We start from the raw sequence: 220,146 nt of genomic DNA on the forward strand, positions 1-220,146 counted from the left end.
TAAATGGTATCATGAAAGGAATATGTAGGCTGGTATTATAGATAACCTTCTGTAAATGCTAGTTGCATGGCAGTTGGACTGACCTATTGGCTTCAATGACTTCCAAGCCACGAAGTATGCATCTCAGGAGAGTTAGAGTAAGATCAAAAGTCCATATCTGCATGTGTTTTGCATGGCAGTGACTCTAAAATATTGAAATATAGAGGGAGCAAAGATGACTGCAAAACAACCAGCATTTTCAGAAGGAGTGGTCTGCAACTTTTTCTTATAGAATAAACATAGGGAAATACGGATCTGTTGCAGATAAATACTGATATGTTTTTAATTAAATTTTTTTTTTTCAAACAAACTTGTATCTCATAATGATTAGAACTTAAAGCTAACACATTAGACCTAAAGTGTATTCCTTAGGTAATTTTTCAATATTTGTATTTTCATTTCATGTTACTCGTGGATTAATGCGTGTGTCACAAACACATACATACAAATAAAACCAAGAATGTGGGTCAGAACAAGGCAACACATTTTATTCCAAAAAGGCCATCTTGGATGCCAGAAACGTACTGTAAAAATTATTGAAAAAAAAAATTAACAGTATTGTTACATATCATAATATACATCTTTTATACAATAATTACATATTTCAGATAAACTCCCATTTGGAAAGATTAGTAGTTCATTTGTCCAGGAACCTGCATATTCACACTCCCATAGTCCATCATGTACATAGGCCACTGCTGCAACAAAAAAAGAACAAATTATATTTATTTTGGAACAGATAGCATTATATATATATTGTATAGAGAGAGAAAGATCAATGTTGCAGGACACAGGCATAGTATTCATAGACCTTGGGTTATAGGCTTCAACCTCCAGGTGATTAGACACTGGCAAGCTTTCAGAGACCCGCCCACTAGGAACATCCCCTGTATTCCTACCCCACTCTCTGAGTCCTCAGTTTTGTAGCAAGCAATACAGAGTAACCAGGGATGGAAGAGAAGGTGGTCTGTGACCTGTACTGTACTCCAAGCTACGGAGTTTACAGGTAAGTCAAAATTCCATATGTAAAAAAAAGATTCCCCAAAGATTAATCCAATAACAGACTCTTCCTGGGTCCCCCCCTTTTTTTTTTCCTTCCCTAATCCCCTCTCTCCCATCTTCCTTTTCTCTTTACAGCTACCTAATGTGAACATATGATAATTTCGGAGTATGTTACTGAATTAATAGACTTATGTCATAGATGATTATTAACTTAGTATATGTGCTAATAATAATTTGCTTGTTGTATTATTCATTAGCTACACTGCTTCAAGAAGTGAATAACGAAGTGGATCCTGAAGAAGATCCTTGTGGGCGAAAAGAATTGATCCACCCGCTCTTTCAGGTTTGCTTAAACAAGATCTTTCATGTCAGAGTTGTAGCTGATGACATATTTTTATGACTTGTCTATTTTAATGTAAAAATTAAATGTGTTTTTGTGGATATTGTTTGTTTTTTTTTTTTTTAGCTTTGTTTGGGCACATGGGGAATATTTTCTCTTTCTTGCTTATGAGATTATAGGGGATAGTTCCATATGACAAGTTTTCCCACCCATTAGATTACTTAAGTCAAAATTCCTCTTATCCTAAATGTACAATACAGGACACAGAAAAGTATTCATAGACCCTAGGACGTCCCCAGGCAAAGAATGTGAAGGGTGGGCAACAACTAGGTAAGCAGAAACGTGCCAATAGGCCCCTAAAAAAACAAAAACAAGGGTCAACAGACGCGTGCTGCTGCAAGAATCTTAGGGCCAAAAGCTGCATATCTCCATGTCTTCCTGTCTTCCACTGCAATGAGCAGAAAGAGCTAATGAGGAGGTAAATGAGGATATGCAGATAGGACAGATGCTAGGTATTCTCCTTGGTTTAGAGAGGCAATAACTGACCTTGTGAAATATTGGAATGTGAAGGTACCTGTTGATGGATTTTAAGGCCAGAATAGTATGAATGCCCCGTTGGACTTTGGTACTGTGAACAGGTTTAAGTAACAACTATTGAACCTATGTTGTGGAGGTACTGGCACAACTACTCCCTGAGGCAAGAGATGATTCAGGGGATTGTGCAAATGTGACTGTCTTTGGGCAGATTTTGGTTGATTTGAGGGAAGAAAAAGGTGATCGGGCAGAGTTTTGAACTCTATTTTGTACCCCTTTGGAAACCACTGATTGATCCCTAAAGTCTGGGACATCTGTGACCCAGAGAGAGGCAAACTGTAACAGATATTCCCCCCCCCCCCCCCCCCACACACACACACACACTCTTAGAAGTGTGGACGTTCCTCCACTTGGCTTTGGAGAAGACTTGTTGGGCTTCAAATGAGGGGCTGAACTTAGGCTAGGTTCACACCTATGCAGTTTGCATTTGATCCGTTTCTGCAGTGCTTCTTGCGGTGCTTTTTGCATTTTTGCACATGCGTTTTTGATGCGTTTTGCAGGGGGGGGGAGGGGTTTCTTGTTGCTAGGCAGATTAAAATGCAGCAAAAACACACTACATACTTTTCTGCAGCGTCTCCATTGAAGTCTATAGAACCAAAAACACAACTTTTTGCATTTAAAAAAGTCCCTGACCCTTTCCAAAAAATGCACCAGGTGAAAATGCAGAGATGTGAACGTCTCCCAAAGGAAATCATGTTAAATGGACTGCAGTGCGTTTCTGCAAAACACTGCGGAAAACGCTTAGGTGTGAACCTGGACTTGGGTTTGGAAGTTTAAGCCTGTGTAGAACGATAAGGTGCTCTGTGTTTTGCAGATGTAGAGGCTCCTGGAATGTTCCACTGTACAGATAAAACCTTTTCTCTTGCCACATATTTTATGAATTGGTCCAGTGACTCCCCAAACTGACATTTTCCTTGAATAGGCATACAGTTGTGTTCAAAATAATAGCAGTGTGTTGAAAAAAGTGAATAAAGCTCAAAATCCTTCTAATAGCTTTTATTTCCATATACACAAATGCATTGGGAACACTACACATTCTATTCCAAATCAAAAGATGAAGAAAACTATATCAAATTTGTGTTGTTCCTCTAAAAAAAAATTGAAGAAAAGTGAATATTAGACTGTTCAAAAAAATAGCAGTGTTTGTATTCTTCTTTACAAACTCAAACATTCACTATATAAACTGAAAAATGTTTGAAGATTTTGCTTTTCTTTGAATCACTGAATTAATTTTTAGTTGTATAAGCACTGTTTCTGAGAACTGCTGTACATCTGTGTTGCATGGAGTCAACCAACTTCTGGCACCTGTGAACAGGTATTCCAGCCCAGGATGATTGGACTACATTCCACAGTTCTTCTCTATTTCTTGGTTTTGCCTCAGAAACTGCATTTTTGATGTCACCCCACAAGTTTTCTATTGGAATAAGATCCGGGGATTGGGCTGGCCACTCCATAACGTCAATCTAGTTGGTCTGGAACCAAGATGTTGCACGTTTACTGGTGTGTTTGGGGTCCTTGTCTTGTTGGAACACCCATTTCAAGGGCATTTCCTCTTCAGCATAAGGCAGAACGATCTCATCAAGTATTCTGATGTATTCAAACTGATCCATGATCCCTGGTATGCGATAAATAGGCCCAACACCGTAGTATGAAAAACTTCCCCATATCATGATGCTTGCGCAACCATGCTTCACTGTCTTCACAGTGTACTGTGGCTTGAATTCAGTGTTTGGGGGTCATCTGACAAACTGTCTCCGGCCACTAGACCCAAAAAGAACAATCTTCCTTTCATCAGTCCACAAAATGTTGCGCCATTTCTCTTTAGGCCAGTCAATGTGCTCTTTGGCAAATTGTAACCTCTTCAGCACGTCTTTTTTTCAACAGTGGGACTTTGCGGGGGCTTCTTGCAGATAGTTTGGCTTCACATAGGCGTCTTCTAATTGTAACAGTACTCACAGGTAACTTTAGACATTCTTTGATCTTTCTGGAGCTGATTGTTGGCTGAGTCCTTGCCATTTTGGCTATTCTTCTATCCATTCGAATGGTAGTTTTTCGCTTTCTTCCACGTCTTTCAGGTTTTGATTGCCATTTTAAAGCATTTACGATCATTTTAGCTGAGCAGCCTATCATTTTCTGCACTTCTTTATATGTTTTCCCCTCTCCAACTTTTTAATCAAGGTACGCTGTTCTTCTGAACAATGTCTGGAACGACCCATTTTCCTCAGAATTTTCAGAGAGAAATGCACTGTAACCAGCATGTACAACATTTGCTGCCTTCCTTCCTTAAATAAGGGCAATAATTGCCACCTGTTTTTCAAAGAATGAATGACCTCACTGATAGAACTCCACACTGCTATTATTTTGAACATGCCCCTTTCAATTAGTGATTCAATTACACAGAATCAGCAGCATGCATGTCATGACTGTTGGGTCTGTTGGATTTCTATTACTCTACTACACCTGCTAGTAAATTATTTGCCGTGTAGAAATATAATTTCTACCAAAAACAGTGATTGATCAGGTTAGTGATGTCTGACTGCTATTATTTTGAACACAACTGTATGTGTGAGGAGTCTTTTACAGGTGTCTTCAGCTGTCCAGGCTTTTAGCCACAAGAGTATGCACATGTGAATGGAGATTAGAATCATTCTGGAAATTTGTCTCAGAAGGCAATTGCTGTAATGTAAAACATGACTCTGGAATACAAAGTCATGTTAGTTGTTCTCTGTCCTGTTCCAGGCTGCTGAAGTTTGACATACTGAAATTGCAGCAAGAGGGCCCAGGGCTGGGCCTGCAAGAGAAAGGAGAGTCTTTTAAAGTGGTAGTAAACACTGCATGGTCACTTGTAACTACAGGTAGGCTTATAATAATACAAATTATTATAATACACTAATAATACAAATTATAATACAAAACTACCACTTTAAGAGCATCTCAAACTTTCTATCTGCAAAATCTTTGAAAGAAGGAACATCTTCCATAAGTACAGTGAGATGTTTGTTTAAGATGGCAAGATCAACTACACTTTTTAGTGAACTCCTTTTCTACTGAATAATGTTCGCAAAGATTTTTGGAGTGAAAATCCTTTCTTGAGTAATCCAATCATCATAGATTGTATATTCTATTTACTCATGAACAGGGAATGTATTTAAATATTTTGCAGGTCTCTTTGTACCCACAGTGGCAGGACAAGACAGCATAGAATCAATCTGAACAACGTCAAGGCTTTTGCGAATGGCAACTTCTTCCAATACTGTCCTCTTCATTCCCTTCTGTTTCTGCTTCATCTGGGGCAGACATATCAGGATCTGAGTTAGGCAAAAACATCAAAGTAGGAGAAGAGACTTGGCGTCACTGAGACGGTCTTCTGAGATCCCGACTTTAATGTTGGGATTCACCCAGATGACTGGACTGGCAGCTGGCTCAGTCTTTCAGCATACCACTAAGAGCCTAGACCAGCTGCTCCCACCCACTCCACAGGCTGGCACTCCAGTGAGCGCTGGAGGGACAGACCAAAGAGGTGGTGACTGGCAGTCACCAGCTCTCTTCCCACAAAACCAAGGACTGAACGATCCGCGTTCTTTGATTGCTTAGTTCTCGGTGTAGAAGTGGCGGGGAACAGATGCAGCTTCGGAGCGATGCTGCATCCACCTAGGTGAGTATGCAGGTGTTTTTTTTATTTGTTATTTCCCGATCTTCTAAGTCTCATCTTTTAAGCATAAGCTTATACTTTCCCTTTGCTTACCCATCAAATGTTTGTCCAATGGAGTAGGAATGGAGCTACTTGGAAATTACAGATGGCTCATTAATTTCCCCCATGTGACAATGCTGAGGGGCAAACTGTCAGGCATCAGTCCTTTCACATGAGGAAGGGGAATGAGTAACTTGCTTCCCAATATCTGTAATTACGAGGTATGTCACTTTGCTTCATTGGGCAGACGTGGCAGAAGAGTGAAGGGAAGGTAAGTAAAAACAGTTCTGCGGCCAGCATTAAACTGAACTTATTGCTCTGCCTTTTATGGTCAATGAAGACCTCTTGTATTTTACATCTAAAATTCTGGTATGGAAGCATGTGTCCAGAATTAATTATCCAGTTCCTATGCCACTTGTTATTTTTATTCTGCAACTGTGCTTTGTTTTACTTGCATACTCTATTGCAGGAGCAACTAAATACCTCTGTATAAGATGGTATTAGGCTCATAGGTAAATTTAGGGGGAATACAGGTGCCCTGATTCCCAAGTTGATTTGCAATTTAAACTCTGAAGATACCTAAACATCTGTAGCATTTGTTTTTGCTTGTTTTGTCAAAGTACCTATTGCTTTTAGATGTGAAACATATGAAAAATAGCATACAAATAAACATTACAGCTATTGCTCTCCAGTTAAATAATTTAGACATGTTTTGCCGTAATGTTATCTATCAATTATATCATTTATTATTCAAACAAATGTGTGAACCAAAGGTGCTCAGACACTTCCTAAATATTATTCAGACATTGCAAGCAATATAAAAGGTGACTAGAAGCTTTGTGTGTGTCCTGAGAGACAGGCTGGAGACTGCTGTCACAAGTCTATGTTTAGGGGCTGTCCATCCAACCACAGATAGCATCCTTTTTCACAAAGGAAGCAGTAAAACCTGAATACTTACCACTAGTGACATATGATGTGTTGAGGAGATAGGATCTACATTAGAAGAAGAGGAGGAGGATGATGATGAAGAGTTGGATGCAGTTGATGACACAGAATTTCCTTCGGAGATTCTTTTTCTTTTGCGCTTAGGAGCAATGCTGTCTTTTTCTGCATGGGGAAATATGAGTAAACGCTCCTATTAAAAATGAATGCTTAAAGTGTGTACTAACCAAATTATTGATCCACTACCTTCTCCCACACAATAATTACTAATTATACCCAGAAAACAAACTAGCAATAGCTGAGCAGGGTACAGTTAAAAGCATTTGGAGCATGTTCTGCTGTTTGCATTCATAAGTATGCAGATCTATATGATCTCTTGACTCTTGATCTTTAGCTTAACTGCAATAAAAGATGGCAATACGTTTGATCAGATATCAAGTGATAACCTATTACACTGTATTTAGTGTAGTGTGAAACCTTTAGAGAAAATTAGAGCTTACAAACTGTTTCCATGCAGACAGGTACCAAGCAACAGCCCATTGTTCACCCTGTGCTGGAATAGATGGGTGATTATGCTCAAAGAAATTAGGGGTTTCACATTAGAGATTACTAATAGCAATGATGGGGAAAAATTCTTGATAGCACAGGAGACCTTTTGAACATTTATACTATTGTGTATTACAGATGAGACAATGTATGCTAGTAGACATTCATCTTAAAACATAACTAACGTTGAAAAAAAATGCTAGCAAGTACAGTTTTTGGTAGAAATTACTCCATATGTCCCTTTTTGACAAGAAACTTCCTCCACAATTTTCTAGAAATTGTTTTTGGTTTGTGTAAACTGCCTGCGTAGCCTGCACTCTAGATTAATTCTCTGGATTTGTAAGATTCAGAGATTAAACACAGCTGTAGGGAACAAGTTATTCCCATGTGAATGTGTGGGAGATACATTATTACTGGTGACCCTAAAGCTAAAGAAAGAGGATACACATCCAAAAAGAGGAGTCCAAGAAGCTGGTAAGGGTGGTGATGGTGAAACCACACTGAAGGCAGGAAACCAGGTGGTATTGTCTGTTCCAATATGTAACTATGCACAAAATGCTTGCACATTATAAGTGTTCCTGCAGACACCCAGCAAAGGTTCCATTTAAAGGGAACCTGTGTTTTGTCTGTACATGGCAAAGAAACAGGTTCACTTAACTACTTCCCTCCTCAGCAACATATACTGGCTCCCTTGCTACTCCATTAAGCCACCAGAAGTGGCCCTATGTAAGCTCCAATTTGTAATTCAGAATTTAGAAAAGTTTGAGGACTCTTTCCCACATAACACCAATTATTACACATGAACAAAGTCAGGAAAGAGGTTGGTCTGTGTTCTCCAATAACCAGAAGTACCTCATCTCACCTCTTATGGCCAAATGGAACAGTGGGGGAAGGAAAGGATTGAGATAATGTGAAGTTAAAGTGTTACTAAACCCATGTCCCTGCATTCACTATATCTGGTCTCCCACAGTACACAGAAGATGGAAATGCAGTTATTTTAGTAAATATAAACTGCTAAATACCTTTTCTAATCAGCAGTATATAGTAGTGCTGTGACCTATATCAGTGTCCAGCTGAGTACTGGTTAATTTTGTAGGAGGAGTCTTCATTCTGCTCTTATTGTGCTATGAAGCTGCATAACCCCTGACCCTCTCTCTGGACAGTGCTGATTGGCTCTGTGCTGATAACATGCACCCTCCCAAAGAAAACAAAAATCTCTAGCAAGACACACTAAACTGAGCATGTGCAGAGTGACTCCTAAAGCTCTGTACTATCAGAGATGGACTGGGGACAGTAGAAGAAGAGGAGGATCAGAGAAGACAGGACCACACAGCCTTTTTATAGAATGAGGATTAACACCTTAGGTTCCACAGTGAGTATACCAAGCATGCTTTACTGCATATACAGACTGTTTTTACTGGTGTGGGTTTAGTAACACTTTAAGTGAGCCTGTTGCTTTTTGAATAAAATTAAATGAAAAAATGTAATAATTAAAAAAAATGGCCTACCTGTGTCAAGTATATAATAAAAACATGATTTACACACTGGCTTTGAAAACGCTGCTCCTAGAGGAGTTTAGCGTTTTGCCTGTAGAAGCAACTAATGTTATCCTATGTATCCATGCACTTTATGTAGTCTAGAGTCTTTTTTTTTTTTTTTTTTTTTAAGCTCAGCGTTTGGAGGCAGAAAAAAAACTTCTGTTTTGCGTTTTTTTTTTCTAGCAGAAAAAAACACTAATCACTCCTAAATGCTGCTAAATGCTCCTAAACGCTAGTACAAAAAATGCTCAAAATTAGCATTTTTTCCTACCAAGAGCACTGGCATTTTTTAAGCCAGTGTGCATGCAGCCTTAATATGTATTCAAACTATATAAATATGAACAGAACAGATTAAGCACATTAAAGATTTCACTCACGTATTTGTGGTGCTGGGTCAATACAGAGTTCTGAAAATGGCCTGTTAGAAAATAAAAATAGGTTTGATTTAACTGCATTTCCCGCACAGACATATGAAATATGAAGTTGACAAGGACAACATAATACTTGGCAGCAACTACACACATAAACTGTTCACAGTAATGAGATGATGGTCACCTGGTACTAATCTTGTTAATATGCCACTTTGATGACATTAACACTGTACTTGGTACAAACAAATTAAATGAAGTAGTAGTTTGTGTCTGCATTTCCTCATAGAACATAGATGTCCCATGATCTCTCTCAGCTTGATATTGAAATTTTCATTATACATTGTGGAAAATTCACTGGTGAAGGGTGACATCATCATCATCATCTGGTATTTGCATTTGGGCTGGACTAGCAACTGGTGTGAATAGCTCAACAGTGTAGCTCCAGAGAAATCTAGAAACCTGCAGAGAAATCACAACACAAAACTAAAATAGGATTTTTGCCTTACCTATAAAATCCTTTTTGGGGAGTACATTACAGGCCACAGTATTCTGGAATGCTGGATTACATTGCTGCCTTCAGGTGATAGGACACTGGCAAGAAAAGCTGTAAGGATAGCCCAGTATAACCTCTCCCACTCCCAACAAGTCTCAGTTTTGTAGCAAGGAATAATAGAAGTAGATCATAAGAAACAGAGAGGAGGGGCCTGTGACCTGTAATGTACTCCAAGAAGAGGAATTTATAAGTAAGACAAAAGTGTTTTCTTAACTGTACATTTTGGAACACAAGAGAAGTATTCTGGGACACTAGAATATCCAAAAGCAGTCCAACTGAGGAGTGGGCAACACAATAAATAGCAGCTAACAGGCTCATGAAAATCAACAAGGAACAGCAAAGACTACATTTTACAGGGTCACCTGAAGAACCTTAGGTCTTAGACCAGCATCTGCTGAGGCATGAATGTTCAAACTTGAATAATGAGTAGACAAATCCTCTTAGCCCCCCTGCAGGGGCTTTCAGGAATGGCAAACAGTAGGTTGAACTACTCAAAAAGGGGTAGCAGTTGAGACATAACTTGAACAGCGTGCACCAAAACAATGGAGAGACACCTCCATGGGATGTTCAGGTGCAGGACATGGAGTTGGCAAGACAATTTCCAGGTTAAGGTGGAAGGAAGAAACCATCTTTGGGAGAAGAGAGGTCTCAAAACTATTTTGTCCTTGTGTAACGTAAGAAAGGATTCTTTTTACAGGTCAAGGTTGCACAACTCTCAAACCTGCCACTCAGGAGTGACTGCAACAAAAAAGGCAAGTTTGCAAGTAAGAATAGAGAGAGAAATATCCCAAATAGACTCAAAAAGAGGTCTCTGAAGGACTGACAGGGCTAGATTGAGACTCCATGGGGGCACTTGGGAAACATACAAAAAGAACATTGTGAGAAACACCCTGTATACTAAGAACAGAAAGGCAGCAGTCTCTGAAAAAAGAACACTTAATGTTACTCAAGACAGATTGCTATCCAGAGCAGACTGAAGAAAAGACAGGATTTTTTTCCACAGCGTACTTCCCCAGATGAAATTTCCTTGCCTTGAACCATGTTAAGTATGCTTTCCAAGTACGATAGCAGATCCTGTGAGATGTCGACTTCCTAGCCTTCAAGAGTGTAAGGAGAGTCTGATAGGAGTTTGACTATATCAGAGCGCCCTGTCCTACTGGGCCTGTTTGGTGCAGTGAGGACTACCGGAATGCCCTCCATTTCAATCCTGCAGGGTGGAGGGGTAGGAGTTTAGAGGGGGAAATGCATAGATCATGTTGAACTTATCGCACAGAGTCAACAATCTCTACTGCGAAGGCTCAAGGATCCCTGGTCCTGGCAACAAACCTGTCCAGTTTATTGTTAAACCTTGCAGCTGAGAGGTCCAGCTTGAAGAGACAACCAAATTGCCCTGTACTTTGGAATATTAATCAGAAGCAAAGCCTCCTCTGACAACCAAGCCCCCTGTATTGAGAGGGTACAGAGGACTCCTCCCCAGCCTGACAGGCTGGCATCAATTGTGTGCACTTTTCAGACCATTGGGAGAAAGGATTTCCCTGAGTTCAGTGCCATATTGGAGACCCACCATCCTAGCACAAGCTTAGTCCTTCTGGTAATGATCCAGAGACCGAACCTGCTTGTTCGACACCATAAACATTTGGAGTGTGTTCCACACTGCAAACGTTTGGAGTGAAACTGGGCAAATTGGACTGCCTTCGAAGGAGGCCACCATCAGGCCCAAAACCCTTTTGCATAAGCGGGTTGGTTGAGTAGCTCCTCTTTACCATAGGATTGGAACGTGAAAGAGACCAGAGTTTTTCCAGGAAAAAAGACCCTACATAGGGTTGTATCCAAGACGAGGTTCAAATTGATTTAGGATCGGCTTGAATCTCTGTAAGATCTGTTTGGTTTGTCAAACATTGGCTGACAGTCTGTGCCAACTGTTCCCTCAGAAAGAGATTGTCTACATATGACATGCCCTGAGAATTCAGCAGAGGCAGAACAGCGATCAACACTTTGTTAAAATCTGAGGTACAGTGGACAGGCCAATTGGAAAGGGGAACAATATACACTGCTCAAAAAAATTAAAGGAATATGGACTGGGTAATGTGTTAAGAACATAAAGATGCCCTATCGTTTGATGGATATGAAAATTATCAACCTACAGAGGACTGAATTCAAAGATTCCACGAAAATCAAAGTGAAAAAATTATGCAGCAGGCTAGTCCATTTTGCTGAAATTTCATTGCAGCAACTCAAAATGGTACTCAGTCTTTTGGCACCCATGTGCTTGTATGCATGCCTGACAACATCGGGGCATGCTTCTAATGAGATGATGGATGGTGCCCTGGGGTATTTCCTCCCAGATCTGGACCAGGGCATCACTGAGCTCCCGGACAGTCTGAGGTGCAACCTGGTGGCGTCGGATGGACCGAAACATGATATATCACAGAGGTGTTCTATTGTATTTACAGTAGGTCAGGCGAGCGTGGGGGGCAATTCAATGGTATCAATTCCTTCCAGGAACTGCCTGTATACTTTCGCCACATGAGGCCAGGCATTGTCGTGCACCAGGAGAAACCCAGGACCCACTGCACCAGCGTAGGTTCTGACAGTGGGTCCAAGGATTTCATCCTGCTACCTAATGGCAGTCAGGGTGCCATTGTCTAGCCTGTAGGGGTCTATGCGTCCCTCCATGGATATGCCTCCCCAGACCATCTCTGACCTACCACCAAAACGGTCATGCTGAACAATGTTACAGGCAGCATAATGTTCTCCACAGCTTCTCCAGACCCTTTCACGTCTGTCACATGTGCTCAGGGTGAACCTGCTCTCATCTGTGAAAAGCACAGGGAGCCAGTGGTGGACCTGCCAATTCTGGTATTCAATGGCAAATGCCAATAGAGCTCTATGGGGCCGGGCAGAGAGCACAGGGCCCACTAGAGGATGTCGGGTCCTCAGACCACCCTCATCAAGTCTGTTTCTGATTGTTTGGTCAGAGACATTCACACCAGTGGCCTGCTGGAGGTCATTTTGTAGGGCTCTGGCAGTGCTCATCCTGTTCCTCCTTGCACAAAGGAGCAGATACTGATCCTGATGGGTTAAGGACCTTCTACTGTCCTGTCTAGCTCTCCTAGAGTAACTGCCTGTCTCGTGAAATCTCCTCCATGCTCTTGAGACAGGGCTGGGAGACACAGCAAACCTTCTGGCAATGGCACGTATTGATATGCCATCCTGGAGGAGTTGGACTGCCTGTGCAACCTCTGTAGGGTCCAGGTATCGCTTGTTGCTACCAGTAGTGACACTGACTCTAGTGAAATGCAAAACTAGTCAAAAACAGTCAGAAAAGATGAGTAGGGAAAAAAATGTCAGTGGCCTCCACCTGTAAAACCATTCCTGTTTTGGGGGCCGCTTCATTGTTGCCCATCTAGTGCACCTGTTGTTAATTTAATTAACACCAAACCAGCTGAAACTGATTAACAGCCCCCTCTGCTACTTAACTGACCAGATCAATATCCAAGGAGTTTAACTGACTTGATGCTATACTTTGATTAAAAAGTGTTCCTTTAATTTTTTTGAGCAGTGTAGTAATGTTGCATGCCCACAGCAAAGAGTAGGCACCAATGATACTCTGGGAAGACAGGAATATGCAAGAAAGCATCTTTGATGTCCACAGAGGCAAGATGATTGCCCAGATGCAGGAAAGCATTGACTGACTTGTAGGAGTTCAAAAATGGAACCCACCCAATCTGTTGTAAATTCTTAGATCCAGAATGGGGTGGATGCCTCCTTTCACTTTGAGGACGGTGAATAGGTTTGGATAGAAACTCTGGATCCTCTCCTCCTCATGGACAATGGCTATGGTCCCCTGGGATGGGAGCTGCTCTAAAGAAGCGTGAAGATCTGTTAACCTTTGCAGGGATGTTTGCAGGTTTGACAACATAAAGCAGGGTGAAGACTGAGGCCAAAATTTCAGTTTGTATCTCCTGGATACAAAGTTTTGCCCCCAAGTGTCTGAAATGTCTAGGAACCGGATGGCTGCAAAGGCTACCAAATACCCCTCAACTCTGAGAGCCCCTTCTTATTGAGGGGAGGACTTGCTTCTGGACCTGGCAGGTTCTAGGCTTGGACTGGACACAGAGGTCCAAAAAAATAAAAGATCTTTTTTTCTCCTGGGAGTAACTGTTTTACCAACTGGAGTTTTCTGCTTTCTATTTCTGGAGTAAAAGGGTACTCTTATACCCCTGTGATTTCCTTGAGAAAGCTGTCCAAAGAAGCTGTAGCAGAGGGCATCCACACAAGACATTTCTTGCACGGAATCTCTGCATACCAGCATTTGAGCCAAAGGATCTTCTGTATATGCACAGATAGAATATCCATTTATGATACTTGGTGAATGGTATCGGTTCACCTATCAACACATTAGTGCAGGGCCACAGACCCTCAAATTGTTGAAGTATAGAAGAATGTGTTTGCATAGAACCAGGATCTGGAGCCCAGGGTTTCAAACAGCTATAGTCTGGCAGACAAACAAGGTCACAATGGCTAGTTGCATAGCAGGTCCTGCAAGGGAGGTACAAGGCCTTAGATAGGGCTTCTAGCTTCTTATCCACAGGGTCCTTGAACACTGGAATGTCCTCTACAGGGACCAAAAAGGTCTTGTTTAGAAAGGAAATGGCTGGGCCTGCAACCAGGACAACCCATTTTTTTAGGAACCCCTCTTGAAAAAGATATTGATGGGCAAAATGCTTTTGAGGGGCAATGATCTTTTCAGGGTTAGTCCAGTCACAAGGTTGTAAATGCGAGTTTCAGAGATTTCAAGTTGACTGAGTTTACTCATGCACTGGGTCCTTGGAACTGGGCAAGGCATCATCCTCATCCTCTTTTAACAGGAGGTGCAGATGAAGCTTTAGCCAGAGGAAGATCAGATATGGACTCCAAGGGATAGGATAAGGGGGCTCACAACAGGCCCCTTTAGTGTGAGGCCTCCTATAAGGCTGAAAGATTTTTTTAGTAACACAAGCTGCTTCTCAAGGCTGGTACACACGGACTGAATATCAACCAGTTCAACAGAAACCAGCCAACATTTGACCCGTGTTTACAGCAGCCTGTCCCACAGAAGCCAGTCTAACAACTGTCTTTTATCAAATGGGCATGCTGGAAAACCAGCATCCAATCAATGCTTGCAGCCAATGGCTGTGAGTGCTGATCAATGTGTTCTGGCGGGGGGAAAAGGTCCACCTGTCAGAACAAAACAGCTCAGCGGCTGAGATCACTGCACTAACATCGCTAAGTTAGTACGATGACCTCTCAGTTTTTATTCACTCTACCTGCTGGGTTGAACGAAAAAACTCCCAATGTGTACCAGTCATTAGTTTACTGTATGTCTTTTAGATAAGATCTCAGTTTGCCCCAAATGTGTGCCTTTTTATTTGTGTTAAAACATCAACAGATTGTGGAACACAGACCCTAAAATCTACCCTGCAAAAGACAGAAGACTAAATATTGGCTCAGACACAACAATAAATGATTCCTTATTGAATACCACATAGGCTTTTTTCCCACTGTACAGGATACTTACTGTAACTGGTTTATAATCACCATATGAATATTCTCTCGCGCTGTTAGAATTTTTTCCAACCGATGAATGTCATATGTATTTGGATTCCTGAATGGGATGTCATTTGGCAGTCCAGTGACTTCTATAGAATCGGGGTTATCCCTGATTAATTTGTAGGGTACAAGCACTGGGCGACCCAATCCCAGAGCCTCTCCTGCACCAAAAGCACATAATATGTTGTCAGGATTACTAATGCACAAGACTACACCTTTAAAATGTTTAAACAATATTTTTAAAACCATGACAATCTTTACTGCAAAGAGAAAAAAAAATTGTACAGTATCACAACTCAGCGATGAAATACTACTCTGGGAATCCATAAAAATCTGCCATGCATCAGTGACCACTTATCTAAAAATGCACTTTGCCTGATTGTCTCAGAACTCTGTTTTCTGCCCTGGAACAAGAAACAAGTAAAGTTTCATTGAAGTCCAAACTTGTGCATATTTGTCCAGATCAATGAAACCGACTGGTATTGGTAGCGTTCCTGTTTCTTTCATTATTGGTTGCCATTAGGTAATAGTTGTAAGGTTTATAAAATTTGGTTATCCTATGCACCTGAAAGGGTGCACTCACATTTGCAAACGCAACAGCATGGTGATTAGATGTGAGAACCCCAACGGGGGTTCCCATTATTAGCTGTGAATGGCAGCCTCATTTAAAGCAATTGGAGGCTGCTGGCCCCTGGAGCTAATCTCACCCACTTGCATGTAATAGCGCATGCAGCAATCACATGCAAATGATCGGCTCTGGACTCAGGTAGCCTGCGTCCACGGCTGATCACTTGCATGTGATCGTTGCATGAGTGATTAAATGTGAGTGAGCACCATTAGTTGCAGGAGCCGGCAGCCTTCTATTGCTTTCAAGAGAGCTGCCTCCCACAGCTAATTATGGGAACCCCTGCTGGGGTTCTCACATTTAATAGCTGTGCGGGTGCATTCACAAGAGTGAATGCACCCCTAATATGATATTAAGCCCAAAAGCAAACATTTTATGATAATGCAGCTTACATTTCTTAGATATGGTGGCTGCATTAGTTACTTAGACTTTTTCCTTTATTTTTATCCTGTCATCCAGCTACTACATCTGTTGTCTTTAACCACTAGTCTGAAGGGCACTTATACCCTCTTCCTGCCCAGGCCAATTTCCAGCATTCAGCGATGTTGCACTTTGAATGACAATTGCGCGGTTATGCAACACTGTACCCATATAAAATTTTTATCATTTTTTTGCTAGATAGAGCTTTATTTTGGTGGTATTTAATCATCTATGGGTTTTTTATTTTTCCTTAAACCAAAAACCGCTGAAAATTTAGAAAAATAAAATTTTTTTCTTAGTTTTTGTTATAAAATTTTGTAAATAAGTGATTTTTCTCCTTCACTGATGTGCGGTAATGAGGCTGCAGTGATGGGCACTGATAGGCTGCACTGATGGACACTGATAGATGGCACTGATGAGGAGGCACTGGTAGGTGGCACTGATGGGCATTGACATGCATCACTGATGGGCACTGAAAGGCAACACTCATATATGGCACTGACAGGCGGCACTGATAGGCAGCACTGACTGGCACTGTTAGGTGGCACTGATAGCCAGCACTGACGGGCACTGATAGGCGGCACTGATGCACACTGATAGGCGGCACTGACTGGCACTGAAAGGCGGCACTGCTAGGTGGCACTAACTGGCATTGATAGGTGACACTGAAAGGCAGCTCAGATGGGCACTTATATGTGGTATTGATGTGCACTGGTAGGCACTGAAATGTGGCATTGATGGGCACTGGCAGGTGGCATGGATGAGCACTGACAGGTGGCACTGCTGGGGCTACACAGATCATCAGGGCACACTGATCATCAGTGCCCTGATGATTAGTGTACATGTCCCCTCTGAGAGATGCCGATTACCGGCATTTCCCTATCTACACGCGATCAGCTGTGATTGGACACAGCTGATCATATGACTGAGCCAACATCTTCAGCTCTTTCTGTTGATCGGTGATCCGCTCTGTCCGAGGCACACAGCGCACCGCTAATCGCCGCGCTGTGCGCTCCCGGACTCGCGCATGCGCAGTTAGAATGGGAGGACGTCATATGACGTCCTCCCAGAATGAGAGAACCGCCTTGCGCCCGTCATTGTACTATATGACGGGCGGGAGGCGGTTAAACAACAAATCATTTACCACTGACAGGGGTTTTTAAAATAATCAACTTTTATTTATTCATGTAAATCCCCTAAAAACTGTTTCTGTAACTGTGGTGTGAGCTGGAGCTTGGCTTCAATTTGTAAGTGTATCTAAATCTGCTAGTCCAGCTACTGTAACACTCCCCTCCCCCTGGACTCACAAGGCTGCTGTCCAAAAATGCTCCTTTGCTCCTTCATCCAGAGTGGGACACTCTAATACAGCCGGTGTGTAACTGGGGCAGATCACCAAGTAAAAACAGATGGAAAAAGGCTAAAATAAACTAATTCAGCCACCACATCTAAAGATGGGTAAGTTGCAATATATTATATTTTTGGTTTGGGATTTAATGTATCCACATTCGTTTTACGTAACTATGATACTTTATGTTGAAGAATAGGAACTTTCACGGTACCATCACAGCAGATCATTGTTAAGTGACAGGCAATGCAATGTTATTTTGAGAAGTACTGTGTTTATAAGGATAAACTTGGTTCATTAATATTATGACAAAATAAAAACATAAAATATATAAAGATTTTTTTTAAGAGGAAATCTGTTTTATTGTGTTCATACAAATAGTAACAATAATTAGAAATACCTGGTACCATAAAGGTAAATATTCTCCAAAATACCAGTACAGGGTGGTTGATTTGTACACTACATTACATGGTTCACACTAACCATATTTTTCATTGAAGAGTTCCTTAACTTGCTCACGAAGGATAACTTTTTCTCCTAATCTGTTTGCATCTTCATCATCTGTTAAAACAAAATACATTAATATTTGACTAGAAATGCAGTTGCTACCATATATATTATATATCTATTTTTCCATTTCCATTGAAATGTTTATTGAATTTCAAGGAAGAGCAGAAACACCCAATGACAAATTAATGTTATTTTACTGTATAGAAGATGCAAATTCTAGTAGGACAATAGGCACAAAGCACACAGCTAACACCTAGACAAAGATCTTTGTTTCCAAAAAAAGTAACTGATATTTTCAGAGCCCAGTGAAATTTTATAATTTCAGACACATTTCTAAAAATACCAGTCCTTATCTGTGTAAAGCTTTGTAAATTGAGCCTAATGCACACATTTAGTAAGATGAGATTTTATATGTGCACACACATTCTCATACATTACAAATAGAGAAGAAACGTAAGATGTCACTAATCCAAATAAAGTCTTTAGACAGTATATTTATTACCAAATGTAAAATAAACCAGAAGCAAATATATTACCAGGTCTGGGGATTAGTCCCTGAAATGGCCTGAAATGTAAGCAAAACAAAAATGTTACAATGATTATTATTGATTTATTATAGAGTTCATCAAGATTTTTTTTTTGTAGCCGATTAGTCCATATACTTTTTTTATAAGCAAACATACAGCTACTACTGGTAATTGTAGATTAATGCATGTACCTTGCCACTGTAAATTTGATTTTGTCTGCTACAGCTAAAATCCGCTCTAGATTCTGTGATCCAAAAGTACAGGGTTTACGGAATGGGATTCCTGGAGGCAGGCCTTCTATTATGACAGAGCCAGGATTGCTCTTAATGCGCTTATAGGGTACTTGTACTGGGTATTTAATCCCAAGAGCTTCACCTGTCAATAAAACACACACATACAAAGACTCATTGATGTTTCTGGTGTGAGAACTTTTCTACATGCACTCATGTCTTCACAGTAATCTATGAATATACATGGATAAAAACCTTTTCCATTAAACAACAAAGCAGGTATTCTCTATAGCTGTTCTTAAATGTTAGCCAATTGTTATAACATAGCATTATGGGAAAAAAAGGATTATTCAATATACAACTGCGTAAATCACTTAATGTTAAAGTATTATCTAGAGCAGTGGTCTCCAAACTGGGGATTGGGGGTTGGGTGTGGCCCTTTGCTTGCCTTTATCCAGCCCATGGGCACTATCTCTCCCACTTATACCTCCCACTGACACCAACAATTGGCCATAATTACAGCCACTTGCGTCAATGATATAAAGGAACTATTCCTCCCACTGACACCAACAAAAGGGCATAATTACTGCCACTGACACCAACAATGGGACTTTTTTTTCATTCACCATGCCCTCCAATGATTGGGTAATATTCCTCCCATTGACACCAACAATAGGGCGTAATTCCCGCCACTGACAGTAACAATAGAGAATAATTCCTGCCACTGACACCAACAATGGGACATTATTCCATTCACACCATTCCATCCAATGATGGGGTACTATTCCTCCCAATTAAACCAACAATGTGGCATAAGCTCTGTCACTGACATCAACAATGGGGGGCACTATTCCTCCCAATGACACCAACAATGGGGCATAATTACGGCCACTGACATCAACAACGGGGGCACTATTGCTCCCACTGACTCCAATGATGAGATATATGTAGTTTGCGCCCACACTAGGACATTTTCTACTCCCTCTGGCCACAGTGCGTCCCCCTATAGTACACAGGACAGAAAACTGGCCCCTTGTTTAGAAAGTTTTGTAGACCCCTGATCTAGAGGATGTGATGCAAAGCCAAAGGCAGAAACAATGCTAATGAGAACTTACAGCAGGTAAAATAAGTATTGAACATGTCACCATTTTTCTCAGTAAATATATTTCTAAAGGTGCTATTAACATGAAATTTTCACCACATGTCGGTAACAACCCATGCAATCCATACATACAAAGAAAGCAAAACATATAAGTTCAGAAATTAAGTTAAAGGTATGTATAATACAATGAAATGATACAGGGAAAAAGTATTGAATATGTTAACTGAAATTTATTTAAAACTTTGTACAAAATCCTTTCTTGGTAATGACAGCTTCAAGATGCCTCCTGTACGGAGAAACTAGTTGCATGCATTGCTCAGGTGTGGTTTTGGCCCATTCTTCCACACAAACAGTTTTCAAATCTTGAAGGTTCCGTGGGCCTCCTCTATGAACTCTGACTTTTAGTTCCTTCAACAGATTTTCTATTGGATTCAAGTCAGGTGATTGGATGGGCCATTCTAGCAGCTTTTTTTTCTTCTTTCCTTGAAACCAATTGAGCGTTTCCTTGGTTTTGTGTTTGGGATCATTGTTGCATAGTTACATAGTTAGTCTGGCTGAAAAAAGACAAAAGTCCATCCAGTTTAACCATAGAAAAAAAAGTTATAATCCTATACCCACAGTTGATCCAGAGGAAGGCAAAAAAAACCCCAAGCAAAGCATGATCCAATTTGCTCCTGCTGGGAAAAAAAATCCTTCCTGATCCCCCTAGAGGCAATCGGATATTCCCTGGATCAACTTTACCTATAAATGTTAGTATCCAGTTATATTATGTGTTTCTAAGAAACAATCCAGGCCTTTTTTGAAGCAATCCACTGAGCTGGCCAGAACCAGCTCTTGAGGGAGTCTATTCCACATTTTCACAGCTCTCACTGTGAAGAAACCTTTCCGTGTTTTGGAGATTACATTTCTTTTCCTCCAGACGTAAAGAGTGCCCCCTTGTCCTGTGTCAACAAGAGTGCCCCCTTGTCAACATGTATAAATACATCAGTGGCTCATATAGTGATCATATCCCCCCTTAATCTATGCCAATGCCAATATTCCCTCCCAGTCCAAGTCTTGGAGAGCAGCTCTCAGCCTTGGAAAATTAGCTCTCTTGAAATTGATCAGTTTTATTTTTCCCATATGTACTTGCTGTTTACAGCTAACAATAAATTAAATCATGTTATGGTCACTGCTACCCAGATGTTCTTTTATGTGGACATTCGTAATAAGCTCTGCATGGTTTGAGAATACCAGGTCCAGCACAGCATCATTCCTAGTAGGGTCCTCTATGAACTGTACCATAAAATTGTCCTGTAGTAGGTTTAAAAATGTTTGCCATTTAACTGTTCCTGCAGTACCATTACTCCAGTCAATTTCTGGGTAGTTAAAATCCCCCATTATTATCACTGTCCCAGCCCTTGCAGCCCTTTGGATCTGTGCAAGGAGCTGAGTTTTCACCTCCTCATTAACATTGGGAGGCTTATAACAAACTCCAATGATTACCTATGGAACTGCACCCCCCCTGTGCAGTTCCACCCATAATACTTCAGCCTCATCACACTCTCCATCATTGACCATTGTCTTTCTGAAATGTCCATCTTCGTTTCACCTTCAGCATCCTGGTAGATAGCAGCAGATTTTTATCAAGAATGTCTTGGTACATTTTTCCATTTTATCCTTCCTTCAATGATATGAAGTTTGCTGGTACAGTATGATGAAAAACACCCTCACACCATGATGTTCCCACCTCCAAACTTCATTGTTGGTATAGTGTTTTTGGGGTGATGTGCAGTGCTATTTGACCTCCAGACATGGTGTGTATTATGGCATCCAAAGAGTTCAATATTGGTCTCATCTGACCAGACTAGATTCTTCTAGTATTTCACAGGCTTGACTAAATGTTGTGTAGCAAAATTTTAAATGCGTTTCAACATGCTTTTTCCAGGTCTTTCTGAAGCTCTTCACTAGTGGTCCTTGGGTCTTGGACAACTCTTCTGATAATTATTTTCACTCCTCTGTCAGAAATTTTGCGAGAAGCACCTGGTCGTGGCCGGTTTATGTTGAAACGATGTTGTTTCCACTTTCGGATTATGGTCCCAACAGTGTTCACTGGAACATTCAGAAGTTTAGAAATCCTTCTGTTATCAATGCCATCAGTATGTTTTGCAACAATAAGGTTGCAAAAGTCTTGAGAGAGCTCTTCGCGTTTACTCACCATGAGATTTTTATTCTGGGACACCTTGGTAATGAGACACCTTTTTATAGGTCATCAGTTGAGACTGAACCAGCTGACATTAGTCAAGGGCAGGACAGCTTTCTAATTACTAATAGATTTCAGCTGGTGTCTTGGCTTTCCATGCCCATTTGCATCTCCCTTCCTTCAGGTGTTCTTCAATACTTTTTCCCTGTGTCATTCCATTTTATTATACATAACTTAATTTCTGAACTTATTTGTTTTGATTTCTTTGTATGTATGGATTGCACGTGTTGTTACGGACATTTGGTGATAATTTCACTTCAATAGCACCTTTAGAAATTTGTTTACTAAGAAAAATGATGACGTGCTCAATACTTATTTTACCCGCTGTATATGCAAGTAGCTTGCATAATTTTAGCAAATAAACATATATGATGGATTGCACATGCCACTATTAAAAGGTATCAGTTTCTTCTATGTGCACTTCTAATGGACATTAGACAGCCTTCTGGCATGATTTGTCTTTGATTATTACAGCAATATCTCTACACACTCACCATACTTTTTATTGAACAGGTCTTGTACTTGTTCACGTAGAGTATTGGCAATATCTATCCGTGAGAGTCTGGCATCATAACTCTCTAGAAGGAAAAGAACATTAATATTAAATTATGTTGATAAAACAAATGCATAAAACTGACCATTCATACCTCACAATATGGCTACCTTAATTGCTATTGTAAATACTATGAGATTTGTCAGATTATTTGTATTTTGTATGAAGTGCATACTGATGTAAAATCTAGACGGTAGATAATTAAATATCCAATTTTCTCCCTAGTCTGTATTAGCATCTAATACTTAAACTGTATGCTCAAGCAATATTTTTTTGGCTTTGAATAATGTAGAGGATGGTTAGTACCACTACCAAGTTTTCAATACTATCCAGGGTTCTTTTAAGGAGAGTGTTGACAGGCTATTGATCAATTCAGAGATTTCCCCTCAGTTTCTGTCCTTTACAACAGTTTTACTGGACCAAAAGTGAACGAATATCTCCAACAGCAACACCGTACTAGCTAAGACTAGGTGGCAGCCTTACAAACTCGAAAACAGAGACCTGATGGTGAAAAGTCCAAGAAGCACTCACAGGCCTGGTAGCTTGAGCCTTAAAGTGGTTGTAAAGGCTCAAGGTTTTTTATCTTCAAGCATTCTATGCGTGAAAAAAAAACCTTCTGTGCATAGCAGCCCCCCTCCTCAATGGCTGAGACACTAACTGTTTTCAATCACAGTTAGTGGGCCAATGAGGAGAGGGAGGGGGCGTGGGTGAGGCCAAGCCGCAGCTCTGTGTGTGGATGGACATGCAAAGCAGCAGCTCAGGACCAAGACTACTTGGGTACCCCCATAGCAAGTTGCTTGCTCTGGGGGCACTCAGCAGGAGGGAGGGGCCAGGAGCACTGGCAGAAGACTTAAGAGGAAGAATGGGGCTGCTGTGTGCAAAACAATTGCACAGAGCAGGTAAGTATAACATGTTTGTTATTTTTTTATATTGCCTTTAATATCACTTTAACTGGAAAGGATGGGGGGGGGGGCAGGGCAAGCAGCCCCAACCTTGAGACCATAAGCCTTAATGATGGCCTGCTTAAGCCACCTAGATGTTGTGGAATAAGAAGCAGGGGTGCCTTTCCTGGGTCCATCTGGTATAGCAAAAGGAAAATTTGTATACCTAAAAGAAGCTCCTGGAAACTTGCATAACCAAAAAAACATCTAGACAAGAGAGGAGAAAAATTTCCCTCTGTTCAACAGAAGCTGGACACAAGGACAGTGTTAAGGAGAAAGGCAAACATCACCTCCAGAAGGAAAGAAGGCCTAGGCCTCAACATTATACTGTCTTTATGAAGCACACTTGCCTAGTTGAGGTGATTGATACAAGGTAAATTACCCTGTCTGTCAGAGCAGAGAGAGAAATGTCTCTGATAGGTTCAAACAGGGGCTTTTGGAGTATTGAGAGGACCAGGTTCAAATCCAGTAGAGCAGAGGAGAGTTGACCAGGGATGCCACATGGGAGACCCCCTGAACAAACGTCTTGATCAGAGTGGAATGCCAACAGAATAGCTATAGCAGAAATCAGGCCATTAATCATACTAAGGGCTAAATTTTGTTCCATACTCAATTGTAGGAGAAAAAGGATCTGTCCTATGGTGCAACTTCTGCCAATTGTCCACATTAGGGATGTGTGTGGCCGAAAAAGCTGGAACATGATGTTCTGCTCAATACAAGACTCACTCTACTTCTATTACTGCAGCTAAGCTTCTTGGCTCTCCCAAAAAATTGATGCAAGCTACTGTCGTGGGACTGACTGACTGGATTTGGTGCAGAAGACCCTTCAACAGGTTGCTCCAAGGCTGAAGGAACAGCAAAATTTGCCCAGAGCTCCAAAACATTTGATGAGATTCCAGTAATGACCAAGCCCCCTGCACAGCCAAAGTGCCCAGGATTCCAAGCTCCTTGCCGAAAAGCCCAATATTAGGGATACCTTAAAAGCCTGAGAGGACTAGCACTGGAGCCAGCACCTTGGTGAACAGGTGCAGAAGACAGGCCAAATGGAAGGGCCATGAACTGGTAGAGCAGAGGTCACAATGGAAAGTGCAAAAAGCTTTTATCTACTGGAAAGATGGCTATGTGTAGTTGTCTTTTATGTCCACTGAGACCAAAAACTCCCCTTGATGAAGGGAAGTGACAAAAGGTTTTGTTGAATCCATTTGAAATTTTGGAGCTTAAAGGGTAACTCCACTTTCTTGAAAAAAATATAGCAAATTGAAAAAAAAATAATATAGCATATACAATTGTGGTACAAGTCATTGTCTCATTTAATGTTATTAAAATTACTTTTCCTTTTCAATCTGCAGCTACTGTAATCTTCTCTAAAATTCAATGCAATATGGCAAACTGGAGGAAATTCCCCGGAAATGTAATTTCCTGTTTGTTTGTTTGTCTTTTTGATTTTCCCATAAGTCTGAAGAATGGTGAACAGGTTAAAGAAAAAACCCTGAAAATGTTCTTTAGCTGTAACTGTGGTGATGACTCCTTGGTCTAAGAGTCTGCAGAGCAACTGTGATTGGCAAGACACTGTGGTGAAAAAGGGAGACTGGAGTTTAGAAAGTGAGCAGGTGGCAGTCAATTAATCTTTAGCTTGTAATTCTAGGCCACCACCTCTTGCATCCAGGTATCAGGGATGCAAGATTTCTAAGCAACCACAAAGGCCAGCAGATGTCCCTCCACTCTTGAAAGTGGGGGTGCATCTTTTTCCCAAGCAGGGCTTCTTTGTGGATTTGAAATACTTTGAATTCCTATGTCTGAACAGAGCTTAAAGAGTGTCTTGATGAGAAAGTTCAGAGGATAGTAGGGCAAAAGGATGCTTCTGGGAAGTAACAGATGGAGATGATTTGCAAGCCTTTTCCCTTGGCTTTTTCTGCTGAGGAAGATGAGTACTCTTGCCCCCAAGAGCATCCTTGATGCATCCAGATTGCATTCAAAGAGATGTTGTCCATCAAAGGCCATATGGAGCTAATGCTTCTTGCAAGTAAGTCCTGCAGTCCAGCACTTTAGCCACAGAGCCCTGCGCAATTGCATTGTTAAAGAATCTAGTGTGATAGTATGACCCAGAAGACTGAAGGTTTCCAACAACCAATCCGAGCTAAAGTTCAGAGTCTGGGACATCTGGTCCATATGATCGAAGATCTGCGGGTCTAGGTCAGCAGCTATCAGATCCAGTTTAAGGGATTTGGACCAATTAAACATGGTTTGTGAGAGGAGAAATACATACAGAACTGGGTGTAAAGCAGAACTTGCTAAGGAGAACTAAGACAAGAAATTGCTGGATCCACAGTAGAGATGCAACAGTTTGAACAAACTATTCACAATGTGTGTAGACAGAAAACAAGTGTTTAGGGGCGCCAACACCATAGATATGGTACTTCCAACCTTCATACAGAAGCAATTTAAAAAATGGGTGTGAAGGAAAGGGTTTTGGAGGTCATAACAGCCCTGTAGGACCCAAGGCCAGACGCAGCAATGGTAGAAGCAACAGGCTGATCCTCCAGCTTCATAGAGGTGTGTGCTACATCAATAAGAGCCAAGATGGTCTTCAACTTAGGCGTGAGAGCTGCAGACTGCAACTCCTCAGAGGAAAGCTCCCCAGTCAGAGAAATGACTGATTCAGAATCAGAACGCCTCCATGACTAATGGTTCGGATGCACCTGAGGCCGTAGGCTGACAAGGGTGCAATACCACATTTGTGGCTTTTTACAATCAGAGTGAGAAATCATTTGGGGAATATAGGATATAAAGTCTTATATGACTGAAGTAGAGACCCTTTCTGAATCGGCAGCAGCCCAAAAAAATCCAATAGAGCAAATTAGACTCCAGTGAGGGGAGAGACTCCAACCAGAAGACAGTAGGCTATAGTACTTGCCACTATCAGGGGTGCGCTGACAACAGTCCCTGATCCATTAGTGGACATTTTGTGTGTGTCTATAATCAGACATTTCAGTTGTGGGTGTGGTAAGCAACATACTGTTAGTTGGAAAGACATACTGGACAGCCGGTAGCTGGCAGAAGTGCTCAAGACCAGAGGATCAGTGGTTGGAGGTGACCAAACTTCACTGCAGGCAGCAGGAGTGGATCAGGGATTGAGGTTCCATGTGGCTCAAACAGCAGGAGTAGTGGTGGGAAGATTCTTCTCCAATGCTGTTTGGCAGGAAAGAGCAAAGAGAACATGTGTGATACTCCGCCCAGCAGAATGATGTCAGCGCGCTGTCACACAGCATTAATTACTTCTGTTGCAAGCCAACAGGTAAACAAGAAATAAAGTAAGCAATCCATCAACTATTAAAATGAGGGTGCTCCCAGTGCCTCAACAGACAAGTTCATGACAATGTCAGCAATCTGGACCTGGAAAGTGCTCTGTGGCTAATAAAACCAGAACCAGTCTGGAAAGCACTTAAGGTCAACGCAGGGCCCATTGATCATTTCCAGGCTCACTTCACAACATCCTGTCCAGCAGGGCCCAGTTAGGGTAAAGGTGTGGAAGCCAAGGCTAAGAACAATTGCACTGGTAGCTGGAAAGAATGTGCAGAGGCCACCTGAAGCTACAGAGTAAAGGGAGAGCTGAAGAGAAAATGTCCATGCTCCTAGGACACTAGCAAAAACTAAGGCATGCTGGTATTCGGAGGGGAGGGGTTAGGCACTTTGCTTCAGTTTTTTGTTTTCCAATGTCAGAATTTCTGTGTTCCTCGAAAGAGAAAAAAAAGGTTTGGCTGGATTAATACTTTAATCAGGTTTGGGCCAAAGTTATGTTTTTTAAATTGTTCTCACCCTGCCTAGGTAATTGAAGTGAACTAGGCTAGGGGAATTTTACTCCTTAGTAAATTAACCTCCTGGCCTCTACCAGTAATGCTTAAATGAAATTGGGCTTGTTTCCTTGTTCTATGAATTCCCCGTTTACCCACAGTCTTTGAAGAGGGAGATCCCAATACAGGATTTTGCATATACTGTATACCAGTTAGGACATTCTGCAAATTAATCCCCGGGTAGAATTTCCAATATTCTTTCCCCTTTTCTTTATGGCCCCTATAACAGATCATGATTCCTTTGTTCAAAACAAGTACAGTTATTACAGGACGTTTTGTACCAATCCTCAAACTATCTAAATACAGTGGCTCTTACCTTGAAAGTTAGGCCTCTTAGTATTTTCATCTGATAGGGAATTGTGACAATCTTTATCATTGACTCCTGAAATGATTGATCGGGCATTAGAATTGCTGCATACTGGTAAATCACTCATGGTCATTGATGGTAGAATGAGGTAACCCATAGCAACTAATTTGACTTCATAGTACTAAAGTGAGAAAAATCCTCTCTTGTATTAAAAGGTATAGACTCCAGAGAGAGAGATATCATATTACCCCGGTACAAATCATTAGTAACAACTCATCTTGAATATGCAGTTCAGTTTTAGGCACCAATTCACAAAAAGAACATTGGGGAACTGGAGAAAGTACAGAGAAGAGCAACCAAACTGATAAGAGGCATGGAGGAGCTCAGCTGTAAGGAAAGATTAGAGGAACTGAATGTATTCTCTCTTGAGAAGAGCAGATTAAGGGGGTATATGATCAACATGTATAAATACATCAGTGGTCCATATAGTGAACTCGGTGTAGAGCTATTCACCCTGAGGTCATCACAGAGGACAAGGGGGCACTCTTTATGTCTGGAGGAAAAGAAATGTAATCTCCAAACACAGAAAGGTTTCTTCACAGTGAAAGCTGTGAAAATGTGGAATAGACTTCCACAAGAGTTGCTTCTGGCCTCAGTTCTTTAGCTCATTTGATTGCTTCAAAAAAGTCCTGGATTCTTTCTTGGATACACAGAATATAGCTGGTTACTAACAGTTATAGGTAACGTTGATCCAGGGAATATCAGCCTCTCGGGGGATCAGGAGGGCATTTTTTCCCCCCTGCAGGAACAAATTGGATCATGTTTTGCTGGGTTTTTGCCTTCCTCTGGATCAACTGGGTATAGGATTATAACTTTTTTTTTTTTTTAATGGTTGAACTGGATGGACTTTTGTCTTTTTTCAGCCAGACTAACTATGTATGTAACTATGTACTCAAGTCTAAATATTAAGAGACTTTTTCTGATATTGTTCCATGGGTTATTGCCATTTTAGACATTGATATTACATTTTGAATTGCTATACTAAATAAGCCCAAATTTTGTTTTTTCGTCTGTCTTTGTTGTTTGTTTTTATCACCAGTGACTGGCCAAATTTCAATAAGTGTGTGGTCCAACCCACTCAACAGAAATCATTTGTTTGATCAACTTCTGTCAAAGGAATATGATGAAAAGCTTTTGTCGATCAGCAGCTGGAACCACTGATCAGTGTATTCTGAAAGTGGCGACTCCCACTGTCAGAATACAATGTCTTGGCGGGGAGATTCCTCCATCCACCTTGCTTGTGTGGTTGGAGGAATCTGTTAATTGTTCATTCAGCTCCCCTCTGGTTCTGCATAAAATAAAAGCATTTTTTTAAAACATTAATTAAAAGCAAATTTAAACATAAAACATTACATTTTGCTAACTGATGTGTTCATTTAGTATTCGTATTTTCACTAAACACATAACGAGTTCTTTGTAGTGTTTAGTTTAACCACTTCAGTCAAATGGCACTGGGATATCAGCAATTTATCCCACTGCCATTTTCAAATGTCAGAGGAGGTTGGTGGCTCCTGTGTGTATTGGCGCGGACAAGCACAAGAACCGCCAGCTGTCTGTGACAGCCGGCATCCAGCACTAAGCCCAGGAGCTGAAATGATCAGCCTCATGGCTTCTGATGCATTCACAGAGGACTACTGCACTAATTACACTATATTGTCTCCGCAGTTGCTGGTTCTTTAAGGTAGGCTCAGAAAAAGTGTTCAGTGTTCATTTTCAATGTACACAAAACCATATGTAATGGAAACATTTTTTAATGATTGTGCAGAGGTTTATTTATGTCTGTGAGACTCTTATTTGTGGCATAGCAATCAAAGCATATTTTATAACTAAAAGGAGGCTCAGATTTTGTTTAACCATGCCCCTCCCAACAGTTTGGCCATACTCATAATTCACTGCAGCATGCACAACATATAGCATTTCTTCTCTGCTTGGGGTTTACAAAGGTATTCCAGGTCTTTTAGAAACCTTGCAATGCTGCTGTGGAGCCCAGTGGGAGCTGTTCCTGTGCCTCCATTTTTCCTGCACCTCACTGACAGGAGTGACTGCAGCATCACTCCTGATAACTACTGGAGCTGAATAGCAGTCTGCTGTGGGTGAAATAAAGCAGGTAATGAGAGCACACTTCAGTCTCAGTGTAGCGCCGCTGAGGAATGAGAGCAAACTGGTCTTCCTATTGTCTCCCCTTGTCATGTGACAAATCAAATCACCCAAGGTGGGAAGAAGGAGAAGCTGCAAATGATGAAGGGGAATGACCTGCTGCACACTAATCCGGAAATCCTACAAATAAAATTGGTTTGATTCTCTACAACTTGTACCAGAAACAGAGCCTATGGTTTGAAATAAATTTAGTTTACAAAATGTAATGTTACCAATAGGAAGTAAAAATAGGCATTATGAATCTGTACCATAATTTTGGTAATGCCTGACTAATAAAAACTTTGTAAATTAGCTTACCCAAAGGACCAGAGCTATCCTGAATGCAGTCCTTAAGTCCTTCAGAAATCAGTTCTGGCCTGAGAAAAAAAAAATACTTATGCACAAACATACGCTTAATAAGAGAATGCTTCTGCTGAAGAAAAAAAGCAGCCTTAGTATCTCATTTATCAAAGACGTATCTAGAAAGTACTTCATACATTTAATATGCACAAAGGAAGGTGGGTTTTAAGACCTTTTTAACTTTCAGTGGATTTTAGATGTCTTGTCTAAATTACCAACTGTTTCATTTTCCCTAAGTAGTCAAGTGACAAACCTATCCAATTAAAAAGGTTTCAGCACCTGAGGGTAAGATGCCTCTATTTATAAATGTATTTATGTATGTATTTACAATCTAGACCAGGGGTGTCCGACCTGCGGCCAAAGACGTCTAAGAATGCAGCCCAACACAAAATCATAAACTTACTAAATATGGATTTTTTGGGGATTTTTTTTATAAAATGCATTTACACTTGGCAAACACATTCAGTTGAAGAATAAATTGACAGTGTTTCTTTACTGGACTTTTATCTTCCCAAATAAAAATATCCCACTCTTCGCAATCACACCTTATTCATGTCATCAGTTTTCAGCAGCACGTATATTTGTGTGCAACTATTTTTAAGGATGAAGCACACGAAAGGCAAAATTAGAACCAAAATATCTGATGACCACCTTTAGAATTCATTGAGACTTGCAGCTCCATCCATTGAACCAGATATTGATGTTAGCCTATCAAAAATGGTGTCAAATATCACACTAGTTTTACAGTATGTTGCCTTCTTTAACTTTTATAATAAAAAAAATCACAAAAAATTAAGTTTTATTACTCAGGTACATTATCTATATCAGTAGTCATTAATGTGGGCAGGTCAGTGGATAATAGTTAGCACTTCCGCCTGGCAGTACTGGCGTCATTGTTTCGAATCCCAACCACAGCAGCACCTGCCTGGAGTTTGCATGTTCTCACTGTGCCTGTGTGGGTTTCCTCCGGGTACTCCGGTTTCCTCTCACAATGCAAAGACATGCTAGTAGGTTAATTGGCTCCTGTCTAAATTGGCCCTAGTATGTGTATGTATGAATGTAGGCTAGGGACCTTAGATTGTATGCCCTTTGAGGGTTAGGGACTGATATGAATGTATAATATATATGTAAAGCACTGCGTAAATTGATGTCGGTATATCTAATAAAGTATCTCTAATAAATAATTAAGGTTATCTGCACAACTTTTCTGCGCATCATCTATATTTATTATTGGTGTATTTTATGTGTGGTCCAAGACAATTCCTTTTCTTCCAGTTTGGCCTAGGAAAGTCAAAAGGTTGGACACCCCTGAGCTAGACTATACTCCATTAATCATAGGTACTTTTTTCTTGGTTCAACAGTTATTTACTGTATGATAATAATGCCTATGAAACAATACAGGTCCTATTAGTTTAAAAACCTAGGACCATGCTAATTAAATATCTGAGATAATAAGTGAAAAATCCTTTTGAAAGAATGCTGCTTAAAAAAATTGTAAAAAGTAGATACATACACACTTGTCATTGTAACAAACTATAACATTTAAAAATATGACAGTTTTACGAAAATATTATTTTGCATTTATTTTTCAGTTGCGTTAAACAAAGATCAGTTTAATCATCAAAAAAAGCTCTACTGAAAAATAACGCGATACACATGTGTCCATACCCTGTTTACAACTAACCTTTGATTTTGTATTTTATATTACATTTAAAATGAAATATCATAACGGGGTTACTCAAAGTGCTTATAAATCTGAAACAATCATCTTGAATTTCAGCGGATTAAAGCAACCCTTTCTTTTTCCAATGTTTGCAGAAATACCTGCCAAAAAAGAACCATTAAAAACCTAATTGGGCATAATCAGTTATTAAATCTGCTTCACTCTGTCCTTGGAGACGCATTTGTTCCCTCTTTAGGTACTACCATCTAACACAATATACTGTAGAGAAGGTTGCAAGTTACAGTCCACAAGTCAGACACCTCTACCCTACCTGTAACAAACATGTGTTACTACTTTCTGCAGAAATCAGGTATACATCAATGAACTTGGGATTACTTGGTGATAAAAACAAAGATTTAGCTTTAGACAAAAGTGAATTTTCAAAGGAAAGTTTTGCTTAGGCAGCATATTTTGGGGAAAGGGTGAATGTGTTTGAAACAGCTGCTGGAGTAGATTATGAAGATACCACAGTGTTCACATGCTTGGGAAATAAATATGTTTATTTTAAAATCAGATTAGTAAAAGATCATGTCTTTGGGCACTTTTAATTCCTGTAGCGTGCAGTCTGAGTAAAAAAAAAAAAAAAAATCACTATTGATCTTCTGAGATGAGGCTGGTGCCAGTGGTGTCTGCACTGAGGACTGACATGGACACTAGAGCAATACAAAAGTGTTTATGCCATGTTTGCATTAACTACTTTACTGTCCGCCCTATAGCAGATCTACTGCTACAGGGCAGACATTCTGTGCAAAATCATGTATTATAACCATGATTTTGCACTTACGCCACTAGGGGGAGTGCGTACCTGCTGTCGGAGTGCAGCTTCTGCTGTCATTGGACACAGCAGAAATCAATCAGCGGGTGCTGGCCAATAGATGAGCGCTGACACCTGTTGATCGCTGAGTAGACTGACATAACACAGCTCTGCCTATGTAAACAAATCAGAGCTGTGTTATGTCAATAGTGATATGCTAGATTTTATTCAGGAAATAAAATCTAGCAGATTGCCTGGTAAAAACTGCACATAGTTAACACATAAACACTGACTAGGCACACATTAACCTTTTGATGTTTAACTCCTTCCCAGCTAGTGTTATTAATACAGTGACAGTGTGTATTTTTAGCACTGACACAGGAAATATAACTAGATTACAAGAGATTTTCCCAACATTCAACGTGTTCTGCACATTCAAAGGTACATGTGAGCAGAGAATACAGTAAGTTTGTTCTTGTTCTTTCAATTGTTTTCACTTGGATTTCATCAACTTTTAAGTATATATATTTATCCACTTTATGCCAGTGGCCCTTTCTTTATCTGCTGAAGACGTCCGTTGCACCAGACGCAACGCACGTAGGGTGAGGCCAGTGGCATATGATGTTGTACACCCACTGTTGATCCTTGGTGTGGTGTGCTTTGCCTGTGTTACTCTAACTTTTGTGAGTATATCTGCTTTTAATAAATCATGTAGTTTTAGCATACTACTCTATGGTCCTTTTCCCTACCCATTATTACTTTGAGGTGCTGGCTTTGGATAACTAGTAAAGGATCGTGAAGGCGGTGCAGTCAGTGGTGGCCCCCCAATTGGATAATGCATGCGCTGTTGAGCTCTTCATTTGTGAGGTGGTTTGGGATTCTTTAACGTGGACTTTCATAATTTTCCGTATTTGGACTTTTATATATTTCTCTTTGAAGTTTACTTCTTTGTTATGCATAAGTGAATTATGTTATGTAATGGTGCTATTTCACCATTTATGTGATGCACATTGTTCGTTACGGTTTAATATGAGTTAATTTTATTTTTTTAAACATTTATGTATTGATCATGACAGAGATATTGTTTTTGCTCACCTTTTAAATTAATTATTTTGTCATTCTTTTGCGTCTGGAATATAGTTTGCTGTATTACCTCATTTTGCACTAAGCGTGCAGTTTTTTTCTGTTTTTAAATTTTAGCATTACCTTTTTATAACAAAGTGGATGTCATTACTATATTCCAGTATCCTCCTGAGTTTCGTAATTCCAAAGCAGTTTGGACGTCGAAATGAAACCCCATCAGGAAGGCCCACAACAAAAAGGTCATCTGGATACATCAAGAACTTGGAATATGGCACTTTGACAGGATGAGAAGCCCCAATTGCTTTAGCTGTTATTGAGTAACATTACAAGAAGAAAAGATGATTGTACATCTTAATGAATATTTTAGCTTATTTATAAAGTAATACCATTAAAAACAGACATCAGTTCAAGCACAAAATAAATACAAGATTTAATTTAGGTTTGTATTTGTTAAAAATCCTTAAGTATATTTCAATATGGAGAGTAAATACAGTGGGGAAAATAATTATTTGAACCCCTGCAGATTTTGTAAGTTTGCCTACTGAAGGGTCTATAATTTTTATCATAGGTGTATTTTAACCATTAGCTGCCCGGCCAATGGCCGTTTGGCGGCTTCAGATGTGTCTCTTCACTCCGGGTGCAGAGCGGCGCAGCAGTGCGATCTGTCACCGGCCGTGCACCTCGGACACGGCCGATGACAGATCCGAGTACCGGCTCCCGTTGCTGGTACCATGTGACCTGCTGTGACCAATCACAGCAGGTCACATGACAGTTGTATACAATGGATGGCTTCATTCATGATGCCATCCATTGTATACTAGTGCCTAGCTGTGAATGGTCACAGCTATTCACATGCACATGTCATGTGTTTAGCTGTGACCAAATCACAGCTAAGCACAAAAAAAAAAAAAAAGCTGAATGAATCGATTTCATTCAGGTAAATGCTTGCTTATAGCAAAGTAATTCTTTGCTATAAGCAAATTGTGTAAAAAATAAAAAAATAAAAAATACTGATCACTTCCCCAAAGTAGTACAATGTTACTATGGTAACATTGTACTACTTTGGTCATAGTAAAATATGAAAAAAAATTAAAAAAATTTAATAAATTAAATATAAAAAAAAATTAAAAAAAAAAAATATATATTTTTTTCATACTGTCACCAGTCAGTGTCCCTGTTAACCACCATGCCAGTTATATGATGACGCTGTACTGCACTGGTGACAGTATGTAAAAAAAAAAATAGTGAAAATAATTTTTTTAATTTTCCGAAAAATTATGACAAAAAAATACAACTTCAAAAAACTCGCCATGCCTCTTATGAAGTACGTCAGACTGTCTACTCTGCAAAAAGGGGTCATTTGGGGGATATCTGTACTATTCTGACATTCTTGGACCTCAAGAAATTAGATTGGCTGTCAGTACTTCAGGATTGATCAATATTCAGATCTATACCATAGTTTGTGAACTCTATAACCTTCCTACAAACTAAAAAATACATCCTAATTTGGGTTATTTTCACCAAAGACATGTAGCAGAATACATCTCGGCCTAAATTTATGAAGAACAATTATTTATTTGTAAACTTTTATAACCGAAACAAAGAAAAATGTGTTTTTTTTTCAAAATTTTTGGACTTTTTTTGTTAATTTAGCAAAAAATAAAAACCCCAGCGGTGATTAAATACCACCAAAAGAAAGCTCTAGTTGTGTGAAGAAAATGATAAAATTTTAGTTTGGGTACAGTGTTGTATGACCGCGCAATTGTCATTCAAAGTGTGAGAGCGCTGAAACCTGAAAAATGGCCTGGGCAGGAAGGTGTAAAATTGCCCGGTATTGAAACGGTTAAATGATAGAGACAGAGACAGAATATCAACCAAACATCCAGAAAAAACGCATGATACAAATTTTATAAAATTAGTTGCAGTTCAGTGAGTAAAAGTTCTGGGCTGATCCCTCACTTTTCTCATGATCATCCTAACCCCATGAGGCAAAATCTTGCATGGAGCTCCAGACCGATGGCGATTGATGGTTATTTTGTATTTCTTCCATTTGCGAATAATCGCTCCAACAGTTGTCTCCTTCTCACCAAGCTTCTTTCTGATGATCTTGTAGCCATTTCAGCAGCCTACAATCTTGTCCCTGACATCCTTTGACAGCTCTTTGGTCATTTGCCCATGGTGGCAAGGTTTGAATAGAAGAAAGAAATTCTGTGGACAGGTGTCTTTTATACACATTGAGTTGTCGTTAGGAGCACCTTCTTGAATTGACAGGACTAATCTGTGTACCCCATGAGCACATAGCCAGTCTGTGGGAGCCAGAATTATAGTTTGTTGGTAGAGGATCATATACTTATTTTACTCACAGAACTGCAACTAATTTTGTAACATTTGTATCATGTGTTTTTTTCTGGATGTTTGGTTGATATTCTGTCTCTATCATTTAAAACACACCTATGATAAAAATTATAGACCCTTCATTTCTTTGTAAGTGGGAAAACTTACACAATCTGCAGGGGATCAAATAATTATTTCCTCCACTGTACGTACCTAACTATCTTTATATTATCTTTCTGTATACTACTGTATTCCCAGACTGTAAAATGAAGGCTAACACCTTGAAAAAATGATGCTCCGTTTCACTTCATATTGCTGTCAATCTAACACTGGGAGCTTGCTGACAGGAGAATTAAGTTGAACAAGCAGAGTAAAGACACCCTCGGTGAGATAATACTCCTTCATTGTCAAACCAGCAAGCTGTATTACTTGCTGTAGATATAAGTAAGGTCACAGGCTTATGATGCTGACTGGCAGGCACACAAATACTATATATTCAGATATATCAGTTCTGTAAAGGGTATGAAAGGAAATACTCTGGTCTGTATGTATCTTTGTAAAAACAGATTATTTTCAGATAAAATATATTTCTGTGATAAAGATTTGGAAGAAAAGTTAGAGAAACACAACAGTTAAAGGCATTACAAGAATTTACACTGCATATAAATATGCACAATGAACATGTTACTATAGCAGGGGTCTCCAAACTATGGCCCTCCAGCTGTTGAAGTACTACAAGTCCAATCATGCCTCTGCCTCTGGGAGTTTTGCCTGTGGCGGTCAGAGTCTTGCAAGGCCTCATGGGACTTGCCATTCCTCAACACCTGGAGGGCCATAGTTTGGAGACCCCTGGAATATAGCATTAGTATTTGTGAAAGTAATAATTACATACTGCTTGTACCAACTTATTAGTTCCAAACAATTAGCTATGGAAACCACTGTCACTGGCTTTTATTCCAAGGCACAATGCAAGAGTTTCTAAAAATATATTTACAGAATATTTAAAGGAGAAGTATGACCTGGTTCAGCCGACAATGGGCTAAACTCCGCTGTTGGCTGATGTCACAGAGCCTGTCCAGGCTCCTCAAGGATCCTTGATAATATTATCGGGTTCCACCCAGATGCCTGCCCAGAATCATCAGATTGATGCTGTAGCCACATAGGTGAGTATATATATATATATATAATCTGTGTATAAAATTTTTTTACAATTCGCATTTCTTCACTGTATGCAATGCATACATTGCATGCATTTCTTCCATAACTGTCTATATGCTCCCTAACTGAAGCTGATGTAGTATGTTAATTAATTATAGCTTTTTACTTACCATACTTTTTGTTGAACAAGTTCTCTACTCTTTTTCTTAACTGTCTGATTATGTCTCCAATCCCTTCTTGCAACAATAAAAAGGAAAAAAAATTACCAGAAAAAGAAAAGGTTTATCAGTTGTCCTTCTCAAAGATAACAGTGAAATTAATTTGCAGTACATCTGTTTAAAGTAGAAATCATATTACTATATTGTGATTCATTTATCCACATTTTTGTGAATTGATTGTATATACAAAACATGCCTGTAAATGTACACCCCTAACTTGACTGGAGAAAACTAATAAGCTAGTCTTACACAGACAGCTATGCTACTAAACTATTGCTCATAAAGGTTGGAAAATTAGTTATAAAAATATAAAATGTGTTTTATCACAATTGTTTTTTAACAATATTTTCAGATGTAATAAACAAAAGCCCAAGTGTACCCTCAGTTCTATATTAATGTAATACATAAAGAAAATGTTAATACATATTTTTTAAAGTGAAAAGGAAAAATCTAAACAGCAGCTGTATAATAGAATTACAGAATATTGAGGTGATACCTAATAAGCATTATTTTTTGATTAAAAAGAAAACATCTAACATTTAAACAGAATGCTATTTAAAGCGGTAATAAACCCAAAGCCAAATATATAATATATTGCAGCTTACCAATCTTTTGATGTGGTGGCTGCGTTAGTTTTCTTTTTTTTTTTTAGGTTTATTTCCCTCTGATTTCACCTGGTGATCTGGCCAGTATTAGGGTGCCTACACTGTGGATGAAGGAGCACAAAGACACATTTGGACAACAGCATTTTTGGTCTGGGGGGCAGGGTAGTGTTAGATGTACTAGCAGACTTAAATACACTACGAAATTAAAGCTGAACTCAAGCTAACACTTTTTATGTTACAGCAACAGTTATTTTTCCTTTTGGGACAAAGGTTTTACATAAATAAAAGCCGACCATTGTAAGCACCCCTGATCACCAGGTGAAAGAAAGCCCCATGCAGCCATCACATCTAAAGACTGGTAAACTGCAATATATGAAATGCTTGCTTTTGGGTTTAATACTGCTTTAAAGGGGATAGAGAATATTTTGTCTATATTTGTCTTCTTTTTTTAAACTCAGGACTAAAAATAAAGTCGTGTATTCAAATTCAATATCTGAGAAACAGCCAGCAGATGTACTGTAGCTCTAGACTCATTTTAATGTGTTTAATCTTAGCTTGTTGTTTACACAGCTTAACAACTAAAGCTCAAATTATACTGTTAAATAAATCAAAAGAGTGTGACGTCCCACTCCCACCCACTCCCTTTTCTGCTATGCTGGTGTACTTTTATTACTTTTATAGTTCTAGAAGAAATCTTAATTTTTATTTATTTTATTTTTTCATTTGAGGTCCAACTGGTCAAATATATTTCTACTCAGTGGTCATCTGTCCCATGTATACCTACAGTTAAGATCTCTTGCATGTTTTTATCGTGTTGTATCTAAGAGCAGTATTAACAGAATTACCATCCATGTGTTTCTCTGCATTCCTGGAGTTCATAGATGGCCCTTTGTCTGAAACTATAAACAAATGGAACTGCATTAGAAGAAATCAATACAAAGACTTTCAGTACGACTATAACAGAATAGTACTCATGTAAAGGATGAGACATATGAAAACTTTACCTAAAGCTATTGGTTGCAGGACTGCAAATTGTATTAATTGTTAGTTATTTGTGTCTGTAAAAGGTTTTCAGTCATCCATGTAATTGGCTAGTGGTAGTAAATCATATAAAACCTGCTGGTTAGGCTAGGTACACACAGGCCGAATATAGGGCGATTTTGGTCAATTTGTACAGTGGTCTTTCCAGCTTTTGTCGAAGAGGCATGCTGGAAAACCAGCATCTGATCAGCACTGGCAGCCATTGGCTGGAGTCCTCCTGTCAGAACATAAAGGAACAACAGGGGAGATCGCTGCACTAACATTGCTTGTGATAGTACAGCTGTCAGGGAACGAGAAGATCGCCGCGGCGCACAAATCTAAACATGCGTAGGATCCCGACAAGACATACAGGCAGGCGGGCACTAGGACCCAGGCATGCCTGTTACCAATGACAGTGTCGGGCAGGCACTAGGACCCAGGCGCGCCTGTCGGCGCCGGGTGGGCTATTTAAACTGGCCATTGCAATGTCCAAGTTGCCGTATGGTCTTGATCCTCTGCTTGTGTTCTGATCCTGTGAGTGTACCTTGTTGCCGAACCCAGCCTGATCCTGATTACTGCTGACCGTCTCCTGCCCTGACCCCTGGCTTGCCTTTGACCACTCTTCTGCCTGCTCCTGATCTTCTGACCTCCTGTTGCTGAACTTGGTCTGTGACCTGACTATCCTCTGCCTGCTGCTCTGTTCCGTTCTGCCTCCACAGTTACTGACCCAGCCTGTCTGACTCCGCTAGTTGCTTCACGGTGTGTCCGCATCCATCCATCCTGCACGGATCCATCCGTTTACCGCTCAGGATTTTCCCTGCCTCTTCACATCAGGCTCTTATCCAGCTACGTCCCGCTGGTGGTCCTCTACAGTTGGGTGTACCCGGGGGCCGCGACCTGGTCTCAGCCCTCTCCAAGTCCATCCCCACCATCAGGGGCTCTGGTGAACAAGCAGACTGGGGCTTAGACTCTGCGCCCTGGGGAATCCCGGACTGTGGATCCATAGAGCTACCATTAGTGAGTACGTGACAACAGCGATCACAGTTTTTTTCATTCAGCCTGCTGGGTTGAATGAAAAAACTTTACATGTGTACCAGGCTTTATTCTTGAAATAAGCAGTCACAGCAGTTATCATTTTCATTTATCTAAAGCCAAGGAGTTTCCAGATTTAAATCCTTAGCCTAAGGCATTGCATCCAATTTTAAGTAGCAAAATCACACTGCTAAAATCTCGAGAGATTGATTTCTTAATTGTTAACTGGAGTCACATGAATGAAAGTGTCCTCAAAAGACTGTCACTTACCCTTTACTTATAGTAGACTTTGAGGAGTTAGTCCTACTATGTTAGACTATATACTGGTCCACCGGTTATTCTGTCTTAACACTGTATGGATCACTTTATATGTTTAAATAAAACAAACAAGCATCTGCATATACATATACAGTTGCAAGAAAAAGTATGTGAACCCCTTGGGATTACGTGTAGTTTTGCATGAATTGGGCATAAAATGTGCTCTGAACATCATCTAAGTCACAACAATAGAAGAACACAGTCTGCTGAACATAATACTACACAAACATTAGATGTTGCCATAGTTTAATTGCACATAACATGTAAACATTCACAGTGCAGGGATTAAAAAGTATGTGAGGCTTTAGCTTAATGACTTCTCCCAGAGCTAATTGGAGCCAGGAGTGAGCCAACCTTGACTCCAATCAGTGTGATGATATTGGATGTGTTGCTGACAGCTGTCCTGCCCTTAAAAAACACACATCTGTTTTGGGTTTACTGGTTTCAAGAAGCACTGTCTGATGTGAACCATGCCTCGCAGAAAAGAGCTCTCAGAAGACCTACGATCAAGAATTGTTGCCTTGCATGAAGCTGGAAAGGGTTACAAAAGTATCTCCAAAAGCCTTGATGTTCATGTGTCCACGGTAAGACAGACTGTCTACAAATGGAGAAAGTTTAGCACTGTTGCTACTCTCCCTAGGCGTGGTCGTCCTGTAAAAATGACTGCAAGAGCACAGCGCAGAATGCTGCATGAGGTAAAGAAGAATCCCAGAGTGTCCGCTAAAGACCTACAGAAATCTCTGGCACATGCTAACATTTTTGTTGACACATCTACAATAAGGAAAACATTAAACAAGAATGGAGTACATGGGAGGAAACCACGGAGGAAGCCATTGCTGTCCAAAAAGAATATTGCAGCACGTTTGAAGTTTGCAAAAGAGCACCTGGATGTTCCACAGCACTACTGGCAAAATATACTGTGGACAGATGAAACCAAGATTGAGTTGTTTGGGAAGAACACACAACACTATGTGTGGAGAAAAAAAGGCACAGCACACCAACATCAAAACCTCACCCCAACTGTAAAACATGGCGGAGGGAGCATCATGGTTTGGGGCTGCTTTTCTGCCTCAGGGCCTGGACGGATTGTTGTCATTGATGGGAAAATGAATTCCAGAGTTTATCAAGACATTTTGCAGGAAAACATACGACCATCTGTCCGCCAACTGAAGCTCCGCAGAGGATGGGTGATACAACAGGACAATGACCCAAAGCATACAAGTAATTCAACAAAACAATGGCTGCAACAGCACAGAATATGCCTTCTGGAGTGGCCCAGTCAGAGTCCTGACCTCAACCGGATTGAAATGCTGTGGCATGACCTTAAGAGAGCGATTCACACCAGACATCCCAAGCATATTGATACACTGAAACAGTTTTGTGAAGAGGAGTGGTCCAAAATTACTCCAGATCGTTGTGCAGGTCTGATCTGCAACTACAGGAAATGTTTGGTTGAGGCTATTGCTGCCAAAGGAGGGTCAACCAGTTATTAAGTCCAAAGGTTCACATACTTTTTCCTCCCTGCACTGTGAATGTTTACATGTTATGTGCAATTAAACCATGGCAACATCTAATGTTTGTGTAGTATTATGTTCAGCAGACTGTGTTCTTCTATTGTCGTGACTTAGATGACATTCAGAGCACATTTTTAGAGCAAAACTCCATGTAATCCCAAGGGGTTCACATACTTTTTCTTGCAACTGTATTTCAGTCTTTTATGGTAATTTATCTATTGTATTGTGTTATGATTTTCATTTACCTGCTCCTGTGTCCAACACATAAGTGGTGTTATCTGGATTCACTGGACTCTTCAGACATTCAGCTAATTCATCTGAATTAAACAGATAGAAAAAAACATATGTATGTAATATAAAGTAGCCCTAGAGGGAAGAAATAACCAAAGTCTTTAAAATTAACATCGAACTAAAGGCGTAATTTTTTTTTTGATAGGGTAAGGGAAGGGATAGGTTTTTTTGCCCTCTGTGTCCCATTGGGGAGATTTCTCTTCACTTCCTGCCCCATAGCCAAAACGGAGTTGAGAAGAATCCTTCCAAAGTGAGGGAATCCGGAATCTGGTTGTCACGAAAACTAGTGTCCCCACTGGAAGATTTCCCTTCTATTACTGTTCTCGAGATAACCCAAAATTTGAGAGTTTCTTTTATTTTCTGGCTATAAAGGTAAACAGGGCAATAGAGAGGGTGAATCTCCCAAATGGGGGTACAAACAGAGGTAAAGGCCAACAGTTGTTCTAATCCCTCTCCACTCTATCCAAAACTAAAAGGAAAAAAAAAGTTGCCTTTAGTTATACTTTAAAGTATACATGGTGAAACAATACTTTCTCTGTATGCCACACATGATACTCAAGCTATTCCTCTTGCTAACTTTAGTAACCTCCTTATTGCTATGTCTTCAATGTCAAAGCTTTCTTGCAATCTCTAGATAGCAGCTGTGAAAACTCTTTATGTATGAATCAACTTGACTTCCTTTTGCACTCTTTATCCCTCCTTTATAAATGGTGTGTGTTATTTTATTATTTTTTATCCTATTGGCTGACCTCAGATATAGAAAATAAATCATTCAAATCAATTTTCAAAGGAGGGGGTGATGTCATTGTATCCAGGCAGACTAATCAGATGTTTAAAGGTAAAGTTGATTTTTACACAGTTTTACATGGACATGTGACATGAGAGAAGGTGCAATAAGGATCATACAAAGGCTGTATGCACAGGTAATGTTAGACGAAGATAGCTAAAGGAATAGCAAGAGTCACTTTAAAGGAAGAACTCCAGAGAAACCATTTTTTTTTAGCCACAAGTCAAATATGTTACCTGTAATAATGACCATAATATAATAATATAAGATAATATGCCTGGATTGCTGCTGTTTGCTCTATACAAATCTTGGATTTACCTATCCGTATTTCTGCTGCTGTGAATGAGAGTTATACCTTTCATACAGTGAAGGGATGCAATCATATACACGCCCCATCTCTCCCTCATCCATTCGCAAAAAGCCTTGTATTCTTTTCACAGAATGCAAAGCACTTTGTGACTAGTCTGTTTCCCCTCCTTTCCTCTCCCCTTTCAAACATTCAAAAATAATACAAAGTCTGATAGATGAAATTAGTAAATGCTTACTGTTTCTAAATAAACAATCCTGATGATTTAAAGTGCATCTAAACTCAAAATTGAAAATGTATTATACTGAAGCTTACTATTCCTTGGTGTGGTTGCTGCATTTGTTTTCTTTTTTTCACACTTTTGCTTTGTTTTCACCTAGTAATCCTGCTAATAACACACTTGTCCCTGGGTGGTTACGTCATTTCTACACTGTATCTATGGAGGCAACATTGGTTGTCACTCTAGGTTGCTCTCCTAATATTAACTACAAACATGTCTGTGTCTTTTCATCTCCAAGGGCAGGACAATTGATAGACAGTAGCATAACATGAGTTTACAGCGCCCGGGACAAGGCAGGTAATTTGCGCCCCCTAACCGATGTACTTTTAGCACTCCCACAGCCAGTCAGCATTGTGAGGTGAGGACAGTCAGTGAGCAGTGTGTGGTGAGGACAGTCACTGTGTGGTGAGGACAGCCAGTCAGTGAGCAGGGAAGACAGCCAGTCAGTGAGCAGTGCATGGTGAGGACAGCAAGCCAGTGAGCGGTGAAGACAGCCAGCCAGTGAGCGGTGAGAACTGTCAATCAGTGAGCAGTGTACAGTGAGAACTGTGTGTAGTGGGATGGCTGGGAGCAGTCCTTTGTGTGCATTGTAAGGGTTGAAGCAGCACAGATGATGCATGCAAATCCTGCAGTGATTAATGTAAACCTCTCCCCATCAGCCACTTGCCCTATGGGTGGAAGTAGAGGACTCCTGGGCTGCCATCTTTGCTGCACCTCCTTCTCAGTTTCAGCCAGAGCAGCCACCAGTAAGTGTGTAGTAGGGCGAGATAGGCCACACACTCACCACCACCTTAGCCTGCTGCACTGGGAGATGCTGCACAGCTGACAGAGAGTCCCCGTCGGCTGCAAACCTCAGAATGCTGTGCCGGCACTGAAGGGACACTGCTACCGGGGAACAAACAAAAAGGCAGACCTTTCCAGCTCCGTGATATAACTGGATGCAGAGATAGGGATAAACCCAAACACCCCCCTGGTGCTGCCCTTAGATTAGGGTGTGCCTAGGCACACCACCTACACACGCCTATAAGCTCACTCTCTCAATCTAGCGTGAGCCCACTCTCAGTCATCCAGTGTGACTCACACTGGATGACTGAGAGCGGGCTCACACTGGATTGAGAGAGCGGGCTTACAGTGGATGACACACACTGTGTGAGACTGCTGTCTGTCTCTCTAAATGTTGCGCTTGGGGCGACTGCACTGGCTGCCACCCCCATGCTACCCCACTGTTGGTAGTTTACAGAACATAACTAGGAAAAATGATATTCTTTGGTTTAGCTCACAGGAAGTGGCACTTCTGACAATATCAGAATTTATTTTCTGTATCTGTTGAAAATGTTCTTAGCTTGAAAAGAAAAAAAGAAAACAAATGCATCAACCACATCTAAGGATTGTAAGCTGCAATACATTAATTTTTTTGTTCTTGGGTTTAGATATCCTTTAAATCAAATAGCTCACACTCTAGCCTATTAAATAAGGCGTTAATGTATGTTATGCGGTGCTCCCTTGTTGTGGAGCCGGGTGAAGATGATGCTGCAGGGAAGTTGGATTACAGATAAAGAGTTTTTAAAGGCGTTTTTACTTCATTCATATTGTAAGTGCAATTCTTTTAATAAATGTTTGATACGGATTTTACTACACTGAGAGACTATCCCATATCTGTTTGAGCATATCGGCAGTGGAGAAGGCAGAGACTGGTGGTCTCTTAAAGGGATATACACCAAGTGGCATACTAAAGAGGAGAAAGCCTATATTTGAGGAATCTCCAGAGCATATTCATACCCCCAGGGGGAAACACTTATCTAGACCTAATAATGAAAGTTATAGGTCCATGATTGGAGGTGAGCGATGATAGGTGATGGGCCCCACTTGCATGCCGGTGTGGACTGCTGTGATTATTGAGCACAGAGTGTAGGAAGATATTGCTTGGTTATACAATAACACATTTTGGGACTATAGGCACTGATCGTGGAGTTGTTTATGGACTAATTACTTCATTTTCACATGTAGTTTATGTATATTTGAATTATGTTTGGATATTGAATTTTGCACAACAAGGGAGGGCCACATAACACATACATTATTGCCTTTTTTCACAGTGTGGGAATGCATATATATACACGTGAGCAGTACCCTTCTGCACTGCTCTGTATAGTTTGATTAGGACACGACAGGAGAACATATTTAATATATATTCATTATTATATTTTTTTATTATTTATATTTTGTCAGTGGAGGGAGTCACACTATTTTACATTTTTTTATTTTTCATTTTTCACGTCACTCTTGCCTATGAATTAAAAGTAAAGTACCTGGCACAGTCACTTGTAGAATTTCTTGCTCTTCAGGCTCCACTTTAATATGTCTTATTCCATTTGGCTCTCTTGAGGTCCCTGTTAAATAAAAAAAAAAAAAATAAGAATGGCCACAGATGACAGAGAATGCAGAGTATCGGGAGAATTGGAGTAGAGAAGGAGGTTCCTACTGAGAATATATATACTTGTACCTGGCTCACATTCCTCTGGTATGTTGTTCGTTTCAGACCTGTAAAATATAGCGTATTAAAAAAGGATGCATAAATTATAGTAAACAAAACTAGAGGCGGTAACACCCTCAGGCCTTGATCCCACCATAAGTGCAGGAAAACTGATGGAAACTGATTTCCACTTGCAGAGACATTGGTTTTATTGAGTTTTCTACACCTTGCAGATTCCTGTGCAGAAAAAATCTGCACATGATACTAGTGTTTTGGAGTGAACAGGGCACATAAAGAACACTTGATTTTGTTGTGCGCTTGCAGAACTGCACTATGGCATGAAAGAGCCCTCACTGTGGACTACACATAAAGCTTGCTCTATCCTTTCATATACTGTATGTTACACTATATTGCCATCAGTATTGGGATGCCTGCCTTTCAAGCACATGAACTTTACTGGCATCCCGTAGTCCGTAGGGTTTAATATTGAGTTGGCCCACCCTTTGCAGCTATAACAGCTTCAACTCTTCTGGGAAAGCTGTCCACAAGGTTTAGGAGTGTGTCTATGGGAATGTTTGACCATTCTTCCAGAAATGCATTTGTGAGGTCAGGCATTGATGAGAAGGCCTGGCTCGCAGTCTCTGCTTTAATTTATCCCAAAGGTGTTCTATCGGGTCTGGGTCAGGACTCTGTGCAGGCCAGTCAAGTTTCTCCACCCCAAACTCGCTCACCCATGTCTTTATGGACCTTGATTTGTGCACTGGTGCGCAGTCATGTTGGAACAGGAAGGGGCCATCCCCAAACTGTTCCCACAAAGTTGGGAGCATGCAATTGTCCAAAATGTCTTGGTATGCTGATGCCTTAAGAGTTCCCTTCACTGGAACTAATGAGCCAAGCGCAACCCCTGAAAAACAACCCCACACCATAATCCTCCCTCCACCAAACTTTATACTTGGCACAATGCAGTCAGGCAAGTACCGTTCTCCTTGCAACTGCCAAACCCAGACACTCCCATCAGCGTGATTCGTCACTCCAGAGAACGTCTCCACTGCTCTAGAGTCGGCGTACTTTATTATTATTATTATTATTATACAGTATTTATATAGCGCCAACGGTTTGCTCAGCGCTGTACATTACTTTACACCACTACATCCAACTCTTTCCATTGCACTTGGTGATGTAAGGCTTGGATGCAGCTACTCAGCCATGGAAACCCATTCCATGAAGCTCTATATGCACTGTTTTTGTGCTAATCTGATGGCCACATGAAGCTTTGAAGTCTTTAGCTATTGACTCTGCAGACAGTTGGCAACTTCTGCGAACTGTGCGCTTCAGCATGCGCTGACCCCGCTCTGTCAGTTTACGTGGCCTACCACTTCGTGGCTGAGTTGCTGTTGTTCCCAGTTGCTTCCACTTTGTTATAATACCACTAACAGTTGACCGTGGAATATTTAGTAGCAAGGAACTTTCACAGATGGACTTATTGCACAGGTAGCAACCTATCACGGTACCACGCTTGCATTCACTGAGCTCCTGAGAGCGTCCTATTCTTTCACAAATGTTTGTAGAAGCAGTCTGCATGCCTAGGTGCTTGATTTTATACACCTGTGGCCATGGAGGTGATTGGAGCACCTGAATCCAATGATTTGGAGGGCTGGCCCAATACTTTTGGCAATATAGTGTATATATAATAATATATATTAAAAAAGTTCCACAATAACCGTTCCCATATTTCTGTCTTTGCATGTTCACTTTAGGTAAAATAAATATCTTTTTTGTAGCAGTGATGTAGATGTGCAAAATGAAAGAACACATAGCACCAAATATCTCTGATGACATTTAAAACCAATTTAACCTAGTTATTTGGTGTTAGAAACACTATATTTTTACAGTGTATAGTGCGACACATTCTGTTATATTTTTTAATACAGCCAACTTTCTTCCTAAAGTATGCCCTTTTTCTTTCAAAAAAGCGGTTCTTACAGACGAGCCATTTAACAAACTGTTTTTTAGGTTGATGGAGGCAGGCTATATTTACATTTACAGCCTTAACATTTAGATCCAGCTCTGTGAAGTTAAAGCAGAACTTCACCCTCTCAGTCAACATTAACTATTTTTAATCCTGCTAGCATTAGTAAATAGATATCAAAGTATATCACATTTACTTGTTTTACACTTTTTTTTACATTTCTTCAGTTACTTCATAGTTTCCATGCCTAGGCAAATAATATCATACATCCCAGGAGTCCGCAGGAGGGGAGGAGGAGTTTTCTTAGCTAAGAACACCCTCCTGCCTGCATGCCTGAGCTAAGGGCACATGGATTCCGGGAAGTAAATGCTACATGAATCATCTGCCCTTATGCAAGCTGGCCACAACCTGAAATGCTAGTGGGCATTTTTCAACGTGATTTCTTAGTAAAATAGAGCATGGAGACATGGGTGGATGGGGAAGTTTGCTTTTAATATTAAAAGTGAATAAAATCGTGCTTTTGGGATTGTGATGCTCAGGTGAAGTTAAGTTCCACTTTAACCTGGAGATCTCTTTCCCCATTAATCTTTCCATTTTTTTAAATTTTTCCAGCTTCCATGTTCCCCCCATGGAAGTCAATAAAAATCAAACTATAGAAACATTGGGAGTATTCACTGCATGAAGCTGCTAGGTCTTAAAAAAAATATAAAAAAAAATAATGTAGCGCAAGTGACAATTTTGGAGTACTACAGCAAAAGATATGCATGCTATCGTTCCTAATAGTACATACCAGCTCAGTACAATCAAAATGAAGATTTTTTTAATAAGGCAAGGAGTGGCCCAGAATGAATACAATCCAGTTCGCCCTTTACTGACTTCAGTACACTTAAATTATCTCCTTTGACATAGCACTACTTTCTACAATTGATCTCTGCTCTTTTTCACCACCTAATGGCTTTACATAAAGAAATCATGCATTTAAATGTGTCTCTGTGTGCATTGCCATGCAGTGGTGCACATTGTGTTGTGTTTTTAAAAGGCTTTATATGAATTGACTTGGATGATAAACTGCACGAAGATGCATCTAAAATGAAAGAGGCACAACTTTGCACTTCAAATCAGCATATTAGTCTCTATTGAAAAGAATGTATTTTCTCATATCTATGCATCTATCCTACACAAGGAGAATGCAGAAAAATGCAATGAATCAGGAAAAAGCCCTAAAGCCTAGTTTACCATTATGGTTGGGGAGGCGAAACAAAAAAGCAGGCAATTTAGCCGCAAAGGCAGCCATATGGTGGTATACACATGCAGCGGCTGCAATGCAAAAATGATCCCTGCTAAGGCCATGTTGCAACCACCCCTCTCTTTCTCCTCTTTGACTCCCCAGCTGAAACTGACAGCAGCAGGAGCCAATGGCTTCCGCTGCTGTCTCAGCCAATAAGGAGGGAGGTTCTCCGGAGAGCTGAGGCTTTCGTGCACATCGCACGATCACGATGGGGCTCAGGTAAGTATTAGGGGGGCTGGGAGCTGCTGCACACACAAGGTTTTTACCTTCATGCATAGAATACAACAACTTTAAAACAGGCAGTAAGGAAGCAAGATAACACCCCTTCACTGCCGTCAAACACCCTCTGAAACATGATTTATTGTGGATCAAATCTCAGAGGGCTTCTACAAGTGTAAACAATCCCTTAACTAACAACTCTATATATATCTCAGATGTAATGGGGGGGTATGGAGAAGTACACAAAGTCAACAATGGAGATGCTTCCCAAAGCAACTAGCTAGGTTACCTTTTAATGTGTAGGCATAAATTCATAATTTCAATAAGATCAGGTGTGGTAGCATCACCACTCATTTTTGCTTCCAGTTTTACAGACCATATAAAACCAGTGACGTTTCATCACCAAACTCTCAATAGTTATTTTGGAAGCAAAGTAGCATATTATATAGTTTAAGTTCCAAATGTGAAATGTTTCAGTGTTACATAAAAGAAAACATTAGTTCTAGATGTACATCAATTGCTGAAATTCATACCTACCTACTCCCAAGCATGTCCATGGTTGTGATCTTCTGGATATCAAAACCGGCTTCTTCTCCCAGGGAGGTGGAATCAGACTTTGATGATTCTTTGGTAAATTTAGCACCGGGTTATGGTTATGTCAGTTATATCATTCGAAAACATTAACACTTCAAAGTGACAAGACTTCAGTATAAGAAATGTTATCTGTTAAAAAAAAACCTATGGACCTGTTGGTCAAATGTGTCTGAAGGAAGAATTCCTTTGTGTACGCTACTACTTTCTAAAATGCAGTATATTGCTACCAACCTGCATTAGTAGACACCCCTGTTCACACAGGTCAGCCTGTACAGGAAGGGGCACAATGGATGACTCCAAAACAGAAGGGACAGACACTGAAACAAAGTTGGAGGGGAGGTTTATTTCGGGCACAAACCCTGCCCACTCCATCTTCATTTTGGTATTAGCCCCTTGTATGCTGTGTTCAGACCATTTTGTACAGCAAGAGCATTGGCTTCTGTATGATCAGCTTGGAGAAATTGTGTGTCTGTCAAGTCACTGGCAATGTATCACATTTTACAATACAGGGGTGACATTCAGAAATGTAGCAGTGTACACAAAGGTTAACTAATGCTATTAATAATTCTGTGACTTCTCTATTGGAAATCCCAGCTGATAAAACATACACTGCTCAAAAAAATTAAAGGAGCACTTTTTAATGAGAGTATAGCATCAAGTCAGTAAAACTCCTGGGATATTGATCTAGTCAGTTAAGTTGCAGAGGGGTTGTTAATCAGTTTTGGCTGCTTTGGTGTTAATGAAATTAAAAACAGGAATGGTTTTACAGGTGGAGGCCACTGACATTTTTTTCCCTACTTATCTTTCCTGACTGTTTTTCACTAGTTTTGCATTTGGCTAGGGTCAGTGTCACTACTGGTAGCATGAGGCGATTCCTGGACCCTACAGAGGCTGCACAGGCAGTCCAACTCCTCTAGAATGGCACATCAATACATGCCATTGCCAGAAGGTTTGCTGTGTCTCAAGAGCATTGGGGATATTCCAGAAGACAGGCAGTTACTCTAGGAGAGCTGGACAGGGCCGTAGAAGGTCCTTAACCCATCAGCAGGACCAGTATCTGCTCCTTTGTACAAAGAGGAACACGATGAGAACTGCCTGAGCCATACAAAATTACCTCCAGCAGGCCACTGGTGTGAATGTCTGACCAAACAATCAGAAACAGACTTCATGAGGTTGGCTTGAGGGCCCGACATCCTCTAGTGGGCCTTGTGCTCACTGCCCGGCACCATAGAGCTCGACTGGCATTTGCCATTGAACACCAGAATTGGCAGGTCCGCCACTGATGCCCTGTGCTTTTCATAGATGAGAGCAGGTTCACCCTGAGCACACGTGACAGACATAAAAGGGTCTGGAGAAGCTGTGGAGAACGTTATGCTGCCTGTAACATTGTTCAGCATGACCATTTTGGTGGTGGATCAGTGATGGTCTGGGGAGGCATATCCATGGAGGGACACACAGACCTCTACAGGCTAGACAATGGCACCGACAGCCATTAGGTAGCGGGATGAAATCCTTGGACCCATTGTCAGTCCCTACGCTGGTGCAGTGGTTCCTGGGTTCCTCCTGGTGCATGACAATGTCTAGCCTCATGTGGCGAGAGTATGCAGGCAGTTCCTGGAGGATGAAGGAATTGATACCATTGAATGGCCCCCACACTCGCCTGACCTAGTCCAATAGAAGACCTCTGGGATATCATGTTTCAGTCCATCCAACGCTGCCTGGTTGCATCTCAGACTGTCCAGGAGCTCACTGATGCCCTGTTCCAGATCTGGGAGGAAATACCCCAGGACACCATCTGTCATCTCATTAGAAGCATGCCCCGACATTGTCAGGCATGCATACAAGCACATGGGGGCCATACAAACTACTGAGTAGCATTCTGAGTTGCTGCAATGAAATTTCCGCAAAATGGACTAGCCTGCTGTATTATTTTTTCACTTCAGTTCTCTGTAGGTTGATAATTTTCATTTCCATCAAACAATGGGACATCCTTACATTCCTAACACATTTCCCAGTCCATATCAGTATAGATATCCAGCATGATATTTTTCCCATTGAGATCGGATGTGTTTTCAAAGTGTTCCTTTACTTTTTTTGAGCAGTGTAGTAATCTTGGATATTGTTGAAAAAGAGGACGTTGCTAGAATGTTCAAGTATAACTTTGTCAGCTTTTCCAGTTTTTGAGCATGATCTCCTATCCAAACTGGAGGCTATGAATTTAAAAAATTGTGTTTGTATGAAATGTATTCAAAAGAAATGCTGAGATTGTAATATACCATTTTTCTCAGTACCATTTCTCTCAGTTAAAAAAAACATCTAGCTGTGTTTTCTATCTCTGCTCGTACATGGGGGACAATTAATAATATAAAAGTACATCTCTTATCATGATTTATGTAGATGTAAACAGATTTACATATATAGACTGTTAACAAGAAAATGGACTTACTTACCTTCAAAAATTCTCTGATCAAACATACTGGGCAAGGAGAAAAAATAAATATTTATTAGGTTCAGTTACTCTGTAGCATGCAATTATGTCTGTTAATTCACTATATTACCTTTTTATTTTAAAATGAATATTGTGCCGTTCTTCCAAGATTCGCTTAAGTTTTGGCACTCCATAAGTACACGGACGTTTGAAAGGGATTTTATCAGGTATTCCTATTATCTCTACAGCTTCTGGATGGCAGGCAATCTTTCTGTACGGCACGGGCACCATGTGATCAAGGCCTAAAGCTTCAGCTAAAACAGAGAAAAACTGAATGACAGAAAGCACTGCTTTTAACAGCTAACCACAATCAATACAGGTGACTACAAGCTTGTAAGTACGTAATATACATCAGCTAATCTTTGGCACTTGTGTTTTCTGTGACCTAATTGATTTTAAAGGCTGGAGAAGAGAAAAATGTGACAAAGTCTATAGCATTAACAGGGGTATTGTCACACTCTCCTGTTTCATGCTCCAAGCGTCAGGTCTTTCCCTCTGTGTTCAGCTACTGACGTCTAGCCATTCACAGAAGGGGAGCTGTTTAAAGGGCTAACAGGAATTTTGCTCAGTTTTCCAGCAACACCTCCACACATTAGCAGCCAGACCCCCTGAGTACTCTTTGAATGTTTCTCTGTGCCTATTGTGATCCCTAGCATTCATATTTCTCCCAGCATGTTTCCTCCCTTGTTCCCAGTGTGCCTCAGTCTGCTCTTAGCCTTGTGTATCTCTGCCAGAGCTGTGGATAAGGGGGTACCACCAGTCCTCCTGTACGGGGCCCATACCAGCAAGGGGGCTCAGGCAGCTGGGTGAATCGGATGTGGGCAGGGAGAGGAATCGGCATGGTGGGGGGGGGGGGCAATTACTGGAACCAATCCCCTGTATGGCTCTCTCTGCAGCAGCTGAAATCTGGTTTCTTCTCGTCTCCCTCCAACTGGCTTGCAGCTGCTGCAGAGAGAGCCATACAGGGGATTGGTCCCGGTAAATGCGCCCCCCACTACAAATATCACTTTCCCTGTGCACCATACGTTTCCCCCTGCTGCCAGGGGTGTATTTACCATAAGGCAAACAAGGAATTTGCCTAGGGTGGCATTTTTCGGGGGGGGGGGGGCAGCAATGCCCCTCAGAATATGGGACACACGCAGCATGGGGACCTAGTGGGTTCCGAGAGAGGCTGCGGGTTTCATGATGGTGTATGCACAGCCAGACTCTTGTTCCCAGGGATGTCCGGAGCTATAAAGACGAGTGCCTTTCTCTGTCATGCAGTGGAAGATGGTGGCTGTTGTATGAGGGGCAGTGGTAGTGGAAGGCTCTCTCTCGAGAGGGGGGGGTATGGCAGGGGGTGTTGTTGGTCAATGTCAGGCTCTCTTTGCAGGGGGAGGGGGGGCGCACCGATTTTTGCACACCACTGCCCAGGCCCCCCCATAGTTTTTCCAGCTTCCCTCCTCTTCTTCCCACCAGCAGCTGCAAGCACAAAATAGGACCCTTCAGGATGAAGAGTGGGGGAAGGGTCTAGTAAATATGTCACAGTTACCATCCCCTTTCTTTCCTGAATAAACCAGTACAGATCACTCACTGTGTTCATTCATAATTGAAGCATAGTAAGCATGTGTTTTGTCTTTTTTTTTGGTGGAGGGGGGGGGATACCTGTCAGGTAGGCTGTATGGGGCCTCATGGTTTCTAAAAGCAGCTCTGCCCTCTGCATTCCCTTCTGTGGCTCTCTTTGCACTCTAGTTTTTTTTTAGTTTCTCTGCACCAGTCTGTTTTCCCTGTGAGTTCCAGCTGGCCTTGCTATCTGCACCTATGCATGCCTAGTCTGAATCTCTTGTTTGTCTCTCAGTGTATTCCTGTGCTCTCTTGTTATTCCCCTGAGTACCCTGACAACTGTATGTCCAGTGCTCCAGCATTGCAAGAGATTCTCACCTGCTCTCAGCTGCAACCTGCTTGGTGTGCCAGAGAACTGCAACTTTAATACCACCTGCAGCCCAACTTCTCCACCTCTAGGAGCTGTGATGAAGATCAGGAAGAATCTTAGATTCTGAAAATATAAATATAGTGTAGCGCTTCGAAATGATATAAATAATACAATACAAAAGAAATTATATTATAAACACACGATATCGTGAAAAAACACACTCAAAGTGCCTCAGTCACCTAAGTGACAAGTGAAGGTGATAACCATATAAGAATAATAAACATACATAAATGTGACAACTGGGTAATGTGTTGCGGTCACCTCAGTGACCTAAAAATGTGACAAATCAAAAAACAAAAACGTGATCATGCCACTTCAACTCATATATAAATATACTAGATGCTCAAAAAGTCCATATATAGCATCTAGTATATTTATATATGAGTTGAAGTGGCACTATCACGTCTTTTGTTTTGTCACATTTTTAGGTCACTAAGGTGACCGCAGAACATTCCCGAATTGTCACATTTATGTATGTTTATTATTCTTATATGGTTATCACCTTCACTTGTCACTTAGCTGACTGAGGCACTTTGAGTGTGTTTTTTCACGATATTGTATGTTTATATTGTATTATTTATATCATTTAGAAGCACTACACTATATTTATATTTTCATCTAAACATGGGTTGGGAATCAGCACAGAGTGTTAGCAGCTATTTTAGCAGGGTTCACTTCCTTCATCAGCGCAGGAGGATTTTTTTGCCTTTTTGATCTTAGATTCTGCACCTCTGCCCTTTTCAGGGTTCTAACCACTACTAAGTGAACAGCCCGCCAGGTCCTCTCTATCCATTCTGTGGCTTTCACCACCACCCGCCAGCTGTTATGCTAGGCTCTGGTCAACCCCTCTGCCCCTGGTGGGATCAGTTTTCTCAAGGCATGATAGGTATTTGATTTAATCCTCAACTATACATATTTTGTTTGGCTACACTCAATCTTAAAACCACAAAAAAACAGAAATGAGCTGCTCAGTTAACTCAAAGGGACAATATTACCCGAGTTAGTTAAACAACTCATTTCTTTTCACCACATCTCTATGTTCATTATAATATAACTCAGTCACGCAGGTCTAAAGATATCACACAATGCAGCTTCCTTCCCCAGCTCCATCCCCATTTACTCGGAACACAATCTTTCTTCAGGTTTGTCATAAAAAGAATATTTTCTGGTACTTACATAAGATACAAAAGGTGACAGTTGAAATATAATACAATTCTATTTTGGTGACAGCTGAAATTAACTTCATTGATAACTATATTTTCCCCTCACTTTTCACTTAGAGGTCTACTTATAAAAGTGTATATATGACTTTCACTGATGGTGAATCAATCACTGTCAATTAAAATACATGCACCTAAATGAATCGCCTGCAGTGAAAGTCTGGTGAATGTCAGATTTACTGCTTTATGTATATAACCAATGAGGATTCAAGAACATGAGATCTTACTACACACAGTAAATTCACTTATTTTTTACGGTGACTAAAATATACTCTGCATAAATGTTTATACACACTATCCAAACTCAAATGTAGGTTTGTTTATTCAAAAATGTATTTATCAAAGAAATTTAAAATAAAAAAAAGTGATGGAGTCCCTTTATCTTTATCTGAGAAACTATTCTATTTAGTTTTTGATTTATTTTTACTGTAGGGCAAATGTAGGAATGTATTAGCTCTCACCATATCTGCTGTTAAACAGGATTTGTACACACTCCCTGAGGGTATTGATATCTTCCGTTTCCTTAATAAAACTGTCCCATTTCTCTAACAAAACAAGAAAATATGAAGAAGAAATGTTAAAAAAAGACCCATACAGCTTGTAAAAGTACACTGAGAAAAATAGCTGATTCCTATATTCCGCATTATATACATATAAGGCTTGGATTCAGCTGCTTGGCTATGGAAGCCCATTCCATGAAGCTCTCTACACACTGTTGTTGTGCTAATCTGAAGGCCACACGAAGTTTGGAGGTCTTTAGCTATTGACTCTGCAGTTGGGGACTTCTGCACACTGTGCACTTCAGCATGCGCTGACCCCGCTCTGTCTTTTTACGTGGCCCACCACTTCGTGACTGAGTTGCTGTTGTTCCCAGTTGCTTCCACTTTGGTATAACACCACTAACAGTTGACCGTGGAATATTTAGTAAAAAGGAAATTTCACGGATGGACTTATTGCACAGGTGGCAACCTATCCCAGTAGTACGCTTGAATTCAATGAGCTCCTGAGAGCGACCCATTCTTTCACAAATGTTTGTAGAAGCAGTCTGCATGCCTAGGTGCTTGATTTTATACATGTATATATAATGTGTGTGTATGTGTGTGTGTATATATATATATATATATATATATATATATACACACACACACACACAGTGGGGAAAATAGTTAATTGATCTCCTGCAGATTTTGTAAATTTGCTCACTTACAAAGAAATGAAGGGTCTATAATTTTTATTATAGGTTTGTTTTGAATGACAGAGGCAGAATATCAACCAGGAATCAAGAAATGCAAATGGTATAAATGTTATAAATTGAGTTGCAGTTCAGTGAGTAAAATAAGTATTTGATCCCCTACAACCAACAATAATTCTGGCTCCCAAAGACTGGCTATGTGCTCATGTGGTACACAGATTAGTCCTGTCAATTTAAGAAGGTGCTCCTACTGACAACTCATTATGTCTATAATAGACACCTGTCCACAAAATCTCTTTCTTCCATTCAAACCTCACCATCATGGGCAAAGAGCTGTCAAAGGACATCAGGGACAAGACTGTAGACCTGCACAAGGCTGGTATGGGCTACAAGACCATCAGCAAGAAGCTTGGTGACAACTGTTGGAGACAACTGTTGGAGCGATTATTTGTGAGGTTGGGCACTGATGTCGGACAAGAAGGTCTGGCTCGCAATCTCCATTCTAACTCATCGTAAAGGTGTTCTAGTGGGTTGAGATCAGGACTCTGTGCAGACCAGTCAAATTCCTCCACGCCAAACTCACTCATCTATGTCGTTATGGACCTTGCTTTATGCACTGGTGTGCAGTCATGTTGGAATTGGAAGGGGCCATCCCCAAACTGTTCCCACAAAGTTGGGAGCATGACATTGTCCAAAATGTCTTGGGAAGCTGACACCTTAAGAGTTCCCTTCACTGGAACTAAGGAGCCAAGCTCAACCACTGAAAAAGAACCCCACACCATAATCCCCCCTCCACCAAGCTTTACACTTGGCACAATGCAGTCAGGCAAGTACCATTCTCATGGCAACCGCCAAACCAAGACACATCCATCGGATTGCCAGAGAAGCGCGATTCGTCACTCCAGAGAACACGTCTCCACTGCTCTAGAGTCCAGTGGCGGTGTGCTTTACACCACTACATCTGACACTTTGCATTGCACTTGGTGATGTAAGGCTTGGATGCAGCTGCTCGGCCATGGAAACCCATTCCATAAAACTCTCTGCACACTGTTGTTGTGCTAATTTGGAGGCCACACGAAGTTTGGAGGTCTTTAGCTATTGACTCTGCAGACAGTTAAGGACTTCTGCACAATGTACGCTTCAGCATGCACTGACCCCGCTCTGTCATTTTATGTGGCCTGCCACTTCGTGGCTGAGTTGCTGTTGTTCCCAATTGCTTCCACTTTGTTATAATACCACTAACAGTTGACCGTGGAATATTTAGTAGCAAGGAAATTTCACGGATGGAATTATTGCACAGGTGGTAACCTATCATGGTACCACGCTTGAATTCACTGAGCTCCTGAGTGCGACCCATTCTTTCACAAATGTTTGTAGAAGCAGTCTGCATGCCTAGGTGCTTGATTTTATACACCTGTGGCCATGGAGGTGATTGGAACGCCTGAATCCAATGATTTGGAGGGGTGTTCCAATACTTTTGGCAATATAGTGTATATTAATTATTCTACTAATCATTGCAGTGTCACAGGAAAGACTTGAAATAACCATTCTTCTGCCAATATTTGCATTTCCTGAGGCTCATAAGGTTGAAGAGATGGGGACTCAGTGAGACATTGGGGTCAGGAAGCAACATGAGAATCACAGACCTGCTTGGCCAAGGTAAGTGCTATAATTGATGCTTTATGCTTTTTTTTCCCTCTTACCTGTTTTCTCATGAACGATTGAGAAAAGGACACGTTTGGAGGCATGGATATTTTGCCTGAGACTGCTGCCAGGTACAGAAGGCTGTGTTCCTGATTCCAAAAATGAAAAAAAAAATCATATAAGAGAGATAAGTGACAAGAAATTGTAATATTCTAAGATTAATGTTAAAATACAACCTCATGTATTGTATTTCAAATTACTTCTAAAATCTGTGTGCTTTCAGGCACCACTTACTTTTTATTCTCCTACTCATGATGCAGGCCAAAAAGGAGAGAAAAAACCACCAAAACCCCAAATCATGAAAACTGGAACAAATAATAGAATGTACAGCACAATCTTTAAAACATAGTGTTTTTTATTCTAACACAGGGGTGGGCAAACTTTTTGACTTGAGGGCCGCAATGGGTTCATATATTGGACCCGGGGGCCGGACCAAGAGTAGATGAATGATGTGTATGTGTCATCCATAGTAAGTATAGTAATATTCCCCCATAGTAAGCATAGTAATTAATCCCCCATAGTAATTCATCCCCCATAGTAATTCATCCCCCATATAGTAATTCATCCCCCATAGTAATTCATCCCCCATAGTAATTCATCCCCAATATAGTAATTCATCCCCCATAGTAATTCATCCCCCATATAGTAATTCATCTCCCATATAGTAATTCATCCCCCATAGTAATTCATCCCCCATAGTAATTCATCCCCCATATAGTAATTCATCCCCCATAGTAATTCATCCCCCATAGTAATTCATCCCCCATATAGTAATTCATCCCCCATATAGTAATTCATCCCCCATATAGTAATTCATCCCCCATAGTAATTCATCCCCCATATAGTAATTCATCCCCCATAGTAATTCATCCCCCATAGTAATTCATCCCCCATATAGTAATTCATCCCCCATATAGTAATTCATCCCCCATAGTAATTCATACCCCATAGTAATTCATCCCCCATAGTAATTCATCCCCCATATAGTAATTCATCCCCCATAGTAATTCATCCCCTATAGTAATTCACCCCCCCTATAGTAATTTATCCCCCATATAGTAATTCATCCCCCATATTAAGTCCCCAAGTCCCCCCTGTGTCAATTCACTTACCTTTGCTCCGCGCGTTCCTCTCGCCGTGTTCCCGCGCCGTTCCGGTGTAGCATGAAAATCTGTCTCCTATGAGGATCTGTCCCCCTCGACGTATCTGCGCATGTGCCAGTTTCAGACATTAGCAGCCGATCGGCGATCTCCGGCACATGCGCAGATACGTCGAGGGGGACAGATCCTCATAGGAGACAGATTTTCATGCTACACGGCGGACTGTGAGAGGAGCCTAGCGGGAGCCTAGTGGGAGCCTAGCTCCGCGGGCCGGATTAAAAGGTCCGCCGGGCCGTAGTTTGCCCATTGCTGTTCTAACAGATCAGTGTCTTTTTAGTGAAGATGATCAGTCAGCAGACCACTTTAGTTCATGTGCCAAAACCAATTTGTGCTTGGAAATCGAGGTATCAGTGTTCATGTACTGTATATGTAAAAATTCCGTGCGCATTGTTGGATGAGAACTCAGTGTAAATATTTTCCATAGATGAGAGCTACATTAAACACATGTAAAATATTTAATTCTCTGGTGCACTTAAGTAAACGTTGTGCGTCTCCAGATAAGTTGTACAATGCAGTGTGTCCATATAAGTTATTTAAAATATATTCTACACTGACTGACCTGAAGAGGAAACATTGGCTGCAGACATCTTACAAATCTGTTCAAGTATATGCCTCGCCTAACTTCCACAAGAGCAGGGTGAAAGTCTCCATTAAAACTCTTACTTGGTAAAATAGTATGTAATCCTTTATTAATACTGTATTTTGGTTCAGAAATTAACATTTTCTTTGTCTTATTTTCTATTGTCAATTAAGGGACACAGCTTGATGATAATTAGGCAACCTATGGTTATAGGACTGAAGGAGTAATGCACAGTAGGTACATAGAAAACTGAAGACTATAACCCTCATCCTCAATTCCTCACCTGTACAGTTTCACTTAAGTGCCTTAGAAAAATGGATGTCCCTTTCCTTTTACTTACAGGGACCAACAACACAGGACAGGACTCCACTTTCAGGTCAGACCAGGTTATCTGGACATTTCTTGTAGAGTTCCTCTTATTTTACCTGAAGGTTTAAGCTGTAACTGACGGGGCATTTTTTTTAATGGGAATTAAGATCTCTTTCTATTATGAACTTGCCTATATACAGTCTGTGTTCTTTTTCATCTATTTTCATCCATTATTTGATGATTTAATCTGAACGCACCCAGACAAGTAGTTCCTTGTCACAAAGTGGTTCCTGTCACGCTTTGTTCCTTCAAGTCAGGTTCCAGTTCCTGGACCCGTAAGTCTTCCTCCATCTCCTTGAGCTCCATAGCAATCCAAGAGAATAAAGCCTGTGGAAAAATCTGCCACCACAGGAATGTCCACCCTCATCAGTTCCATCAGATGTGGGGAAAACTTAATGGTTTTTGCGGAGATTGGGAAGCGTGCATATTTAACACAAGGGTGCAGGAGGTAGTATAAAATGGTTACAAAAAAAGTTTCACCTTCATCCTCTGCCTTGATTCTTTGTTTTGCATCGTCCTGTGTCTCAACTAAGTCAGATGGACTGCTATTCAGTCATTTCAGGGACTGCTGCCCCGGGGAGCTATTGCTTCCATTTCCCCAACCAAAAGGTTTCAGGGTTTTTTTATTCAAACCTGTTCACAGTTCTGAAACCCAAAGGAGGCATTTGATCCATCTTGGACTTAAAGGGAAACTCTACTTTTGTTGCTGTACATTTAAAAAAGTAAGCTTATCTGCTGTTTAGCTTTTGTTTGTAGCAAGGATTAATATTTGTTGTTTATCTTACTTAGTTTTCGGTTGGATGTGCATTTTGGGCTGTAACTTTCTTTTACTAGCCGTCATTTTGTTTTGTGCATAAAGAAGTTAGCTATGAATGTGACGTTCTGAGTGCACTCATTTTTTGTAGACAGAAAATCCCAGCATGCATTGGCAGACATTCAGAGCGTTGCACTTACAGAAACATCCAAAGAAACGCTGCACACATAATTGCACTACCCTGTATGCTTGCTCATAATATGAATGTGATGGAGCAACCTCCTATGTGCATGGGAACAGAGAGCAGAGCAAGCTCACATAACCATCAAGAAGGCTGATCCAGTGACGAAGAGTCCACAAATGAAAGGCGGCTGTGATCCCACAAGGAAGCAGTACACACCAGAACAACACAGTATATGGTAACCAATAAACAAAGATGGACAATAACACAGCTATATGGAGACTTTGCCCAATGAAAAAGCATTTTGCAAACTTTGACACACACTTATACGTAACTAAATAAAACACCTGTGACCATGCAAAGCCCTTCCACTATGTAAATGGTTGTAAAAAAGGATAGAGGCATGGGACTCCAGAGTATAGATTTTGAGCAACTGTTTTTACAGTTTGGTATTCTTGCACTGGGCTCCATAATTTGGAGATTTCAAAGTGCTTTGGGAGGGAAAAAATCTCCAAACCAGCATCCAGGTCTTCTTGAAAATTAGCAAGGTGTGTGTCCAGGTGCACATAGACCCTATAATGAAGGTTTGTGCATAGCTTAGAGCCCAAGCCAGAAGGGAGGTGTGCTGACATCCGAAGATGGATGTACAGTCATGGCCGAAATTGTTGGCACCCTTGATATTTCTCCAGGAAATCATGTATTTCTCACGAAACGTATTGCATTAACACATGTTTTGCTATACACATGTTTATTCCCTTTGTGTGTATTGGGACAAAACAAAAAAAGGGAGGAAAGAAAGCAAATTCGACATAATGTCACACAAACCTCCAAAAATGGGCTGGACAAAAGTATTGGCACCCTTTCACAACTGCGGATAAATAAGAATGTTACAAGCATGTGATGCTCCTGTAAACTCACCTGGGGCAAGTAACAGGTGTGGGCAATATAGAAATCACACCTGAAAGCAGATAAAAAGGAGAGACGTTCACTTAACCTTTGCATTGTGTGTCTGTCTGTGCCACACTAAGCATGGACAACAGAAAGAGGAGACGAGAACTGTCTGAGGACCTGAGAACCAAAATTGTGGCAAAATATCAACAATCTCAAGGTTACAAGTCCATCTCCAGAGAACTAGATTTGCCTTTGTCCACAGTGCGCAACATTATCAAGAAGTTTGCAACCCATGGCACTGTAGCTAATCTCCCTGGTCGTGGACGGATGAGGAAAATTGATGAAAGATTGCAACGCAGAATAGTCCGGATGGTGGATAAGCAGCCCCAAACATGTTCCAAAGACATTCAAGCTGTCCTGCAGGCTCAGGGAGCATCAGTGTCAGCGCGAACTATCCGTCGACATTTAAATGAAATGAAACGCTATGGCAGGAGACCCAGGAGGACCCCACTGCTGACACAGAGACATAAAAAAGCAAGACTACAGTTTGCCAAAATGTACTTGAGTAAGCCAAAAGCCTTCTGGGAAAACGTCTTGTGGACAGATGAGACCAAGATAGAGCTTTTCGGTAAAGCACATCATTCTACTGTTTACCGAAAACGGAATGAGGCCTACAAAGAACAAAACACAGTACCTACGGTAAAATATGGTGGAGGTTCAATGATGTTTTGGGGTTGTTTTGCTGCCTCTGGCACTGGGTGCCTTGACTGTGTGCAAGGCATCATGAAATCTGAGGATTACCAAAGGATTTTGGGTCGCACTGTAGGGCCCAGTGTCAGAAAGCTGGGTTTGCGTCCAAGATCCTGGGTCTTCCAGCAGGACAATGACCCCAAACATACGTCAAAAAGCACTCAGAAATGGATGGCAAAGAAGCGCTGGAGAGTTCTGAAGTGGCCAGCAATGAGCCCAGATCTAAACCCATTGAACACCTGTGGAGAGATCTTAAAATTGCTGTTGGGAAAAGGTGTCCTTCCAATAAGAGAGACCTGGAGCTGTTTGCAAAGGAAGAGTGGTCCAAAATTCCGGGTGAGAGGTGTCAGAAGCTTATTGATGGTTATAGGAAGCGACTGATTTCAGTTATGTTTTCCAAAGGGTGTGCAACCAAATATTAAGTTAAGGGTGCCAATACTTTTGTCCAGCCCATTTTTGGGGTTTTGTGTGACATTATGTCATATTTGCTTTTCTGCCTCTGTTTTATATTTGTTCCAATACATACAAAGGGAATAAACATGTGTATAGCAAAACATGTGTTAATGCAATACCTTTTTTGTGTGAAATACTTGATTTTCAGGAAAAATATCAAGGGTGCCAACAATTTCGGCCATGACTGTATATTCCTGTCTGAAGACAAAGGTGACAGTACTCCATGGTGGAGAAATGCCATACCCATTGAGAGAGTTAGGACAGCTGAGAGAGTCTGGAGACTGAGAAAGCTGAGGCAACTAGGAGAGAGTCCAAGGGACTGAAGGAAACTGTAAGGCTTCATGGACACGAGCAGCCCCTAAACTTGAGTTTAGGAGCTTTTGGAATTTTTTTTTGACACAGCTCTAAACTCAACTCCATAAAAGCCTATGTGTCCATGTACACATAGGCTTTTAGCCGAGTTTAGGAGCTGCCGCATTTAGGTGAGGTCATACCTCTCTCTACTGAACACGGAAGAATCGCGTTCAGGATAGGAACGTTTTGATTGCCGACCGTGGGAAAACGCAAAATACGGCAATATCGTGGTACCACGGTTGCCACATTTTGCCACGATTTGCGGTTTCCCACGGCCGGTGGTCAGGGCAGGGTCGTGTACATGGAGCCTAAGTCTCAGAGGACTGAGAAAGCCCAGGGTGTCAGGAGAACCCTTAACTAGAGGTCAGGAGTGGGCCCATGCAGCAAGGTGCTGTAACCAAGACTGAGTGAGCTATGAGAGCCCGGAAAGCTAGTGAGATGGTCCAAGAGACCAGCGCAAGAGCAGCAGTGCTGCTGCAGAGGGAGCCAGGTAACTCACCAATTTCTGTCTCCTGTTGTTGCTTTGTGAAGCTGAAACCCCTGCGTAGGCAACTTTATAAAGACTTTGCTTTTCATTTTAAAAAAAGTGGGCCGACAAACCTTTAAAACACAATTCAGACTGGCCTGGACTTCACTACAAACACATCTACCATTCACTATATTACACATAAACCCAGCAAATTGCAATTACCCAGGTGGGTAGAATCTATTTGGTCAGTTATAGCCTCCCTTCATTGCAAAGACTTCTTAGCATCTATCTATATAAGGGATGCAGGTCTTTAGCGATTTCTTTGTTTTGCTGTGGGCTACAACTGTTATCAGTTTGCGGACCTTCCTTTGGTCTTGTCTCAGTTCTATGAGTGTTCCTGAAGGGGTTCGCACCAGCTCTGGCTCTTTATCTGTGGTATTCGAGTCTTCTGATACCTGGATGATCTGCTGCCATGAAAGCAGACCTTACTGACCTTTGACTCCAATGTGTCAATCATTCTGCAGAACTTGGAGGACTTTGGATGGATCTTGAACACCGAGAAGCCATCTCTGATTCTGCCACAAAGCTTGGAGTACTTGTCCCTTCACTCCAGTACCCTTTAGGTCTTCCTGCCCCAGAAGAAGCTGATTAACCTGGAGTCAAGTTCAGCAATTTTATTCCCAATGTTGGTCTACCCTGCTGAGCTGCATGCAGGGTTGGGACTGTTGATATCTCTTTCTTCCTAGATGGAACAGAATTCTGGGCCCCTGGACTTATGAGTAGTTTGCCTGTTGTTAGTACTTTAGACCTCCCTACTGACCAGTCAGTTTTTTCCGAATCAATTGGACAATACTACAGCTTTGGCTTACATCAATAATCAGAGGGTCCTAGGAGTTTTGTTGCATTGACAGAGAGGTAGAGTCTATTCTGTACTATGTGCAGTTTTCTGTTCCAGTGATCTCCATTGAGCACACTGACAAAGTGAAGAACTGGCAGACACATTTTTCTTAGCATACAACTTCTACACCCAGGAGACTGGTCTCTTCATCAGGATACACTCTGAGACATATGGCAGTATTGGGGAACACTGGATTTGGACTTGCTAGCTTCTCAGTTCAACAAGAAGCTGGACAGATTTGTCTCCAGGGTGCTGGACCCAAAGTCAAATAAAGCAGATGCAATGGTAGTGCCGTAGCATCAGAATACCCGGATCTATGCATTTCCTCCGCTGAAACTACTTCATCTACTAAGGATTCCATCAGAAATGAAGTAGACAGGGCTTATACCACATGCAAAGGATTTCAGAGCAAAAACAGGAAGACAGAAGAACATTAACAGTTATTTTTCTGTACTTGTGGTACTCTTCCCGTCAGCCCATAGACTATAGACCGTGGACGGGAAGCTTAGCAGATGCAAGTTAACATACCTGTACGTCAGCCCGCATCAACGGCTTCTGAGAGTGCACCTGGGAGCCTGGTGATCGGTATATTAACTGGACACAGTGGATCAGATTATGTGTCTGGGCGATCTCATTGTGTTTTACCATGCAATTGCTGTGTCCAATCACAACAATCACATAGTAAACAATGCAGAGAGAAACTAAAGATCGCTTCTCTCTGCTCTCACTGTGAGAGCAGAGAGAAGCAATGCTGCAGCCTGTGAGTGTACTGCTGCCTATCAGGCTGCTTGTACACTGACAGACTGCATTGCAAGCCACACCAATATCCCTGATCACTGTCCCCATTGTCCCTGATCACTTCCCCAGTGTATGGACAATAAACAATGCAGCCAGCTCTGTCACCTGTCCCAGTGCACACAAAAACACCACCATATGCCCTGATCACCGTCATAACCCTTATCAACACCCTGATCACCACCATATGCCATACCAGCACCCTGATCACCGCCATACACCACTCCAGCACCCTGATCACCACCATACACCATACCCATGCCTTATTCACCGCCATACCCCATACCAGAATCCTGATCATTGCCATACAAGCATCATGATCACCCCATATGCCACACCAGCATCCTGATCACTGCCATGTCCCACACCAGCATCCTGATCACCCAATATGACATTCCAGCATCCTTATCACCGCCATACCCCATACCAGCATCCTGATCACCGCCATACCCCATACCAGCATTTTGAACACCACCATACCAGCTTTCTGATCACCGCCATACCCCATATCGTGTTCTGATCACTGCCATACCCCATACCAGTATCCTGATCACCACAATACCCTGTATCTGCATCCTGATTACCGCCATACCAGCGTCCTGCTCACTGCCATGCCCCATACCAGCATCCTGATCACCCCATATGACATACCAGCATCCTTATCACTGCCATACCCCATACCAGAGTTCTGATCACAGCCATACCAGCGTTCTGATCGCCGCCATACACTATACCAGTATCCCAATCACCACCATACCCCATATCAGCATCCTAATCATCGCATATGTCATGATAATGTCCTGACCACCACCATACTCCATACCAGAATCCTGATCACTGGCACACGTCATACCAGCATCTGGCATTTCAGGGTCTCACATGATCAATTTTCAGATATATATACCATCGTTTGTAGATTATAGCTTTCACACAGACTAAATAACATACAGTGTTTTCGGATATTTATACCTCAAAATGTAGAATGCATTATGGCCTAAATTTATGAATAAAAATTATTTATTTGCAAAATTTATAGCAAAAACTAAGCAAAAATGTTTTCTTTTTTCAAAATGTTTTTTTTTTCATTTATATAGCAAAAAAACATTGGTGATTAAACACCGCCAAAAGAAAGCTCTATCTGTCTCAATGTCTCTGATAACAATTTCATATGGGTACAGTGTTGCATGACTGAGTAATTGTCATTCAAAGTGTGATAGTGCTGAAAGCTGAAAATTGGCCTGGACTGGAAGGGGGTGAAAGTGTCCAGACTTGAAGTGGTTAAAAGGATATCACATGAGGAAATATGCATGTATTGCAAAGATGCACTAAAATTGTTTTTTTTTTCTTAATTATTATTATACCTTGATACATGCTTTAAGTATAAAAATTAAAGCAGCACTGTCTCTCCACCAAGATTTTTTTCCCTATCCCTATACATTTATTTGCTACTACTTATTAAAAGAGAGCTTGAAAGGCATCCAGCTTGCAGTTTATCCCTGCATAGATGGTCACAATAAAAGTAGATCTGTAATAAAAAGAAATACTGGGGCCACCATTGCTGACTTTCTTCTGAAAATGCTAGATGCCTAGAATGTTGACCTTCCCTGGCTTCAGTACATTTCTGAGTCAACAAACAATGAACAAGCATACAAAAGCTCTTATCTGCATACCTCTTTTGAGTAAGTGACTTCAAAGTATTAAAGCAAACAGGTCAGCATGAAAGCCAAGTAAATTGCATTCTTACAATAAGAAGTTAGCATGGCATATATCTCCTAGATTGTAAGCTCTAACGAGCAGGGCCCTCTGTTTCCTCTTGTACCAGATTGTATTGTAACTGTAATGTCTACTTTCATTTTGCAAAGAGCTGCGCAAACTGTTGGCGCTATATAAATCCTGTATAATATTAATAATGTATACTGATATTCGCATTTCTTTCATGGCAGGCTTGTCAGTTGTTCTAGTCTACCAGTAAGGAACAAGAAATGTTTTTAACTGCGTGGACCATTTTAGTATCAGTGAAAAAAACAGAAATTTCCTCTGGCATATTTTAATATGAAGCCTACACAAAGCCTGAACTCACATTGGTACTTGCATTTTTGGAGATTCTTATAATGATACAGTTCTAGTGTCATCCTACCAAAAAAATAGCATTGTTTACAGCTGAACATCAGGCAGAAATAAGACACAAATGAACACAGCTATATGATAATTATTAATTTTTTATGCAACTAGTGTGAATACTTGAATTTTAACAAGTCAGACAAGCTACAAAAAAGATGTGTTGACAAACAGCAAACTGACAGGGAGAAAGAACATATTGGGCAGAGGGATGACCTCATCATCTTCTGCTGCTCCTTAACCATAGGCTAGGGCAGAGATTCTTTAAATGCAAAGTTAAAGTTGTGTCATCCTCTTGGCTGTGTTGTATGATGGGGCTTTGTAAATCTCAGGACTGAAATGCAAATCAGCTGGCAGGTAAAAGAGCTCTTTACATGTATTTTGTCTGTGTAGAACAGTGTTTGCCTGCAATACAGCTTTAAAGTCGGTCGCTTTGTAAGCATTTATGTAATTTAAAAAAATTTACTGTTTCCAAAAGCATGATATTGTTCTCACCAGAACATTCTGAGAGGTCCTGCTTCTGCTCTCCTGGTGACTGGTGGGTAAGTACCTCATTCACTGGGTTGTGTCCAGGGATATTTGAGTGGGCCTCTTGCTTTAGTTCCATACAAAGTTGGCTAGGTATAGGGACATTGTACATGAAGTTTGGTACACTGGATGGATTCTCATGATTTGTTGGTTTGGAGACTTTGGAATTCACACCTGCATCTGGAACAACTTTTGCTGTGGCAACAGGGGATAAGTTGAAATCTGAACAAGGCATTGAATCTCTGTTTGGTTCTTCAGTAGCTCTATATAGAAAAAAGTAGCATAACACAAATAATCAAAATATATAGTACAGTACTACCACGCACTGTTGTCTATTCCCACATAATCAGGCCTGGATTTGTGGGGAGGTCACACAGTTTCAAGCTAATATCCTCTCTCTAATATCCATTCACTAGTATTCATAAACTGACCACTAACACAGCTTGAGTAGTGCATAGCATACATAACCTACCAACAGTGGTCACAAGATTTTTTTAACCATTACCTGCAGACTACGTAATGGTTCCCTCACAACACAATGTTAGAGGTCAGTTTACCGACAAATAGTAATGCAATACTATACTGCATACCTAGTTTAGGTTGTCTTGACCAATCTATCACTATAAAAAAAACAAGTATGTCATTGCTATTTGATATGACATCACACATGGTAATAATGCAGGGAATTTGTGGAAATCTAAGGCAAAGAAGACACCAGGCACTGGATAGTTTTTACAGTAAGTTCACATGGGAAAACAAATGTTGCAGAGATTATAAGGAAAGAATGCTGTGTAGAACTCTCACAGCCATGAAAACACTACAAAGTTTTGTAAACTGAGAGTGCCCAGACTTGAGGGAACTTGCTCCAACGCAGTGCATTCAGGATATCAGCATTCCCCCAGGATCTTGCCAAAAGGATGATGACAGCACCCTTGCCTAGGCCTTGTGGTTGGAAGCCGAGGGTAAGGTTAGTATATTTACTTTTTTCCCACACATGCTTTTTTTAATTTAATTTGGTGTACAGACATGAAGGGGTGAGCCATGAATAAGCAAAAAGACCTTGCTTTTTTTTGTAGTGCGAGGATCACTTTATGTAAACTACTCCCAACTATTTATTGCTCTTATTGTTTTCACTACTTTTTACCTTTTCAGCTTAAATCGGATACGATGGCTATGCTCTAAAATAAGCATTAGGCTTTTTAGGCTATATTCAGAAGGCTTCTGCAAATGGATCCCATCAGGAAAGCCAAGCACGACTAATGAGCCAGGATCCTTGATAATTTTATCATATGGCACAGGAACAACATTCGACAATCCCAAGGCCTCACCTAGAAAAGAAAATATAGTATTTCAGTACATCTACGTTTCGGAGCTACAATACCACAGAGATAATTTAATTAACAAGAACATTAAACTAAAGATATGACCAAACTGTCAATATTCTGGTATAATAACCATTATAATATCAAAATAAAATGTTAAATATTATGTTAGATTGAGCATCTGTCATATCTAGTCTGTATGCAATGTTGGGAGACACAACTCTTTGACCAGTGAACACCTTCTAAAACAATGACATACCTGCTGTACATTGTTCTTTAGCTGAGCAAGGAGCAGATGACTTGTAGCTCACACAAACAGTACTACGCCAAAGTATTAGATATAATGATGTTGTGCAGTCTAACTTGATTATGTTACTACAGTACTAGACATATGAAAAGTTGTTCTTTTTCTTTCTGGATTCACACACTGTGCCCTGAAGGCCATTTGACCTTTTCCATACCTTACGTTGTTACAGCAGAACAATTTTTTTTTTAATAACACTAATTATTTTTATTAGTATTATTTTAAAAAGATTACTTATCACCTTAAAAAAGTATTTCAGTAGAGGAAAAAAAGGTATTTGTTAATATAATATTAAACTATTTTCCATGTGGTTTAATGCCTGCTGGTGTGCCCCATAATTTAAATGTGGCACTACTGTCAGACTTAGAATCACTTTAAAGGGTTAGTTCACCTTTACAAAAATACTCGATGCAATCCATGCACACTATTTCATAGATTTAAATAATCTGATTTTAAATATATACATTTATATTCTTTCCATACCTGGAGGCCATTTCTGAACGGAGTGAAGCCTATCCCAAACATATTTGGTCTTGTCCTCGTCTCTACGATGGACCAGTTGTTAGGACAAGTGCCCCCTAGTAGTACAGTAGAGAGCACTGTCTTTCTGAGCCCAGACATGCGCAGCAATATCTCTTGTCACCAGGGGCGGACTGACAACTCATGGGGCCCCCGGGCAATAGGGGATCATGGGCCCCTGTGTCCTTGCCCACGCTGAAAGCACACCCCAAAAAAAAACTATAAAATGTACCAGGGGCATTTCATGGGGCCCCCTACTGACCCCGGGCCCTCGGGCAGTGTCCGAGTGCTCGAATGGTCAGTCCGCCCCTGCTTGTCACCACAGATGACCTCAGCAGCTGCAAAACTCTCTGTCCCACTGCAGCCCCATTGCTCAGCAGAGAGCACAATGTGCATGTGTAAGGCTCGGCAGAAGGATGGCGCTCCCTCCTGTACTGCTAGGGGATGCTTGTCCTAAGGGCTAGTTGGTTCTAGAGAAGAGGACAGGACGCAGAGAAGAGGACAGGATGGAGCTATGAGAAATATCAGAACTGTTTGGGGCAGGTTTCACTCCATGAACATAAGGCCTACAGGTATGGGAGGAGCATGAAATTGGATCAGTTTGAAATTATGTAATGTTCATTGACTGCATAGAGTATTTTTTTAGGTGAACTAACCTTTTAATGCTTTACAATATAAGCATGAAACAGACAGCTTGTCTTAATTTATATAAGTATAGTTAATGGTTTATTATTCAGCTCTGTCTATTAATACAGAATTTAAATGCATTATATTTACACCTTAGACATAGAGTATAAACAAACTTTTAACTAGCATTTCTTTAATGCTTGAATATATCAATAAAAATGTAAAACATTCTTTGGAATGTGTGGCAGGATTTGGTTTTGAGTGATTTTTGTGAGGGTAGAGATATCTTTATATGTAAATGTCCACAGTGCTAAGACAATTCCATATAAAGATATCTCTACCCTCACAAAAATCACTCAAAACCAAATCTTACCACAAATTACAAAGAATGTTTTCAGTTTTTATTGATATATTCAAGCATACTAGGAAAATTAAGAGATTGTTAATCTTGTTCTGCAAATCCATTCCCTGCTGGGATGAGTTTCTAAAAGTGCCTTCTGCATGAAAGTGCAAGGTCCACTTATTACTGTGCCCCCTTCCCAGCCCACGAATATTAAAAAACAATACACACAAATAAAAGTAAAAACACACCCCAAGTACCTAAAAAAGTAGCAAATACTTACCTCGGACTCTACATTTTTAATGGGGGTTTTGGGCTCATTAGTAAGTGAACCTTGCATTTACATCCAAGATTTACTTTAAAGTTGTCCTAGATTTAAGCTAACCTTACCTTAGGCTAAACAGTGGCGTGGTCACTTTACAGTGTTAGTTGCATGTCTATCATTTTAATATGTGGTCTTAGAGTACCTCTATAATCTACTACTATCCTCATATGTTACAACTAGACAATATATACATTGTCGTCTGTTGATAGTAGAAAATGCCATTTTGGACACTTGGTTGTAAACTAACAAGAGTCAGAGAATTCTGAGACATGTAAAATTGTATATATCATTTCTCCTATTACTGAGAAAGTGGTCACATTTTTGTCTTACTATAAAGCACATCAAAGATCTCCTCCACCATCTTTCTGAGAAGGTAAATATCAGAGCTGGGTCCAGGCGAAACTCGGTGGACATTCCAGGTACAGTCCCTGCTTCTCCTTTGGACATCATTTTCCTGCTCCTTTCTGAGAGCATTCACTGCAAATATCAGTTAACAAACCAACTTGATTAGAACTTGCAGCAGAAAATGTAGTTGTCTCTTCTAGGCATGCACAATGTAGGAATCTTACAGAAAAAAAAACCTTAAAGCAAAAGTTTAGTATTTTTTTAAGAATGCAGCACCAAACACATTAGTTATGTGTAATGATGTGTATCCCATTACAAGCAGGCTGCTGTTTTTTGTAAAAATCTTCAACTCAATGCCTCTTTTGTAGCCACCAGATATTGCCCTGAGGATCTATTTTATGGAACTGTGAGAGTTAACAGCAGGGTCAGATCTAGTGGGGTGCTGGGGTGGATGATTACAGTTTATGTAAGGAGGCACTCTGATGGGGACTCCTGATGTAAGGGAGCACTTTGATGGGGACATCTGATGTAAGGGAGCACTTTGATGGGGACATCTGATGTAAGGGGCAATCTGATGGGGACATGGATGTAAGAAGGCACGCTGATGGGCTCACCTAATGTAAGGGAGCACTCTGATGAGGTCAGCTAATTTAAGGGAGCACTCTGATGGGGACATCTGATGTAAGGGGGCAATGTGATGGGGGCACCTGATGTAAAGGGGCACTCTGATGGAGCAGTTGATGTAAAGGGGAACTCTGATAGGGACATCTGATGTAAGGGAGTACTCTAATGAGGACACCTGATGTAAGGGGCTAAGCTGATGGGAACTCAATATAAAGAGGACTCTGATGAGGACATCTAATATAAGGGGGCACATGTTCTGTTTAATCATCCAATTCTGATGATAGCCTAATGCATACTATTGTTTCCCAGGTTGTGACACTGTGACAGATTGTCAGTGACTCACACACAGTGTTGACATTCTGCCCCCTGACTTTTATTACTGCACCCCCACATCAGATAGGCCAGATCTGGACCCTGGTTAACAGCCACCACTGCCTGCCTAAGGCAGCTCATGGTTGATGCGATGTTCTTTCCTTTCACTGCTGGTGGGTGGGGGGCGATTTTTACATGGTGCTTTCCTGACCGGCAGAACACAATGATTACTGATAGCCACTGGCAGTAATCGCATGCAGGAAAATCCAACAGGCTAGATGGATCGACTTGGGTACAATCAGTCTGCCTATACATAAATTTAAATTTTGCCAGTCCCTGCTGAACCAACTGAAGTTCTATCCTTGTATGACTGGCTCAATTACTGCCTAAATACTATTATCACACAATACATCTCGTTCTGTAAATGAAGTGGGAGCAGTTAAATGACAGGATCTCCCCTGTCACAGAAAATGGTAGTACAAACTCTCCAAATGGCTAAGAAGGTAGAAGGGGGGTGGATGAGTGGCCCAACTTTTCAGATTAATATTAGTTGATCCAGGGAATATCCAATTGCCTCTCAAGGGTACAGGAAGGATTTTTTTTCCCTGCAGGATCAAATAGGATCATGCTTTGCTGGGTTTCTTTGCCTTCATCTGGATCAACCGTGAATATAGGATTAGAACTTTTTTTTAATGGTTGAACTGGATGGACATTTGTCTTTTTTCAGCCAGACTAACTATGTAACTATTGGTGGAAGATTGGAATTGCATTGTAAGATATCTTCTATGAAAGAGGCACTGAGGGGAAAATGTTACAAGAACAAGCAGCCACCTGCAGTTAATAGGATATACAGCATTACACATAACAAATGTGTTTGGTGCTCTATCCCAAAAACAAAAGATTAAACTTCTGTATGCAAAGTCAAAACAGTTTTTTATATTTTTGATACAGTAGGGAGGGATTAAAACCACTGTCAGATTACTTTTTGCTGTTTGCGTCCTGTTGGAAGATACAACAGGAAGGGAAAGGAAGTCTCTGAAAGTGAGGGAAATTGTCTTTCTAAGATGTCAACAGAATAAGTGTCCCACTGGAAGATTTACCCTCACTTCTTTTGTCAACTCAAAAATTTTGGATTTCCTATAATTTCCATCTGGGTGAGAATGGTCTTCAGAACAAAAAGAAAGGGTGAATAAGGTGAATATATCTAGTCGGGAAATAGACAGCAGTCGCCCACAATACACACAACATGGAAATGCAATTATTTTAGTAAATATAAACAGTTAAACACCTTTTCTCATCAGCAGTATATAGCAGTCTTGTGACTTCTATCAGTGTCTGGCCGAGCACTGGTTATGCTTGTAGGAAGAGTTTTCATTCTGTTCTGACTGTCCTATGAGTCTGCATGACCCCTGATCCTCTGATCACATGCACCCTCCCAAATAAAAACAAAAACTCTAGCAATACCCACGAAAGTGAGCATGTACAGAATGACTTCTAGAGCTCTGTACTATCAGCAGATGGATTGGGGACAGTAGAAGAAGGGGAGGATCATAGAAGACAGGATCAAATGGCCTTTTTTACACAATGCAGAGGATTAACCCCTTAGGTTCCACAGTGAGTATAACAAGAATGCTTTACTGTATATAGACTGATTTTACTGTTGTGGGTTTAGTAACACTTTAAATGGAATTCCTGCCTAATACTAACTATGCATAAAAATGTCCTCTCCTGCTACCTATGCTGACTAACCTGTGTAAAAAAATGTATATACTTATTTTACCTATTTTCATCCCTCTCTGGCCTGGTCACATGATCTCTTTTGTCAGTGAGTGGCAGCTGCAGGGGAGAGGAAAGAGTGCTCAAACAACAGTGCTACTTCCCTGGAAGCCATTGCTGACTGATGTAAGGAAGCCATATCACATGACCGTAGCGGGCTGAAAATAGGTACGTATACACATTTTTTTTTTTCACACAGATTAGTCAGCATAGGTATCAGGAAGGGGACAGGGGCATTTTTAAGAATAGTTAGTGTTAGACAGGAATTCCACTTTAAATTACACAATCTTTGTAGAAGCAACTTACAACAGAACCGCTGAAAATCTGTTTGAAGCTCTTTTCTGGAGTTTAAAAAAAATTTCCCCTTTTCAGTCCCAATGATAAATGAATTTTCTTCATGAACTGCGATGCAGGCTACTTCAGCATTCAGTTTGGAGAGTGCAGTGCACTGAAAAAAAAGAAAAAAGACAATGTAATTATTAGATATTGCTAAAGTTAGCCTGGGAACCAGAATCAATTACTGCAGACCAGGGGCGGACTGACCATTTGGAAACTTGGGCACTGCCCGAGGGCCCGGGATCAGTAGGGGGCCCCATGAGATGCCCCTGGTACCTTTTTCATAGGTTTTTTTGAGTTTGGGCAAGGACACAGGGGCCCCATGATCATCTATTGCCTGGGGGCCCCATGAGTTGTCAGTCCGCCCCTGCTGCAGACATAGAAGAAGAGCAGGGCCTTATTTTAAAACAAAAAGTGTTTGGCGTAAGTGATATCCATTGTTTTGTACAATTATATTTTTGCCCATGGAAATGCATAAGTGGTACACAGACTTACTTAGATGCTCATCATGCCACACATATAAGTGTAAAGAACTCCTTGATGTTTAAGTTTTTTTTGTTTTTTGTTTTCTCAAGCAGCATCTGTATTTTCACTTACAAACAATTTCATAGGAAGATGAATAACAGCCATGGTCGCCACAGGGCCTTGTGGGGCTAGAAAAGGGAATACCAACAAATCAGTATAGCCTTTCTGGGACTTTGGAGACTTAGCCCTGGTTCACACTGATATGGTGCAGAATTTGCAGCATTTTCAGTGCGAATTCCACACTGCATCAGAATTGCACCCCGTTCATGTGAACAACACCCCGAAAGTGGTCCGCAAAACACAGTGCGATGTGCAGAATCGGATCGCATAAGTGTGAATATCCATGCGATCCGATTCTAGTATGGACCCAAAAAAGGGCCCTGCACGTTTTTAGTGTGGGTGCGGTATGAATAGAGCCATACAAAATGTATGGCTTCAATTGCACCGCACACAAATCGCATGTGATTTGCACAGGAATGCAGTGCGGTTCCCGTGTGAATCACATGCGATATACAGCACCACACATATGAGAACTCAGGCTTAGAGGTGGTTTGCATTTTTTACTTATATTACCTCGTATTTAGCAAGTTCCTAATCCAAGGACCATTGCTGAGAGCTTTAGCGGTGATTCATCCTGTTAAAGGTGAAACTCCATACAAACAACTACACTGAAATATATATATCTTTAACCTGACAAAGGATTATTTTTAAAACTGTTTAGCCAGTGTTGTTATTCAGGCATCCCTACCAGACAGCACAGTCAGTTCCTGGATGGTCCTGCAGATTACACTGCTCTTTAAGTGTATGTATAACCAGAACTTTAAATTGGTTTAGTTTTGGATACAGTAAGTGTTTTTTTCAACAGGGAAAATGTATTTTCATTTTTGTCTCAGAGACACAGCAGCAAGGTAAAGGATATCTCTACAATGTACAAAGTGTCCCTCTTTTAGATATTTGTCACTGGAACAAGTTTCCCCATTGTAGGATTTCCTCACCTTTAGTTCTATTGTCAATTGAAATATTTTGAATTGTAAATCATTTTCTGTCTTGAAGACAATGGACACCAGGGCAAATCTACCTAGTAAGGACTGTCATTCGGTCCATGTCCAGATCACGGTCCGCCATTTAGTGACGCCTGCCATGGTGTATAGAATATGAGCACATCTTGAATAGAAAATCATCTCCTAACTGGTGTAGCTGAGCTGGTGGTAACAAGACATTTAAAATCTCGGATTTGGTGAAGTTCACGTTGAAGTTACTATAGAGACCAAAATGCTGAAACTGCTGAATGAAGAATCCCTATCAATGTTTTTTCTGTCCCTACTAGGCAGAATGGTCCTGGTATCCACTGTCATCAAGACAAAAAATTATTTATAATCAAAGCCCCCCATATCACCAGTCCCCCATATCACATCACAGTCCCCAATTTTACATCACAGCCCCGCAGATCACATCACAGCTCCCCCTTCTTACATTACAGCCCCCCATATCACAGCACCCCCTTTTCATATCACAGCTCCCCCTTCTGATATCACAGCCCCCCATATCACATCACAACCCCCCCCATACCACATCACAGCTCCCTCTTCTCACTTCAAAGCCTTATATATCACATCACAGCCTCCCATATCATATCACAGCTCCTCATATCACAGCTTTTCCCTTTTACATTGCAGCCCCCCATATCACAGCTCCCCCCTCTCACACCCCCCCTCACTCCCCCCCCCAATATCGCATCACAGTCCCCCCATATCCCATCACACCCCCCCCCCATATCATATCACAGCTCCCCCTTCTCCCATCACACCTGCCCATATATCACAGCCCCCCATTTCACAGCTTCCCCTTCTCACTTCACAGCCTCCCATATCACATCGCAGCTCCCCATATCACAGCTTCTCCCTTTCACATCACAGTCCCCCAGCACCCCCTTTCACAGCCCCCCCCCCATATCACAGCTCCCCTTTCTCACAGACCCCCCATTTTACAGCTCCCCCCTCTCACTTTACTTCAGCATGGACACTCCTGCCGCCACCACTGAATTCACTGCATAGAGGAGAGCGGGAGGCACAGAAGGTCTGCAATGACGGGAGAGCTGCCCAACTCTTCTTGTTAAAAAGTGAGTGACCTTCTTGTTAATATGAAAAGCTGGGCAGCTCCCGCTCGCTCTCCTGCTCTCCTGCTCTCCTCCATGCTGTGAGTTCAGCACCAGCAGCAGGCGAGTACATTCAGAAGAGGAGTCCATCCTGCCATTCCTCCCGCCCACTACAATGCTGTGATTTTTAACAGCTGCAGCAGGAGAGGAGTCCACTTAGACTGCTGAGTGGTGCAACCGCCGTCCGGACAGGACTATCACGGTCCACAATTTAGTGACGCCTGCCATGGTGTATAGAAGATGAGCACATCTTGAACAGAAAATCATCTCCTAACTGGCGTAGCTGAGCTGGTGGAAACAAGACATTTAAAATCTGATTTGATGAAGTTCACCTTAAAGTTACTAGAGAGACCAAAATGCTGAAACTCCTGAATGAAGAATCCCTATCAATTTGTTTTCTGCCCCTGCTAGGTAGATTTGTCCTGGCGTCCATTGTCTTCAAGACAGAACATGATTTATAATCACAGCTCCCTCTTCTCATGTCACAGCCCCCTATATCATACCACAGTCCCCCCATATCACAGCCTCCCCCATATCACATAACAGCTCTCCCTTCTCACACTGTGAGACACTGTGTTGATGGGGGAATCACATGATTTTCTTTCCTTCCACCTGTAACGGTACCGATACTAAGCATTTGCACTCGTACTCGTACTTATGCATATGCTTTGTTGCCTCAAACTGATAAACCTGCAGTGCAATTTGAGCCCATACAAAATGAATGGGCTCAAATCGCACTGCAAAGAATTGCATGTGATTTGAACAGGAATGCAGTGCGATTCCTGTCCAAATCACATGAGATTTTTCTGCGGTGCGGTGATCACTGATCACTGCAAATTTCACCACTTGCAGGTAACCCACATGTGATTCGGACAGGAGTTGCACCGCATCGCATCGAGCTCAAATTGTATCGCAAAGGTATCAGTAATCAGTATCGGCGAGTACTTGAGCACAACCTAATTGGAGGTATACAATATATTGCTAAAACTGTTTGAGAAAGAGCAAAGCAAAGCAATACTGGCTTAAAAAATGGTAGCCACTGACCCAAAATGTAGAATACTCAAACCAGCATATCACTGCCTGCAAACACAACGCACTGTGCTTCTGTGCAGTGATATGAATGAAATGTCTGTCTGCTTCAGATAAAATTTGAATAAAAAAAAAAAAGATGAGATAAAACACACATCACACCTCCCCCTACTGCACTGCTCTGCAGCCTAAAATGCTGTGCAAAATGTGAATGGGCCCCAAAGAACCTAAACCCCAAAACAAAAATGAAACAATGAAGCATATTGTGGCTCAGACGTAGATGTTGAAATAGTTTTCTTTTCTCATTTTTTTTCCCACTTGGATTTCCTGCTAATAACACACTTCCTGTCCTAGGGTGGATGCAATCCTTCATGCCACTATATTTATGGAGGAAGCCATGTTAACCACTAATCTGCTTTTTTGATTTTTTTTGTATTTTTAGTATTAACCCCTAATCTTCGAAATATATGGAGGTGTTCTTTTTTTAGTTCAAAAAAAGTAGTTGGGAAACCTGCTAAGATTGTTTGCTATATCAGTTCATTGGAAGTTACATAGATACTGTATTTCTATTAAGGTGGACCCTTATTTTCCTATATTTTCAGATAATGAACTTAGCCTTGAAGAAAAACAAATGCAGCCACCATACCTGGTCACAGACGCTTCCATCTTTGTCTTGTCTCCCTTCCTGGTTCTGTCTGTCATGCCACTTAAAAAGCAAGACTGCCATGACATCACTCCTGCGCAGGGTCACGGCACAGAGCGGGTGCCGTAATTGAGCTGCGCATGCGTGGTTCAGTGTACATCACAGCTGACAGGCAGCGGAAAGCGCTGCGCAAAATGTTAGAGCTATATAAATCCTGTATAATGATAATAATAATTTATGACAGAAGAGACAGATAGGATATTCCTTGTAATAGCAGTCTTGGGCAGCACATCCATAAAAGCTAGTTTTAAAATGGCACAATTGCAAGAAACTGCATTGGAATCGAACAGAAACGCTGTGCAATTCACATGCAGTTCATTGCATTCATTTTTAATAGGCTGAACTCATACCATACCAAAAGTAGTGCATTCATAACTCTTTGAAATAAACTGCAAGAAGATCGCATGATACAAAAGTACCATGTAATCCGGTGCAGGCAAACACACTGCATTTGCAACCTGCATTTGGGTTGTTATTAACTTTGCACTGACACCAGCTGCAGATCACAAGGGCAGTGTAATTAGAATGCGGTGAGGGAAACTGCACGGGAATGTGGGTTTCCTACACCTCATTCTAGTATGAACTGGCCCAGAGTGCGGTTTACACCATGAATTACACATGACTGTGCTGTGCGCTCCAGTGCGATTCACATGTGATTTGGGTACAGTGCGATTTCAGCCTATTCATTTCAATGGGCCTAAATCGCTCCAGACTGCACCACTACTTTATAACATGCACAACAACTGGATTACATGGTACTACTGTACTACTGTACCATGCAATCTGGTGCAGTCAAACACACTGCATCTGCAATCTGCTTTTGGGGTGTCATTGACATTGACACCCGCTGCAGATCGCAACTGCAGAGCGTTTTGAACACGGTACAGGAAAGGGCATGGAGCACACCACGTTCTACGGCCCATGAGCATGACTACTACTAATCTACATGGTCTCATTGTATGTATTGTATTGTATGCAGCCACCATCCGCTGCTCATTACTGACTAGAGATTTACAAGTAGCCAGCGCTGGCACATGAACACTCATTTAAAAAATCTCTGCCTATACAGTACCACCCAGGGTATCCAGCGTGAAAGGGTTATTGGAGTCACAATTTCTGACTCCCATTTGGTGTTTGTAAGCAGCAGCAGAATTTCTGGGATGCAGTAATGATGAGGGGATGTACATGCTATTGATAGGGTAGGAGCAAAGGCAGATGGGACTTGTAGTTATAGCAAAGCAGTGCACTTGATAGCAAGATATGTTTACTGCTCGCTCACACAGATAGGAAATGAAGGGAATGGAGCCTCAGTCATGAACAAATGGAGACAACATTCAAAAAGCAGATATCACTTTAACACACACTGATTATTTACATTAATTTCTTCACGTCCTCAGGTTTTTTCCCTTCAAAACAAAGGATACAAAAATAGTCAATAGTTTCAATCAAACCCATTGGTTCTAAACCAGAAGAGTTACACCTATACTTTCAGTTATCATCACACAGACCTACAAATTCACTAAATCTGTACATATATAAAAGGGCGCCCTACATGGAAGGCTAATGGAATAGCAGCTGCCTCCACCCATAAAACAATTATCTTCATTTTATTCAGTCCTCATATTTTACATCTATCATGTTACCTGGATGTTACCTACATTCTTTGTTTAAAAAATGTTTCAACAAAAACAAAGACTATATATATATATATATATATAATTTATTTATTTTTTTATGTTTATTACATGATGCTGGTGATGGTTCTTACCATTGAATCTAAGGCAGAAACAAGGCTTGTGATAATTTCATCTTTTCCATTAGAAACAGCTGAAACCCACATATCAGGTCTGGAGTTGTTCACGGATCCTTCATACTGCTTTCCTGCCAGTGCCATATTCTTCTGCAATGAAATCAGGATGTGTTAATATCATTATCCATGCACTCAGTCACTACTTATTAGAGAATATTCTCTGAAAATTGTCAAAGGTTAAGGCAACAAGGATTGATAATGAGCCAAACGCACTCCTTTTACACAGTCTGCTGTAGCTCTACTTCTTACTTTGGGCTTTTACCTCTCAGTAATGCGATTATTTCAGCTCATGTCATTTAGACACATATTGTAAAGTGCTAGGCAGAGATGGAACAATCCTGCTTTCTACACAATGAATTTTCCCTTTTATTGCCTTTCACTGACATCACTACATAGACATAATTGGTGTTGTTTTACCTATACTGGTAGCTGTCCTACATAGAGTTTTCAGAGTGCAAATTAACTAAAAGCTTCACCTGCTCGCTGGACAAAAGACTACTGTCTATGTTCAATATTTAAAACATTAAAAAAAAAATACTTTTTTTGAATTTTATTTTTTAGTACCCACCCAAATAAATAAAAAACACAAAACCACAATGCATTCTTTTTAAATTACAGACACATTAATGCATGTGTACTTTAAAGCTTGAGCTATGAACCTCGGTAAGCCCTGGTTAATACTGATGTGGTGTGGAATTCACAGCGTTTTCAGTGTGAATTCTGCACCGCATCAGAATCGCACCCCATTTATACAAACTGATGCGGGTGTTAATGTTAACAACACCCCGAAATCAGTCCGCAAAATGCAGTGCGATGTGCAGAATCAGATCGCATAGGTTTGAATACCCATGCGATCCGATTCTAGTGCGGACCTAAAAAAGGGTCCTGTGCGTTTTTGGTGTGGGTGCGGTGCGAATAGAGCCATACAAAATGTATGGCTCCAATCACACCACACACAAATCGAAAGTGATTTGCACAGGAATGCAATGCGGTCCCTGTGCAAATCACATGCGATATACCACACCGCACATATGAGAACCCAGGCTAAGCAAAAGATTTTTGACAATAAGGTATGAGGAAAACATGGGAAAAGGAGCTAAAAGCTCTGCCTGCTTGGGAACAGAAGATTACATTATATTCATGTGCAATATTTCAAATATATCTGGCTTAAAAAAAAAGAAAAAAATTAAATTGTATTGTTTTTTTTCCCACCAAAACAAATATAATTAAATAAAAACAAAAATACAATATATCTCAATCTCTAAGTACATTTAGGGTCCTTTAACACGGGTGTTCCTTTTGTTTCATCAGTTCAATCACATTTTTTCAAAGAAAAAACGAATCAGTTTACATCCGTTTTTCATCAGTTTACATCAGTTTTTTCATCTGGTTTTCATCTGTTTTTAATCTGTTTTTTGTCCGTTTACATCCGTTAAAAAAAAACGGATGTTAACGGATATGGACATTAACTGATGTAAGCGGATGATCATTCGTTTACATCCCTAGTCCACAGAAATACATGGGTGTCCATTTTTCATCCGTAAACGGACAGATGAAAAACAGACACCCATGTTAAAGAGGCCTAACAGTTTATAAGAGTTGTCCTGATGACTGAAAAAATTAGACCAACTACATCCAATTTGACTAGTTATGACTGCGTTTTGCAAAGTTTTAGTGCATAAGTCATACAAATGAGTTAACTGCTAAAATCAACTAGGGATCTATCTCTTAAGTCAGCCATACAGTTAGTTCCATATATATTTGGACGCAGGCACAATTTTCATACTTTTGGCTCTGTATGCCACCAGAATAAATCAAAACAAAACAAAACAAATGAATTTGAAGTGCATACTTTCAGCTTTAATTCAAGGGGTTGAACATAAATATCAAGTACAAATTTTAGGAACTGCAACCATTTTTATACACAGTCCATCCATTTTCAGGGGCTTAAATGTAATTGGACAAATGAATATAATCATAAATAAAATGTTAATTTGTAATATTTTGTTGAGAATCCTTTACTGGCAATGACTGCCTGAAGTCTGGAACCCATGGACCACAGACTGGGTTTCCCCCTTTATGATGCTTTGCCAGGCTCTAACTGCAGCTGTCATCAATTGTTCTTTGTTTGTGGGTCTTTCTGCCTTTAGTTTTGCCTTCAGCAAGTATCTTCCATTTTGTTTGAGGTGATTGTAGCCGTATTAGTGCACTTGCGACAGAAACATCCCCCACATTAGTGCACTTGCGACAGAAACATCCCCCACATCTCTTCTAACATTCTGCTAAAAAGTTGTAATACTGCTTGGACCTTGAAGAAGGGGACATACCCCGAAAGCTTGTCCTCAAAATTGTATGTTAGTGCAAATAAATACAAATAATATAAAAAAAAGTATCACGTCAGTACTCAATTGTTTCTGCCTTCAGCAAGTGAAATGCATGCTCAATTGGGTTGAGATCAGGTGACTGACTCGGCCATTGCAGAATATTCCACTTCTTTTCCTTCAAAAGCTTCTGGGTTCCTTTTTCAGTGTGTTTTGGATCATCCACCTGTACTGTGAAGCACCGTCCAATCAACTTTGCTGCATTTGCCTGAATCTGGGCTGACAATATATCTCTAAACCCTGCAGAATTCATCCGGCTACTTCTGTCTTCTGTCAAATCATCAATAAACACCAATAACGCAGTGCCACTGGAAGTCATGTATGCCCATGTGACCACACTGCCTCCATCATGTTTTACAGATAAAGTGTGCTTTGGATCATGAGCTGTTCTAAGCCTTCTCCACATTTTTTTCTTTCTGTCATTCTGCTACAGATTAATCTTAGTTTCATCCATCCAAAGAATGCTTTTCCAGAACTGGTCTGGCTTTTTAGATGTCTAATCTGTTTTTTCCGATCTTCAGGCTTATGAATGGTTTGCACCTTGTGGTGAACCCTCTGTATTTGCTCTCGTGAAATCTTCTCTTGATTGTAGACTTTGACAATGATACACCCACCTACTGGAGAGTGTCCTTCACTTGTCTGGATGTTGTGAATGGGTTTTTGTTTACCATAGAGAGGATCCTGCGATTATCCACCACTGTTGTCTTCTGTGGACATCCATGCCTTTTTATGTTGCTGAGCTTACCAGTGCGTTCTTTCCTCAGAATGTACCAAACTGTTGCTTTGGCCACTCCTAATGTTGCTGCTATCTCTCTGATCGATTTTTTTTATTTTTGAAGTTTTGTCCAAAAATATACGAACCTAACTGTATATGGATCGAAATTTGGCAGGTTCACCAGGGACTATCAGAATTGCGATCCATGTATGGGCACGCTAGTTGTCAATTAATCTTCATTGTATTCTGAAAGCAAAAAAAGACTCCCAAGCATCAGAACACAATAGCACACAGGAGCGATTTCCCCATCCACTTTGAATGTGTGGCTGGGGGAATCAGGTCATTTTTTTCATTCAACCCGGTGGGTGAGCTAAAAAAAAAATATGAATGTATGGACTCCCTTAGCCTGGTAACTACAACACTGATTAGGTCATCTCTCCTACTTTCTGCAAGCTACCAGTAGTAATGACGTCACCATGTACTGCAATACAGCATGATTGGCTAATAGTAGTTCTCCTCTCTCTCCCAGTTCTGCAGTGCTAGTAGAACAAAATTCAGGTACATGGCTATATTTAAAAAACATATATTTAAGGATGTATTAATAAATGTATACCTGGAGACAGTGGTGTTTTTTTCATCTAGATTTTGACTTTGCAGCACAGATGTCCGCACAGATTAGTATACTAAATATTGAATCAGATGTCTTTGATTTTCTTTTATTCGATACTGGCCTAATTTTATGATGTCTAAAATCCCCTGCTCAGCAATTTATTTGCAAGTCAAAATCAATTTGTGGAAAAAAGAAGATGAGAAAGATCCAAAGAAGCATTAGATCAGTCACAATAACTAAAAAGCATAAGAGAAAAAGTCATTGTGAAATAAAAGAACCAGATACATGGGTCAGCATTCATTCGTCCCGCTCTGGAAGTTCTACTTCTCTGAAGCCTCCTTGATTCATCTACAAGTCTGTTTATTTAAAGCCCAATTGAACGTTGAGTTACATACATTTCGGTGTATCAAAGTAAATGGTGTGCAAGGTTTGCTCAGTTTGCTTTCTAAAAGTGGTTCTAAAGACACAATTTTTTTTTTTAACTTTATTGCATTACCTACATTAAGGTTAAAAAAAGCTTTCACTAGTTGTTTGCTCACCCCCTCCAAATACTTACCTGAGACCTGTATTGATCCAGCGCTGTGCCCATCTTCAGCAGCACCAGTCTCTGTTCTTGGTCTCAAAGGAGAGATTGACAACAGCAGGAGCCAATGAAATCCAGTGAGAAGGGAGCAGAGGGTAGAGCTGTGCTGTGTGTGTCTATGGAAGTAAGCCTGCATGTGTGCCCTCATAAAAAGAAGCTTTCTATGGGAACACACGCATAAGGCGCAGACAGTGGGCCACTATGTGCAATACCAGTACACAGAGCAGGTAAATATAACATCTCTTTTTATGTAAGCAGCCAAAAATAGCTACAGTATATAATTAAAAGTATAGTAGTTCAGGGATGCAGAATCCCCTCTCTTCTCTCCCATCATTCTGAAGGACTTCCAGGATGGACCAAAGTAATAAATCCTGTGCCAACTCTGTCCAATCAGAATTGCTCTGATCTGTCCCAGAAGCCATGCATTAAAGTGATTCTAAAGGCTTGTTTTTTTGTTTTTTTTAGAAATATTAACAGACATGTCTATACTTACCTGCTGTGTGCAGTGGTTTTGCACAGGGCAGCCCGGATCCTTCCCTTCTCGGATACCCCACTGGCACTTCTGGCCCCTCCCTCCTGTCAGGTCCCCCCACAGCAAGCAGCTTGCTATGGGGCACCCACTGCTCCGTGTGTCCATTCACACACAGAGCTGCAGCTCAGACCTGCCTCCTCTCTCTTTTCACTGGCTCACTGGCTGTGACTGACAGCAGTAAGAGCGAATGGCTCCCGCTTCTGTCTCAGCCAATGAGGAGAGGGAGTCCTGGGCTAGCTGAGACTCTAGTGCACATCGCTGGATCATAGAATGCATGAAGGTAAAAAACCTTTATAACCACTTTAAGCAGGGGAGAAGGGCAGAGATTTCAAATCCTTGGACTGCTACACTGGCTGCATGGGCACTGACAGCTCATCACCCTCACAGGTAAGTACAGTGGGAAATGGGAATGTGAGAAGGATGTATAGTGTTAATTCACCATTTCATTTTCTTCTGAAAAGGTGAACTTACACTTTAAAGTGGTATTAAACCCCAAACCAAACATATTATTTATTGCAGCTTACCAGTCATTAGCTGGTGGTTGCATCAGTTTTCTTTTTTTTTGCTCTGCTTTCACCTGGTGATCTGGCTAGTAACACACCTCCTGTATTAGAGTGTCCCCACTCTGGATGAAGGAGCACAGGTTTACCTTTGGACAGCAGAATTGTCATTCTGGGGGTAGGGAAGTGTTAGATGTACTAGCAGATTTAGATACACCAACAAATTAAAGCCAAACTCCGTTGAATACTTTATAAGCAGTTACAGCAAACAGATGACCGTTTTACGCACCTCTGCTAGTGTTAAATGGTGTGTCTCAACTCTGTAACATGATACATTCTGCTGGAGAGCTTCTTCAGCAATATAATAAATGTTTGCTTTTAGGTTTAATACTGCTTTAAGGCTATGTTCACACCAGCGATTTGCTCCAATTCAAAAGACAGCAGCAGATATCTGCTGATTTCTGCTACTGTTTTTGACACCCGTGAGCGGCTAGCTGTGGTCATCAAGCCTGTACACTTTAACCACTTGCTCTCCTGAGGATTTACCCCCCTTCCTGACCAGGCCATTTTTTGCGTTATGACCCTGCGTTACTTAACTGACAATTGCGCGGTCATGCAACACTGCACCCAAATGAAATTACGTTATTTTCTTCCCACAAATTGAGCTTTCTTTTGGTGGTATTTGATCACCAGTGCGGTTTTTAGTTTCTGCGCTATAAAAAAAAAATCGACAATTTTGAGGAAAAAAATTTTTTTTAGATTTTTTGCTATTAAACATGTAAAGTAAAAAAATTTAAAAGATCAAATTTCGTCATACATTTAGGCCAAAATGTATTCTGCTACATGTCTTTGCTAAAAAAAATCCCAATACATGTAAATTAATTGGTTTACGTGAAAGTTATAGCGTTTACAAATGGCGGTATATATACTAGAATTTTTTTTTCTTCAATTTTTACTAGTAATGACAGTGATCAGCGACTTATAGCGGGACTGCGGCAGGCATTCTGACACTGGGGGGAATTGACTTGGTGTCACTGACATCCCCAGTGACACCAATACAGTGATCAGTGGTAATAAAAAGCACTGACACTGTACTAATGGCACTGGGCAGGAAGGGGTTAACATCTGGGGCGATCAAAGGGTTAACTGTGTGCTGGGTGTGTTTTACTATGGGGCTGTGTCTGTGTGCTTCTCTGTAAGCACACTGCTTTGCATAGTAGTGCTGTGCACAGCTATACAAAGCAGTGTGCACGAGCACAACATATTTTGCAAATAAATATTTGAAAAGTTTGGTGTGCATTTGTATTCAGCCCCCTTTACTTTGATACCACTAACTAAAATCTAGTGGAACCAATTGCCTTCAGAAGTCACCCTATTAGTAAACAGAGTCTACCTTTATGTAATATAATCTCTGTATAAATACAGCTGTTCTGTGAAGCCCTCAGAGGTTTGTTAGAGAACATTAGTAAACAAACAGCATCATGAACGCCAAGGAACACACTATACAGGTCAGGGATAAAGTTGGTGAGAAGTTTAAAGTAGGGTTAGGTTATAAAAAAATATTCCAAGCTTTGAACATCTCATGCAGCATTGTTCAATCCATCATCCGAAAATGGAAAGAGTATGGCACAACTACAAACCTACCAGATATGGCCATCCACTTAAACTGACAGGCCAGGCAAGGAACGCAATAATCAGAGAAGCAGCCAACTGGCCCATGGTAACTGGAGGAGCTGCAGAGATCCACAGCTTAGGTTGCAGAATCTGTCCACAGGACAACTATTAGTAGTGCACTCCACAAATCTGGCATTTATGGAAGAGTGGCAAGAAGAAAGCCATTGTTGAAAGAAAGCCACAAGAAGTCCACTTTGTAGTTTGCAAAAATCCATGTGGGGGACACAGCAAACATGTGGCAGAAGGTGCTCTGGTCAGATGAGATCAAAATTGAACTTTCTGGCCTAAGAGCAAAATGCTATGTGTGGCGGAAAACTAATACTGCACATCACCCTGAACACACCATCACCACTGTGAAACATGGTGGTGGCAGCATCATGTTGTGGGGATGTTTTTCTTCAGCAAGGACAGGGAAGCTGGTCAGAGTTGATGGGAAGATGGATGGAGCCAAGTACAGAGCAATCTTAGAAGAGAACCTATTAGAGTCTGCAAAAGATTTGAGACTGGGGTGGAGGTTCACCTTCCAGCAGGACAGCGACCCTAAACATACAGCCAGAGCTACAATGGAATGGTTTAGAGTAAAGCATATTCATGTGTTAGAATGGCACAGTCAAAGTCCAGACCTAAATCTGATTGAGAATCTGTGGCAAGACTTGAAAATTGTTGTTCACAGACGCTCTCCATCCAGTCTGACAGAGCTTGAGGTATTTTGAAAAGAACGGGCAAAAATATCACACTCTAGATGTGCAAGGCTGGTAGAGACATCCCCTAAAAGACTTGCAGCTGTAATTGCAGTGAAAGATGGTTCTACAAAGTATTGACTCCGGGGGCTGAATACAAATGCACACTTTTCACATATTTATTTGTAAAAAAATTTGAAAACCATTTATCATTTTCCTTCCACTTCACAATTATGTGCTACTTTGTGTTGGTCTATCACATAAAATCCCAATAAAAAACATTTATGCTTTTGGTTGTAACATGATAACATGTGGAAATTTTCAAGGGGTATGAATACTTTTTCAAGGCACTGTATGTAACCTGCACAACTAGGAGGGTTGAAACATGTCAGAGGGGAGTGGCCTACGGGTAGGGATGGTTTCTACAACCAGCTCTAAACACTATACTTACCAGTGGAGTGTGGTCTCATTCTTCAATCTCTGCTAGGTGATTTGATGGACAGGTCAAGTTCTAGACCAGTGTATATTACCTGCAGAAATATTCTTTGTTGCGCCCCCAAGCCAGTTTATTTATCTTTTTTTGGTAACACATGGAGTGCATCAAAGCAAAATAATGAGCTTTTATACTGACTTTATATGGAGTTTTGGAATGACTTCACAAGCAGCACCTAGTCACCAACAGACTTTGTTCATGGTCTGTGTCCTGGAAGGATGCTGCAACTGCCTAACGTCTCTCACACATCAACCCATAGAAAAAGCAAACCAGCAACACAATTCAATTTGGCAGTAACCCCAATATTTGAGGTTTAGTAAGTAAAGATGACTGGCCGAGAAATGAAAACGAAACCTGAGAAACATACATTTCTGCACAATGGCTGTGGCAACCTGCTGAGGAAAAGACAGAATCGATGGTCATGTTTCACTGCAGTCCTCGCTCTGTGGTTGTGTCAAGTAAACCTCATTACCAGAAAGATCTATATCACTTCAGGATCTGTGGTGGGGGTTGGTTGGTTCTGACTTTCATTTTTGAAGGTTAAGGAAATCGGGGTCACAGCACAAAATATTTAGTTGTTTTTTTTTTTTATTTAATTTAGGGTTTTGTTTTTTTTTCATAAAGAAAGCCTTCCATTTGAGGCATATACGGGATGTTATCTCCTAGATTGTAAGCTCCAAGGAGCAGGGACCTCCTATCCCTCTTGTATTGAACTGTATTGTTGCTGTATTGTCTCTCTATATATTGTAAAGTGCTGAGCAAACTGTTGGCGCCATATAAATCCTGAATAATAATAATAACAATATAACATTTATGCATGCAGACACAAATGGCTAGATAGCATACAATATGGTCATATCTTATGCTATCAATGGTGGGACGGTGGGCTGTCCTCATATGTAGCAAACACAGGGTCATATGTGCCTCCCTGAATGCAGACAGCTCACCTTTCATTCATCCACATGTCCTCCATTCATAGATAGCTATACAGTAGTGCAGATTATCAAAATAGGGGGTCGAAAAGGGCGGGCAAGTTGGCACTCTCAAACTCCCAAAGCACAGAAAGTTTGGAAACCCCTGTAGGGGTGTGGGAGCAGGGCCGATGCAACGATTATTGTCTACAAAGGTGAAGATGCATATTGCCCCCTCCCCGCCATCATCCTCCTGCCACCTCCTCCCTTCCACCACATCCCCTCACTGTCTACAGCCACGTTGGTACCACCTGTAATGTGATGGGGCGCAGTGTGAAGGGATATCACACACCGTTAAAAATTGAGCTGTGCTGAACGTTCACTAAATGGCAGTGTGTAATGAGGGGGCGGGGTTATGCATTCCTCACTTCGCCTCACTGGCCATAGACAGCTGGCAGGTTAGGCAAACTAAAACTTCCAATGGCTGGGTTCCCCTCATAAACAAACTCCCAGATCACCCCACCCTTATTACACCCCCCAGATACCTCCCCCACCCTGATCATCCCAACTTGTTTACCCCCCAAGATACCCCCCCATCCTGATCATACCCCCACCCTGATTACACCCCCAAATACCCCCCCCACCCTGATCACACCTCCTCAGATACCCCTACCTTGATTACACCCCCAGAATCCCCCTACTCTGACTACAAACCCAAATACCCCCCCACTCTGATCACAACTCCTGATACCCCCACCCTGATTACCCCCCCATCCTGATCACACATCCATGATACTCACCACTTTGATCACACCTCCCCACATACCCCCCACCCTGATCACAAACCCCCAGATACCCCCCCACCCTGATCACATAGCGCCCTCCCCCCACTCTGATCACACCCCCCAGGTGCCCCCAGCCTGATCACACCTCCATGCCAGATACTGCCAGCCTGATCACACCCTTCCCAACATACCTCTCCCCTAACACACACCACAGATACCTCCCTCCCCATCACACACACCTTGGGTTTACCAATTCCTCTGATCTCACCAGTCCTGCTACTCCTCCCAGTCCTGCTACTCCTCCCAGTCCTGCGGCTCCTTCCATTCCTGCGGCTCCTCCTCCATATGATGTTAGTGGAAGAATCTGCAGCACACCAGTGCCAAGAGGGCTAGCTGTTCCTGGAGCAAGCATGAGAAGATCTCCACCTGGATCTCTGGTGAAAGTGGCAGCTAAACCCCAACCTCCCCCCTGGCAGCACCCCCTGGCCTGACTCCTCCCGCACAACCGGGCGCACACCTGCATCCTGTCTGACAGCAGGGCCCCACTCCCTCCCTTCACCCATGGAGATCCACCCACTGCTCCACCCTCCTCTGCCTCACTGGATCCGCTCTGACAGCGGTAGGCACTCATTCCCCCCCCCCCCCCAACATGCCTACTGCTCTCTCAGCTATCACACTCTGACAGCAGCCTACTAAACAACAGGCAAACTAAAACTTCCACGCTGCACCCCGTAGGGGTATAATCCATACACATCCACTACTTGGTGGCCCTGTAATCTATTTTTCATTAAATTGCTTCTTACTGTTTTTTGCTGCCACCTCTCCTTTCCCCCTCACTTTTGTTTGTTTAAAACAAGCAGTGCATGTTAGTTGTGGTCATGTGCACCGCTCTATGTACACTACACATCCATAGACCATCTTGGTAACGAGCAAGAGAGGGTGAACAAATGTAGCAACCCTCTAATACAGTGTTCTCCAAACTCCAGCCTGGGGCCCTGAATGTGGCCCGTTGCTTGCTTTAATCTGGCCCTTATATTTATTTAAATATATGGCAATATTTCATTCACTGACACTAACAAAGGGGTACAATTCCTCCCAATGACACCAACCATAGGGCACAATTCCTCCCAATTACCCCAACAATGGGGCCCAATAACACTAATGATGGGGCACAATTCCTCCCAATTACCCCAACAATGGGGCCCAATAACACCAATGATGGGGCACAATTCCTCCCAATGACTCCAATGATGGGGCATGATTCTTCCCAATTACACCAATGATAGGGCATGATTCTTCCCAACTACAACAACGACGTGGCACAATTCCTCTCATTGACACCAAAGATGGGGCATTGTTAGCTCCCACTGATGCCGGGACATTTTCTACTCCCAACTGCCACAGCCTGACCAGATAAAGTCTGAAGGACAGTAAACTGGCCCTTTGGTTAGAAAGTTTGGAGACCCCTGCTCTAAGAACTCGGTCGCACTGGGTGCGACTTGGCATGCGATTTACATGTCGTGCGACTTGCAAATTGCATGCAAAGTTTCACCCTATTGTCCGCAATTACAGCGCTCATATAGGTGCGGTTCTGACTTGGTCAGAGCTGCGATAATTTCTAAAGTAGTGCAATTTGCATAGACATTTGTGTCAGATGTCTTGCAAATCGCACCTCAAATCACAATGACATCCCGACTTTGAAATTGTGTGACTTACAGTGAAGTCGCACGATTTCAAAGTCAGGATTGATGTGACCGGGGGTGTAACAGGAAGTTAAAGGGAAAAAAAAAGTACGTTCTTTAATATATATTTTGTCTTTTTTAAATCAGAGTTTAGTGTCACTTTAACATGTAACTTTAATGAATTATTGCACATTACTCTTTAAGAACATATACAGCACCTTATAACCTTGGGATTACTAATTAAACCCCCCCACAAATGTACCAATTGTTTTGTGTCAATCTAGTTTAAGTGACGGCTTAAAACCAGTTTAGTATACTATCAAAAGTTCCCCCTCTTATTTTGCAAACAATGTGATTTTGTTAAGCGTGCCAAATGGTCACTTTACACAATCAGGCTTTGAAAATTTGTCTGGAAACACAGATCTGTCATTTCAGACTCATGGATTTGCAAAGTTAGGTTTCATGTACACTGGACTAAAAAAAACACCACTTTTACATGCATTTGGCTTTTTTTTTGCAGCCTGTAAAAAAAAACACTACATGAGCCTGTGGGGTTGATTTACTAAAACTAGAGAGTGCAAAATCTGGTGCAGCTCTGTATAGAAACCAACCAAATTCCAGGTTTTATGGTCAAAGCTTAATTGAACAAGCTGAAGTTAGAAGCAGATTGCCTATTGTGCACAGCTGCATCATGTTTTGCATCCTTCAGTCTTAGTAAATCAATCCCTATATGTCTATGCACACTTTGGGGTTGATTTACTAAAACCGGAGAGTGCAAAATCAGGTGCAGCTGTGCATGGTAGCCAATCAGCTTCTAAAGTCAGCTTGTTCAATTATCCTTTGACAATAAAACCTGGAAGCTGATTGGTTTCTATGCAGAGCCGCACCAGATTTTGCACCAAGCAGCTTTAGTAAATCAACCCCATAAACAGTAGTTTATTTAGGTTTTGTGCTGTCCTAGACAACACAAAAATCATCTGCCCCCACAGACACCGACCAACCCCCCAACTTCCCCCTCCTGCGGAGAGAGCCTGACATTGACCAACAACACCCCTGCCCCCACCTGGGAGATAGCGATAGAGAGAAAGACACTCATCTTCACAGCTCTGGACATCCCCAGGAACAAGAGCCAGGCTCTACATACACCATCAAGCAGCCTGCAGCCTCTCTCGGATCCCACCTGGTTCTCATGGTGCGCGTATCCCTTCTTTCATCCCTTCTTCTGCGAGGAGGTGCTGCCCCCCTAAAAATTGCAGCCCTAGGCAAGTGCCTTGTGGTAAATACACCCCTGCCCATAGGCGTAGTCCTGTATTGTAAGTGAGGACACCCAGATCCTGCCCACAATCTGGAGCATCAAAAGGAAGAGGAAAGCACCGGCTGGCAAGGGATAAGGTAAATAGAACATCTTTTAAATTTCCCCCATAAACAAAAATAAGAATTTAACCCTTGCAATGCAGGGGGACCCAACTGCATGGGCAGCTTTTACATTTTCCTGGAGTTGAGCTTTAAGTAAACCAAAATGTTAACCAACTATCCTACATTGATTAAAGATTGATTCAGCCAACGAGCATTTTGCTAAAATTAAAATATTATTTTTAGGTGGATATACATTTTCATTCATAGAAGTCATTAATCATATATTAGAAGTCTAGTATGTTTTCTCAGGAGGAGCAAATGGAGTAGACATGATGAGATTCAACTTCATTTATGTATCATTTATGAAGGAGGATGTATGGAGGATCAGTCTTTGGGTGGCTCCCAACTTTGAAATAGTCCTACACTGGTGTGTATTCTAGAATACCCATTCTGCAGTATCTTAGAAGCAGCCAAAAAATGTAAATTGTTTCGGCCACTCCTTTCCACCTGTCATCAATATAAAGGGGCATATTTTCTGCCACCAGCGAGGCCTATAAGAAGTGAAAAGTTTACTGGCTGAAGAAAAAACACCAAAGGCACATTCAGTAAAGGATCTAAAGAGCAAAAAAAAAAAACACAGAACACGTATAAACACGCCCAAACACTAGATTGGTCTAGCGTTTGAGAGTTAATGCACTCCAATGGCCAGAATAAATATTTTGGGCAATATAATCCATTAATGCTCAAACACGTGAAACACCTAAATGCACCTAAATGTATGTGCAATACACAATAGACAGCTTTTCTCTTGCCAGGAGCTCTGGTGTTCAGAGGGGCTAAACAGACGCCCTGTATTCATGGGGCCTAAAAGTTTTTAATCAATATATGGCAAATGTGCAGTGAGTGCCATATCCTTCAGGGTGAATAGTGCAGTAAGCCCAATTTCCTATGAAGGAACAGATGATAGTGAATATTGGTGAATGTTGCCTGATCCCATGAATGTGCTGGAGAAATCTTCTGATGAATGCAGCAAATATTTTACTAGTAAATGTAAAAGTTCACCATTTTATAAATAAGACCCTAGGAAATGAAGACCCCACAATACATTACTATACACGTCTTACTGAATCTTTATTACAGCTGTATCGATTTTAGAAAACCATTACCCATTAGATTTGTGAATTACTCAAATTCCTTCAAGTGAACAAGCCATTTACTGGCATAACGCATGGTTATTGTGCTCTGGTGACAAAGTTCTTGGCTCCTAATAATGCAATCAAATTAAAGTTAGAGGGTCTGGTTCAAGTTGCCAATGCGATGCAGCTAATGTATTTTATGGATTGAAATAATACACTGAAAATGTAGTGTATATGCTAAGCACCATGGTAGGACTGATGTGCTGCGTCAAAATCAAAAACAAATATGTCATGAACTACACCAATGACATATGTACCCTAAGGGACTACTTCTGATCAATATAGTTAACACTTCAACTTCTATCTCTAAAACTAGGTTTTACGTCTGATATTAACTCATAGCTTTGAAATGTAAAAATATGCAGGTGACCTAAAGTTTTGTAAGGCAAAAGAAATAAAATTACTACTTACTACATTTTTTGTGGCTGTCTATGTCCCACTGGGGAGATTTTCCTTCAATCCCTGCTTCAAGGCACAATGGGAAATGAAAAGAGATCTTTCTGAAGTGAGGGAAAGGGCCTCTTTGGACAGTATTTACTGGAACAAGGGTCATTATTTTCCCTGAATCCCTGTTTCAGTGACGGGTCAACATTTTAGATTTTTCTCCCACTTTCAAGTGTTACTAAACCCACAACAGTAAAATGAGTCTGTATAAGCAGTCAAGCATGCTTGTTATTATTATACAGGATTTATATAGCGCCAACAGTTTGCTCAGCGCTTTACAATATAACGGGAGACAATACAGCAACAATACAGTTCAATACAAGAGGGATAGGAGGGCCCTGCTCCTTGGAGCTTACAATCTAGGAGGGAGGGGCTAGTGGTACAAAAGGTAGCAACTTTGGGGGATGGACTGGTTGGAAGAGTCAAAGATTCCAGTATTAGCTGAGGGCAGAATAGGCTTCCCTGAAGAGATAGGTTTTCAGAGATCCCCAAAAAGTGAGCAGAGTAGGCGATAGTCTGATAAATTGGGGTAGAGAGTTCCAGAGGATGGGGAAAGCTCTGGAGAAGTCACTGTGGAACCTAAGAGGTTATTCCTCCGCATTGTGTAAAAAGGCTGTTTGATCCTGGCTTCTCTGACCCTCCCCTTCTTCAATTGTCCCCGACTCATCTCCTGATAACACAGAGTCTTTGAAGTCGCTCTGCACATGCTCAGTTTAGTGTGTATTCCTAGATTGTAAACTCTAACAAGCAGGGCCCTCTGTTTCTTCTTGTACCAAATTGTATTGTAACTGTAATGTCTACCTTCATTTTGTAACGCTCTGCGCAAACTGTTGGCGCTATATAAATCCTGTATAACAATATTATTATTATTATTATTATTATTATTATTATTAATAATAATAATAAAAAATAGAGAGTTTTTTTTCCTTTGTGAGCATACATGTGATCAGCACAGGGCCAATCAGTACTGTCCAGACAGAGGGTCAGGGGTCCCGCAGCCTCATAGGGCAGTTATAGGAGACTCAAAACTCCTCCTACAAGCGTAAATCAGTGCTTGGCCGGACATTGATAGAAGTCACAAGACTGCTCAAACTGCTGATGAGAAAAGGTATTTAGCAGTTTATATTTACTAAACTAATTGTATTTCCATGTTCTGTGTACCCGCTGAAGAGGAGGGGCCAGGAGCGCCAGTGTGGGGACCCCAGAAGAGGAGGATTGGAGCTGCTCTGTGCAAAACCACTGCACAGAGCAGGTTAGTATAGACATGTTTGTTATTTTAACTAAAAAAAAAACAAAACAAAGGTTTAATATCACTTTAAGCTGCATCTGTCATCAAGTATGTTAAGTGACTGACTTCCTATTTATAGAAATTCTAGTTGCACGTATAGGAAACACTTGTAGTGTAAAAGATAAGCTTACACAGTCCAAGTGTGCACGCTACATAAAAAATTTGACTTGTTACAATGTATTCAATGATGTAAGACATTTTGAAACACATCCACCTGTAGAAAGCTTTTTTATAGCAACAAAGGGCAAAAACTTTAAAGTGTTACTATTGTGTTAAAGGCTGTTAAAAGGCTGTTTGATCCTTTCTTCTCTACCCCTCCTCTTGTTGAAATGACCACCTGATACAGAGTGAACCCGTGGTCACATGCACATGCTCAGTTTGGTGTGTATTGTTAGAGGGTTTTTTTCCTTGGGAAGGTGCATGTGATCAGCACAGGGCCAATCAGCACTGTCCAGACAGAGGGTCAAAGGTTTCAAATCCTCCTAGAGCAGAAAGAAAACTCCTCCTACAAGCTTTAACCAGTGCTCTGCTGAAGTCACAAGACTGCTCTAACTGCTGATGAGAAAAGGTATTTAGCAGTTTATATGTACTAACATAATTGCATTTCCATGTTGTGTGTACTGTGGGAGACCAGAGAGAGTGAATGCAGGGTCCTAGGTTTACTAACACTTTAAACATCAGAGCCTCCTATGGCATTGCAGTCTTTAGTGAATGACACAGTTCAGAAAGATAGGTGAAAGCATCCTGGGTGTAAAACATATTCAATAATTCACATTATTAATTAAAAAATTCAATAATTTTTAAATAGCTCTCAATCTCCTTTGTGTATAAGATGTGGCATCTGAGCAACTATATATGAGCTTAGTAAACAATACGATGTGCCATTACTGTCCTTGAGGTAATATCCATACACATAATGGTTCATGCACATTGGGCTTAAAAAATGCTTCTTCTACAGGAGTTTTGTCTTTTGCCTGTAGAAGCAGCTTAAAGTGTTACTAAACCCATTACCCTGCATTCACTATATCTGATCTCCCACAGTGCACACAACATGAAAATGCAATTGTTTTAGTAAATATAAACTGCTAAATACCTTTGCTCATCAGTAACTAGAACAGTCTTGTGACTTGTATCAGTGTCCAGCAGAGCACTGGTTAAAGCTTGTAGGAGGAGTTTTCAGTTTCCCCTGATTGTCCTATGAGGCTGCCAAACCCCTGACCCTCTGTCTGGCACTGTGCTGATCATGTGCACCCACCCAAGAAAAAAAATATCTCTAGCAATACACACCAAACTTATGTGTGGGCAGCTTGCCCCCAAGGCTCTGTTCCATCAGCAAATGGATTGGGGACAGTAGAAGGGGAGGATCAGAGAATACAAATATCCCTTTTACACAATGCAGAGGATTAACCCCTTAGGTTCCACAGTGAATATAACAAGCATGATTTACTGCATATACAGACTGATTTTACTGTTGTGGGTTTAGTAACACTTTAATGTTATCCTATGTATCCATGGACATTAGGACATTTAGAGGCATATTTTAAGCTCAGTGTTTAGAGGCAGACAAAAAACTCTGTTTTGCATTTTTCAGAGGAATTTTCTGGCAGAAACAACACTAAACACTCCTAAACGCCTGCTTTGTATGAGCGTTTTATCTGCCACAAGAACTGCCATTTTTTTAAGCCCAGTGTGCATGGACCCTAAATATATGTGTGATGGCTATCATTGTTGTAAAGTGGGCTCTTTTCATGTTCATTCAAATATTCAAAAGCCCATTGTGCATGAAGTGACTATATAAGGTATCATTTCATCTTCAAAAACGTATCAATCACATAGTGGTGTTCAAAATTGTTTTGGCATATCCATGTGCTCCAACAGTGTTGTTCTTATTGACAAAGCCCTATACTACTATGCATTTATCTCTGTATGTGAGAAGACAGAGTATTTCTCATAAGGAGAAAATTATATCAACTGCTCATATTCATCTGTTGTCCACAGCAGCCCCTTCTTGGGGTGATAGACATATTCATAAGTGCCTATATGCAGACTATCAATATAGTATTCATTCAAAAATCCATAACATATGGGATAGCTTGGGTAAAGTGTTATTTCCTCTCCAAGAATGTATCAGTCCACAAGGGTGCTCAGTGCTGTGTTAATGCATCCATACGCTTGAGCCATAATTTATTTATTTATTTCAGGTACTTATATAGCGTCATCAACTTACACAGTGCTTTACATATATATTGTACATTCACATCAGTCCCTAACCCTCAAGGGGTGTACAATCTAAGTTCCCTAACTCACATTCATACATATACATACTAGGGACAATTTAGAAAGGTGTCAATTAACTTACCAGCATGTCTTTGGAGTGTGAGAGGAAACCAGAGTACCCAGAGGAAACCCATGCAAACTCCAGGCAGGTGGTGCCATGGTTGGGATTCAAACCAATGACCCTAGTACAGCGTTTGTATTGTGAGACATGCATTTATGCCATCTTCATTTTCCTCTATGCAACTGAGCAAACTTTTACTGTGTAGCGTGCACTGGATGTGACCATTGGCTACAAGTTTATGCACTGACAAGAAGCATGCTGAAAAAGAGCATGCATGTAAAAAAAGAGAGAAAAATGACAGTGAGATTAAAGTGGTAGTAAAGGCTCAAGGTTTTTTACCTTCATGTATTCTATGCATGAAGGTACAAAACCTTCTGTGTGCAGCAGCCCCCCCAGCCCACTCAATACTTACCTGAGCCCCATTGTGATCCACCGATCTGCTCAACAGCCTCGGCTGTGTCGTGTCTCTGCCTTCTCATTGGCTTCTGTCAATCACAGCCAGTCAGCGAATAAGGAGAGGGAGGGGATGGGGGCAAGCCGTGGCTCCATGTGTGAATGGACACACGGAGCAGCGGCTTGGGAACAGCCCGCTTGGGTGCCCCCATAGCAAGCTGCTTGCTATGGGGGCATCCCACAGAAAGGAGGAGCCAGGAGCGCTGACATGGGGTCCAAAAAGAGGAGGATCCAGGCTGCACTGTGCAATACCACTTCACAAAGCAGGTAAGTATAACATGTTTGTTATTTTACAAGAAAAAAAAATTAACCTTTAGTATTGCTTTAACTCATCACTGTGCTGCTTCTCATTAAACGGTCCAGTCACAGGAATGGCAGGTCCAGGGTGACCTGGGATCAGAGAAAATTGGTTGAATGATGCTGGCCATCTGAATGAAGACATCTAACAGCAGACTAAGTAGTGCAGGGGAGATTTCAAGATCAGCTTTTCTCAACCAGTGTTCCAAGCTGCATTCACACTTGAGCAATGTGTAGCTTGAAGCTCCAAAAACACTCAAACTTAAAAAAATCAATTGTTCTCTGTGGTGCCTGTTCACACGATCAGGGACGAACAGGCACCATACAGGACAATGATTCTTTTTAAGTTTGAGCGTTTTTGGAACTTCGAGCTTCAAGCCTCAAGCTAGAAATTGCTCAAGTGTGAATGCAGCCTAAGGTTCCTCCAGAGGTTGCTAGGGGTTCCTTGAGCTGTGGCTGATGGACCTGCCATCTGATGGTGTCTGCATAGTTCCAGGGTCAACACCACTTGGCAGAGCCAGCAGTTTGACATCAATGATCATTTTAACTACATGTCAGGTGGCATTCAGGCCACCATTGTAAAATGGATTTTCTTCCCCTTCACCACCAATATAAGGGGCATTTTTTCCACTGACCTTTGATAGATTGGTTTTATCAGGGATACCCCAAGAACTTAAAATTATTGCAAGGGTTCCTCCAGAGCAGGGGTACTGAATTAAAATTCACGGGGTCTGGTCAGGAAAATTTTCTTCTAGCAGAGGTCCGAGTTTCATGTTGGTGCCATGGCTCAGATCCTTCACATCACAGTTTCCTGTGCACATCACAGTTCTCCCCATCACAGAACCCCCCACACACATCACCGACTGCTCCATCACAGTCCGTACCATCACATGCCCCTCAATCAAACCCCCCCATCACAGACCCCTCTCATTACAGACCCCTCTCACTACAGACCACCCTCATTACAGACCCCCCTCATCACAGACCCCTTTCATTACAGACCACCCTCATTACAGACCCCCCATCACAGACCCCTTTCATTACAGACCCCTCTCATTACAGGCTCCCCCATCACAGACCCCTCTCATTACTGACCCTCCTCATCACAGATCCCCTTCAATCACAAACACCCCATCAAAGACACCCCTCAGCACAGATCACCCCATCACAGTCTTCCCTGCATATTACAGATTCCTGTCCCTTTCATAATATCGCAGCGTTCCCCCCTTCATCCCCCCCCCCCCACACTGTCCTAATTATTCACCCAAGACGGCAAGCACAGAAGGTCTGGACATAGGGCAGGACTTTTCATGTTAAATGCGGGTAAATGATTGCTTGGACTGCCCCCGTTGCCTAGCAACCAATCACCCGCAACCAATCACTCGCTTCCTAAAATGAAAAGTCCTGACCTATGCCAGACCTGCCATGTTTGCCATCTTGTGTGAATAAGGTAGGAAGTGTGGAGGGGGGGTGCTGCGATGTTATGGAAAGGACAGACCCGCTGCACCTCAAATGATGTGTCCTTCCTTGAGGATAATAGTGGCAGGTGGGGGAGCCAGCGGCAGGGAGAGGATATTCAGGAAACTATTTGGTGAGGCTGCGGTCCAGAAAGGACTGTTTCTGAGTCTGGATCTGGACCGCGGTCCTCCATTTAGTGATGCCTGCTCTAGGGAAAAATAAGGTTACTTTAGAGAAAGGCTACTTTAGATTGAAGCTAAATATTGCAACAAACGTTGGTTTTGTTATTTTTTCTTTTAAAGGGCTGTTCATTTTTAACTTATTTTAGGCTAAGACTGGGCTTTAAATCAGTGTTTGTCAACCTTTTTTTTAAGTTGAGGCACTCCATTCTAAAGTGTACAAACTAAACTAATAGTTTTACATAGCATGCACACATGTAGGACACCCAACGTTAGAGGAGATTTATTCTTCCAAAGCAAATACACCTTTGCACACTGGTACTGACTAGTATGCCAGTGTTTCTCTTCTCCCTTAGTTTCTTTCCCTCATTCAGCTTATGTGACCCCCCAATGCTGATAGAGAGGGGCAAACAAGGATGCTGTGCAGGCACCTGATGTCCTTCTTATCAACCGATGATATAATTGGTTTTTAGGACACTGCCGGCTAGAAGTTTGTAATGGTGCATGATGAAACCCTGGGCTTTATAACTAAAAGACAGGGTTAATCAACCCACTGGCAAGTATAAAATTTTGGGGCATCTTTTAGGCATTCTGCCAAGGCACCCCTGAAGAAACCTGAAGGCACCCTGGTAAAAAAAATGCTGCTTTATATCATATTGTAAGAGCCGTTGAGGTAGAAATCCTAGGGGCTTACAATATTTATCTCCTAACTGTTGTTTTGTGGCTTTCTTATCACATGTTACTAAGACATCTGCAACAATGTGGTTAATGTTGTAACAAACTGAAGACAAATGGGCTGCCTTGGGAAAATGATGTGTTGGCAGAGGCTGATTCGCACAGTAGTGAACCTCACAGAAAACAGTTCTTTCCGTGCTGGTACAAAATTACTCATAAAAATTTTAACAATGCATAGAGAGCAACATTTGTAAAAGCTTGACATCATGTCTATCCTTATTCACAGCATAGGGACATAAAAATGAAGTGTATTAATAATAACAGGATGATATATAATACCAGTAAACAATCGATCTTTTTCAGAGAATAATCAAAGGAATAACATAAGATTTAACCACTTGCCCTCCTGAGGATTTACCCCCCCTTCCTGACAAGGCCACTTTTTGTGTTACGGAGCTGCGTTACTTTAACTGACAATTGCGTGGCCATGCAATGCTGTACCTAAATTAAATTTACATCCTTTTTTTCCCACAAATTGAGCTTTCTTTCTTTGGTATTTGATCGGCCGTGCAGTTTTTATTTTCTGCGCTAAAAAAGACCAACAATATTGAGAAAAAAAAAATATTTTTTACTTTATTAAACATGTCCAATAAAAAAATGTTAAAAAATCAAATTTCATCATAAATTTAGGCCAAAATGTATTTTGCTACATGTCTTTGCTAAGAAAAATCCCAAATGCATGTAAATTAATTGGTTTACGTGAAAGTTATAGTGTTTACAAATGGTGGTATAGATACTGGATTTTTTTTTTGTTACTAATAATGGCGGCGATCAGCAACTTATAGCGGGACTGCGGTGGGTATTCTGACACTGGGGTGAACTGACTTGATGTCACTGACATCCCCAGTGACACCAATACAGTGATCAGTGTTAAAAAAAGCACTGAAACTGTACTAATGGCACTGGGCAGGAAGGGGTTAACATGAGGGGCGATCAACGGGTTAATCAAAGGGTTAACTGTGTGCAGGAAGTGTTTTGCTAGGGGGCTGTTTGTTGGTGCTTCACTGTAACCACACTGCTTTGGATGGCTGTGCTGTGCACAAACATCCAGAGCAACAAACAAAGCAGTCCTCCTTCCCGTCGGAGATGCTTGGTAATCACCAGGCACCGGCGGGTAATCACTGTCCGGGACCCGGTGACTGACAGCCGCAGCCGCGAATTGTGGCGCGGGTAGGGCGCACACATGCCCCCTTCCCGGTAATGCAAAATCACACACACACATACAGTCATGGCCGAAATTGTTGGCACCCTTGATATTTCTCCAGGAAATCATGTATTTCTCACGAAACGTATTGCATTAACACATGTTTTGCTATACACATGTTTATTCCCTTTGTGTGTATTGGGACAAAACAAAAAAAGGGAGGAAAGAAAGCAAATTCGACATAATGTCACACAAACCTCCAAAAATGGGCTGGACAAAAGTATTGGCACCCTTTCACAACTGCGGATAAATAAGAATGTTACAAGCATGTGATGCTCCTGTAAACTCACCTGGGGCAAGTAACAGGTGTGGGCAATATAGAAATCACACCTGAAAGCAGATAAAAAGGAGAGACGTTCACTTAACCTTTGCATTGTGTGTCTGTCTGTGCCACACTAAGCATGGACAACAGAAAGAGGAGACGAGAACTGTCTGAGGACCTGAGAACCAAAATTGTGGCAAAATATCAACAATCTCAAGGTTACAAGTCCATCTCCAGAGAACTAGATTTGCCTTTGTCCACAGTGCGCAACATTATCAAGAAGTTTGCAACCCATGGCACTGTAGCTAATCTCCCTGGTCGTGGACGGATGAGGAAAATTGATGAAAGATTGCAACGCAGAATAGTCCGGATGGTGGATAAGCAGCCCCAAACATGTTCCAAAGACATTCAAGCTGTCCTGCAGGCTCAGGGAGCATCAGTGTCAGCGCGAACTATCCGTCGACATTTAAATGAAATGAAACGCTATGGCAGGAGACCCAGGAGGACCCCACTGCTGACACAGAGACATAAAAAAGCAAGACTACAGTTTGCCAAAATGTACTTGAGTAAGCCAAAAGCCTTCTGGGAAAACGTCTTGTGGACAGATGAGACCAAGATAGAGCTTTTCGGTAAAGCACATCATTCTACTGTTTACCGAAAACGGAATGAGGCCTACAAAGAACAAAACACAGTACCTACGGTAAAATATGGTGGAGGTTCAATGATGTTTTGGGGTTGTTTTGCTGCCTCTGGCACTGGGTGCCTTGACTGTGTGCAAGGCATCATGAAATCTGAGGATTACCAAAGGATTTTGGGTCGCACTGTAGGGCCCAGTGTCAGAAAGCTGGGTTTGCGTCCAAGATCCTGGGTCTTCCAGCAGGACAATGACCCCAAACATACGTCAAAAAGCACTCAGAAATGGATGGCAAAGAAGCGCTGGAGAGTTCTGAAGTGGCCAGCAATGAGCCCAGATCTAAATCCCATTGAACACCTGTGGAGAGATCTTAAAATTGCTGTTGGGAAAAGGTGTCCTTCCAATAAGAGAGACCTGGAGCTGTTTGCAAAGGAAGAGTGGTCCAAAATTCCGGGTGAGAGGTGTCAGAAGCTTATTGATGGTTATAGGAAGCGACTGATTTCAGTTATGTTTTCCAAAGGGTGTGCAACCAAATATTAAGTTAAGGGTGCCAATACTTTTGTCCAGCCCATTTTTGGGGTTTTGTGTGACATTATGTCATATTTGCTTTTCTGCCTCTGTTTTATATTTGTTCCAATACATACAAAGGGAATAAACATGTGTATAGCAAAACATGTGTTAATGCAATACCTTTTTTGTGTGAAATACTTGATTTTCAGGAAAAATATCAAGGGTGCCAACAATTTCGGCCATGACTGTATATATATATATATATATATATATATATATATATATATATATATATATATATACGTGATGTTGCGCACCCCGTGATTTTGCTGCCCTGTAGCAGTATAACTGCTATAGGGCAGTGGGGAAGCGGTTAATGTACAAACAGCTAAAGCAATCAAATATATACTAGTTCTATTAATAAAAATATAAATAAAATCATAGAAATATGTTAGTTGTCAAGAGCACCTCCTCCTGATCTCCCCTCTCTTTCCTCTTGAACAATACTTGACATGCTAAGGTTGCTATAGGCAGCTTCTCCAGATCTCCACTCTCACTTTCCTCTTGAATACTACTGTGATTTTAGATGCTGTGGACTGTACTTTTATACCTCTATTTTCTCTTGAATATTACTGGGTGTTTATTAATTGCTGTGAATAACTATTTTAGACCTCTACTCTCTTCCTTCTTAAATACTACTGGGATTCATTGGTTACTTTATGCATCTCCTCCAGATCTACAATCTCTCCTCTCTTAGAGCAGGCTCACATATATGCAGATTAGATGTCTTTTGAACCACATCCAATTTGCATGACATTTGAAATAACATTGGTTTCTATTGTGCTTGTTCATGTACTGCATATGCTGTGCAACCAGAGTCAGTTTTCTGAGCAGTGTGGTTTGGCTCAGGTGTGAATACAGGCTCATTAACTTCTATGGGAATGCTTCTGAATCGCACATGTGATCAGTTGTGAACAGGATAAAATCCTGACCTGATCTAAACCTGTCCTGAACCGCTAGACAAAACGGAGCTTCAATTTGCACCGCACATGTGTGAATCAGGGGCGGACTGACCATTTGGAAACTCGGGCACTGCCCAAGGGCCCAGGGTCAGTAGGGGGCCCCATGAGATGCCCCTGGGGTACCTTTTTCATAGGCTTTTTTAAGTTTGGGCAAGGACACAGGGGCCCCATGATCCCCTATTGCCCGGGGGCCCCATGAGTTGTCAGTCCGCCCCTGGTGTGAATCCACACTTAAACACTATTTGGTGTCTGTTGACTGCTCTCTCCTGTCTTGGATACTACTGTGTGATTATTGGTTGCTGTAGGCCGCTCCCCCAGACCTCCTCTTTATTCCGTATTGAATACTACTCGGTGTTGATTGCTGTGGGCTTTGCCAGACCTCTACTTTCGACCCTCTTGCCTTTTTCTGGTGGCTGTGGGTACCTCCTCCTCCAGATCTTCACTCCCTACCCACTTGAATACTACTGGCTGTTTATTGGTTGCTGTGGGCAGCTCTTTTAGACCTCCATTCTCTCCCTTCATACATATTAATGAGTGTTTAATGGTTAATGTAAGCAACTCATTAAGTTCTACACCTACTGCTCTCTCTTAAACATGATTGGTTTATTGTCTACCGTGGGCCACTTTTTCAGATCTCCATTCTCTCCTGTCTTGGATACTACTGTGTTTTTATTGGCTGCTGTAGGCACCTTCCTCAAATCTCCTCTCTCTCTTGAATACTACTTGGCCTTAATTGGTTGCAGTGTACTCTGCCGGACCTCTGCTTTCTGCCCTCTTGGATACTACTTGAAATTTTATGGTGGCTGTGGGTTTCCCCTCCTGCAGACCTCCACTCCCTACCCTCTCGAATACTACTGGATGTTTATTGGTTGCTGTGGGCAGCTCTTTTAGACCTCTATTCTCTCCCTTTTTAAATACTAATGGGTGTTTATTGCTTTCTATAGGCAACACATCCAGATCTAAATGCTCTCCTCTCCTATACAATACTGGGTAATTATTTGCAGCTATTGGCAACTCTTTCCGATTGCCATTCTCTCCTGTTTTGGATACTATATGTTTAGTGGTGAGTTTAGGCAAATCCACCAGACCTCCTCTCTGTTCCCTCTTGAATACTACTTGGTGCCTCTTGGTGGACTCCTCCTTTTTAGACTTCCCCTATCCCCCCTCTTGAATACTACTGGATGTTTATTGGTTGTTGTGAACTCCCCAATACATCCTCACTCTCCCCTCTAGAACACTCCTTTATGTTTATTGGTTGCTTTAAGCTCCCCAAGACCTCCAAACTCTCCCCACTAGAACGCTCCTGGATGTTTACTGGTTGCTTTGAACTCCCCAAGACCTCCACACTCCCCCCTCTACAACACTACTGGGTGTTTATTGGTTGCAGTGAGCTCCCCAAGACCTTCACATTCTCCCCTCTAGAACACTACTGGGTGTTTATTGGTTGCAGTGAGCTCCCCAAGACCTTCACATTCTCCCCTCTAGAACACTACTGGGTGTTTACTGGCTGCAATGAACTCCTCAACTGCTCCAAACTCTCCCCTGTAGAACACTTGAGTGCTTATTGATTGCTGTGAGCTTCTCTTTCCTTGCTGTAGAATATTACTGAGTGTTTATTGGTTGTTGCAGGGAACCAGACCTTAATTTTGCCTATAGCAACCAATCACATAAATGTTTTCTCTTTTTAGGCTGCAATAGGAAAATTTATGGTAGAACACTTTTCTTTAGCATGGGTTTTTTTATATAAGTTCCTCTGTATCTTATTCATTATCATGTCTAAAAAAAATAGCTGTTTGTAATCCTCACAGCAATCAATGGGATGTGATCTTTCATACAACCACCTTATAGATCCATTTTAGATACCATAGCATCACCAAAATTCTGTCTCATAGGACATATGATGGTTTGCAGAAACATTGAGCTACAGTATTTTGAAGCATTTTTATATTAGTTATCATTCATACTAATATTATTCTCCCATTATATTAGGTGACCTCATTATTTACAACATAGTGTCAAGTATATGTTTGAATAATTGTATAAAATGTACATTTGTATCATAGTATAAAGACCTACCGGTAGTTAAGAACGATGTATAAAACTGACTTATTTTAAGTGACTCAATCATTTCTAAATTGTATTTCAAACACAAACAATTCAATATTACGAAAAAAGTATATTTTTTTGGGGCATACATTAAAATGTTATTTTTAATTAAACAAATTTATTTCATCCAGTTCAAAATATCATATCCACAATAAATTTAGGCAGGTCACTGGTTCATTTTACGGAAAATATTAACAGAAGCTCTGTAGAGCTGGTAAGCTATTACTTGCGTGACTTGGTTGAAAAAAATCGCAATCCTAATTCCTGGGCCCCTGGTGCCTATGGCAACTGCCTTTGGTCTCCTTGGAAACTAATCTCGTGGTATTTGAACAATGTTAAAAAGGGATGTTTAATCTTGCAAATGCTCGTACTCTTCCTTGAGATCAGTCTTACCAAGCAGCAAAAAAACGAGATGTTAAAACTATATTGTTCAACACAATACTGTGAACATCAATCAACATAAATACAATGTAGACAGAATGTTCTATAGAGGGACAAATGATGCTTTCATTTTATTTCTCTTTTTCTTTTCTGAAACACAACTGGGTGTACTTGGAGTTATCTTTGCTAGCCCATATTTAAAAAAAATATACTATAATAATATTACATTTATCAGTGTACAGGGAATTTTTCACTTGATAGCTAAGCATAAAACAAATTACACAGAATACACACATACCATTTTAAAGACATACAAACACCATTTTAAATGATATATTTTGTTTACTATGCTTACAATTTGCATGGCAAATACATAATATGTAAACAACAAAGTTGCTGATCCTAGAAATAACAATATTTTACCTTTATTTCTTTAAAATGGGGCCCTGTGTAACGTTTGTGCTAAAATTTACATACATGCAGCATAAATGGATCCTACTGGCTGCCACCGCTGCTCAGGGCTGACATGTAAATATTAATAACATGTAGCCTGCACATTCATGAGACATTCATGTGGAGCAAGTGCAGAATGATTTTGGCTGATTCTGAATGACTGAAGGCCTTGGCCATTCTGCGCATGCGCTGCCACCACATGACTCATTAAGGACTGATATGTAAACATCAATTGTTAGTAATCAGCATTGGCGGCAGTTGACTACATGTTGTTGATATTGTCACATCAGCCCTGAGCAGTGGTGGTAGCCAATAGGGTCCATGTAAGCTGTACAGTAAACATATGTAAATGTAAATACAAACATTTACATGCCTACAGCTTTGTTAACATTTTTTTTATTCTGTTGAATGCAGCAGGCACAGCTGTGTGAATGGATCCATAGACTTCTACACTGCTGCATACAGAGGAATATAGGACTATACACTGTGAGTATCTGTACATGACATTTTTTGATGACTGCGTGAAAGAGCCTCATAGTGGAACTAAACCCATCAATTTACTGAAATAAAGGAGGAGGAGGATAAATGAGGAAGAGCCACACCACGCCGTGACGACACGCCGCCGGAGCAACGTGGAGCGCTGGAGGCCATCTTTAAACACTAGATGGTCAGTCACACTGCTGTCTATTTTCATCTTACTTTATCTTACCGATTTGATGCATCATTAATAAAGTTGTACATTACCTACTACACTACGGGAGTATTCCTGTTCCCACCCCCTGGGGGAGTGCTTTAAACCCACAGACCTACTATCCCAGGATGGGCTACCACTCTGGGCTACGGATACCTGGTGATATATTACCACTCCTAGAAGGAATAAGGATACCCCGGTACCTGGCTTACTGTTTTACATCTGATGACCCATCCCCCAGAGGGAACACGCTTCAACTTAAGGCCCCATCAGATGACATCTGGATTTACTTGTATAAGGCACAATTAATATGCACGCCCGGTGAGGGTGTATTACCTACACCACTATAGCACTTTTGCCGGATCAAGATTCACCAAAGTCACCTGATTGGAACTTTTCATATATATTTATTTGATCATTTATCTATTTATTTAATTTATTTATCTATTTATTATACTCCTTGGGATATATATCAGTTGATTTATTGCTGTTTCGGACACTACATTTGAACTTTTTTCTTAGCGCTGAACGATTTTATTTCAGATATTTATAATTTATGGTGTTATTGGTACCCATTTGTGTGCATAGCCGCTGTTTCATACTTACTTCAGGTGCTCACTTCCCTATTTCCATCGATTTACTGGTTTGCCAGAAATGCTAACTGTCATATTTGCTTGGGCTCTCAACCAAACTGTCAAACCAACAAATGGCTGGTGTCATAACTGATCACATGTGCAGCATCATGGCAGCTGCACATCATTTAGAGCAATGTTTCTCAACCTTTTTTCAGTCAAGGTACCCTTTAAAATGATAGACAGTCCCGAGGCACCCTTTAAAATTATGGACCTTCTTGAGGCACCCCATTTTAAAATGGGGTGCCTTAAGACTGTCTATCATTTTAAAAGGGCACCCCATTCTAAAATGTGAAAGACTGTTCTAATAGTTTTATATAACGCAGCAACATCCACACGTGTATGACACCCAACATTAGAGGTGATTTATTCTTCCAAAGCAAATACACTTTTGCACACTGGTACTGACTAGTATTCCTGTGTTTCTCTTCTCCCTCAGTTTTTCTCCATCACTGAGCTAATGTGACCCCAGCACTGATGGAGAGGGGCAGGGGAGGGTGAAACTAGGATGCTGTGTAGGCAGCTGACATCCTCCTTATTAACTGATGATGTCATTGGTTTTCAGAAAGCCAGCAGCTAGAAAGTCGTAATGGTGCACAATGAAAACCTGTGCCTTTGCCCTATTGGGCAATTTTTAGACATTTTGCCAAGGCACCCCTGAAGAAACATTAAGGCACCCCTGGGTGCCTGGGCACCCAGGTTGAGAAAGGCTGATTTATAGGCTAAGATGCGGCTTCCTTGACTGAAAAGCACAGGAGAGTTTAGTTCTGTTTAAACTTGTCCCAAATGTAGGCTTTTTAAAAAGAAAGAGATATTTCTTTCTGTTAAAAAAGCATGTAAAAATGACCAGTATATCCAGTAATGAAGGCAGCTCACCTCGACCAGTCAAATTTAAAGCCCAATAAAAAAAACAACCATTATTCATACACTATGGGACGTATTCGATACGGAGACCAGATGTTTCTTTTCACTATACACAGCAGTGATTACTCCACACTGTGTCTGCCTGTTGCAATATATTGATAAAATACAGGCCATGGTCTACAAGGCCGCAAAGAACACTCAATAGCCCCTGCATGGGCAAAATACAGATACTTAAAATAAAGCAGAACCAGGGCTTCACATCATACTTTATAAAACAAGTGAAAATGGTTAGGTTCAGATTTAGGAGGTTAGATTTAGTGTAAAGCTGGGAATACACTAGTAGAATTTCAAACAAAAACTTTGTATGAAAATTCTTAAAGAAGACCTCCAGGATAGGCAAAAAAATCACCCATTAGTACACCCCCCTTACATAAAACAATAAACAGTTAATACAATGTTGAACATCCTTAGGAGAAAATAAACAGTTATTACAATGTTGAACATCCTTCATTTAGGAGAAAATTCTAATTTAATTTTCATGACCTCGTCTCTGTAATTCAAAAGATAACAGCATCTGCTCTGCCAAGGAGGATGTGTAACAGCAGAGATTACATCATATCCTTTCCTCTCTACAGTAAAAGGAAACTACAGTTCCCATCAACCACAGTAATTGTAGTGAATATGGGTGGGTACACTAGGCCTGTACATGTTGAATGTGTCTGAGAGTCTTGGTCTGCCCAACACTGAAAGTGGGGCTGAATTACATCACTGCTTCTGGAGAAAGAACCACAGAGGGGCTGTGGAATAGGAAGCCTAGCAGACACTGGTCTTATAAACAGGAAACCAAAGAGAATGAATGATTTGATTTGAAAATGAATAGGCTATTTCAGAGCAACTACTGAGTGAACCAGAAAATGGATGACATATTCAGTGAAGGTAGGAAATCAGCAACAAGAACATGTAAAGAAGTCTTTGCTAGGAGTTCTGCTTTAAGAAAATTTGTATGAAAATTTCTAGAACATTTGGCTGTTCAAAGGTTATTCAATATTTTGTTTGCTGTTCAAGTTTTATTTTGGAATGAATGGACTTTACCAAACGAAACCCCACTGACACAAACGATGGGGCACTATTCCTCCCCCCCACTGACACCAACGATGGGGCACTATTCCTCTCCCCACTGACAGGGTACTATTCCTCCCACTGACACCAATGTTGGGACACTATTCCTCCCACTGACACCAATGTTGGGACACTATTCCTCCCACTGACACCAATGATGGGGCGCTATTCCTCCCACTGACACCAATGATGGGGCGCTATTCCTCCCACTGACACCAATGTTGGGACACTATTCCTCCCACTGACACCAATGATGGGACGCTATTCCTCCCACTGACACCAATGTTGGGACACTATTCCTCCCACTGACACCAATGATGGGGCGCTATTCCTCCCACTGACACCAATGATGGGGCGCTATTCCTCCCACTAACACCAATGTTGGGACACTATTCCTCCCACTGACACCAATGATGGGACGCTATTCCTCCCACTGACACCAATGTTGGGACACTATTCCTCCCACTGACACCAATAATGAGGCACTATTCCTCCCACTGACACCAATGATGGGGCGCCAATGATTAGGTCCTAAGTAAATGTTGGTGATCGGTTTGAATTCATTATTATTTATTGATTTTATGTATTTTTTCAGTATCATATGGTTTGACATGTCCAATCAAAAAATGTTTATAGTTTAATTAAGGATTTAATTTTTTTTGAATTTCTAATGCACTTTAAATCTTTTCTTCTACAGTTAATAAAGCTATTCTTTGTTGTAAATTGATCCACATTTCTTTCTTTTTTTATTCTCTTATACGTTAATAAGGATACAGTGTTATGCAGAGGTGTACTTATAACAATTTTATAGACAAATGATACTATTTACAGTCGCGCGGGGGGCGCAAAATGTTTTCTTCTTCCTAGGGGGGGCATGACAGAAAATAATTGAGAAGCACCGCCATAGATGGATCAAAATTCAGATGGTACATCAGGGACCAGCTGAATTTCCATGTGTAGCAGAAGTTGATCGAACAGCTTCAGTTGAAGGGACCTGTTGGAAAAAAGCTGCTCGATCAATGGCTGCTGTCAAAGGCCCCCTCAGCAGCAGCAGTATTCTGACAGTAGAGGAGCCCCCCACTGTGAGAATACAATAGCACAGGGTGAGGATTTCTCCATCCACTTCAAATTTGTGGATGGGAAATTGTTTTGTTTTTTTTCATTTGGCCTGCTGGCTGAACAAAGAAAACTGAGCCATGTATGTCCAGCCTAAGGTTAGGTATAGGTACAGACAAAGGGATTAGAGGTAGCCGTTTACATTTTACAATTTTTTTGGGAGTGTCACCAGAATTACCACCTCGACTGAATTTTACCTAATTTACAGCAGTTTAAGCACCATTTGTAGCTTAGGATACAGATACATACACCCGCACTGATGCAATTAGTATGCTGCAGCCAACTGCACTACGCCGTGATCTACACCTAATTAATCGCTATGGTGACCACGATGCTTTAATACTTAATAAGCATGAAAATGCCCATCTCAAAAATAGCTCAAGATGTGTCCATGTGCTTTGTGTGCCTGCAATCACATTATTGTATGCTAAACATAAGGCCTTGATAGAGAATAATTAGATGGGTTTCACAGTGGGAGTCACCATTCGTCAAGTACAGCTGTATAACGGCATCAGCGTAAAAAAATACCCTTGTATTTCAAAAAGTAATCATGATGATTACATTATATATTAATGTGTATATGATGTTGACAACTGCTGGGTCTCTAAATAATCAAAGTGAAACATCAAAATGATGCAAAAACACATACGTCCAACAAACAGGCTAGCTGTTAAATGAAATGTACAACTGTTTTATGGTGCAGGAAACTTAAGACAAAAGAGCACAGGATGATATTTAATCTTCCATTAAAACCATTGAAAATGCAACGTATTCCATCTTTCTCACATTTACCCAGTTACACATATTATAGCTGTATATACCTTCAGGCCAAAAATACCACAATACTTGCTAGCATCAGGTCACTAATCATATATATCTAAAGCAGGGGTTGTCAATTTATGAGCTAAAGGGGGCCTCAAATGCAGCCCCTGACAACACCCAAGGGCCGTACATAATGTTCAATATATGTAATGCTTGACAAGACTGTCAGATACTGCAGACCTAATAGAGGAAATGAGGGTCAGAGTGTGGACATGCCACATTGTTGGCTGGGGATATATTTCAAAAGACAATATGAACCTGGGAACATGTTATATGAAACTAGTAGAGAGCAATACTATTACCCTAATAAATATTCCCACTATACTCTGCTAAGATCCAAGGGCCACACATCACATACCAAAAGGCCACATGCAGAACTCGGACTGCTGGTTCAGCAACAGGGACCTAAAGGTTACTTTATATCACCTGTACTCCTAGATAGTTACAGGTGACTTTGTCTCCTTTACTTAAGTAATATTACACGACCTATAAAATGCTTTAAAAGCCGTGGTAGTTCAGTAGAAAATTTGAAGGCTATGGCATTGTGAATGTTTCTCATTTACAGTTTTTTTAATTTAATGCTATGTAATGTAAACCATCACCAGGAGTCCATTCCCACAACTTCGCTGTGGTAGTGCATCCCATATATTGTTTTTTAGTATGCTGCCTTAAGCTGGCTACATATTATCCAATTTTCTTGTTCAATTTCCTGACTACATACAATCTGAAATTGTATAGGTTTGACCTCATATTATATGGTTTTGGTAAATCTAAGAAAGTTACAAAAAAAAGTATATTGTGTAGCCAGCTTTACACTGGTGGCCAGTATTCTGCTTTATATTGGTGGTCAGTGTGCCCCTTTACACTGGTGGTCAGTGTGCCACCTTATACAGGTGGTCAGTGTGCTGCCTTTTACTGGTGGTCAGTGTGCCACCTTATACTAGTGGTCAGTGTGTCGCCTTTTACTGGTGGACAGTGTGCCACCTTATACTAGTGGTCAGTGTGTCGCCTTTTACTGGTGGACAGTGTGCCACCTTATACTAGTGGTCAGTGTGTCTCCTTTTACTTGCGGCCAGTGTGCCACCTTATACTAGTGGTCAGTGTGTCTCCTTTTACTTGCGGCCAGTGTGCCACCTTATACTAGTGGTCAGTGTGTCGCCTTTTACTGGCGGCCAGTGTGCCACCTTATACTAGTGGTCAGTGTGTCTCCTTTTACTTGCGGTCAGTGTGCCACCTTATACTAGTGGTCAGTGTGTCGCCTTTTACTTGCGGCCAGTGTGCCACCTTATACTAGTGGTCAGTGTGCCGCCTTTTACTGGCGATCAGTGTGCCACCTTATACTAGTGGTTAGTGTGTCGCCTTTTACTGGTGGACAGTGTGCCACCTTATACTAGTGGTCAGTGTGTCGCCTTTTACTGGTGGACAGTGTGCCACCTTATACTAGTGGTCAGTGTGTCTCCTTTTACTTGCGGCCAGTGTGCCACCTTATACTAGTGGTCAGTGTGTCTCCTTTTACTGGCGATCAGTGTGCCACCTTATACTAGTGGTCAGTGTGTCGCCTTTTACTTGCGGCCAGTGTGCCACCTTATACTAGTGGTCAGTGTGTCTCCTTTTACTTGCGGCCAGTGTGCCACCTTATACTAGTGGTCAGTGTGTCGCCTTTTACTTGCGGACAGTGTGCCACCTTATACTAGTGGTCAGTGTGCCGCCTTTTACTGGCGATCAGTATGCCACCTTATACTAGTGGTTAGTGTGTCGCCTTTTACTGGTGGACAGTGTGCCACCTTATACTAGTGGTCATTGTGTCGCCTTTTACAACAGGCCATGTAAAATGACAGAGCAGGGTCAGCGCATGCTGAAGCGCGCAGTGCGCAGAAGGTGGCAGCTGTCTGCAGAGTCAGTAGCGAAAGATCTCCAAACTTCATGTGGCTTTCAGATTAGCACAACAGTGCGTAGAGAGCTTCATGGAATGGGTTTCCATGGCCGAGCAGCTGCATCCAAGACTTGCATCAACAAGTGCAATGCAAAGCGTCGGATGCAGTGGTGTAAAGCATGTAAAGCACTGGACTCTAGAGCAGTGGAGATATGTTCTCTGGAGTGACAAATCACAGTTCTCTATGTGGCAATCCGATGGAAGTGTCTGGGTTTGGTGGTTGCCAGGAGAACAGTACTTGCCTGACTGCATTGTGCCAAGTGTAAAATTTAGTGTAGGAGGATTATGGTGTGGGGTTGTTTTTCAGGTGTTGGGCTTGGCCCTTTAGTTCCAGTGAAGGCGTCAGCATACCAAGACATTTTGGACAATTTCATGCTTCCAGCTTTGTGGGAACAGTTTTGGGGATGGCTCCTTCCTATTACAACATGACTACGCACCAGTGCACAAAGCAAGGTCCACAAAGACATGGATGAGCAAGTTTGGGGTGGAGGAACTTGACTGGTCTGAACAGAGTCCTGACCTAAATCCAATAGAACACCTTTGGGATGAATTAGTGTGGAGACTGCGAGCCAGGCCTTTTCATTCGACATCAGTGCCTGACCTCACAAATGTGCTTCTGGAGGAATGGTCAAACATTCCCATAGACACACTCCTAAACCTTGTGGACAGCCTAGAAGAGGTGAAGCTGTTATAGCTGCAAAGGTTGGGCCAACTCAATATTGAGCCCTACGGACTAAGACTGGGATGCCATTATAGTTCATGTGTGTGTAAAGGCAGGCATCTAATACCTTTGCCAATATAGTGTACATGGCAGCATAGCGTAAGGCCCAGTCCATTCTCTCACATATCTGCCTAAAACAGCAGGAAGGGGTTAAATCAAACATTTATCCCAAATATAAGACATTTGTGATTAAAATGAGACTGTTTAAGAGAATGTGTTTTACACTGACCAGTGAGGACTTTGGTTTCTTCGCCTCACTATGACCTGCCTGTTTACAATTACAGAAACACATTGGAAAAGTAATTGTCTATAGCGTATGGCAGAGATATAAGACCCTCTGACCTCTACTGGTTCCCTCTATTGGTTCTATGTACCAATAGAGGGAACCAAAAGTGTTAATGAAATATTTTGTATGGTGGACGTTCACAATATTCTGCATATATTGTACAAAAATAAGTTTAACATGGGCTAATCTGAGACAATAAACATCCTATATGTGAAAATCCTTATCTATTTTTTTGCTGATATAGCGACAAACAATAAACAGAAATTCCCTATGATTACCTGAGGGTTAGATTTGTCTCTGTTATGCTGGATTACTGCAATGAAAATGACTGTGTTGTCCTTGAAACTAGAGAGGTTGTATAGCTGCAGCCAAATTTCTGACAAAACCTGGCAGAGACAAGTCATCAGGGTAAGAAATACTTTGTCGCTGCACGTGTCTTTTCAATGAATATTAGACAAGTCACTACAGTTGGTCTGTTGTAAGTCTAAAGGACAGTAATAAGTACACTCACAAACCAAGCATCAGAATGGGGAAGAAAGGGGATTTAAGTGACTTTGAAAGTGGCATAGTTGCTGGTACCAGACGGGCTGGTCTCAGTATTTCAAAAACTGCTAATCTACTGGGATTTTCATTCACAACCATCTATAGGAAAAGCGAGACTCATTAGACCAGGAAACGTTTTTCCAATCTTCTATTGTCTAATTTTGGTGAGCCTGTGCGAATTGTAGCCTCCGTTTCCTGTTCTTAGCTGACAGAAGTGGACCCAGTGTGGACTTCTGCTGCTGTAGCCCATCTGCTTTAAGGATTGATATGTTGTGTATTCAGAGATGGTATTATGCATACCTTGGAGGTAACGAGTGGTTATTTGAGTTACTGTTGCCTTTCTATCATCTTGAACCAGTCTGCCAATTCTCCTCTGACATCAACAAGGCATTTTCGTCCACAAAATTGCCGCTCACTAGATATTTTCTCTTTTTCAGACCATTCTCTGTAAACTCTAGAGATGGTTGTGCGTGAAAATCCTAGTAGATCAGCAGTTTTTTAAATACTTAGACCAGCCCGTCTGGAACCAAAAACCATGCCGTGTTCAAAGTCACTTAAATCCCCTTTCTTCACCACATCTAGATGCCTAAGTGCATTGAGTTGCTGCCATGTGATTGGCTGATTAGCAATTTGTGTTACCAAGCAATTGAACTGGTGTAACTAATAAAGTAGCCGGAGAGTGCATCCTAGGCAATTAATGGTTGGAAGGGTATGTTACCAAGAATTCATTTGCTATATAGATCTACACTTTGAAAATTTGAGAACTCTTGTTTTGCTGCTACATATGGAAATTTTAAACTTGTTAGTTATGATGATTATCAGTATTAATATTTATTAATATTTACATATATTTTTATATTCACATTTGTATTTATTATTCATTGATTTTCTGGTGTCATCCATCAATTTATCAGTATTATTTGGATACCATGCTAATACATCTGTAGTTGTGTCAAAATTGTTTGTATATTTATTTATATTTGCCAAGTACCCACCCACTGACAGGAAGAGCCGGCACTGGATATCATGTGATCTTTTATAAATACACTATTTGCGCAACATCCAAAATTGGCTCTGAGAAAGAGGGTATCGCCCCTCGAAACACGTCAGCCTTTTGGATCACCAATCCTACAATGGGACTTGTTCAGGGGTCCAGGTAGTTTCTATTACTGTTGATCGACGTACCATTAATTCTTTGTTGCTTGTGAGTATACATCTTTTTTTTATATGAATAAAGGTACTGCTGAGGTAATGCACTAAGCTGGTGTACCCTCTGTTCCTCTTCTTTAGCAGTTATCTTTCTGGATTTCCCCAACCTGTTGGAGGGCAGCAAAGCCGGTGTCATGATTGGAGTACTTGATGTCATCTACTAGTTGCCTGCCTATACTTGTGCCAATACACTTCTCTTGAGCGCAGGTTTTCTTCTTGTTTGACAAACACCTGGTGAGCATGAGGCCTAAGAAATAGCTTTTCTTATTTGCTCCCTTTTATTCTGTTAAATATACCACTCATGGCATCCCTAGGGGGGTGCGGGCCGCACCGGGTGACACCATCACAGGGGGTGCAAGAGCAGGATGCCAGCAGAGCTTCTGGACTCTGTAAAGGTCCTGGCCAGTTATCGGGGTGATTCCGAATTCACGGCATAGTGACAGCTGCCCGCTGTGTAGAGGTAAAATGAGAATCCCGTGAAGATATGTATCCCCTGAAGCAACTGTGCATGTGCTGGTTTCAGGCCGAAGAAGCCGATCACCGATCTCCAACTTTAGCACAGAGCTGCCACAGTTAACCCCTTACAGGCTGCAAACTGCTGAAGCTGATCCCGCAGATCACTACTGGTTGCAAGATCAGTTAACCCCGTATGGGTTCAACCTATATGGGGTTAACTGATATTGCAACCCATAGTGATCTGCGGGATCAGCTTCAGCGGTTTGCAGCCTGTAAGGGGTTAACTGTGGCAGCTCTGTGCTAAAGTCAGAGATCAGCTTTTTTGGCCCGAAACTGGCACATGTGCAGTTGCTTCAGGGGATACATATCTTCAGGGGATACTCATTTTACCGCTACACCGGCACCGCTCCTTCCTCTCTGGAGGGGTGACACCATGTGTTATGACACCAGTTGACACCAACCCTAGGGACGCCTCTGATACCACTGAATATGTTTTGTTATCTACAAATAGATGCCTGGACTGTTCTGTAGGCTAGTTCTAATATTGCAACTACTAATTCCAGACTAAGCTGCAGAGAGTTGGGGGGTTTAAATATTTTAGAAAAAGAGAACAGGGCAGGGCTGACATCACTCAGTCCAGAAAAGCTCCTTATGTTGCCAATTTATGAAAGGACTTTAGAGCTGAGTGTATGGGCATATTGCAGGAATGTACTGCATGTGTTTTTTTTTGCTCTTACATATGATTTATTTATTACAGGTACTTATATAGTGCTGACAATTTATGCAGCATGATTTAATAAAATAATTGCAGATAACATGGTTGGCCAGTGAACTGAAATGCTGTCTAGAGTCTAGAAAACACTGCGCAAAATTACAATGGGCGAAAACTATGGAGCAAGTTTCCTGTATGCATCTCAATTTGCAGGTATGATAGAAACTTAGCCTTAAAGCCTAAGGCTGGCCATACATTATACAATTATCTGCAGATTTTTGGTTTAGATTTACCAAAAACCATATAATAGGAGGACAAACCTAAACAACACTTTCAGTTGTATCCAATTAGGCAGGCCCTTGCACTACATAGTTGAAGGTAAATCTAAAGGAAATTGGGCAGAAAATCTGCAGATAATTGTATAATGTATGGCCAGCCTTAGTGTAGCCAATATAAAAAAAAATCAGCACAAGGAACATAACTTATAGTCAGTAAGATGTGTCCCTTGTGCTGATACCTCTGCTGTGGCTTTCTCTGTTCTCCCCCCAGGTGGGTGCCAGCCAGTTGGGGGGGGGAAGAATTATTATTAACCGCAGAGGAATCAACACAAGGGACACATCCTACTAAGTTATATTTCTGTGTTTGATTTAGGCTGCAGTTCATTTCAAGTAGGGGCATTGTGTGCTTAGGGGCAGCTTCTATAGTCTCTAAGGCTTATGGCAGCCCTGCATTATGTCCCTTATACTATGAGTGTTGCTGGCACTGTTTTACAGCTGTAAGCCTGCATTCACACCTTTTTGTGAATTTGCACAAAAGCTTGCAGTTTTGTGTGCATTCAGAAAACGTGAAGAAAACAAAAATGCTATTCATTTTTAAAGGGATCCCAAACACAGCAAGCAGATGTGCGTAGCTGAACACCCAAATGGTACATAATCTACTATGGGGCATTTGTCATACACAGGGCAGCCCATTGTAATAAATGGGCTGCCTTATGCATGTAACGCAAAAAAAAAAGAGTAAAAAAACATGCATAAATGTGCATTCCCAAAATGCTAGGTGTGAATCTAGCCTTCGGGCTGGTTCACACCAGATGCAGTCCAGTGCATTTTTTTCTGTATCAAACATGCATGCGCAGTGTTTTCCATGTATTTTAATGGCCCTAATTCACACCAGTGCAGTCAGTTTCCAGTGCAGAAAAAAAAAGTAGAGCATGCTGCATTTTTTCTGCACAGGACTGTACTGTAACACCTCAAAACGTATCAAAAACACACTGGAACTGAGTGTGGTGTAAACTGTAAGCAAAAACGCATCCAAAGTGCATTTTTGTGGTGTGAACTGGTCCCAAAAAAAGGACTGCTCTGCTAAACACATTTTACCCTAGGTTCACACCTAAGCGTTTTCAGCAGCGTTTTGCAGAAACACACTACAGTCCATTTAACACGATTTCCTATGGGACACATTCATATCTCCGCATTGTCACCCGGTGCGTTTTTTGAGAAGGGTCAGGGACTTTTTTAATGCATATAGGGGTGTTTTTGGTTCTATAGACATGCAGAAAAGCATGCAGTGCATTTTTGATGCGTTTTAAATCTGCCTAGCAACAAGAAAAAAATGAAAAATGCATAAAAATGCAGGCGCAAAAACGCAACGCAAAAATGGGTCAAATGCAAACTGTATAGGTGTGAACCTAGCTGCTGTCTGTGTCTTCTGTGATTTTCATACACCTGCTGCCTCGGTAATCAGATGTCACCAGGATAGGGATTCAGGAGAAATCTCCTCAACGGGAACAAAGGCAGCAATAAAAAACTGACAGGGATGCTAAGCCTTCTCACTATCCAGAAATCTAAAGGAAAAATATTCATAAATGCTAAAACTGCAAAACACATAGTCAAGGAACAGTTATTATTAACCTGGCTGGGCGATAATATCTCAAATCACAGGTATTAAAATGTTTTCCCTAAACTATACTACGCTAGGGATTTTAGTTGCAGAGTCACTTTCTAAGAAAAAAATAATTCATCACAGCATGTAAAATAAAACGCCTTTTTCTAATCCCTTTGTTGCCTATAGGGCTCAAAATAGCATGCATCTCAGATACTGTTTTATTTCAGCTTCTTTTCTCTGCTGGAAGCTATGGCTGTTCAGTGATGGCATGCAGGTGTTCCCAAACCCAGCAGAAATAGAACACTGGTCTATTGACTCCGACTCACCAAACTAAAGAAAATGTGGGAAGGATCACCTTAAACAATGAAATGGAATGCGGCAGGAACTTGAACCTTGTCTTCATGTCATAACCGCATGGATGATGAACGTGACTAAGTGATCTGTTATCAGATACGGATACAGTGAATAAATCTTTGTATTACACTCCATATTGCACACAAAGGAGTACTTCTCAAAAGGAAATTCATCTTCATAAAGGGGATTTTTAGTGGTTTTATACATATTTTACTCCTTTCACAGGGCTAATGCAGGCCATAAATGAGTCGAAAATCGGCCGATTTTTCGGCCGAAAAAAAAATCGGCTGATTTTTCGGCCGAAAAAAAAATCGGCCAATTTTCGCACCGTTAGTGGGTTAATTGGACGGCCGTTTTTGGGGATTTTGGCACATTTTTTTTATCAGTGAAGTTGGAAAAAAATCGGCCAATTTTGCAGATCGGACGATTTTCCCGGCAATGATGGGCAAATCGCCCGCTCTTTTTACCGATAAAAAATCTGCACATGAGCCGTGACCTGCAAGAAGAAAAAGAAGAATTCCAGTCCAACAATGTATCTATTTGTAACCGAATATAAACATCTGTATCCGAAATGGATACAAATAGAAACATGGTTGCAACTGCAATACTTTTTCATGTCAAATATAATAGCGGAGCTCTCTGCAGGGACAGAAGTAATTAAATGCCGGCCGTAGACGGGACGAAAATCAGACAGTTTTTTTTACCGTTGATGGTAACGTCAGCCTATTGAACGACCGATTTTTCGTTTTTTTTTTTTTAAAACGGCTGGTTTTCGACCCATCTATGGCCTGCATAAATGTTATTTATTTTTTTTAGTTCCTTAGCACCAGGTGTAGCTTAGAGCTACACACTAATCCGTAGCAGAAACTTGCTAAAAACTCATGCATTTTTGCTGTGTTTGTGGTGCATTTTACACAGAACATGCAAATCAAAAACTGCATCAAAAACGCAATGTGGGTGTGTTTTTGCTGCTGTTTTTATACATTTTAATGGGGAGGTGCAATTTTGGTATGGTTTTTTTTTACTGTACCAGACCTGCACCAAAAATGCAAGCAGGAATTTACTAAATGCAGTGGACCTGCAACGGATCAGTGTGAAGAGTTCAATAGGATTACATGGTCAAACCTTTTTCTTCCACTTTTTTTAACGCAAAAGCGGAAGAAAAATGGATCTGTGTGAAAGCCTGATGCCCTGTACACACGATCAGAAAATCGTCCGCAAAAACTCGTGGAACCACTGATCAAACGATTTTCTCTTCGTTGATGAGCAAGATGTTTTAACCGATAACGATATTGTGAACAAAAAAATCCAGTTGAACAACAGTGAAAAATGTTGTCATTTTGCATATGAATAACCAATTTTCTATGTGGGGATTTAACGGTCGTACGAAAAAAATCTATCAAGCGCTATCATGCATGAGCGGAAACAGATGATTCAGATGTTTATGTCCAAGGAATCTTCATAAACATGAACGAAAAATCCAAATGTTAAAAGTAGATTGGCCTAATGAGATAAAGCAGAATTCTGCATATTATATTTTATGTATCACTATTTATGTATATAGATAATGTAATAAACTATATTATATTATATTACTCATTGCTGTTAATTGTGTATATCGTTCGTTCTGGCCGGAAGGGCATGGCTACAAGGTCACAAGCACACTCCATCACTTTCACTTGTACGGAAAACGTTGACACTATGAATTGCCCGACTAACGATTTTTTTAGATTGGTTAATGTGGGCCACGATTTCGACCAACAAAACAACGCCTCTTGGTCGTTGGATGACCGATCAGTCGATTTTCTAATCGTGTATTCCCACCTTTGGTCTGTCTGCATTCTGATGTGTGCATTGGCCCTGCACAGATCTACACTCAGGGATCTGCGCAAATCTGTGAAACTGTCTGCCTGTCATTGATTTTAACAGGCTGCCTGTATACGGCTGCATGGAACACCTGTGCGGGTAAATACAGCCTTTTACTTGGCTGTACAGAACAGTGATATTCAAGCTCTATGAGAAGATAACAAATACTGGAAGTAATGAAGCAGTGCAAACAGTACCACATTCATGAGACTAAAGCTGGGACAATCCTACAGTAACATGCGTACATGTAGAAAATACACGATAACAAAATCACACGATACAGTATAGTAAGAGTGAACATAGAAACGCAGATGTATAGATATAGCTAAGGGAAAGAGAAATTAGAAATCAAAGGAGTTAACAATAGAAAACTGCATCCTGCTCCTCTCAACTATCAGGAGCTGCCTAATTGCATTTAATTCTCCCCAGATGGATGAAAATCGATATTGTTTATAACCAAGGAAAGGTCTGCTCTGATCAAAGCAACAAAGCCTGCATCTATACAGCCTGGGATTGGGAATTAATTTCTTAGTAGGTACCCAGGATCTGGGCTGTAAGCAATCAGCTAATCACAGCTAGTCACTGATCAGTGATGTTGCCAGGATGCTGAAGCGGCACAGATTGCCCTAGGGAACCATTGAAAAGCCAGGCCTGAAGAGCACTCTGCTAAGCTCCTCTGCAGAGAAGCTTCCAAGTAGGTAAACACTTTAGAACCTGCAAGTAAATATTTAAAGAGCAATTTATTTAGGTAGTACACCGAGTCACAACTTAATGTGAGCCTGTGGCAAAGATTAAACTAATAAACTATCCTATGTAGCACATAGCCGACAGCAAGTTATCGGCACAAACCTGTGCTGCGAGATTTATTAATGCAGGCTGACCAGAGTCCTCTTAGTGTGCCTTTCCTGGTGCCAGCATGGCTGCATACTACCACATGTATGGAAAATTACGGTAAGTATTTGATACAGTTTTTCATTTTCCTGGCACCACCATGGCATCGTACATGCGGTAGTATGCTGCCATGGATTGGCGCCAGAAAAGGAAAATTATGGTAAGTATTTGATACAGTTTTTTATTTTCCTGGCACCACCATGGCAGCCTACATGCGGTAGTAAGCTGCCATGGATTGGCGCCAGGAAAGGAAAATTATGGTACGTATTTGATACAGGTTTTCATTTTCCTGGCACCACCATGGCAGTCTACATGCGGTAGTATGCTGCCATGGATTGGTGCCAGGAAAGGAAAATTACGGTAAGTATTTGATACAATTTTTCATTTTCCTGGCACCACCATGGCAGCCTACATGCGGTAGTAGCTATCAGTACTGACCTTTTGTTTTATGATACGTTAACGTAGCATTGACACTATCTTCATTTCACGGTAATGGAGAATAGGCATGTGTCCTCCTACAATGCAGTGCCTTGTTCCTTAGCTTTAGTAGGTACTGCCAATGCCTGGACAAGGTGAGGAGTATGCCTTTGGTTAAGCAGGTTGTGACCATGATAAAGTCGCTGCCTGCATAATGGAAGATTGTATCAAATATTTACTGTAGTTTTCTCCAATCCATGGCAGCTTACTACTGCATGTAGGCTGCCATGGTGGTGCCAGGAAAATTAAAAATTGTATCAAATACTTACCGTAGTTTTCCTTTTCTGGCACCAATCCATGGCAGCATACTACCACATGTATGCTGCCATGGTGATGCCAGGAAAATAAAAAATTGTACCAAATGCTTACCGTAATATTCCTTTCCTGGCGCCAATCCATGGCAGCATACTACCGCATGTATGCTGCCATGGTGGTGCCAGGAAAATGAAAAATTGTATCAAATGCTTACCGTAATTTTCCTTTCCTGGCGCCAATCCATGGCAGCATACTACCGCATGTACGCTGCCATGGTGGTGCCAGGAAAATGAAAAATTGTATCAAATGCTTACCGTAAATTTCCTTTCCTGGCGCCAACCCATGGCAGCATACTACCGCATGTACGCTGCCATGGTGGTGCCAGGAAAATGAAAAATTGTATCAAATACTTACCGTAATTTTCCTTTTCTGGCGCCAATCCATGGCAGCATACTACCGCATGTACAATGCCATGGTGGTGCCAGGAAAATGTAAAACTGTATCAAATACTTACCGTAATTTTAGGTATGTGCTATACCTATTCATGCTTATCTTTGCCACAGGTTTTGAGGCACATTTAATTCAAAATGTAAAATGAAAGGCATATCCCACCTTTTGCAAAAATGTAATATATTCACCCACATTTAACCGTATCCAACAATGTTTTGCAACTTACTCCTCGGTGTGCTGGCTGCATTTGTTTTCTTTATTCAAGCTTCTTTTGCTTTATTTTTACAATGTAATCCTGCAAATAACAAACTTCCTGTACCTGGGTGGCTACGTCCCTCCTCCACTGTATCTATGGAGGGAGACATGGTCATCACCCCAGGCTGCTCTCTTGATATGGACTACAAATAAGTCCATATTTCTTTATCTTCATTATGTGGGGACAGGGCAATTAGCAATTTACAGAAAATGCCTAGGAAGGAATATTTGCTTCAGTTACAGGAAGTGACAAGGAAACTGCCCTTCTAGTTTACAATTAGTAAAACTTTCTAGTTTTAGAAAATACAACGGGTATTTTCTGTATTTGTTGAAAATGTTTTCAGCCTAAATAAAAAAAGAAAACTAAAGCAGTCAACACATGTAAGGACTATAAAATACAATATACTGCATTTCTGTTCTTGGGTTTAGCTGTCCTTTAATACAGAAACAAATGTACATTACATTTTTGCATTGAAACCAGCAGAGCATTGCAAATAAACATGCACTTGCAGATCATTCCCCTAGGATCATGTCAGTACAGAGGTACAAACCCCAGCAGTGTTTCCATTGAACTCTATTGTAGCAAAAACGCTGCTTTTTGCATTTAAAAAAGTCCCTGACCCTTTCCAAAAATGCAGCAGATCAAAGAAGCTCAAAAAAGGATAGATGTGAACGCGTCCCATAGGAAATGATGTTAAATAGACTGTAGCGTTTCTGCAAAAAGCACAAAAAAAACGCATTGGTGTGAACCAGGCCTTAAGGAAGTTTACTGCTCCTGCGCAGGGCCATCTTAATAGCATCATGGGCACCAGTGCAAAGTAATGCACTGGGGCCCCTACCAGCCTGCCCCAATTTACGTACCTACTCCCAATAATTAAAGTATAAATAGTTGAAAGAATCAACACAAAGGGCACAATGCAGGGGGGAGGCAGAAGGGCACAGTACAGAGGGAGTCAGGAGGGCACAATACTGGGATCAGAAGGGCACAGTACAGGTTCTGGCATGCTGCCCAAGCCATCCTGGGACAGCTTAATAAAAAGTGACTGTCCCGGGAAATCTGGGCCAGTTGGCAAGTATGACATAATGCAACATTATCATGGGGTCCCCATGCAGTGCCCAGGGATGCCCATGCATTAAGACAGTCCTGCTCCTGTTCCCTAGTGTGCCCTACTGACCCTAATACCCCATTTTTTCATTGCGGTTTTCACCAATCACTTGACTGAATTGCTCCTTTCTGGGTGACAAATGTCACGTAATCTGTGAAGGCGCGGTTTGCTGTGACTGCTGTGCGATCCTGTTGCACAGAAGAATTGCATAACGTTTGGGGTGCCATTGAAGGATAATGGCACCCAAACGTGTGCAGCACATCATGCTGTGATTGCCACGCGATTAGGGATTGGGGAAAATTTGCAGCAATTCTGCACGCGATCCCATATCATGACATGTGAACAGGCCTTAAAGTAATTTCCACAGAACCCACCCAGAAAGAAAGATCATCCCCATGCTATCATATATGATCCCAAATGATGAATGGGGCCTAATATAGAGATATGTGTATTTTCAGAAGAAAACAAAGAACTCAGATTAAAGAAAATCAACTGATGCTCGCTGAAAGCTTTTACTTGCTATGCAGATCAGGCCACCTGAGGCTAAGCATAACCACATATGGCCTGATATATGCAAGCAATCCTACTGATTACAGCATTAGCTTGTGACAATTGGGACACGTGCATCAATGATCATCTTTCTTGGTTATACACGCTGGTTATCACAGAGGTTCATTTTTTCAGATCAATTTCCTTGGAGAACGGGCAGCCTTTCCCTAATTTATGTAAAAGGAGAAAATTAGAAGTAGCACACTTGATCCACTGCCACCATTAGGTAAGCACCATAACAAATCAAGGTGTTCAGTCCAATTGTGTAAGATACCTCCTGTTCATTCTAGGCAACATATACCAATCAACCAGAACAGTCACTCAAATCTTTACGCTTGCACATTTCTTATGCTTTCAACACATCAACTTCCAAGGACAAAATGCTCACTTGCTGCCTAATAAAGCCCACCCACTTTCAGATGCCATTGTCACAAGATAATCAATTTTTTTTTACTTTACCTGTCAGGGGTTATAATGTTATAGCTGATCTGTGTATATGATCATCTTTGGCAACTTTTATTCTACTTGGGCAATCTAGGTAGGTGTTGAGGTATTTTCCAGGTAGTTTGACAACTGGCAGGACTGGCTGTCAAAATACACTGCTCAAAAAAATTAAAGGAACACTTTGAAAACACATGAGATCTCAATGGGGAAAAGTATCATCCTGGATATCTATACTGATATGGACTGGGTAATGTGTTAGGAATGTAAGAATGCCCCATCGTTTGATGGAAATTAAAATTATCAACCTACAGAGGACTGAATTCAAAGACACCATGAAAATCAATGTGAAAAAATGATGCAGCAGGCTAGTCCATTTTGATGAAATTTCATTGCAGCAACTCAAAATGGTACTCAGTAGTTTGTATGGCCCTCACGTGCTTGTATGCATGCCTGACAACATTGGGGCATGATCTTAATGAGATGAGGGATGGTGTCCTGGGGTATTTCCTCCCAGATCTGGACCAGGGCATCACTGAGCTCCTGGACAGTCTGAGGTACAACCTGGCAATGTCGGATGGACTGAAACATGATATCCCAGAGGTGTTCTATTAGATTTATGTCAGGCAAGCATTGGGCCATTCAATGGTATCAATTCCTTCATCCTCCAGGAACTGCCTGCATACTCTCTCCACATGAAGCCAGGCATTGTTGTGCACCAGGAGGAACCCAGGAACCACTGCACCAGCGTAGGGTGTGACAATATGTCCAAGGATTTCATCCTGATACCTAATGGCAGTCAGGGTGCCATTGTCTAGCCCAGCAATGGGCAAACTACGGCCCGCGGGCCGTATACGGCCCGGCGGACCTTTTAATCCGGCCCGCGGAGCTAGGCTCCTGCTAGGCTCCTCTCACAGTCCGCCCTGAAGACCGGTGTAGCATGAAAATCTGTCTCCTATGAGGATCTGTCCCCTCGACATATCTGCGCATGTGCCGGAGATCGCCGATCGGCTGCTAATGCCTGAAACTGGCACATGCGCAGATACGTCGAGGGGCACAGATCCTCATAGGAGACAGATTTTCATGCTACACCGGAACAGCGCGGGACACGGCGAGAGGAACGCGCGGAGCAAAGGTAAGTGAATTGACACAGGGGGGACTTGGGGACTTAATATGGGGGATGAATTACTATATGGGGGATGAATTACTATGGAGGATGAATTACTATATGGGGGATGAATTACTATGGGGGATGAATTACTATATGGGGGATGAATTACTATATGGGGGATGAATTACTATGGAGGATGAATTACTATATGGGGGATGAATTACTATGGGGGATGAATTACTATGGGGGATGAATTACTATGGGGGATGAATTACTATAGGGGGGATGAATTACTATATGGGGGATGAATTACTATGGGGGGTGAATTACTATGGGGGATGAATTACTATGGGGGATGAATTACTATATGGTGGATGAATTACTATGGGGGATGAATTACTATGGGGGATGAATTACTATGGGGGATGAATTACTATATGGGGGATAAATTACTATATGGGGGATGAATTACTATATGGGGGATGAATTACTATGGGGGATGAATTACTATATGGGGGATTAATTACTATAGGGGGGATGAATTACTATATGGTGGATGAATTACTATATGGGGGATGAATTACTATGGGGGATTAATTACTATGGGGGATGAATTACTATATGGGGGATGAATTACTATGGGGGATGAATTACTATATGGGGGATTAATTACTATGCTTACTATGGGGGAATATTACTATACTTACTATGGATGACACATACACATTCATCTACTCTTGGTCCGGCCCCCGGGTCCAATATATGAACCCATTGCGGCCCTCAAGTCAAAAAGTTTGCCCACCCCTGGTCTAGCCTGTAGAGGTCTGTTCGTCCCTCCATGGATATGCCTCCCCAGACCATCACTGACCCACCACCAAGACAGTCATGCTGAACAGTGTAACAGGCAGCATAATGTTTTCCATGGCGTCTCCAGACCCTTTCACGTCTGTCACGTGTGCTCAGGGTGAAACTGCTCTCATCTGTGAAAAGCACAGGGCACCAATGGCAGACCTGCCAATTCTGGTGTTCAATGGCAAAGGCCAATCAAGCTGTATGGTGCCAGGAAGTGAGAACAGGGCCCACTAGAGGACATCGGGCTCTCAGGGAACCCTTATTATGTCTGTTTCTGATTGTTTGCTCAGAGACATTCACACCAGTGGCCTGCTGGAGGTAATTTTGTAGGACTCTGGCAGTGCTCATCCTGTTCCTCCTTGCACATAGGAGCAGATACAGGTCCTGCTGATGGGTTAGGGACCTTCTACGGCTCTGACCAGCTCTCCTAGAGTGACTGCCTGTCTCCTGGAATCTCCTCCATGCTCTTGAGACTGTGCTGGGAGACACAACAAACCTTCTGGCAATGGCACGTATTGATGTGCCATCCTGGAGGGGTTGGACTTCCTGTGCAGCCTCTGTAGGGTCCAGGTATTGCCTCATGCTACCAGTAGTGACACTGACCCTAGCCAAATGCGAAACTAGTGAAAAACAGTCAGAAAGAATGAGTAGGGAAAAAAATGTCAGTGGCCTCCACCTGTAAAACTATTCCTGTTTTGGAGGTTGTCTCATTGTTGCCCATCTAGTGCACCTGTTGTTAATTTCATTAACACCAAAGCAGCTGAAATTGATTAACAACCAACTCTGCTACGTAACTGACCAGATCAATATCCCAGGAGTTTAACTGACTTGATGCTATACTCTGATTAAAAATTGTTCCTTTAATTTATTTCAACAGTGTATAATAGCTACAGAGCAGGGGCGGACTGACAACTCATGGGGCCCCAGTCAGGAACCAGCCAGCTGATAACCTACCTGTATATTCTGTGTGTATTCATACAGGTAACACACAACATGGACTGAAGTAGCTGCACGTACACTATCCATATATATATGTTATTGGTAAGCAGTGTCAGGTATGAGCGCTTCACTGAGACCTGGTCCATGATACAACATAGACTGAAGTAGCTGCACATATACCAGGGGACTGACAACTCATGGGGCCCCCAGGCAATAGGGGATCATTAGGCCCCTGTGTCCTTGCCCAAACTTAAAAAAGCCTATGAAAAAGGTACCAGGGGCATCTCATGGGGCCCCCAACTGACCCTGGGCCCTCGGCAGTGCCCGAGTTTCCAAATGGTCAGTCCGCCGCTGCTACAGAGGGAGATTTGTCTATCCACGCTGTGTAGCATGGATAGAGAAATCTGTAAGATTTCTTCTATTCAGCTTGAACTGGAAAATGTGTATGGGCAGCTTAAAGCAATATTAAACCCAACAAGAAAACATTTATTATATTGCAGCTTACCAATTCTTAGATGTGATGGCTGCATTAGTTTTCTTATTTCAACAGAACAAGCTGTCCTGCAGTTGTAGCAGTTAAAGGGTTGAGACAAACCATTTAACACTGAAATGGGTGCTTACAATGATCAGCTTGTATTTATGTAAAACCTTTATCACAAAATGAAAAAAAAAAACTGTTGCTGTTACTGATTGTAAAGTATTAGCTGGAATATGGCTCCTCTTTCTTAGTATTTTTTAATCTGCTAGTGCATCTAAAGTCCTCGAGCACACTGAAGGTTTTTACAGCGGCTGTTTTTGGCTTTTGACTTTTTTTCTACAGCCAGTAAACCTCCCAGCATGTTATCCTATGTGTCCATGCACACATAGACTGTAATCAGCGTTTTTTGGCAGGGGCGTTTTTTGGCTGGAAAAAAAACCCCAGGACTAGTGGGTTTCTAGAGGAGTTTTTTTGCTCTAACACTGAAAAATGCGGCAAACCGGCTTTTTTGGACTGTGTTTTTAGCAAAAAAAAAGCTAAAAAACTAAAAAACCGTGGCAATTTGCAAAAACTACTTCTTTGTAGATGTATGTAAATTGCGGCAAACCCGCGTTTTTGTACTTTTTTTGACGAAAAAAATTGGTATTTTTTGGGGGTAAAAAACGCTAAACGATAAAAACGCAAACGCAAAAAAACATGGCTTAACGCTAATGCAAAAACGATAAAAAATTCGAGTTTTTAATGTGACTTTACACAGCTAATGTTATCAGTGTTCATGGAGGCTAACACTTCCCTCCCCCCCAGATTAGCAATGCTGCTGTTTAAAGATATCTCTGTTGCACCTTCATCCACAGCGAAGGCACCGTAATACAGGAAGTGTGTTACTGGCTCAATCATCAGGTGAAAACACAAGGAAAGAAGCCTAAAAAATTAAAACTAATGCAGCCACCACATCACATGATTGGTAAGCTGCAATATATTACATTTTTGGTTTTGGGTTTAATACAGCTTTAATACAACTGGTAATGCTTGTATAGGCATCATTAGAGACAACTTCATCAACTCATGCATCGCCGTGGCACAGACCCATAACATGCATGATGCAGAGCATAAACAGCACGTTACTCTTAGCTATGTACAAACACGTCCCCAAAAGTTTGATAATTAAAGGTTGCAGCTTTACAGACCGTAACTAGACAGGGACTCTGTAAAATCTGTTTATAGCTACAGCTGAAAACATAATTAAAGCATAGACTGCTTCCAACAGGAAACTGTACAGTGCATGAAAGTTCTATGATATTGAGAACTGAAATGTATATTCCCAGTAGTGCTATTACACATGATGTGCCTTTACAATATCTGCACATTATAACTTAATGCGAAAGTTTCAGGTAATGCTTTCATAAGTAAACAGTGGCAAATGTTTGAATGTTTTTCATCACAGAAAGCCCACTTTATTACAATTCCATTTTTGCTGTGCTGCCTGACACTTGTTTTAAATAAAGGTTTCCTTAATCCACTCTATTACAGAAACCAGGAGCTCCACTTATTTTAAACAGTTTAAATGTGTGGGGGAAAAAAATCATGAATGTGCTAAAACCAAGTACCAAGCAACAGCTTTTTTTTTTTTGCAGTTTGTAATCTCCAGGAATGGCATGAGTGCACTGCTGCTAGGAAATCATCATTTAGGGCTTTTGGTAATAAATACATTTAATCAAACAGGTATGAGGAGCAGATTTCTTGTTTGTATAGTACAGACACAGGATAATTGTATGCATGATTTGATCCATGTATGGGCAGGCTGATTCTACCCAAGTCGATCCAATTGGGTACAGCCAGCATGTCGGATTTTTAGGATGCGATTATTGCTGCTACAGCTGCTAACAATAATCACTGTGTTCTCATAGGATAGATGGCTCCCAGCGTCACCCGTGGTTGCAGGAAAGAAAATTGCATCATCTATGGCCTACCTAAGCCACATGACAAATGTCAGTGCAGCCAACAAATTCATGTACCTGTTGTAAACAAATACATAAATCTGGGACATGCACTGTGAGCTGAGGCAAACTGAGACCAGACTGCCATATGAACACCCCATCCTCAGTGCATCTGAGCTTCCTGCTGCTGCTGCTTCTGTCACACAGACAGTGCGGTGGCCAAGGATATTTAAGGCCCCTTTCACACGAGGGGACCGATGGGGTCTGCCTGTCCATTCTTCAGGCAGATCCCATAAATCCCTCCATTGTTCTCTATGGAGAGGCGGGTGTAAGTGAACATATGCCGCTGCTTCTGTCACACAGACAGTGAAAAGGCCAAGGATTTTTAAGGCCCCTGTCACATGAGCGGACAAATGGGGTTCACCCATTCGAGGACACAGGGGCCCCATGATCACCTATTGCATGGGGGTTGTCAGTCCGCCCCTGGGTTCACCTGTTCGTTTTTCAGGTGGACCCATTGGAACCTTCATTGTCCTCTATGGAGCGACGGTTTACACCTTTGGACAGCAGCATTGTTATTCTTGGGGAAGGGGAGTGTTAGATGGATTAGCAAATATAGATACACTAAACAAATTGAAGCCAAACTCCAGCTAACATTTTATAAGCAGTAACAGCAATTTTATTTATTTTTCCTTTTTTGATAAATGTTTTACATAAATAAAAGCTCATCATTGTAAGCACATGGTTAAATGGTTTGTCTAAACTGCTACATCTGCTGGACAGCTTGTTCTGTTGAAAACTGAGACTAAAGCAGGGTATACACTAAAAGAATTTTAAAGAAAATTCACATGAAAATGCTCAGAACATATTGTTTAAAAGTACGTGGTAGTTCAAGATTTTTTTTGCTTTTAACATTCGTTTTTGGAATGAATGAACTTTACTTGAAAAACACATACACACAAAATCCTGCTCCTTTGAATTTTATCGACACTGGTTGAAAATTAATGTCAATTTGACCCCGATAAAGATTAATGAATGAACGTTCTTACAATGAAAACTGTCTAATGAAATTTTACTAGCTTTACTGGCTAGATCACCAGGTGAAAAAAAAAAAAAGAAAAAAGAAATGCAGCCATCACACCTAGGAATTGGTAAGCTGCAATAAAATAAATGTTTGCTTTGGGTTTAATAACACTTCAACATCTGCCAGACTGACTTTTCATCCAAAGCTGGTATCCAAAACATATATGCAGACTCCACCTCCGCAACATCTCCAAAATGCACCCATTCCTAACCCCAGAAACCACTAAGCAGCTCATCCACTCCCTCATCATATCACGACTCGATTACTGCAACTCCCTCCTCACTGGCCTACCTCGCCACAGGCTATCCCCGCTTCAGTCCATCCTGAATACGGCAGCCAGACTCATCCACCTTACAAACCGCTCTGTTTCCCCCACCTTCCTCTGCCAATCCCTCCACTGGCTTCCGATTGCCCAACGGATCAAATTCAAAATGCTAACACTGACGTACAAAGCTGCCCATAATACTGTCCCAAACTACATCACTGACCTAATATCCAAATACCACCCAAAATGCACACTCCGCTCCTCACAAGACGTCCTTCTCTCTAGTTCCCTGGTCTCCTCCTCCCATGCCCACCTCCAGGACTTCTCCAGGGCATCACCCATCCTCTGGAACTCCCTACCCCAATCCATCAGACTATCACCTACTCTCCTCTCCTTTAGGCACACCCTAAAAACCCACCTCTTCAGGGAAGCCTACCCTGCCCCCTGCTAATTACCGATCTCCTCCACTCTTCCTACCACTCCATCCCCCACAGCTATAGCCTCCTGTACCACTATTCCCTCCCTCCTAGATTGTAAGCTCCAAGGAGCAGGGCCCTCGAACCCTTCGTGTATCACATTGTATTATTATTGTACTGTCTCATGTATTGTCTTCCATTGTAATGTACAGCGCCGAGCGAACTGTTGGTGCTACATACAGTCAGGTCCATAAATATTGGGACATCGAACACAATTCTAACATTTTTGGCTCTATACACCACCACAATGGATTTGCAATGAAACAAACAAGATGTGCTTTAACTGCAGACTGTCAGCTTTAATTTGAGGGTATTTACATCCAAATCAGGTGAACGGTGTAGGAATTACAACAGTTTGCATATGTGCCTCCCACTTGTTAAGGGACCAAAAGTAATGGGACAGAATAATAATCATAAATCAAACTTTCACTTTTTAATACTTGGTTGCAAATCCTTTGCAGTCAATTACAGCCTGAAGTGTGGAACGCATAGACATCGCCAGATGTTTAATCCCTGGTGATGCTCTGCCAGGCCTCTACTGCAACTGTCTTCATTTCCTGCTTGTTCTTGGGGCATTTTCCCTTCAGTTTTGTCTTCAGCAAGTGAAATGCATGCTCAATCGGATTCAGGTCAGGTGATTGACTTGGCCATTGCATAACATTCCACTTTTTTCCCTTAAAAAACTCTTTGGTTGCTTTTGCAGTATGCTTTGGGTCATTGTCCATCTGCACTGTGAAGCGGCGTCCAATGAGTTGTGAAGCATTTGGCTGAATATGAGCAGATAATATTACCCGAAACACTTCAGAATTCATCCTGCTGCTTTTGTCAGTAGTCACATCATCAATAAATACAAGAGAAGCAGTTCCATTGGCAGCCATACATGCCCACGCCATGACACTACCACCACCATGCTTCACTGATGAGGTGGTATGCTTAGGATCATGAGCAGTTCCTTTCCTTCTCCATACTCTTCTCTTCCCATCACTCTGGTACAAGTTGATCTTGGTCTCATCTGTCCATAGGATGTTGTTCCACAACTGTGAAGGCTTTTTTAGATGTCGTTTGGCAAACTCTAATCTGGCCTTCCTGTTTTTGAGGCTCACCAATGGTTTCCATCTTCTGGTGAACCCTCTGTATTCACTCTGGTGAAGTCTTCTCTTGATTGTTGACTTTGACACACATACACCTACCTCCTGGAGAGTGTTCTTGATCTGGCCAACTGTTGTGAAGGGTGTTTTCTTCACCAGGGAAAGAATTCTTCGGTCATCCACCACAGTTGTTTTCCGTGGTCTTCCGGGTCTTTTGGTGTTGCTGAGCTCACCGGTGCGTTCCTTCTTTTTAAGAATGTTCCAAACAGTTGTTTTGGCCACGCCTAATGTTTTTGCTATCGCTCTGATGGGTTTGTTTTGTTTTTTCAGCCTAATGATGGCTTGCTTCACTGATAGCGACAGCTCTTTGGATCTCATCTTGAGTGTTGACCGCAACAGATTCCAAATGCAAATAGCACACTTGAAATGAACTCTGGACCTTTTATCTGCTCATTGTAATTGGGATAATGAGGGAATAACACACACCTGGCCATGGAACAGCTGAGAAGCCAATTGTCCCATTACTTTTGGTCCCTTAACAAGTGGGAGGCACATATGCAAACTGATGTAATTCCTACACCGTTCACCTGATTTGGATGTAAATACCCTCAAATTAAAGCTGACAGTCTGCAGTTAAAGCACATCTTGTTTGTTTCATTTCAAATCCATTGTGGTGGTGTATAGAGCCAAAAATGTTAGAATTGTGTCGATGTCCCAATATTTATGGACCTGACTGTAAATACAGTATTATAACATTAATATGTTATAAGGCTAGGTTCACACCTGTGTGGGCGGTGCACAAAAATCCGTGCAGCCGCACCACCCGCACAGAAGAAGGCGGACCCAGGAGCGGGTGCCATTAGTTCTAATGGCATGCCGCCCACACTGGAAATCACAACTGCACTGGGAACCGAGGTTCCTGTGCAGGCTGCGTTTTCAGAAGATGTGCAAGAACTTCTTGTCCCTGCGTGTCCCGGGCACGGGAGTCCGTTCAAATGAATGGGCTCTCATGCCCATGCAAAACGCAGCCCGCAGGAACGCACATGAACCAGGGCTAAGAGTATGCACCCCATACACTGCCATATGTGTCATACACAGATTGGATGCTGCTTACTTTAAAGATGTCTGTGTGCTCAAATAATGCAATAAACCAATTGCAAAGCATGTGACAGTACAATAAAAAATATAAGGTGTTAAAAATAAACTGACTATCTACTTAAGTTTTAAAAAATGAGAAGATTAAACCTAATGTGTGCTTTATTGCCATGCTTAAAGTATAATGACCCTATAACTGCTTTACATCACACAAGCACTGAAATAGTATACGGCATTTAATGATATTTATAACATCATTACTAGAACATCATTTTCTTTTGTTTTCTAGCAGAACAAAACTGATTTGAATATTTATGGCCTGGTGGGAACATGTGTGCAGAATTACCAGTAAGTATTGCTTTTTATAGCTATACATAAATTCTTTTTTTGCCAATATATATAGGCAAATGGTAATCTTTCAAGAGGTAAGTTGTAATAAACGTGCCCTTGCATGATTTACAGTATTTCTTTAAACTGCCAACAAATAGAATTATTTCTGAGATCATAATGTATGTAAAAGGCCATGTAGTGATATGGAGGCAAAAGCATTATAATTTAGCAGAGAGTGTGGACAGAGAACAAAGACATTAGTTTGATGCACGGTGCAGCTACATGGACAGTGAAATCTATAATGCAGGGATCAGTGAGAATAGAGTGGGGGAAGGGAAGTGTCTGCATGTCACAGGAGCCCAGTAGACAGAACTCCAGATATACTATTCACAAATATTTTACATCAGTCACTGGTTCAGGACCGCAATAGATCACATTACTAAATTACCATAAATTACATACATCTACAAAGAAGTAGAAGGCTCCATGCACACTGGGCATTTTAATAACGCTGGTAACGTTAGCTGTGTAAAGTCACACTAAAAACGTGAGGGTTTTCAGCGGCTTTTTGCATTTGGCTGCGGTTTCTCGCATTTGATTTTTTTAGTATTTTTCTTTTCTTAAAAAAAGCTGGTTTTTCAGCGTTAGAGCGTTTGTACAACTAAAAAAACTCCTCTAGAAATCCACTAGTTCTGGGGTTTTTTCCAGCCAAAAAATGCACCTGCCAAAAAATATTTTACGTCACAGGAGCCCCATAGACAGAATTCCAGATATACTATTCACAAATATTTTACATCAGTCACTGGTTCAGGACCACAATAGATCACATTACTAAATTACCATAAATTACATACATCTCCAAAGAAGTAGGAGGCTCCATGCACACTGGGCGTTTTAATAATGCTAGTAACGTTAGCTGTGTAAAGTCGCGCTAAAAACGTGAGGATTTTCAGCGGCTTTTCGCATTTTGCTGCGGTTTTTCGCATTTGAGTTTTTATAATGTTTTTTTTTCTTAAAAAAAGCTGGTTTTTCAGCGTTAGAGCGTTTGTACAACTAAAAAACTCCTCTAGAAATCCACTAGTTCTGGGGTTTTTTTCAGCCAAAAAATATTTTACGTCACAGGAGCCCCAATAGACAGAATTCCAGATATACTATTCACAAATATTTTACATCAGTCACTGGTTCAGGACCGCAATAGATCACATTACTAAATTACCATAAATTATATACATCTACAAAGAAGTAGAAGGCTCCATGCACACTGGGCGTTTTAAATGCTGGTAACGTTAGCTGTGTAAAGTCACACTAAAAACGTGAGGGTTTTCAGCGGTTTTTCACATTTTGCTGCGGTTTTTTGCATTTGAGTTTTTTAGCGTTTTTGTTCTTAAAAAAAAGCCGGTTTTTCAGCATTAGAGCGTTTGTACAACTAAAAAACTCCTCTAGAAATCCACTAGTTCTGGGGGTTTTTTCAGCCAAAAAATATTTTACGTCACAGGAGCCCCAATAGACAGAATTCCAGATATACTATTCACAAATATTTTACATCAGTCACTGGTTCAGGACCGCAATAGATCACATTACTAAATTACCATAAATTATATACATCTACAAAGAAGTAGAAGGCTCCATGCACACTGGGCGTTTTAAATGCTGGTAACGTTAGCTGTGTAAAGTCACACTAAAAACGTGAGGGTTTTCAGCGGTTTTTCACATTTTGCTGCGGTTTTTTGCATTTGAGTTTTTTAGCGTTTTTGTTCTTAAAAAAAAAGCCGGTTTTTCAGCATTAGAGCGTTTGTACAACTAAAAAAACTCCTCTAGAAATCCACTAGTTCTGGGGTTTTTTTCCAGCCAAAAAATGCACCTGCCAAAATATATTTTACGTCACAGGAGCCCCATAGACAGAATTCCAGATATACTATTCACAAATATTTTACATCAGTCACTGGTTCAGGACCGCAATAGATCACATTACTAAATTACCATAAATTATATACATCTACAAAGAAGCAGAAGGCTCCATGCACACTGGGCATTTTATTAACACTGGTAACGTTAGCTGTGCGAAGTCACATTAAAAACGTGAGGTTTTTAGCGGTTCTCCATTTTGCCGCGGTTTTTCGCATTTGGGTTTTTTAGCGCTTTTTTTTTGCTAAATATAAAGTCCAAAAAAGCCAGTTTTTCAGCATTAGAGTGTTTGTACAGCTAAAAAAAACTCCTCTAGAAATCCACTAGTTCTGGGGGTGTTTTCCAGCCAAAAAATATTTTACATCAGTCACTGGTTCATGACCGCAATAGATCACTTTACTAAATTACCATAAATTACATGCATCTCCAAAGAAGTAGAGGGCTGCATGCATGCTGGGTGTTTTAATAACGCTGGTAACGTTAGCTGTGTAAAGTCATGTTAAAAACATGAGGTTTTGCTAAAAAAAAAAGTAAAAACAAGCCGGTTTTTCAGTATTAGACAGTTTTTACAGCTAAAAAACTCCTCTAGAAATCCACTAGTTCTGGGGGGTTTTTTCCAGCCAAAAAACGCCCCTGCCAAAAAATGCTGATTACAGTCTATGTGTGCATAGACACATAGGATAACATGCTGGGGAGCTTACTGGCTGTAAAAAAAAAACGGCAAAAGCCAAAAACAGCCGCTGTAAAAATGTTCAGTGTGCATGAGGACTAATAGCTGCAGCATCAGTCTTTGAATTATACAATAATGGTGGTAGACATAACACATACGGGTTGATTTACTAAAGGCAAATAAGCTGATTACTTTGCAAGGGAAGTTGCACTTTGCAAGGAAATTTGCCCCAGAGCCTAGTGAACATGGTGACACTTTGAAAATCCATTTACATGATAAAAAATATATATACCGGTATATTTGCTTGTACGTGATTGGATAAAGGAATTTAGCAGGCCTTCACCTTTTTTACTAAGCTTTTGGGTAAATCTCTTTGAAAAATGAACAGCCTATTTGCCTTTGGTAAATCATCCCCACTGAGTGCGGTACGCTTTTATCCTACTTTATGGAGTACGAACGTAAATCCCAAGTCCATATAAATACCACTCAACAGTTATTTCATACAGATTACTGTATAATTTCATATACAATACAGTTATATCTCAGGATGACACAACACAATAGCCAATGTATAAAAAATTTACCATGCGCATTTGGAAACTTTTAAATACACAGGTGTTACTGAGTTTATATATTTTTAAAAAAGTATTTATATTGTCACATTACATCCAAAAATATATACAAGCATCATTACATTTCTAGTGGCATATTTTCAGTGGTATGCATACATCAACAAGAAAAACATTCTAAAACTGTCAACAAAATAGTATATTGGATCTGTAATTGCCCTGTTTTACATTTTTTTTTTTTACTTTTCAAATTACTGTAAATGATTTTGAGTTCATATACTACAATCACAGTATGGCATGCGTGTGCAAGTGTTTTTCTGTAGACTCACATCCAATTTATACCCACTTTTGAACACACTTTTATCTGCATCCTGTACAGATAACCCTTCCCTAAATCTGTTTATACCTCTGGCATATTATGAATGAGATGTGTTATAAGAGGCTGCTTTATTTAAAAAAAAGACTCTTTGAGAGTGCTGCCATGTTACAACGGACTTCGCACTGTTCACTCTTGTTATTTAAACAAATTTTATTGAAATGTCTCAAAATTACATTTGATTGGCTGCCGTGCCTGCAATACTTTTTTTCTGCACACACCACCGCAACACAATGGTATGAACTGGACACACAGGAGACAAGAGATTTTGCCTTGTCTTGCACTGCACTGGAATAGCCGCCTAATGCAATCCCACCACACTTGGTATGAAAGGACCCTAAGCCCCCGGTCACATCAAGCCCGACTTTGAAATCGTGCAACTTACAGTGAAGTTGCACAATTTCAAAGTCGGGGGAGATGCCGATTTCAGGTGCAATTTGCAAGACATCTGACACAGATGTCTATGCAAATCGCACCAAACGTAGTGCACATACTACTTTAGAAATCGGTGCGGCTCCGACCAAGTTGGAACCGCACCGATTTGACCGCTCTACTTGCGGACAATAGGGTGCGACTTGGCATACGATTTGCAAGTTGCATGGCATGCAAATGCTTCCCAACTCTATCCCCAAAAATTCTTAACAAGCAATATGCTTTTGAACAAACCCTCAATTTCCTATGTACAGTTGTGTTCAAAATAATAGCAGTTAGACATCACTAACCTGATCAATCACTGTTTTTGGTAGAAATTATATTTCTAGATGGCAAATAATTTACTAGCAGGTGCAGTAGAGTAATAGAAATCCAACAGACCCAACAGTCATGACATGCATGCTGCTGATTCTGTGTAATTGAATCACTAATTGAAAGGGGCATGTTCAAAATAATAGCAGTGTGGATTCTATTAGTGAGGTCATTCATTCTTTGAAAAACAGGTGGCAATTATTGCCCTTATTTAAAGAAGGAAGGCAGCAAATGTTGTACATGCTGGTTACAGTGCATTTCTCTCTGAAATTCTGAAGAAAATGGCTCGTTCCAGACATTGTTCAGACGAACAGTGTACCTTGATTAAAAAGTTGATTGGAGAGGGGAAAACATATAAAGAAGTGCAGAAAATGATAGGATGCTCAGCTAAAATGATCACAAATGCTTTAAAATGGCAACCAAAACCTGAAAGACGTGGAAGAAAGCGAAAAACTACCATTCGAATGGATAGAAGAATAGCCAAAATGGCAAGGACTCAGCCAACAATCAGCTCCAGGAAGATCAAAGAAGGTGTAAAGTTACCTGTGAGTACTGTTACAATTAGAAGACGCCTATGTGAAGCCAAGCTATCTGCAAGAAGCCCCCGCAAAGTCCCACTGTTGGAAAAAAGACGTGCTGAAGAGGTTACAATTTGCCAAAGAACACATTGACTGGCCTAAAGAGAAATGGCGCAACATTTTGTGGACTGATGAAAGTAAGATTGTTCTTTTTTTTGGTCTAGTGGCCGGAGACAGTTTGTCAGACGACCCCCAAACACTGAATTCAAGCCACAGTACACTGTGAAGACAGTGAAGCATGGTTGCACAAGCATCATGATATGGGGATGTTTCTCATACTACAGTGTTGGGCCTATTTATCGCATACCAGGGATCATGGATCAGTTTGAATACATCAGAATACTTGAAGAGGTCATGCTGCCTTATGCTGAAGAGGAAATGCCCTTGAAATGGGTGTTCCAACAAGACAACGACCCCAAACACACCAGTAAACGTACAACATCTTGGTTCCAGACCAACAAGATTGACGTTATGGAGTGGCCAGCCCAATCCCCGGATCTTAATCCAATAGAAAACTTGTGGGGTGACATCAAAAATGCAGTTTCTGAGGCAAAGCCAAGAAATAGAGAAGAACTGTGGAATGTAGTCCAATCATCCTGGGCTGGAATACCTGTTCACAGGTGCCAGAAGTTGGTTGACTCCATACAACACAGATGTACAGCAGTTCTCAGAAACAGTGCTTATACAACTAAATATTAATTAAGTGATTCAAAGAAAAGCTAAAGATTCAAACATTTTTCAGTTTATATAGTGAATGTTTGAGTTTGTAAAGAAGAATACAAACACTGCTATTTTTTTGAACAGTCTAATATTCACCTTTCTTCAATTTTTTTAGAGGAACAACACAAATTTGATAAATTTTTCTTCATGTTTTGATTTGGAATAAAATGTGTAGTGTTCCCAATGCAAATTCAAATGGGTGCAGAAAGAGCTGTTTGTTTATATGTTTGTGCTAGCACTGAGCTGCTTGTAACCAGCCTATATAAGTGAGTGGATACACATTGGCTAAATGTACTCACCGAACAGCCAAGCTTGACAGGTACACAGGGACAGGTTCATGACCTCGGCCACGCGGGGTCTGCGTCGCCCACTGTGCCTACTAGCTAGTAAAGAAAAACAAATGGCTCTTTGCACTGTATGGGCTCTGCGCCCATATGAATGAGTCCTAAAGAGATTCAGAAAATGATCACCATGTCTATCGTTGCTTTCTCTTCCCCTGCATAAAAGACTCTTATTCGTCTCTTTAGGCACTCTCATGTTTCATCTGCTGTCAGAGGGCCACCCCTGAATGTTACTAGATGTCACGTGTAGGAAACCTGTTTAAACTCTGTTAGTGTAATTTGGAATTACCCAAGCAAAGACCTCACTGTATCCCCAGGCTCCAATTTCTATGTCCATGATCCTGATCCCAGGTAACAGTTTCTGACTGTTGTTGACAGCATTACCTTTGACTACCGCCTGTCCCAATCCCCTGCCTGTCTTTAATAATTTTGCTCAGTAAGCCATTATCAACTGGAGTGCATCAGAGTATTGCAACCTGATAGACGTTCCACATCAAAGTCCATCAATTCCTTGCTATTGATTCCTTAATGGCTTCTTACAATCTGAGCCTTGACCATTTTAGGATCTGCTATCAGGTCCATGACATGTATTTCTGACTAGCCAGTACAAGAGGGATTGCAATTTATTTTGGATGGATTGTAGTAAATTCTGTTACATCTACCACTTACAGTATAGTAATTGTAGGGTACCACTATAATGTTCTATATCAGGGGTCTCCAAACTTTCTAAACAAAGGGCCAGTTTACTGTCCTTCAGACTTTACGAGGGCCGGACTGCAGCCAGTGGGAGTAGAAAAGGTCCTGATGTCAGTGGAAAAAAATAATGCCCCATTGTTTGGTGTCAGTGGGAGGAATTCTGCCACGTCATTGGACCCTATCATTTGTGTCACTGGGAGGAATTGTTCCCCATCATTGATCTCATAGGACACTATCAATTGTGTCACTAGGAGGAATTGTGACCCATCTTTGGTGTCATTGGAAAAAGTTGTGCCCCCTTCATTGGTGTAAGTGGGGAGAATTATACCCAATTGTTGGTATCAGTAGATGAAATAGTTCCCCAAGGGCCAGATAAAAGCAAGCAAAGGGCCACATCTGGCCCCACGGGCCGCAGTTTGGAGACCACTTTTTTTTTTTTTTTTTTTGCTCTATTGCATGTCCAAGTATATCTGATATCACATTTAAACAGTATGCTAAAGTGGAATCAATGTATTTTCTTTAATACACTACTTTCATAGCCTCCCTTTAGCTGGCACTTATGCAGATGTGCTAAACCACCAGTCATAATGGAAGTACATGTTCAATGTGAAGGTACTGCAAGCTGTTCTATGCCTCCATTCATTAGTACATTTCTGTCTGCTGTAGCCTTTATTTCTTTCAGAGTATTTGTGCAGAGTGGTCACAAGAAACCTGGGATGAAATTACAACCCCATCTCTACATCTTACAATAAAGATCATTGTCAGTGATAACTACCTAATAAAGCTAATTGAAAACCTCGCCAAGCATAAGGAGAGTGGCCACTACAGATGAATGCAGTTGGTCTTCTGTTCATGTTAAACCGTGCAACAAGATATAGTCAGTCTGTGTCCACAGAGCTAAAGTGTAATACAGTGCAAGTCTAATAACAGTAGGACTGAGCCTTGTGAGTGCATTGCTCCCTTCTGCATATGCCAAATGTAGCAACAAAGACCTGGCAGACGTTCTGATCCTTAACCACTCTATTACAAACCATAAAAGGCTTGAGTTATATACACTGGGGATACAGTCTACCTGTTTAGTTTTTCATGCTGCTTAAATAGTGGACCACTTCACCTCACAGGTAAACTGGTGATCCTGGAACACATTTGCTGGAGATCCTGGAACACATTTGCTGGAGATCCTGGAACACACTTGCTGATGATCCTGGAACACACTTGCTGATGATCCTGGAATACACTTGGTGATGCTGTTACACTCTCCTTGCTGCCTTTTACACACAGCAAGTCAGATGTAAAAATGGAAGTACTAATATGCTTCTCACAGCCACCAAAACATTCAGATTCTGTCCCTGGTCTGCTCAGATAGGTCAGGTGAGGCTATTTCCCTTCCATGGAAGTGGTCACCATCCCATTTCTAGATACACCATAGTGTTTGATTTCGATTCAGTATGGGCGTCCTCAAAATTTTGTGCAAATATGTAGTCAGAGAATGCTGTTTTACATGCCAGAAAAATTGTTTATTTCTTCTTAGATGAACAGGCCGGTATTAACTAGTAACATGTTCTGCATAAATTAAAATAAAAATTCTAGAATGTGCTGGTTTTGGGTAAAACATCAAAAAGTATGTAGTATTTTTCTGTTGAGGCCTGTTCACACCATGTCAATTTACATCAATTAATCTGCACTGATTCAACATATGATACAAACTCCAGTGTACATAAAAACAGTTGTTCTCTATGTGCCTCATTCACACTACAACTCAGAGGAGAGGTGCGGTGTGGACAAACGCAGTATTTCTGCTTTTTTCCACAATGCATCAAGAACTCACCTGAAGTCTACATCAGTCATTATACTGCAGCTTGTCTGTGGTGCCCAGAAATAAATCGAATGTTATATTTGACACTTCAGTAAACTAACTTTCATTATTTCAGAAAAAAATACATAAGCACAGGGTACCATACTTGAAACCTGTGTACTAAAATAACTGAGTGATCCAGAAACATTTTCCTGAAAAAGCTGAGCTTGGCCCTGCCTCCTTCTGTCTTTCAGATCTACCTATTGGTCACTGAGGCCACCTATCACATTACAAGACAACTAAGAAGGATCGATCAGGATGTTATATGGGGTATCATATTTGGTCTAATTTAAAGTGTAAACCCCTGAGATTAAAACATGAAAAAAACATATCCCGCTATAGTGTGTCCTTGCCTCAACCCAAAGCACTGAGTGTGATCTCTGTCTGCTCTGTTACTCCTCTATTATCTGCATGAGTCCCAGCTGGCCATCTATGCTAAAACAAGACAATCCTGAGATATAGCTTTGGCCTGGGAGGGGATGTCCATTTCCTCCACTCAGGTCTCAGGTTACACTCAGCTCCCTGCTTATATGCTGTGCAGTATGTGACATTAGATCCTCGCCTCCTACCTTCTGCAGCTGAGAGATGCTGTGTAAATTCTGTACTTTGAACCAGCTTTAGAGAAGATACATCCTATAAATTAAGGTAAAAAACTTTGTGGGTACAGCTTCCCCCTCAGCCCCCCCCCCCTTATACTTACCTGAGCCTCATCACAATCCAGCAATGTGCACGAGAGCCAGGTCTCTCCCGGGTCTCTCCCTCCTCATTGGCTCACGTAACAGCAGGAGTCATTGTTCATCACAGCCAGTGAGGCAATGATAAGAGAGCTGTGGGGGGGGGGGGGGGGGCATGAGTCTCTCTGTGTGTGAATAGACAATGTCAGCACAGTGGACAGCACAGTGGCTTACTGGTTAACACTTCCACCTGGCAGTACTAGGGTTGCTGGTTTGAATCCTGACCATGGCACCACCTGCCTGGAGTTTGCATTGTTCTCCCTGTGCCTGCATGGGTTTCCTCCCACACTCCAAAGACATGCTGGTAGGTTAATTGTCTCCTGTCTAAATTGTCCCTAGTATGTATGTGAGTTAGGGACCTTAGATTGTACACCCCTTGAGGGTTAGGGACATATGTGAATGTACAATATGTACCGTATTTGCCGGCGTATAAGACGACCCCCAACATTTCCACTCAGAATATAGAGTTTGTTATATACTCGCCGTATAAGACTACCCCCTCTTTCTTTTTGCTGGTGCCATGATAGGGTTGATAGGGGTTTGACTGCTGGACATTTTCTATGCTGTATTGTACTGTACAATGGTGCAGTACTGTGGTTGGCTGTATACAAAGCCTGATTGGATTGGTCCCTGCTCCCTGTCTGCCCTCCCTGTCTCCATGTCACTACCATGTCCCTGCATCTCCCTGTAATTGGCACTAGTGCGCAAGTCCGCATGTGCGAGCTCTGAGTAGACAAGGGGCGGGCCGGAGTGCCGCTGCTTCCCGCCGAGCAGAACGGGCCGGTCACGCCGAAAAGGCTGGCACCCCTGTATCGCTGCTGATGCTCGCCGCAGCCACGCTGATGACCCGCCGCGGCTGGTATGTAGAATGAGGTGGGCGGGCATCGGGAGGCCAATATGGGCACCGGGAGAGCATCGGAAGGCCACTATGGCAGCTATGTCTATCCCAACTGAAGTGCACCCGGCGTATAAGACGACCCCCCCACTTGGAGGCATGTTTTTCAGGGCAAAAAAGTCGTCTTATACGCCGGCAAATACGGTATGTAAAGCACTGCATAATTTGACAGCACTAAATAAGTACCTGAAATAAAAAATGTCCATTCACAGGAGTGTGGCTTGGGAGTGAGCCTGCTTGAGTGCCCCCATAGCAAAAGACTGGTGGCAGGGGACCCAAAAAAAGAAGAGGATCAGGGCTGCTCTGTGCAAAACCATTGCTCAGAGCAGGTAAATATAACATGTTTTTTTGTTTTTCTTTTTAATAACAACTTATTGAACCACTTTAAAGTGGTTGTAAAGGCTCAGTTATTTAACCAAAATAATAAGCATGCTGTACTTCCCTGCTCTGTGCAAGATTACTGCACAAAGTGGTCCCAAACCTCCTCTTCTGGGGTCCCCCGCAGACACTCTCCATGTCTTCTCTTCACCGCATGTCACCATGGGAAGCCTTTTCCTATGGTAGCACATGTACTAGCTTGCTGAGCCAGGCTCTATGCATCCGCAGACACAAACAGCATGGCTTGGTCCCGCCTCTGCTCCATCGTTACAGGATGTGACTGACAGCAGCAGGTGCCAATGGCTCCTGCTGTTCTCAGCCAAGCCTGTGAGAGAGGGGAGAAAGGAGAGAAGACCTGCATTCAGGCACAGTGCTGGACTGAGAATTAAATCAGGTAAGTAGTTAGGGAGGGGGACAGCTACTGGAAGGTTTTTTACTGTAGCCTCCCTGGCGGTATTCCCGAGTGTAGCTCGGGGTAAAGTTTCAGCACCACAAGCGGTAACCCCGAGCTACACTCGGGAATACCCTGCAGCGTTGCTCCGGGATCCCTCGATCACTTACCTCGTCCTGCGCTCCCGCGATGTCCCTCCTGCAGTGTCCCCGGCAATGTAATCCGGCGGATGCTGGCATCTGTCATCTGGGTTCCGTCCTCTGCGAGCGTCAGGACGTACGGGGACAGAACGGCGGGAAATTTGAAAATGACAAAAAGTGACATTCACTAAAATCACATAGTATAACATTACTGTATCAAAGCATTTCACATACATTTTGTCCCTAGTGCTTTGTCCTGTGCCCTGCCTGCATTTTTACTGTTCTTATTGCTGCAAACTGAGAAACGTCCATGGCGTCCAAAAAGTGTCCCTTTAGGTCAAAACCGGGTTTAGACCAGCTAGAGAACAGCGATAGTAAATCAGAACCACTTGCAGAATTGAGTGATAATGATTTGTGGGGAAATTCGTCATCAGACACTGAAAACGATTTTGCAACTTTGCTCAGTGATGTGCGAACTTGGCGCTATATTTCAAATTTCAGTGTTTTTGGTTTGATTATATTATTGAATTAAATGTATTATTATATTATTATTTTTTATGATTATTTATTAAATTATAATTTATGATTTCGCGTTTCAAATTTTAACATACCCGGGATGTTTACTAGACTCTTGTTCAGACAGATTTCAGTGAGTTATTCCTAAAAATTACAGGCCTACAATATAAAACACCAAATTTCCAAGCAAAATAATGGTACCGCTTTCAGCAACAAAAATCTGAAAAAATCATACCACCAGGGAGGTTAATGCATAGAATGCATTAATGTGATACTAAACCCAGGACCCTGCATTCACTAATTCTGGTCTTCCACAATACACAGAACATGGAAATGCAATTATTACACTAAATATAAACTTCTAAATACCTTTTCTCATCAGCAGTTACTTCTATCAGTGTCCAGGAGAACACTAATAAAGCTTGTAGGAGGAGTTTTCATTCTCCTCTGACTGTCCTATGAGGCTGCAGGCCCCTGACCCTCTGTCTGGACAGTGCTGATTGGCCCTGTGTTGGTCACATGCACCCTCCCAAGGAAAAAAAAAACTCTCCAGCAATACACACCAAACTGAGCATGTGCAGTTTGCTCTGTTCTCTCAGCAGATGGATTGGGGACAGTAGAGGGAGGGGAAGATCAGAGAAGACGGGATCAAACATCCTTTTTACACAATGCACAGGATTAACCCCTTTGGTTCCACAGTGGTTATAACATGCATGCTTTAGGCTTCTTTCGCACCAATGCGTTTTTTAGTACTTTTTGCAGAAACGCACTACAGTCCATTTAACATGGTTTCCTATCACATCTATGCTTTTTTGAGCTGATGCATTTTTGTAAAGGATCAGAGACTTCTTTAAAAGCAAAAAGCAGCATTTTTGCTACAATAGAGTTCAATGGAGAAGTTGCTGAAATGCATGTTAGTGCATTTTTGCTGCTTTGTGCATTTTGCATTTTTATTCCGTCCAGCAACAACAACAAAAAAATCCACTTTAAAAAAAAAAGCTGAACAAAACGAAGTAAAAAGTCTCAAAAACGCGGAAAAAAATGCATGTAGAAAAACGCAAAACAAACTGCAAAAACCACTGGAGAAAGCATCAAACGCAATATTCATATATGTGAATGGAGCCTAAATGCATATACAGACTGATGTTACTGTTGTGGGTTTAGTAACACTTTAAGGTATAAAACCTTTTGACTTTAGAACCACTTTAATTTCTTAGATGCCTTGTGTACAAATTATAGCCAATCAAACGTATAAAAAAATACTATAATCAGGATAAAACAGTTATTGGTGTGTTTAAAAGCATAAGTGCCATTTACGGTAGTTATATGCGTGTACATGGAGTCACTTATTTTGTGTAGCATTTAGGCAGGCGTGTTGTCATATGTCAACATGCATTTTCTTTGTGTGCTGACATGCATTTTGATGTGCATTTTCAATGTGTTTTTGAAGTTAGAATTTGAAGTGGATAGAGTTAACCGCCATTGACCATTGCTTATTAATTAATACAGGTTGCCAACACATGAAAAGGCACGTTATATTAATTTTAATGCACTACCATTGACATCTATGGGTCTTCCAACATACTTAAACTACAGAACAAAAAAAAACGTCATATTTTTCAAAACGCTCTACACTACAATGCGGAGATGGGAACAGGAATTATTTTTATTATGGGAAGTTAGACACATGCGTTGTGATGCATGCATTAAAATGCAACAGTAGAAATGTGAACTTAGTGAAATATTACTATTAAAATATTGCTTTCTTTGAATACCTTGAATGTACCGTATAAGTATCTTTTTTATCAAATTCATCTGATACATGAATGACATATCAGTTTGAATGTATCATTTTTCTGAAAGTGTTTGACATTCCACATTTCTGCAAACTCCCAGTGCCATATTTGTTTTAGCACAGTTGCAATAGACAGACCCTAGAAAGCACAGCTATGTTAGCCTGTTTGGTTAGCATCCTTACTTAGTAAGTATGAGAAGTTCTGTTACAAGAACAGCAATCCAAACAGTGCATTGGGATTAATTTACTAAAGGCAAATAGGCTGTTAAGTTGTGCCCCAGCTCTTATTGAATACAGGTATACCTCAGTTTACAAATTTATTTCGTTCTGCGGGACTTTTCGTATTTGCAAAAAATTTGTAAACCGAAATGCAGTTTCCCATAGGAATGCATTGAAAACCAATTAGTCCGTTCCGGAGGTGAGAAAAAAGTTTAAAAAAAGTATTTTATCTGTTCAAAACTCTTTATAAAGTGCATTTTAAAGGCATACATACTGTACATGGACATGATTAAAAATTATTTTGTAAATGCATTAAAAACCAATTAATCCATTCCGTAGTTCAGAAAAAAGTAAATATCGTATTTTATCTGTTTAAAACTCTTTATAAAGTGCACTTGAAAGGCATACTACTGTACAGGGACATGATTAAAAAAAAATTTGTAAATGCAATGAAAACTAATGAATCTGTTCCGGAGGTCAGAAAAAAGTAAAAAAAAAATGTATCTGTTGAAAACTCTTTATAAAGTGCACTTTAAAGGTATAAAGGGACATGATTAAAAAAAAATTGTAAATACATTGAAAACCAATCAATCCGTTCCGGAGGTCAGAAAAAAGTAAAAAGAAGTTTTATCTGTTCAAAACTCTTTATAAAGTGCACTTTAAAGACATAGTATTGTACAGGGACATGATTAAATGCATTGAAAACCAATTAATCTGTTTGTATTGCGGAAACAATTTGTAAACCAAGGCATTATTTTCAATGGATTTTCATTCGTAAACCGAAAATTATGTTAACCAAGGCGTTCGTAAACCCAGGTATGCCTGTACAATGAAACTTGCCAAAGAGTACCCAATCACGTACAAAGAAAACTTAAATTTTTTTTTAAAAAAAGCATTTTTGGTTACACGTGATTGGTTGATAAGGTCAGCAGAGCTTCTCCTCATTCACTAGCCTCTGGAGAAAATTCCCTTGCAAAGTGCAACTACCAAAAGTTGCAAAGTGAGCAGTCTATTTGCCTTTAGTAATTCCCATTTATTTTTTTAGACTATAACCTAAGCAGAAAAGCTATTTTCCCAACTGCTCCCCTGGATGTCTATATAAATATATATTATGTATGTTATTATTTACAATGAGCTGATTACTGCACATATAGCATACTGAAAAAAAACGACAGCGTTCCTTTAAAGGGAAATTTGGCTAAAAAATAATCATTTATAAAATATGTTAAAGTGATTGTAAAGCCAAATTTAATTTTTTTTTAAATAACAAACATGTCATACTTAAAGCGGAGTTCCAGTCCCCAGAAGAAATTTTTTTTTAAAGTTGACCCAGGATTGCCTTTTCGAGAACATTAACAATTGGATAAGGTTATAAATTATAGCTTTCTAATTCGTTTTAAATATGTAAATCTTTACCTTGATCTCGGAAGCAGGCAGGCGCCATGATGGCTGTGAGCATCTGGAGCCCGCAAGGCTTTTTTTCCTGGAGTTGGTGCTCCTGGTTATCCCAGCATGCACCACTCGATCTCACGCCTGCGCAGTACTGACACTGCTCAGCGCTACTTGTATAGCACAGGTTGCCATAACAATGGTGGGGATGGTGGAAGTTCTAGCCCCCTTAAGCAACCTGTCCATCAAATCACACCAGGGGGAAGGCAAGTGAGGTCTTGAAATGGAGGAAGCCCTGCAACAATAATTAGAACAGCACAGATCTTACACTTCCTTCCCACACTGGACTCCGGTGAAATGGCGCCAAACTCCACCCATTTGCGTCACTTCCGGTTTTCAAAGTAATGTGATATTCAGTCACTAGGAACCCAAAGGACTCCTGGAATACAGGAAAAGATCCCAGGAGACGTTGCAAATTGCCTTAACACGTCATCACCTAGGTGGCCGGGACCAGAAGTGCAGTCCTGAATTACGAATTTAACTTTACGAATTTAAAATTATATTAAGAAAAAAAAATATCCAAATTGTGCTGGACAACACACAAACCATGTAATCAGAGGAACTTTAAAAAATGGGTGGAACTCCGCTTTAATTGTTCTGTACAATAGTTTTGCACAGAGCAGCCCCGGTCCTCCTCTTTTCAGGCCCCCTGCTGATGCTCCTGGTCCCTCCCCCCTGCTGAATGCCCCCTTAGCTAGCCGCTTGCTCTGAGGACACTTGTGCGTACTCGCTCCTGAGCCGGCTCTGGATGTCTATAAGACACACAAGAGAGTGATTCGGCCCCGCCCCCTGCTCCCTCCTCACAATGGCTACTGCTGCTGTGTCTGAACCAATGAGGAGGCAGAGAGTCAGGACAGTAGCCGCTCTTGAGGATAACACTAGATCAAGATTGGGCTCAGGTAAGTTTTAGGGGGATTGTGGAGGGAGCTGCATGCAGAAGGTTTTTTTTACCTTCATGGATATAATGCATAAAGGTAAAAAACCTTCTGACCTTTACAACCACTTTAATAATGTAACTTCAGTAATTTTCTAAAATTGGCAAAAATTCAAATGCTGCTGCCTTGCAATACAGCAAACTGGAAGTGTGCTGGTGTACTGAAGTTCTTCAGAAAACACATTTCCTGCTTGTATGAAGCCCTCTTTGCATCTGCCAATTTGGAATGGTGGTCAGAGTCATGGCCATTCTACCCATGATTCCAAATCGCACTTAATTAGTGGCGAAATCCATCATACGTGTTTGCTGCCATTCATTTTAAATGGCACCTAACTCAGTGCAGTTTTGCCATGATTGTCATGCAATAAATTGCGCAACAATCGCAGCACACCACATGAAGCGTGTCACCAAAAAAGGAGAAGAAGCTTGTTTTGGGTGACAAGCTTTGCGCAATGCGATTTGTTGCAATTGCCACCCCGCATTTAGGTGCTATTAAAAGTGAATGGCCCCCGAACCCGCGTGGTGAGGTTTGCCACTATTGCAGTGGGATTTGGAATCGCAAGCATAATTGTGGTGATTCTGTCCGTGATCCCAAATCGGTAGATGTGAACAGAGCCTGATGTTTTTGGTCAGAGTCTCTGTAGTGATGGTCATTAAAGCTTTTTTTTTTTTTTTTCCCCAATCAATGTGTGATTTGATCAAAATGGTGGAATCAGCAAACAATCAAATAGGCATAACTTCCCTTTCAATCAATATAGACTCTATTAGGATTAAACTGAATCAATTGGCCACAGTGGAAATATATCTATCATGTTGCATCGATCAGCAGCACTGAGATGCTTTGGAGACAAATTTGATCAAATTTCCATTGATCAGATTATGAGTTTGCATTGTCGCCATGTGACGTCATCGTTTCCAGGCAGAACCAGAAGTGAGACATTTTATGCATGTAACTGGAGCTAATGTTTTTCTTTAAGGGCGCAGCCTATGTATTAAGGAGGCGATTATTGTATGTGCACTGGATTTAGTTCACAAGTGTTGTGAGTGCTATTTTGAAATGGAACTGCACTGCATCTGAGTATCACAAACCAAAAATGTTATATAATTCATTTTTAGCCACTAGCCTACAGAGCACTTATACCCCCTTCCTGCCCAGGCCAATTTCCAGCTTTCAGCGCTGTCACACTTTGAATGACAATTGCGCGGTCATGCAACACTGTACCCATATGAAATTTTTATAATTTTTTTGTGACAGATAGAGCTTTATTTTGGTGGTATTTAATCACCTCTGGGTTTTTTACTTTTTCTTAAACAAAACAAAACCACTGAAAATTTTGAAAAAAATAAAGTTTTTTCTTAGTTTTTGTTATAAAATTTTGTAAATAAGTGATTTTTCTCCTTCACTGATGTGCGCTAATGAGGCTGCACTGATGGACACTGATAGGTGGCACTGATGAGGAGGCACTGGTAGGTGACACTGATGGGCATTGACAGGCATCACTGATGGGCACTGAAAGGCAGCACTCATATATGGCACTGATAGGCGGCACTGACTGGCACTGATAGGCGGCACTGACTGGCACTGTTAGGTGGCACTGACTATCACTGTTAGGCAGCACTGACGGGCACTGATAGGCAGCACTGATGCACACTGATAGGCGGCACTGACTGGCACTGATAGGTGGCACTGACTGGCACTGATAGTTGGCACTGATTGGCAGCACTGGTATGTGGCACTGATAGGTGGCACTGACTGGCACTGATAGGTGGCACTGACTGGCATTGATAGGTGGCACTGATGGGTGACACTGAAAGGCAGCTCAGATGGGCACTGATATGTGGCATTGATGTGGCACTGAAATGTGGCACTGATGGGCACTGGCAGGTGGCATGGATGAGCACTGAGAGCTGGCACTGATGGACACTGACAGGTGGTGCTGCTGGGGCTACACAGATCATCAGGGCACACTGATCATCAGTGCTCTAATGATCTGTGTACATATCCTCTCCGAGGAATGCCGATTACCGGCTCTCCTCTCGAGCTGTCAGCGTGACAGCTTGTGGGGAGAGAAATGCCGATAACCAGCATTTCCCTGTTTACATGTGATCAGCTGTGATTGGACACAGCTGATCACATGACAGAGCCGACATCTTTGACTCTTTCCGTAGATCGGTGATCGCCGCGCTGCACGCTCCGGGAGCCGCGCATGCGCGGTTAGAATGGGAGGACGTCATATGACGTCCTCCCAGAATGAGAGAACCACCTTGCGTCTGTCATATTACTATAAGGCGGGTGGGAGGCGGTTAATATTCAAAACAAATTCCTCCATCCATCCATGTCGCCATGCCTTATTTTGCTGAGAAATCATTTTGAAAAATACCTCCTTGCATTTCTGGCAGTGGCCATCTTGAGTAAGGGTAGATGATTCATGCAGCATTATACTTCCTGGAATCCATCTATCCTTAACTCAGGCATTGGCTGAGCTGAGAACCCTCCCTCCCCTCCTGAAGACTCCTGGGATGTATGACACCATTTGCCTAGGCCTGGAAACCAGGAAGTAAATGAAGGAATGCAAAAAAAAAGGTTAAAATTAGTAAATATGATATACTTTCCTATCTATTTACTAATGCTAGTAGCACAAGGAGTAAAAATATTCCATGTTGTTTGTGAGAGTGAAGTTCCACATTAACTTGGTTTTAATAAATTGGAATGGTTTCACAATATACTGCACTATGAGAGCTGTTTTGTTTTTCTGAGTTGACACTGATGGTGGCGGCTTTTGATGCATACATCTGGTGAAAGCCCCATTTATAGGGCAATGCCCACTTAGACCTTACTGTTCAGAGGGTCAGTATATAGGTAAGCAGTCTGTATGGATGGTAGAGGAACATTGCACTGGTGGTGAATATTATCACAGGCAGCACATTAGCAGTGAAGGAGGAATATGGTGGTATCATTTAAACAAACACACAGAGGATATATGTTTTGGGACTTTTATTGATTCAAATGCAGCATGGACTTTTATGACAAAGTTGTATTTATGAAATAAGATTTGAAATGAAAAAACAAAAAAAACCCCAAAATATATATATGTATATACACACACATGGACAGATCATGTGGCATATCACAGTGAATGTTTAGGAGGTTGTGTCTTCATTGATATAGGTCCCTTTCACAAAAGCGGACCGATGGGGTCCACCTGTCTGTTTTTCAGGCAGACCCGATTGGTCCTTCCATAGACTTCTACAGAACAGTGGGTGTCAGCGTACAATAGTCCGCTGACACCCACCGGCATCCCGATCCTGTACGCCAAAAAAAGACAGATGTGGATCTGTTCCCCATCTGTCCAGCGGATTTGATTGGATGACAATCAGGTGGAAACGGACAGGCGGTCCGCTTTCATCCAACTGTCCCATTGAAATCAGTGGGTAGAGACCTGTCATCCGCCTGCTCAGCGGGGATCAGCGGAGAGATCCCCCACTGAGCAGGCAGATCACGCTAATGGATCCACCCCGTCTGAAAAGGTAAAGAGGTTGCGCTGCACTTTATTTATGTTTATGAGATTTGATTGATGTGGGGTCACATATTGGTGTAACAGCTGAAACATATAAAAATGATCAGTCACAATATAGATTGGCAGACCGGAGGATATTTTTTAAAATTTTGAGTCTGCAAAGAGCAATGTTCATGATAACAACTAACGTGCACTACCCAAACAAATGTTAGAGAGAGGGAAAGAAGAGGTTTGGGAGGAAGACATTACAAGACAGAAAAACTCAGTATAAAACAATTTTATGAAAAACAGGTGAAATGACCATTAAGTAGTGGATATGTAAGGATTAAAGAATAGAGATATTGTTTATTGTCACTTTAATACTAGAGAAGATCCTTGCCGGAGTTATGCTTTAAGAAGCTTTATAGTACTGCCATATTTAGGCTGGCCATACACTATACAGTTTTCTTACAATTTTCTGTCCAATGTTTGCCCAATTTCCTTTAGATTTACCTTCAACTATGTAGTGCAATGGCCAGCCTGATTTGATACAATTGAAAGTGTTGTTTAGGTTTGACCTCATATGGTCAAAAAACATATAAATAAATATAAAAATTTAAATCTAAAACAAAATTCTGAAGAAAATTGTATAATGTATGGTCAGCCTTACTGCCAAAACAGGTGAGGTAATGACACTCTACAGCGAAGCCTGGATGAAAAACAGACACCAAAGATGCTAGTCTGGGCTCCTTGTATACACCTCAAGGCTGTCATTTTCAGTTTTAACTGGAGTTGCCTTTCAAGTTCAATGTCAGACAAATATGAAAAATCTTCAAAAATTCTGAAAAATGGTCCGTTTTCATAGAAGATGAATGTGCATCCCCAGAAATGTCAGGTCGCCGGACCTGCATACTTGTTCCAGCCAGCAGTGTACTGAGCAGTGCAGTATGAATAAGAGTGACAGCCCCAAACATGCACTAAGCCAACAAGTCACCAATGGCAGATCCCATTTTTTTTTTTTTATTTTGACAGGTTACCTTTAAGGACTGCTGAGAAGCTAAATTAAAGCTGGACATAGACAAGCAGATGTCTCCCCGCCTTCATATGTAATGAGCAAATATGGCTGCCCCCGTGTACATATAGTAGTTTTTTTACATATCGGACATCTCAATCACACATACGTGTAAAAGAAAGCATGGCTGCAGTGTCCCTTTCCATTTGTAACTATCATACCACAAATAATGGTTTCCTACTACATTCATTTGACTGTACATGAACTTGTAAATATTTCTAATTTGATTATTAAATAGGTAAATTCAAACTGGAATGATGACATGCAGCCAGCCTGAGCAATCATAGATCACTATAGTCGGATCATTTTTGATTGGTTGCTGTCATTTACTACACTTTGCACATAGTTCCTTACTATATATATATATATTTCAGGTACTTATATAGTGTCGTCAATTTACACAGCACTTTACATATATATTGTACATTCACATCAGTCCCTAACCCTCAAGGGGCGTACAATCTAAGGTCCCTAACTCACATTCATACATACACATACTAGGGGCAATTTAGACAGGAGCCAATTCACCTACTAGCATGTGAGGGAGGAAACCAGAGTACCCAGAGGAAACCCACGCAGGCACAAGGAGAACATGTAAACTCCAGGCAGGTGATGCTGTGGTTGGGATTTGAACCAGCAACCTGCCAGGTGGAAGTGCTAACCACTTAGCCTCTGCAATGACCATATGCCACTATATAGTGTATATGTATGTATGTATATATGTATATATATATATATATATATATATATATAAACAGTCTGCCCTCTTTACCTTTTCTATTCTACATTCAATAATTGCGTAAAGCACTATACTGTTACATATCTAACGACATCTAAAAATCTAAAAATGACAGCTCAGCAATGACAGCTCTATTATATCTATACACTGAGAGCAATCTGGGATTAATATAAAAACAATCACTTTATCAAAGTAACTCACATTTATAAATAGAATATTTCTGATCCTCCGATAGCGAGACCATGCTATATAATGCACAGAATTCCTACATACATGTGATATGAGAAAGGGATCATACTCTTACCATGATGGATGATACCTGCTCCATATACCAGTGCAGATCCCAAAGTATAATGTCTACAGAGCCGAGATGGCTTACCCAGCTTGAGCCGGCTAGAAAACATTCCCATATTATATCACACATCACTCATCCATGTCTCCAGAGCATCCAGTTACATCTTCCACCTAGAGATCAATTCCTCATTCAATCTGCTCGGCTACTGCATCCCACCTATTGCATTTAAAGGGTAAACCCCAGAGTCACCAGGCGCTCTATACACTCATTGAAAAAGCAACAAGTAAACAAATACTATATTCTTCAAATCATAAAGTACAACTTTGTGCTTCCCACCTTCAAAAATCACTCCTCCAGTACCAATGCAATGCAGATCGGAGCGGGAAGAAGTGTAAAACAGCATGATACCTCAGATCAAAATAAATAGGCAGGTGATTCAGTTCATAACCGGCGTGAAAAGTGCTGTCACCCAAAGCAACCAATCAGAATCCACATTCCATTGTTGAAACTACTGTAAAGTCATGGAAGGTATAATCTGATTGATTGGGATCCTTTATAAAAAAAAATAAAAGGAGCACTAGAGTGAGGTCCCAGATGTGGAAATGAAGAGAACAGAGACAGGAGCAAAGTGACAGTCCAGAGTGGGAGGGGACAGCACTGCTCCACTATAAATCATCTCAAGATCTTTATAATATAATAAAGCGATCAAGAGGAATAAATCCACCCCCCCCTACACACACACCCACACTGTGACCTCATTGATGGTTCTGATCACTGTTTTGTCTCCCTCCTTCTAGTGTATATAAATAGAGCAGACATGGGGACATGACAAGGCAGCAGACAGCCAGGCTGGACCTCCTAGAGTCACGTGTGCACACAAATACAAAATACACAAAGTTGTGATCTTACCAGGACTTGTGTATGAGATCCTCCCCCAGCAGCCCAGATTGGCGGCTCGTTGATGTAGAATGAGAAGGGAGGGAAGGAAGGGGCTCCTGTAATGATCACAGATCAGCACCGATCTCTCCCCGATCTCTCCGCACTGCACATAGATGGCTATCGGTCTTCAATCAGCCCCCTTGGCTCCTGTCTGCAGAGGAGGAGGGGGGGGGGAGATCTGTGCCCACCCCCTCCCAAAATAAAATCCCCTTTTTTTGTGTGCCTGTGTATGTGTGTTGCAGGGAGTCCCTTTGTTCTATAATCCCAGTAAGATTGAAAGCCATTCGCCCTGTCTCTAATCCCAGCCCTGCTCAACAACAACATCTATTGGCTGTAATTTACATACAGGATTAACAAACCAGCTTGAAGGAGGAAAGAGGAAAGGAGGCAGAAGACAGAGAGAAGAAAGGGGATAGGTGGAATGAGATTGTGGGCACAGCACACAGCCCAGGATGAAGATTACAACCATTCCCTGCACACAGCTGCATGGCTGCTCCACACATCCTCTGCTAGTACAGATTACAGATTACCTCCACTGCCTGGGCTGCCTTCATCCTTCTCCTCTCCTTCATCCTTCTCTTCTCCTTCATCCTTCTCTTCTTCTTCATCCTTCTCCTCTCCTTCATCCTTCTCCTCTCCTTCATCCTTCTCTTCTCCTTCATCCTTCTCTTCTCCTTCATCCTTCTCTTCCCCTTCATCCTTCTCTTCCCCTTCATCCTTCTCTTCTCCTTCATCCTTCTCTTCTCCTTCATCCTTCTCTTCTCCTTCATCCTTCTCTTCTCCATTCTGTGGAATTTCTGGATTATGTTATGTCCTATATTCCACTCTTATTCTGGCCATGCACGTTGCAATAAATGAGCGATTGCTTTCCCGATCAATTTCTCTCAATAGGTAAAATCAATCCATAGTCAACACATATGCCACATACAAGGAAGCGGAATTCTATTGATTCCAGAGCAAAAAGATGCCGGCAAACCGGAGCGCTCTTCTGGTTATGTATTTCTTATTGTATCCATGTCATGTAGCCAACGAAAAGTAACCAGAAGAGCATACCGGGATGTCGGGGTCTTTTTGCTTTGGAAGCATGATATGGGGAGTTGGACATCCGAGATTGTGCACCGGTTTTATTTATTTCAGGTACTTATATAGCGCTGTCAATTTATGCAGCATTTTACATATATAGTGTACATTCAACATGATATGGGGAGTTGGACATCCAAGATTGTGCACCGGTTTTATTTATTTCAGGTACTTCTATAGCGCCATCAATTTACGCAGCATTTTACATATATATTGTACATTCTCATCAGTCCCTAACCCTCAAGGGGTGTACAATCTAAGGTCCCTAACTCACATTCATACATACACGGGACAATTTAGACAGGATCCAATTAACAAACTAGAAAGGCAGGTGGTGCCATGGTTGGGATTCAAACCAGCAATCCTAGTACTGCCAGGTGGACATGCTAATCATTTAGCCACTATGCTGTTACTCTTTATAGGCTACATGGCATGGCTACAGTAAAATATTCTTACAGTAGCCAACAAAAAGTAACCAGAAGAGCATACTGGGTTGCCGAAGTGTTTTTGCTTTGGAAACATGTTATGGGGAGTTGGACATCCGAGACTGTGCACCGGTCTTATTTATTTCAGGTACGTATATAGTGCCGTCAATTTACGCAGTGCTTTACATATATATTGTACATTCACATCAGTCCCTAACCCTCAAGGGGCATACAATCTAAGGTTCCTAATTTACATACACATACTAGGGCCAATTTAGACAGGATCCAATTAACCTACCAGCATGTCTTTGGAGTGTGGGATGAAACTGGAGTACCTGTAAGAATCCCACACAGGCTCAGGGAGAATAGTAAACTCCAGGCAGGTGGTGCCATGGTTGGGATTAGAACAAACAACCCTAGTACTGCCAGGTAGAAGTGCAAGCCATTTAGCCACTGTGATGTTACTCTTTTTAGGTATATGACATGGAAACACTAAGAAAATACTTTTTTTTTACAGTATCCATGTCGTGTAGCCAACAAAAAGTAAGCAGAAGAGCATACTGGGTTGCCAGTGTCCTTTGGAAATATGATATGGGGAGTTGGACATCACAGCTTGTGCACCGGTATTATTTATTTCAGGTACTTATATAGCACCGTCAATTTAGATAGAACTTTACATATATATTGTACATTCACATCAGTGCTTAACTCACATTCATACCTACACACACTAGGGCCAATTTAGACAGGAGCCAATTAACAAACTAGCATGTCTTTGGAATGTGGGAGGAAGCTGGAGTACCCAAAGTAAACCCACGCAGGCACAGGGAAAACATACAAACTCCAAGCAGGTGGTTCTATGCTTGGGATTTGAACCAACAACCCTAGTACTACTAGGTGGAAGTGCTAATCAGCTGGCCACTGCTTCAGCATGCATTCCAACGTATAGTGGTTGAGCTTGGGTACGATTCTTGTCTGCTGGAATTCAATTGATAGTTGGAGGCAGGGCTTTTTAAAATGTAATTATTACAGGTACTTACACTCATCGACCACTTTATTTAGTACACTTTGCTAGTAACAGGTTGGACCCCCATTTGCTTTCAGAACTGCCTTAAAGTGTTAGTAAACCCACAACAGTAAAATCAGTCTGTATATGCAGTAAAGCATGCTTGATATACTCACTGTGGAACCTAAGGGGTAATCCTCTGCATTGTGTAAAAACACTGTTTGATCCTGATTCTCTGATCCTCCCCTTCTTCCAGTGTCCCCCTCTCATCTCCTGACAAGACATATGGAGACACTCTACACATGCTCAGTTTGGTGTGTATGGCTAGAGAGGTTTTTTTTCTCTTGGGAGAGTGCATGTGATCAGCACAGGGCCAATCAGCGCTGTCCAGACAGAGGGTTAGGGGTTCTGCATCCTCCTAGAGCAAAATAAAAACTCCTCCTACAAGCTTTAACACGTGCTCTGCGGGACACTGGCACTTCCATGTTGTGTGTACTATGGGAGACCAGATATAGTGAATTCCAGGTCCTGGGTTTAGTAACACTTTAATTCTTTGTGGCATAGATTCAACAAGGTGTTGGAAATATTTCTCTGAAATTGTGGTCCATATTGACATGATAGCATGCCTTTCTATCATCTGCCTATTCCCCTCTGACCTCTGAGATCAACAAGGCATTTTCACCCACACAACTGCCATTCACTGGATATTTTCTCTTTTTTAGATAATTCTCTGTAAACCCTAGAGGTGGTGGTACATGAAAATCCCAGGCCGATCAGCAGTAAAATACTGTCTGGCATCAACAACCATGCCACGTTCGAAGTCACTTAGATCCCCTTTCTTCCCCATTCTGATGCTCAGTTTGAACTTCAGCAAGTCGTCTTCACAACATCTAGATGCCAAAATGCATTGAGGTGCTGCCATGTGATTGGCTGATTAGCAATTTGTGTTACCAAACAATTAAACAGGTGTACCTAATAAAGAGACCAGTGAGTGTATATAGCACCATCTGTTTACATATATATTGTACATTCACACCAGTCCCTGCTCTCCAAGAAGCTTACAATCTAAGGTCCCTAAGTCACATTTATTCATACACATACTAGGGCCAATGTACCTTCCTGCATATCTTTGGAGTGTGGGAGGAAACCAAAGTACCCAGAGATAACCCAAGAAGGCAGAGGGAGAACATGCAAACTCCAAGCTAATAGTGCCATGGTTGGGATTTGAACCCAGCACTGCTATGCAGAAGTGCTAACCACTCCAATGATTTTTCTCAAAGCATAGGTGCTGGTCTTCCTCCCTTCCTAGTCACTCTAGGGTAGTTTTACTAAAACTGGTGCACACAGAATCTTGTGCAGCTATGCATGGTAACCAATCAGCTTCTAGGTTTCTGTTGAACCAGATGATACCGCCCAGTATTCAGCCCGTATGGGGCTTAATCAACTATGGCTTTTTGCCCATGATGAATGGTGTTTTTCTTTATAAATAGACCCCATAGTGCATCCAGGTGAATTATACTTTGATTTTTTTTTTGGACAAATTAGGTCTTCATTTGGTAATAAATAGAAGGATATCTCCTGATTTGTGAAGGAAAACTGACACAAAATAGTTAAAAAAAAGGTATTAAACCCAAAAATGTAATATATTGCATATAATGTAATTGTAGCACTACCCCCTTAGGAGTTGCTGAAGATTTGGGTCCCCTATAGTCCTGCACAGCCAGGCAACATGCCTATTCACACAGGGTTGCATCCAAAGTCAGAGATCAGTCCTTGATCTTTGGTTTTGTTGTTTTTATTAGGGGATTTGAACTGGGATAGGGGTGTACAGGATGCCCAAGGGAACCGATGAACTGAAGACAACTTTCTGAAACTATTTACAAGTCTTCACTGCAACACAGTCTCTGTTGGGGAGCTAGCCAGCGTCTCCATAATGTACCACCCAGGGGCGGACTGACAACTCATGGGGCCCCTGGGCAATAGGGGATCATGGGGCTCCTGTGTCTTTTCCCAAACTCAAAAAAGCCTATGAAAAAGGTACCAGGGGCATCTCATGGGGCCCCCTACTGACCCCGGGTCCTCGGGCAGTGCCTGAGTTTCCAAATGGTCAGTCCGCCCCTGGTACCACCCCAGATCCTAGATGAACTTCTCTTCACCCAGAAATCTGTAGGTATCCCTGAACAGGGGATCTGGTGCCTGTTACTTTAAGAAGTGGACAGTCCCAAGTAGGTAGCGAATCTGGTTTTTCAGCAGAGTGCTCCTTCATCTATCTGGCCAGGGGGTGCAGGGTACTCACTTTGATCCTCTCCTGTATCACTGACGGGTTGGTGGCTGCTACCAGGCCTTTTAGCTGGGCTGTTCCTTCCCTGCTGTACAGGTGGTCCTTGCTCTGGGGGCCAGTGAAGTCCTGAGCTTTTCTCCTTTACAGCTGCCTGTAGGTGAGCCCTTCTCTCCATCTGGGCTCCCTCCCAGGCTCCCACCTTCAGCCTCACATGTTCCTCATGGTCTTCCACCAAAACTCTCCTACCACTGAGAAGGCTCACTTACTTTTAAGGATTGTCCTAGCCCCTTGCCAAGCCTCCTGTTGGGGATTGACTAGGACCCCTAATGAGTACAAGCCAGCATCTCCTCAGATCCATCCACTGCCTCTAAGCCTTCCTCCAAAGCTCTAGAGCAGGGGGAAATTCCAGAAGGGCTGGCCTGCAGCTCCTCTCAGCTCCTGACCCGAATTTGACCTCCTGACTATTACACCCAAGCTGCTACTCAGTTCTCCTCCCTAAAAATCAGGACTCCCCCTAGCTAACTAGGAGGGCGCTACATAACATTTGTAGTGGCTGCATTGGTTTTCTTTTTACGTTTTATTCTCTCTGTTTTCACCTTTGATCTGGCCAGTAAGTGCCTACACTGTGGATGAAGGAGCACAGAGGCATTCTTGGACAGCAGCATTGGCACTCTGGTGGGAGGGGAGTGATAGATGGACTAGCAGATTTAAATACTGTACACTAACAAATTGAACCAAAACTCCAGCTAATACTTTAAAAGAAGTTACAGTAAACAGTTTTTCGTTTGGGGATAAAGGTTTTACATAAATAAAAGCTGATCATTGTAAGCACCATGTCAGTGGTAAATGGTTTGATGAGACAATCCATTTACCACTGACAGGGATAATTGAAATGATCAGCCTTTATTGTTTCATGTAAAACCTTTATCCCAAAAGGAAAAAAAACTGTTTGCTATAACTAATAATAAAGCGTGGAGCTGGAATTTGGATTCAATTTGTTATTGTATTCAAATTTGATAATACATTATACACTCTCTTGTGTCCTGTGCTCATTCCTCCAGAGTGGTGTCTCACTAATACAAGAGGTGTGTTATTGGCCAGATAACCAGGTGAAAACAGAGGGAAAAGAACCTAAAAAAGAAAACAAATGCAGCCATCTAATGAATGGTAAGCTGCAATATATTACATTTTTGGTTTTGGGTTTAATACTGCTTTGAATAAAAATGTTAAAAAAGTGGACCAGATATGGAACTAGTTTTATTATCACTGATCACTGTATTGGTGTCATTGGGGATGTCAGTGACACCGAGTCAGAATGCCCACCACAGTCCCGCTAGAAGTTGCTGATCGCCAACATTACCAGTAAAAAACACTGAAACTTTCACATAAACCAATTAATTTACACGTATTGGGATTTTTTTTTAGCAAAGACATGTCACAGAATACATTTTGGCCTAAATTTGTGACGAAATTAGATTTTTAAATTTTTTTTACTGGACATGTTTAGTAGCAAAAAGTCCAAAATATTGTTTGTTTTCTCAAAATTGTTGGTCTTTTTTTGTTTATAGCGCAAAAAATAAAAAACACAGAGGTGATCAGATACCATCAAAAGAAAGCTCTATTTGTAGGGAGAAAAGGACATAAATTTCATTTGGGTGCAGCATTGCATGACTGCGCAATTATCAGTTAAAGTAATGCAGTGCCGTATCGCAAAAAATGGCCTGGTCAGGAAGGGGGGTAAATCCTCTGGAGGACAAATGGTTAAGCTTTCAGCCAAGGAGTTTCCTGGCCAACAACTGAATGGGGCCGGGGACACAGTACTGTGCAGGAACCTGTTACATATATGACAGCTTTCCAGGACAGGCCACTCTGAGTGCTGGGTACCTTTGTATGCCAGCTCAGAGTTGGTATTCAAGTTTTCTAACTTTACTTGGATCCTTGCCCTCTTTCCTGTGTAACTGGTATGGTACTACCCCTCTCTATCTTGGGTTGGTTACATTAATGCAATTAAAATTACCCTTTTACCTAAGATTCTATACTACTTTAGGACTCTACTGATATTAAAACCCTGGAATAGTCCTTTTATACCCCCTCATCCTAGGCCTCACTAGCTCCCAACAAAAAGATTGCCTTTTTATAGTGGCAAAACAGACTTTCAACAAAAGCTGGAAGAAACCTACTGTGGTCCTACAAGAAGCGAAAACACATATACATTGCTTGTTAATGAGAAATGTTCTAGTATCCCCACTGACTCTCAAGCAAAATTCCTCAAAGTCTTGGATACACATTCCATACCTCTAATTCATCTAGCCTCATTTACCTTAAATTATTCTTCCTAGCACATTGTTTTGGGCCCTTGGGGGTTATTGGGTCTTCTTTATTTTGTTGCTCCCCCTACTTGTCCACATAGCCTGTGCATCAGTGTTTGCATAGATGTCAATAAATGTGGTCCATTTATTAGTGTATGACAAATGATTTATATTGTTTTCTAACCACCTACTGTTGATTTTTGCTTTCCTGTATACAATGCTACTCTTTGCAATATTCTGCATGTTTTGGTACAGTCCCTGCACAGGTGATACTGTTGTACTATATTTTCTTGACAATAAAATAAAAACAAAACAAAAAAAGCAGTTTATAAATTTAACCAATCATTTTGTGCTTATTAATGCAGATTGGCATAACTGGGGTGTGTGGCAGAGGTGTGTCCTTTGCATAAATAGTTTGTGCTAAAAGGTCTCTGCTTTTTTTAACTCAGAATGCTGGGAGCAGGGGCGGACTGACAACTCATGGGGCCCCTGGGCAATAGGGGATCATGGGGCCCCTGTGTCCTTGCCCAAACTCAAAAAAGCCTATGAAAGAGGTGCCAGGGGCATCTCATGGGGCCCCCTACTGACCCCGGGCCCTCGGGCAGTGCCCGAGTTTCCAAATGGTCAGTCCGCCCCTGGCTGGGAGGTATGTAACATTGGGGTTGTTACTGTGATATCTACACATACATTAAAGATTAAATGTGTGGCACGTCGAAGAATATCAAAAATGAAATTTCCCAGGAATATGATTCCATAACTAAAAGTCTGATTGCCAAAAATATGTTATTCACCAATATTCAAAATCAATATAAGATATAAAATGTGCAATGTTCAAAACCTAATAAACAAGTAAGTATCTTCAGTGCTGATCACTCGTGCAAGTCACCGCTGTATGTCTCTGGGCAGAACTTCATCAGAGGTAGCTACCTCTGATGAAGTCCCACCCAGGGACGTAATGCGTAAGGTGGATTTCGCCCCATGACATCATCACACTGCTGGCGGCCAGGCTGTGGAATCTGATGGGAGTCTGTGTACAGCACAGTCTTGTGAGAGTGATGGTTATATCTGACAAGTGCTGCACTTACTTATCTTTTGACCATGTTTGCTGTAATGGTTTTAAATAATAAAGGAGTTTTTTTGAAGAGCATAACATGTTTTCTTTTTATATTAAACTGAGGGAAAGTCACAGAGGGCAGTGCTTTGCGAGGTTATAAGAGCACTGGGAGCCCTGAATGATATCAGTGTTAATTGGGTTTGGGGCAGAAGAAGATACTGTAATTATTGCATGCCTATGGTGTACCGTTCAGGGAAAATTTAGCATTGGACTTTATGTGACCTCCTATAATACAGAGGTCATTGATTGGATGAGGACATTTGGAGAGCAATGTGTGGCGTTGGAGTGTTCGGGAGAACGTTTTTTCACAGTTTCTCAAGTACAAGAGGAGTGATAATATTTACCATTTTTACATTACATTGTATTTATGATGGAAGGTCATTGTCAGATATACTTTATATACAACGACTGTATAATCACCGGAAAGGTCATCAACCCACAAAGTTACTTATATTATCACCAGAGACAAATGGGTATGCACGTATGACCCATAGGTCTAATAACTTACATATCCATATCATAAAACATATATTTATTACAACACTCAGTAAAATTTCATAGAAATATATTCAATTGTCTAAACATACAGAATAAAAACTACATATGTAACTTTTATCCGGTGTGGAATCTACACGTTTTGCAGAAACTCCGCTTCTTTAGGACTTTACTTCAAAGATAACAAGTGTGTTACATATCAGTCTTGATCTGTGAATAAAAAAGTACATACAAGTATTGGTATAAAAACAACAAAATCTGCGTAACACATGCATGTTTGTATGCATTTTGTGGGGGCCTTTGGCTTTATTGTTTTAATGCATCATTGTGTTTACTATTTCCTTTTCTAAAATATTTATTGAAATGGTCCAAGCCTAAATAATTATTTCTTATTTACGCAATATTACAGAATACTTTACTGTATATAGTGATTGGCCTAACCCAGACAAAATCTTTGCTCCTCCTAAGCATCTTGCTCAACAGTACCCTATAGAGAAGGAGTTCTTAAAAAAGTGTAGTAAATTCAGCCTTTCAGCCAACAAGACTTCTGTCCTGGTAAAGGATGTTCCAGAATGCAATGATTTGGAGGATAAAATGCTAGAAGCCTTATTCAGCTATGACCATATGCAGCTATGACCATATGGCAAACCTTAGGTGTCTGGGGTAATGGTATGTTCAGGTACCTGAGTTCCATCCTCTCATTTTCCTCTGTCCTTTAAAAGTTGGAACTCCTGCCTATGTACCTGCTCTATTGCATGGATGGCCTGGTGGATGTTTTCTGCCTAATTTTCAGGATGAATCTCCTTCTGTGAACATGAAAAACCCTGACAAATTGGTGTGCAGAAAGTCTGTGCAAGAAACACCTGGTAAGCATGCTCTTCAAAGGGGAATGCCTCTCTGGTACAGCCCTGAACAAGTTTATCCAGGACGCCATGGGAAGGAAGTAGTTTTTGATTCTGTAACTAAAAATAATTATTTTCATTCCCCACAGGCCCTAAAATCTAAGACAAAGCCTGGGAAACAGTTCCACCGCAAGTCCTGGACTCCAAGTCCTCTTCGAAATGAAAGGACATCCCTACCTGGATCCAGAATATTCCAAACTTTTGAGTCCAGAGTGTAGTTATTAGGGGCTACAAGCAAGAATTTTGATTTCTTTCCCCACAGCACTTCCTGTTGCCCAGTCTGTCAATGTCCCCACAAAGACTGGCAGATCTCCATGCTATTCTGGCACAGCTCCTCTCACAAGGGTTTTCCCCAAGAGATTTGGTCCCAGAAGAGAAAAAGCTTCAGGGATTTTACTCAAACCTAATTACAGTCCCAAAGCCCAATGACAGCATTTGCCCTATTATAGATGTGAAAATTCTCAACACCTTCTTTTGGTTTCAGAAGTTCTGACTGGAATCTTCCAGGTCAGTGTTTGACTCCCTACAGTAAAGGAATTTTCTGGCTGCGTAAGACAGCAAGGATGCCTACTTGCATACCTCCATTATCCCAGTGTACCAATTGTTCCTGCGGTTTGTGGAAGGTAAGCAAAAGTACCAAGTAATTGCCCTTCCCTTGGCCTTTCCACTACAATTTGCTAGCCCCATCCTTGCCCTGCTTTTTGCTTGGGTTTTCCACATAGTGAGATATCTGGATAATGTTCTCCTGAGAGAACAGTGGGCTCAGGCTATGGTTTTCAGTGTCAAACAAACCGTTAAGACCCTGCAGAAATTTGGTTGGATCTTGAACCTCCAGAAGATTTCACTTACACAGACTTAAAGTAGAACTATAGGCAAATCTTTTTTCTGTTTTGGATAAAGCTAGGGAGGATTATAACCCCTTTCAGATTTTTTTGGCCATTGCGGAGATTTACCTTCACTTCCTGTCCCATAGCCAAACAGGAAGTGAGAGGAAATCCCTGCAAATTAAGGGAATTCCTTGGGGACCCCCAGGTCACCAGAACTAGTATCCCCATTGGAAGATTTCCCCTTTATTACTTTTCAGGGGACAACCCAAAATTTGCAATTTTCTTTTACTTTCACTTTCAATGATAATGGTAAACAGGAAAATTAGAGAGAGTGAATCTCCCTAATAGGGGCACAGACAGCAATGAAAACTGAGTGGTGTTCTAATCCCTCTCCACTCTATCCAAAACTAAAACAAACTTTTGACTTTAGCTATGCTTTAAAACTTAGAATATGAGGGCCGCCTCCTAGGCACAGGGGTCCAAGGTTTTCCTCCCGCAGAACAAGCTCCAAACCTTACACTTCCACTTTTGTATGGTTCTGTCCTGGAACCAACCAACTCTAAATTTCTGCATGAGGGTTTTGGTCATTCTGGAGACCTTCTTCAAGGCCATTGCAACTCAACATTTTGGCTGTGTGGGACAAGAAGACATGATCTCTGGACATTCACCCTCAACCCAGAATCCAGCTTGCCCTTGCTTGGGAGGAGGGGGGGGGTCACAAATCCAGTTCTGAGACCAAGTAAGTCATTCCTGATTCTCTGCTGGCAGGTTTTCACAACAGATACCAGTCTGTCAGGATGGGGAGGAGTCTTGGACTCTCTCAAAGCAAGGGACACCATAGGAAGCCTGCTTTCCGACCAACATTCTTGAGCTCAGGGTGATTCAATTCAGAATCATCATATCAGAATTCAGTTGGGCAACGTTATGGTGGTAGCTTACATCTACCAATGGGAGGGGGGACCAGAAGTCTCCCTGCTCAAAGAGAGGCGGTTCAGATTCTCGCTTTGGCAGATCTACGCATACCAGCCCTTTCCCTATACACATTCCAGGCATGGAAAATTGACAAGCAGACTTCTTCAGTCATCAAGTTTGAGAATGATCTGTTCATCCAGGTTCCGAGTAGGGTTGCCACCTCATCTCTTTAAAACTGAACACATATTATTTACACAGGTTCTGTGGCTGATTAAGGTGGTAATTAAACTCACCTAGTGCCTTATATGCATGAAATTAGCCTTAGAACCTGTGTAATTAATATGTGTTTGGTTTTAAAGGGATGTGGTGGCAACCCTAGTTCTGAGACAAACTGGAAAGGTTCATATCCAGGTCAATGGATCTCTTCACTCAAACAGTGGATGCCTTAGTGACTCCATGGGTATTTCAATGATTCTTATCACACCAAACTGGTCCAGGCAGGTGTGGTATTTGGACCTCATCAGACTTCTATCAGACTCTACATTGGCATGCCCAGATTGCCTGGATCTTCTGTCCCAAGAGTTGGTTTACCACCCTGCTTGGAATTGCTTGCTTTAATAGCATGGCTAGTGATATGCAGGTCCGAAAGGATAAGGGCCTATCCACTTCAGTTTTTCCTACAATGTTGAAGACTAGGAAGTCAACCTCATTCAAGGTATATCAACATTTCTCATTCAAGGTATATCATTACACTTGGAATTCATATTTCTTGTGCTATGCAAGACATTTCCATCTCAGGAAGTACTCTGTGGCATGAATCCTTGTGAGAGATCGCCAAAAACAGCTGCAGAGCCTGAGGGCTGACATTGCCCATAGGCTTACTTTGAGACATCCTTTGTCGGCTGGCCCTCGTCTACAATGAAGCTGCCACTGACACTGATCATGTGATCAGATCACTCTCAGAATAGGTAAATATACACATTTTACTTTGAGATGGATGTAGATGGAGTAGGGTTTAGAAAGGGGGTTCGAACAGATTTAAGCTTAGTTAGGAATAGACATCACCTTTAAGAGCAAGGTACCGAGCACACTGTACTAGATCTGTTCATGCTTTTGGGGCTTTTCAGCATCAGTCATCTGTTTTTCAGATACCACTACCCGGTCTTCTGTTCACAGGTTCATTAAGAAAATAGGATTTTTTGTCCTACCTGTAAAATCGTTTTCTTGGAGTATATTACAGGACAAATGTCCTGCCCCTCTGTTGCTTATGGTCCACTCCCGCTATTGCTTGCTAACAAAGCTGAGGCATGCTGTGAGCAGAAAGGGTTATCTTCTGCAGGTAGCAGCATTAGCTACATATCAAAATACCATCCTGTATCCTGTAATGTATTAAAAAAAAATAGAAAATTGCATCAAATACCAAAAATGTGCTTTCTGGACTCCAATCCATGGCAGCATATACAGTTAGGTCCATATATATTTGGACACAGGCACAATTTTCATACTTTTGGCTCTGTATGCCACCAGAATAAATTAAAACAAAACAATCTAAACTAATTTGAAGTGCAGACTTTCAGCTTTAACTCAAGGGGTCGAACATACAGTAAATATCAAGTACAAATTTTAGGAACTGCAACATTTTTATACACAGTCCCTCCAATTTCAGGGGCTCAGTTGTAATTGGACAAATGAATATAATCATAAATAAAATGTTCATCTTTAATACTTTGTTGAGAATCCTTTGTTGAGAATGACTGCCTGAAGTCTGGAACCCATGGACAGTACCAAAGACTGGGTTTCCTCCATTCTGATGCTTTGCCAGGCTCTAACTGCAGCTGTCTTCAGTAGTTCTTTATTTGTGGGTCTTTCTGCATTTAATTTTGCCTTCAGCAAGTGAAACTCAATTGGGTTGAGATCAGGTCATTGACTCGACCATTGCAGAATATTCCACTTCTTTTCCTTCAAAAGCTCCTGGGGTGCTTTTGCAGTGTGTTTTGGATCATTGTCCATCTGTACTGTGAAGCGCTGTCCAATCAACTTTGCTGCATTTGGCTGAATCTGGGCTGACAGTATATCTCTAAACACTGCAAAATTCATCTGGCGGCTTCTGTTTTCTGTCACATGATCAATAAACACCAATGACCCAGTGCCACTAGAAGCCATTCATGCCATGCCATCACACTTCCTCCACCATGTCTTACAGATGACGTTGTGTGCTTTAGATCATGAGCTGTTCCAAGCCTTCTCAACACTTTATTCTTCCCGTCATTCTGGTACAGATAAATCTTCATTTCATCCGTCCAAAGAATGCTTTTCCAGAACTGGTTTGGCTTTTTTAGATTTTTTTTGGCAAAGTTTAGTTTTCTATTTTTCAGGCTTATGAATGGTTTGCGCCTTATTAGGTTGCTGAGCTCACCAGTGTGTTCTTTCCTCAGAATGTAACTGTTGATTTGGCAACTCCTAATGTTGCTGTTATCTCTCTGATGGATTTGTTTAATTTTTAAAGCCTTACAATGGCCTGTTTCACTTTTATGGACAGCTCCTTTGAACAAATGAGGTAGGTGAAAGGCTAAATGGAATATAACTGAATCCATTTTGTATACACTAATACAAGATTTTTGTTTAACATACACATATATGAGATATGTACACACTAACAAAACTGTCTATGCCAGCTTCATGTAGAAATGAGTGTTTTGCAAACTTTACAAAAAAGCAGATAAGCTTTACTCTCATTTCTGAAAAGTTGTAACCACAGCTTGGGCGTTGGTTCAGATTATAGCCATGGTCTGGGCGTTAGACCAGATATGGCATGACAGATAAAGCAGAAGAGTGAAAATGCAAACCTCATACAAATAATTGTTGAGTGAAGGTAAAAATAATGTACATGTATTTGATTGGATGGTCTGAGGGTGTTTTTGCCCAAAGATTGCAGTATAAAAACCCTGATGTTATGCCAATAAAACTAAAGTGTTTACAATCACAACTGAGGTGACTTGAGTGCATTCACTTTCCGAGATCTCGTAGTTGTGTCCAGGTGTGACCATTGGTATCTTAAAGAGGGCCCCCAAGGAACAGGAAAAAGACCACCTACCTACTTGCAGTAGGCTCACAGCAATAGATTCCAAATGCAAATACCACACTTGGCTGGCCATACACTATACAATTTTCTTTAGAAAATTGCTTTAGGTTTTCCAAAAACCATATATATAACCATATATATAATATGAGGTCAAACCTAAACAACACTTTCAATTGTATCCAATTAGGCAGGCCCTTGCACTACACAGTTGAAGGTAAATCTACAGAAAACTGGGCAGAAATTGGACAGAACATTGTATAGTGCATGGCCAGCCTTAGAATCAACTGCAGACCTTTTACCTCCTTAATTAATGAAGAAATAACGAGTGGCCCACACCTGGCCATGAAACAGCTTTTGATTCAATTATCCAATTACTTTTAGTCCCTTGAAAAAAGGGGGGATGACTACTCTTAAGAATTGTAATTCTTAAACCCTTCCTCCAAATTAGATGTACATACCTTCAAATTAAACTTGAGAGTGTGCATTTTCAGCACATTCCCAATATATAACTATAGCTTGAATATGTTTTGGTAAATACCTGAAAAAATCTAAAATTGTGCCTGTGTCCAAATACCGTATTTTTTGCTCCATAAGACGCACTTTTTACCCCCAAAAATATGGGGGAAAATGTCTGTGCATCTTATGGAGCGAATACTGACCAGTCCTCCACCTGTCACTGCCGCCGTATTAGGGCCAGCGGCTGTCCCATCCCACAGCAGCCTGTCCTCTCCCACTGCAGGCTGTCATCGAAGTTCACCTTACCTTATCCCCTCTATCAGCGGGCTGTCCCCGCGGCTCTTCATAGCAGGCAGTCCCCTTGCCGAACCCAGCCAGCTTGCTCTGCAGTCTGGTCCACCCTGCAGACGTGGCCTGTCCTCAGAGCTCCTCCCCGCTCCTGGCATTTCTATGTACTGCGCTCCCTGCTCTGCAGTCCGGTTCGGTCTGCAGGTGTGGCTTGTCCTTACAGCTCCTCCCCGCTCCTGGCATGTGTCCATAGTGCGTTCCCTGCTCTGCAGTCTGGTCCTATCTGCTGGTGTGGCCTGTCCTTGGAGCTCAGTGTGCCCCCTACCTTCTATAGCCTGCCTTCTGTAAGTTAAAAATGACAGATGCTGGGAGTTGTAGTCCTTTTCCTTGATGTATGGTGTCAGATCATTTGATATTCTGGGTGGAGGGGCCCTGTTGGGACTTTATATGATGTAGTATGTCCGCAGTCTCTGGTCATCTCCTGTACTATGTCCACAGTCTCTGGTCATCTCCTGTACTGTGTCCGCAGTCTCTGGTCATCTCCTGTACTATGTCGGCAATCTCTGGTCATCTCCTGTACTGTGTCCGCAGTCTCTGGTCATCTCCTGTACTGTGTCGGCAGTCTCTGGTCATCTCCTGTACTGTGTCCGCAGTCTCTGGTCATCTCCAGTACTGTGTCGGCAGTCTATGGTCATCTCCTGTACTGTGTCCGCAGTCTCTGGTCATCTCCTGTACTGTGTCCGCAGTCTCTGGTTATCTCCTGTAGTATGTCCGCAGTCTCTGGTCACCCCCTGTACTGTGTCCGCAGTCTCTGGTCATCTCCTGTACTGTGTCCGCAGTCTCTGGTCATCTCCTGTACTGTGTCCGCAGTCTCTGGTCATCTCCTGTACTATGTCCGCAGTCTCTGGTCATCTCCTGTACTGTGTCCGCAGTCTCTGGTCATCTCCTGTACTATGTCCGCAGTCTCTGGTCATCTCCTGTACTGTGTCCGCAGTCTCTGGTCATCTCCTGTACTGTGTCCGCAGTCTCTGGTCATCTCCTGTACTGTGTCCGCAGTCTCTGGTCATCTCCTGTACTGTGTCCGCAGTCTCTGGTCATCTCCTGTACTGTGTCCGCAGTCTCTGGTCATCTCCTGTCCTGTGTCCGCAGTCTCTGGTCATCTCCTGTACTGTGTCCGCAGTCTCTGGTCATCTCCTGTACTGTGTCCGCAGTCTCTGGTCATCTCCTGTACTGTGTCCGCAGTCTCTGGTCATCTCCTGTACTGTGTCCGCAGTCTCTGGTCATCTCCTGTACTGTGTCCGCAGTCTCTGGTCATCTCCTGTACTGTGTCCGCAGTCTCTGGTCATCTCCTGTACTGTCGGCAGTCTCTGGTCATCTCCTGTACTATGTCCGCAGTCTCTGGTCATCTCCTGTACTGTGTCCGCAGTCTCTGGTCATCTCCTGTACTATGTCCTCAGTCTCTGGTCATCTCCTGTACTGTGTCCGCAGTCTCTGGTCATCTCCTGTACTGTGTCCGCAGTCTCTGGTCATCTCCTGTACTGTGTCCGCAGTCTCTGGTCATCTCCTGTACTGTGTCCGCAGTCTTTGGTCATCTCCTGTACTACTGTACTATGTCTGCAATCTCTGGTCATTTCCTGTACTATGTCTGCAGTTCATTGGTTCAGAATATTTTTTTTCTAGTTTTCCACCTCTAAAGCCTAGGTGCGTCTTATGGTCAGGTGTGTCTTATGGAGCGAAAAATACGGTATATATGGACCTAACTGTATGTTTAGTATGCTGCTATGCTTGTGTGAGGAAAAAAAATTCTAGCTTTGGAATGGGAATGAACACCACTGGAATGCTATTTTTCAATGATAAAATTTGCATTAGCACACTTTCTAAAGAGAGATGGCAAATACGTGAAATAGATGCCTAACTACAGCAAATTAGTTTTGCGCCATTAATTGTTTCCAGTTATTCCAGAACAAAATACTCTGGTTTATCCACTAAATAAATGGAATTTCCTGTGTTGTAAAGGGGTATAACAATCCAGGAACTCTTTCAAATCATGAGACCTCAGAAATGTAATTTGTTGCAGTTGTGTAATTGTGAGAAGAAAGTGGCTGTGTGTAACTCAAGGGGCAAAGTCACATATTTTAATAATTGATGTGCACATAAAAGAAAAACTGCAGTTTAATAGACATTCACTTAAACAGCCCCAGAATCTGATTCATCTGATTTTACATACTGTATATATTTTTATATATATATATATATATATATATATATATATATATATATATATACACTATCATATAACATATTACTTGGGCTGCGTTTGACCAGAAAAAAAAATATATCTTCTACAATTGTAGCATCATCAGTGGGTTTATTTTCATGTTTTTGACATGTTAGTGGGGAATAGGAATGAGCAAAATTGAGAGGTTGAGAGGTTAAAAAAAATTGGTAAATTTGAAATTGGTTATTTTCTGGCAAAGTCTATTTTACTAAAATGACAATTCCTTGTGAATGGTAAATCATGTTTTAACATTACATACAAGCCCTGGGGCTCCATTTCTTTCAAGACCTACCAGATGTCCTCTCAATATCTATTCTAATACTATAGTGATAACAATGAACCTGCATTTTTTTTTTTTGCTGTTGACAGCATGCAAAAATGATAAAGTTTTTTTTTAATATTTTACCTCTGCCCAGAGCAACCTCTGAGGGTCAAGGCCTGCCAAAGGATGGTTTTGATGGCATGGTCCAAAACTACCTCTTTATGAAGTTGCATTTGCATTGACAAAAAAAACTGTCCGAGTAGCAACCTATTGCCCTAGTTATTAGACATGAGGAGGAGGGAGGGAGATACAGAGAGGTTTATGTTCTTTGTATTCTATCAGAAGTGAAGCAGGCAGGGCTGACACCTTTACAATTTAGAGACAAAAATGTTCTGAACTTCGTGTCATGCCAAAGATAGTAGGAGTGCGCTGCATTTCTTACACACCAAAAGTTATTTTCTGTACTTAGGGTATTGCAGTGTATTTAAAGGAATTATTATTATTACTATACAGGATTTATATAGCGCCAACAGTTTGCTCAGCGCTTTACAAAATAAATGGAGACAATACAGCAACAATACAATTCAATACAAGAGGGTTAGGAGCAGGGGCGGACTGACAACTCATGGGGCCCCTGGGCAATAAGGGATCATGGGGCCCCTGTGTCCTTGCCCAAACTAAAAAAAGCCTATGAAAAAGGTACCAGGGGCATTTCATGGGGCCCCCTACTTACCCCAGGCCCTCGGGCAGTGCCTGAGTTTCCAAATGGTCAGTCCGCCCCTGGTTAGGAGGGCCCTGCTCCTTGGAGCTTACAATCTAAAGGAATAAAACATGGAGAAATGTGCATGTTTATATTGTAAAGCGCTGAGCAAACTGTTGGTGCTATATAAATCCTGTATAATATTAATAATAATGTATTGCAAAGATGTAAAATATGTTTTTTTTTATCCTTTACATACCCTTTAAATCCCCTGCTAGAAATATCTACTAAGCCCTCTCTATACTACTGCTCAGTGATCCTGCTCTCCTCAAGCTTCAGATTTTCTAGCCTGGTGTTTTGTTTTTTTTAACCACACGTTCAATCTGATAAGAAACTGTTTCCTATCTCTCCCATCCTCTACTGTTGCTTATCTTCAGGTCTGCATGAAAGCAGAGCATCCCCAGCTTCATGGTACTGAAACTTGATTAACATCAAGGAGAAAGCGACAAGGAGAGGGTGGAATGTGCAGAGGGGAATGCTGTTGCTTCTGAACACTGCTGTAACCTCTCCTTAATGTCTCAAGAACAAAAGATCAATGGGTATTCAGTGTTATGTTCCATTAAGATAACTATAGACTTTAAAGCTGAACTCCGGGGAAAACCAAAATCCTCCTTTGAAGAGGGAGTGTGCCCACACTTCAAGGATTAAAGTGTTACTAAACCCAGCACCCTTCATTCACTCTATCTGGTCTCCCACAGTACACACTACATGGAAATGTAATTAGTTTAGTAAATATAAACTGCTAAATACCTTTTCTCATCAGCAGTTAGAGCAGTCTTGTGACTTCTATCAATGTCCAGCAGAGCACTGGCTAATGTTTGTAGGAGGAGTTTTCTTTCTGCTCTAGGAGGATGCAGAACCGCTGACCTCTGTCTGGACAGTGCTAATTGGCCCTGTGCTGATCACATGAACTCTCCCAAGAAAAAATACACACTAAACTGAGCACGTGCAGAGTGACTACACAGTAATGTCTAATCAGGAAATAAGAGGAGGGCACTGGAAGAAGTGTAGGATCAGAGAAGTCAGGATCAAACAGAATTTTTACACAATACAGAGGATTAACCCCCTTAGGTTCCATAGTGAGTATAACAAGCATGCTCTACTGCATATACAGACCAATTTTACTGGTGTGGGTTTAGTAACACTTTAAGTCCTGTAGTGATCCCACCAGACGTGTGAGGTATTTACACAAATATCAGAGCAATCATTCTAGCTGGAAATCTGTGTAACCCTAAACTGGTAACCTGTAAGGGTTTTTAAATTGTCGCCTATGGTGATTTTTAGGCACTGTAGTTTGGTGCCACTCCATGGATGACAGGTTTGGTATCTATTTACTTGTAACATCATCTTTTATATTTTAAAGTTGGGCGTTATATTGTGTGCATTAAAATTTATTAAAGTGTATTTTTTCCCAAAAATACCAAAAATTTCCCAAAATGTATTAAAAATAACGCTGCACAAATATCATATGACATAAAAATATGCAACACCCACCATTTTATGATCAAGGGCCTCTGCTTAAAAATATATAATGTTTGGAGGTTCTAAGTAGTTTTCTAGCAAAAAAATTTTTTTTTTACATGTATGAGAGGAATGTCAGAATTGACCCCAGCTGAAACTGGTTAAATGGGAACATTGTTTGCAGATATGTCATATACTATACTGCATATGAATAACATTTATATATTGTATCCTAATAAATATTACAACATTTGTTTTTCATAGCTAACTACTTTTAACTGAGTGAAGAATTCCATCTCGATCCATGTATCAGATTGCATCAGTGTAAGTAAGACCTTGTAGCCAATCAAACACTTTTTCCAGGGGCTGTATGCTTGCATCCAGATGGAAAAGAATGTGGCCATCTGCATTGCATTAAACTAGTGACAAGCTGGTAGCTCAGATGGCACACAATAGTTCTGTGTGCTACATAAATGTTTACAACTGATAACTTTTATTTCATTACTATCCCCGGTATGCTATCCTATTAGCTGACAGCTACTGTAGCTAACAAAACTGAAAGAAGCAGTGCTATGTTTCATTCCAAAACTGAATTTACTTCTGTGAATAGTTCTGTAAAACTATACAAACAATACAATCATATAAACTGAAGTTACAATATGCTTGTACACATGTCTATTACAGATGTATACAAAGAACACATTTCTTGCAAACAGCTACCTACAAATCACATTGAATACATTTAAATTCGATCTAGCTATGTATGTGACTTTATTCAACACAATTATTATTATTATACAGTAATTACATAGCACCAAAGGGTTTGCTCAGCGCTGTACATTAGCGAGGGGGACAGAACATGAGACAATACAGTACAATACAATACACGAGGTGTTAGAGGGCCCTGCTCTTTCGAGCTTACAATCTAGGAGGGAGGGGATAGTGGTACAGGAGGAAGTGGCTGTGGGGGATGGAGTGGTAGGAGGAGTGGAGATGATCGGTTGTTAGGTGAGAATTGGGTAGGCTTCCCTGAAGAGATGGGTTTTTAGGGTGCACCTGAAGGTGAGGAGGGTCGGTGACAGTCTGATAGATTAGGGTAGGGAGTTCCAGAGGATGGGGGAAGTCCTGGAGAAGTCCTGCAGTCGGGCGTGGGAGGAGGAGACCAGGGAGCTGGAGAGTAGGAGGTCCTGTGAGGAGTGAAGGGCACGGGTAGGGTAGTATTTGGGTATCAGGTCAGTTAGGTAGTTTGGGGCAGCGTTGTGAATGGCTTTGTATGTCAGAGTTAGTAATTTGAATTTAATGCGTTGGGCAATCGGGAGCCAGTGAAGGGATTGGCAGAGGCTGGTGGCAGAAGTGGAGCGGTTGGTGAGGTGGATGAGTCTAGCCGCTGAGTTCAGAATAGACTGGAGTGGGGATAGCATTTGTTTGGGTAGGCCAGTGAGAAGGGAGTTGCAGTAGTCCAGGCGTGAGATAATGAGGGAGTGTACGAGTTGTTTAGTAGTGTCTGGGGTGAGGAAAGTGCGTATCTTGGAGATCACATTGAAATAACTTATAGGTATATGTGCAGGGCTGATGTTAGAAACCACTGGGCCCTATACTGCCAACCTGACAGCCCATCCCCCAAAAAAAGTTTACTATGCTTCAGTCATGAATGAACACAGTGAGTGATGAGTACCGATTACTCATTGTGTTTATTCAGAAAAGGGGATGGTAAATGTGATTTGCACCGGCCCCTTCCCTCACTCTCCATCCTGAAGGATCCTAATGTGTGCTTGCAGCTGCTGGTGAGAAGGAGAGGAGAGAAGCTGGCAGCACTGTGGGGGTGAGGGCACACAGGGGAATCTGGGCAGGCGAGGGAAATGTATGGTGCACAGGGAGGGTGATGGGTTTGGTGGGAGGGTGATTACTGGAACCAATCCCCTGTATGGCTCTCTCTGTAGCAGCTGAAAGCTGCCTTCCTCTCCCTCCTTCTGGCTGTCAGCTGCTGCAGAGAGAGCCATACAGGGGATCGATTCCACCCACCATGCCACTCACCCTCCCTGCCTACATGTGATTCACCAAGCTGCCTGGGCCCCCCTGCTGGCCCAGGCACCATACAGCAGGACTGGTGGTACCCCCTTATCCACAGTGCTGTATATGTGTATCAAAGAGAGAATGGAGGCCTTCACTGGTGTTCTTCTAGAAGCTGAATGGCTGCAGTGGTATATGAGAGATCTTTATTTTTAACAAACACTTCCTGTTGTTTATTGATAAGGGTTCAATAATAAACACAAGTGCAGTTGCAATGAATGCCAAATAGATTGCTCCCTACTGAAAATAGTGATGATATTCAGTATACAGAACACCCAGTATCAATGCCAGTTTAAATGAAAAAATGTCATTATATATTTGGTCTGTGTGTGCTACTAACATTACAGATGAACTCTTCCACACTTTTATTTGATGAAAGCCAGAGATAAAGTAGAAATAGGGCCAAAGCTCTTTTGGTAGGCCACAGGAGTGCATTTACTGTAGTTCTACATGCCTGTGACCTGTATTCAACCGACAGTGGGCTGCTGATGTCACGCAGCCAGTCCAGACTCTGCAGGAATCCTCATTTTAATGTCAGGCATCTATCTTGGTATGTGTTATGATATATTAAATAATGAGGCTAATTATGAGATCTTGCTGAGAGATCAAACTCAGGACTATTTGAAAGAATTTAGAAACATATTGAGAGGGGTTGGATAAGTTTCTCTCTAGAGATGAATTTGAATTTATAATAAATTACCACTCAACTATTGCAATGTTTTATGCACTCCCAAAAGTGCATAACACCAGGCTGCCCCTCCAGGGTGCCCTATTGTTTCAGGCAATCAAATTCTAACTGAAGGTGCCAGTAAGCACATCGATTTCATTTTGAGACCATATGTCTCTAGTTTGTCCTCATACTGTATATGGAGGACACTCGAGACCTTGTCAATAAACTCTCTGATGCTGCTGGCAAGCCTGGATGTTGAAGCTTTATATAGCAACAGAGTCAGTCAGTAGGGCAGTGGATGGTGTCAGTCAGTAGGGCAGTGGACTGTGTCAGTAGAGCAGTGGATGGTGTCAGTCAGTAGGGCAGTGGACTGTGTCAGTAGAGCAGTGGATGGTGTCAGTCAGTAGGGCAGTGGACTGTGTCAGTAGGGCAGAGGTTGTTGTCAGTTAGTAGAGCAGTGGATGGTGTTAGTGGAGCAGTGGACAGTGTCAGTAGGGCGGAGGTTGGTGTCAGTAGGGCATTTTTATTTTTTAATATTTATCACAATTTCTTTAGACCCTGTTGAAAGGCTTGGGCACTTGGGGGAAGGGCCAGGCAGCAGAAAAAAGGAGGAACAAGGATGGGAGAGGCAGCGGGGGAGGCATTTAATTGAATCAATCCCCTGTATTTTCCTCCTGCAGCAGCTGTATGCTGGTGAGGAGGAGATGCTAGCTTTCAGCTGCTCCAGGAAGACAATAAAGGGGATTATTGGAAGGCAGGCATTTTAAAAATCTGAACTCCCAGCAAGTGGCTGGGGATTGGGATTGTTCTGCCCCCCAGCTACCCTGGTGCCCTAAGGCAGCCGCCAGCATAAGGCTGCTAAGGCAGCTGCCTTAGGGCACCAGAGTGGGGGCAGAAAAATCCCAATCCCCAGCCACTTGCTGGGAGTTCAGATTTTTAAAATACCTGTCCATGGGAAAAAAGAAGGGGGGGAGAGAACACTGCTGGTGGAGGGGAAGGGGGGCTAGAAGTCACTGCTATGGGGGAAAGGGGGCAGAGGACATTGCTGGGGCGGGGTGAGAAGGGGGCCAGAAGTCACCTCTATGGTGAAAGGGGGGCAGAAGACATTGCTGGGGTGGGGGGAGAAGGAGTCTAGAGGTCACTGCTATGGGGGAAAGGGGGGCAGAGGACATTGCTGGGGGGAAAGGGGGGCAAAAGTCACTTCTATGGGACACTTCTGTGGGGGGGATGTGAATGGCGGTAGAGGACACTGCTATGGGGGTGGCCCTGCCCATAGCAGTGTCCTGTGCATATCACCTCCCCCCCCAATAATGTCCTCTGCCCCCCCTTTTCCCCATAGCAGTGACCTCTGACCCCCTTCTCCTCACTCAGCAATGTTCTCTGCCCCCCCTTTCCCCCATAGTAGTGACCTCTGGACCCCTTCCCCCCAGCAATATTTTCTCTCCCCCATCCCCCCAGCCTCCTCCGGTGCTGTCATCCTCAGTGCACAGGAGAGAGTGGAAGGCAGCATGGCTCAGGACAGAGGATGGGAGTAGGAGCTGGCCAAAAGAACTTTTCATATTAACCCACAGGTGATTGGTTGCTAGGTCGGTTGCTAATATGTAAAGTTCATTTGGCCAGCTCCTCCTGCTGAGCCATGCTGCCTTCCGCTCTCCGCTGTGCACTGAGGATGACAGCAGCAGCAGAGGAGCCTGGGGGAGAGGGGGAGAAGGACCTGCTAGCGGTCTACCTGTCACCTGCCCGCGATCCACTGGTAGACTGCGATTGACAGGTTGCCGACCCCTGATCTAGAGGGACAGCTATGAGGACAGCATGTGCATATCTTTTTTTGGGATGTTGGGATGGTGGGAGTAGACACTTGTATTTACAGATAGTCTGGAGTATTTTACATCTCACATCCTATTATGGGTACGCTTTATAGATGACATCTTCATCTTATGGCAGGGACACAAGGAGAAATTTGAGAGGTTTGTGGAACATCTAAATCCAAATAACATAAGGATGTTCTTCACAAGTTAAATACAAGGAGAAAATAATAACTTCTTGGTTCTGAAAATAGCTCAGGTACTGATGGTACTATTAGGACCACCATATATCATAAATCCACCTCCACAAACAGCGTACTGCATTGGAACAGTCACCATCCCACGTGTCTCAAAAGGCATAGCAACAGGTCAGTTCATGAGGGCAAGGATAAACTATTCTACAGATGAAGCCTTCAGGACAGAAAGTTCACAGTTTCTTCAGAGATTTAAAGAATAAGTTCACCTTTTGACAAAAAATAATCAATGCACATTTTTGTAGGTAAAAAATGTGCATTTATTATTTTTTGTTGCAGGAGCCTGTAAAGCAGGGGTACTGAATTACAATTCATGGGGGTCCGGTCAATAACATTTTCCTCCAGTGGGGGTCCGAGGGTCATGTTGGTGCTATGGCTCAGATCCTTCACATCACAGCATCCTATGGACATCACAGTTCCTCTCCCAACCCCCATCCCCCGTTTTACATCACAGACTGTCCCATCACAGACCCCCTACCCCATCACAGACCAGCCCATCACAGCTCCCCCCCATCACTGACATCCCATCACAGATCTCCCCATCACCAACTCCTCCATCACAGACCCTGTTCATCATAGATCCCGTCCATGACGGGCCCCTCAGCACAGACCCCTGTCATTACAGATCCCCTCCATCATAGATTACACATCACAGATCGTTCATCACAGACCCCTCATCTCAGATCCCCTCATCACAGACCCCCTCATAACTGATTCCTTCATCACAGACTCCCCCCTCATAATAGACCCCCCTCATCACTGATCGCCCCATCACAGTCTTACCTGCATATTACAGATTCCTGTCCCTTTCATAATATCGCAGCGCTCCCCCCTTCCTCCCCCTCCTCCCCACACTGTCCTACCTTATTCCCACTGTCCTACCTTATTCACACCGTCCTACCTTATTCCCACTGTCCTACCTTATTCACACCGCCCTACCTTATTCACACCGTCCTACCTTATTCACACCGTCCTACCTTATTCACACCGTCCTACCTTATTCACACCGTCCTACCTTATTCACACCGTCCTATCTTATTCACACCGTCCTACCTTATTCACACCGTCCTACCTTATTCACACCGTCCTACCTTATTCCCACCGTCCTATCTTATTCCCACCGTCCTACCTTATTCCCACCGTCCTACCTTATTCACACCGTCCTACCTTATTCACACCGTCCTACGTTATTCAAACCGTCCTACCTTATTCACACCGTCCTACCTTATTCACACCGTCCTACCCTATTCACACCGTCCTACGTTATTCACACCACCCTACCTTATTCACACCGTCCTACCTTATTCACACCGTCCTACCTTATTCACACTGTTCTACCTTATTCCCACCGCCCTACCTTATTCACACTGTCCTACCTTATTCCCACTGTCCTACCTTATTCACACCGTCCTACCTTATTCACACCGTCCTACCTTATTCACACCGTCCTACCTTATTCCCACTGTCCTACCTTATTCACACCGTCCTACCTTATTCACACCGTCCTACCTTATTCCCACCGTCCTACCTTATTCACACCGTCCTACCTTATTCACACCGTCCTACCTTATTCACACCGTCCTACCTTATTCCCACCGTCCTACCTTATTCACACCGTCCTACCTTATTCCCACTGTCCTACCTTATTCACACCGTCCTACCTTATTCACACCGTCCTACCTTATTCCCACTGTCCTACCTTATTCACACCGTCCTACCTTATCCACACCGTCCTACTCTATTCACACCGTCCTACCTTATTCACACAAGACAGCAAGCACGGCAGGTCTAGACATAGGGCAGGACTTTTCATGTTAAAGGTAGGTAAATGCTTGCTTGGACCGCTCCGCTGTCTAGCAATCAATCACCTGCAATCAATCACTCGCTTCCTAACATGAAAAGCCCCATCCTATGTCCAGACCTGCCGTGCTTCCCAACTTGTGTGAATAAGGTAGGACAATGTGGGGAGGGGGGAGGACATTCAGGCAACTATTTGGTGAGGCTGTGGTCCAGAAAGGAATGTTTCTGGGTCCAGATCTGGACCGTGGTCCGCCATTTAGTGATGCCTGCTGTAAAGCATTGCACCTGCTATGCAGGTCTCCTGCAGACCTGTCAGTATATCTGCTTGCCCATACAGGATGTACAGGCAAGCAAATGTACTGACAGGAAGAATCAATTAATTACCACAGCCCTCACAGCGCCATGGCAGTTCATCAAGAACTACATGCCGACAGCTGCTAAGGCTGTCGGGACTTGTAGTTCATTTATTCACAGAACTGAATGAATGACGTGGCAGTGAGGCGGAGCCCTGCATGGCTGCGCTGATTTAAAAAACTTCTCCCCGTACTGCTGTCACAGGGAGGAAGGGGATCGGACAGTGGCTGCAGCATTGGGAATATGTAACGGGGTGGAACATTGTAAAGCATGCACATATATCCTGGCAGTTAGAGAATTTATGAACCCTAAGAATGGTGAGACTGTGAAGATTTCATCCTTTTACAATTGTACTTCAGAAGGGGTTATTTATGTGTCTAAGTGTCCATACCAGGGGCGGACTGACAACTCATGGGGCCTCCGGGTAATAGGGGATCATGGGGCCCCTGTGTCCTTGCCCAAACTCAAAAAAGCCTATGAAAAAGGTACTAGGGGCATCTCATGGGGCCCCCTACTGACCATGGGCCCTCGGGCTGTGCCCGAGTTTCCAAATGTTCAGTCCACCCCTGGTCCATACCTGTTATATGTGGGGAAAACCTTTTAGGCTACATGTACTAGAATGTGTCAAGTATGTGACATGAAAGAAAGACAGGCTGATTGTCAGACATGTGTGGCATAAAGATAACAAACATAATGGCAAGGCTATTGCCCCGAAGTTATAGATCATCTAACAGGTCTGCTTAGGACAGAGAAAAGTTGATCTGGACAAAAAATGGGTAAAACAAAACTTAACGCCTAAGCACAATTTTGCAACTTTGACATGTGTTAGTAAAACCGTACATATCATCACAACTGCTTTGTGCATCCAGGTGGATTATACCGTGGTTTTTTTTCAGGACAATTTGGGCTTTCATTTGGTGGTAAATGGTAATGGAAATCTCCTGATTTTTTTTTTTATTACCAAATGGAAAACTGGCACAAAATAGTAAAAAAAAAATTATTTTATTTAGCTGTATATTTCTTGCTACTACCATAACCTACCACCAAAGAACAACCCAAAATAATTTCTCCTGCTCCTGATGATCGCAGTGATACCACGTGTGTGTGTTAGTTGTTGTTTGTACCCATAGTACAGCCCAAAAACAAGAGCGCACAATTTGATTTTTTTATCCTGCCACTAACTGACACTGATACTAATTGAAAATTTTCAATTGCAATTGCGCGGTCATGCAACATTGTACCCATATGAAATTTTTATCATTTTTTTGTGACAGTAGAGCTTTATTTTTGTGGTATTTAATCACCTCTGGGTTTTTTTATTTTTTCTTAAATAAACCAAAAACCACCTAAAATTTTGAAAAAAAAAAAGTTTTTTCTTAGTTTTTGTTATAAAATTTTGTAAATAAGTGATTTTATTCTTTCACTGATATGTGCTACTGAGGCTGCAGTGATGGGCACTGATAGGCTGCACTGATGGACACTGATAGGTGGCACTGATGGGCACTGATGAGGAGGCACTGGTAGGTGGCACTGATGGGCATTGACAGGCATCACTGATGGGCATTGAAAGGCAGCACTGATACATGGCACTGATATATGGCACTTATGGGCAGCACTGATAGGTGGCACTGACTGGCACTGTTAGGCAGCACTGTAACCAGCATACACACAGTGAAGGACGCAGCCTCCATTTTGTTAAGAGTATCCATGTTATTCCCTCATTCCTCCCCCCCTCCCTCTCTGAGAGTCACAGCGACATTTGGCCAGTGTGTATGTGTGTTAGGAGTGTCACAGGAGACCAGGGCCCAGCAGGGGGCTAGGAGCTATAAAGTCCCCAAGGGAGCTGGGGCCTAGCTGTCCAAAGAACCTGTGCAATGTAACACCTCGTATAAGATAAGGCAAGCTTTCCCAGGAGTTCAAAGAACATTCCCAGGAAACACGACCAGATAACCTTTGTTAAAATCCATTTTTCCCCTATGTCTCATATCTTGGGATATGAGAGACTTACATAAAAACCGGACATATCCTCAGATTGGCTAAGAGGAGACATCACTCGCCTTTTCTAGAATACATAGGAAAGCCGAAAAGTAGATCTCGTGAACCGTTCAGTGTATAATTTCATAATTCATATCTACAGTAATCAATCCTCAGACGTGTCTGCATAAAAATCTACCCGCGGATGGAATGTCACTAGGGCAGATGGAAAGTTATGGGCCAAAATATGAGTTATGAGAGATTTTGGCTCTAGTTGAGGTATCCTCCCAGACCTCCACGCCCTAAACGGGGTATTGGTCCTTGACTTCAGAGACACCCCCTTCTGGGGAACTACAAATTGGACTGTCAGGCCTAAGAGAGCAAGTTGAAGACGTCTCCCATTTTAACATCAGTACTACCTGGGGAGACCCGTGCCCTTTCTCTCTGAAACTTGGATCTGCTAACCCAGGACTTTGGCAAGTACCTTAACCCTTTCACCTCTCTCTGATATCTCTTTGCTGTGCTGTTAGTCTCTGTACATTTATATATATATATATATATATATATATATATCTCTTAGTTACATCTTTTTCTGTAAATATTTTTATTGCACCCGTTTGACCTTTTAGTAATAAATCTTTCCTCCTGAAAGTGTTGAACTGTTTCTATAGCTCTTAATTTCAATTTACGAATTCCTGCCTCTAAAAGAGACGCTACTGTGCTTGTTTAACCCTCTGTATAACCGGCCTGCGGTGACCGTTTTATACAGATGATTATCTCAACCATTATAGTGTTATAGCTGATATCGCAGAGTTTCCTCTTTCTCTGTACAAAAAGGAGGTGGTGGCAGTATGAAGGTTTAATTGCGTAATTAACCTGACATAGTAACAATCGCATTCAGGCTGCCGGTGCATTGATTGTGGTCCAATTAGCTGGAAAATCGTTGTGCAGGGTGCAGCTGAGTGTGGCATTGTTACGCACGTGACAGCGCGGTTTTAGATTGGCTAGTCCTTCGGTCACGAGTTTGGTGAGAAGGGCTGGGGTCTGACACCGCGTTCATCACATATTGGTGACAGCGATCGTGGGATCGTCACAGGCACTGACTGGCACTGTTAGGCGGCACTGACAGGCACTGATTGGCAGCACTGATAGGTGGCACTGACTGGCACTGATAGGTGGCACTGACTGGCACTGATAGGTGGCACTGATTGGCAGCACTGATAGGTGGCACTGACTGACATTGGTAGGTGGCACTGACTTGCACTCATGGGTGACACTGAATGGCAGCTAAGATGGGCACTGATATGTGGCATTGATGTGCACTGGTAGGCACTGATATGTGACATTGATGTGGCACTGATGGGCACTGGCACGAGGCACTGATGAGCTCTGACACAAGGCACTGATGGACACTGACAGGTGGCGCTGCTGGGGCTACACGGATCATCAGGGCATGCTGATCATCAGTGCCCTGATGATCAGTGTACATGTCCCCTACACGGAAAGCCGATTACCGGCTCTCCACTCCTCTCAAGCTGTCAACGTGACCGGCATTTCCGTGTGATTTCCATGATTGGACACAGCTGATCACATGACCGAGCTGACATCTTTGGCTCTTTCCGTGATCAGTGATCCGTTGTGTCTGAGGGACACAGCGCACCGCCGATCGCCGCGCTTTATACACTATGGCTATATAAGATGCGAGTTAGCGCCACACTGTTGTTTCATTTGGTTGTATTGAGTGTGGGATCACTTTTAAGTGCTATTGCAGCAAGCTCATTAAGTTTATTCATTTATACACATTTGTCTGATAGCGCACATTGTTTTGTTTATTATATGATTATTGAAAGTTGACATGAGTCTGAAACTTGATGAACTGGAGGATTTGTGTACTTTTCTGGCCAGTTTTGGACAAGCAGTGTAGAAATCTGACATGTATATGATTATCAGTACTCTCCTGACATTCTGGAAAATATAGAATATTTTACACAGTGCCTGGTACATAGCCATCCCCTGCTTTGTCCTCCATTTTGCTGTTTGACCATGTGGTGATGGCACACACATGCCACTGAAATATTTGATTTGACTTGACTGCACCCCTGATGTAGATCTCCCTTTTGAGAGTGATACATGTTGAGTTCCTTGGGCTTGGTTTTTCATTTATCACTGGTTTATTCCGTCTGCCATCCCATTATTAAATCATATGACGTCCTCCCATTCTAACCTCACATGCGCGGCTCCGGGAGCGGACACAGCGGATCTCCAATCAATGGAAAAAGCCGAAGATGTCAGCTCTGTCATGTGATCAGCTGTGCCCAATCACAGCTGATCACATGTAAATAGGGAAATGCTGATTATCTGCATTTCTCTCCTCACGAGCTGTCACGCTGACAGCTCGATAGGAGAGGATAGCCAATAATCGGCTTTCCACGGAGGGGACATGTACACAGATCATCAGAGCACTGATGATCAGTGTGCCCTGATGATCTGTGTAGCCCCAGCAGTGTCACCTGTCAGTGTCCATCAGTGCCAGCTCTTAGCGCTCATCCATGCCACCTACCAGTGCACATCAATGCCATATATCAGTGCCCATCTGAGCTGCCTTTCAGTGTCATTCATCAGTGCAGTCAGTGCCACCTATCAATGCCAGTCAGTACCACCTATCAGTGCTGCCAATCAGTGCCACCTATCAGTGCCAGTCAGTGCCACCTATCAGTGCCAGTCAGTGCTGCCTATCAGTGTGCATCAGTGCCCGTCAGTGCTGCCTATCAGTGCCACCTAACAGTGCCAGTCAGTGCCACCTAACAGTGCCAGTCAGTGCTGCCTATCAGTTCCAGTCAGTGCTGCCTATCAGTGCCATATACAAATGCTGCCTTTCAGTGCCCATCAGTGATGCCTCCCAATGCCCATCAGTGCCACCTACCAGTGCCTCCTCATCAGTGCCCATCAGTGTCCCCTATCAGTGTCCATCAGTGCAGCCTATCAGTGCCCATCACTGCAGCCTCATTAGCGCACATCAGTGAAGGAAAAAAATCACTTATTTACAAAATGTTATAAGAAAAACTAAGAAAAAATGTTTTTTTTTTCAAAATCTTCAGTGGTTTTTGGTTTAAGAAAAAATAAAAAAACCCAGAGGTGATTAAATACCACCAAAATAAAGCTCTATCTGTCACAAAAAAACGATAAAAATGTCATATGGGTACAGTGTTGCATGACCGCGCAATTGTTATTCAAAGTGAGACAGTGCTGAAAGCTGGAAATTGGCCTGGGCAGGAAGGGGGCATAAGTGCCCTGTAGGCTAGTGGTTAAAGGTGGAAAAAGTTATCAAATGATTTATCTTTGTCTGATTGTTTTTATATCACAGAAACCTGACATTTTAAGGGGTGTGTAGACTTTTTTTATCCACTGTATCTTTATCCACTAGCAGAAAAAGGGAGATACGTTTTGAAAGATAGTAGAAGCATTATCTCTTTGCTCCAAAATGTGTCAGTTAATGACTCCACTGTACTAGTTACGGTGGATATAGAATCTTTATATACTAATATTAAGCAATTAGATGCCATTAATGCAGTAAAGTGGGCCTTTGAAATATACAGATATTAAACAATTTCAGATTAAATTTTTAATGGAAGGATTAAATATGGCCATTAGAAATAATTATTTTTGGCATCGGAATAAGAAGAGAGGGAAAATCTTCCAATGGGGACACTAGTTCTGGTGACCCTGGTATATTGGCTTTATTTCTAAGTTAATTGTGAATATACATTTTTGTCCTAAAACACATTGGAACAGTTTTGGTAAACCACAGGGCATATTCAACATTACAGAAAAAGTGCAGATGAATGTGATTTACTACTACTAGCCAATAGAATATAACATTATATACTTCAACATATTTCAATGCCACCTAGTGCTCAGTATAGTGTGTTACATATGCAAATGAATGGCATTGAAACACTAATCTCTGGTTTCCTTTAGACCTCATTCAGATGTTGACATCCATAGTCCATGAATGACTGCCTCATTTATGGGGTTTCAGCTGCCAGGTGCTGCATGTCTATTGGAACACAGTGGATGCACGGATACAGCCGCTCATCCCGCTTTGACATCTGTGCATGCAGAAAAAGCCTGCAGACAGTCTGAGTGAGCCGCTATATGCAATTCTTCATACAATGTTATAAGTGGATTACCACTTATATTTTCTTTTGATAGAAGATACTTTTGATCCTGGTATAGTAAATTTTGTTATTGGTTTAATTTAAAAAAAATTGTATTTTTAAGTGGAAAAAAAGAATTAATATAGCATATTAGATAGAACCTACAGATACAGATACTGAAGACTAACTAATGACTATTGTAATCTTTTCCTTCTGTATGTGCTGTAAAAGAAGTACATATTTATTTATTTATTTATTTCATGTACTTATATTGCGCTGGCAATTTACGCAGCGCTTTACATATATACTGTGTATATATATATGTATATATATATATATAGTACATTCACATCAGTCCCTAACCCTCAAGGGGTGTACAATCTAAGGTCCCTAACTCACATTTATACATACACATACTATGGACAATTTAGACAGGATCCAATTAAGCTACCTGCAAGTATATATAATGTATTTTAACCATTTCTCTTCAAAAAACAGCTTTAAAAGAGATTTGATTATTATGAAAAAAAGGTTGCTGGCCCAATGAATTAGTTATAAAGTAGATGCTGACAGGTAGTTATTGATTAAATTAATCTTTATCCCCTTTGAATTAATTGTATTGATTCACATACCATGCATTCATTATTGTTTGTGTTATAGATACATTTTCTCACTGTTACGTTGTGTTATAATTGGGGCACATTATTAAGATTCAATGGAAAGTTCCTAATGTTTGCATAATTTTGCTTTCATTTACATTTCAAAGACTCAGTAGTTGGGATGATGGATATCTCTTTTAATCTGTTATAAAATAATGAGGGCGTTCTCAGAGGGGCCTATTTATAAAGATTGGAAACTTAGCTTTTAAGTTTGCCGAACTTTCCCAATAATTCACTGCATATGACTGGTTATTCTTAGTGGTTTCCAAAAAAAACCACTATAATATAAAGCTGAACTCTAGGTCAATATAAAAGACATACTGTATATGAACGTGGCTCTGTAAGCAATAATACAATGTATTAATGTAATAAATTAAATTAAATTAAATTAAATTAAATGTGTTTGTGAATACAAGCAGTGTACCTTCCTGAATTTACCTGGCATCAGCCTCTAGCAGCCCTTGTACAGCAGAGCTAGATTGTGAGTGGAAGTAGCAGTACAAGAAGCCAGTCAATTTTATTATGCTGACAAATGATGTGTTGATAGGGGTAGAAAGCTGAGTGACAGAAATATGAGATCAACACTGAGTTGCTTTTCCTTTCACTATTTAACCACTTGCCTACCAGGCACTTATACCCCCTTCTTTACCAGGCCAATTTTCAGCTTTCAGCGCTGCCGCACTTTGATTGACAATTGCGCGGTCATGCAACATTGTACCCATATGAAATTTTGATCATTTTTTTTCTCACAAATAGAGCTTTCTTTTGGTGCTATTTAATCGCCACTGGGCACTTTACTTTTTGCGCTATAAATAAAAAAAATGTGCAAAAAATTTGAAAAAAAAAAAAAAAGTTTATTTGTTTCTTTTATAAAATTTTTCAAACAGGTATTTTTTCTCCTTCACTGATGTGCGTTGATGAGGCAGCACTGATGGGCCCTGATAGGCGGCACTGATGGGCACTGATAGGCAGCACTAAAGGGCACTGATAGACAGTACTAATGAGGTGGCACGGATAGGCGGCACTGATAGACAACACTAATTAGGGGTCACGGATAGGCGGCACTAATATGCAGCACTGATAGGCGGCACTGATAGGTGACACTGATTATGGGTACTGATAGACGGCACTGACTGGCATCACTGCTGGGCACTGACTGGCGGCACTGACTGGCACAACCCCTGGGCACTGACTGGTGGCACTGACTGGCAGCACTGCTGGGCTGCACTGGTGGGCAGCACTGGTGGGCGGGCACAGGTGGGTGGCACTGGTGGGCACAGGTGGGTGGGCACAGGTGGGTGGCACTGCTGGGCACATGTAGGTGGCACTTCTGGGCACAGGTAGGTGGCACTGCAGAGTGGCACAGGTGGGTGCACTGCTGGGCACAGGTGGGTGCACTGCTGGGCACGGGTGGGCGGAGCTAGTGGGCGCACTGCTGGGCGGAACTTGCGGGTGGCACTGCGGGGCACCGATCATCAGGGCACTGATCATCAGTGCCCTGATGATCGGTGCCGATCCCCGCTCTGACAACTGCCGGTTCTCGGCAGTACTTTCCTCACGATCTGACAGCGTGAGGAAAGTGCAGCCGAGAACCGGCACTTGCATTTCCCTCTGATCAGCGTGTCATTGGACACCGCTGATCACGTGGTAAAAGGCCGGTGTGATTGGCCTTTTACCACATCACGTGATCAGCTGTGTCCGTAGGACACAGCGATCACGGAGATCGCCGGGTGCGCGCCCACCCAGAACTGTCCGGCCGCAGTGAAGCCGTCATTGGCTATCTGCGGTCGGCAGCTGGTTAATCACAGGCTGAGGCAGGTCACAGACTTAGAGGAAGTGGGTTGAATTTTGCTATACATCAGGCAGGTGCAGTCTGTACTCCCCTCTGTAGCTGGGGCTAACATTGTGTGGCAATGCAGAAGGGGAAGGAAGTTGTGGGGAACCTAGTTCCTCTATGACTTCCTATGGTCATCAGAAGCGCAGCTGGTGCCCTGCTTGACCCCTGTCTTTGGTGAGGGCAGTGCTTAGTTAAGACACTGTTTACCTGGTTTGAACATGCACTTTGCGAGTGGTCAGTGTAGGGACAGATTCCCCATCTGTCAGTGATAGTGGCTAGGGAGGTTAGGGAGGGGTCCTAAAGGAGTAGGGACAGTATAGGGACTACGCCTATCCTGCACTATAGGAAGCCTCCCCTTTTTGGGTATGGACTAGACAGGTCGCATTCCCACTCCTCAGCATGAGAGTGGTGACTGTGGATGACTGTGCCTACCCACCAGGCCTAATTGTACCCTGTTGGAACTTTCTGTATTTAGCGCCTTCCATGTTAGTTAGATAGTAGTTTGTTTGTTTTACTTTTATAGATAGAGGCTGAGTAGCAGCCTGGGATGAGTCAGCCTGTGAGTGAGACAGGAGTTCACCTCAGGACAGGCTAGGGAGGTTCTGAAGGTCAGGCTTCTGGAGCCCTCCCACCTCTCCAGAAACATGAGAGCTTCCTGGACGAGGGATGGAGGAGGGGGGGAAGCTCAGATCTGCATTCTTGAGGGACCTGGGCCAATACCCTGGCAGGAGGCTGGGCATGGTGATCTTTTGGTATTGCAGAGCTTGGGTGGAAGGGAGCAGTGTCAGGTGGAAGATGGAGTGAGAGGCTGGAGTCTGAAGCCTGGGAGGGGGCCCAGGGAATGGGACAGGTGCTGGAGAAGAGGATCTCCACTGTACCACCTCTGAGGGAGGACAATCCATAGTAGCAGGGAAGGAGCCAACCCAGTGAAAGGCCTGAAGGCAGCCACCAACCCGTTGAGCTATCAGGAGAGAACAGTGTGAGTACTCTTACACCCCCTGGGCCAGATAAGGGGAGTGGGAAGTCAGGTGGAGAACCTAACAAGATTTTCATCTGGTGCTATTGAGCTAAATTTGCCGTTTTCAGACTCCCTTGCCCAGTTGCTCTTAAAGGAGAGAATATTTTGTCCAGAGTTGCTAAGGTGTTTTTCCTCAAGTTTGCGGTTTCCTTGGGCATCCCATACACCCCTCAACCCCATCCAAGTTATTAACCCCTTTAAAAAATCTCAAAACTAAGCTCAAGGACTGTTTACTGACTCTGAATGCATCATGTGGAAGAAAATGCATGTTGCCTGGCTGAGCAGACCTGTAGGGGGACCCAAAAGTCAGCGATTCCTAAGGGGGTAGTCCTACTGTCAGGAATGGACTTGCCAGTAATGGTGGGACTCACCTGCCTTGTGGGCTGCAGTACCAGGGCTGGCCAGGGGGTGCTCCCAGCAATCAGAGACTCAACCCTGCAGCCAGCCAAACACATGAAGCTGATTATGCAGGTGTATTTAAGGGATGGCCAGACCTGCAGTCTGGGCCTTGGTGTAATGTCAGGGCTCCAGGGTATGACCAGAGGTATGTGAACTGACGCAGGGAAACGCAGGCTTCAGATATGATATAAACAATATAATTTATTAACACTAACAATACATAAACGCAGTGCAATACTAAAACATAACACAGTGCAAACGAACCAAACCAAACCACCCACAGATAATACATACAATGCAAGCGTCGTCAGGCAGGCTGGGTCAATAACAATCGGGCAGGTAGGAACAGGGGGTCAGGCAGAGAATGGTCGGGGTCACAAGCCAGGGATCAAACAGGAGAACTCAGCAGAGGTCCGGATCAGGCAGGGTCAGCAACGAATCAGTCAGACAGAGACAGAGACAGGAACAGGAATGCAGGTAACAAGATACAGGGCCCAGGAAAAACACACACCAAGGCAGAGACTGCAGGTCTGGCCATCCCTTAAATACACCTGCATGATCAGCTTCAGGTGTTTGGCTGGCTGCAGGGTTGAGTCTCTGATTGCTGGGAGCACCCGCTGGCCAGCCCTGGTACTGCAGCCCACAAGGCAGGTGAGTCCCACCATTACTGGCAAGTCCATTCCTGACACCTACATGTAATACACAGTTCACCTTACCTTGTCCTCTGAGCGATTTCTGTCACTGACACACCACACTGCTCCCTGCTCACAACTGGCAACAGTCAACAGGATATGCCCCTTTTCTCAGCTGGTGCAGACTGAGGAGCAAGGGTCACTATGGCACCACTAGGAGCAGTCTGGTGGCCCAGATAAGTTTTTGCAGCAACATTTTGTGGGAGGAATTAGGGCTGGCCCTGTTAGGAGAGCTCTGCAGGAATGAGAGAGAACACAGCCTTTCCTCACATTCAAGGGCACAGTGGTAGAAGTGGTAGCAGGAGGACGCAGATGCTACCATTGCCGCGACAAAGAAACGTGAACATAAAAGAGGAGGCTCTGGCACCATCCCCTGTTGACTATGCAGGCTGCTATTTAGGGGCTAATGCAGAATATGGCATCCATGGGGCAAGAAATGTCCATGTTCAAACAAACATTATCCCACCTATTCAAGGACAAGAATTCACTGCAGAGGCATCCAGATGAAAACAGGAAATGGGGGTGGAGAGGTCACTACGGGCATCTAGCCAGGAGCTGTCACTGGCCCAAGAACCATGATGCCCAGAGGCCATAGTTAAACTAGAGGTTCACAGGGCAGAGGGACAACCCCCTGAAATGGCCTCACAAGGTCCAAAAAGGTCAGATGCTATGGTTGCACCAGGCCCAGCAGTCAATGCCCTAGTGAATGACCAGATGGTTCCTTGGCTGATTGACACAGGGTTCGAAGTCACCATCATGCAGTATGAGTCCTATGCACAATGGTTCGGGACTCGGGATCAAATGAACCCATCCTGAACATGAATGACCTGAAGGACTTGGACCTACCATACCTGCTGACAAAGACCAGTTGGGTAGGCGTGCACTAGGCTGTGGCTTGTGGGCTGTGTGGTTCAACCTGATTCAGACTTTTGATGCCTACCAGCGGGCAGCCAGAAAGGGTGGGTGTTGTTCGTATGCCTCCTAAGCAGAACTTTTTACTGGATCCCCTGCAAGAGGTTGTCTGCTCCTTGCCTTTTGAGGTCCAAGAAGCTACAAGGGGCCACAGTGATGGTGGAACCCCGCAAGGACCTTATAGTGCTGGGGGAATGGTTGATGGCCCTTACTGTGCCTAAGGTACACAGGGGTAAGGTAGTGGTTTAACTTATCAACTTGGGAATCACCGCAGTCTCACTCTCAAATCACAGATCTCTACGTGATGCCCAACCACTGCATCTCCAGGGCCCAACCAGGGGTGGAGGCTGTGTGCATCCTGTTGCAAGCTGCCATGACATCCCTGAATGATGAACAGAACCAACAGCTATTATACCAAATGGCCACCTCACTCCAGGAGTACCTACTTCCTCCACCAGTCCTATGTAAATTGATCAAGGAATTAATCTGTAATATGCTGCAGAGTGGGATAATCAAAAAGAGTTGCAGCCCATGGGCCGCCCCCATCATCCTGGTACAAAAGAAGGATAGTTCAAACACTTCAAACAGTCTGGGATGAATAATGCCCTCAGTACCTTCCAAAGGTTAATAGAGCAGTGTTTCGGTGATTACAATTTTGAGACTGTGTTGGTCTACCTAGACAACATAATTATTTTCTCACAGACATTTGAGGACCACATACAGCACTTGGACTGAGTGTTCACCTGATTGGCCCAGTACAGTTTGAAGTTGAAGCCCAAGTGCTGCTTGATGCCACAAAAGATTCAATACATGGGGCACGTTGTGGAGGATGTAAGGGTCTCCCCAGACCCAGCCTAGGACTGTGTAAGGGAATTCCTGTACAGCGACTGGTGCATAGATCAAAGTCTACACTGACAACAAACCTCTTATGTAGAGAAAGCCAAATTTGGGACACTAGAAGAAAGGTGAGTTACCTGCCTGGCTCGATCCAATTATATGATACATTACAAACCTGGAAAAACACACAGATGCTCTCTCCCGCTACCCAGTAGAGTCCGGGTGAGGACGTGGATCTGAATCAGGAGGACCTGCAGGTGGCACCAGGATTGCCTTCAGCTGCCTTTTCGTGCTCCCTCCACGAATGGCAGAGGTATCACAAAAAGGACAACAAAGACAAAGTAGAATCTAGGGTGTGGTGGTCAAACGTTCTCTGAAGGCTTCTGTCCTGAAGAGCTGGCCAGGAGTCTCTGGTGTAGCTTAAAGTGTCCACTGGAAAAGAAAATAAAGAGGGGGGAGAGCCCTTACAGTGTAGTAAATTGCTTCAGCAAAGGTTAAATTGTGTCTAAAGGGTAAAACCCATGGAAGTTAGTTCCATAATACGAAAGGTAGAGATACAAAATTACCTACATCTGTTGAGGCTACAGTCATCCTTAAAGGTGGAAAACACTAAACCTTCCAACTCCCAAACCTTGGGGGTTCTCATCCCGGGTTCTCTGAAGGGTTGTCAGGTGGGTATAAGATATCAATTAGTGCAAGAGGAAAGAAATGTCTTTATTTCACCAAATAAAATGCATTTTGTGGCTTTATAGCCACTTCCTCAGTTCAGGGTAATAACATTGATGTCATTGAGTAAAAGTTTCATACAGAACATTGGATATTTGACATGATCAAAAAGCATTTTTGTAACTGAATCTGAATAAAAATTAAAAATTGTGTTCATGACTAATGATAAATCTCTATGGCGTGTGAAGGTTTTAAAACTATACTTCTGTCTTGATAAATATAAATATAACTCTCTAATATGTATATCATTAGAAGACACTAAAATGGTTCTAAAGGCTCAAGGTTTTTTACCTTCATGTATTCTATGCATGAAGGTGAAAAACCTTCTCTGTGCAGTTTTTTTTTTAACGCAAAGCTTCACTTTACAGTGTATCTGTCACTAGCAGTTTTTTAGTTTTGTATAGAGTGGAGAAGGGTTAGAACAGGGGTGGGCAAACTTTTTGACTTGAGGGCCGCAATGGGTTCATATATTGGACCCGGGGGCCGGACCAAGAGTAGATGAATGATGTGTATGTGTCATCCATAGTAAGTATAGTAATATTCCCCCATAGTAAGCATAGTAATTAATCCCCCATATAGTAATTCATCCCCCATAGTAATTCATCCCCCATATAGTAATTCATCCCCCATATAGTAATTCATCCCCCATAGTAATTCATCCCCCATATAGTAATTCATCCCCCATAGTAATTCATCCCCCATATAGTAATTCATCCCCCATAGTAATTCATCCCCCATATAGTAATTCATCCCCCATAGTAATTCATCCCCCATATAGTAATTCATTCCCCATATAGTAATTCATCACCCATAGTAATTCATCGCCCATATAGTAATTCATCCCCCATAGTAATTCATCCCCCATATAGTAATTTATCCCCCATAGTAATTCATCCCCCATAGTAATTCATCCCCCATATAGTAATTCATCCCCCATAGTAATTCATCCCCCATATAGTAATTCATCCCCCATATAGTAATTCATCCCCCCTATAGTAATTCATTCCCCATATTAATTCATCCCCCATATAGTAATTCATCCCCCATATAGTAATTAATCCCCCATAGTAATTCATCCCCCATAGTAATTCATCCCCCATATAGTAATTCATTTCCCATATTAATTCATCCCCCATATTAAGTCCCCAAGTCCCCCCTGTGTCAATTCACTTACCTTTGCTCCGCGCGTTCCTCTCGCCGTGTTCCCGCGCCGTTCCGGTCTTTAGGGCAGACTGTGAGAGGAGCCTAGCTCCCCTCACGTTCCTCACGCTGCCCCGCCTACACACATTCTGACAGCCGATGTTTGCCACGCTCCGCGGGCCGGATTAAAAGGTCCGCCGGGCCGTAGTTTGCCCATTGCTGGGTTAGAATCTTTGTCACGTTTTTTTTATTGCTGTCTGTGTTCCCACTGTGCAGATTCACCTCTCTATTCGTCCAAGGGAACATTTTCAGTAAAACTAAAAGCAATGGGAAATTCATCCGCTAGAGCATGGGTGTCAAACTGGCGGCCCTCCAGCTGTTGCCAGACTACAAGTCCCATGAGGCATTGCAAGACTGACAGTTACAGGCATGACTCCTAAAGGCAGAGGCATGATGGGACTTGTAGTTTTGCAACAGCTGGAGGGCCGCCAGTTTGACATCCCTGCACTAGAGCAAGATGTAAGGGGGAATAATCCATTGGTGACAGCTGTCCAGGTGAAAAATGTATAAGATGGGAATTCCCCCCGCTCCCAATGAAGAGAAATTTCTCCTAATGGGAGACAGGCCACACAATATAAACTGACAGACATTTTAAACCTTCCCTATTCTAAACATAAATTTAAGAAGCCATGTGTTGGCTGTATATACATTTCACAAACATCAAAATCTGAGAAAGACCACTTGTATGCCTACAAAATTTATTAAAACCAATTTACATTTTATAGTTTCCTTATGACTCTAAGTTCACACTAGAATGCGGTGCGGGAAACCCACTTTCTTGTGCACGTTTCCCCTTACCGCTTTCAAAACATATTGCAAAGGCGATCTGCAGCAGGTATAAATAGTAAATTAATAACACCCCAAAAGCAGGTCGCAAACGTAGTACGTTTGCCCAAACCAGATCACATGTACCATGTGATCTGGCGGCAATGCGTTTCTAAAAGTAGTGCATGCACTACTTTTGGTGTGGTGCAATTTTAGCCAATTGAAAATGAATGGGCTGAAATTGCACCACACAGAACATGTGAATCACACGGTAAGCTCCTGTGTGATCCTTGTGCGGACATGGTGTGAACCGGCCCTAAAGCTAGATTCACACTTATGGGGGTGGTTGCGCATGCAGGGATCTCATCTGTTCCAGCTCCCACAACCACCCACAGCCAAATTGCGCTCCTACTAACAGATCTGCATGGCTGCCATTCATACTTAATGGCATGCCACGCATGTAAAACTGCAGCGCGTTTGCCGGTGCAGGAACATGCAGGAAATCTCAGAAAATCGCATAGTGCATAAGCAGTGTTTTCAAAAAGAAGCAGGAACCTTTTTCCTGCATGAAACTCAGGCACAGCAGCCCATTCAAATTAATGGTCTGCTGTGCCCGTGCAAACTCTGCAAAACCAAAGCCTTAGTCTGACACATGAAGAAGAAGAAAAAAAAAAATACTCTGTGGCAACTTCTTTTCATCAGCATATGACAGCTGAGCAGGTTGGTAGTGTGATGGGCATTGGTTTCTTATTTATGTGTACTGCTATTTCAAGGTAAGGTATGCTTTTGTGACATCAGACAGATTTAAAAAAAGTTTTAGAACTGTATAGTATGGCATAACATTAGTGCAGCATACTAAACCGCTTGCCTGCCACCCTATAGAAGATGTACTGCTACAGGCTTGTATGACAGCGCAAAATCACATACATATAAGTGATTTGCATTTCCAAGTAGGGGGCAAGCGCGCGCGCGCGCGTGCTGCCCTTCCTGCACTGCTATTGGCTGCTGGGGATGTCAATCACTGGGTCCCAGCCGGCGATTCCTGGCTGGGACCCGGTAATCGTCAGCAAAACTGATGGGGGAGACACCTGTGTGTAAACAACACAGGTCTCTCTCCTGTCAGCATGGACATGCTGCTTTGTATCTCTCTGCACAGCATGTCTCCCAAGTAAAACAGAAAAGAGCATACAATGAAAAACACACATAGCACACTGTTAACCCTTTGATCGTCCCAGTTGTTAACCCCCTTCTTGCCCAGAGTCATAAGTACAGTGTCAGTGCTTTTTATTAGCACTGATCACTGTATTAGTATCACTGGGGATGTCAGTGGCAGTTAGTCATTCCCCCCCCCTTTTCAGAATGCCCGCCACAGTTCCGCTATAAGTCGCTGATTGCCACCATTACCAGTATAAAAAAAAAAATCCCAGTATATATAGACCGCCATTTGTAAACATTATAACTGTCACGTAAACAAATTAATATACAGTTATTGGGATTTTTTAGCAAAGACATGAAGCAGAATACATTTTGGCCTAAATTTATGAAAAAATCTTTTTCAAATTTTTTATTGGATGTGTTTTATAGGAAAAAGTCAAAAGTATTGTTTTTTTTCAAAATTGTATAGCGCAAAAAAATATAAAACGCAGAGGTGATCAAATACCACCAAACGAAAACTCTATTTCTGGGTAATTTTATTTATGTACAGCATTGCATGACTGCATAATTGTCAGTTAATAAGTAACGCAGCAGTAATGGCATAGTCAGGTAAATCCTCTGGAGGGCCAATGTAATAGAATTATTATTGGTTGTCATGGCTTGGTTCACATCAAACTGTATGACTGGCAATTCATTTATTGCAGACTTATGGAGCCAGCGACATCTAGTGGTAAATAGATTTCCCAATTAATCGTATAGGTAAATCCGTTTTGAGAATGTGACAGTAATGGAGAAATACTGTCTACAGTGAATATTTTATGTGCATAAATAGATTTAATGTGTTTCTAAACCCATGTCCCTGCATTCATTATATCTGGTCTCCCACAGTACACAGAACATGGAAATGCAATTATTTTAGTAAATATAAACTGCAAATCAGCAGTCTTCTATCAGTGTCCAGCTGAGCATTGGTTAAAGCTTGTAGGAGGAGTTTTCATTCTGCTCTAGGAGGATGCAGGACCCCTGACCTCTGATTGGCCCTGTGCTGATCACATGCACTCTGCCAAAGAAAAAAACCTCTCTAGTAACACACACCAAACTGAGCATGTGCAGAGTGACTCCACACAATATGTCTTATCAGGAGATAAGAGGGGGCACTGGAAGAAGGGTAGGATAAGAGAAGTCAAGATCAAACATCATTTTTACACAATGCAGAGGATTAACCCCTTAGTTTCCACAGTCAGTATATCAAGCATGCTTTACTGCATATACAGACTGATGTTACTGTTGTGGGTTTAGTAACACTTTAAGGATTGCATTTATATGTAAACTGTTGTTTATTATGTGTAGCTGGACCCCTGTGAGGAGCTCTGACTGATGATGATGATGATGATGATGATGATGAGTTATCATTAAAGTATTGTCACACAGATGCCATTGATAATCTGAGTTCTTTCCCTGATTGTGCAGAGGCTGTCAGTGCACACACTTCACCAACTCCATGCACACTCACCCAGTAACCAGTCTAGGAGTCTTTTTAAGTTTTATTGCTGAGTAAGTTTGTAACAAAGGAGAGGTGTAGGGCCTGGGATAGGTGATGAGATAAGTACAGGTTTTACTGAAGAGGACACTAACTTCACTGTCCTGAAAATAGCACTCCTTGACCACTAAGACTGGAAGGGAAAGGCCAGATTAGTGGTCATTATCTCCTTGCAACACCAAAGGTCACCCAGATCAGCAAACAGTATTTTACTCATGAGGCTAAGGGATTGCCACCCAGACAGCTTCCAGATGACTTCCAGTGAGGAGCTGGTAGAGTGGATCCTCAAAGGTGAAGTCTCTGCCACAGCTAGGACCCTGGTGAACAACAATTGAACCAGCAGTACAGCCTTCAGAGATGGCAGCTTTCCCAGCTGGTGAATCTCCTAGGCCAGACGTGTAGGATTGTGCTCCAAAAGATGTGCTAGACCCCACTGAGGTTCCTAGGCCTAGCATTCAGTGCTGCAGTAACTTCTCAGGCCTCAGTTTGAGCTTGAGGCATGAGAGCTAGCACATGGTTTTCTAAAATATTTATACTCTTCCCCATCCTGCCCCAGTGGCTTGAATCTTCTACTGGGGTGACCAAAGGAAAGATGAATATTCATAACTCAGCCAAGCAGGAATCCGCATACTATGGCAAGTGGCGTAATGACCTCTACTGGTTACAGAGAGAGCTTACTGAGCTTAGGGAGAAACCAAATGTGTGCCTATGCAAAACAAACTGGGTTGAGTACCACCCAGCCAAAAAAAACCCTATACATTTTCCTATTAATTAGCAGGCTGAAGAAAATTAATTATATCAAATTTATAATTCGGCACTTATATTATATTGATGGCAGCCTTGCAAAATATTTTTTTTTTATGATTAATCATAATTAATATTAATATGTGTGAATTGCCTTTAACAAATGATAGGGTTACGTTCTTCAGATATAAATTAAGCTGAGAGAGCTGAGCTAGCTAACCAGCTGAAAGCTGAGTATTCTATAATAGGCATAGCTGGTTACAGGACTCTGGTAAAATGTCAAGGGTGTTAGAAGTGACTCATAATAGAATAAATATTACAATGTATTTTCATAGTATCTGTGTGTATTTAGCTGATGATTTATAAATTGGTAATATTGTTACATATAGCAATATGAATGAATCCCCACCTTATAAAATCCCCACCCTATAATTAGTGGCAAACAAATCCTAGGAAATAAATCTCCAAATATTACAAATATAAAAGTAAATAAATAACATTAAATAAAATAAATGAGATGAAATTAAAAAAATGAAATAAATAAAGTCCTTTTCACAAATATAGTGAAATTAATACCCAGTGTCAAAAAAATCCAAAATTATGAATAAATAAAGCAATGTCCAGACTCCAACTTGATAGTCCTTTAGAGATGTTGAGCCCTTCCTCTGGCTCCCAAGAAGTTGGAGAATGCCTCAAAGAAAAACAAACTCACAATAGTGTATAACCTCAATAACAATATTCCATATCACTCTATTTCTTGCAAAAAAAAAAAAAAAAAATGTGCAAAAGAACGAATTTTTTTTTTGTGAAATAAACCAACGCTGTGCAAAATCAGTGATTATAAATAAATATTGGAGTCTTTACAATGCTTTATTTATTTATAATTTTGGATTTTTTTGACACTGGGTATTAATTTCACTATATTTGTGAAAAGGACTTTATTTATTTCATTTTTTAATTTCATCTCATTTATTTTATTTAATGTTATTTATTTACTTTTGTATTTGTAATTTTTGGAGATTTATTTCCTAGGATTTGTTTGCCACTAATTATAGGGTGGGGATTTTATAAGGTGGGGATTCATTCATATTGCTATATGATTACTTACACTTTCAAGGGTGAAAGTTTTTTATGAATATTGGGATAGTTTAATAGATTTATTGGGTACCGTATTTCACATTAATATTGTTACATATGTAGATAAGTGGTTATACATTATTGTGATGTTGTAAAGATACGTTCTTAATTTATATTATCATTTAAATATGAGTAGCTGATGTTACATCACTAGCTTATTATGAACATCACATATGTACCTGCCAATCAAAACACCATATATGTAGCATCCCCTCCTTTCTATGAAATTGCTCTGCTAAGCAGTATTGATTTCCATACATGGTCCCAAGATCACAAGTTATGATGCTTACTTCCTTCATAAAATCACCTTAAGGGGCAGTCTATATAGGTCACACACGCTCACACTTATACACAATCACAAACATGGCTGTCCAAACAGACACGCATAAGAACATTCTGAGAAGCTGGAACAGGTGTGTGCTGTAAGACAAGAAATAGTCATTAACGTCACTTCCTTCTTCTTGCTCGGACTCAGCTGCGTCGAACAAGACAAGACCACATGAAAGAAAAACAGCACATGGCCGGACAGCCGTGACAATAATGGTGACTTATTTTTAAACTTCTGCTTGGTATTTCTGGTTTTATCTACATGGAACTGTTCATGATACGCTTTCCATTGTTATTTTATGCCATTGTGTGAAAGAATAAAATCACACTTTATTTTTTATTTCAAATGCTCTTTCATTCATAATCGCCTCAAGACACTAAAGAAGTATTATATGTGTCAGAAAATCCAACACAGGCTAAGAAGGTGCTACATATGTTTCCAAAGAACAGAGGTATACCGCTCAGGCAAACAATCCAGATCAATCCACAACAGGTGAAGGCTCTGGCTTGCCACCACACATGATGCAATAGGAAGAAGGGTCAGCCGCACACCGAAGGATTGATGAATATAGTGTATATTTATTGATCCATAGGACACACAAAACACCAGGACATGAATACAGGACCTGTTAATGAGTTTTATACAATCAATAAATATACACTATATTCATCAATCCTCTGGTGTGCGGCTGACCCTGCAGAAAGCAGGCAAGCAAGGGAGGAGCAGGTACAGTGCATCAAAGTGAAATGCAGCTTAGTTTAGTACACGAATGTAGAAATAGAATTTACAACAGGAGATGATTTGAGACTGTGGATGTACTACAGGAGATGATCAGAGACTGTGGATGTACTACAGGAGATAATCAGAGACTCTGGATGTACTACAGGAAATGATCAGAGACTGCAGACATAATACAGGAGAATATTAGAGACCGCAGACGGTACTAGAGGAGATGTTCAAACTGCGGACATAGTACAGGAGATTATTAGAGACTGCAGAAAAATACTACAGGAGATGATCTTAGACTGCAGACATAATACAGGAGAATAGAAGATCCATTTTACAGTATACTAAGGAATACACACATTCATGTGGTTTAATCTAATCCTTAAATTGCGATAAGTAGTTACATTTCTCCCTTGGCACCAAGATCTCCTCCCTCAGTTATTGGAAGCTTTTAAGATGTTGTTTTGAAATATTTAATAGGCATACTCCACACCGTATCTTTTTCAAGCCTTCACATCCTGTAGTTTTTGCAATTCCTGTAGGTTGGAGTTTGGCTGTAACTACTATAGTTTAGAATATTTTTCATTTTAGTCCATACTTCAATTTTTAAGGCTAGCATAGGGTGTCATAAAGGTGTGGGGGAGCATCCTGCTTCCATAGGTTACTAAACTTTTCCTGACAGTAGTCTGTAGAATGAAGGAATGGGTTGGATTTATCTATCTTGTTTAACCATTTGTTGGAGTTGGGCTGCCAGCGAGTAGAGACGGGTAATGGGGACAGCTCCCTCCTTCCCTGATCTGATGGGTACTGAAGCATGGTAAATGACCTCTTTTCCAGAGAGGTTCTAAAAACTGGGAGTCTGTCAAACCAAACCATCACTTTGGAATCCAAATCAGGAAATGGTGCAAGGCATAGGAGTCAATTTACTAAAGGAGCAGAACATACTGACTTTGCAAGGCAATTTCACCTAAAAAATGTTTTAACTACGGTAGATTAAGTATACAATTAATTTGCAAAGAATATCCAATCATAAGCAAGAAAAATAAGAAAACAGGAATTTTGTGTGCAAATGATTGGCTTGAAGTCAGTAGATGATCTCCTCATTCACTAATTTGAAAATTCACCTTGTAAACTTAACCTACTCTACTCCTTTAGCAAATCACCCCAACAGAGTAGATGGGAAATCCAAATAATCTTAATAAAAAATGCCCTATCCACCACCAACACTGGTAAAATTCACAAAGTTTTGTTCTTGTCAAGCTTTTTGGACAATATAGGCTTTACATTTAAAGGGATAAAGTCTTTCAATTTAGTACACATCATGATTTGATAATGATTCTCCCATATCCCCCCAAAAATGAGGTGTGTCATCAGCATAAGAACCTACTTTCCCTTCTCATCAGAATTCCTTGCTTTCAGTAGACTCTCTAATTGCCCCAGCTAAAGATTCTAATGCTATTGCATAAAGCATGGGTGATATGGACATGACATATCGATTGCTGTAGATCTACATGGTATGATGTATCATACAAAAGAGGTAAATATGAATCTGGTTACATAGGATCACATAAGGATCACCACTATTACTGCCACTTTCATAGTGGAAGAGAGTTTTTTCTTTTTTATTGTTTAATCACTTGACCTCTGGAAGGTTTTACCCCCTTGATGACCAGGCCATTTTTTGCTATTCAGCACTGTACTACTTTAACTGGCAATTGCTCAGTCATGCAACACTGTAACCAGAAGAAATTTACATCATTTTTTCACACAAATAGAGCTTTATTTTGGTGGTATTTGATCACCACTGGGTTCTGTATTTATTATTATTTAAATAAAAAAAGTATAGAATATTTTGGAAAAAAAAGCAATGTTTTCTACTTTCTGTTATAAAACATATTCAATAAAATCACATTTCTTCAATAATTTAGGTCAAAATGTATTCTACTATAGTCGTAGGAAAAAAACAAACTGCATTTTTTGGGTCACTATCAGGGGCGGACTGACATCTTATGGGGCCCCCGGGCAATAGGGGATCATGGGGCCCCTGTGTCCTTGCCCAAACTCAAAAAAGCCTATGAAAAAGGTACCAGGGGCATCTCATGGGGCCCCCTACTGACCCCGGGCCCTCGGGCAGTGCCCGAGTTTCTAAATGGTCAGTCCGCCCCTGGTCACTATACTATTGAGGATACTACTGTGGTTCTGATGGTGATCAAGATACTGATCAATACAGACACTATACTAGTAATGTTGGTGATCGACAACTTATAGAGTGATTGTGATAGTGTGGTGGACAATGTGGTGTTAACTGACACTAGCTGGAACATTAACTGACTGACAAGTAGCTTCACTAGTAACACTAATACAGTGATCAGTGACAATACTGTACACTGTCACTGTACTAATTACACTGCCTGTGTGATTGGACAATCGAAGAGTTAACTGTGGAGGGCAATCAAGGGGTTAAATGTGCCTAACAAGTGTATGCAAGTGCATATGAGCGGCTTGTACTCACACAGGATCTGGCTGGCTTCTCTCCCTGAATGAAAAGAGCTCAGGGAGGAAGAAACCGACCAAATCCTGTGTGTTTTATTTACAAAAAACACAGAGGTCTGTGCTGTAATTGGCCACGCAGATCAACAGGTATATAGCCATAATCATTGGCTGTAACCAACTGACAAACTCGAGCTGTGTCCAATAACAGCAAAGGTCAGCAGGGGATGTGTGCACAAGTGCCCAAAACCCAGAACTAAAGCGCGATGTACAGCAGCTACCACCTGCCTTGAGTAAATGTAGGACAAGCAGCAAATGGTTAATTAAAGACATGAAATTTAGGGAGTTTCTGACTATATTTATTGTATATGTCAGTTGGTAGGCCATTCAGGCCTGGCACCTTGTTCTGAGGTAAAGGCTAACTCTTCAGGAATATTTTACAGCATTAAAGGGAAATATAAGAAAACGTGCACTATCTGTTTAAGGTGAGAGAAAGGGTAGGAGCTGTCAAAAAGGTGGCTTGGTCTTCAGGATCTGATGGATATCTAGAGGTATGCAGAGATTCATAAAAAATCTTAAACTGTCAGGATAGCAGATGCAATGGTAAGCCGGTTTATGTCATATTAGCTCCTGCATTGTTACAATGAGATTGGAATTATAGTGGCCAGAAAATGACTAGTCATCTCCGTAAAAATATTTTTTGTGGTGAAAAAAACTTTTTTCTCTGTCCGTGTAAAAGAGAAAGTTTTGAAGAGAACTTAACTCTCCTAGGCTGTGTGTTCAGGAAGAGATCAATAATACATGCTGTTTCTTCAGCATTTTTTAGAGATGTTTTAATTGCTTTGATATTCTTTATTAAGAGGCCTCTGAGGAAGGCTTTGAGTCATAACTTGATTAAATTGCTAAAATTCAGAAATAAGGCCTGATATAGGTCTATTCACTGGGAATAAAGTTAACTTTCCATAAAGGTCTGGAGGTAAGATCACCTATCGTAAAGACCAAGGTGAGTGGCCTCAGTTACTCCTTAGGCTACTGTACATGACCCAAGTTGAAGCATCACACGCAGTACCTAATCTAGCCTAGAGAAGGACATGTGCATGCAGGAGAAACAGGAAAATTGCCTCTCCCCGCAGTGTTGATCTCTCCATGCATCAATCAAACATGACCTCCCAGCTGTTCTGGTGTTTTGTTAATTTATCAGGTGCAGGGCTCATACAGTGGAGGGAGAAATTTAGAGCACTGGGGGAATATGTACTGTAAGTCCAAAATAGAATATAAAATAAAGTCCTCATAATGAAAATGATCTGAAGTCCATACTAGCTATCCTCATCGGTAATATTAAAAGCACACTCAGTGGTTGCCCAGTCCCAGGAGTAAGAAGCAACTCTGGAATGTAGACACAAAAAGGTCGGGTGGTGGAGACAACTTTCAGCTAAGTGTAGCAATAAATAGTCAGCATGGAACGCACTGTGGAGGTGGATGTACCGTCACAACCGGACGTGACGATGGACATGGTAAGCCATTTTCTGTTCCATGTGAGTGTATTATCATATGCCAATAAAGTTTTTTATTGCTACACTTAAATGGCGCTTGTCCCCCCTTATACAGTGGAAATTTCCAATTATGAGTGTCAGGAGGCCAGTTTCTTCCACCCAAATTTGTATAAAAGCTTTCAGATCATTAGGTGTGTAGGGTGAAAGAATATACACATTGGTATTACAATGAACAGTATTGGCAACACGTCAAGGAAATGTCTTCCCTGCATGCCCGTTTATGTCCATAGAAAGGTGACAGGAATTTATTTGTTTAAAAATATACAGACTGAATGCCATTTAAATCTTGCCAATTAAATGGATATGGGAGGCATATTTATTTAAGTTTTTCTCATGCAGACAGATAATTGAGGGGTGAAATTTAGATGCATGGAAGAATGCTTTCATTTTAATAGCTTCACGTAGACCTTTTACATTCCACAAAACTATGGCAAATATCAATTATTGTGGTACCAAGTATGTATGAAGCCAGAAGATCCAGGCTGAGGTGAGAGGATATCTGATTGGAGTAGAAGAATACGGCAGGATTCAGATGCCTGAAGGTAATCAATGATTGGGTCAGTAGGGAAAAGTCCAGAATTAGAGACAAATGTAGCAAGAAGTTTAACAAGTGTATAAACAGCAGCAACAACATTAAAACCGGACAAACAATTCCACTGTGGACACCATACTCCTCCAAGACTTTTAAGGAATAGAATTCCACCTAGGTACAGAAAAGTGTAAGTGGGGGAAATGCTACAGGCCTTTGCATCAGTGGTAGCCATATTCAACTAATAAGAAAAAAAAAGTAACATTATTATTATTTTACAGGTTTTATATGGCACCAACAGTTTGCGCAGCGCTTTACAATATAAGGGAGACAGTGCAATTACAGTACAGAAGGAATAGGAGGGCCCTGTTCTTGGAGCTTACTATCTAAAGGTTTAACAGATTTCAAACAACACTTGCTAGGAAACTATACTGTATCAAACACTGTATAAAGGGCATTTAGAGCCCCCAAAGAGCTATAGGTACTAGTAGGTTGCAACCTTAGTGATTAGTAAAATAAAGGGCTTTTTTTTATTTTGAGCAAGCCATCCTGCAGCACTTGCAGGCCTATCAAAAAAGATTGTTTCACCTTTTCCCACTAACTGAATAGAATAAAGTAGTTGAAGTGCTCTGAGTCTGCATTTGACATGAATTTTGCATGCTGTATTTCACTTCTAAGGAGAAGTCAAGCAATGCTGATGTTTAAGAGCCATTATTGTTGATGTTAGAAGGCTCTCTTGCTTTTCCCATAATAATATTATGGTCTTTGTAATTAAGCAGTATGATCATAAATGGTCTGGGAGGATTTCCAGAAGGAATGAGATGCATTGGCACCATGTGTGCTCTTTCCACTTCAAAGAGAGGGGCCAAGGTATCTTAAAGTTTGGTTAAAGGATTCTATAAAGTCCACAGGGTTAGCCACCTCTGAGTTTTCTGTGACGTCAATTAAACAAACATTGCTCCAACATCAATTTTTTATTTCCATGTTGTGCTGGTCTCATTAGTCTGACATCCTGGGTAAGATATCTGGCACTTTATTTTCCAAAGCTGTAGCGCTCTCCCTTATTCTCTGTATATCTTGTCCAATCAGTAAAAATTCTTGTAAACTTTGGATTTGTACAGTGAGAGTGGTAATGTTGGTTCTGTTCAGAGGATTTTGTGACTTCTGTGTTAGGGCTTATTGTACTCACCGTGGCTGTGGAGTCATGGACCTTGCTGATTTAGGGTCTGTGTCATGGGTCTGGAGCTGTGGTGGGCTGTCAGGAGTTGCAGGGGTGAAGCTACAACCCCATTTTAACCCATTTCGAAAAAAAAAATATAGTAAAGATTCTAAAGGTACACATTTTTAAGAAACTCTTTTTGGAGATCCCTGTATGAGGCTTCTTCCCTAGAGCATTCACAAGAGAGGTGTACCCATCTAGGAGATGTCTATAGGGAACACAGTCCTGTACGTACTGATGATCCTGGGCAGAAGAGAGACTATGGCTGTGAGGTGCTGCACTTGCTTTCACTTCGGATTACTGCAGATTGTCCACTTTATGTGATTGATTGTGTGTGTTAAGTGACTCCAGTATGTACAGTATAATGGCTCTACCTTGGCCTTAGGACCTCTACGCTTCCGAAACACCTCCAAAACTATGCATGTTGGCACTCTTCCTTGTGAGGAAATCTTCTTCCTGATCCTCCCTAAGTCTTCAAGTCATTCTTGGACTTCCGTGGTTGCAGAAACACTCCCCAATCTTGACTGGAACTCTGGCCAAGTATTGAGTTGTGGGTCAAAATGCAATTGGACTTGTCTCCCTAAGGTGTTCCCACCTCGCACTGTACCCGTGGCTGAGGCCACCACCTCTTCGATGCGCCATCAACATTGCCAGGCCTTTCAAGATGTTTTTTGTAGTAAAGCTGCTCCCCTGCCTACTCCTATTGCAGGCCCCCTTCCGGTGCTGTCCACCTCTAGTTCCTTACCCTCTTTGCTGCCCAAACCATCGGTCCCTTTTCATACTGTGCAGCTCAGAGCTCCTATTTTGCTACCTTCTGGATGGGTGGAGGTCCCAACATCTGTGACCTCTGTACCATCTGAGTTCCCAGATTCATGTGCTCTGCCTGCTGAGACCCCAAAACTCCCTTCAGCTGCTTTGGACTTAACCGTAGTTTCCACTTTAGTAGCTACTATGCCCTCTGTCCCCTGTCCTGCCCCCATACACCCTACAGTGCCCTCTGTCCCCTGTCCTGCCCCCATACACCCTACTGTGTCCTCTGTCCCCTGTACTGCCCCCATACACCCTACAGTACCCTCTGTCCCTTGTATTACCCCAGGTTCCTGTTCTGCACAGCCTGCCTTGCCCGCTGTACAAATCAAAGTCTTCATGCCTACTCCTGTGTCCTCCCTGGCAGCCTCCTCACCAGACCCTTCATCGTGGTTATTGGTGTCTGCTCCAGCTCAGTTTCCTGTCGTATGTTCTCCTATTCTTACTCCTTCTGAGGCAAATGTTTCCAAGTACAAAGTAGCTGCAGATTATCATTGCAGGGTGAATCCCAAATTTTTCACTGGTGACAAGGTTTGGCTCTCTACCAAGAATATTCGTCTATGAGTACCATCTATGAAATTTGCTCCTCGTTTTATTGGTCCATTTACCATCCTCCACCAGGTCAATCCTGTTGCTTTCAAACTTCGCCTCCCTTCACATCTGAGAATCCCTAATGTTTTCCATGTTTCTCTTCTGAGACCGTAGACCATCAACAGGTTTTCCTGTCCTCATCGTCATCCTTCCCCAATAGTGAATACTTCAGATCAGTATGTAGTCAAGCAAATCTTGGATTCCAAATTCATCAGCGGGAAGCTTTTGTATCTAATTAACTGGAAGGGATACGGTCCTGAGGAGAGGTGTTGGATTCCTTCTAATAATGTTTCTGCACCCCGTCTGGTGGAATTTTTTCATCAGACGTTTCCTCTTAAGCCTGGCCCTAAACAAGTGGGGAAACCTCGTAAGAGGGGGGGGGGGGGGTACTGTCACAAGTTAGCCTCTTATTTGTTTGTTCTGACCCCCTTGCTGCTCCTGATTCCTTTCACGTGTGGTTTGTCTGTGCTCACCTATGGGTGTCGTCTGCTATCCTCTGGGTTTTATTTCCTTCCCTTCCATCACTTACTGGCCCACCTCCTAGTTTGCTTGTCTATATAAGACATGCTCGGTCTAGCCCACTTTGCCTGAGCAACTTCCTGTGTATTACTACTGCCTGAATCCTACATTGACTACTTGTATACCGACCCCAGCTTTGTTCTCTGACCTTGCTTGTTTTCCGCCTGTCCTGACCTCTGCTAGCATATCAGATTCCGTTTGTCTCCTCCCATTATACTCTGCTCCCGCGAGCAGTCTCCTCAACCTCAGCTGGGCGTACCTGGGAGCCGTGACCTGGTCCCAGCTTGCTGCAAGTCCATCCCCACCATCAGGTGCTCTGGTGAAGAAGCAGGCTGGGGCTTAGACTCCACGCCCTGGGGAACGCCAAGTTAAGTATCAACAAGAGCTCACTACCACAGGTGCTGACACAGCGGTTTAACAGGACAGGTTCCACTCAGAACAGGCCTCGCCATGGTCGACCAAAGGAGTTGAGTGCACGTGCTCAGCGTCATATCCAGAGGTTGTCTTTGGGAAATAGACATATGAGTGCTGCCAGCATTGCTGTAGAGGTTGAAGGGGTGGGGAGTCAGCCTGTCAGTGCTCAAACCAAACACCGCACACTGCATCAAATTGGTCTGTATGACTGTCAACCCAGAAGGACCCTTCTCTGAAGATTGTGAACAAGAAAGACTGCAAACAGTTTGCTGAAGACAAGCAGACTAAGGACATGTATTGCTGGAACCATGTCCTGTGGTCTGATGAGACCAAGATAAACTGATTAGGTTCAGATGGTGTCAAGCGTGTGTGGCGGCAACCAGGTGAGGAGTACAAAGATAAGTCTGTCTTGCCTACAGTCAATCATGGTGGTTGGAGTGTCATGGTCTGGGGCTGCATGAGTGCTGCCGGCACTGGTGAGCTACAGTTCATTGAGGGAACCATGAATGCCAACATGTACTGTGACATACTGAAGCAGAGCATGATTCCCTCCCTTCGGAGACTGGGCTGCAGGGCAGTATTCCAACATGATAACGACCCCAAACACACCTCCAAGACGACCACTGCCTTGCTAAAGAAGCTGAGGGTAAAGGTGATGGACTGGACAAGCATGTCTCCAGACCTAAACCCTACTGACCATCTGTGGGGCATCCTCAAATGGAAGGTAGAGGAGCGCAAGGTCTCTAGCATCCACCAGCTCCGTGATGTTGTCATGGAGGAGTGGAGAGGACTCCAGTGGCTACCTGTGAAGCTCTGGTGAACTCCATGCCCAAGAGGGTTAAGGCAGTGCTGGAAAATAATGGTGGCCACAAAAAATATCGACACTTTGAGCCCAATTTGGACATTTTCACTTAGGGGTGTACTCACTTTTGTTGCCAGCGGTTTAGACATTAATGGCTGTGTGTTGAGTTATTTTGAGGTGACAGCAAGTTTACACTTATACAAGCTGTACACTCACTACTTTACATTGTAGCAAAGTGTCATTTCTTCAGTGTTGTCACATGAAAAGATTGAATAAAATATTTACAAAAATGTGAGGGGTGTACTCACTTCTGTGATATACTGTATGTGTATGTTATTTGTTGTTTGTACCTGTACAGAAACAATAGTACACATTTTGTTTTTTTACCTAAAACACACTGAAACTGACACAAACTGACATTGATACCAATATTAAACCCTGACCTTGACCCAAACACTAACCCTGGCATTTAACTAGATCAAACCTTGATCTTGGTACTTCTTTATTTTTTATTTTATTTTTTAACATTTATTTATTTATCTTTTTTTACAAACAGTTTTTTTTTCTTTATGCAAGGAGAGAAAGAGATACAAAGTATCTCTCTCCTCCATTCAGAGAGAAAAAAAAACAGGGGGGGGGGGGGGGGGCGAGCTTCACAGTGACTAATCACTGTGATAGCCAATCAGAGGCTATCACAGTGATCATGTGACCCGGAATCGGGGGTCCTGGTTGTTAGAGCGGGACCGGGGCTCTCAGTGACACCCCAGTCTTTGTGCTGGAAGTATGCTGTGTGGCACGATCCCAGCACAAAGACAGGTATGCAAATATGCAGCCCCACAGAAAAAAGCCTAGTTCTGTGAGGCCGCATATTTGTGTGACGTCGGCATCAAGGGGTTAATTTTTGATTTGCCAATAGTTCCACATTGAGGTAATAGGCCCAACTAAGAGTAATACACAAGCACCCCAGGAGAGGTTGGGCAAGATGTTGAAAGGGTTCATCCATTAATATTTATGCTTTGGCTAACCAAGGACTAAGTTTCTTCATAACTGCAAGACGTGGATAGATTTACAGAACAGAACAGATAAAAACTGTTCATAAAAAATCGAAAGTAACAACAACTCCACCTTCCAAATCAAGTAAAAAAAATCCCAAACAAGGCATAGGGGAGGATTTACTAAAATGTGAACACAGAATTTGGTGCAGCTGTGCATAGTAACCAATCAGCTTCTAACTTCAGCTTGTTCAATTAAGCTTTGACAATAAAATCTGGAAGCTGATTTACTATCAGCTGTGCGCAACAGTGTTAGTAAATCCCCCTCCCCTAATGTTTACAGCTAGGTTCGCATCTATGCAGGTTGTGTTTGAGCCGTTTCTGCATTGAGTTTTTGATGCGTTTTTGATGTGTTTTACATTTTGTTTTTTTTTGGGTTTTTTTGATAGGCAGATTTAAAACGCATCAAAAATGCACCACAAACGTGGCAAAAATGTAGCAAAAAGCACTACATGCTTTTCTGTAGCATTTACATTGAAGTCTATAGAACTAAAAATGCAACTTTTTGTGTTAAAATAAGTCCCAGACCCTTTCCAAAAAATGCACCGGGTGAAAATGCACAGCT

At 41.7% G+C, this 220,146-nt stretch overlaps 1 protein-coding gene across 3 annotated transcripts; it reads right to left on the minus strand.

The window, feature by feature from the left end:
- Positions 1 to 502: 502 nt before the first annotated feature.
- Positions 503 to 162,200, minus strand: GTF2IRD1 (GTF2I repeat domain containing 1). 3 transcript variants are annotated; one of them, XM_089655393.1, is made up of 27 exons: positions 161,879 to 162,200; positions 82,271 to 82,402; positions 76,061 to 76,202; positions 73,028 to 73,174; positions 70,405 to 70,588; positions 69,228 to 69,523; positions 58,960 to 59,049; positions 56,526 to 56,609; positions 52,943 to 53,126; positions 52,835 to 52,860; positions 50,328 to 50,415; positions 46,345 to 46,382; positions 46,151 to 46,231; positions 42,422 to 42,493; positions 39,138 to 39,191; positions 37,640 to 37,702; positions 34,101 to 34,284; positions 30,376 to 30,434; positions 27,871 to 27,936; positions 22,704 to 22,787; positions 18,827 to 19,010; positions 18,645 to 18,673; positions 18,082 to 18,159; positions 15,177 to 15,369; positions 9,070 to 9,110; positions 6,625 to 6,773; positions 503 to 737 (listed from the first exon to the last, which is right to left on the minus strand). In XM_089655393.1, exons 2-27 carry the CDS (start codon positions 82,394 to 82,396, stop codon positions 669 to 671), a joined length of 2,811 nt encoding a protein of 936 aa, XP_089511519.1. In that variant the 5' UTR covers positions 82,397 to 82,402; positions 161,879 to 162,200; the 3' UTR covers positions 503 to 668. The 3 variants fall into 3 exon arrangements, with proteins under 3 accessions (XP_089511519.1, XP_089511518.1, XP_089511520.1); XM_089655392.1 differs by having other exon boundaries at positions 37,640 to 37,705; XM_089655394.1 differs by lacking the exon at positions 27,871 to 27,936 and having other exon boundaries at positions 37,640 to 37,705.
- Between the last annotated feature and the right edge of the window lie 57,946 nt (positions 162,201 to 220,146).

The sequence above is a fragment of the Staurois parvus genome, unplaced genomic scaffold (genome assembly GCF_062004578.1).
Source record: "Staurois parvus isolate SC_StPar_1 unplaced genomic scaffold, SC_StPar_1.0 ptg000839l, whole genome shotgun sequence".
Taxonomy (NCBI): domain Eukaryota; kingdom Metazoa; phylum Chordata; class Amphibia; order Anura; family Ranidae; genus Staurois; species Staurois parvus.

Excerpts from the sequence above, each read along its gene's own strand:
- GTF2IRD1 (XM_089655392.1), bottom strand. The coding sequence starts at position 82,396 with ATGGCACTGGCAGGAAAGCAGTATGAAGGATCCGTGAACAACTCCAGA. Across the intron at positions 53,127-56,525 it reads CCTGTTTAACAGCAGATATG|CTGAAGCTTTAGGCCTTGAT; the intron begins GTGAGAGCTAAT and ends TCTCTGTTTTAG. Across the intron at positions 42,494-46,150 it reads TCTACAAGTGACTGTGCCAG|ATGAATTAGCTGAATGTCTG; the intron begins GTACTTTACTTT and ends TGTTTAATTCAG.